General features: G+C 41.8%; 2 protein-coding genes and 1 long non-coding RNA gene across 5 annotated transcripts; 1 reads left to right on the forward strand and 2 right to left on the reverse strand.

Moving 5' to 3' along the window:
• Nucleotides 1–17552: 17552 nt before the first annotated feature.
• On the reverse strand, nucleotides 17553–69744 carry LOC134634914 (phospholipid phosphatase-related protein type 4-like). Its single transcript, XM_063484374.1, has 7 exons — nucleotides 69416–69744; nucleotides 47983–48168; nucleotides 32553–32682; nucleotides 31132–31327; nucleotides 23736–23793; nucleotides 22147–22320; nucleotides 17553–21571 (listed from the first exon to the last, which is right to left on the reverse strand). Exons 1-7 carry the CDS (start codon nucleotides 69485–69487, stop codon nucleotides 19874–19876), a joined length of 2514 nt encoding a protein of 837 aa, XP_063340444.1. The 5' UTR covers nucleotides 69488–69744; the 3' UTR covers nucleotides 17553–19873.
• Nucleotides 69745–89807: 20063 nt separating this feature from the next.
• On the forward strand, nucleotides 89808–213242 carry LOC134634915 (phospholipid phosphatase-related protein type 5-like). 2 transcript variants are annotated; one of them, XM_063484375.1, is made up of 6 exons: nucleotides 89808–90352; nucleotides 109708–109840; nucleotides 142871–143121; nucleotides 183465–183641; nucleotides 185831–185965; nucleotides 209880–213242. In XM_063484375.1, the coding sequence occupies exons 1-6, from the start codon at nucleotides 90149–90151 to the stop codon at nucleotides 209907–209909; spliced, it is 930 nt and encodes a 309-aa protein (XP_063340445.1). In that variant the 5' UTR covers nucleotides 89808–90148; the 3' UTR covers nucleotides 209910–213242. The 2 variants fall into 2 exon arrangements, with proteins under 2 accessions (XP_063340445.1, XP_063340446.1); XM_063484376.1 differs by lacking the exon at nucleotides 209880–213242 and adding an exon at nucleotides 203473–203643 and having other exon boundaries at nucleotides 90090–90352.
• Nucleotides 213243–278110: 64868 nt separating this feature from the next.
• LOC134635026 (uncharacterized) lies at nucleotides 278111–281092 on the reverse strand. 2 transcript variants are annotated; one of them, XR_010094929.2, is made up of 4 exons: nucleotides 281062–281092; nucleotides 280094–280244; nucleotides 279679–279755; nucleotides 278111–278402 (listed from the first exon to the last, which is right to left on the reverse strand). It is a non-coding gene; the product is annotated as an uncharacterized LOC134635026 (long non-coding RNA). The 2 variants fall into 2 exon arrangements; XR_010094928.2 differs by lacking the exon at nucleotides 281062–281092 and having other exon boundaries at nucleotides 280094–280412.
• Nucleotides 281093–288358: the final 7266 nt, after the last annotated feature.

Consider the following 288358-nt stretch of genomic DNA (forward strand, 5'->3'; position numbering starts at 1 on the left):
AAAATACAGTGAAACTGTATAAAATAAATATTAAAAAGTTGAATATTACGGTAAAATACTGGCAGCTGTGGTTGCCAGAATTTCACCGTGGAAAATATAGTGATAATGCAGAATACATAACGGTATACTTGTTGATAAATGTAAAATTCACAGTGAACTTTGGTTTTTGTACAATTATTACATCCAAATAAAAAACTAATATAAAGAAAATACATTTTAATAAGCTTGTTTACCGTCTCCTATTGACAAAGCACAGAAGAGCTGTATAATACAAAACATGCCTTTTTATTCAAAAGTTCATATTTACACGAAATTTTTGGCAGCTCTTGCAGCCAGAATGTCGTCTAAAAAAATTAAGGTCCAACAAATGAGGTAATAAACATAATAGGGCTAACTGGCATAAAACTTACAGTCATAATTTGCTAGAAACATTAATAAAAACCATTAGAGACAATGATTAAATTAAACAGTTAACATCCATCCATCCACTTCCACTTATCCTTTTTCAGGGTCGCGCCGCTGGAGCCTATCCCAGCTTTCATAGGGCGAGAGGCGGGGTACACCCTGGACAAGTCACCAGTCTGTCACAGGGCTAACACACATCGACAGACAACCACTCGCACTCACATTTACACCTATGGGCAATTTGGATTAATCAATTAACCTATCCCCACAAACTGCATGTCTTTGGACGGTGGGAGGGAACCCACGCAAACACAGGGAGAACATGCAAACTCCACACAGAAAGACCCCGGCCTGATGGTGGAATTGAACTCAGGACCTTCTTGCTGTGCAGCAACAGTGCTAACCACCGTGCTGCCCTAAACAGTTAATACTTAATAATCAAATTAATGACTAAAAAGGCACTGATCTAATTAATATCAAACTTAATACAACCAAAAACAAATAAGTACATAATAAACAGTCAAACAAAATTTAAGACACTTGATACTTGCAGTGGTTGGCAAAGTTTCTTTTTATCCAGACCTGATAGTAGAGGGCTTTCAAAACTGTCTCTGATGGTGTCTGAGGAACTGGAACAGGCTTTGGATTCAATGGATTCAAAGCACAATAAAGCAAACTGCCCATTTCAAAAGCAAATATACAATCTTACATCTAATAGAGCTGACACAATTAATCGTATAATGATTTACAATTGTGATGCATTGCAATGCAGAAAAAAAAGCATTCTTAATCCATTCAGAAAAAAATAATCGATTATTAAATACAGTCCCAATCAAAAGTTTAAGACCACTTGAAAAATGGCAAAAAATCATCTTTTGCATGGTTGGATCTTAACAAGGTTCCAACAACATGCAACAAGCAGAAATGGCAGTGAGACAAAACGTTTAACTTACATTTAACAAACTTAAACTGGGACAGGCTGTTTTACAGCTGATCAAATGTTTAGGACCACATGCCTTTAAAAGGCCAAATCTGTGCAAAACTGTGGATTCATTGTCATTTTCTGTCAGGTAGTCAGACTGTCAGGATGTTCTGATGGCAAAAGCAAAAAAACTTTCCTTTTTGAACATGGTCGGCTTGTTAAACTGCATAAGTAGGGTTGCTCACAGCGCGCCATCGCTGCTGAGGTGGGATGCAGTTAAGACAGTCATTTCTTAAATAATCCTGGGGGTTATGGAACAAAAACGTGAAGTGGAAGACCTAAAAAATCCTCAACCTGAATTAAGGCCATTAGTGGTGCCGATTTCACCCCCATAACCATCAAATGGCATCTGAGACTGAAGGGCTTCAAAAACCAATTCTCTGATGAGAAAAAAATATAACCTTTTTTTTCTCCTGTAAAAAATGCAACTTTGATGGTCCTGATGGTTTCCAACCTTACTGGCATGACAAGCAGATCCCACCTGAGATGTTTTCTTTGCCCTACAGACGAGGGGGTGCCATAGTGATTGGGGAGATGCTTTTTCCTTCAGTGGAACAATGAAGCTTCAGGAGGTGCAGGGGTGTCAAAAGGCTGCTGGCTATGTCCAGATGATGCAGAGAGCATCCCTGATGGCTGAGGGCCCTCATCTGTGTGGTAACGACTGGGTTTTTCAACAGGACAACGCTACAGTACACAATGCCCACAGGACAAAGAACTTGCATCACATGCCAGCAGTGGCTTCACACATGCGCGATTCATTTGCAGTCTGGATGCAGTGGGGTAAAAATCATCTGCTCCATCTTCCATTCCACCACGTCATCAATTATGAGAGGCAACAGTCATAAAAAGTTCCAGTTTTGTATTAACTGTGCTGAGAGTTTGTTTGAGGACTGATCTCACACAGCTTTGAAGAGGTATCAGAGTCAGAGTATTTAAACTGTTTAATACTCCGATTCAGAATGGAGTAGGTGAACCATTCTTTTTTTTCACAAAAAAAGTTAAGAAACAGCACAACATCATATGACAAAATGCCCTAAAAATCTTGTGTCCTAATCAAAATGGCAAACCTGGCTGACAGATGTGAAAATATTTTAAACAGTTGAAAACTGACTCAAACTTTACTCCTTCTATATCTGGTGTACCTTCAGTCTTGAGGTGTTGAACAGGAGAGTTGTACATCTCTATGGTGCATTCTGCTCCACAATGATTTGGCTCACCACCCTGAAAAACAGATTGCGTCATTAAACAGTATCTACAGAAATGTTGTGTACGACTAAAGCAGAAGCCACCAGTGCAATGTGAGCCCAAATTATCTACAGCATGCAAAACAAGGTTCCTTTAACTACAGTTTTATCTATTTATTTCCATAACCTAAAGTTTTAACAACTTCAAAGGCATCTTGGTATAGCAGTAGTTTGAATCAGTGCTTTAAGTGGGCCGGTACGCGCCGGTACTCAGTACCGCCACTTCTAAATATAGCTCTTGAGAGTACCGCCACCTCTCCATGCGCCCAGAACGTGCTTTTAGCGTACCGGTACTCTCATTTGCACATCTGTTATAATCGTTTGGCTGCGCTGCCGCTTTTCAGAGCGCCCTTCACAAGCACGCTTCCTAATTCGTCCCACCGAGAGCAGAGACTACATTACCCATACACCAATGTGTTTTACAAGCGAAAAGCGCATGCGTCGCTTTTGCCGTTGTCATGTCAACAACTCAACGTGGTCCGGAGAGGGTGTGTAAAACGCGCAAACAGCTGCTCGGTTAAAATACAAAAACAATGAACACTTAATATGCTCTCCTGGCTTCAGACTCTGAGTAGTAAAAGAACAAGGTCAGAATCAGAGGACTCGCTGGCTGACACCCCACCAAGCCAGAATGATATCGCTGCAGGTCAGACGCAAGCTAATGAAAGCTGCACTAGTGCCGCAGCCGCGGACGACGGCACTTTTGGCGACGACGAGGACGAGAATGACACCATTTCTACCGATGACAACAGCCGCGTTAGCAAGCATGAGTGGCCAGAATGTTGGTCCCAAGCACAAGTCCGGTATTTCTCCACAAATTACAAGTGGCTGATCAGCAGAAATCAAAAGTTGGGTTGTAGTGTGTGTAGTCAAGTTTGTGCTCGCGTGGACATGCAGCAAGGGCAGAGAGTGTCGCAGGAGTGGAGTGGGTGCTTAATCTCGTCTTTTGGAAGGGACAAGGCTGCACAACAAAACTCACTACGAAAGAAAATAAAAGAGCACAGAGACTCAATTTATCACAAGAAAGCAGTTGAAATTAAAGAGAAGGCAACACAAAATACAATGCAAAAACACATTGAAGATATGAGAAAGGCTGACTACGCTTCAACTTGCAATGTGTTTAGAACAGCTTATAAGATTGGCAAGCATGGGCGTCCCTTTACAGACATGCCAATAGATGTCCAGTTGCAAGTCTTAAACGGTGTCAAGATGGGCAGAGTTTTGCACTCTAATAACTCATGTGCAAATATACTGGATCACATTGCAGCTGAAATGAAAAAGAAGGTAGTCAATGACATAGTGATGAATGAAAGAAAATTGTGTGTGCTCATTGATGAATCCACTACAATAAGTGGAAAGTCTGTGCTTGTCGTGTGCCTGCGGTCAGCTATTTCCAGTGAAAATCCAGACACAATATTTTTTGAACTGATTGAGCTGCAGGGGACCACAGCAAAGGACATCACTGAAGCACTGTTAGGATGTCTTCATAATAATGGCTTTGACCCTCACTACCTACAGGAACATTTGTTGGCATTTGCTTGTGATGGAGCCTCAGTGATGCTTGGGAGGAAAGCAGGAGTTGCTGCGCAGCTTTGTTCCAAATTCCCTTACCTGTTTGTCTGGCATTGTTCCAATCACAGACTGGAACTGGCAGTTTGTGATGTTTTGAAGGAGGTAGGAGGAATCAACCACTTTAAAATATTCTTAGATCAGCTTTACTCCCTCTACCATGCATCACCAAAAAACCAAAGGGAGTTAACCGAGAGTGCTCACAATGTTGGACAACGTCTCCTTGTGATAGGCCGTGTTTTATCAGTGTGTTGGGTTGCTTCAAGTGAGAGAACAGTGAAAGCAGTATGGGAGAACTACCAAGCTCTGCAGGTACACTTTACAAGTGCTGCTGCTGATACCAGCAGGGACTCAAGAGACAGCAAAATACAAATTAGTTTATAATTTATTTTATGTACATTTTGTTAAAAAAAAATTTCAATACCTTTTTGCACATTTTATTTATGTTCAGTAGCTCTTTCTAAGGGTATTTTTTCAATAACCTTGTGCACATTTTATTTATGTTCAGTAGCTCTTTCTAGCTCAAGCAAATCCACAAACTAATAAAATGATTTATTATTTTGTATAAGGTTGTCTGTTGTATATAAAACCCATTCAATATAGTTGTTGTTACCTCAGGGGAGGCGGAAAAAAAATAGAGTACCGGCACCTCTTTTGGGCCACTTAAAGCACTGGTTTGAATCATAATGGATTCTGGTAAAAAAAAAAAGTACTACTTTTGAATATCTGACCATCACTAATGTCACACAGTACATCTGATGAAGACTCAGCTGATTGCTCACCTGTTACACATATCTGGATCCCTTGACCGCCTCACAAAGCTTGGAAATACCCTCATCAGATAATGTTGTTTTAGGCTACGTCCACATATACCCGGGTATTTTTGAAAACGCAGATTTTTCTATGCGTTTGCGCCTTTCGTCCACACGTAAATGGCGTTTTCGGTCACTGAAAACGGAGATTTCTAAAAACGCCTGCCAAGGTGGATATTTTCGAAAACTCCGTTTTTGTGTTTACGTGTGGACGAGAAAAACGGGGAAGACGCAGCGTCAAAGGTGTGCACCTTTTTTTGACGTCACACTGTGCGCCACGTTATTGTTTCGGTGAAATGAATTTCTACAATACTGTTACTGTTAATTGTACTCTCTGCAGTGTTTAAATGCTTACATATACACACACAGTTACTGTCCCTCCACACATACGACTCGGTTCTGCTTCTATGCCCCTGCTTTGTTTACTATTTCCCACCGAGGCTTCTAGACTTCTGATTGGCCAACATTTCCACAGGTTAGGAATATATCGCCACCTATTGCTTTGGCATGTTCCTAGCAGCGTTTTCCTTCATTTCTGCGTTTACTTGTGGACGGGATTATTTTTTTAAAACGAAAACTGAAAATCTCCGTTTTCAAAAATACCCGTGTATGTGTGGACGTAGCCTTAGTTTTAAGAAGTGTAGTGAGCTTATTCAGAGTATGTGACTGACCCAACTCATATATTTTTTTAAATTTCCTCTACAATGGTCAGGATGGCAGAAGCAGGTCGCAATGAAATACATAACCCCTCAGTGACTTCACTGACTTGGCACAGAAATCAAAAAGGAACATTGTCTTTAGCTGCTTTTGGTAAATTAAACTGCCGTTTGTTTCACAGTAAAGCTAGCTAAAATCTTCAACCTGCTGCATTAGCATGAACTTTCCAAAAAACTAAACAGGACTGAAGGCAAAGCCTGTAACAGAGGAACGCTTTCAATGCAACAAGAAAACTGACTAAGCGAACTATGGTTACAGCTGATATACGTTTCAAGTCTAATGATATACTTACATTGAAAGAGAAGGTTGTTGGTTCGGTGCAGGGTGCTGCTGGGCTCCCTTGCTGAGCAGGAGTCTGTCTGGACCGTTAGAAGTGGCGCTACCTTCTTCTTCGTTGGTTTGGCGGACTACACGCTTCCAAGGAGTATTGGTGCCCTCTGCTGTTGCAGTACCTCACAGTCAGACAGCTATTTCTGACAACATAGTACCCTCCTCGTCTAAGTTTTATATATATGTATATATATGTATATATATATATATGTGACGGTTTAGACACGTGATGCATTGTCTCCCAAACGTGCATGGACTTTAAGGAAACTGATTGTTACAGCTTTTATGATACATTCGTTGACTGCTCTTGACCTTGCAAAATACACCAATTTATTAACATTATTTCATTATTTTTTTGTATTTCATTTTGATCAATTAATTTTAATTTCAGCAGGTTGTATCACACTCAAACAGATTGAACACGGACTGAACAGTGGTAAATCCATGATTTAAAACTCGCTATACCACAAAATATTTTTTTTTCATTGTAAATAGCTGTGTTATACTTGGTGAGACTCTAGAACTTAAAGAAATATACATATTTTTTATTATTAGTAATTGTTTGTATGTACTGTTAACATATACTGTTTTATCAAACAGCCTGAGCTTGTTAATATTAAAAACATTTCACTGTAATTTTCACAATAATTCTAACAATGTTTTGACATTTTGTTAAAATTAAAAGTACGGTATGTTTTAGGTAATTAATATACAGTTGTAAATTGTAAATTCAAATAAAAAAGCAGGAAAGATTGTCATTCATACAGAGTTATTATGTAAATTGTAGGGTGATTAATTGTAAATAGTGTTACAGATTTTTCCTGTTGTTTTCAAAGACAATGTGCCATATTACAGTACATTAATATATTTTCAACATCTCAGCAGTGTAAAAATAAAAGCAAATCACCGTTTTTCAATTTACAGAAATGTAATGTCCATATTACAATCAATTACTCTTTTTGATTTAATGGTAATTTACCGTTGCCATTTTACAGTTATTAACTGTAATTTTTATGTACATTTCTTACAGTGCAGGAGCAGCTGGCCAGCTAACCTGAGAGGGTGTGTAGGGCTGAAGAAGCTCAGGAGGTAAGGCGGTGTGATGATTCGGCTGTGCAGCAGGCAGGAAAAGGAAAAGGGACTTAAAGATGCAGGAATATGAGTTTAATCAGAATCAGAATCAGAATACTTTATTGATCCCTGGGGGAAATTATTTCTTTGTTACAGTGCTCCATTATACACCAACATTAACAAAACAGACAACACGCTAACTAAGAATAGCACAATATATATATATCTATATATATATACATAAGTCACACAATAATAAATAGCAGGAAAGAAACATAAGTCACACAATAATAAATAGCTGGAAAAGAACCGTGTAGTTGTAGCAGTAACCAGTATGTTAAGCAGATGCATTATACAGGGAGATGGCCACAGGCAGGAATGATTTCCTGTGACGTTCAGTGGTGCTTTTCGGTACTCTCAGTCTCTCACTGAACGTGCTCCTGTGACTGACCAGCATGTCATGGAGTGGGTGGGAGGTGTTATCCAACATTGTCTTTATTTTGGACAGCATCCGCCTCTCCGACACCACCTTGAGGGAGTCCAGCTCCATCCCAACAACATTACTGGCCTTACGGATCAGTTTATCGAGTCTGTTGGCATCTGCGACCCTCAGCCTGCTCCCCCAGCATGCAACAGCATAGAGGATCGCACTGGCCACAACAGACTCGTAGAAAATCCTCAGCATTTTGTGGCAGATGTTGAAGGACCTCAGTCGCCTCAAAAAATAGAGACGACTCTGGCCCTTCCTGTAGAGTGCTTTAGTGTTTTTAGCCCAGTCCAGTTTATTGTCAATGTGTACTCCAAGGTATTTATAATCCTCCACAATGTCAACACTGACCCCCTGGATTGAAACAGGGGTCAAGTGTTTCCTTGTCTTCCTGAAGTCCACGATCAGTTCTTTGGTCTTTGCCACGTTGAGCTGCAGATGATTCTGCTCACACCACGTGACAAAGGAGTCGACCACAGCCCGGTACTCCGTCTCATCATCCCTGCTGATGCATCCAACCACTGCAGAGTCATCAGAAAACTTCTGAAGATGGCAGGTCTCTGTGCAGTGGCTGAAGTCTGTGGTGTAGAGGGTGAAGAGGAAGGGGGAGAGGACAGTCCCCTGTGGTGCCCCTGTGTTGCTGATTACCTTGTCAGACACACACTGTGGAAGACGTACATATTGTGGTCTTCCTGTCAGGTAATCAACAATCCAGGTCACCAGAGAAGCATCTACCTGCATCGCTGCTGACTTATTACCCAGCAGGGTCGGCCTGATGGTGTTGAAAGCACTGGAAAAGTCAAAAAACATGACCCTCACAGTGCTCGCCGGCTGGTCCAGATGGGCGTAGACACGATCAAGCAGGTAGATGATGGCGTCCTCTGTTCCGAGACGAGGCTGATAGGCAAATTGAAGGGGATCCAGATGTGGTTTGACAATGGGTCGCAGCTGGTCCAGGATGAGCCTTTCAAGAGTCTTCATGATGTGGGAGGTCAGTGCCACGGGCCTGTAATCCTGGGGGCCACTGGGACGTGGCGTCTTTGGAATAGGGACGAGGCATGATGTCTTCCACAGCACTGGGACCCTCTGCAGACTCAGACTCAGCATAAACAGTTTATGAAAGACTCCACTCAGCTGGGGGGCACAGGCCTTGAGGACGCGGGGACTCACTCCGTCTGGTCCAGCAGACTTGCCCGAGTGCAGTCTCCTCATTTGCATCTCCACCTGGTATTGAGTGAAGGTGATGGGTGGGGGAGGGGTCTCAGGAATCTCACAGGAGGCAACAGTGTTATGTGAAGAGAGAGGCAGGCACAGTGGTGTGGCTCTGGATTCCAGGCTGACTACAGGTGAGGTTGTGGGGGTGTGAGCAGACACTGTGGTGTCGAATCTATTGAAAAACAGATTTAACTCGTTAGCTCTATCCTCACCTCCCTCAGCTCCCCTGCTGTTGGTTGTCCTGAATCCAGTGATGGTCTTCATGCCCCTCCACACCTCTCTCATGCTGTTCTGCTGGAGTTTCCACTCCAGCTTCCTCCTATAATTGTCCTTAGCCTCTCTAATCTTGTCCTTTAGTAACACCTGGACCCTTCTCACCTCCTCTTTGTTGCCCTCTCTGAAAGCCCTCTTCTTGTTGTTGAGGAGAGCTTTGATGTCCTTAGTCACCCACGGCTTGTTATTTGGGTAACAATGAACAGTCTGAGTTGGAACAATGGAGTCGGAGTCAAATAAATAATAATTAAATATAAATAAATATATTCACTTAAATACGATCATAAAACTGTTGGTCCCTTTCATTTTACACTGTTAAGGTAGTGTCAGTGCTTCGTTATCCAATCCGTTCCAGTTGTTCACAGTGATAGCCCACATTACTGAAAATCCACGTTTTCACTGCTGCTTTACGCTCTACTGCATGTACACCTGCAGACACACTAGCATACATGCTGCACACAGAAAGACAAGAAAGTAAGCCTTCATCACTCCTGGTAGTAACAGTTAGTTAGCTCCAGCTAACAGCAGAGAGTCCCATGTAATTAATGAACCAGGTGCTTTATTTTTATAAATAAAAACCTGGCTAGGACACTAAGTTAAATTGTTAGCATAATGTTGATTTGTGTCACTTGTTTTAGCTCTGAAAAATCGAGCTGAGCTCATTCAGGTATGGTTGTCATCAGTGGACATTATAATAATACACTAATAATAATCACTCATCCATCCCTATGAACCTGTAGGAGTCAGGGCAGAGGAGCACTGAGAGTGAGAGGGGAGAGAATTAAGTAAGATAGTAATTTAGTCATTTTTTTCAGGGCTTTAAATTGCAACCATTTTAGTCACGTGTGCCCAAAATGTAATCTGTATAACTTCAAATTATTTGTGAGCAACAAATTACTGTGGTGTGTGAGCAAAAGTCATGACATTAGCCTCTATGTTGGATCAGTTATCAATTCAGTATGTTTTAATGTATCTTGAAGGGTGAGGCAGAAGGAGAGGCTGATGGAGAAAAAGCTCAACAGGCAAGTTCAAGTCAGAGAGAGCGAGGAGAGACAGAGGAGCTGCAGCAAATGGATGGAGAGGCAGAGGAAGATCAAGTTATTACAGAGAGAGGAGGGAGGGAGACGGGGACTCCCTCTTCGTGGCCATGATGAAGGTGAAGACAGCACCAACACAGGGAATTTTCTTGCAGGCATGGAGCTTTTGAAGGAGTTTGATCCTTTTCTTCAAAACATAATCCCCCATCAAATGCACAGTATATCATTTCACTGACATCCCAGAATCACATGATTGACTGTTGTACCCAGGAAGTTACCAGTGTCATTGTATCTGAAAAAGTCTAAAATCTGTGCCATCATGGCAGGTGAGGCAAGGGATGAAACGGCAGAGCAGTTAGCTGTTTGTGTCAGGTAGGAGGAGGAAGGAGCGTTTCTTAGCACTTGCAGAGATAAAATCATTTGATGCTCAAATGAGCTTCAGCAGCAGATCCAAAACAATCGCCTTGGAGAGCTTAAGTGTGTAGCACAAACCTATGATGGTGCAGCTGTTATGAGTGGCTCCACTGCAGGTCTACAAGCACATTTTAGAAGGCTCCATCCTGAGGCTATCTATGTGCGTGGTTATGCTCATCAACACAACCTGGTTTTGTGCAATACTTGCAAGGCTGCCCCTGAGGCTGTGGAGCTTTTCAGCTTGTTGGAGTGTGTATTCTTTCTTCAGCACCTCCCTAGGCAATCATCATACGTTTATGGAGGCTCAGTCAAAGCTTGAATTATCAAAAACTGACCTTGTGCAACTTTCAAACACTTGCTGGGCATGTCAGTTGTGATCAATCATTGCAGTTCTTGAGACATTGACTGCCATTTTGGAGTGCCTGCTACCTGCCATTGGATCCCCCATAGCTGTTGGTCTCAGAGCAAAGCTCTACAAGTTCTCAGCAGTATTTGCACTACTGATGTTTCAGTCCCTTTTGTCTGTAACCGAAGGACTCCACAAGTTCCTGCAGAAAGAGACTTTAGACCTGGCAGAAGCTTTTATCTGCAAACAAGCTGTGTGTGACAGACTTAAGGGCAAACACTCAGATGCATTTGCCACAGAGCTGTATGTGAAAACCAAGGCCCTGTGCAACACCCACAGTATCTCTGAACCAGGTGCCAAGATGAAAAAACAGATGAAACAGATGAAAAAGGGAGGATTTTGTGCTGGAGGCAACTGTGGGTTCATGCACTGAATGGACAACTCAGTCACATCGGAAAGAGAGTTACTTTTCCCTTGTGTGGATCGGATGGTTCGCAAGCTTCATCAAAGATTTTCCAGTGTAGATGCAGGGCTACTAAAAGGCAACTCTTCTGTTTTCTTTTCATTAAAATTTAAAACATTTAAGGCCAAACAAACTCTAATGTCATCTAACATGCCAAGAGAGGGCATCCTTCTGCCTCAGGGGCAAATAAATTTGGCAGTCATCAGCGTAACAATGACATGAGATCGATGCCTTCTAAGCCCTAAAATTAAGCCCTGTGGGCCTAAACCAATTAAGTGCAGTGCCACCAATGCCCACTAAATCACTTATCGAAATATTAAAATATTGTGGTCCAGTGTGTCAACAGCAGCAGTTAGGTCAAGCAACACCAGAACAACGTGGTTACCAGAATCACATGTTGTTATGGATCTTTAATAATGCAGATTCTGTGCTATGAAGGGTTTTAAAACCTGATTGAAAAACCTCCAGGATGCTGTTATCATCTAGAAAATATTTCAGTTAACAAAATACAATTTTCTCCAAAATGTTGGAAAGAAAAGCAGTTTGGAAAAAGCCCTATAATTAGCCAATAGAGTGTGATCAAGGTCAGGTTTCTTAAGCAATGGCTGCACTACTGCATGTTTGAAATTTGCAGGAACCACACCAGAGGACAGCTAATAATGGCAAGAACAGAGTGCTCTGTACTAGGACAGGATCACGGTGGGGGGAGCTGCGGGCTTGATTTGGTGAACCACATCCTCTAAAAGGGAGAAAGTCACAAACTCAAACTGAGTAAAAACAGCAGAGTCAGGAGCCATGGTGATGACAATCTTTTCAATAACAAAAATCACAGATATATATCAGTAGAAGCTTCCCAACAGATACTCTTTGGAGTATTAAGAAAAATTAAACAAGTCAGTAAATTGACACGTGTTTTATCGCTGTTGGAAGAAATATTTCCTTTTTGTCCTCTTTGACAGTGTTTTGATAGTGATACCTAGCGGTAGTCTTTTGTGTTTGAAATTTAAAATGACACCTTTTTCCATCCGCGTTCTGCTCAGTGAGGTTCCCTCTTGGTAGAGCATACTGAGTCTACCCTGTCTTTAATACTCGAATCAATGCTGATCTGAAATCACAACAGGAAATATACTGGTTGGTTTCATTAGCAAACATTTATTCAAATAGATGAGACAGTGCACAGTTTGTCTTCTACCCTGATCATTGTCCTCTGGACACACAGAATCCAGTGGTTGATTTTGTGTGCTAGATGCTAGATCCAATGATTTATGCAATCAAAACTTTGTAGTATTTGACAGCTGCACAATATCACAACAAGTGAACTATTATAACTCAGCTGACTGTAAATGCATTTTTTCTGTGTAGAATTCATACAGCTGATCACATCAGAAAACATTTATTCACCCAGGGACAACACAAGAGTCTACACATGGAGAGAGTATTCATTCACAGTTCTACCCACTGGATTTACATTTCTACCCGTGTGTTACATTTACTTTACTTTGGATTTGACCTTTGGGACAGCTAAATCAGGAAATAAAGTAACTAAATTTTGTGTAAATATTCATGTCATTTTTCTTTATGTCCAACTTTTATTTTAATTTATTTAAGAGAGTGAGGATAGGATTGCTTTGACCTAAGCTTTACTCTAAAGAATATAATGTGTAATTTTCACCATCACATCTTTTATATAAAATTTTGTAAACGTGGCAATGTTCAGGTGACATCACACAGGCTGGTTTAATAAATGTCATGGGGGGGGGGGGGGGGGGGGGGCAATTCTGATGTTTTCCTTTGAAGGTTTTAAGAGGCTAATATAAAATTCATTGGTGTAATGCATTGCACAGAAGGTGCCAGCTCTGAAAGTGAGAAATGAAATCATTGTGGGAGTGCCAAAAAATGTTCTTCTTCTTAAGGCTAATCCCGGCTGACTCAGAATTTAATTTAAAATCCCCACAGACTCCCACATTAAAATGACTAAGTGACCCACTCACTTCTTGTGCACTCCAAGGTTCAACACGTATATTATGAACAGAATGTGTATTCTCTTCTCTTGGTACCATTTTCCCTAAATGTAATCTTTACTTTCACTGTTTTCTCAATGACACCCACTTCTATGTCTCCTGCAGGCCTCATTCCTCCCTCCCACCTTCTCTAATTTTCTTAAGCTCAATGAGGATAAAACTGAAATCCTTCTCATCTGCACCAAATCCAACCCACTGAAGGCAAATCATTTCACTCTCACTACTGACAGCTCCACTGTTTCCCGTTCACCTCAGGTTAAGAGCCTTGGTGTCATCCTAGATAGCTCACTATCCTATAAATCTCACATCAATGATCTCACCCGTTCTGCCTACTTCCATCTACACCACATTAACCGATTACATTCTTCTCTTTCCACGCAGTCTACGTCCATTCTTGTCCAAAGTCTTGTTACCTCCCGCATTGACTATTGTAATTTTCTCTTACATGGTCTCCCCCATAAACCCCTCCATAAGCTGCAACTGGTTCAAAACTCCACTGCCTGCTTTATTACCAGAACCCCTCCTACCAGCACATCAACCCCTTCCTTCAGGAACTTCACAGTAGTATTTAAACTTCTGCTCACCTTCAAGGCCCATCATAACCTTGCTCCTCCTTACCTTTCTGACCTGTTAAGCACTACCTCTTCGCTCACTTCGATCTTCTTCTTTACAAATTGCTGTGCCTTCTTTCCACCTCAGCACGATGGGAAGCAGAGCGTTCAGCTGCTCTGCTCCCAGGCTGTGGAATTCTCTACCCCCTGATATAAGAAACATTGGTTCTCTCCCCCAGTTTCAACTCAAACCTACTGTCCAAGTCTGCATATTCACTGTGAACTTATTGTTTATTTTACCTTGTTTTTTATTGTTCTTCATTTTGTCATTGTTCTGCTATGTGTTTTACCTCTTTTTTAAGTGTCCTTGGGTGTCTTGAAAGGTGCTTTTAAATAAAATGTATTATTATTATTATTATGACAGTCCATTTTTCCAAACTGGCAAAATACTCCTTGAGCAGGAGGAAGTCACAGGTTTTTCAGACAGTGGTTCAATTTTGGGAACTTAATCTTTTCTGTTGGTAGGTTTGCAAAATGTACATAGTTGGGTTTAGGAAAGGTTTGTGGTCTTGTGTACTTTACCGTAAATATGGAAAAAGATTTAAATGTCATTTTTATGTGGTGCCAATGGGTTCTGAAGATGTGTTCATATGTTCGTATGGGGTGGCTGTAGCTCAGGTGGTAGAGCAGGTCACCGTTAGGAGGATTAGGTGGTTCGATCCTAGTCTGCTCCAGTCTGCATGCCAAATATCCTTGGGCAAGATACTAACCCCAGGTTGCTTTCCGATGCATCCATCAGAGTGTGAATGTTAGTTAGACAGCACTAAGAACGTAGAAAAGTGCTTGTATGAATGGGTGTGATTGGGTGAATGAACAAATTGTGTAAAGCACTTTGAGTGCTCAGATAGAGTAGAAAAGCGTTATATAAAACCAGCCCATTTACCATATGTGATGTGCCTGAATGGCAATGGCTGGTGAGAACCAGTGAGGTTGAGGGTTTTGTCTTTTTGCAGGATTTGGTGCTAAGAAACAATAGGAAAAATATTTGCAAAAAGTAGCACTGAAGTTCTGCTTTTCACTGAAACCTTTCAGCCTCATCACAGACTGGTAACCTGTCCAGAACGTACCATGGTTGTACAATGGTAACATACAAACAGTGATAGCAAAGATAGAAATGCCCCTCCATGAACAGCAACCTTACCATGGTATAGGGATTTATATGTCACAGTGATCCCAGTGTCGCTGGGATTTTGTTCCCTGTGGTAGGGGAACAAAATCCCGGGTCCTGGGTGAGGGGCCAGACTAAGAGCGATTCAGTTGACTGCTGTGACAGGAAAAGAAACAAGGTCAAGACCAACAAAGGCCCCAGTCCGGTAGATCTTCAACTCCCACAGAACAGAACAGTATTCCAAGGGAAGCTGGAACACCGAGATTATACAGACCATGTTCTGAATCTCATTTGCTGAGGCAGCTTTAAGGACCTGCGGCCTCAAGATAATTGGTGCCTGTCATGGTGGTAGTCCCTGAAGCAGATGGTGGAATGTCCACCACAGTGGAAACTTCTAAGCAGATCTCTGTTTGTTTTTAATCAACAGTCACAATAACCATGATAATGGGAGAGATTTCAGAATCACCATGAAATACAAATATTGAGAGAATGTGCATACACTGGCTTCTACACAGTATAGAGTATTAAAGAAAAGTACCTGGATTAGTTTTGATAGAAATAAATTACTCAATGGCACAAAATAAATTTGCAGCAAACACGATGCTGCTCCTGCATTTGTGGAAAGATTGGTCCACACATTTTACACGCTTAGTCATGTAAAATCACATAGGTTTTTATTTCATCGTGATAATTATACTGAGGTATTACAATTTTCTTTGAAATTTGTTACACATAGCACCTGTAAATGAGGGTTTATATATATATAAACAAAAGACGGTGATCTGAGGCTGTTGGGCAATGCTACAAGTGAATGCCATCCTGACATCCTGAATGACATCCTGTGGGGGCTCTATAAATTTGACGTTTTTATTCAATTTTCTTTGTAGTTTTGTTGTGTGTGTGTGTGTGTATGTGTATATACTGTTGTATATCTAATGTGACTAACTTGAAATGTTTCATGCTTTCATAGTAAATACTCCAGATGTTGGTCACCAATATTTACAAAAAAAAAAAAATCACTAGTCTGGTTCCAGGAAAAAAAAAACATCTTCAAAAGTGATTGTCATTTAGCAAAACACAGATTGTCACCCATTTTATTCATCTATATCTGCTCTTATGTGGATCGAGCATTCATAACATAAAGTACATACAACTTTTACTTTGTGTGTTTCTTTGTTTGTCCAATATAATCCGGTCTTTAAGTCTGACGTCATTAGTCGTGCCTGGGCCCAAACTCTGCTTCAGGTCCCAAAGTCAAACGAACACTGCAGCATCACTAAGAGGTAAAAACTGTCTAAATTCTTTCATCTGTAATAAAATGGTCAGCGTGGCTGCTCTACCAGGTGTAACAATTAAGTTTAACATCCAGGCATCCATGAAGACAGAATTTATTACATTTAACAGAGTTAGAAGTTAGCAGGAAGTTAGCTCGCTAGCTTCCACCTAAACATGATATAGCATGTTCTGACTGAGGGATTCCCAAAACAAATTAAGACGTACAGCTCTGCTATCACTTCCAGCATAAATGAAGACAGAAAACTAAACAGCAGTGACATTTGTAGGGTTACTGAACAATGTTCCCTCTAATTTTTTATGTGTCTGAGCGAACACACAAACTTCCTGAGCGGTCCCTTGAACCACTGTGAGCAACAGCAGACGTGTGCACTGTGGTCACGCCAGCATCGAATCCATCCAAGTTACATGGTTTATTAAAATAATCAAATTACAGCATTTATGTTAGACTACTTTTAATTAACTGCTTTAGCCCACTTACAATGAAAATGTAAAAAAAAAATCGTGTCCATGACCTGTGTAGTATGTTAACACTATTGGAAGTAAAAATAACTTTCTTTCTTTTTTTTCTTTTTTTTTTTTTATAAAGCTCTGACTTGTATTATGAGTATGAGTCTGTGGTCTGGGAGAGAGTCCTATAACTCTCTGTCTGCAAAATACAGTATATAAAGACCAATGTTGGGCAATTAATTATACAGTTACTTCTTCAAAAAAAGTAACTGAGTTATGCAAATAAAGTTTTTTGCAGCTGTTTACCTAAAAATGCAGCCAAGGCGTTTTTTAAATAAACATTTCAAACTATTTACAGAACAATCAGCTGTTCTGCATCAAATCTGATGCCACACAAATTATTTGTGTCCACTATGAGATAAAGGAGAACAACAGCCTGATACCTGCAGGCCTGACAACAGGAGATGTATCACTCCTGTAACACCTGTAACATTCAGCAGTCGCCTCATTGTTCTGACACACACAACAGAACTATTGACTACACTACACACTAACTACACAAGATTTGTGCTAAACGTCGCAAATCTCTCACATCTCAAAACACGCCGTCACTCCTAAAACTTCCTCCCGTTTCTTAACAACTAAATGCCATGTTTTGATTGGTAGACATGGTACATTTTTCGACCAATAGGAAAGGCTGGGGGGGGGGGGGGGGGGGGGGGTTTGGTTTTGTTTTTGCTCACAGGCGGAGAGTGCTTTCGAGCGTTTTCCTTATAAAACGCCGTTTTTACCGTTTCTTCCCGCAGTAAATATAAACAACGATAGTATTCAGGAAGAAAACCAAACATTGCAGATATTTTTATCATAACTCTGGTTTTACGTGGCCTATCAACACAATTTAAAAACTGGTATAAAGTCCACACTTTTTCCGTCAGTTGTTCCGTCTGTCCTGCTCACATCTCCAATGGTTGTACACGTTGTCATTAACGTGGCTTCACTCCACATCAGCCACGCCGCTTTGCTAGCTAAAACACCGGTGTCGGCACATAAGGACGCTGTCATAGCCTGTCAACGACGTTGATTAGCTGCGTATATACGAATGTGAATCGCATCATTGGCTAGACTATGGGATAAGGTGGCATCGTTCTAAGCAGCCAGTCACTCACTGACTAACACTGCAAAACAGAATTGTTAAAGTATTCATTTTAATTTCAATTCTGGTTAGATTTTTTTTTTGTGCGCACGTGCGCAGCTTAGAGGGAACATTGTTACTGAAGTTGGGCTAGCTGGTATATAATGATGTGCTACCTGATCGCTAGTGACACAGCTATGTTAGCATAGCATAAACACAGTGAAGCTGGAGGATGAACGCTAACTTTTTTCCACTCGAAAAAAGTTAGCGTGAGGGTTCCTGATGGTCAGGGACAAATGCAATCGCATGGCAGGATGCTGTAAACGGACCAAACTTCAGTCAGGAGATCAACTGAGATAATCCATCCACAATACGAGGTTAGTCATTAATATACTGCTGCATGGGCTGGGCTGTAGTTACATCGTAAGGTTTTAAAAACTGAGCTTTAAAAGGATTAGCGGTAATAAAAATTGAGAGAGGCTGACAGTGATCACTGACTGTTTTTAAGGGCTTGTTGAGATTAAATAGAACAAGATACAAAGCATTAAAACATGTTAAAAACACAACAGCCTTAATAAACTCAGAGTAGTTTGGGCCCGGAAGCAGGATTTATCACGTCATCACTTAAAGACCGGATTGTTAAGGTGTATCTGGTAACTAGACTGTAATTAAAATTACTTTTAGATGTGTTAAATGCAAAATAACCTCAGAAGTTATAATTCAAATTTTAACAAAGGGTACATGACATTAAAATTATGGTGCAACACATGCTTTTACACTGCTAAAGATCTGTGCCTGAAAATGCATAGGTTTTTTTCCCCTTGTTTTGCTGGGACATTATGGAGAAAGTGGACAGGAAAGCAGGTCGAGAGAAGGGACACGACATGCAGTAACCTGGAGCAGATTCAAACCCAGGCCTGTGCTGTAGCCTTTTAACATGTGGGCCACCTGCTTAAATGGGTGAGCAATTTAGGGACTGTAGACATGGTTTTTATATCCAAACTCTAGGCGCTGAATATTCTGTTTCTTTATTGTGAACAAAAAGTTAAAGTGTTCCACTAAAAGCTACAAAGACAATTTAAATCAACCTGCCATGTAGGGAAGGAGACTTGAGGTTAATTGCATTGCCTTTTTAAAAATTTACTAATTACCTCTCAGTATAAAGAAGAAGATTTCACCAGTTTGCTGCCTTTTTGTGCTTAGATCTGGGACCCACGTGGAGGCCCAAATATAGATAGAAGATATAAAGACAAAATTGGGGTTAACGATATACGTTGTACAGTAAACACTTATTTCAGTGCAAGTCACAGCATATTTGACGTCATAGCTACAGAAGGAATGCTAAGCACACTTATGGTTTAAACAGTGTTTCGTTGAATATGTGGAATTTGTACAGAAAAGAGACAGAATATAAAAGTTCTCTCTTTCACATGTCATTCTTTAACGCTTCATGAAATATTACATTTTGCATCTATTGGGATTTTACATTATGTCATGTAGTACGTGAACCGTTTTTGGGGGTGTAGCACCATACACAGTATTTACAGTTCAGAGAACGAAACATTGGTTTTACGGCTATGATACAAGTATTTTTAGTAGTCTGCTACACTTTCATTGTTTCTGTGCTACTTTTTTTGTGGATGTTTTTATCCAAAACACTATAAAAAAGGTTCCACTGGCAGAGCATCTACATTACAATAGGGAGTGACCACAAAAGTACACAGTGATTTCTACAACACTTAAAAGGTTGTGCTTTAGTGTAAACACTTACAAAAATCATGCTGACTAAAACCCTTTCTTTTATTTTATTTTCATATAGACATTGGTAGGTTGTAAATTTGAGGATTCCTTAAAAATATCGTTGCATCTCAGCAGTGCTCAGTTTTTATTATTTTAGTCCTTGTAAACAGGAGTAATGGATGTTCCCTTGTAGAAAATATTCCGAGCATTATCTGGGCTGTTGGCTCTCTCTGGAATCAGGATGATGTTATTGACTTTTCTTTGTAGTGTGGACTCTCGACTTGAGGTGACTGACGGGGTTTCTGAAGCACTCTCTCCACCTTCGCCACTGCCACCACCTCCTCCAGACCCAGAAGTGCTTCCATCACCTGGAGTTACCCTTATAGTAGAGAGGCCCTGTGGTTGAACCCTCTGCTCTGACTGCCCAGTTTTCTGCGTGTGAACTGTAATTATGGGTGGGGTGCTAATGGTGGCGGTGGTAGTAACAATGTGATTGGCACGCTTTCTGTCAATAGATCCTTCACGTATTGAGTCAGAACTTTCTGAGTCTCTGTTCAGATCATTGAGCTCAAAAGACTGCCTCAAACACCCACTTGATGCTCCCCCTACACCACTCATCTCTGTACCTCCACCGGCTCCAGTGCCGTGATCCAGGGATCGCCACCTCCATGTTCCACTTCCATCTGTAGATGGAGCTTGGATCACTGGTCTGCTGTTTTCGGGGTGGGCTTCTACTCTGACAATTGCACCAGTGCTCCCTGAAATACTGCCTGATGTGCTGCCCAATGAGCTGGGTCCTGTGGTGTTGGTGGGGTCTTGATCAGTAAGTGCCCTGTAGTGAGCAGTGCCTTGGAAACTCCCAGTGTTGTTGCACGCCATGCTGCTTTCATCTAAGCTTTTGGAATGGGTCTGTAGAAGTCCTTGCTGTTTAGACATAGCAATCACTTGCATGATTCGAGGTTGGAGATTCTGCCCATTTTCATTAGTCCTGCAGGTTGCAGTCTTCTCTGCAGCTCTTTGCCAGGTAGCCTGGATAGTGCTGTTTGTTGTTGACATCCCCTCATTTCCTCCTCCTCCTCCCACTGTCCTCTCAGAGATGGCATAACTTTCATGACCTTCCTCTGGTATGTGGACCAGTTGAGAAGACCCAGGTCGAGGCTGCATGTTTATCCTAGCTCCTCCAGTGATACCACTACAGTTAGTGGGTAAAGTGGTACTAGCACCTGTGGCCAGTTTGGACATGTATGCATGGGCATCAAAACCACCATTCAGACCCATAGCAGATGGCTCAGAGCTTGATCGGAGTTCCATGCTGCCATGATGGTGTGGGTGCTGGGAGGGCTGCCCTGATGACGAGTCTACAGACGAGGAGAATGAATCTGGGACCTGAAGAGAACACTTATGAGTGTTGTTCTTACTTTTCCATTGAGACAAAAGCTGCTTTGAGCGGCTAGAGTCCATGGAGGCATGGTGGAGGGTGGCAGCATGGCGCCTAGCTGCCTCTTCATATGCTGCCATAGCCTGTGGGGTGTGGACCCGAGGGAGAGTGTGACTGAAGGTCATCATGGCATCTTTGCTGTGGGGGCTGTGTGGGGATATCACTTCCACATCTGCACTAGAGCGCTTCAGGCTTCCATCGGGCCTCTGCTGCTGAAGACCTCGGTGAAGCAGACCCTCAGAATGGGAGATGGGGATGGTAGGCTCCCCAGATATGCTAGCTTTCATTTGCAGGTGGTTGAGGACAGCTTCCTGGCTAATATGTGGCAAGGAGCAAGGTGGGCAGTGCACAAGTGCAGGAGGACTGCTGCTGGTCTCCTCACTAGACTGAAAATTTCCAACTGCATACAATCCCTGGCAACAGAGAAACAGAGAAACACTTCTAGGTTCTTTTACTTACAACCTAATATAATATTAATATGATTTCATGCTTGATACCTGGATTCTGATTTTGGATAGGCTAGTGTGATTTGGGCATGGCCTTATAACTACAGTAATACTACCCTTTTTATTACAAGCAATTTCAAGTGTGTGTATAAATTAAGGAAACACAGAAAATACCTCCCATGGGCCTTCGGGATGGGTCTATTGTTGAATTGGATGGATCCAGGTCCCTTAATCCCACCCATAACACTGTGAACAATTTAGTCGGTTCAATGCTCTATACTACATTGAAAGCCCCAGTCTTTCATGAGACTATTTGATCGAGTGCTTTGATGTGAGAAAAAATCCCACTGACTTTGGTGATTGTCTAACTCAATTTGAATCCAACTAAATCTCATACATACCTGATAAAATATCTAACCTTGATTTAAATTAAGTTGGTTGAAAACTTAAAAGCAGCCAACACATGTGTCTCCAAACATAAACTTTTATTATGATGAGAACATCTGTACCCATAGTGGCAAAAACAACATCTAATTCCATACCAGATAGACAGCAACAGCACCTCCAAGTAGAAAGCCCAGGTAGACGTCCATTGCGTGGTTCTTGTATTGAATAATCCTGGTCAAGCCACAAATGATGGCACTCATAATAAAAGAAAAGACGAGCAGGGGCTTAAGTAGCTTGGATGAGTCCGTCAGAGTGCTGTTGAAATACATCTGCAACATACGGCAAATACAATACTGATTTTATTTATAGCCTTAAGCTTATTGGTTTTTGTAATATAAGCTTAAGGAGGTAGCATACTGTGGGTCTGTCTCAAAATACTACCATTTCCCCCCAAAAATAAAAACAAATTTATGGAGTGCACAGCTAAGGAATGAGCTGAAGCTACACTCAGCTGAAGCTGATACAATTGATTTTGCACAATTTCAGCACTTTGTACAATATGTCTCATTCACCAATATAAGTGTGTTTTTCCTATGTCTAAATACAACAATTTTCACTTTAGCTGCTCAAAGCATCTTCCATGAGGAGTCTAAGGAGCTGGGAAAGAAAAGCGTCTGGACTTCTTTAAGTTTCCTTGAAGACGTTTCATCCGAGAAGCTTCTTCAGTTCTAAGAGCAACTGGTGTGAAGAGTCCCAGATTTAAGCTCCATGGGAGTGTCCCCCCACGAGGGGCATGGACCCCCTAATGATCCTCTCCCTAATCACATAAGCCAAGGTGTGAAAACGGGTGTAGGCCACAATCAGCCACAGTTTTGGGTGAGCTCATTGTGAAACCTAGCCCCACCCTATCATGTGATTTACTGAGGTCAAATGCTCTAGGACAGGGGCCCCCAATCCCAGTCCGCGAGGGCCGGTGTCCCTGCAGGTTTTAGATCTCACCCTGGGTCAACACACCTGAATCACATGATTAGTTCATTACCAGGCCTCTGGAGAACTTCAAGACATGTTGAGAAGGTAATTTATTCATTTAAATCAGCTGTGATGGATCAAGGACACATCTAAAACCTGCAGGGACACCGGCCCTCGTGGACTGGGATTGGGGACCCCTGATCTAGGATGTGAGCAGAGGGAAGGATCTCAAAACTGGATTATAGATGGCAGACAGTTGGTGTCATAAACCAACGCCTCTGTTCAAAGATGGTCATTCACAGTGGACATAGATGGCTTCTTTCACCCTTCTTTCAAACCATCGGTCTTCTCTGTCCAAAATGTGAACATTGGCGTCCTCAAAAGAGTGACCTTTGTCCTTTAGATGGACAGCTGAGTCTTGTCCTGTCGAGATGGACTCGACTGTCCATCTGCATCTAAAGGACCAAGGTCACTCTTTGTCCAGATCCTTTTCTTTTCAAGCTCCTTAGACTATGATAACCTGGATGACTGAGAACCTTCACAGACATATTCCATGAGGAGAAAAACTCACTATACATTTTAACTGAAAAGAAAGCCTGTTTGGTTCACAGAAGGTTGAGTTGTTTGTTATGTAACTGATATAAAAATTAAGAAGATAAGTTGAATTGAAGTTTTTTTGTTAAGTCAAATAGACAACGGTATCCTAAGAAGTTGTGAGGCACTTCTGCTGTAACATTGGGGATTACCGTTTGCACGAGCTCAAAACATCACTCACCGAAACATAGACAGCAGCAAAGGATGCCAGAGTAGCATGCTGTGATGGGAAGGATTTCCTGCAAGAGACAAAAGAACAAAAACAAATTCATCCAAGATTCACCTCAGCAGGAGAGCAGGAGGTAAAAAGAAACACAACTGGCCTGAGATATCAAAAACAAAATCCTACACACTATCTTAGCGACTAAATGACTGAACCAAAACTGAACCTCATTTCATGTGCTCTGTAACATTGCAGTCATATGTTTACCAATGAAACACATACAAGCATAGAGACAAGGCTTGCCTAAGGCTACTATTGTTGTAAACTGGCCTATATAAACAAAGCAGAACCAAATTAAGCTAGCGTTATAAACTGCAGAGTGCTACAGAAGGAAAGTGAATCTGTAGCTTAGTTTCTCACTCTGCTCCATCCATGACCTACTCATGACAGCTCCTGATATTAAAGCCTCATGCTAACTCCTGACTCTGCATATGTGCTCATTGGTACGTGTTGGTGCATTCATGGAGCTGTATGATTTGTTTGTGTGTTCATCCTGAAAACATAGTTGCACAGTTGCAACATCTGTGGTGTCATACAAATTGCATTAAGGGTTTGAAAACGGATAGCACAGCTTATGTCAGCACTAGAAGTGGGTCAACTCTAGTGCTGACATAACCATTATAATTATATCTGCATTAATCTCATTGTAACACAAGTATTATGTATGTCAGTTTAAAACTGAGGTTCCAGTACAAAACGTAATAAATAATACAAAAGACATATGCATAATATTTAAAGCTGGAGCGCAATAATCATTTTAAACCTCCTTTGAACCAGTCGTAGTAGTAGTGTCCAAAAAGCACCTCTTTGGCTCTTTGTACACATGCAGGAAGGAACAGACCACTGTCTCTCTCAGAGGGGGAAGAAGTCCGGTTGTGAACTCAGAACAACACATACAGCAAATACACACAGTTGTGCTGCTTTAAAAAAAGTTTAAGTCAGATACAATATTAGAGAGATTAAATGTTTGTAATGTTCATTCTGTAAAATCTGTCTATTCACCATCTCTTCAGAGAGACTTGTCTCTTCTTCTTCAACTTTTGTATTTTTTTTCTAATTAATATTCAGAAAATCATACTTCAGCCTTAGGGGACATATACCTACTGGTATAGAAGAAAACCATGACATTTGAAAATAAAGTATCCCGTTAAAAACACATAACATCCAGGAACAATAGTCTTCATATGAGACTTCAAAAAAAGGGGGTACAACACAAAAATCTGACATCAGAGCAAAATATATAATGGCTTTCCTAGCTAAACCTGAGTACCTTCCATCTCTACTGCAAAGGATTCTGGGAAATGCAGTTTTCTAATGATAATATGCATAAAATGCTCTTTTTGGTAGAAATTGAAATCCATAATTAACATCTCTCAATAAATCGGTTGCTGGCAATAGATCACTTACAAAATACCCCCAAAAATGGTGTTATCAAATCAAATGAACTGCAATAAAGTTACAACACAGTCGTTAGCCACCTCCTCTGCTGACATCAAACTGTATGCCAGGAGTGAACAAGACATTAACTCACTGATCCATACCACTAGAATTTATAGCAATGACATCGGAAGTCAAAAATAGGGAAGGTAGTCAGAACTGAGAGGATTGCACTACCTGAAGGCAACATTGCAGATATTGAGGTCAGCTACAAGTACCTGCGAATCCTACAGGAAAATAGAAAACCACAAAGAGGCTGCTTGGAAAGCTGCAGTCACCAAATACCTGCAGAGAATAGGGCAAGTCCTGAGGAGTCAGCTGAATGGGAAGAATATGATCTGGGCAATCAACACTTACGCCCTGCCGACTGTCAGATACCCTGCTGGAATAATAGGCTGACCAAAGTAGGGGATAGACGCCACTGACATCAAGACAAGGAAGCTCATTACCATGCATGGAGGGTTACCCTTCAGATCCACCAGTACCCTTAGACTATACGCTAAGTGGAAGGAAGGTTGCCGAGGACTAGTGACTGTCTGAACTATCCAGCATGAAACAACAAAGATAAATCAATACATCCGGAAGATGTCCATAACTGATTACAGGATTAGTAAATACAGCAGAAACCCAAGAAAGAAGAGAAGCAAGAAGAGGACCCATCATGAGAGGACAGGGAGAAAGTGGCTGATACAGAGAAATCCTACAAGTGGCTTGACAAAGCAAGACTAAAACACAGCAAAGAGGCACTAATCATGGAAGCACAGGAACAAGCTCAAAGCACAAAATTGATAGAGGCTTGGTTCTGCCACACTGGGCAAGATCCCAGGTGCAGGATGTGCAACGATGCCCCTGAGACAATCCAGCACATAACAGCAAGGTGCAAGATGCTAGCAGGCAGGGCATGCATGGAACGCCATAAACAAGTCGCTGGCATCATCTGCGCCAAGAATGGGCTGGAAGTTCCAAGGTCAAACTGGGATGCAGCCCCTAGGGTGGTTGAGAATGACTGAGCTAAGATGCTTCGGAAGTTCCAGATACAGACAAACAAACTGGTGATGACTAACCAACAGGACATAGGAGTACTAGAGAAGCAAAGGAAGAAGGCAGTAGTGATAGCTGTAGCTACACCAAATGATAGCAACATCAGGAACAAAGTTACAAAGTTGCATTGGATTTTTAGATTTTATCAAATATTAGATGAATAGGTTAATGCTGATCATACTCATGTAGGTTCTACATGTAAAAGTGTGAAATTAAAACACTGACTGTAAACATTTGTAAATATAAATATTTACATTGTAGAAAGGATAGAAATGAAATATACATATTGTAGTTTAAAATGTCCTTTTACCTTTATCTTTATTATATATAACTGTATATATGTGACTGTTTTAGTAGAATAGACCTATTTTTTTATCTTGATGGATTTCTGAAGTACTTGATTATTAACACTTTTTAAGGCAACCAGTTTGAATCCCTTTACTTAGTAAGGTGAAATAATTTAAAAATTTACAAATGTACTGATCACTAAATCAGATGAAAAGTCTGATAAAGATAAAAGACTAAAAAAAATCTATTAAAGGTAAGGCAGACAATAGAATTTGGGCTTTAGTGAAAAAAATAGCATAGCCTCTGCTGTTAAAATAGGTTAATAATACCTTCATGCAGAACCACTGCAGCAATACATCTATTCATCCTGTTCTTGAAACAAGACCGAAGGAAAAGCTGTCAAAGAGACAGTAAAGACTGTGTTTATGCCAAGAGCAGAACGTTATTTTTAGAACTCTGTGTGCCCCAAATGCAAGGGTCTGTCATAGGTTCATAGCACTTTCCAACAGCCTTATGTTATCTAGTCACACTTAAAAACCCTGGGTCCTGGACCCTGGGATTTGAGTTTGGGCATGTTTTTGGATTCCCTGGTTTTGTATTTTTAATTATTCTTGGTGTCATGTTTGTGTATTCTGGGCTGTTGGCATTCTGGCAGAGGAAAATCCAAATAAAACCTGGTAGTCAGTAAGATGAATAGCTCTCCTAAGGGGACAGCTGCCAGTTGCTGGTGTTGATCTTATTTTTGGAAACAGTTTGGCTGGGAGAAAGGTGTTTCCTGCCACACCTGAGTCACTGAAAATTCTACTTCTGATATATGCGTTCATGCCCCCTCTGGGCTCAGTGAGTCCTCTGTTTTTCCATCATGTGCAGTTACCCATGCCCAGGCTCGGCAGCTTGATGATGTGGTGGATATTTCAGAGATGTTGATGAAGGAGCCTGAAACTCCTGTTAGCTGTTAAGAAACAAAATAATTGTTTCATTTTATCTGATAGCAGCTTAATAAATCTCAGCAATCTGATAATACTTTGTCTCCCTGCCTGTCTGCTCCCCAGAAGCAAACCTGTGTCTTACCTTTTTGACCCTTGTGTTTTGCTCTATAAGTGGTTTTCGGTGTCTGGAATGGAATATGATGTGGTCACTCAGGTTGTGATGCCAAAAGAGTACCGTCTACAAGTTTAAAGCCTTGCCTGTGATCACCATCTGTCTGGCCACTTAGGAATTAGGAAAACTTGTAACAGGGTGCTCTGCTATTCTTTTCTGGCCAGGGTTGAAAACTGATGTTGCTGTTGTCGGTCATCAGCACAAACTCACCATAATGTGTGCTGCTACATGTGGCCATCCCACTGCACTTGTTCAGGGCGAAAGCGGTGGTAAAAGTATTGTATTACGTGTTTTTCCACATTTGTCTTGTCAAACGCATTAAAACTGACCAGGGATCAAATTTCATGTCTAGGGTTTTTGCTCAAGTCATCCCAGAGGTGGCTATTAAGGATAAGGTGTCTAGTGCCTATCACCCATGAAGCCGGGGTACGCTGGAGAGATTCCAAAAGATTTTGAAATCCATGCTGCAGATATTTTCTAATTCAGTCTAATTCAGAGTGGGATGATAGTCTGCTGTTGTTGTCGTTTTGCCATTCATGGAACCACACAAGAGTCCCTGGGATTATGTAAATTCATTTAGGGAGAGGTTACATACCATTTGTGAGCTAGCACATAGTTCCCTCTCTAATGCCCAGTTTAGAATGAATGGAAAATATGACAAGAAAACTCTCAGTCACTATTTTTAGCCTGGAGAACATGTTCTAGTTCTCCTGCCTGTTGTCAGTTCAAGAAGGCATCAGCTCAAGGGTTGTCAGGTCCTGCACAGACCAACTGTGTGGGGTGATGGAGCACCTCTTCAACCTGAGCTTGAGGCTGGGGAGAGTCCCACAGCTCTGGAAAACCTCCTGTGTTGTACCAGTGCCAAAGACTCCACGTCCCAAGGACCTCAACAGCTACAGGCCAGTGGCTCTGACATCACAGCTGATGAACACCCTGGAGCGGCTGGTCCTGACTAAGTTTCGGCCCCTGATAAGCACTGAAGTGGATGATGCTGTCATTCACCTCGTGCATCGTTCCCTCTCTCACCTGGAGACCGCTGGGAGCACTGGTTCTTTGATTTCTCCAGTTCCTTCAACGCCATTCTTCCCACGGTCTTGAAGGACAAGCTGGAGAACACAGGAGTGGACCATCACCTCAGTACATGGATACTGGACTACCTCACCTACCGACCACAGTATGTGGGAACTCAGGGCTGTGTGTCGGACAGGGTCTTCTGCAGTACGGGGGCCCCACAGGGAACGCTTCCTCTTCACCATCTACACTGCAGACTTCTCCCACAACTCCACCCAGTGCTTCCTACAGAAGTTCTCTGATGACTCTGCAATAGTCGGCCTCATCACTGATGAAAACTGACCCATGACTTTGTGGACTGGTGCCAGCAGAACTACTTCCAGATCAACACTAGAAAAACTGAGAAACTGGTGGGAGACTTCCACAGGCACAAACATCCTCCACTGCAACCAATGAACATCCAAGGCATGGACACTGAGGCTGTGGACAGCTACAGGTACTCTGGTGTTGATCTCACCTAAACGTACAAATTATCATACCATTTTTAAACAAAACAAAGAGCCAATTATTATTTTATCATCACTCATTCTTACAGACAAATCTCGTCCAAAGCAACAATATTTTAAGATCCATATCAGGTTAAAACTTTAATATTTCAGCATTATGTTCAGCCATCTTGGATGGACTTCCTCTATTTTTCTTTTTCCAAAGCAATTAAAACAATATTACAAAGCAGCCACAAGAGGGAGCTCTAGTGCAGTTGCAAAACTGTATAACCCAGTATAACTTATAAAAGGCAGAACATGGTACATTGTTTAAAAAAAAGAATGCACCGGCCAGCTCAGCAACACCAAAAGACCAGGATGACCACACAACATGACCTACTCAGTCAAGAAAAATTCTTTGGGTAGGGGAAATCAAGATTAACTTGTACTAGATGGATGGTAAGAGAAAAGTATAGAGATGGAAAGGAACACTCATGATCTGAAGTATATCACAGCATTATGGCATGGGCATGTATGGTACCAGGTGGAACTGTTTCAGTAATGTTTCTTGATGATGTGACTGCTGATAGAAGCAGCAGAATGAGTTGTGAAGTGTACAGGCTGGTACTTTCTTCTCAGTTTCAGTCATATTCATATTGCAAAAACAGCCCGAGAGTTTCTTAAGGCAAAGAAAGTCATTCACCTGATCATAATTCAAACGAGCATGAAGATAAATCACAGGAAACACAGCGTCGTGTGATATTTGTAGGTTTTACATTTAAGGTGGTCATTGACTCTAAAGGCGTTTTATCCAGATCTAAAAAACAATCCTTATTTCAAAGCTTTACTTTGAACATTTGATTTTCAAATATGTGGCATGTATTGAAATGGCGATACATCTAAACAGTTTGTGCAAAACTTGTGTTAAATCCTTTGATTTACATCACAAATCCACATTGTTGATGTAAAAGAGCCAAATGATAAAAGTCTTTCAGAGTGGTGACTTTGCCTGTGTTGCTATTAGCACAGGAGAAATGAAATCCAAACTGAATTCCTCATTTGACTTATCTGTGTTTTCCCCTTCGTTCTTTTTTCCTGTTTTCATTAATGTAATGTGTATTGAATTCACTTGTTTCATACACTCTCTCCCTCCCTGGTGTGTAATTAGGCTGTTTTCCTTCCCTCATTCTCTTTAATTTTCTCATCTTGTCTCTTTCTGGCTCCCTGATCATCTTTGTCTCTCCAGTAGTTTGTTTCTTCTTCTAATGACCTACTTAGTTGCTTCGTGCTTTTCCTGGCATCATTGTCCAGTTTCTGAAGAAGCGTCATCATCCCTCCAGCATACTTCTGCAGAATTGATGATGCATGCCATTGAGTTATTCCCTATCATTTTCTTTATAAGGGTATTATTGTTGTCATTGTCATTATCTGTTTTGATGCACGCTCAGTCATCCAGGTAAGTAAGTCATTTTGGGATTTACATTGTCACTGTTATTATTGTCATTGTTGGTCGTAGTTATTGATTAGGATTATTGGTGGTGATGTTTGGTGTTGCTTTAACTATAATTATTATTAATGTCATAATTCTCTCCTAAATTGCATTAAACCTGGACTGAATAAAATTAACACCCTCACATTCACTGCACACACTCACAGTCCTGCTGGTATTATTTTTCTTACCAACTCTGTCTTGTCTGTAAGTTTTCTAATCTATCCCTGCTCTGTTCTTTATGTGATATACTTCATAATAATAATATTAAAAAGAAAAAGCCTTTTTTCTCTGCTTTGACAATTGTCTTATATTCCCCTCTAAGAGTGCTAATGTACTTTATAGCTAGTGATATAAAGCATCACAAAGAATCACGTTAAATGATTTTTCTTGACTACAAAACTGATCCACTTTTAATTTGTGTGTCTTTAGTGTGAAAGTGTTCAGAATCCAAGTCTCTCAGTGTAAAGTGGAGCATATCGAGTGTTTTTTCTTTCCTTACCTGCCCTGGTTGATTGCTGCAGGGTCACTCCCTGAGCAAATATCTTCCATTATGTATGGGTTCTGTTCACAGCTGACATTTAGGGTGGTGTAATTGGGTTTACACACAGTTAGGAAATATGGTGTTGGGTATCCAGTCATCAGTTGGAGGACGTCTGTGATGAGGGCCGTTGCACAAAGACCGAACGCATGAACTCCTGAGGATAGATGGTGAGATATGTGCTTACCAAGAGGAAAAAGAGTTAGAATATCAGATTTTACAATGTTTAGTTCAAATTGTAGGGTTGTATTATTTAGACAAAATAATGTATCACGGTATAGTCTGACGCTGCATCACTTCACAATCCAGTCCCCTGAGTCCATTAACTCAGTTCAGTTTTTCAATGGTTGCTCTCAACGCCACACGAATGGTCCAACAATTAATAATAGCAACAATGAAGGAGGGTAATATGAAGATGAATATTAAATGTTTTGATGGCTCAAATTAACTACAAAATTGAGGCAGCAGTCGACAAACAACTTTGCCATAAAATTACCGTGAAGTGTTGTATTATATTTTCTTTGTTTGTGTGAGAGAGTATTTATGTGGCCGGATTTATTAAGTGAAGCAAATAGTGTGACACTGCAATGTGGATGACGTGCTAATTTATAAAGTGGCCGCATTCGGATCATTTCCCATGTAGTAATGACCAGCTTTCCCAAAAATGGTTTAAAAACAAACAATCCTGGAGAGGCATTAATCAGTGTGTTTCTCAGAAACAGCAAGGCAGCTCACAGGAATGAGATGCAGTCAAAATAGAGTGAACATGGTGTTTAGAAATATTATATTTTATATGCTTGGAAAGTTATTGTAATTGAGATTTGTCAGAGTTGTGTTTGTTACCTTTGGGTATTGCTGGTATTGCTGGAATTATATGATTTTGGTGATGCATTCATCACCGTGGATGAATGCATCGTCTTTAGAGACTGAATCAGTTTTAATATCCAATGCTAATAAAGCAAAACCAAAATGAAAAGCATGAATCCATTCAGATAATAGTAATTTTACTGTTAGCAGATGAAACGCACACATAGAGGTGGCTGTGGCTCAGAGAGGGTAAAGCAGGTCTGCTAATCAGAGGTTTGATGGTTTGATTCCTTGCTGCTCCAGTCGGCATGCCCAAGTACCCTTGGGCAAGATACAGAACTCCAAATCGCTCCCAATGTATCGAGAGTGTGAGTAAAATAGTTAGAAAGCACTTGATGGCATAGAATAAAAAAACGGCATGTATATGAATAAATTGGGGAGTCTTGTAAAATTCCCATTTTGAGCTCTCATAAGGAGAAAAGTGTCACCACAAAGTTACTAGAATTCTTAACTGGCTACCATGGACTGCCTTTATGTGACATGAGTAAGTGTGCAGTTTAAAGAAATCAACCTACCAACAAATCGGACGGCTCTGCGTATGAAGGAATTGAAGTTGCAGCCAGCTGCGTTGATGTTAGCCTCACCGCCACCGCCGAGCTTTCTCCGAGACAGACAGCAAAACAGGATGGCCTCTCCAATCATTATCTGTCAACACAACAACTCGCCTGTTACGTCTGCTCACAGAGACATATGGAGGAGACACTCAGAAAATCCTGACTATAAATCTCTGCCAAAGTGGTTCTGACATCATCAGTCAGTTTGAAAACATGAACAGGAAGTGGCTGCTTTATGTGAGCAATGTGCCACAGCTTGTTCTTTGGATTCCACGCAAAGCTCTCGGATAAACCCAGCCACGTAGCTAACACACAAATGCACTCTGCTTGGGATTACACATCTCTGCAGAACCAGAAGGATGGAAAAAATAAATATTTAGAGATTATTTAGCACTGGACAGGTGCAAAAGGGAAGGCAGAGGGGGGCCTCCAGTGATGTGCATATTATCAAAACTGACTCTGGACACATGACCCACCCTAAACCAGAGAGAAATGTACACCACATTTTTCTCTTGCAAATTTTTCATACAGGAATTTATGTTTGCATATTTTTTGAATTACTATCCAAAGTGTTTTATGTTTTATGCTTTTTACAGTGATGATATCTAAAACTCTATAAAACCTACTGTGAAAGTAACCAACACGTCCAAAGACTCAGAGATGCATAGAAGTAAATTTATCCAAACCAGGTTTCTACATCAAATTTACACGACTGTGTCTAAATATTATGGCACTGATATTTATATACAGAACTTTTCTGCACTTACTGGCAATTCAGTCATTTTACACTATAAGCTGTACTCACCCATTCAAACACATTCATTCAATACTTTATATTACACACTTTACACCACTTATTGTGCCAATATTTATGTAAAAAAAAAAGCATGTTGTATTTTTTTCACTTGATATGACAGCAGTTATTATAGAGGTTTAAGAGCTCAGGAAAGTGATCTGTGTACCCGTGTCAGTTTGTTTGAAATGCCAGGCAAAGATGTGATAAAAACACAAACATTACCACACCATCTAATTGTAAATTTGCTAATCAATGCATTGTGCCAAGTGTAAAGTTTGGTGGAGGGGGATTATCAAGTGGGGTTGATGTTTAGTTAAAAGTTTCACTTAGTTCCAGTGAAAGGAACTCCTAATGTTTCAGCATACCAAGAACAATTTGGGGATGATCCCTTCCTTTTCCAACATGACTACAAACTGTTGCACAATTGCACATCATCCATAAAGACATGGATGATGAGTTTGGTGTGGAAGAACTTGAATCCTGACCTCAACCCAATAAAACATCATTCGACTGAATTAGAGCGGCGACTGTAAGCCTTCAACATCACTGTTTGAATTCACCGATCCAGTTCTAGATGATTAGTCAAATATTCCCATAAGCACACTCATGCTTGTGTGAAGTCTTCCCAGAAAAGTTGAGGCTGTTATAGCTGCAAAGGGGTGAACTGACATCAGATTAAACCCTGTGGATTAAGAATGGGATGTCACTTACGTTCATATGTGTGTGAAGGCAGACGAGCAAATACTTTTGACTAAATGGTGTAAGTAAATAAGTATTTTTGAGAGCTGAGTGGACAGGACAGACTGTGGTACACTATTAGCTTTCCCACATTTTCTTTTTTCACAAATCAGTTTGCAAACTCTAAAATTGTAAACTCTTTGCTGACACACACAGACACCTACATAGACCCCCAAACTTTGCTCAAATCTTTGACATCCCCCGTTATATGGAACTCGACCTGGAGATGGGACTAGGGCTCACTTCAAATAATGCTGCAACCTGGTTTTACAGAACACCAGCTGCTACTGACTCAAAACAAGAGTCAGTAGCAGTATAAGCTGTTTGTGGTTAGCAGAGGAGATTTGGCGTTTTTTTGATGGGTGCATGTCACATCATGAATTCTCCTGCTCAACCCTCAAATGCTTTTTCCTTACAAGTGTGGTAACATTTACATAAATGGATCAGGAAATATTTTTGTCACAGGAATCTCATACCAAATGATCTCTGTATGTCTGGAGTACTGAACCTGGACCTGGTGTAATTAGTAGAAGCAAGTCGGATAGCCAAAGACTGTGATTACTAAAAATTCCAAAATCTTAATATAACCATAATCTTCACTGCATGAAATTCTGTAGATATTAAAAGTTCTTTCTCCCCCTTTGAGCTGCAACATTATGATAAGATTTTCAAAAATGCAGAACTGCCCTTTGCACAAAGAGATGCTGCTTCTATAGGCATATGCAAAGTCATTTTTGGCAGAGAGAACAAAGAGATGAAAAGTGTTTTCCCTAAAGCATAGAATCAGAAACCGAGACAGAAGCATGCAATACAGGTGTCTCAGCAGCACTGGGACAAACTCAGCTCTCCGTGCACATCTCACATGGCTGTTGTCAGTTATGTCAGTCGGAGACAGACTTTCCTGTCTTACATCACTGTGCCTTTTGCAACTGCTGAGCATTCAAGTGCCTTGGATGTCCCTCCCTGTTAGTGCTGCTGCCGACCCCTTAAGCTTTATGGTAAAATGAGTTCAATTCTAGTTTTTTACTTTGATTTAATCCATGTTTCTCAATGTGTGACCAGAATCTCCAGAAGTCTGGGAAGAAGCAAAAACTGCAGCTGCTGCAGTGGGTTTTTTAAAAGCCATCTGCTGGGTCTGCATGCATTTCCATAACATTTAGTACAGTAATGACAGAATGTTAAGTTTGAGGCTCACTTTTTTTATTTGTAGAACATTAACAAAAGATAAAGATTATGGGGAAAATCTGATAAAACAAACTTGTTTCCAAAACGTCTCAAGTGTTTCTCGTTGACTAACAACTGCAGCTGATGTAAATTACTGAGGACAGAAACAACCTTCAATTGGAACACATCATTTCAGTTAAGAGAACTTTTGTAAAAAAAAATATGAGAACTGCAATACATGCGATAAAAATGCGAGAAATAAAATTCCAGTCAGGAAATAAAGCTTGCAGAAATTTTAAACTTCAAACTTTCATTCTCAGCAGTGTAAACTTGTGTAGAAACTGTTAGGAGAAGCAAGACCTGCAATCAAGCATTTGCCATAAGTGGCAAAGAGTCTTTCACATGACTGTGGAGGTATTTTGATCCAGTTTCTTTACAGAATTGTTGTAATTCAGCCAGATTGGAGGTTTTTCTACCATAAAAACTTTTTCTATCACAGAAACTTTGACACCTCTCCGTGAATCACTACCTTATTGTGGTGGAGGGGTTTGTGTGTCCCAGGAATCCCAGGGGCTATGTTGTCCAGGGGCTTTTGCCCCCTGGTAGGATCTCCCATGGCAAATTGTTCCTGGGTGAGGGACCAGACAAAGAACGATTCAGAAGACCCTTATGAGAAAAACATCGAGGGAACAGTTTACCCTGCCCGGGATAGGGTTACCGGGGCCCCGCCCTGGAGCCAGGCCCGGGGAGGGTGCCCGAGGGCGAGCATCTGTTGGGCACAGCCCGAAAAGGGGACATGGGCTATCCTCCCACAGGCCCACCACCTGCAGGAGGCACCGTAGGGGTCGGGTGCATTGTGTGCTGGGCGGCGGCCAGGAGCGGAGGCCCTGGCAGACTGAGATTCAGCTACCATGACTGGTAATTCGGACATGGAATGTCACCTCTCTGGTGGGGAAGGAGCCTGAGTTAGTGCGTGAGGTTGAGAGGTACCGGCTAGATATAGTCAGACTCACCTCTACGCATGGCTTGGGCTCTGGAACCAGTCTCCTGGAGAGGGGCTGGACTGTCAGGAGTTGCCCCTGGTGAGAGGCGGCAGGCTGGGGTGGGTATTCTAATATCCTCTCAGCTTGCTGCCTGTACTTTGGGGTTCTTCCCGGTGGATGAGAGGGTTTGCTCCCTGCGCCTTAGGGTCGGGGAACGGGTCCTGACTGTCATCTGCGCTTATGCGCCGAGTGGCTGTTCAGAGTACCCAGCCTTCTTAGAGTCCCTGGGTGGGGTGCTGGAAGGTGCTCCACCTGGAGACTCTGTTGTCCTACTGGGAGACTTCAATGCTCACGTGGGTAATGACAGTGAGACTTGGAGGGGCGTGATTGGGAGAAATGGCCTCCCTGATCTGAACCCGAGCGGTGTTTTGTTATTGGACTTCTGTGCAAATCACAGTTTGGCCATAACGAACACCTTGTTCGAACATAAGAGTGTCCATAAGTGCACGTGGCACCAGGATGCTCTAGGCCGCAGGTCGATGATCGATTTTGTAATCGTATTACCAGACCTGTGATCATATGTTCTGGACACTCGGGTAAAGAGAGGGGCTGAGCTCTCTCACCTGATCCTAAACGCATAGTGAGGGTGTGCTGGGAACGCCTAGCAGAGGCCCCAGTCCGTGAGATCTTCAACGTACAACTCCGGCAGAGCTTCAACAGCATTCTGAGGGAGACTGGGGACATTGAGTCCGAATGGACCATGTTCAGGACCTCCATTGCCGAAGCTGCTGCATTGAGCTGCGGCCGCAAGGTGGTTGGTGCCTGTCGTGGTGGTAACCCCCGAACCAAATGGTGGACACCAGAGGTGAAGGGAGCCACCAGGCCGAAGAAGGAGTCCTATTGGGCTTGGTTAGCCTGTGGGACTTCGGAGGCAGCTGACGGGTACCGACAGGCCAAGTGGAATGCAGCTTGGCCTGTGGCTGTGGCAGTGGCTGAAGCAAAAACTCGGGTTTGGGAGGAGTTCGGAGAAGCCATGGAAAAAGACTTTCGGACTGCCTCGAAGAGATTCTGGCAAACCGTCAGGGGACTCAGGAGGGGAAAGCGGTGCTCTACCTGCACTGTGTATAGTGCTGGTGGGGCGCGGCTGACTTCGACTGAGAAAATTGTCGGGAGGTGGAAGGAATACTTCGAGGACCTCCTTAATCCCCAGACTCTGCTTCCTCCTCGGAAGACGTGTCAGTGGGATTGAGGGGTATGACCTGCCAATTTCCGGGGGTGAGGTCACTGAGGCAGTTAAACAACTCCTTGGTGGCAGAGCCCCTGGTGTGGATGAGTTCCACCCCGAGTTCCTGAAGGCTCTGGACGTTGTAGGGCTGTCCTGGTTGACACGCCTCTACAATGTTGCGTGGAGATCAGGGGCAGTACCCCTGGACTGGCAGACCGGGGTGGTGGTCCCCATCTTTAAGAAGGAGGACCGGAGGGTGTGTTCCCACTACAGGCAGATCACACTCCTCAGCCACCCTGGGAAAGTCTATGCCAGGGTGCTGGAAAGGAGAGTTCATCCGCTAGTCGAACCTCAGATACAGGAGGAACAATGCGGTTTTCCTCCTGGTTGCGGAACACTGGACCAGCTCTTTATCCTCTCAAGGATACTTGAGGGTGCATGGGAGTTTGCCCAACCAGTCTACATGTGTTTTGTGGACTTGGAGAAGGCATTCGACCGTGTCCCTCGGGGTGTCCTGTGGGAGGTGCTGCGCGAGTATGGGGTGTCTGGCCCATTGCTACGGGCCATTCGATCCCTATACAACCATTGCAAGAGCTTGATTCGCATTGCCGGCAGTAAGTCGGACTCGTTTCCAGTGGGTGATGGGCTCCGCCAGGGCTGCCCTTTGTCACCGATTCTGTTCATAATTTTTATGGACAGGATTTCTAGGCGCAGCCAAGCGCTTACAGTTCGGTGGCCTCAGAATCTCATCTCTGCTTTTCGCGGATGATGTGGTTCTGTTGGCTTCATCGGGTGATGGCCTCCAGCTCACACTGGAACGGTTCGCAGCCGAGCGTGAAGCAGCGAGAATGAGGATCAGCACCTCCAAATCTGAGGTCATGGTTCTCAGCCGGAAAAAGGTGGAGTGCCCACTCCGGGTCGGGGATGAGTTCCCGCCCCAAGTGGAGGAGTTTAAGTATCTTGTTCGCAAGTGATGGGAGAAGGGAGCCAGAGATCGACAGACGGATTGGTGCTGCGGCCGCAGTGGTGTGGACGCTGCACTGGTCTGTCATGGTGAAGAAAGAGCTGAGTGTAAAAGTGAAGCTCTCAAACAAAAGGAACAGGTGAAAAGCCGCGGCAGGGAATTAAAAGGAACGGACTTCAGCGTGAACGACCAGTTCCCCAAAGAGATCCTGGAACGACGCAGGGTCCTCTTCCCAATCCGACGCAGCTTTATCCAGAAGGGCTCCCGCGCTGTCATCGCTGTGGACCGGCTGTACGTGGACGGACAGCTCCACCGCGACCCCGACATCACTCCGTGGCTGTATTAACTTCACACCAGATAAGAATCCGCTACACCCTTTCCCCACCCACTCACACTAACTTTCATTAACATCTGTTTAACTTACTAGTATCAAATCACATCTTAGGTGTGATTTCATAGCAGAATTAACACCGTCACTCTCCGTCAATGGTTTGATCGGAATGTTTCCGGATTTTTTTTTTTTTTTTTTTTCTTCTCGTTTTTTGTTCTCTTTTTTCCCCCTCTTGTTTTTATGCTGCTCACCCTTGTTCTTGGTTTCTTTCTTTCTTTTTTCTTTCTTTCACTGCTTCGATCACCTGCTTCCACACTCATCCACAAACAACATCCTTTATTTGGACACATACGCACAGCACGATCACGCACAGCCATGCGCTCAACGGCAGCACATTTACATCAGACAGCGCACACAGTCGTATAAGATACACACACTTAAACCAAGCGTACTCATATTAGTAAATATGCACACACATAGTCAGACTCAGGGAGCATCTCACCACACATTTTTTCTCTCTCCCCCTCTTTTTATTTACGAACAAGTGATGTATTCTCTCCACCTGTCTAAGCGACACACACAGCGCACACCCCTAGTTATACACAGACATCTATGGGTGCACTAAGATTCGTTACATGGAATGTAAATGGAGCTGGCTCCAGAGAAAAGAGGTTAAAAATATTTAACCAACTCAAAAAACTACAGGCAGATGTTGTCCTTTTACAAGAGACCCACAGACCTCTTAGAGGTTCGAATGAACTTAAAACACCTGAGTTTCCTAATGTGTTCTCAGCTTGTTATAATTCTAGACAAAGGGGAGTAGCAATTTTAATCCATAAAAAAATTAATTTCACAGTACTCGATACAGTTATAGATCCAGAGGGCAGATTCTTAATCATTAAACTATCTATACTTGATAAAAAGCTATGTATTGTAAGTGTATATGGTCCAAATGTTGATGATCCCTCATTCTTTCACGGTTTTTTCAGTGCACTCTCTGAACACTTAGATGGCACACTTGTTCTTGGAGGCGACCTCAACCTTGGACTAAATGAAGAAATGGATAGGCTCAATACAGCAGGAACTCAGCGTAATTGGCAGTCCATAAATATAATCAAACAGTATATGAGCGACTTTGGTCTTTGCGACGCATGGCGCTCCCTTCACCCCACCAGTAAGGAATATACTTTTTTCTCACATGTCCATCACTCCTACTCTCGTCTGGATTATTTTTTGGTCAGCAGCTCACTGCTGAGGGACATTTCAGACACTGAGATTCACCCTATAGCTGTCAGCGATCATGCTCCTGTATCTTTAACACTAATGCACAAGAATAATACTACGCCTAGTAAAAACTGGAGATTTAATACATCACTGCTTAAAGATGAAGACTTTATTAAATATTTTAAAAAAGAGTGGACTTCATATTTAGACTTTAATGACACTCCCGGAACATCAGCTTCTGTTCTATGGGAAGCAGGGAAAGCTGTGATGAGAGGTAAAATAATTTCTTTCTCATCACATAAAAAGAAAAAAGAAAACAAAAATATCCAGGAATTAGAAAAAACCATCAAATCACTAGAAGAAGCCTATGCGTCCGACCAAGATCAGGAAACATTGAACAAAATACGCAAAACAAAACTAGAATTAAATGAGATAATTGATAAAAAAACAAAAATTCTTAGTACAAAGACTACGCTTACAAAATTATGAACATGGTAATAAATCCGGTCAATTTCTAGCAAACCAGCTAAAAATAAATAAAGAAAAAACAACTCTATGTGCTGTTCAAGACTCATCTGGGAATACAGTATATGACCCGAAACAAATAAACAACATCTTCAGGGATTTCTATAAAACGTTGTATTCACCACAAATAAACCCATCTAAAAAGGAAATTGATCAGTTTTTAGACAACATAACTCTCCCAAAATTATTAGACTCTCAAGTAATGGCATTGGATTCGCCACTGACACCAGGTGAACTCCAGGAAGCCCTGATAAGTATGCCCAATAATAAGGCTCCAGGTCCAGACGGCTTTCCTGCAGAATTCTACAAAGAATTCTGGATGATTTTAGCCCCAATTTTTTACAGAACGCTGTTGGAAATCAAAGAAAATGGCAGACTCCCATCAAATATGAATTCTGCAAACATTAATCTCCTGCTAAAACCAGGCAAAGACCCTGTATATCCCTCAAGCTATCGTCCAATATCCCTTATAAATGTAGACCTTAAAATAATCTGCAAAGCTCTCTCGAAGAGACTAGAGAAAATAACCCCCCTCTTAATTCATCCTGACCAAACTGGTTTCATAAAAGGTAGGCACTCATCAACAAATACACGTAGATTACTTAATTTGATAGACTACTCATACAGTAAAAACCTTGAAACTACAATATTTTCTTTAGATGCAGAAAAAGCGTTTGACAGAGTTAACTGGAAATTTCTATTTGCAACTTTACACAAATTTGGTTTTGGATCTTCTTTCATCAGCTGGTTAAAAATATTATATAATTCCCCAACAGCTTGTGTCAGAACAAATGACCAGACATCCTCCAGCTTCTGTCTCCTGAGGGGCACCAGGCAGGGATGCCCACTCTCCCCTTCACTGTTTGCAATTTTTATTGAACCACTAGCAGCAGCAATTAGACAGAATTCAGTAATTAAGGGCATAAAATGCAAGAACGTGGAACATAAAATCAGCCTTTATGCGGATGATGTGCTACTCTTTCTCCAAAATTCACAAACCAATATCTCTGGGGTGATTGAATTGATAAACTCTTTTGCAAGAATATCAGATTACTCAATTAACTGGTCAAAATCTACAGTCCTTCCGATTAATTGCTCCTTCCATAATTCCTCTTCTACTCCACTGCAATCGGGAAATATAAAATATTTAGGTATTAATGTTTCTCCCAAGCTTGCAGATCTAACTAAATTAAACTATATCCCACTTTTAAAGAAAGTAGAAGGCGATCTGGCTAGGTGGAAATGTCTACCCATATCACTCATGGGAAGGGTTGCTGCTATAAAAATGATGGTCTTACCAAAAATAAATTATTTATTCTCAATGATCCCAACTAAACCGCCACAAGATTGGTTCAGATCTCTAGATTCATATATGTCCAAATTCCTTTGGAAAAATAAGCCCCCACGTATAAGCTTAAAAACACTACAAAAGACCAAGGATAAAGGAGGATTAGACCTACCTAACTTTCAGCACTACTTCTTAGCCAACAGGCTCCAATTTATCTCAGGATGGCTAAAACATACCCTCTTAGATGAACCTTGGCTAGATGTAGAACAAGCACTTTGCAATAATCTAGAGATTTCAGATCTACCATTTATCAGCTCAAACATTCAACGACATGAATGCTTCAAAAGCGTCAACATTAGCTCCTCTCTGACAGCATGGTGGGAGTTTCTAAAAATGACAGAGTCCTCATTAATCCCATGCAAACGTACACCTATCTGGAACAACCCTGACATATTACAAAACAATAATATGATAAACTTTTCAGATTGGAGTGGTAAAGGAATCAAATATTTAGAACATATACTAGAAGGAACAGAATTTATTTCATTTGACAGACTAGTTACACAATATGGGATCAACAAGAAAAGATTTTTAGAATATCAACAAATTAAATCCATAGTAAAAAAGAAATTTAAACCGGGTCAAGTTGAACTACAAACACCACCAAGTGTGGTTCAATTTCTTACTCTTAAAACCCCCAAATTACTATCCAAAATATACAGAATGCTTTCTAAAATAGATGAATCAATATCACTTCCTATTGCAAAATGGGAAGCGGATTTATCAGTTAACTTAGACCAAAACTTCTGGTCTCAGATTTGCTTAAAAACCTTTCATCTAATTAGAAATCCCAGTCTTCAATTAATTCAATACAAAATACTACATAGAGTGCACTATACAGGTCATCGGATGTTCAAGATGGGCTTTACGTCTACCAACAACTGCTCACACTGCCAAACCAATTCACTGGACAATTATATCCACGCTCTTTGGTTCTGTCCACCAGTTCAGAAGTTTTGGCGTGAGATATGTGAAGACTTATCGAAGTGTCTGAAATGTAACATTCCAACTTCTCCTTTAGTGTGTTTGTTGGGCAGCTTAGATAATGTCACTTCAGAAAAGAATATAGCCCACATGGTTTTCACTGCCCTATGCATAGCCAAGAAAACAGTCCTCATGAACTGGAAAAATAAAAATAATCTTAATTCTAACCAGTATAGAAATTATCTATTAGATTACATTAGTCTTGATACAGCCTCTGCCACCACATCAGATCAATTGCTCTGGGCTCCTTTGATCAGCTCCATCACCTAGTGGGGGTGGGGGGGTCATAGTTTGGTCCCGCCTTCACTGTTGTGATTGGTGTGGGGGTAGGGACAGGCTTAGGGCGTCGGGGGGTTCCCCAGGAGCATCTTCCTTGGGGGGCTCAACCCGGGGTAGCGGTCATGGCCAATTAAGGGCTCTGTTGGCTCTTAGGTGACGGTTTCCTCGTGGCTGCGTGCAGCGGGGCTAGGGGAGGGTCTGTGCTGACGGACGTGGGTTACTGACCTGGTAGCCTGGCTGCCCCTGGGTGGGTCCGGGACGGGCGTGAGGTTCTGGGGGCGCTCCGTCTCTGGGCTGGGGCCCTGGCCGGGCCTCGGGGGCTCGGGTCCTGGTTGGTGTGTTGCTGGGGTTGTGGGCGGGTGGGTATATGGGGGCCCAGTCCTGGCGCAGGGCGCCGCCGGTGCATCGAGCCACCTGGGGGACTCTTCAACTGGTGGGGGAGGTTGTCACATCTTGCAGGAGCTTTCCTCTCCTCAGGAATTCTCTCTGCAGGAGGGGGAGATATAGGAGAGGTGGAGGAAGATCTCAGCCTGGGCGTCTATTGTCTTGTGCAGTCTGGAAGATGAGTGGATGATGGGGTGGGTGCAGTTTTCTCTGTAGTGGGGTTGGGTGGGCTGTCCCGGGCTCTGTGGGGCCGGGCGGTGCTGCTGCACTGGGCCCTGGTCCGGATGGGCCTGGGCCCCCTTTCCCTGGCGGGTTGCAGAGCGTGGGGGTGCCTACTGGGGTCAGCGGGGGAGCTGGCCCCAGGGAGGGGTCACTTGCCCCTCCCTTTCTTCCCTCCCCATCTCCAGCTGCCTCCCTCTTCCCGCTCCACCACAATCACCCACACATGCAGGGCCTTGGGGTTGGGGTGTGTCACCAGGGTGCAGAGGAGGCATCCCCCCCCCTCTGTCCCCTTCTGGCTGCCTCTGCCTCAATTTTATCTCACAACTTAGACATTCACATTACTCACACTCTCATAACACATACATATAGGATCTTGGGGGTGGGCTCACAACACGGACTCCAAATTACCATCAGGGTGTACACCTCACCCCTGGCGTCGTTGCCCACCTCTCAATTTTAAATACACGTAGACATTGAGGGCTATCAGGAGGGGCTATGCGCTTACCTGCTGCTCTCTGGCAGGTAGCTCCATGCCCTCCTGGGTTTTAATTGCACCTTAGAACACATATACATCAACACTACATATGAGCGGGTAGAGGGAGGTTTGGAGTCTTCTCACACCCCCGGTCTCTGCGGCCTGCTGGAGCGGGGGGGCTAGGAGGAGGAGTTGGCCGTCCGACTGGGGTCTGGTGTGTGGGGCCTCCCTGCTGCTGCGGAGTCGGGGCAGTCTGCTTCTCCCCACTGCAGGGAAAAGGGTAACACCACCTGGGTCTGGGTGCAGTTTCCCCCTCCAGGGGCAAGACTAGACCTGGTTCTTAGAGTACGCTTGGGGAGTGTGATTGTGTGTACAGCGTCTCTTTATGTCTGTCTCCACGTTGGTTGAGTGTGGAGTAATTGCCTATGAGAGCATGAGGGTGGGAATGGATGTTTGTATTTGAGTGTGCCTGTATGTCTGTGTCTATATGTCAGGTTGGGTATCAGACGCCACCTCTCTGGGGACATCTCAGGCCCTCCAAGGTTTGGAGGCCTATCTCCCCCCACCACTTCCCCTGCCGGTGGCAGACGCCCTCAGACATCGATGCGTTGGTGGTTCTTTGTGTCCGGCGGTGGGCGTCCGGGTACACACCGGCTCACTCCTTGGTGGCTGCTTATCAGGGCCTGGAACCTGGGGCTCGCTCGGGCCACTTCGGGGGTGGGGTGCCCTCGGCCTCTCGGCCTGGGGCTCGGTCACTCAGGCACAGCTGGCTGCCGGCGGAGCTCACGGGCACGTCACTGCAACCCCCCCTGGCTTCTGCTCCGCGGCTGCTGAGTGATCCCTCATCTGGGACTCTCCTCAGCTCTTTCTGGGACAGTGGCGCGGCTGCCCCTCTGTTGGTCTTCCTTGGTCTCTTGTGTTCTGGGGGCCTCTGGATGTCTGGAGTTTTGATCTCCTCCATACCTGCTTCATGCCCTGGAGGATGGGACTGTGGCCCCCCACACCCTCTAGCAGATCATTACATTAAGGAACCTTTTAAATACAAGCGCGCTCATGCTCACAGGTGTACACACAGGTGATCACACACACAAACTACACCCTTTTTGGCTCCTACCTCAAAGCACACTGTGCGCTGTCGATCTTACGTGCTGCACAATAATGTTTAATATTAAGTATTTAGTGTTATATTCCCATATATCATTGTGATGTTGTTTATTCTATTACTCTCGTTTTCTTCTGCTTGTTTTCTTTTTTCTTTCTCAACAGGTGATCCAGGTGATCGATATATGTATTTTTTGTCTGCTTATTTTGTTGGTTTTTGTTTTTTGCCCTTTATCCCCGTCCCTCTTCTCCGCTGTTTTTTTTTTTTTGTTTTGTTTTGTTTTTTCCCCCCTCTTTCTTTCTCCCTTTTCTTTTCCCCTGTCCCGTATCTAGCAAGTAAAAAAAAAAAATAAATAAATAAAATAAAATAAACAATAAAAGGTAAATCAAATGGACCATTACGGCAAGGCTGGGATGGTCCATTTGGTAAAGTAAATCCGTTGGGCATCTTTCTTCGCCTTTAGACAATAATTCTGATGGCAAAAGAACCAAACGGGACAGGTTTAAAAAAAAAAAAAAAAAAAAAAAAGTGAAGCTCTCAGTTTACCGGTCGATCTACGTCCCTACCCTCACCTATGGCCACGAGCTGTGGGTAATGACCGAAAGAATGAGATCACGGAAACAAGCGGCGGAAATGAGCTTCCTCCGAAGGGTGGCTGGCCTCTCCCTTACAGATAGGGTGAGAAGTTCAGCCATCCGGGAGGGGCTCAGAGTAGAGCCACTGCTCCTCCACATCGAAAGGAGCCAGCTGAGGTGGTTCGGGCATCTGACAAGGATGCCTCCTGGGCGCCTCCTGGGTGAGGTGTTCCGGGCATGTCCCACCAGGAGGAGGCCCCGGGGCAGACCCAGGACACGCTGGAGAGATTATATCTCTCGGCTGGCCTGGGAACGCCTTGGTGTTCCCCCGGATAAGCTAGAGGAGGTGGCTGGGGAGAGGGAGGTCTGGGCTTCTCTGCTTAGGCTGCTGCCCCCACGACCCGGTCTCGGATAAAGCGGAAGAAGATGGATGGATGGAGAAACTTTGAAGCCACTCAGGATTTTCTGGTAGTGAACAGAATTCAGAACAATGGGGAACTCCAAGGAACTCATTGAAGATCTAAGAAGAAAACTTGGAGAATCAAAGTTGGAAAGGTTTCCTGGACCAATTCCAAATAATGTAATATCAGCTGTTCACAGGCACCCACTAGAGTACGCTGGGCCCTCACACTGTCCTGGGGATCATCTCATTGTTGCCACTCTAGCACACATGTGAATTCATACCTGTTAATTTCATCAACACTTCTGCTATTTAACGTAGGTTTGACTGACATGATCCTTCCTTAAATTTGTTTGAGCATTTTATTATTAACAGCTCTTACAGCTCTTTACTGATATATTATGTGTATGTGTGAGTTCTGTATTGGTTTGTTTTCTGTTAATAGTGTTATTCTGCATCTCCCTGAACTTCTTGTTGTCTTAAGATGATTTTTATTGTATTGTTATTTGTGACTTTAGTTCTTAGTTTTCTGTGACTTCAGCTTTGTTAGATGTCCTCACCCTGTTTTTGTCATGGTCCCTCATGACATTCTCTTCTTCCTTGTGTCCTTGTGCTTGTTTGTCTGTGTTTGTGGGCGGGACTCATCACAGGTTCCCGTCTGTGGCCAAACACACCTGCTCTAATCACCCACCTGATGATCTCATGAAGAAGCCACTACTTAAGGTAGCGGCTGAGACTTCGTCTTCACTGGATCATCGAGCTAATCGGTTAGTTAAAACCGTGCTCCTGCTACTCCAGAGCCTCCGGGCTAGAACCAGCAGACTGAGAGACAGCTGCGTCCATCAGGCTGTCAGGAAGCTGAAATCTCCCTGCTCAGTCCCTCTCGACTCTCACACACATGAACTCCAGACCTGCATCCAGCTCCTCCCTCTGAATCCAACACCGCCCTTTCACTGACTGCCCCACCCCCACTTGCACACGAACTCTGACAGTAGTTAGTGTTTTTATCAGGTAGTATTCATTGTATTTTCCAATCGCACCTGTATGCAATCTTAACTTATATTATTGTATTACTGGAATAATCTTCCAGTTGATATTCCCGTGTCTGAATTTATTCAATCTATCAATAACTTATTTATTTAACTTAGCATTGCCAATTAATTAGCGCTCTGTTTCATCTGGTAGTGTATTTTGCACTTCCTTAAGTGATTTTAATTTTATGTAATTTTAATTTAATTTCCTACTATTGTATTATTGAGAAGCACTTTGGTGTATCTCTGGTCTTTGTGCTAAATAAATAAAGTTGTATTGTATTGTAACTGTTGTACATATATCACTTCACTGTAAATAAATGCACTGAGCTGTAATCTCCCAAGTCCTGCACTTGAGTTGTCCAGGTCTGGAGTCCCCACTGCCTGTTAGCTTTGACAGTTTTCTCAAAGGTTTTCTGGTAATTTGATTCATGATAAAGATGATGGACACCCAGAGGAAGAAATGCAGATCTCTTTCCCTTATTTCTCATTTACATTTTACAATGGTTGTGTGTTTATACTATAAAATCTAAGACTAGAGCACCTCCATGATGACTGCTAAAGGCTATTTTGCACTGTTTCAAGACTTAAAATAAGGCTGTTGTCATAGCATTGTCTCACTGTGAAGTGTGAAGCCTTACTGTGATGGCAGGTCCAGCAAAGGCCAGGCTGAGCAACATCAGGAAGGGGATGACCTCGTGGTTAGGGTCAATGTAGGGCAGGCTTAGGCTGCGGTCATGACAGTTGAAGCCAGACTTCACTGGCTTGAACACATCCGTCCACTCCAGGAAGTACAGACTCACCACAGATGAGACCAGGATGGGCAGCTACACACAGACACATCATGAGCAGACAGAGAAAATGAGGCGTTAGTTCAAAGTCATAAACAGCAAGAGCTTCAGCAGATTGCCACTGAATAGCTAAACAGCCAGCCAAAGCTGCAAATGCCCATATGAACCCGTGGGTCAATGAGCACATTAACATTTCATTTCATAATAAGAACAACAACATAGAAAGGTCAGGATGGAATGGACGGTTATGCAAGATGGCACGTGGACTTAATTCCTCTTATTAATTACATCCCAACAAACACAATGACAACCAGGTCTTAAGACAACATCAATTATAACATGTTCAGTTCAATCCCAACTATAAAATAAGGTCAGAGTTATAAATGTGGTATTTACTTTTTCAATTCAGCAAATGGAAGTGCTCGCTGTACTGGTGTGTAAGCAAAGTACTCAGTTAGTTACATAAATAACTGCTTTATACAGTGAGCTAGGGACATTGTTTTTACCATTCACTCCACTCAAGAGCACTAAGGTAGCAGAACTGTGAAGCTGAGAGGAGGTTTATGTGTGCAAACGGGAGCATACTCGGTTTTCCTTTTGACATTCTTCACCAGAGTCAGACTGCCAGTGCCCAGTACCATAACATCTCCTAGGTGCCCAGCATTGCCCATCTAACCACACTCTGGTTGGCAGATGAGCAGTGGGTTTTACAAAGTAGAAAAACTATAATATGGGAAAAATATGAAGTACCATATTTGATATTGCTTTAGAGACTTCTGCATCATCTGTGTTTTTTGTTTTCTTTCAGGCGACTGTCCATCTGTTTTATGAAACGCCACCGAGTCAGTCTGACTGCATTTAGCTGGATTTGAGCACATAGTGTGAATCAATCCAGCTGCTTCTGTCCTGTATCATCAATGAACACTAGTATCCCAGTGCTACTGGCAGCACGGCACAAACAAGCCTCATACTACCTCCGCCAGGTTTTAAAGATGATGTGTATATATTCTTTTCTTTGTAGAAAGCAAAGCAGTTCTCCCTGTTTGCAGGGAGAACTGTCAAGAAATTCATTCTTGACAATTATTTCTCATGTACTTTAATAAAATAACAAGACTGTTACCATCATAAAAGAAGGTGCATTTTTTGTAATCAAGACATAATGAGAAAGAAATGAAAATTCCAACATTAAACACACAAACTCACAAACAACACTCTGCAGGTATGCTGTGTCAGCAAAACTGAACACACTAACACCAGAACAGGAAGTAAATACAACAGGAAACATGAGATAAACACAGAGACACAGAGCTGACGCTGGAACGAGGACGTAAGTCGATGAGACGTGACACATGAAACACAGAAGAAAGAAGAAATCACAAAATACAAAAGAACTGCAAGAGACTAAACCATGGAAAACATTCATCAAAGAATATTAATCATCAAAAACATAAACACTGGGTCGACAGAGCCAGGACCAGGACAACCCTTACATGCTCTTCATATTCCATGCCTTTCCAGCATTTTTGGTTCAATTTTGACCAAGTACACCCTCATAAGTGCCTACACACTTCTATTGAGAATGTATAAATGGATGATTAATCCTTAATTAATGTTTCAGAGACCTGGAAGAGTGTATTGTTTAGCTTTAACAACACTGATTTTTGGATACAAACATCTATTATCAGACAATATTATGTTCTCTTTTACTTAAGATATGAAAATAACAGCTATAAATATTTATATTGTTTTCAAAGTGTAAGTTGCATAAAAATTCTAGAACCATGTATAACAGTTACAATCATTAATCACTGTCCTCTCTTATGTCCAGAGGCTCAGGGACACGGTGACCAACCGGCTGCAGCCGGAGAGAGAAATGTGACTGTGAATGTGTGAGAGCAGTTTGTGGCCGGGCTGCCTGTGAAGAAGCTGGATTCTTTGCTTCTCCTGGACCATCATCATCATCATGGGTCACCACAACATAGCACATGTAGTAACACCATCGTGTCTGCTCTCCCTCCTCAGGTACCAGAGCAGCTATGGGCACTGGTTTCCACTCATAGGCAGGAGTGTTGGAAGTGCTGCAACCTCCTAAAATGGGAAGGACGAAGAATCCACAGTTTGGTGGACAGAAATGAGCTGGGGCCTGAGGCACCAAATTCATCATTCCTGCCTCACCGTGTTGTGAAAAACCTTCTCACACCAGCCTCGACAGTAGATTTTTCAACAGCATTTGCAGATGACCCCCTGCCCAGTCACACCACACTCACACTCACCCAGGTGTGACGGTGCATTCACAGCCCTACAGATTACCTGGACATGAAAGATAAATACTTCAGAAGGACCTAGCTGCCATGCTGGAGATGGGAATGATGGAAGAGTCACACAGTGCATAGTGAAGATGGGTCTATATGCTTCTGTGTGCACTACTGCAAGGTGAATGAGGTATCACACTCTCCCATGCCCCGGGTCTCCTGCATCTGTTGAGCCCTGCTCAGTTTTCACACCGGTCTGCACAGAGTGGATTCAAACAAGCTGTGATTAGTGTTTGCTGATTAAAAATAAAAAGACTAATCAGAGCTGTGAAAGCGTCCATCTTCCTTTGATGATGCCTATTAAATATAACATGCTGGGTGAATGAATTAAGGAAGCACAATGCATGCAGGAGTCATCCATGTTTGACAGTGAACCACCTCCACACACTGAGCTCATCCCTACGTTCCTCCCGACTCCCATTTTCTCGTCTATTTTCCCGGCTGCTTCCAGCTTCCCTCAGCTTGTGAATATGACAAATATAGGTCAGTGACTCACGTTGCTAACACTGCAGACGGAGCTGCTCCAGGAGAAATACTGTACCCTTCATTCTTCAAAGCCGATTTTAGCGGAATAATTTATGTCACATGGTCTCATTTTGAGAGTGCAGTATGATTTGCACAGGTCAATAGCAGCTAACTGCATTTGAAACATTTCATAGTGTCATGATTCCTTTCAGCTGTGCGGTAACACATCAATGCTTTTTTTTGGCTCACCTCCATTATTTAGAAGTCTCACAAAGGAGGAATGAATTGTACAGTTTATTGTAACCAACCCCTGAAATAAGTAAAGTTCACTGTCCTCTATGTAATTAACAAACATTTAATTGAATTTCTTTGTTAATTGCTTAACAAAGTAATTAAATGTTTTTCAGATGCTGTGAAACATCGTGATGCATGCCACAAAGGAGAATGCCCTGGTCAGAAGGGATGGTGCTGTTGTTCTGGGTTCTTGCTAAAGCCATGGTGAATTTATTTCATTGTACAGAAATGATTCTCAGTGAATATCAGTAAATGAAGCTGAAAAGTTAAACCAGTAGATTACTGAAGATATTTCCAAACTGAGATAAAAACACTTGGATTAACTGAAGGCTTTTCATGGAGTTTTTAGGACATCCTGATAATAAAGAATTACAGTAGTCCGGCCTGGAGGCAATGAGTGCATGTTTTTCCAACTTCACTCTGAGATAGGATGTTTCTTATTTTAGAAATATTCCACAAATGGAAGAAAGCAGTCCTATATAGTAAGTAAGTAAGTAAAGTTTATTTGTTAAGCGCTTTCCACAGACAGGCCGTCACAAAGCGCTGTACACAAAGATTAAAACAAACAGAAAGTTAAGTAACAAAATAGACAATATACACAATATAAAAGGTTAAATGCAAATAAAAAATGTAAATTTTAAAAAGCGTTGATCAACAAAAGGCTTATTTAAACAGAAAAGTTTTTAACTGCTTTTTAAAAGAATTCCACAGAGTCAACCAAACGTAGTTGTGGTGGTTGACTGTTCCATAGCCTTGGTGCCACAGACTGAAAGACTGAAGGCTATATGTGTTTAATATGTGCGTTGAAGGACATGTACTGGTCAAACATGACTCCAAGGTTCCTCACAGTGTTACTGGAGGCCAAGGTAATGCCATCCAGAGTAAGAATCTGGTTAGATACCATATTTCTAAGATTTTCAGGGCCGAGTACAATAACCTCAGTTTGATCTGAATTAAGAAGCAGAAAGTTAGCGGCCATCCAGGTCTTTATGTCTTTAAGACATTCCTGCAGTTTAACTAATTGTTATCTGGCTTCATGGACAGATAGAGTTGGGTGTCATCTGCATAGCAGTGTAAATGTATGCTATGTCTTCTGATGATACTGCATGAGACAGGGCTGTCAAACTCATTTTACACTGCGGGCCACATACAGTCCGCTTTGACCTTAAGTGGGCTGCACCAGTGACATTAGCAAAGAACTTACATATTGTTTTTCTACATGATTAAAAAAAAGATGCTGTGACAGAGAGAGAAATCTGTCAGTGCGACTCTTTGGAGTTAGACTCATTGCCCAGACTGTCCAGTTTTGTTTTGTTTTTTAACTGTAGCCATAAAGAAACTGAAATTTCTATAGTAGTGAACCTCTGGTACCGAGGGCATTGGGGTTAAACAGGTTAATTTGTAATTACTTAACTGCTTTGTGTAGTATGACTGGCTATAAGGGAGGTTTTTATCTGTAGGAAAAGCAGTAAAACTTAAGAAAATACAGTTAAAAGTCCAAAATTTCAGCTTCTGTTTGTGTTTGGTGAGCAGTTAATAATTAAAAATGGCTTCAAGCGCACATTCAGGCCTGTGAGACTCAATTAGATAGCTCGACACTGAGCCATGGCTCTGTGGTACATGCAGACATCTCTGCATCTCTGCTAATCAAAGACACCCTGTATCTACTTTATTTTATGTAACACTCAATACTGAACTGTAGATTTAAGTCTTTTTCAAGGTTTTCATAAAAACCTTGTTTCTATGCATTTACGAGGGTAAACAAACATGAAGTTTAAGGCCTGGAGAGGTTTGGAATTTTCTGTCTTCCACAATGGAAAATGGGTGAAAATAAAAACGAGTGTCACTTTAGTCAGCTCCTAATTTTATAGATTCTGCCCTCAGCTTTGCCGTCTCCAATATCATTGAAATGCAGCCAGATGCTGCTCACTTTATGCTTTCCCTTGTTTCTTCACTTTTCCCCCAGTTCGCTTGCACTTAAATCTGGCTCCTCCATCTCTCTGTGTACCTGGAATGTACCACTACACTTGCTGTCTTTGGGATGGGAATTGACAAGAATTTAGCTATTCCGATTCCATTATTGTTATTACTTATTGATTCTCATTGGGTTTGCACTAGCTCCACTTTAAGAATTAACACCATTAGTAAGCAGCATATCAAAGACATTACATTTGTGCAAATTAATTGCATGTTGTGTGGTCAAATGTTTGTCACTTGGGGTCCTTGGCTAGTTTAGCGTTAGCATGCTGTCTGTGCAGATGCTTGCAAAGAGCAAGAGTGTTAGAAGCATTATACAGCTGTTTCTGTCCTGTATGCAGTTGCACTTTACTTTTATTTTTATTGCACTAAAGGACAAATGCAAGAAACTATGAGCAGAATCGATAGGCAAGCAGACTAACGATTCCAAGGACTCTCCATGGATTTTCAGCAGGGATTCAGCTCCCACATATAAACATACCATATCCTGGATATAACTGTATCATGGGCCACATGTATGTTTGACACCCCTGGCCTAAGGGAAACCTATATAATGGAATGTAACCGTTTCTAAAGTTGTTTCTGTACTGTGACCTCATTGAAACTCTTCAAATAAACCATTCCTCAGATGATCAGTTAGCTGTTTGACAACTACTGTAGGAAGGTTGGAGATTGGCCTATAATTAGCTAAGACTGCTGGGTCTAGAGATGGCTTTTTAAGTAAAGGTTTAACTACAGCCAGCTTGAAGGCCTGTGGTACATAGCTGATTATTAGAGATAGGTTGATCATATTTAAGATTGAAGCATTAATTAATGGCAGGACTTCTTTGAGCAGTGTTGTAGGAATGGGGTCTAAAAGACACGTTGATGGTTTGGAGGAAGTAATTATTGAAGTTAACTCAGAAAGATCAATTGGAGAAAAAGAGTCTAAATGAATATCAATGGTACTGAAAGTAGCTGTAGATGATATTACATCTGTGAGATGATTATGAATAATTTTTTCTCCAATGGTTAAAGTTTTTCTTTAATGCCTCGGCACCCACATCAGTGAGAATCTCACCTGGACCCATAACACATGGCAGATCATCATGAAGGCTCAACAATAAAAATGTGGATTAACCTCCAAACTTCTCAGCAACTTCTACAGATGGACAGTGGAGCATATCCTGACAAACTCCATCACAGTGTGGTACGGGAACAGCACCACTCAGGACATTTACAGCGCTCGGGTCAGGAAAAGGGCACACAATATCATCAAGGACCGCACCCACCCACAGCACACACTGTTCACACTCCTGCCATCTGGCAGACTCTACAGGACTGTAAAAGCAGTAACAGTCACTGGCATGAACACACAGTACTTACAGAGTTTGAACAGTAATTTACTCACTTTTGAAAATAAATATTATAATCATTTAAGGTACAGGATTTCATGAGCTGTAACCCATAATGATCAGAATGAAAACAAAACTGAACTTTAATGAATATAGAATAGATTAAGATGCACGTAGAGGAATTAACTCATGATCTAATGTCCCGAAAACAGTAAAGATCATTCACATGTGTATGATGACCGTGTGACCTTTCCTCTACATATAGGACTTTTAGCTCTCTGACTCTCAGCAAAGCAACAGTTTTTGCTCACTACACATAATATTGTAACATGAGACTTTTGGCACAGTGCTGCTTCAGTTGGATTTGGTTTCCTGCTTTTATGCTTCTGTGAGTATTTAAATTTGGTTGATTGTTTGGACTTGAAGCATATAAAATTCCTCTTAAAGTTCTTCTGACACAATCCTTCTGCTGGCTCGTATATGTTCCTGGCAGCTCCTTAGTGATTACAGAGATGAGAGCACAGTGAAGAGACAGTGCATTTTGAATAATTGATATGTAAAAATGGAAAGCGGGCTCCAGTGGGCTTTTCCTGGCAGTTATTTTTGGTGGGTCCTGGGCCAATGGCACCAACAGTCATAGAGCTTTTTGAGTGACTCACTGGTAGCAATTCCAGTATATCAGCAGAAAGTTAAAAATGTCATAAAGTGAATTCTGTCACACAAAAGTAGAATGGACACAAAGCCTTCATTTCTCAGGACCTTTCCCTTTGGAACCAGCCTCCAGGTTAGAGGGTCAGTGCTGCAGCTGTGATTACATCCTGCTAGGGGCAGATACCCTCTGTAGCACCACCGTCCACATGTGTCAGTGTAGTTACATAAAGGAGGAGGCACTGATTTAGTCTGAAGCTGCTGAGTGATGCATTTACAGTTTGAAGGGATACCAAACTCGCCATAAGAGGATTCAACATCAAACGTATAACCAAGCTACAGCGCTATGACAAAATCTTTACCTCCTTCCTGATTTCTTAGCTTTTTGTCAAACTTAAATGTTTAAGAATGTTTAAAGAAAGGTTAAGCCCTTTCTTTCCAAGCGTGACTTGGAAAGTGTTATTCACGCCTTTATTACTTCACGGTTGGATTATTGCAATTCTCTTTTGATAGGGGTTGGGCAGCGCACTTTGTCACGCTTGCAACTAGTGCAAAATCCTGCGGCATGATCTTTAACTGTCAGAAGGAAATTCGACCACATCACTCCGGTTTTGGCCTCTCTACGTTGGCTTCCAATTGAATTTAGGGTCCGTTTTAAAGTCTTTTTATTGGTTTTTAAATCTCTAAATGGCCATCCCTGGCTTTTAACTCTGTGGGTAACTGACACTTTTATTAATTTTATTGCTATGTCTGCTTTTTGCTATTTTATTACTATATTTATATTTGTATTGTTCAGCACTTTGGTCTCTCAGCTGTGTTTTTAAAGTGCTATATAAATAATTCAATTCAATTCAATTCAATTTTATTTATATACAACAAAATTCGCCTCAAGGCGCTTCATAAACGCTGATGACGATGATGATGATGTTTCAGATCATCACACAAATTTTAATGTTAGGCAAAGATAATTCCATAATTGCTCCTGAATTCCTCCTACATGACCGGTTCAATCTAGATGAAACTTCCTAGAGAACCAAAATTCACAACATCTATAAGGTGACTGATTCAAAATTAAAATGTTTACTATAAAATGTTCTTTTTCCATGTATTTTTATATAAAAACTATACTCTCCCTTCTCATATCTGGTTCATCTGCTCTAATATAAAGGGACCAGTGGCTGCATCCAGTCGTACCAGTTCATCTGCCTCCTTCGTGTGGTAATTGGGCTTTATCTTGTCTTCCTGTGATTTCTGGTCAACACTCATATTCAACCTGGATCATCCGCCATCCACCACTTGTCTGCTTACCCTCCCACAGCTTCCATCTTACAGATTTAACCAGTGCCCAACCCCTCCCTCTCCCTCGCGCTCCCAGTTCATTTATTACTGGCAAAATTACACTCTGTGGAAACTGGAACTTAGACTCGCTCCTCTCAGTGGATACCAGGGATGAGAATCGGGTAGTGGAATTCCTGTGAATCGTTAGGCTGTGGCCCGTGATACAATTATATCCGGCCCGCAGGATAATTTCATATCTCAGTGATTAATGGCCTGCTGGCATGTGGGAGCTGAATCTTCAACCCTGCCATGGAGAATCTTTGGAATAGTAGGGCACTTACAGGGCGGATATGGACATTATTTGTATTTTTAAGGATGAGAGCGTAATGGTAAAGTGCAAACTGCATCCAGGACAGAAACAACTGTATTATGCTGCTAACACAACTTAGGCTCATTGCAAGCACCTGCACAGACAGCATGCTAACGCTAAGCTAGCCAAAAACCAAGAGTTACGCTATGAGCAGTATAATGAATTATTTTCTCCTTGGAGTGATTAAGTAACTTACTTTTAATAAAAGCATTTCTTTTTTGAGTAACAACCCAACACTGATCACAACAAAGAGGGGAAATACATCCAACACGCACAAACATTTGACAGCACAACATGCAGATATTTGCACAAATGTCTTTGAGAGTTACCACCATCACTAAGCAGCATATCAAAGCGGCGCTAGTGAGAACCCAGTAACAATCGATAAGTAATATCGATAATGAATCAGACTTGTGAAATTCTTATCAATTCCCATCCCAAGTCAATACATCCTTCAGACGAGGAAGAAACCTGTGTATTCCTTCCCCAGACTTGTATCTATCTTCATTCTCTGGTGTAAAAGTAAACTCTGTAAATCTTAGTCTTTGTCGCTCTGCTTTTGGGTGCACTTTTGCATAATGGCCTCACCACCCTGACAGAAACTATGTGATCAAGACTAGTACATGAGTACATACTGTTTTTATTCACATAAATTGAACATCACATTTTTATGTTGATATGCACGTTCCACATATATTTTAACCCATCATTACAGGGTCTAAGTTTTAAGAATTGGCAATGTTTAACTTCCTATAATTCTACACCATTGTAAGACGCCACAACAGATGGCAGAGACAGGGGAATAATCTTTCTGTAAATTTGCTTATTATATCCAACAAACCATGATCAACACAAAATTCAGTTGAATTTTATTTAATATAGCGCCAAATCACAACAACAGTTGCCTCAAGGTGCTTAATGTTGTAATAAAAAGATCCTACAATAATACAAAGAAAACAGAGAAAACCCCAACAATCACATGACCCCCTATGAGCAACTGCTTTGGCAACAGTGGGAAGCAAAAACTGCCTTTGAACAGGAAGATACCTCCGGCAGAACCAGGCTCAGGGGCGGCCATCTGCCGTAACTGGGTGGGGTGAGGGGAGGAAGACGAGACGAAGACACGCTGTGGAAGAGAGCCAGAGATTAATAATAACTAATGATCACATGCAGAGTTGTATATAAACACATAGTTACTAAAAAAGAAACACTTCAGGCAGACTTCCGGTGATGCCGGTGAAGCAGCAAAACAACAAAGCTCCGCCACACAACACACGAAATAAGGGACGACTGAAGTCAACAGGCTGTTAAACAGCCAGGTGAACAGAAAACCTATATGAAATGACTATGAACAAAAGACAAAGATATTTGGAAGGAAAAAGAAGATAAACAAAGGCCCAGCTAGCTTAAACACCGCTGACACTAGCCAAGATCATCCGGATCTAATGCTACTGGAAGAACTCCAAAAGCTACGTAAAGAGAACCATGATGGACACAACCACACAAAGATGTCACTCGAAAGACTGGAACAAGAGGTCACAGATATTAGAGACCAAATGGTTTAACAGGAAGAGCGAATTGGACAAATAGAGGAAAGAACTAGCAGAAGACACAGTTATGCGACACCAGATGTGATTCCTGCTACAAAACAGACTGAGATGCAACAACATAAGGATTTTTCAGATTCCAGAGGGAAGTGAAGGAAATGATATGATCGAAATTAACAGGAAGCTGGATCACTGAAACTCCCAACGGAGATGGGTATCATGATTGAGAGGGCGCATCGTTCACGTGGTCCTCTACCTACAGACCCCACGACGCCTCCTAGATCTATCATAGTGAGATGATAGATACAGGAGTAAAGGACAAGATCATACCGCCAGCATGGAGCCAGAGGCAAGTCTTTTTCCAAGATAAACAAATCTTTTTTGACCAAGACTACTCCTCCGACCTATAGAAGAAGAGAACCAGAATATATGAGGTTATCAAGCAACTTAAAAGAAAAAAAGGTGCAGGCGAAATGTCTATACCCAGCAAACCTGAGAATAAAACTGGATGCAGGAGAGAAGACCTTTGCAACACTAACAGAGGCTGCACTACTGCTGAAAGAGCTCAGAGTCAGAACATGGTGTGGAGAAAGAGAGCGCATCGAAGACGAGCTGAAGGAAGGCTGGGCATGGAACAGGAAGAGACAAAGAGAGACAGCGTTCTCAACATCAGACCCGAGGGCCCTCATGCAGGAAGAACTTTAAATGAGTTAAATGCTAGAGTGACTTGAAGGTATGCTGATTGACATGTAGAAAAGGAAAAAAGAACGAAGACAGAGGATATTTGGATATTTGTTTCTGCCAAAATATAGATGTAAACTGTCACATATTTACAAACATTATGCTTCATAAAGTCCAGGCGGAGGAAGTGTAGGATTAATATGAGTGGACCACACTCATTTTTACACAACAGTGGGATATTGGTTATTTGTGCATTAAGCATTTTTTCCCACAGAGAAGGAGGGTCACACTTCCCAGTATAAATGGGGGTTGTCCACAATGTGGACGACTGGAAGCGTGGAAGCCCTGTTCTTTTTCTTTCTCTCTGACATGTTACAGGCAGAGTTTACATTTTCGCTTACAGACTAGGCATGTATACATTATACACATGTTAGAACGCAAAGGGGAATATGCCATCATGTGGGAGAGACTGCGGTGCTCTGTAGCTCTCATTCAAGAAACTCACGCATCTGAGACAGAACATCAACCAAGAATATAATGCATCCTGCAGGAGCAGGACGAACAGAGGGGTTGCTGTCCTGTTTAACAAATGTGCTTATTACAGTAATGGAAAGGTTTTTCAGGATGACGAAGGCCATTATATGATGGTAACTGGAACAACTGGAGGCTTATAAGCTCCAAATGAAGATGAAAAAGATTGCATCCCTTGGCAAATGAAGGTGAAGGACTCTTACTTATGGCGGGGACTTCAACACTTTACCTTTAATTAATGCAAAATCTGTCAAAAACCTAAAAATAGAAAATGATTGGACAAAACATACTCTGGAGGTGTGGACAACAATAAGAAAAAAATGGGGGGCTCTTTATCTGTCTCAAGTGTCATGACAGTGAGAGGCAATGTAGAGTTCCTGTGTGGGACAGTGGATTTAGTAGGTGGCTAATGCAGGCCTTAATACAATAAATCAATTCATTAATGGAACAAGTCATGTAACCAGCTTCAGGAACAATTCCAATTCCAATTTTAAATAGCTATAAGAAACTACACAACAATTAGATGAGTCTCTAACATATAAGGCAGAAGGGGTCTCAGATATTTTAATAGAAAATATTATGAAAAGTGAAATAGAATGTAGAAAAATAAGAGCCCACTCACATATATCTTGGGACCGCCCACTAATGCAAACTGAAGGAAAATAGAACAACCATCTATAACTCTGTGGGTACAGAGACTGAAAAAGGTCTGAAAAAAGTCTGAAATTAAAAATGGACTTTTTCCAACAGAGGTGGAACTGTGCTACACTGTAGCTGGACTGATGGAGGGATATAGGTTATTGTAACAAAACTAAGTATTGTAACTGAATAGTAAGAAAGGGTTCCTTTCTAAACTTGATACAGTATCGTCACAAACTCCCCTTTTTGTATTTGGTTTTGAATTGAGTTGATTTTTTTTTCTTGTATCATTTTAATTTGAGAGGTCCTCTGTCAGTGAAATTCACTGTTTTGTGGGAAAAAAAACAAACAAACACAATAAGTGGCTTAAAAAAATACAGTTAGTGCATCACGGGTGTAAAGAGGCTGCAAATAGTTGCTTCAAACAGTGTATGTATCCATTCAGTTGTTTGAGGTAAAGTATTGCCAGTCATCTCCGTCAGGTTTCTGTATATACAATTAAAAACCCCTGTTATTCATTTTAATGTGGGGTTAAGTGTCTGACTTGTAGCAAAATGTTGAAAGTCATGGCTGTGACCTTCAGGATTTTCTAATAGACAGCAGAATTCATGGTTCCATCAGTAGAGGCGAAGCATTCAAGCGCTGAAGCAGCAAAGCAGCCCCAGACCATCATGCTACCCCGCCATGTTTGATGCTTTCAGGAAATGTGTTAGTTTTAAGACACATGTAATGGGATGTGAGTTCCAAAGTTGAACTTTTTGGAAGTTGTACATTCAAAAAGTTCCACTTTTGTCAGTCCACAGAAAATTGGCCCAAAAGTCTTAGAGATTATTTTTGGAAAATTTGAGATGAGTCGTTGTGTGGTCAGCACTGGTTTTCTCCTTTGAACACTCCCATCAATGCCACTTGTCCAGTCTCTTTCTTGTTGTTGAACAATGAACTTTGACCTTAACTGAGACAAATAAGGCCTGCAGGTTAATGATGTTTGGATTGTTTTCTTGTCTTCGGATTAGTTGCAGTCGTGCAGTAATTTTGGTAGGCTGGCCATATTTTCTCCTTTTATGGATTCTGACTGTCACTGTGGTTCACTGTTGTAACCCTTTCCAGACGGATAGATGTCAATGACCTATTTCAACAACACATTTGTACATGGATGGAGAGTTCTACCACTGGGCAAACTGGTACTATGGATATTTCTGTCATATTAATTCCCCATTTCTCAGAGAATAAATAGAAAAGAAAAACAACATTTTCTAAAGCATCTGAAGCACCCAACTTGACACATATTTCAAAAACAGGCTTTGCTGTCGTACAGCATCCAGAGGCAAAGGCTTTTCACACTCAGCTGGAAGACTGTAACTTGGTGCTGATGAAAGTGCACACAAACAGAATGAGTGTTATTGGACCATTTTAGTGATAGGCTAGTTTACCCAAGTAATGACTATTTGACTGAATACCTAATGAAAACAATTATTTTACAGACAGTGATTAGTGAATCAACTGAAGGCTCACAAAGCGACCAGTGCTGTCAGAATGGAGGATTACCAGAGTGATCGGAGCCAAGACTGTCTTGCATTGCTTATGCTGCCTTTCTCTGAAAAGCCTCGTGTCCTCTGGGATAGCTCAGCCCAGCAGAGATCCTCCATTGGCCTACATATGCAAATGCTCGCTGCCAGCCTACTTTGTGTCTCATTCCCCTTTTTTTGTCATATCGTAAGTTTTATTTCAAAACTGCAAATAAAACTGATTGTGCCTTGCATTTTTTTCTCAAAGTCTTATTTAGGAGCCCAGCTAACTCATGACTGAACTACTGCAGAACAACGGTTTCTGGCACAACTTCACCTACTTCCAAGATGCATTAAAAACAGCCTGTCACCATGACCCTGATGAAGGGCACAAGATGAAATGTGTCAGTCGAACAACAGAGTTGTTCTTTATCCTACAAGTGTTGCTGAAGCTTTTCTGTGGCTGTCAGCTGTGTTTGTACTGGCTTAGCTGCAGAAGGAAGAAGTGTGGCTGTGATTTAGCTGAGAATCTCCTCTCCTTAGATAATACATGTAGGCCCACGACATGCACATGGAGGCGGAGCAGTGCACACAGTTCAGTTCGATTCATTTTTAATTATACAGTGCCAAATCACAATGCTCTTTATATTGTAGGTTAAGACCCTACAATAATACAGAGAAAAGCCCAACAATCAAATGATCCCCTCTGAGAAAGCACTTAATGACAGTGAGAAGGAAAAACTGTCTTTAATAAGAAGAAACCTCTGACAGAGGCTCAGGGGCCAGTTTGGGGTAACAGGAGGAGGAAAACATGCTGTCGAAGAGAGCGATTAGCTCTGTAGCTAGAGATGAATAATAACTAATGAGTAGGTAGCTATGAGAATCTCTACAGAGAGACTGCTGTTAGAGTGGACAGCGACTGCTCCTTGACTGGGTCATAGTATGTACCCAGCAGTATTGGGTATGCATGCAAAAAGTAACTGAACTGTACAAAACAGCGAAGTGCTCTCACTCTTATTGAGGACAACCCACAGTAGCTGGATAGCTGCTACAGTATCCAATCACCAAACTATGCAGGCAGCATGATTACCTTAGTTGCAGCTTCCTTAAACTTTGAAAAGGGCTCAAGCTCAGACTAAAAATACCTAAATATATACTTACTTTTGATTTTTGTCTGTGTTCTCGTAAATATTGGTTGGCAATCACAGTATTACAGGCATCAAATGTAATCAACATTAATCTTTTAAAATCCATGAGGCTTAGTGAAACTTCCTGCTAATAATGACTCACATCTCCAGGAGAACAAATAAAACAGGTTGGATCTATTTAGGTTCACAACCCACTTTCAGTTTATTGTCAAATAACATTTGGAATAGAAGTCCAGCTGCTGTCAGCTGATGCAAAATAATATCTGAAACAAAACAGGAAAAGCAAATCAGATGTCACTGCTAACAACAGTAAACAAAGGAGGTGGAGCTGTTCTTATCGTGACAAGAAAAAGGATATTGCAGCAACTTCAGTCAACTAAGCTTTGTTCCTCCTCTCCAAGTTTTTTGTCTGTTTTTTGTCTTAACAATAATATTAAGTTCATATGTAGCTTGCACTGATGTCTGTGTCATCTTTGCTTGCACAAACGTCCAGGCCTGTGCTGTTCTCTAACTTTGTGGCTAACAAATGTTAGCTTGAAAAAGACGTGCTAATTAGATTAAAATACCCATAAAAGGGCAAAAGAGCTTATAAACTAAAGGCTTGGAAGCTTGAACTGTTCCACTACAGTGTAATATGTTGAGTTATGGACTGTGAATTCACACCAGTTAGCTGAACCAAACCTCAGCGATATTTACATCTACATAAACGTGTTAATATTCAGTAATCCTCACTGAAATTCTGTAGGAAATATTTAATAAGCACTGTGTCTGTTTGAGCTCAGTGACCTGCCCAGGCTGTACTCTGCGTCTAGCCCCCACACTGGCCCAAGCTGGATAAACAGTTAAGATGAATGGATGAAGGGCTAAATAGACTGTTTCCACCTCATTCTGTTCTGTATATTCCTATTATTAGACCAACAGATGAAGCAAGCTGTTTGAAAGCACGGGGGTGTCAGGTGTGACTGGGTGGCAATGCCAACTGTTTCCATGGCTCAGCACTCCAGTACAAGAGCCTCTTGGCAGAATTTGAGGCTGCAGTAAGTCAGGACTAGCTGTGTGAAATGCACACACTTTTAATGGTACATAAAATAAATGTTGGCAGCTTTCCTTCACACATACGCTCAGGACATCTGTCTAAAACAACAAGTTCTGTCTTTAGCCACTGAACCACAGAACCTTGAAAAACATTGTCAGTTTTTAGCATTCTGAAAAACCTTTGGGGCAAACGTAAAAGACCGTGTTAAGCACATGTTAGACTAAAGCCGTGATAAAGCTGACTATGTATTATTATTATCATATATCATTTTTATTGAATGAATATTGAGGGAAATACTTGATAGCATCAAAGCTTAATGAATCCAGATAGTTTGCTGTTTGACATGCAGCCACATAATAGCTTGCTTTGCTGTGTTTGCAGTAATAAACAGTCGAGTGGAAGGAAACAAACTAGGGCTGAGAAAACAGCATGCTCATAGAGGAGCACAGAGTCAGGCTCAGTTTGTCACACAGTGGAAGACAACAGATTCTGTGTTCATCACAGTAAACAAGGTGTAAGACGAATACATGTATGAACACCACACTGTTCCTCCAAAGCCGAGGTTTATCTAACGGGCAAACTCTCCTCTCAGGTATCCTGGCACACACATCAGGTTCCTGGGGAGCCTGACGAGTGTGATCCATCCTGTAGTTGGAAATAGAGCTGCAACGATTCATCAAGTATTTCGAATAATTTGATAATAAAAAATTCTCGACACAAATTCTTTTCTTCGATGCTTCACTGAAGGCACGGCTCTGTGATGCACCAGTTTTAAACAGAAACACTGATAACACAACAGCAGCAGACATGATGACACTTTCACAGTTTAACATGGAGTCGGCGTTTGTTTACACACCGTGAAGAACAAAGAGGCGGAGCCATTATTGAGACCGTGATCTCAAGCAGAGTGAAGAAAACATGTTTCTAGCCTCCAAACCAGGCACGCTGTTACTGTGCTCACCATTAAAACCTTGACTAGCAAAACGCTAACAGGACTCCTTCATCAGAGCACCTGATCCACCACCGTTTGTTTTACACAGAGAAAATCTGCAGCAAAGCCTCCAGAGCTGCATTAAAATATGCAGATGAACTGTGATTCTCTTATAATTGCACAAAACTGACTCACTTGATTAGCAGTAATGCCCTGCTTACTGTCTGCCCCTCAAATGTTTTTTCCTGGGGTAGAATGATTGTACAATATTCATGTTTAAAAAGAAAGTGGGTGAACAAGGTTCACTTTATTTTAGATTTATTCTAATTCAGCGGTCCCCAACCCCCGGGCCATGGACCGGTCCTGGTCCGTGAGCCATTTGGTACCGGGCCGCGAGAGCTGAGGCTTTGGTGTGAAATATGCTTTTCAGGGTTTTTATCATTAACTTGGTTTCCCTGGGTCTTTTCCCGTCTGTTATGAATAAATCTTCTTTTTTTTTTGGTACCAGTACTGGTTTTATTTTGTTGTACTTATCTGTGACACCTTAAAGGCCGGTGCGTGAAAATATTGTCAGACATAAACCGGTCTGTGGCGCGAAAAAGGTTGGTGACCACTGATCTAATCCACACAGGGTCAGAAGTATACATACAAATATATACATGCATTCAATCCTTTCAGTAAGTGGTGCTAAAGGATCTACGGTGTCTTCTAACTTGACCAAGGTCTAGTAACTGCTCATTATTTACCACAACTACTCGTTTCTCTTTGCAGCGTAGCAAGGATTTAACAACAGTCATTGGACTGACTGGTATTCACAACAAAAGTCAAGTCAAAGAAGTAGAATTACAAATTTACACTAGTTGGTAAGGTCTCTTGAAACTATTCCTAAACAACTGCAGATTCCAACATAATGAGTTCAGACAAATGTACATAAGCACACCTTTTTCAGGGTCAAACTGCAAACTGCTCCAAAATCCACTCCTCCAAGCTCAACTGAACATTTGCAGTTCTAACGATGAGACGAGAATTGAGCTACGTGGCCACAACGGCGAGAGGAGTAAAAGTGAGGCTTTGAAACCTAAGAAAACTGTTCCAGCTGCCGAGCACGGTGGATCATGCTCTGGCTGTCTCAGAAATTTGAGTGTTATATTTGACAGTTCAATGTCGCTTGACAAACACTCCAAACAACTGTTTTTTTCATCCAAGAAACATTTCTAAACTCAGACTACTGGTGTCAAAGGCAGAACCTGAGGTGATTATTCATGCTTTTATTTCTTCTCGTTTGGATTATTGTAATGGTCTTTTTACTTATTTCAGCAAATCAGCTTTGGATCGCCTTCAGACTGTACAGAACGCTCCGGAATCCAGTTTTGCCTTCTCTTCCTTGGTTGTCAGTAAATTTTAGGTTTCATTTTAAAATTTCAGTCGTAACTTTTAGAGCTCTACATGGTGAAGCTTCCGAGTTTATCTCTGACCTGCTGAAACTTCATCCTGAGCACTTAGGTCGTCAGGTCAGAGGTCACTGTTGGTCCCGGGCACCAAGGCTGTGGAGTCTGCTCTGTTGTCTTTAGGCTGTACAGACTCCATCGACTCTTTTAAAAGCAGCTGAAGACATTTCTATACAAACAAGCTTTTAATTAATGTTTTATATTATTATTTATATTTCTGGTTGTATTGTGAAGCACTTTGTGATTTGTACCTGTGAAAAGCACCAAATAAATACATTTAACTTACTTACTGTTTTGCTCCCAGTAGGATCATGCTCTGGGGCTGTTTTGCTCCCAGTGGTACTGGTACATTGCACAAAGTAAACAGGAGGAGGAGGACTGCCTTCTAGCTATCAAATCAATAGCTAGATGTTTTAAACTTTTGACCATATGTGAATTAGAGAAACTCCAACATAATTAAAACTTGTGCATTCAATTGTTGTTGTTTTAGGTATTAAAGGTGAATGCTGTACAATCATTCCACCCTGCAAAGACAAGACTTCAAAGAAATCATGTGAGGCTCACATTAGCATGACATGCATGCCCACGATCAGTGTACACATCATTCTCACCACAACAATAAGTACAAGGGACTTTGTTCTTTGGGCACAGTAAACTTTCAGCACTGACCTACTTTAAATGCCTCCTGCTGTTTGCAAAAATAGAAAAGCAAAAATCCTTCAGTGAGCTGCTTCAGTGATTCTAAAAAGCTCAAGGCTGACTTTCACTGTTCTACCACATTAACTGCAGTGAGGTCGCACTGCCGTGTGAATGAAAGATTCCCAAAACAAAATCCAGGGAATCCCCTGACAATGTCACTGCTGAGAGAGACGTTCATGGAAATGTTGCAGTCATTCCAGAAATATCTATCACACAGTATTAAATGGAGTCATATATTATACATAATGCTGTATAACTGTAGAGCCAAAGGCCAGCAGTGAATTAGGGCGTGCATAAAGATAGCAGTGGGGAATGAGCAATGGCCAACAGAAGCTGCATGTAGCGCTTCAATGTTTGAAATCATCAGTTAATTTTCATTATCTTGTAACCGACCTTTTAACCTGATTTTCCTGATAAAAATGTGTGTGAAAATAAAAATGCATCGCTATACTGTTGGCCTTCATCTGCTTCTGTCATGGCTGCACTAAATGCACTAATTTGTCACCTAAAAATGGTAAAAAAAAAATTTTAAAAAAAGTGCATCCCCTTCGAGTTCTAAGGTTTTACTATCAGGACATAACAAGAAATTACAAAATTTGATAGATTAGGCAAATACAACCTGAGAACAACAACACAAGTGAAATTACACTGTGTCATTTTAACAAAAACTAAGACACAATGCAGGGGGACTGTGTGAACAACTAAATGCACCATAATCCAGTAGCTTGCAGAACTCTACCTTTCAAGTAGTTGTTTTCTATTCAGTTCATTTTAATTTTATATACACAGTGCCAAATTATAACAACAGTCCCCTTATATTGTAAGGCAAAGACCCTCCAATAATACAAAGAGAACAGAGAAAAACCCAACAATCATATGACCCCCTATGAGCAAGCACTTTGGTGACAGTGGGAAGGAAAAACTCCCTTTTAACAGGAAGAAACCTCCGGCAGAACCAGGCTCAGGGAGGGGCGGGGCCAACTGCTGTGATTGGTTAGTGTTAGAGAAGGAAGACAGGATAAAGACATGCTGTGGAAGAGAGACAGAGGTTAACTAACTAATAATTACATAATAATAACAATTAAATAATAATAATAAATAATAATAATTAAATTAATTAAACTAATAATTAAATGCAGAGAGGTGTATAAACACATAGTGAGCAACACTCATTTTGATCCACTGTTCTTTAAAACATTGCTTCGGTTCATTGAGGTCTCTGGGTAGTTTATCCACAGCTTTCTTGACTCCTCACCACAGCGTTTGAGGCCTGAACTAACCTCATAATATCTTGACTCTTTCCATTATCTGATGCCAGTGTGCTTCAGATCGTGGTATTTTTCCTGAGAAGTAAAGCCTTAGAATTGGCAGGTGTACTTTCTTTTTACTGACTAAACTTTACAGCTTCCTAACATGCACTTATATACTTTTTCCAAAATATTCTGCTTAAAGCGTTTTTGTGTAGACCCTCTAACTTGAAATTTTGACTCTGATCTCATTTTGTTGCAGTAGGCAGGAGACTAATTCCAGGTCCATAGACAAAGGTCTTTTTGGTTTAGGGTATATTATATGTCTAACGATTTCCTTTAGAAGTATACTCACAGCCTAAAAACTATCCAGCAACTAAAATGTTTTAAACTGAGAAGGAGTTAAAACCAGCGTGTTTTCATTTTGTATTTTGGGGGCTGGCTGGAAAAACGATGGCAGATGAACGATTCTAAGTTGGGCTAAAAACAGCAGCTGAATGTGAGAATGTGCAATGATTTCTGCATAATCTGATGATTATGATATGTATCATTCAAAAACCAAAAATCACATATTTCAGAAATGTTGAGGTCTCATAATTGATGCTCATGAGAATGAACCCAAACACTTAAAATGTAATTTAAAAACATTTGTTTTAGTGGTTTGCATTCTGCTTTCGATTGGCAGAAAAAATTAAAAATAAATTAAAAAATGATGCTACGTTGTGATATTGTGTGTATTACCACGGTTGATTGTTGAGATGTCAGTGTTTTACTGTGAGCAGCTAATATCATACATATTAGAAATATAAAATCCAATAGTTGCAGCTGCATAGCTACTTAAAAAATAGAAAAAAGCAGCAGCCCATTGGTTTTTACTTGACCTATTTTGATAATGAGAACAGGTGGCTGTGCTGAGCACAAGCAGAGGGGGTAAAGAGGGGATGCTGTGCTTTATCACATACTTTAAGTGGATGAAATCTCGATGAAAACGTGCGCGCCATTTGCTCATCACAGGCTATTGTATTTTAATGCTGACCAATTAGAATAACCTATTTTTATATAGCTTCATATAACGCACCTACTAATAGAGGCTCGTGTATAATAATGCAGCTCTGATATAAATACGATCAAATCAAATGACATCCTCACTGTAGCAGGCGTTTGATGGAGGTAATAAGCAAAGCCTGACTCACCTCTACGAAATAGAAGCAGGGCAGCAGGCTAACACTGTCTTTAGTCTGGATCCTCTTCTCTCGTACAGACATGGTCGGCCTCTGAACGTCCAAACAGATCCGAGATGTAACGAGGAAAGAATGGCTGCGCTCCTCCAGGCGTCCTGCTGGAATCAGGAGCGCTCCATACCGCTGTGTATAGCAGTATGCAACAACCGCTCAGTGTTCAGCACGGGCACCCGATGCTCCCTCCAGCACGACCCTTTATACCTGCTGGTGAGCTGCTGGGAGCGCGGTTCTGTGTGCTTCTTTCCGCTTGCTGTCAGGTAGAGAACAGCGCCTGAGCAACAGAGCGAGAGGAGGAAAGAATGGGGGGAGAGAGCGCAGACGCACTGAGGAGGGCTGACGGTGGACCACCAAAGTGGATGTGCATGCAAAAACGTCTGTTTCACATATTCTTAAACATAATTTGAATCCTGTTTTGCCACACGCTGCTCACGCTAAGGTGTTATGGCATCATTTGTGGTGATTATGGCGCATAAGCAGCCCTTATCTGTGCGACTGTTCCTCTGCATTTAAAACACATCGTAAAGGTTTCCCTCTTTGCTTTCCTCATATTTAACGTCACATCAGCAGCGACATCAGAGGCAACTTTACGTATCTGAAAGCTGTTCCTAAATAATGCCAAAACTGGCATTTCCAACGTACGTCCCGAAAATCAAATTAAGCCCGATATCGGCTACGGATATCGGATAAATTCACGTTATATTTTTTGTACCATTAACGGATATTTTATATATATATTAACATTTAGAGGGACTTCTTTTTACTGTAACTGTACGTCTTTATATCCTTAAACGCATATTTCCACACAATTACAACCTAATGCACAATTTGCTCACAAATTCTTAAATGTAAACTTCTTAAATTAATCTGTGCTTTGTAAACAGCAACATTTGTACAATTAATGTTAAATATCCTTGTATAGTTCTTGAGTTGCAGATATCAGATTTCAGTGTTGGTTCAATAGAATTGCCTGATACTGATTTAACATTGTTTTAATGAGTATTGGATATCTGGGATACTAAACAATAACGACGCCATCCACTTCGTCATAAAACGAGTAAACAGCTAACACATGAACAAAATAACTCATCTTTAAAATTTGAGCATTTTTATGTTCCTTGAAATAAATGTTTCTTTATGTAAATATGTTCATATACATGCATTTAAGTGGCTCCAACATGTTTTCTTCAAACAGGATACCCGACAAACCTAAAATTTACCAATATAATAATAATAATAATATACTCTAGACATAATAACATCTAGAGTAGCTTTAAGGTAGGATCGCTGCCTTGTGGTTGTTGTGCTGATGATACAGTATACAAATGTAGTCAGTTATGGTCAAAGTTTTTGTTTTGTTTTTTCTAATAAAACCTCACCTTTTATTCCCAAATGATCAGAGTGAGCATTTGTGCTAGAGTAACACAGGGTCTTTACCTTACAATAGAAAGTGCCTTCAGAGGTGCTATATGAATAAAACTTAACAGCTCCAAAGGTGTTTCTGAAATTTGGGTTTATTAGAACAGAACAGATCTCAGCAGAAGGCTGACAGGACTTTTACCCATAAAATAAAAATAAAATACAGAGAAAAAATAAATAAAATAAAAAGAGATTAGGACAGATTACTACACCAAACGATAAATATACATTTACTGGATTTGTTGTGTCAGGGGGGAAGACTTCAAAGAGACCCTGAATCAGTGTCCCCCTAGATTCTCTTCCCTTATTTAAGTCACAGCTCAAAACATACTTGTATGGCTTACTCACTTGAATACAGATTTTGCTTGTTGTCAAATCTTGTTTATTGTTTTGCTATTTTAATTTATTTTAATCTATTTTGAATCTACTGTTTTATTGATACATTTCTCTCTTTGTAAGGTGACCTTGGGTTTCAGAAAGGCACCCTCAAATATAATGTATTATTATTATTATTATTATGCAGGCTGCCATGGACCAAGATGGCTTTGGGATACCTTGGCATCCATCAACATGCCTTACGGACCTCAGCTTTGCGGATGACATCGCTTTGTTGGCTGACATCTGGAAGAATATGAAGACTATGACATGAAAACTTGGAGCAAGAGCCAGATCGGTGATCTGCCGCCCAATGCGAACAGTGCAGGAGGACCTAGTCTAAGTCTCTGTTGTCAGACCAACAGAACACAAACCATTTGAAACTTCTGGGGACACTAAACAGTTGCAAATTTACTGGGTTTCTTTTTACAAGCAAACCTGCTGATATGGTACTATAAATGAGTTTGAGTAAATTAACATTTAGTATTGTCAGCCTCATCGGCGGAGCGGGCTTATTGGGCTTAAGCCTGGGTCATTTTTTCAGAAGCCCGGGGTCTTTTGGAGTGTAATTTTTTCATAGTTAGATGCCTGACTGACAACTGTATAAAACAAAAACTACACACAAATTTCGAAGCACATAGTGCACACTGTGGGAATTTACGACTGTGCATAAATCCCCCCTAATTTTGGCATGATCCGAGCTCAGACACTAAGCGACTGAGCGAGGGGGCGGGGAGAGCTGCTGCCTGCGAGTGCACTGTTGGAGAAACGCAGCCAGGCAGACAGAGGAGAACTGAAGTTCAACCAGGTACCAAAGCAAATCATTTGTACTGTACAAATAATGTAAATATGAGGGTGTATCACGAAAGATTGATATCAAATTGATCACTTGACCCATATTACGTTACTTGCTCTTCAAGTGAATCAACAAATGGCGAAATGAAAAGCCGAACAACAACAATGCTGTTTTTTTTTAGAGAGTCTTAGCTCACATGTGTGTTTATTTCATATTTTCAGTTGTTACCCTCCACGGCTAAATAAATCGGTTTCAGTAATGTACTGATATTCAACAATGGACATAAGGGGCTTCTTTCAAAGAAAAAACTCAGGTAGATGTTTTTTTATATATTATGCTTTGTATAACAAGAGGAATTTCAATACACAGCAGTATATTCACAGCTGAAACCAGATATTAACATACACTTTAGGGAAAAAACATGAAAACATTTTTTTACTGTTAAATATCAATTTAGAGTAAACTTGTTTTGTTTTGGATAAATAAATGTTGAAATATCTTTTAAATGTCAGAATAAAAAGAGGGAGCTGTCTATTTTAATCACTTTCATCAAATTTAGGAGTACATATACACTAAGTTTATTGTTAATTAATAAGAAAACTCCAGACGATTCCATTCTGAGCTGAAGAAGCTTCTGATTGGTTAGTAGAGTCCATGTGAGTAAATTGGTGGCACAGCTGTGGATGCATATAAGGCAAAACACAGAGCCTGTTTCTGTGACATGGGAAAATCAAGAGATGTCAACCAAAACACCAGGAAAAGAATTGTGGAGCTCCATAAGTGTGGCTCAAGTTTGAATACAATTTGGTGCCATTTACAATTAAGAAATACAGATAGTTTCTCTCTTTACTCTTAAAGTTAACAAATATGTTTTTATATTTATCAATCTAAAAAAATAAACATTTAGTCTGATTTGATGTTACAATTAAAAAGTGTTTGTGTTTTTATCTGAAGAGTTTGTAAATATCTGGTTTCAACTGTATATTTGATGATGTTGGTGTTTGGCTTGATTGTCAGCACAAAGAGGGAGAGAGAGGAACAGAGAGGGAGAGAGAGGAACAGAGAGGGAGAGAGAGGAACAGAGAGGGAGAGAGAGGAACAGAGAGGGAGAGAGAGGGAGAGAGAGAGAGGAACAGAGAGGGAGAGAGAGGGAGAGAGAGAGAGGAACAGAGAGGGAGAGAGAGGGAGAGAGAGAGAGGAACAGAGAGGGAGAGAGGAACAGAGAGGGAGAGAGAGGAGCAGAGAGGGAGAGAGAGGAACAGAGAGATAGAGAGGGAGAGAGAGAGAGGAACAGAGAGGGAGAGAGAGGAGCAGAGAGGGAGAGAGACGAACAGAGAGAGAGAGAGGGAGAGAGAGAGAGGAACAGAGAGATAGAGAGGGAGAGAGAGAGAGGAACAGAGAGGGAGAGAGGAACAGAGAGGGGGAGAGAGGGAGAGAGAGAGAGGAACAGAGAGGGAGAGAGGAACAGAGAGAGAGAGAGGGAGAGAGAGAGAGGAACAGAGAGGGAGAGCGGAACAGAGAGGGAGAGAGAGGGAGAGAGAGAGAGGAACAGAGAGGGAGAGAGGAACAGAGAGGGAGAGAGAGGAGCAGAGAGGGAGAGAGAGGAACAGAGAGGGAGAGAGAGGGAGAGAGAGGGAGAGAGAGAGAGGAACAGAGAGGGAGAGAGGAACAGAGAGTGAGAGAGGAGCAGAGAGGGAGAGAGAGGAGCAGAGAGAGAGAGAGGAGCAGAGAGAGAGAGAGGAACAGAGAGAGAGGAGCAGAGAGAGAGAGAGGAGCAGAGAGAGAGAGAGGAACAGAGAGAGAGAGAGAGAGAGGAACAGAGAGAGAGAGAGGAGCAGAGAGAGAGAGAGGAACAGAGGGAGAGAGAGAGAGAGAGAGAGGAACAGAGAGAGAGAGAGAGGAGCAGAGAGAGAGAGAGGAACAGAGAGAGAGAGAGAGGAGCAGAGAGAGAGAGAGGAACAGAGAGAGAGAGAGAGGAGCAGAGAGAGAGAGAGGAGCAGAGAGAGAGAGAGGAACAGAGGGAGAGAGAGAGAGAGAGGAACAGAGAGAGAGAGAGAGGAGCAGAGAGAGAGAGAGGAGCAGAGAGAGAGAGAGGAGCAGAGAGAGAGAGAGGAACAGAGGGAGAGAGAGGGGCAGAGAGAGAGAGAGGAGCAGAGAGAGAGAGAGGAGCAGAGAGAGAGAGAGGAACAGAGGGAGAGAGAGGAACAGAGAGAGAGAGAGGAACAGAGGGAGAGAGAGGAACAGAGAGAGAGAGAGAGGAACAGAGGGAGAGAGAGGAACAGAGAGAGAGAGAATGAGGACAGAACAGAGATGGAACAAGAGCAGGTGAGACACACATGTTAGTCACATGGTTGTTTGCCAAAACTCATCAGAACATGTATCTCGTACCTAGTGTATCTTTCTAGGTTTGTTATTTTTCAAATTCTATATTTATTAAGTTATGCAGGCTTGTTTGCACAACAAGGCTGAATAATTATATTAACTTTTCTGAATCTAAATAGTGGACTTTGGTAGAATTAAAAACTAATATGGTATAAACTAGTAACTCATCATATTATCTATTGAAAAGGAATACTTGAATAATATTGACCCTGAAAATGTCATTGATAGGTTCACAAACTCATACAGTCTCATGTTACCACAATAAAGAGGTGTTGTCAGTGTAGTGCAGGTCTATGATGATTTTTAGTGCTACTATCATTTAATTCTGATTCTGGTTCTGTCTTGGTTAAGTCCTAAAGTAGTCCTGATTTTGAACTGTTGTAGTCCTGTTTTAATTCCGGATCAGTTCTGGGTCTGGTTGAATTGGGGTTTAGTCCTCGTGTCTTGATGCAGCCCTGACTTCGTTCTGCTTTGCTGCTTAATTAAAAAACTAGTTTAAGGTGTCCTGCATATGTGATATATATATTTTTTCTTATACGAAGTGACAAAACTCAAAACACAGCCTAATAAATCTTCAACTTCACAGCATGTTTTTCAGTCATTCCCCCCCTCACAGAGTTACAGAATGAGACTCTCAGCTTTGATACTTCAGCTTCTTCTCAGCGTTACATGACTGCTGGCTTGGTAAGCTGACACCACATGCACACTGTGTGAGACTATGTCACCAGAACTCGTGTTACTGTTGTTGGAACAGATACAAGTTACAGCAAAGGTAATGCTGCCTTCATGTCCAAAGAAAACACCAAACTTTCGACTTTTTTAAGTGAAACCAAAACTGTTTGAGTTTGTAACAACATGTTTTGGAGAGGAAAATGAATTTAAAAAAAGGACAGAGTTTGGAAGCCAATAAACATAGATTGCATGTAAATATATAGGTTTTATGCAGAGTCTTTAAAAGCAATGATCACAATAAAACTTTACTTATCATCAAAGCTGTGAATGAGTATGTTTTCATGAAAAAATAAAAATAATTGACGTTATCAGTGCACCTTTTATGATTATGGCTCCTCAGCATTCACTCCGTTCAGCATTATTAATGTTTTATGACATTAGATGTGGAAAAAAAACTTCCATTGATTAAAAATGTACAATATAGTTAAGTGGTAACCACCAGAACCAAGGGATTTTTTTTCACGAACATACCACCTTCGTATTATTTTTTATTTAAATGGTAGAATTTTTGCATTAAAACAATATGTTTTTGTTTATTTACTTGTTTGTTTGTTTTTGCTATAATATAATGAGCTTATTTATTTTCTTTTCTAGGTATCTCTCTCTTTTAGCTTTTTCTGACACTACGTGAAGGCAACATTCTTCTCCCCGACGGGCGAAGTAAGCCGCGCATGCGTCTCAGCAACAGAATCTGCGATCGTGCAGCACTGTGGGTCCCGTTACTAAAACTAGGAAAATCCCAGGAAGTGTGACGGGATAAGGTGGCTGACGGAGCCGGTGGGCCTGGGCGTTGTGTCAGCTGCAGACACCGGACAGCGCTGCGCTCAGACGGTTAACCACAGAGGCTCCAGAGAGACTGCGCAAACTCCTGGAGCTGGCCAAGGTACGAGTCTCCGCGTCTGCTGCCGCTGGTCTCCTCCGAGGTGACAGAAAGCTTTAACAACGGTTCTGTCGGTATCTGCAACAGCCTCGATAACATCATACTTAACAGATCACACCTGTGTGTTCAAATCACTAATATTATGTCATCACCGAGACCTGTGGCAGGGATCGATGGGACCATTTTTATCCACTTTGGATGTCAGTGTCTTCCACTGATGTGTGAGGATGGTGGCTCAGCGTGAACAGCACTTTTACACAATGCTGAACAAAAAACAAAGTCTCAACGTGGCACATAAAACTTTAACAATGAACTTTACAAGAAAATCTTATTCAACGGCGTTTCACAAGTTTTTGATAATAGTTGTAAATACTTATGCATTTATTAGATTATTTATTTAGCTTGTAAAAACATGTTGAAACAATGGATATCATACTCAGATATAATCATGACTGGAAACTGTGGCTGACTCATCATTGTATATATTAATGATAGAGATGTGCAAAGCAGCCGGTATTTGTATCTGTATTTGTTGGGGGGAAAGTATTTGTATTTGTATTCGAATAAAATTCAAAATAGGCGTAAAAATCCAGTTTTTTGCGTTACACTTCTAATTAATGTTATAGTGTAAGTATTCTTTAATTATATCTATTATAATAATTATGGATATGCAATATTAGTTGATGTTTTGGCAGACAGTACCAGGAGAGGATGCTTTAAGTGCATGTGATTATGCATAACAGATGTTGACAGATGTTTGATATCTCTGCCTCTGCTGATCTGACTTTCGCACACATTACACATCACTTTGGTTTCATCTGCAGCACTGACTGTAAAATGCTTCCACACAGCAAAACTATTTTCTGTTTGGTTGACCAAATCCATGTGGGGAGTTTCAGCTAAGTTAATGAGTGACGGGTAGCTGTGCTAAACTTAACTGGCCTATAGTCTACATCTTGCTAACTGCAAAACTAACTTAATCGTACCATATAACTCCCACAAGTGCATACAATTCGACACAACTACACAAGCATTGTTTTAACCTTTTAAACCGAACGTTGACGTTACTCTGACAACAGCCTGTTGTCTAAATGACCGAGCTAACAGAGCTGCGTAAACAGAGCGAACATGACAGACCCGACTGCAGACGTCAATAATGCAGCGCAATGGAATAATCTTCGCTAAAGTTATAAACTGAGTCCGGAACCCAGTTATGGTACAAAAAAATCTATTCAACAGTAACAGTGATGCAGTTCAGTCTTTTTTCTCTCAGCCTCTCTGTTGCTGTGTGCAGCAGCCTGTCAGTCACCTCTGTCACTAACTCATCCGGTCATGCTCTGCGGTCTCATAAGGAAACTCAGCTTTTTGATATAAAGTTTTTCTTGTTCCCGAATACAAATATTTTTTTAAAGTATTTGTTCGAAATAAATATTCGTAAAAATCACGATATTCCCCGGGTCCTGTGGGGCTTGGCGGTGCTGCTGCCATAGGCCCCGGTCTGGATGGGCCTGGGCTCCCTTGCCTTGGTGGGTACCAGAGGACGGGGGTACCTACTGGGGTCAGCGGGGGAGCTGGCCCTTCTTTTCCTCCCCATCCCCGGCTGCCTCCCTCTTCCCGCTCCACCACACCCACCCACACAGGTAGGGCCTTGGGGTGCGGGTGTGTCACCAGGGTGCAGGGGAGGCATTCCCCCCCCCCCGCCGGTGCCCACCTCTCAATTTTAAATCCATGTAGACATTGAGGGTTCTCGGGAGGGGCCGTGCTAACACCTGCTGCTCTCTGGCAGCAGCACCATGCCCTCCCGTGTTTTAAATGCACTTTAGAACAACACGCAGCAACACTACACATGAGCGGGAGGAGGGAGGTATGGGGTCTTCACACACCCCCGTTCTCTACTAGCCATCGGGGCGGGGGGCTGGGAGGAGGTGTTGGCTGTCCGATTGGCCTCCCTGCTGCTGCGGAGCCTGGGGCGGTCTGCTTGCCTCCACCCCGGGGGAAAGGGTCACATCTCTTGGGTCTAGGTGCCGTTTCCCCCTCTGGGGGCGAGGGTACCTGGACCCGGGGTATAGAGTATGTTCGGGGAGTGTGATTGTGTGTACATGTGCATATATGTCTATCCCTACGTTGGGTGAGTGCTGAGTGTTTGTATATGTGTGCATGAGGGTGGGAATGCATGTTTGTGTCTGTGTGCGCCTGTTTGTCTGTGTCTATATGTCAGGTCAGGTCTTAGACTCCACCTCTCTGGGAACACCCAGGCCCTCCAAAGTGTGGAGGCCTATCTCCCCTCACCACACTCCCTGCCGGTAACTGATGCCCTCAGGGGTCGGTGCATTGGTGGTTCTTGGTGTCCGGGGCTGGGCGCTCAGGTATGCACCAGCTCACTCCCTGTGGCTACTTGGCGGGGCCTGCTGCCTGTCGCTCGGTCAGGCCTCTTCCGGGGCAAAGGGGGCCCCCGGGCCTCCGGCCTCGGGGTCTGCGGCTCGGTTCACTCTGGCACAGCTGGCTGCCGGCAGAGCCGGCGGGCACGCCAGTGCAGCCCCCTCTGGCTTCTGCTCCGTGGCTACTGGGTGACCCCTCGTCTGGGGATCTCCTCAGCCCTTCCCAGGAGGGTGGCACGGATGCCCCTCCGGTGGTACTCCTTGGGCTCTCGCACTCTGGGGCCTCTGGATGTCTGGAGCCTGGATCTCCTCCATGCCTGCTTCATGCCCTGGGGGACGGGACTGTGGCCCTCCACACCCTCTAGCAGACCGTTACATGGTGAAACCTTTTGAATACAAGCGCGCTGATCCACACGGGTGTGCACACGGGTGTTCACTGTTCATAGACATAAACTACACCTTTCTTAGCTGCTACTTCAAAGCACATTGTGCGCTGTCTGTGCTGCACAACAACATTCAATATTTAGTATTTATTGCTGTTTACACTTAGCTAGATTAACATGATGGTGTTGTGTTTAGTATGTTGCTTTGTTTTGTTTTTTTTGCTTGTTTTCTCTTCTTTTTCTCTCAACAGGTGATCCAGGAGATTTTTTTTTTCTTTGTCTTTGTAAGTGCCCTTTCTCACTGTCCCTCTTCCCTTCTGTTTTTCTTTTCCTTCCTCTCTTGCTTTCTCCCTTTCCTATCCCCCATTCATGTCTGTCTCATCTGTAACAACTGAAAATAAAATAAAATAAATAATAACAACAAAGGTCGATCAAATGGACCAATACGGCAATGCCATGATGATCCATTTGGCAAAATAAATCCATTTGGTATCCTTGTTGGTCTTCAGACAACAATTCTGACGGCTAAAGAACCAAATGGGACAGACAAAAAAATAAAAAATAAATCACGATATTCGTGCCTTTCCGAATACCATATTCGGGTTCGGCTCCACCCCTAATTAGTAAATATAAAAATGTAACTTTTGATAATTAAATTCTGTATGACTCATTTTGAAAATTGTTCACAGTACTGTACACTCACCTCTATAAAGTTTTGTACAGCTCTGCTCAGAGCTTTGACATCATTGCAGAGACTGCAACAAGAACCTCTGCTGTTTCTTTCTAAGCCATAAAGCTGTGAGCTTCCCAGACAGAACCAAGCATGCATTCTTTGTCTCCCTCTCACATGATACAAAAAATGGATTTTGAGAAATTAACCATTTAACATTTCTTTTTTTTCTGTTTCCTTTAAATATGGGTTTTTAAATATGTAATTTAGATATATTTCGTTTTTATGTGTGATTGAAATAGAAATACGGATTTCTGGTGCATTGGATTGTGTGATTTTTATTTAAATTCAGATGGGTTTGGGTATCGACCTAAAGGGATGGACATGATCAGCAACAACACTCAGGTTGGCTGTGATGTTTATGCTCAGTTGGTCAGTGTGCCAGTCTACTTCAACATTTGATAGGTTTTGCATTCACAGATCAGGTCTCTAGACTAACTTTTTGCCACGGTTGCGCTTAACTTTTTTTCTTAGGTGCACCCAAATTTTTCAACCGCATTACTTAGTCCCACTGTTTTACATGTTGACTTTTTAAAAAAAATTGCTGTCCATACAGACAATATTGATTTGTAAATGATTAACTAACAGTCTTGTCAACATAAACGTCTTTATTTGGAGCACAGTTCTACAAGAAAGATAAGTTACTGAAAAAGTGCTTGGTACTCTTTGGCAGTTTTGTAGACAATGTTAAACTTCATCATCATCTCGGCCTCCTCTGGCCGCTGAAAGGCAGTGGGATGAGGTGCATTTATCACAGCATATAATGTGATACGCTGTGCTTTTTCAGCGTTTCAGTTCGAGACGTATTAGCACCAGTCACAAATCGGGTACTGCCGGCCACAGTCTGTCCACACTGACAGCAGTAAATGCAGTGCATCATGTTGTCAGCTTTACTGTATCTTAGATAGGGAAACTGGTCAAGCCGCTCTCTTCCAAATGTATACACTTTCCCTCTTTTACTTTCAGTGGGCTCTGGCTCAGAGTCAATCGTGTGTGGATCATTAAGTGATGCTGTCTCCGAACCAGCGTTAGACATAACCTGAGAGGTTGATGGCTCTGTGTCAGAGCCATGAATTTCAGACGGATCAGTCAAAAAAGTTATCAATCGTTCTTTTCATCTTTTCTCATTACCCACAGCTACATCTTCTTCTGTCAGCCACTAGGGCTGGGTATCATCACTGATTTCTATAATCCATTCAATTCAATTCAATTTTGACTGAGACAGTCAGAAATATTATAATTCTGATCATTTATCAGTACTGATACTTGTGAGACTTCATCAGAGGCGTGAGCATCACAGCAGATGTCTTTGTGTCAAAGTAACTGAGGATAAAACAGAAAAACATGAAGCAGATTTTCCTGGCCTGGCTTTTTATAGCAGATAACCTTAAAAATATTCTGCAGTAGAAAAGAAACAAAGAAAACCATGAATCAACATCTGAACATGACCTGATGCTGCTGAAGTGAAGCAGAGCAAAGCTACAGAGGTTTGATTACAGACACAGCTAAGCATTTTGCATAATTTTAAAAAGTTTACATTTCTTCAGTATTGAACAGCAGAAATGACTCTTTCTTATCTGAGGACATTTTTGGGGGAAAAAAACCCAAAACAGCGGCTGCGCTTATGGCCGGCTGGTGCATAATAAGCAACCAAATAATGCAGGAAACAGAGATTTGAGATGGGAAACTGTTCTTGAAGTACATTTTGGTGTGAGCCGTAGACCTTCAGCCCCGACGGCGTGTCTGTGTACGTGCCGTTAGGTGAGAAGCCGACATCTCACTGACGCGTCAGGTCCGCGCTTTGCGTTCACGTCTTTGTCTGGAATCGGTGTACCTGCTCTCATTTACTGTTTTAGCTGTTTGGTGGCTGTTGAAATAGTTTTGTGAGCTCCTGGTGTTTCTGGCAAAATACATTTATATTTAAAAATCGATTCAGGATTTAATGAATCAATATCACATTATTCAAGCTAAAATCTATTTTAATCGGAAAATCGATTATTGAAACCCACCCCTGGTACTCACCTCTGTCTATCCGCCTGCACTTTCAAACATACATACATGTAGGCCGACAGGAATGTCTGGACCACGGCCAATCAGAGAGGTCCCACCCCTGACTGTCTCTGACTGGTTTAGACCACGATAGGGGCATAATGTGTGTCTGTTGTTGACCACATGGAGGCTTTCAGAGTTGTGGACACTTTTTGTTATCTTTACTCGAACGGCTGGTCGCACCAGTGCAACCTAGGATTTTTTTTAGTCGCACCACTGAGAAATTAGGTCGCATTTGCAACCAAATTGGTCGCACTCTAGAGCCCTGATAGATGCTCTTTTGTACACCTGGGTCGTGTGAAGTGGTTCTTTGACTTACTGGTCCTTCCTGTTAGCTTGAAGCAGTCTAGTCTTTCTGCTTTGACATTTTGAATTTTTGCCCAGAGAACTACCACTGTTGGGTTTTTTATAAGAGAGGACACATATGCTCAAGTTTATTATCAATTTATTCATTGGTTTATCATCAAACTGTCAGATTTTCAAATTAGTTTAACATGGCACCACGGACCTCCATGGCTCAGAGACAAAGACTGCTGCACCCGGCAACCGAACGTTAACATGATTGGTTGAAAGGGTGGCCTTAGGTCTGAGCTCACGTGTCTTCCTCTGCACCTCTGTTGACATCTCCTTATATAGAGATCAGCCTTTTGAAGGCAACACTCCCATTTCTCTTAAAGTTTTAAGTCAGCCTTAACGTTTTGTAACTTGGTCCCATCTCTAGAGCAGGCAGACCTCAGAGACTTCTCTCTGTTTGTGTCTGGAAGTATCTGTGTGTAGCAGTCTAAATCATGTTATCAATCTCTGGCTCTCTTCCAAAATTTGCCGCTCTGAAAAACTAGTTCCTGCATTTATTGCTTCCAGGCTGGACTACTGTAATTCATTATTATCAGGAAGTCCTAAAAACTCCCTGAAAAGCCTTCAGTTAATCCAAAATGCTGCAGCAAGAGTCCTGACAGGGACTAGAAAGAGAGAGCAGATTTCTCCTGTATTGGCTTCCCTTCATTGGCTTCCTGTTAAATCCAGAATTCAAAATCCTGCTCCTCACATACAAGGTCTTAAATAATCAGGCCCCATCTTATCTTAATGACCTTGTAGTACCATATCACCCTATTAGAGCACTTCGCTCTCACACTGCAGGCTTACTTGTTGTTCCTAGAGTATTTAAAAGTAGAATGGGAGGCAGAGCCTTCAGTTTTCAGGCCCCTCTTCTGTGGAACCAGCTTCCAGTTTGGATTCAGGAGACAGACACTATCTCTACTTTCAAGATTAGGCTCCAAACTTTCCTTTTTGCTAAAGCATATAGTTAGGGCTGGACCAGGTGACCCTGAATCTTCCCTTAGTTATGCTGCAATAGACGTAGGCTGCCGGGGATTCCCATGATGCATTGAGTTTTTCCTTTCCAGTCACCTTTCTCACTCAGTATGTGTTAATAGACCTCTCTGCATTGAATCATATCTGTTATTAACCTCTGTCTCTCTTCCACAGCATGTCTTTATCTTGTCTTCCTTCTCTCACCCCAACCAATCACAGCAGATGGCCCCGCCCCTCCCTGAGCCTGGTTCTGCCGGAGGTTTCTTCCTGTTAAAAGGGAGTTTTTCCTTCCCACTGTCGCCAAAGTGCTTGCTCATAGGGGGTCATATGATTGTTGGGTTTTGCTCTGTATGTATTATTGTAGGGTCTACTGTACAATATAAAGCACCTTGAGGTGACTGTTGTGGTGATTTGGCGCTGTAGAAATAACATTGAATTGAATTAAATCCAAAACTACACTACAGTGCACATCTGTGTACAACACAGGACAAAACACAGACATGTCACACAAATTATGAGGTATATAGCCTTTACAATAAAATAAATTCTAACATCACTCAGTTAATCTTCTCGCTGCCTAAATGGAAAAATACAAATAAGTAGCTGCCATGTGATTGGCTGATTAATTTGTGCTAATGAGATGTTTGCAGGTATACCTAATGAACTGGACAGTGAATGTGTTACATGAAATGTTTCATTTAGAGATGCTGAGCTCTGTCACTGAGGAAGTCCCTGCATGAGGGGTGCTGATACCCCGGGAGGTCAGTTTGCTCACCAGCTGCTGAGCTTGAGTGAACAAGCAGCATTTGGACGTAACTCTTCCAGATGTGCCAAGCTCAGGTGAAGAGCACAGGAAATGGTGTCTTCTGTGGAGAGGTTTGGCCAGTAAGCAAACCTGAATGCGACGAGTACGTGGTGCAGCAAAAGGGATGATGTGGTCCTTTGCCAGCCTCTCGAAGCACTTCTTCAGGGTGGTAGTCATTACCACATGTAATGGTGGATTTTGGGGGGAGCTTGAATCAGTGGCAGACTTGAAACACGATGAAACAACATCCTACTCCAGCATGGTGTCCAAAAGGACGTGTGCTGTTAGTGCCTGCTGCCTGTGGAACAGTCAGTCTCCTCTGGCTTTTACAGACATCAGCCCGGGTGAAGATCGCCTTTTATTGCAGGGGTGTTCTCATTTATTGCAAATCTGCTGAAGTCAAGTCTAATTATTTTAAAGTATATTTAAAAACAACAAGAGTTGACCAAAGTCCTGTGCAACTAAAAAGAATAACACATAGCAGGGAAACATCAAAAAAGAAGGCAAAGTCAGTAAATTTCAGAAAGGTAAGCGGGTGTTTAGTTTTAGTGACTCAAAAACAAACAATAAAATCTTGTTATCAATTCTGAAACTAACAGGTAGCCAGTTTAGAGAAGCTAGAACGGGGTATATATGGTCTTTTTTATGTGTGCCTGTCACATTTCAGACAGGTCAAGAATGCGGAGCCTGTCCAATTCCAAAATAAAGGCTATTGCAATAATCAAGCTTGGGTGAAATGAAGGCATGAATTACTTTCTGCTAAAGTTAGCACAGGTTTATCTCACTTTACTGCATTTAATGGAACTAAAACTAATTGCTGTAGTTTTGGAAACATTCTTGTTGTCTTGATGGCAAAATTTTGGGCTTTCACCAATCATATTGCAAATTTGACTCTGAAATGCTTTTATCTAGTTCCCAGATACTTTCTCACAGTGGTCAGGTTTCTCCATGGAGTACAGCTGCTCCAGGCTTTAGAGCTGTAAATGCAATATGTTGCAATGTTTCTGAAGTTTTGTAATGAAAGAAATTTGGATCATTTCTTCTCTGATTTCTCTTGTCTCTCTTTAGTTGCCCTGGTAAGAAGAGAAGTCGACATGCCTTCAAAACCACCAAGTAGAAAAGAGCGAAGGAAGTGGTTCACCTCTCTGACAGGGGAGGTAAGACGTGTTTCATGAAGGTATGAGTAGATGGGATTGATGGCTACTTTCAGTTGCATCAGCAAACTTTGTTTTAAGTTTTGTCCTATTAAAACAATGAGACTACTCTAACTAGTTTGAGCGCTTGTTGTTCACAATCTCACCAGTAGGAGTCTTTGTACATTTGACCTAAAAATGTCCCCACAAAACATTTGACTTGTTTTAAGTGACCTCGAATAAGAGAACAGTTGGAACCAACTCTGTTGCTGCTTCTTATGATGGTTTTTAAGAGTATATAGTCCCAGTGACTGGCTAAGACTGGGACTCTTCCACAGCCATTAAATAAATAAACGTATTGGGGTCAGTGACTGGTTAATGTGCACTTATTACTGAAATGTTGAAGGAAACAGTGCCTAAGAGTTTATTTTGGGTTGGATGAGTAATTCTGATTAGCTGATGGTATTTTCCAGGTTGCACTGCATTATATATATTACAACGGTACCTGAGTCAAATTACTGGAGAGTTGTGAATCAGTATGTCTGGCTTGGTTGACTGTTTTATTATGGTTATTCAGTACTGAGATTTTGTATCTTTCTAACACAATCCAGAAATGATCTTTGCCTTTTACTCAGATTGGAAGAAACAACTTTCATGATCTGCAGCTTTTGTTGATACTGTATAGCTACAGTGCTCCTTTTGTGCCAGGTGTGGGTCTTTGGTTTTACAGAATAGTGTTCTGTCACCATCTGGTGGCAACAGAATCAGATCACACGTCTCAGCAATTCAGCAACTGATGCATGACAGGTGAATTTATAGAGCACGCTCGTTTGCTTTTATCAATGTGTTGGAACTCCTTTCAGTTAAACAGAACCCTGTGATTAACTCTGAACAGATTTAGTAGCTTTGATCAAACATTTCTATTTGTTTTTATTTTATTTTATTTTTTTGCTGTGGAACAAGTAGTAGTGAGTTACTTGTACTTGTCATGGACCTATTTAATTATTATAATTATTATAATTGTAATTAATATAATTATAATTATATTAATTATAATTATAATAATTATAATTATTTTTAAATTCCTGCTTTAAGTTTCTGCTTTTGAAGGCAGATAGTAGTTAACACAGGCGCATAAGACGTGAAACATCTGCTGTCTCAACAGAGACAACTGTACAGAACAAATGTTAGAAAGTGAATACTGCTAACATTTATATATACAGCAGTCCCTCGCTATAACGCGGTTCACTTTTCGCAGCCTCACTGTTTCGCAGATTTCTTTTGTCTGCAATTTTGCATGATTTTTTTCTTACAGTGCATTGTGTTCTGCATCCTGATTGGCTGTAGACCATTGTCAGTTAATCTTGTGCCGTGTCTCCTGAAACAGTCAGATAAGTCAAACTTTACTCAACTCATTCTTCTTGCTTCCTCTACTTCTGTACCATTGATTCATTAATGTTGAATCCTCTGGCAGCTGCTCTATTCCCATGTTCTGGACCTGAAAACAGGGTTTGATCTTTGGTTTCTATAATACTGGACTTATTTTTCTACAAAGGTTTGAACTTTGAGAGTGTTTAAATAAGAGAGAAAAGTGTGAAAATGTTCATGCCTGTCTGAGAAAAGTGTATAAAGTGTGTAGTGAGGGGTTTCACAGCCTTAAAACAGTTCCCTTTTCATTAGTTCCCTTTAGTGTTGTAGTGTTCCTGTTCCCTTACTCTTGTCTCTGTGTTTTATCCTTTAACCCCTAAGACCTGAACTCTTTCATGGCATGCCTTTCTAATTTCTCTTCACTATTTGGGCTGATTGGGACCTGATGAACGTAAAAACAAAAAATTACCTGATTTTTGTTTCTGAGAATAATGAGATTCACATATGAGGACATTTGCTGTAAATTGCGATAGAGCAGTGGCAGTATAATGTCCTCGTAAGTGGATATCAGGCCCTTGTAGAGCAAAATTGAGTATTTTGGTCTAAATAACCCAAAGTATGATGTCCACATATGTGGACGCCAGGTCCTAGGAGGTTAATGTGTCTTGAGTGAAGTTTAAATGTTTGAGTCTGTGACTCAGTGTTAGTTCCTGTTTTATTTTGATAGTCTCTTGTCTTCTGTGTGATTTGTATCAAATTTAACTTCTCTTATTTCATTAAATCTCATACAAATCTCCCGATTTGTGCTTGCTGTGTTCCCACCGGTCTCTTCTCCCATCATTACTCAGTCTATATTGTTGATCTTCAGGGCCCACGACCCTTATACAGGAAATCTGTTTCAGCTCTCTGATTTAAATGACAAAAGTCCTGACCTCTAAGTCTATGATTATTACACAGCAGGCGAGTCAGAGTTGAGATGGAGCTTGTTTTGTTTTATGTTTGTTTTGTTTTTTTTCTTTGCTTCGAGCCCTGTGAACAGGAGCTGCATGCAAAAAGATCTTTTGTTAAAAGGGTTGGCGTAATAAGCATGCTTCAGCCAATACCTTTTGATTAGCCTTGTCTCGTGCTTTCTTGCTTTGTGGTAATCTTTATTCTGTATTCACTGAGATATTTGAATGCTAATCAATAAAATCAATAAAAGATAAAAGTAGATGGAGCTGATGTGGGACTCGCCCAGTACTATGTCTAAATTATCCAGCTGTCTTTCCTGATTACACTGATAAGATAAGCAAAAACCTGAGTAGGCTTGGACGGTAAGCCCCAAGAATCTGTTGTTTGTGAAGGGCTAGAGTAACCTGTAAGAGCTATCTGCACTATTAATGATTAATACTCTAATTTATTTTCCTTTACTGTCTCAAAAATGGTAAAAAGTGAATATCCACAATTTAGACTTTAATTGAAGGAACTTTTATTCAAGCAATTCGACAGGAGCAAAGCAAAATGAATTAATAATACAAACAAAATAATGATCAGATCACATCAATTATACTTCTCTGAGTAACCTGCCCTGATCTGATGCTGAGAGAGGTTGGAGAGAATAAGAGTTCAGAGTTGAATGTGGTGAAGATCCAAGTCCTTCTCAATGAATCATTCAACCCAGCAAAATGAGCAGGAAAAGCCAAGAAGTCCAAAACTTGGGCGGAGTTTGATCCTTCTTCACGTCTCTGCTGGAATTTCCAGTGGTGGACGTCGAGATCCAATCTTCTGAACTGCTCGTTCCCAGAAGACGAAGCGAATGGACACAGAACGTCTCCAGGTTCTCCAGTTTATGCTCTGATCTTACATAAAAGACATTGATATCTACCCACACCACATTATCCTCTCCATCACCGAACGTTCAACCACTTTCAGCTAACTAAAGTTATTTAAGTTCAGCTTTTAATTTTATGCTATTTTACTTCAATTGCATTTGTCTTTAGCAAATTCTCACAAGAGCACTCATTTTAGCACGATCCCTTTTAAAGCAGTTAAAGCAATACATTTACTTTAAAACTCTGTGTTAGTTAATCACAATTTACTCAATGCAGTCGTCTTTTTACTAAAGTCAGAGATCAGAGTGTCCTGTGCATCGCCTCGCATCATCATAACTTCAGTTAGGCCTGTCTTTAGAATCACTGTTACATTTTTACATTGCTCAACTTAAACACAATTATATCTACCTGAGTATATTCTGATAGACATTAAGCATAATTAACTATCAGCAAAATCACATGTGAATCATAATTGTGTTTAACTATTACAACATTTAAAACTACTGACAGGTTGGTTCCACAGTTCTGATCTTCTTACTCCCAGAAATGAATATGAAGGTCAGTGATCGATCATGTCCACACCTCAAAATCCAAACATTTTTACTACTCAAATTACATTTGATTATATCCTTGATTAACAATAAAGAATAAAGTTACTATTAGCAAAAGCACACACAGACAAGAGTGCTTTAACCCTTTATAAATCACATATAACACTCGATGGTGAGTCTTATATGATCCATGAGTATTTGTTGCCTCCATCATGGTAGTGTTTTTCTCCTGCTCTGCATCAGGATTTTAAAGATGACAGATATTTAGTTTGGCTTGTTCAAAGTGGAGATGAGCTCTTTTGTTCAGGAGCGTCTGAAAAAGATAACAATCTTGGCTGATTACAGTTATTTTTTAAAGCCACTACATAATCATAACAATTACACGACTCCCCCCTTACTGAACAGTGTTGCTCATTAGTCTCCGTTTTTCTCCAGGAAGACTTAGTGAAATGGTTGTTTTTACTTGATTTTTAAATTTCTCCTTTTGTTAACTGTTGAATTTTAAAGTTTAGCTTTTATTTTTCTGAACAGTTTTGTAAAAAAAATGCTTTCATGTGTTAAATGTCATTTTTTATTCATCATATTATTATAAACAGATAAAAACAGTGATACACCTGTGTTGTTACATGTTGCTACAGTAGACTCCTGTGACTCATAAAGCCAGTGATTTGCACTCGTTCACTAAAGTTCTGAATCTTTCTTTCATCAGCGCCGGCAGGAAGTGCCCTGCCATATGTGCCACAGAGAACATCTGCATCCCTCCAGATGGAGACTCTGCATCATGCACCTTCTTCTCATTCACTTCTATTCATCTCCTCATTTCCCTGAGCAGTCTCATATGACGTCCATAGCCCCTCCCTGCGCATCGTTCCGTCTCTCAGTTCTCTCCAGCTGATCCTTTCTCTGCTGCTAAACACACGTCCGGGCTTACGCACACACACATGTCTGGTTTGCTATCCTCGTGGGGACATCCCATTGACATAATGCTTTCCCTAGCCCCTTACCCTAACCCTAACCATTAAAAATGAATGCCTAACCCTAACCCTTACCCTAAACCTAACCATAACCTAATTGTAACCCTGACAGTAAAACCGCATTTTGAGTGTGAAAATTGCTTTCAACCCCGAGGGGACCTGGATTTTGGTCCCCACGGTGCAGAAAGTCCCCACCAGGATAGTAAAAGTCAGATTTTGGTCCCCACCAGGATAGTACGAACCCGTACATATGGTTCACACACACACACACACACACACACACACACACACACACACACACACACACACACACACACACGTGGATCACGTCAAGCTTTTAGCCAAGCCTTCTCAGCTCTTACGCGCAGACACACCCTCACACACGTCGCTCGCCCCCACACCTCCCCTCCTGTCTCGCAGTCAGTGTGCAGCGGCAGCAGCGGAGGGTGGAGGACGCGCCGAACGCTGTCACGGAGGCTTCTGGCGCACAGCCGAGCCGTCATGAGCCGCTCAGCGGAAGTGGACGCCGCTGCGGAGGAGGAGGAGGCTGAATAGAAGAGAGAGAGAGAGACTGTGTTCTAATTAAATGTCTCACGCTCTCCGTGTGCATCATGCTGTATTTCCAGCTGGTGATCATGGCCGGGACCGTCATGTTGGCCTACTACTTCGAATACACCGACACCTTCACCGTGCACGTGCAGGGCTTCTTCTGCTACGACACCACGTACACCAAACCGTACCTGGGGCCGGAGGACAGCAGCGCCGTCCCACCCGTGCTGCTGTACGCCGCGGTGGCCGGGCTGCCCACGCTGCTGGTGAGTGCACACCTGACCTGGCCGCAACAAGCCTCACTGACACTGATTGTGCTGTCACACTGTCGACGGCTGGCTGCTGCTGTAGCTGTACGCTGGAGTCATGCAGTGCAGGATGAAAGATGAACTGATGAAACGCATCAGTGCAGTTTGTTTCCCTGTGGCTGCGTCTTTGGGCTTGGAGCAGAATAAGAGCCGTTGGAAAGTCACTCTAGCTTATGGGACTTTCAAGATAATCAAGGATTATTAGAATATACGCTAATGAGATCTGCCCAGTAATGCACACTGATCAGTCTGATTCAGTATTCATAGTATTCACAGAACGAGATGTAACAAGCTTTTGGTGTTTTCAGCTTCCATGTAGGATGTGCCTTCTTCAGATTGATCTTTAGTGCAAATTATAATACAAAATCTGAAAGAAGCGGTTCCTCAAATCATAAAATGCAGCATTTGAGTCATTATTTTTCCATCACTCCAGACTGAAGATTCTTTCATGGTTATTACATCTCATCATAGATTGAATGACCATTGACTGACCACCTTTTCTCAGCGTGGATATTTTATTTATTTTCAAATTTAAATGGTTTTATTAATTAGAAGAAGGAAAGCAAACAAAACATTGAATATCATGAAGGTTAGAAATGTTATAACACTCACACCAAGGACAAACGGGCAGTGTTGTGTGTGGACCCGACTTTAATGTTTATGGTGCAGATTTTGTTATCTTATCGTTGCTACTTTTGACTGTTTCAGCCACGTTTGCTGGGATGTCTGAAATAAGCATGGCAAAGCTAAAACGTAATAAAGAAGCTGAACTGAGAAATCACTGTAACAGTTGCTGCAGTTCCTCTCTACCCGCATCACAACCATCAGTGTGATGAACTCTCATCAGCTTATATCGTTATGTTAGCGTACCTCTTTGGCTGCTGCGTGCTCTGCTAGATTGACACTGTACCTCTGTCTGTCTGTAGTGTACTGACCGCTGATGCTGGAAATGAGGTTGGTAAAAAAAAACAAGCTCACCCTGTGAATAACATAGTAAATATAAATAGTTATTTGTTATCTTATGTGCGGCACTTTGTGATTCTGTGTAGAAAGGTGCTATATAAATAACATTTTATTTATTATTATTTATTTATAGTTTACACAGTCATTTTATCTGTCTTTGAATTACAGACTGGTGTAGCTTTAAGACTAATCTGCTTGATGGATTACAGCTATGTTCACTGAGATACAGTATATAACAACATCATAGATGATTATCCCTGTCAGAACTCAGTCAGAAAGTTAAAAGGTGACAATTTTGAAAGGTTATTAAACCTGGGAATCATCTGGGAGAGAAGGAGATAATACATACTTCACTCCTTGATGCTCTCACGTCTCAGCTGCAGCTCCTGTAGCTTCCTGCTTGATCTTAACCTTTCCTTAGTATCTGACTCACAGTAGACTTTACCGTGCTTCCTGGCTAATGTCCAACGGCTCTTTCATCAGCTTTTCCAATTACAAGCCGACTGTGCACTGAAGTTATCAAATGCAAGCCCGAGCAGTGCAGTGCAGCTTGAATGTTAAGTGCAGTTATTACTGCTGCAGTCGCTGACAGTACAGGCTGAGCTTACATAGCTCTGGATACATGCAGGACTGTCTGCAAGCCCTGAACTCTGCTTCAGCTGCTAGCCTACAGACACACACAAATATATATATATATATACACATATATATATATTTGTGTGTGTATAGCTGGTGTTTTACTCCTCTGGTATTCCTACCAATCCCTTTCTGTGCCCCACTCATGTATTGACCCATGTGCCTGTTCATCTTAGCCGCTATGATGCCTGACAGGAGCTTCCACGTGGTGCTGAGGCAGGTTATTGGTCGGTAGTTGGAGGGAACCGGTCCCTTCTGGGGGTCCTTGAGGATCAGGACTGTCCGGCCTTCAGTTAGCCATTCTGGGTGTCTCTCGTCAACTAGCAGCTGGTTCATTTGTGCTGCCAGTCACTCGTGGAGGTGGCCAAAGCTGTGAGTTTTTGTTTGACAGTTTCCAAGTCCTCAGTTATGGATGGCTTCCTGTACTTCTTAGGCACCGTCTTTGTTGCACCTTTCTGCAGCTCCGATAGTTGGCTAGACTCCTTCTTGCTGCCTTGATCTTAGCCTCTAGTCTCCTTCTCCATGGAGGGTACTGCTCCTCGTGGCTGTTTGTTCATCTTGTAGTCAAGCATCTCACTGACCACTGCTGCCATAGTGTAGATCAGCTGATTAGTCTCAGTAATGGTTGCAGTAGGTATTGTCTGTAGGGCTTCATTCACATCCTGTAGTAGATCTTCAGAGGGTACTTCATGTAATCTTGGTAACCGGCTACGGAGGGTCCGGGTTTCAAGCTTCACCGTGATTCTGTTTTTCAGGTCAGTTTTTCTCATACTCAACGACCCTTCTTCCATCGCACTTGGGGCTTGGTACCCAATCTCAGGTGGGGTTGATGATATCTCCCCCTAAACTGTTGTTCTGGCTCCCCCTTGCTGTAGCATTTGTGTTGTAACTTTTCAGTCTCTAGCTGTGAGAGCAGTTCCTTCTTCTGAATGTTGGAAGACTGAGCTGAGTTGTTTCGCCGTCAGTCTGGTTGGAGGTACCGAAGACTCCATAGGTCCCACATCCTATTCATGTAACCCCTTCCCCTGGGGTTACTTGTGAGTAGCATTCCAACAACGCCCTGTTCTCATCTCTTGCCCACTTGTGCATCTCCATCTTGTTCCAGTAGCCCACTTCTCACCAATGTGTCCTAGTTCCTCAACACCTGACGCAGTCCTTGTTAATCCAGGCAAACTGCTGTAACCCTCCCCCACACAACGAGGTTGAAGGAACCTGTTGCTGACACTGCTCTTCAAATTGTCCCGTGTATTATGGAGGGGGTGGGAGTCATTGTCCATGGTTGCCGGCGTTCTGTAACCGATCACCTCGACAGCTTCAGCCTTCATGATGAGTTTGTTCAGTAGGGCTGTGCGATATGACCAAAATCTCATATCCCGATATTAAGACATCTATCGTCCGATAACGATATAAATCACAAAAATGCAACATTTTCTGTAAATTCTGTGAATCTCGGGCAGCTCGACTTGCGTGAAGTGTTTCCAGCTGGGCGTCATGGACCTAGAGTCGAGTGTTTTAACTGATGCATGAAACTATACATTTTTAGACATAAGTTGTAACGGCCGCCGTTTTCTTTGTGAGTATTTATTACACAGCGTGCTGCGGGGAAAAGTCTGTTCTAACGTTCGAGACTAAGGTTTATTTTTTTAGCACCTGATGCCTCTTTTTTGCTTCTCATCCGTAAATACTCTGCATCTTTCACGTGATTCAGTTTATTTTGAAAAGTCTCAACAGGATCCTGAGCTTTATTGTGAAAGGTTTATGTGGAAAATAAACAAGCGGACACGCCGTGGTTTTACCGTCATTGTTGCTAACGACAACGCATAAAAACAAGTGCTTGTCTGTCTGTAGTGTGGTTATATTAAATATAAGAGAAAGAGAGAACTTTAAGAAATTAATATAGCCACTACAGTGACCATCAAAATGATTTGATTTGATTTGATTTGATATACCTTTATTAATCCCACAAGGGGAAATTTCATGTTAAGGCTGCCGACCTATTGCACGCAATAGCGGCGCCATCTTACCCTCCGACCATACATACATTACACAAAAACATCACATGGGGAAGACAGGTCAGAGAGGTATAACAATGGAAAATGCACCACACGAGGAAAGATAAGGAGAAAAAATAACTCCCCCCAGACTGAGCTCCAACAGGGAGATCAGTTTGAGAACAGAAAAAAACACCTCAGCACATAGCACATGAAAAAACTCTTAATACACCAAAGAAACACATGACAAGCAACAGGGGTGGGTAAAGGGTGAGAGACAGCCAATGTAGACAGTACATCCGGGCCTGCAGCCTATGCGCTGGTCTCCTTGATCCACCGTCAGCATCGGAAGGGAATAAGCGTCGAAGGCGTTTGGAGGGGGGAGGGGGGATGAGTGTACATCTGCATGTGTATATATGTCTGTGTGTGTATGTGTCCAGAGTTCAGCTGAGACAGTGTCCTTCGCCCTGCCAGGCTAAGTAAACAGTCTTCCAGCCAACCCAGGTGGCCTTTCATAGAATGGGAAGAACAGTCTAAGCACAGTCGTTATCAGGGTGTTGTTGTTCAGCTCCAGCCTTGAGACCACAGCTGGCACCAAAGTGGTATCCGCGTGAAGTAATGATGGTTTTTACTTTAGTGCAAACAACTCATATGAATTTCAAAGCTGTTCTAACGACACTGGTTTCTCAATCTCCTGTTGGAGAGCCGTGAGCTTCTCCATGATGTTATCAAACTTACGCTCCGTGATGTTGTCATTCTTGTGCTCAAAGAGCAGGTTCTGAGAACTCACGACTGCAGTGCGCTTCCCAAGATGTAATCCAATTTGCGCTCAAAGGTGTTATTCCGAGCGAGCCCCTCCAGATGTAATCAGCTTCTCGTTGAGAAGGGGTGTCAATTGCATTCAGAGACCAGTTGATCAAATCCATAATTCCTCTTTTAGGTTTTAGAGAACAGACTGTGAGAGAGTGTTCCAGGGAAAAGTAATACAAAAAACACGAGACTAGACAAGGACACAAGAGGCTAAGCAGGGAAGCTAAGGGAGAGGAGAGGAGAGGAGAAAAGTGCGACCGCCTTCACCAAGAGCAACATCAGTCCCACCAATGCAGACAGGGGAGGGTTGGGATCTGTTTCTGCCAAAGTCCACCACCAGCTCCTTTGTTTTGGCCACATTCAGCTGCAGGTGGTTCACCTCACACCACCTCACGAAGTGATCAATCAGTCCTCTGTACTCCTCTTCCCATCCCATGTCCACACTTCCAAAAATGGCCGTGTACTAAGAGAATTTCTAGAGGAGACAAGTTTTTGTGATCGGCGGTCACAGATGGTGAAGAGGAAAGGGGACAGAACAGTTCCCTGGGGTGCTCCTGTGTCGCTGTTGAGACTCTCTGACACACAGCTCTGCAGTCTCACAAACTGTGGTCTGCCTTTCAGGAAGTCACTGATCCACTCGACCAGTGGAGCCTCAGCAGCCTGGACTGGATCATGTTAAAGGCGCTAGGGAAGTCGAAGAACATTATCCGAACTGTGGTGTTGGGTCTATCAAGAGAGGAATACGCTCTGTGCAGCAGATGTATCACTGCATCGTCCACCTCCAAGTGGAGCTGGTATGCAAACTGCAGGGTCTTGTGACTTACTCACCAAGGGTCTGAGGTGTTTCAAGACAAGTCCCTCCATAACCTTCATAATATGAGAGGTCAGTCCTCCAGGGCTGTAGTCAGTTTGGTGCCACTGGATGATTCTTCTTAGCACTGGGACCATGCATGTGTTCTATCTCTGGAGGTGCAGGCTCAGGTTGTATAGGCGTAGGAGTACTCCACACAGCTGGCTAGCACAGGCCACAGCACAAGATGAAAAAGAAAAGGAAAAAAAAGCAACAGAAACATTAAAGACACTAAAGAACGTTACAAAGACAGGGAGCTGCTACAGCAGGCTGCCACTAGAAGGCGCCATCTTTAAACCATCTTTACTTATGAATTTCATTCTGTTTGGTGTCTCTAGCAAGAAAAAATCTTTTCAGAAACGTATTGCATAAATGTAGTTTTCACTCAGAGGAAGGAAACCGGTAATGTTTTTCAGTTTAGGTTGTTTATTATGACATTTCATTTTGTGTTACTTCTCCACAAGAGAGTAACACAAAAAGACTTTCAGGCCAGGGGAACAGAAAGAAGACAAGGACAGCAGATGATGTTACAATAAATGTTACATTTTCCAAAGCTAACAGTTTGGAAATAACATGCTTATTTTCATAATTCTGGTTCAAATAGGATGAGATTTAGTGGTTTGCATCAGGTAGACTGGTGTGTATATACATGTTATGCTTTTCTGCTCTCCCTGATCTATCATGCACACACTTGGATATGCACCCCTCTTTAAAAACACAGCATAAAATAGATGGGCGTCACTACCATTACTTCATGAAGTGATTTCAGGATTTTGAAGCCTCTGCATCAGAGCTTCGGCTGGCACCATCCAGATTCCAGAAACATTATCCTTCCTGCAGCCACTAGATTGCAGCAATGCAAAGAATGGATGCAAACAGGCCAAACACTGGTTGAGATGCAAGGATCACCTTCAGGTTTGAACTTGAACCTGAAGGTCAAACCTGAATAAATGTTTTTTTTAAATATTTTCTGGTTTTAGATTTGACAGGAAAAGCTCTGCCTTGCTTGACCTGATGGAATGCCGCCAGTCTGTGCTTTTCAAATGCCATCAGTCATTGGTCAGATAAATTCAAATACAAAAGCTGTAAAGTTAGACAATTTAACATAGGAGTTCATGGGGACTGACTCACCTTTGGTAAAATAGTGGCACGGTTCACAGCATGGATGTGGACATTACTTTTATTTTTATTGCACAAAAGGATAAGAGCACGATGACAAAGTGGAGAGTGCTCCAGGACAGAAACAGCTGCATCGTGCTGTTAACACAACTTCGGCTCTTCACAAGCACCCGCACAGACAACATGCTAATGCTAAGCTAACCAAGAGCCGTCATTTGTGAGCTGTCGTTGAACTTTATTAGCTAACAAACTGATGAGCAGTTAGGCTGCAGCCTGCATTTCTACCTCGTGGTGTTCCTACTGTATCAACCACTGCGATCGCTTTGAAGCGTCTTTGTGCTGGTTTACATCTTTGCTTTGTTTTCATGCCTTAATACTAAGAGAAAGATTGTATGTGTGTCTTCATCAGGATCAGGACTTGTGTTGCTGTGTGGCATTGTAGCCTTAGGGTTATATAGTTAATGGTAATTATGAGACTGTGTGTTTCAGGTCATTTTACAGATTGAGATGAAAGTAATGTTATGAGCAGTGTCATGAATTATTTTCTCGTTGCAGTAATTAAGTAACGTACTGTATTACTTTTAATAAAAGTGTTCTGTGTAATATGTGTAATAGATTACTTTTTTTGAGTAATGACCCAACACTGATCACAATGAAGAGAGGAAATCTCTCCAACATGTATAAAAATGCAGTTAGTTTGCACAAATGTAATGTCTTTGATATGCTGCTTAGTGATGCTGGTAGCTCTCAGAGTGGAGCTAATTAGAGCACAATGAGAATCAATAAGAGAATTGATAAGGAATTGAAAAATGGAATCAGAATCACTAAATTCTCAGCTGCTATGTAAAGTGAAACGATAACCATAACCTGACAGCTGATCTATTGATCTGTCTTTGCTAAGAAGAGAAGGAAATAAGAAACAAAACTAAATGTTTGAGCTCGTCAAAAAGAGGAGAGACAGAGAAGCAAAAAACTTGAGAGATCAGAAATGACAGCATGAAAAGCACAGACAGTGGCTGCAGTCGTTGTTTTTAACACTTGGTTTCACTTCAGCTCTCTGTGTGTTAAAACTTTGCTTTTCTCCATCGCTGTGCGACTGACCCACAACAGGACAAGCAAGATGGCTGCACAGGTCACTTGTACTAAAGCAGAATGGCCATCCCTGGACTGGAGCACACAGTGGCGCACCAGCAGTGCTGGACCATACACCCCGCTTTACACGATATCCAGTGTTGTCTTTAATCTTTGTGATTCAAAAAAGATTGAAAGGGTGACTTTGACCCATCTAAGGCAGCAAGAGGTGGTGATCTCCTCCAGGTGGGGCAGGGGGCAGCTATTTTTTTTTTTTTGGCTAGCTGAACTTCCTGCAAGGCTATGATGCAGCATGTGAGTACACTCTCAATGGTTGTTCTGTAGAATGTCACCAGTAGCTTCTGCTTCAGGACCCTCAGAAAGTGGGAGGGTGGAGTGAGTTGGGGGGGGCGAGTTTTACACGCTGTGGTCTGTTTAAAAGAATTTCACTCGCTGGGCCCACGTCCTCATTTTAGGTTTGACAGCGTTTGAGTAGGTAAAGGTGAAAGCTTTGACATGAATTGAGCTGCGGCTTGGGGAAGGCCTCGAAGGGGACTGGCGACGGCTCCCGGGCCTGGCAGATCCCCGTGTACTAAACAGAAGTGAAGAAGTTAAAGAACTGAGAACAAGGAGGGAGGGTGGGGCACGTAAACGAGAATGAACAGTTTGCAGAACTGGGGGAACCTATGTAGATGACAACTGGAAGGAGCGTGTTTGGAGGCGTGGTCCTGCTCCTGAAATTCGGATACATAATCTCCAAGTCTTTAATCCAGGTACAGGCTGAATGTGGGAGCTTCAGGTCCAGCACTCTCTGCACTACGATGTCCGGCATACTGAATGCTTACCTGTAATCTATTTACCTTAGTGTTCCAGGAGGGTTGCTCCTGTAGGGGGTTGAATTGTGCTGGGAGGCAGGCCTCTGTGTGCTTCTTACACCTTTTAATCCAGAAACTTAATTGGACTATCCATTGAAGCAATGATATTTCCAATATCTGTGACATATCCAGTGTTCCCAGTGTTAAAGGCAGATCTGTAGAGACTGTGACTTGGAAACTAAAGTGATTTGTTAGCTGTTATTTTCAGTTGTCCCAGCACAGAGTGCTGGCATTCATCTCCGTGAAGCCATGCCAGTGAGTTTGCATAGAGGTGTAAGGAACAAACAAGATGTTTTTCCAACACTGATGCTTGTCACAGATCTGGTTAACACTGCTATGTTTGGTGTTGCACAGTCTGGCTTTTAGACAGATTTGCTCTGATGCTCACTGGGCTTAGCCAGAAAGCCCTGCTCTGCATATCAGCCCAGAGGTGGTGCAGCTGGTTTTGTGCTGCACACAGACCCTCAGCCTCCTGTTAATATTACATATTAGACAGGTTGGAATAGTTATTAATAGGTTTTTTGTTTCTGTTATTTTTTTTTCTGGTGGTGGTGGTGGTGGTGGTGGGGGGGGCCATGCCACACAACATGCAATTTACAGTCTACAGTAGTTTGCAACAGCCATTTCTTTTGCATCCATTCCCTTCTGCTTATCCCTGTCGGCGGTAGGGGGATGAGGCAGACCCCCTGGACAGGTCGCTAGTCTGTCGCAGGATTAACACATAGAGACAGACAACCGTTCGGACTCACATTCACACCTATGGGCACTGACACTTTGACTTTCTTTGCAGTCTCTCTGTAGCACAGACCTGCATTGATAAGTGTTATGATGGTCTGTCTCTCTTCCATTGTTAATTGGCTTTTTCTCACCACACTACTTTCTGCAGTACAACTGATGCTGACGAGGATATGGTGCCAGTGTGTGTCCAACACTGCTTTATGCAGACAGAGGAGGTTGGAAGTAATACAGAAAAGCTGGAACAGCTGTAGGAATTAGTAGCAGCAGCTTTCAAGGCCTGATCAGCCTCCATTGTTACAGAACAGCTTTAAATTGCTAACCCATGCTATGTTCTCTGAAAAAGACCTTTTGTATTATTCTGAAATGTACATTATTTTTCAGTTTTAGGTAACCTTACCCTTTTGTAACCTCTGACAGTTAAGTTAAGTCACCACCTACCTTTGTACCATCAAGCTATTCAATGGACTTGAACCACTTGAATAGCAAAAAAAACAGAAAAATGAGGGTGTTCTAAAACGTTTGACAGGTAGTGTACCTGTCGACTGAAAACACCTGAATTTTAAGATTTTGACATATCAAACACGGTTGTTTGATATGTTGCAGGCACTTCCAGTTTCATAATGCACTGCACTGGTCCCGTGTGCTGCTGTTTGGGTTGAAAATGCAAAGTCATCATAGTTTAAAGATTCAATATTCAAACTTAAAGGTTGCTTTTAATTTTAATTTCATTCATATAAGTTTTATGTTACTCTTCATGCTGTGCTCGTCCCCACAGAAATATAAATGACTGAATAAGTAAGTGTGTAACTATGCTGTGGTTGGGCTGTGTTTTAGTTTATTAAAAGGAAAAGGAAAGGAAAACACTGTTATGTTGGAGAGAAAACGAATGTGCTTAAAACTGAGAGAACAGATGTGTCATTGTTAGGAGACTTGGTTTGGTTGAAGCGACATCTGCTTTGGATAGATTTGGAACTTTTTTCTTCAATACATGAATCCGAGCACACAACTGAGTTTGATGCCAATATTTAGACCTCACTCACCTTTTTTCTTTTTTTTTTTCTTTTTTTTTTCCCCCTGTCCCGTTTGGATCTTTAGCCATCAGAATTGTTGTCTTAAGGCCAAGAGAGATGCCAAGCGGATTTACTTTACCAAGTGGATCATCATGGCCTTGCCATATTGGTCCATTTGACTCACCTTTTTTCACTCATTATGTATTTATACACCACTCTGCATTTAATAATTAGTTATTATTTATCTCAGCCATCTTACTCTGTGTGTTCTGTTTTCTGTTAAAAGGAAACTTTTTGAATGCATAACCTTACATATGAAAACACTCCCTGCCGCTGATCAGCACAGTCATCATCAGTCTGAACCACACAGGCATTTCTAAATTCCTGCATGCTTCTATGCTTAAAATATGTCTCTCTGAGTCTTAAGAGAGGGTTCTGCAACCTTTTCTAGCAAGATGAGCATCAACAGCTCGTCTTTGTTCATGCCATGAGTACTGCATCATGCACCGTGGTGGCCAGTCATTGATGGGGCTGCTTGTTTTGGGACACTGCTCATAGCCTCCTTTTAAATGGCTGCTGTGTACAAATGCATACCACACAGGCGAGAGGCTTCAGTGTCTAAAAATGTCCTGGGAATCTCTCAGTGTCAGCATGCTCAAATCTATTTACTAGCTAGGTCTCACTGTTCTGGTAAAATGGGTTGCCACTGCAAACCCAATTATTGGCTTGAGAATGGAGACGTATTGAGACGCTGGTTCAGTGTAAGTGGATTCTGTCTTACTGATGAACAGAGCTCAGTGCTTTGATATGGACTGGTGTGAAATTAGATAAGCAAAATTAAAAGAGAAGAGACTGAAAGAAGTGAGCAAGTTCATCCCTGACAGAGGAGCTGCTGAGGTCACCCTGGCCTTGTCAACATGACTTAACCAATGGCGTATAGCTCTACAGTGAGGAGGATAAGGACAGAGAGAGGGCAGAGAGGTGGTTAAGGGACTAAACAAGTAGCACATTGTCACTGTGGACCTGTCAGCTTGTGTTACAGCCAATGAGAAAGTGGGACAAAGTGCTGCTCAGGCTTTTTGGAAATCAGGCAGCCCCTTAGCCATTTCTTGCCATTCTCAATGATGATCACAGGCAATACACTGTGGTTGCTAAAGGGTCTGGCTAACCCTAGCATACAAGACTTTTAATAATAACCCCTGAAGTGGTAACTTATGGTAATAACATGTCCATGATCAACAATCTGAAGACCACGAGCCAAAATGTGTCTGTTAGGAAAAGATGTCCTCAGTGCCTCGAGTAGATAAGGAACGGAATATGGCACACTGAAATGGTTTTATTTCCCACAGTTCTCCTATCTCTTGTTTTGAACATCCAATATCATTAAAATTTGGTTTTGTTTATGAACCTTGGGGTAAAAATAAAAGCTGTGAAACAACGTAGAGCAGGATATTTCTGTCTCTCTGACAAACAGACCAGCTCCCAGTTTTACAAGCTCCTGAGCTATAGGCAAGGTAGAGAGTAAATAGACCTTTTTTCAGTTCTAACATTTAAAAAAATAAATCATCTGATCCTTACCAGGTAAATGTAGTCAAATAAAACCAGAAGAACACATGAAATAATACACTGTGCCATTATTTATTTAACTAAATGTAAGGAATTCTGGCCCACTGTTTTTCACAAATGCTTCAGTTTGGTGACGTTTGTGGTCATTCCTTTATGCACAGCTCTCTTGAGATCCTACCACAGCATTTCAAGGTCTGGACATTGACTGGGCCTCACCTCTGACACTAGAATAGTTTGGTATAGATAAGAGTTTGTGGTTGGCTCAGTGAATGTGGAGTACCCAGGTGACCAGCATCTCCACTCATGTCTCATCTGTTCAGAGATCTTTGTTCCAAAAGTCTTGTTTGTTCAGCTTCCCATGGGAACACTTCCAAACATATTTCTTCAGTGTCTTTCTAATTGTACTGTCATGAACTTTAATATTTAATGTGCTAATTACAGCCCGCAGGGTCTGAGATGGAGCTCTTGGGATTTCGCAGTTTCTCTTAGCATTGCACATATTCTAATGATGTTTGATTCCTTGGAAAGCGATTCTGTCACTACTTATAGTGTGCTTGTAGCCATAAAGCAAAGTGATCCACCCATGATACAGTAGTGTGGCCATGTATGCAGAATACATTTAACATTAAGCATGAAATCAGGAGATCGAAACTCTGAGGTCTGTCACAGTCATGTAAGAACCGTGTTGTTGTCCTGACAGCACATATGTGTGTGGGGGATGTAAGAACAGAGATGTGCTGAGCATGTGGAGCCTACTCCTCCATGTCTTTTGTTGTTCCTCATAATAAAATGAGTGAAACCATGGCAACAGCACAAGTTTCTCCCATAATAAAAACAGCAGAAGATTTATCTTTTGTCCCTTTTTTACTTGTCACACTGCTTTACTGTGACATTTGCAGCCTAACAATGGCACCTGATGATATCTGAGATGGCAGTAGTTATTATTACTTATTTTAATTCTAAAAATGCAAAAATAAATGGACGGATGGAACGTCACCATATTTCCATGGCTCAAAAGAAGAGGGTTACTTTTGCCAGCAGAGACCTCAGGATGTAAGGGTGTGTTAAGAAAAGTACAACACATGTAAACCTCAAGCCTTTATGTCACTTGTGTAGACAACACTTTGAAGTAGACTGAAAGTCATTGTCTATGTTCTCACCAAACACCTCCCACACCCGACTTTTTGCTTCAGCAACCACCTGAGCATCGTTCCTCTTGACCTGCGGATGCCCGTCAGCTGCCCACCTTGTCCCACAGGCTAACCAGCCTCCTTCTTCAACTTGATGGCTCTCTTCACCCCCAGTGTCCACTCTGGTTTGGGGATTACTGCCACCACAGGGACCAACCACCTTGTGGCCGCAGCTCCTTGTATCTGCCTCCCTCAAAATTCTGTAAGAAGTGGGAGCTGAAGATCTCCTGGGTCTATGCTAGGCATTCCCAGAACACCCTCACTATAAGTTTAGGTGTGCCAAGTCTGTCTCGCATCCTCCCCCCAACTAATCCAACTCAATGACCAGAATGGCTGCAGATGTGATAATACAGATGTGATGTGTCAGATGCACACACACACACACACACACACATACATACATATATATATATATATATGGGCAACACGGTCGCACGGTGGTTAGCACTGTTGCCGCACAGTCTTTCTGTGTGGACTTTGCATGTTCTCTCCGTGTTTGCGTGGGTTCTCCCCGGCTACTCCCGCTTCCTCCAACAGTCCAAAGACATGCAGTTTGTGGGGATAGGTTAACTGATCAATCTAAATTGCCCAATGGTTGTTTGTCTCTGTGTGTTAGCCCTGTGACAGACTGGCGACCTGTCCAGGTTGTACCCTGCCTCTCGCCCTATGACAGCTGGGATAGGCTCCAGCACCCTCCGCGACCCTGAAAAGGATAAGTGGAAGTGAATGGATGGATATATGTATATATATACAGGTCCTTCTCAAAAAATTAGCATATTGTGATAAAGTTCATTATTTCCTGTAATGTACTGATAAACATCAGACTTTCATATATTTTAGATTCATTACACACAACTGAAGTAGTTCAAGCCTTTCATTGTTTTAATATTGATGATTTTGGCATACAGCTCATGAAAACCCAAAATTCCTATCTCAAAAAATTAGCATATTTCATCCGACCAATAAAAGAAAAGTGTTTTAATACAAAAAAAGTCAACCTTCAAATAATTATGTTCAGAAATGCACTCAATACTTGGTCGGGAATCCTTTTGCAGAAATGACTGCTTCAATGCGGCGTGGCATGGAGGCAATCAGCCTGTGGCACTGCTGAGGTGTTACGGAGGCCCAGGATGCTTCGATAGCGACCTTAAGCTCATCCAGAGTGTTGGGTCTTGCGTCTCTCAACTTTCTCTTCACAATATCCCACAGATTCTCTATGGGGTTCAGGTCAGGAGAGTTGGCAGGCCAATTGAGCACAGTAATACCATGGTCAGTAAACCATTTACCAGTGGTTTTGGCACTGTGAGCAGGTGCCAGGTCGTGCTGAAAAATGAAATCTTCATCTCCATAAAGCTTTTCAGCAGATGGAAGCATGAAGTGCTCCAAAATCTCCTGATAGCTAGCTGCATTGACCCTGCCCTTGATAAAACACAGTGGACCAACACCGGCAGCTGACATGGCACCCCAGACCATCACTGACTGTGGGTACTTGACACTGGACTTCAGTCATTTTGGCATTTCCCTCTCCCCAGTCTTCCTCCAGACTCTGGCACCTTGATTTCCGAATGACATGCAAAAGTTGCTTTCATCCGAAAAAAGTACTTTGGACCACTGAGCAACAGTCCAGTGCTGCTTCTCTGTAGCCCAGGTCAGGCGCTTCTGCCGCTGTTTCTGGTTCAAAAGTGGCTTGACCTGGGGAATGCGGCACCTGTAGCCCATTTCCTGCACACGCCTGTACACGGTGGCTCTGGATGTTTCTACTCCAGACTCAGTCCACTTCTTCTGCAGGTCCCCCAAGGTCTGCAATCGGTTCTTCTCCACAATCTTCCTCAGGGTCCGGTCACCTCTTCTCGTTGTGCAGCGTTTTCTGCCACACTTTTTCCTTCCCACAGACGTCCCACTGAGGTGCCTTGATACAGCACTCTGGGAACAGCCTATTCGTTCAGAAATTTCTTTCTGTGTCTTACCCTCTTGCTTGAGGGTGTCAATGATGGCCTTCTGGACAGCAGTCAGGTCGGCAGTCTTACCCATGATTGCGGTTTTGAGTAATGAACCAGGCTGGGAGTTTTTAAAAGCCTCAGGAATCTTTTGCAGGTGTTTAGAGTTAATTCGTTGATTCAGATGGTTAGGTTAATAGCTCGTTTAGAGAACCTTTTCATGATATGCTAATTTTTTGAGATAGGAATTTTGGGTTTTCATGAGTTATGTATGCCAAAATCATCAATATTAAAACAATGAAAGGCTTGAACTACTTCAGTTGTGTGTAATGAATCTAAAATATATGAAATTCTAATGTTTATCAGTACATTACAGGAAATAATGTACTTTATCACAATATGCTAATTTTTTGAGAAGGACCTGTACATATTAGTGCTGTCAGCGTTAATCTCGTTAAAATAACGTTAATGCCATAACTGCATTAACGCGGCAAATCTCGGTTAGCGAGTTAGTGCAGATCGCCCCGTGCTGGGGCTACACACGTTAACGAGCTAACCGTGCTAATGAGTTTACACTGTGCAGCCCCATGCACGGGGCGACCCGGTAGAGCACCGCTTTCCCCTCCTGAGACGCCTGACGATTTGCCAGAATCTCTTCGAGGCAGTCCGAAAGTCTTTTTCCATGGCCTCTCCGAACTCTTCCCACACCCGAGGTTTTGCTTCAGCCACTGCCCGAGCTGCATTCTGCTTGGCCTGTCGGTACCTGTCAGCTGTCGCCGAAGTCCCACAGGCTAACCAAGCCCGATAGGACTCCTTCTTCACATATATATATATGTGTACATATATATTTGTTAGTTTTAGTTTGTCACAGTTTAGGTTTTAGTTTAGTTTTTCCCCAGCTTGCCTTGTTTCCCCACCATCTTTAATACAGTGGCTGAAATGAATATTGCTTTTCTTTCTATTCACTTTTTATGTATTTATGTATGCAAGAAACTGTATAAGTAACTTTTAATTTTAGGATCACAAATAGTTCTTTGAGACTATATTTGACTATTTAGCATTTGTACATGTATATTTCCATCATCTCTTTTCTTATTGAGTCTTTCTTCATGCCTTCTCCTCCACTGCTCTTTCTCCTCTCTTATTTCCACCTCATTGTCTTCCTCCTCACCTAAAGCTTCATCTTCTGAACCAAAGTCAGGAGATGAGGCTCTAAAAATAGTATCATTACTACAATGTACTGGCTTCTAGAAGACATCTTGAGGTTTTAATTACTAACTACACTGGTGTGGTTAAAGGTTTCCATACACTCACAATGGGCATGAATGTCATGGTAATTTGGGGCTTTTAATGATTTCTTTGAGCTCTTCTCTTTCCAGGTAAACACTTTTTATTGTAAGTTATAAAAACAGGATTGATTGGTCAAAAACTTGGGGGAGAACTTTCGGTCTAGCAGAGTCAACATCAAAGTTTTGTACCTTCTGGTGCCACCAACAGTCCAGGCAGATCATCCCCCTCAATTTCCTCAGAGAGGGGGAATTCTCCCTGCTGTTAGAGTCTGAGTGTAACGGTCTATTCTACAATACATATATGTGTGCAATAAAGGATAAAACAGTGACTTTTAGCCAGCATAGTCTGATCCTCATTATCGTCAGATAGGCTCATGTGGCTCTGTTTGAAAAACAGGCTTTAAAGTTGTCAGTGCAGCATATACGTGTTACTGAGCACAGCCTGCATTCTTTTACTGATGTTACGACTATCACGGTGTGCAGTATATTTCATGCCACACCCCTACCCCAGTACATCCCTACCAGTGTCACCATGGAAATACAGCTCCTCATATTAATGATGAGTAGCTGACAGGGTAGGGTCATCAGTTCCACTCCACCTGGTGCCAGTCGCATTGGTGTTGAGTTTTATTGGGTTATATTTTATCAGTTGTCTAATGTAAGAGATGTATTGTGTGGACTCTTTCAGTGGCTCCAGAGTGTGATGCTTTACATTCACCTAATAAGTAAAAGCAGCCTGGTTTGATCCCTGGAGGAGACAAATAGTCTTAGTCAACTGTCCCAACAGACTGGGAAATAAAGTATTTGCAGGGAAAAACTTGGACATATGAGAGAAAGTGAGTTATGGCTCTATGATTTATGACAGGGGAAGTAATAAAAAAAATCAATTATTATTTTTATTTCATGTTTTACATAAAAAATGACAACGTTATATATCTTTTAAATGAAAACACAGTGACATTGGAAGATATTTTTCCTTAAATTATTTTGCTGGAGCAATCTCAAATATTAATTATTCTGGAATTTTCCAAATGTGTGGAATGACATGGCCACATTTGCTGACCAAGAATCTTTCAGGATTACCAACACAAACTGTTTTGATATCAGAAACAGTCTGTTAGTTCTCATGTCTGTGTGCACGGTCTTTGTGGATAAAGAGATTTTCAGCAGTTCAAGCATTTTCTAGCTTTTCTTTGGTCTTAAGTATAAATGCAGGACTTTCTGGGCTCTATTAAAACTCTCACAGCTCAACACTCTGTGCCAAAAACAGGGTTGACCTATATTTAAATGAAGACTGCTTCATAGATCAGCAGCTCTGAAAATCCCCTTTTTCAAGTTTAAGTTAACTTTTTTTTTCTAATTTTGAAAATTCAGTTGTGGTGACATTTGGAGGCAGGTTTTAGATACTTTTGGAGATGATGGTATTTATAATTTCTGCTTGTTTGTTTAGTGATTTGTGGTGTTCTGAATTTTGTTTTTTAGCTGCTCTTTGGTTTATCCATGTTTAAGCTTTCAGGTTTTCTTCGATTCAGTTTCATCACCTTTTGCAGTCTAGTTTCTTTTTGTAATAATTCTTTGTAGTTTATTCCATGATTTCCAGGTTATCCTTTTTCCCTCGCGTTCCCTGTTCTTTAGTCTTCATCGCTTTTTCCTTCCGCGTCTTCCTTCTGTCAAGTTTCCTTTTGTGCTCTTGTTCCCTGTTTAGATGTTGTTACTTATTTTGTATTTTACTTACGTATTTTTTATCTGAATCTCTCTAAAAAAAAATTTCCAGTGTGGACTTGCACTGAAGGGAGAGGCCAGTTAAGGACCTGGAGAAGTGTTTAATTGAAGAAGGACAGGATTTTTCTCTTGTCACAGATTTTTCACTTCCAGAACTGAAAACAGAAACAAACTTGGCTGCGGTCTGTGTGCAGGGAGCCAGTGCTTCTTGGGCTGTGGGACAGAAATATTACATGTTCAGAGATAATGTGATGAAGTGAAGATGTGTGAAGCCCACAGTGGAATTGGCTAGGTTTGTCCCCAGTATACCTTTTTTGCTTTCTTCTGACCAGTGCTTGTGCTAGGTCCTCATCTGGGTCAGAGTTTCCTCCAGGACCAGGTCACACTGATTACTTTCTCCTTTCACATATGTATCTATTGCTATTACGCTGCATCGTCTCACTCACAGCATGACTGTTATATAATTTCTTCTTCATCTTCTTCTGTTTTACTGGCAGCTGGCAACCCATTTAATTAGAGCAGGTAGTTGTACTGCCCTCTAGTGGAAGAGAATGTAATTGTTCTGCCCAATACCCACACCGATCGCTTAGAGTACTAATCAGGTGGAACCAGATAATCTTCCACGGCACACCTGATCATTTCTCATGGCATGCCTATGTGCCGCGGTGCAGTGGTTGGTAAACACTGCCCTAACTGAAGAGGAGTGACTGCGTCAACCACCGTACCCTTTTTTATTGGTCACCTTGGGTTTCTACCACTTTTCACTGGCTCCCTAAGCCACAGTAGTTTTTGTGTCTAAAAGCTATTATGTTCTCTAGTGACGTGATCTTTCATATTTCTCTCCTCATGAACAGAAATCCCACATCCAGACCCAAACATGAGTGTGTCTGCTAACAGGAACTGTGTGTTTAATAAAGTGTGATATTCCTCAGTGCCACACACATGTCAGTGATTCAGAGTGTTACACTGTTACACTGTTCTTTCATTCCACAAACACACACTGGCTTCTTTTGCATCAGTTACACATTCACCATTCTGCTGCTCACTGGCATCAGTGTCTGAAAATAATAATAAATACAGCTTGTTTATAATTAGTTTTAACGTTGCATTGAAGCTGCCTGACGTAAACAGCTGTTTAGAAAAATTACTTGTTTTGAAAAGTTTCCATCCATCCCTGATTTAGACGTTTGCTCCAGCTTTTCAGAGCTCACCCTGGGGACTGGAAGACTTCTATAGTGTAAGGATCAGTGGCCTGTCATGTTTGTCTGTAGCAGCTTTCTTTGGCTCATAGTCAACTTTAGCAGAGCATAAGAGTTGTGTAGAAAGTGGGCTAGGTCCTGTTTTCAAAAGCATACATATTTGCACATAGACAGGCTTGAGTGCTTTTGTGTATTCAGCAGCTGTGTCACTAGTGATGGAACCCACTGGTGCGAATGACTGACAAAATGACACCACCCACCCTAGCAGCACCCACTCACAGGTAAAGTGCTGCTCCCTTCAGTAATCTGTTTTCTTTGTTTGTGTATGTGGCCCCTATTTCTCCTAGATCACAGTGACAGAGACTGTGCTGTTTCTGGTCCAGTACACGTCCAAAGAGTTTGACCGTTTAGAGAAGACGGTGGCCACCGGAGACTGCTGTTACCTCAACCCGCTGGTACGCAGGACATTCCGCTTCCTCGGTAAGTTTTAGGTGTGTGTATGCTTGTTTCTGTTACTTCACCTGTCAAAGCTGAATGTTTTTCTATAAGTCTGTGAGAAAACTGGCCACATGTGACATTCACATAATAAACTAGTTAGTTGAGTTTGTTGATCAGGTCCTTTGATCAACAAACTCACTTTTTCCCACTAAATTGAAAAACTAAGATCGACTACAGGAACAGCACTGATGTTTTGGATGCTAGGAACAACTTTTCTTTCACTCAACCTGAACTAATCGTCTCAGTAAAGCTCCACCTGTTTGCTCTGTGCATTGTGTAACTGTGCCAGCGTCATCATTGCTGCTGCTGTTGGGTTATCAGTGTTTCTGATTAAAACTGGGGGCTCCTGAATACGTTTGTGTTGCAGGTCTGTTTTTAGTCGCAAATGTGGGTGTGTTTGCATTTCCACAGTGACAGTGGTGCTCTACAGAGCCGTGCCTTAAACGAAGCATCGAAGCAAAGAATTTCTGTCCAGAATTCTTTGTAACTGAATTACTCAAAATACTTGATGCAGCCCTATAAAGAATTAAGCTTATTTTTATTTAATAAAAACACAATTATCAGAGGAACAACACAGGAAGTGGAATATTTTGATATGCAAGGAAGTCACCTTGTTTTGTTCCTACTTGTGATGAATATTAAAAATTTAGCATAATAGTGTGTGTGTGTTTTTTTGTTGTTTTTTTTGTGGTTATCTAGCTGTGGCACGGCGCGTTTCATCTGGTTTAAGTTTCTGGACCTTAAGGGAACAGAGAGGCAACACACATGTAAAGGAAGCTCTTAAAACATGTGGTTATCCCAACTGGGCTTTCATTAAGTCAGCAAAGATGCACAGAACAGAAGATCAGACACCAGCGAGGGAGGATCAGAAAGACAGACGCAACAACATTGTCATCCCCTATGTAGCCGGTGTATCAGAAAGACTCAGGAGAGTTTTCTTCAAGCACGATATCCCAGTGTACTTCAGACCCAGCAACACACTCACACACAAACTGGTTCATCCCAAAGACAAAACTTCAGGCGGCACTCCTATAGGGCTTAAAATCTGGGACTCTCCACCATTTGACCTTAGAACTGAAGAAGCTTTTCGGATGAAACTTCTTCAAGGAAATCCAGACGCTTTCTTTCCTTAGATTGTGATGTTCAGTTAAAGCATACTAACGCTAAATCGTTATGAAATAGTGTTTGGTATTGTAGCTCAACTGTTTTAATGCGTTCAGAAGCTCATTGGACTTGTGATTACTAACTGAACAAAAGTGCACGTGTTTATTCTGTTTATTGCTCAGTTTGAGTGAAGTGGCCATAAGTTTTAGGCCTCACAGCACCCGAACCTTGAAACAGGCCTGCAACGAATGCTATGATTCAGGTTTAATGTGTGTGGAGACACATTAAACATTGTGTGTGTGGGCCCAATGGTACAAATTTGGTTTAAGTTAATGATAACTGTTTTAGCTGTACCCGGAGGTATCTCAAAGGTGGAAACCATTCCATTTTAAAGGTATAAGATTTTATGACTGAAATAAAAGTTGGAATTTAGGAGACCTGGCATTTTATTTTGAAAATCGTTATTTATATACTATGTAGTAATTGTTACAGTGGTTTATTTTGTTTTTCAATTCATTTCATTTCATAAGAGCAACTGTTTCCAGTTTATTTTATTTCCTTCTTTTCCAAATAAATATCTGATGAGGAACACGTTTTGTGTAAGTTACAGTTGTGGTGGTCCTTAATAATCTAATTAGAGGGTATTAGTATACATATAGTAGTAGTAAAATGAACCCAGGCCTAGTATCATTGTACTATACACTCTAGCTTTTACCATAGCTACGTGGGACCTGGGTTACATGTGCATCAGTGAATCGATGTCTTGTTAGGGCCCGAGCACCGAGAGTGCGAAGGCCCTATTGTATCTGCTCCGTTTATTAGGGCCCGAGCACAAAAGTGCGAAGGCCCTATTGTATCTGCTCTGTTTATTATTATTATTAGGGCCCGAGCACAAAAGTGCGAAGGCCCTATTGTATCTGCTCTGTTTATTATTATTATTATTATTATTATTATTATTATTATTATTATTATTATTTTTCATTGAAATGAATTGCCTTTTTGAGGGCTTTAACATGCTCAAAAACTCATGAAATTTTGCACACATGTCAGGTCTGGTGAAAAATTTTGTATTTTAATGGTTACACATATGAGCAGTGGGAAATGGCTCTGTAGCGCCACCTATGCCTTGTTAAATGCAGCCCTACGAACACATCTTTTGAGCTACATGTATGAAATTTGGCACACATGTGTATCATGCCAAGACAAACAAAAAAGTTATTGGGACCATTGACGCAAACCCAACAGGAAGTCCGCCATTTTGGATTGAAGGTGACATTTTGGCTCTAATTTTGCCATTTCCATGCCTCGAACTTTTTCGAACTCCTCCTTGGGATTTGAATGTATAAGCTTCATATTTGGTCTGCGTCAACTACACACCTGGGCGATGTTAAATTGCGGAGCTTTTGACTTTTCACAATACCGTGAGGCCGTGGCGCCATGGCGAATTTCGATGACTTGCCATGAAAATCTTATTGTCACTCATTCTGTCATACATGGTCCGACGTGGACCAAAGAGCACACATATGATAAGGCTCCACCCCTGAACATATTTCAACTGCCATATTTGACACCAGGGACAGCGCCACCTAGTGGCAACAGGAAATGTCATGTTTTACACTTTGGGGTACAGTATTGTGATGGGTGACATTTGCACCCTCAAATTTCTCCAGGAAAGCCTTAAGGAGTTGGTCTTGGGTTACAGTGAAAACTGTGAGTTTTCGTCAGAGGGTGTGACCCCAGAAGCATGGCGAACATTGATGTCTCGCCATGAAGAAACAAATTAGTATAACTCAATCAAATCCAGTCTGATCAGAACCAGACTTTATAGGCATGATAACAGACCCGCCCTGAACAGATTGATGTGCCCATTGTCAAGAATACGAAGAGCGCCACCTAGTGGCAACAGGAAATGTCATGTCTTACATTTTGTTGTACTGATTGCCACAGGTTCATCGTGGCCACCTGAAAAGCGGTGAATATCGCCATCAGTCCCTCGTGATGCTTCAGTGAGAAAATTGTGACTTTAAACTGAACGGCGCACCCTGGTGGCAACGTAGTTCACCATCAAAGTTGAAGTGGATTTTGAGGGGCTTGGAAAGTTTAAAAAGTCTTGAAATTTGGCGCACACCTCCAATGTGATGAGGGCTATCTTGTTATGTGGTCATTTTCACTGAATACCGCAAAATGGCTCCACAGCGCCCCCTACAACATTTCAAAACATCAGCCCCTGCTCTGTGTTTTATCTATAAGACTGAAACCTGGTGTGCTTATAGGAGATATCAAGATGTACAAAAAAGTCTCTTGGAGCAATATCCCAAATCCAACAGGAAGTCAGCCATTTTGAAATTAATCTGTAATTTTGGCGACATTTTCCCTTCTTTTCAGGCCCCGTTCTTTGACGAACTCCTCCAAGGGATTTCATCATATTGACCCAATCTCCAGTGTGTGGAATCCAAAGATCTTTGTGATGCTAAATTGCGAAGCTTTTTACGTTCAGGGAAGCGGGGTTGTCATGGCGGCACGTGGAGTTTCAATCACTCGCCAGAAAGCAGAAATCTGCTGTCACTCAAAAACACAATGTCCAATCTCTCCCAAAGCTCGCAGGCATGATGAGACTCGAGCTCGGAAATGTTTGTTATGCCATTTGTCAGTAATGGTTAGAGCGCCACCTAGTGGGACGAGTATAATCATGATGGAATGAGATGAAATTTTAGAAGGTGGTTAAATGCATGAATTCCATCAATGTGACATCAGATCGGACGTGCTGGTTGTAGGTGTTTGGCGTGGCTCGACGCGCTGGGGTGCGAGGGCCCTCATATCGCTGCTTGCAGCTTTAATTATTATTATTATTATTATTATTATTATTTTTCATTGAAATGAATTGCCTTTTTGAGGGCTTTAACATGCTCAAAAACTCATGAAATTTTGCACACATGTCAGGTCTGGTGAAAAATTTTGTATTTTAATGGTTACACATATGAGCAGTGGGAAATGGCTCTGTAGCGCCACCTATGCGTTGTTAAATGCAGCCCTACGAACACATCTTTTGAGCTACATGTATGAAATTTGGCACACATGTGTATCATGCCAAGACGAACAAAAAAGTTATTGGGACCATTGACGCAAATCCAACAGGAAGTCCGCCATTTTGGATTGAAGGTGACATTTTGGCTCTAATTTTGCCATTTCCATGCCTCGAACTTTTTCGAACTCCTCCTTGGGATTTGAATGTATAAGCTTCATATTTGGTCTGTGTCAACTACACACCTGGGCCATGTTAAATTGCGGAGCTTTTGAATTTTCACAATACCGTGAGGCCGTGGCGCCATGGCGAATTTCGATGACTTGCCATGAAAATCTTATTGTCACTCATTCTGTCATACATGGTCCGACATGGACCAAAGAGCAGACATATGATAAGGCTCCACCCCTGAACATATTTCAACTGCCATATTTGACACCAGGGACAGCGCCACCTAGTGGCAACAGGAAATGTCATGTTTTACACTTTGGGGTACAGTATTGTGATGGGTGACATTTGCACCCTCAAATTTCTCCAGGAAAGCCTTAAGGAGTTGGTCTTGGGTTACAGTGAAAACTGTGACTTTTCGTCAGAGGGTGTGACCCCAGCAGCATGGCGAACATTGATGTCTCGCCATGAAGAAACAAATTAGTATAACTCAATCAAATCCAGTCTGATCAGAACCAGACTTTACAGGGATGATGTCAGACCCGCCCTGAACAGATTGATGTGCCCATTGTCAAGAATACGAAGAGCGCCACCTAGTGGCAACAGGAAATGTCATGTCTTTCATTTTGTTGTACTGACTTTTACAGGTTCATCGTGGCCACTTCAAAAGCGGTGAATATCACCATCAGTCCCTCATGATGCTTCAGTGAGAAAATTGTGACTTTAAACTGAACGGCGCACCCTGGTGGCAACGCAGTTCACCATGAACAATGAAGTGCCTTTTGAGGGGCTTGGAAAGTTTAAAATGTCTTGAAATTTGGCGCACACCTCCAATGTGATGAGCGCTTTCTTGTTATTTTACCATTTTCATTGAATAGCCCAAAATGGCTCCACAGCGCCCCCTACAAAATTTCAAAACAACAGCCCCTGCTCTGTGTTTTATCTATGAGTCTGAAAACTGGTAGGCTGATGGAAGATATCAAGATGTACAAAAAAGTCTCTTGGAGCAATATCCCAAATCCAACAGGAAGTCAGCCATTTTGAAATTAATGTGTAATTTTGGCGACAATTTCGCTACTTTTCAGGCACCGTTCTTTGACGAACTCCTCCAAGGGATTTCATCATATTGACCCAATCTCCAGTGTGTTGAATCTAAAGACCTTTGTGATGTTAAATTGCGAAGCTTTTTACGTTCAGGGAAACGGGGTGGTCATGGCGGCACGTGGAGTTTCAATCCCTCGCCAAAAAGCAGTAATCTGCTGTCACTCCAAAACAAAATGTCCAATCTCTCCCAAAGATGGCAGGTGTGATGAGACTCGAGCTCGGAAATGTTTATTATGCCATTTGTCAGTAATGGTTAGAGCGCCACCTAGTGGGATGACAATAATAATAGTTGAATGACATAAAATTTAAACTGGTGGATAAATGCATGAATTCCATCAATGTGACATCAGATCTGAAGCGCTGGTTTTTAGATGTTGGGCTTGGCTCGACATGCTGGGGTGCGAGGGCCCTCATATCACTGCTTGCAGCTTTAATTATTATTATTATTATTAGGGCCCGAGCACCGAGAGCGCGAAGGCCCTATTGTATCTGCTCCGTTTATTATTATTATTATTATTATTAGGGCCCGAGCACTGAGAGTGCGAAGGCCCTATTGTATCTGCTCCGTTTCTTCTTCTTCTTCTTCTTCTTCTTCTTATTATTATTATTATTCAGGCAAAACAAGGGCCTTTTTGAGGGCCTAAACATGCTCAAAAACTCATGAAATTTTGCACACATGCCAGGTCTGGTGGAAAATTTTGTATTTTAATGGTTTTACACATGAGCACTTGGAAATGGCTCTGTAGCGCCACCTATGCGTTGTTAAATGCAGCCCTATGAACACATCATTTGAGCTACATGTATGAAATCTGGCACACATGTGTATCATGCCAAGACGAACAAAAAAGTCTGTGGGAGCATTGTCGCAAACCCAACAGGAAGTCCGCCATTTTGGATTGAAAGTCACATTTTGGCTCTAATTTTGCCATTTCCATGCCTTGAACTTTTTCGAACTCCTCCTTGGGATTTGGTCGTATAAGCTTCATATTTGGTCAGTGTCAACTACACACCTGGGCCATGTTAAATTGCGGAGCTTTTGAGTTTTCGCGATACGGTGAAGCGGTGGCGCCACGGCGAATTTCGATGACTCGCCATGAAAATCTTATTGCCTCTCATTCTGTCATACATGGTCTGACCTGGACCAAAGAGCACACATATGATAAGGCTCCACGCCTGAACATATTTCAACTGCCATATTTGACACCAGGGACAGCGCCACCTAGTGGGAACAGGAAATGTCATGTTTTACACTTTAGGGTACAGTATTGTGATCGGTGACATCTGCAGCCTCAAATTTCTCCAGGAAAGCCTTAAGGAGTTGGTCTTGGGTTACAGTGAAAACTGTGAGTTTTCGCGGAAGGGTGTGATCCCTTCAGCATGGCGAACATTGATGTCTCGCCATGAAGAAACAAATGAGTATAACTCAATGAAATCCAGTCTGATCAGTACCAGACTTTACAGGCATGATGTCAGACCCGCCCTGAACAGATTGATGCGCCCATTGTCAGGAATACGTAGAGCGCCACCTAGTGGCAACAGGAAATGTCATGTCTTATATTTTGTTGTACTGATTTTCACAGGTACTTCGTGGCCACCTCAAAAGCGGTGAATATCACCATCAGTCCCTCGTGATGCTTCAGTGAGAAATTTGTGACTTTAAACTGAACGGCGCACCCTGGTGGCAACGCAGTTCACCATGAAAGATGAAGCAGATTTTGAGGGGCTTGGGCAGTTTAAAATGTCTTGAAATTTGGCGCACACCTCCAATGTGATGAGGGCTTTCTTGTTATTTTACCATTTTCATTGAATAGCGCAAAGTGGCTCCACAGCGCCTCCTACAAAATTTCAAAACAACAGCCCCTGCTCTGTGTTTTATGTATGAGTCTGAAACCTGGTAAGCTTATGGAAGATATCAAGATGTACAAAAAAGTCTCTTGGAGCAATATCCCAAATCCAACAGGAAGTCAGCCATTTTGAAATTAATGTGTAGTTTTGGCGACAATTTTCCTTCTTTTCAGGCCTCATACTTTGACGAACTCCTCCAAGGGATTTCATCATATTGACCCAATCTCCAGTGTGTTGAATCCAAAGACCTTTGTGATGTTAAATTGTGAAGCTTTTTACGTTCAGGGAAACGGGGTGGTCATGGCGGCACGTGGAGTTTCAATCACTCGCCAAAAACCTGTAATCTGCTGTCACTCAAAAACACAATGTCCAATCACTCCCAAAGGTTGCAGGCGTGATGAGACTTGACCTCGGAAATGTTTGTTATGCCATTTGTCAGTAATGGTTAGAGCGCCACCTAGTGGGACGAGTATAATCATGGTTGAATGAGATGAAATGTAAGCTGGTGGTTAAATGCATGAATTTCACCAATGTGACATCAGATCGGACGCGCTGGTTTTAGGTGTTGGGCTTGGCTCGACGTGCTGGGGTGCGAGGGCCCTCATATCGCTGCTTGCAGCTTTAATTATTATTATTATTATTTTTTACCAAAATGAATTGCCTTTTTGAGGGCTTTAACATGCTCAAAAACTCTTGAAATTTTGCACACATGCCAGGTCTGGTGAAAAATTTCGTATTTTAATGGTTTTACATATGAGCACTGGGAAATGGCTCTGTAGCGCCACCTATGCCTTGTTAAATGCAGCCCTACGAACACATCGTTTGAGCTACATGTATGAAAACTGGCACACATGTGTATCATGCCAAGACGAACAAAAAAGTCTGTGGGACCATTGACACAAACCCAACAGGAAGTCCGCCATTTTGCATTGAAGTTGACATTTTGGCTCTAATTTTGCCATTTCCATGCCTTGAACTTTTTCGAACTCCTCCTTGGCATTTGGTCGTATAAGCTTCATCTTTGGTCAGTGTCAACTACACAGCTGGGCCATGTTAAATTGCGGAGCTTTTGAGTTTTCGCGATACTGTGAGGCCGTGGCGCCACGGCGAATTTCGATGACTTGCCATGAAAATCTTATTGCCTCTCATTCTGTCATACATGGTCCGACCTGGAACAAAGAGCACACATATGATAAGGCTCCACCCCTGAACATATTTCAACTGCCATATTTGACACCAGGGACAGCGCCACCTAGTGGGAATAGGAAATGTCATGTTTTACACTTTGGGGTACAGTATTGTGATGGGTGACATCTGCAGTCTCAAATTTCTCCAGGAAAGCCTTAAGGATTTGGTCTTGGGTTATAGTGAAAACTGTGACTGTTCACGAAAGGGTTTGACCCCAGCAGCATGGCGAACTTTGATGTCTCGCCATGAAGAAACAAATGAGTATAACTCGATGAAATCCTTTCTGATCAGAACCAGACTTTACAGGCATGATGTCAGACCCGCCCTGAACAGATTGATGTGCCCATTGTCAGGAATACTCAGAGCACCACCTAGTGGGAACAGGAAATGTCATTGCTTACACTTTGTTGTACTGATTTTCACAGGTTCATCGTGGTCACCTCAAAAGCGGTGAATATTAACATCAGTCCCTCTTGATGCTTCAGTGAGAAAATTGTGACTTTAAACTGAACGGCGCACCCTGGTGGCAACGCAGTTCACCATGAGAGATGAAGTGGATTTTGAAGGGCGTGGAAAGTTTAAGAAGTCTTGAAATTTGGCGTACACCTCCAATGTGATGAGGGCTTTCTTGTTATGTGATCATTTTCCTTGAATAGCGCAAAATGACTCCACAGCGCCCCCTACAAATTTTCAAATCAACAGCCCCTGCTCTGTGTTTTATCTATAAGACTGAAACCTGGTGAGCTTATAGGAGATACCAAGATGTACAAAAAAGTCTCTTGGAGCAATATCCCAAATCCAACAGGAAGTCAGCCATTTTAAAATTAATGTGTAGTTTTGGCGCCGTTTTCCCCTTTTTTCAGCCACCGTTCTTTGACGAACTCCTCCAAGGGATTTCATCAGATTGACCCAATCTCCAGTGTGTCGTATCTAAAGACCTTTGTGATGTTAAATTGCGAAGCTTTTTACGTTCAGGGAAACGGGGTGGTCATGGCGGCACGTGGAGTTTCAATCACTCGCCAAAAAGCAGTAATCTGTTGTCACTCAAAAACACAATGTCCAATCTTTCCAAGAAGTTGCAGTTATGATGAGAATCAAGCTCGGAAATGTTTGTTATGCCATTTGTCAGTAATGATTAGAGCGCAACCTAGTGGGACGACTATAATCATGACTGAATGAGATGAAATTTTAACTGGTGCTTCTACGTATGAATTCCATCAATGTGACATCGGATCTGACGTGCTTTTTGTAGGTGTTGGGCGTGACTCGACGTGCTGGGGTGCGAGGGCCCTCGTATCGCTGCTTGCAGCTTTAATTAGGGCCCGAGCACCGAGAGTGCGAAGGCCCTATTGTATCTGCTCTGTTTATTATTATTATTATTATTTTTTTTTTTTTTCATTGAAATGAATTGCCTTTTTGAGGGCTTTAACATGCTCAAAAACTCATGAAATTTTGCACACGCATCAGGTCTGGGGAAAATTTCGTATTTTAATGGTTTTACATATGAGCATTGGAAAATTGCTCTAGAGCGCCACCTATGCCTTATAAAATGCAGCCCTACGACCACATGGTTTGAGCTACATGTATGAAATCTGGGACACGTATGTATCATGCCAAGACGAACAAAAAAGTCAATGGGCCCATTAACGCAAACCCAACAGGAAGTCCGCCATTTTGGATTGAAGATCACATTGTGGCTCTGATTTTACCATTTACATGCCTTGTACTTTCGCGAACTCCTCCTTGGGATTTGGTCATACAAATTTCATATTTGGATAGTGCCAACTACACACCTGGGCCATGTTAAATTGCGGAGCTTTTGAGTTTTCGTGATACTGTGAGGACGTGGCGCCATGGCGAATTTCGATGACTCGCCATGAAAATCTTATTCCCTCTCATTCCCTCATACATTGTCCGCCGTGCACCAAAGAGCACACATATGATAAGGCTCCACCCCTGAACATATTTCAACTGCCATATTTGCCACCAAGGAGAGCGCCACCTAGTGGGAACAGGAAATGTCATGTTTTACACTTTGGGGTACAGTATTGTGATGGGTGAGATTTGCAGCCTCAAATTTCTCCTAGAAAGCCTTAAGGAGTTGGTCTTGGGTTATGGTGAAAACTGTGACTTTTCGCGAAAGGGTGTGACCCCAGCAGCATGGCGAACATTGATGTCTCGCCATGAAGAAACAAATTAGTATAACTCAATGAAATCCAGTCTGATCAGAACCAGACTTTACAAGGATGATGTCAGACCCACCCTGAACAGATTGATGTGCCCATTGTCAGGACTACGTAGAGCGCCACCTAGTGGCAACAGGAAATGTCATGTCTTTCACTTTTTTGTACTGATTTTCACAGGCTCATCGTGGCCACTTCAAAAGCGGTGAATATCACCATCAGCCCCTCGTGATGCTTCAGCGAGAAAATTGTGACTTTAAACTGAACGGCGCACCCTGGTGGCAAAGCGGTTCACCATGAAAAATGAAGTGGCTTTTGAGGGGCTTGGAAAGTTTAAGAAGTCTTGAAATTTGGCACACTCCTCCAATGTGATAAGCGCTTTCTTGTTATTTTACCATTTTCATTGAATAGCGCAAAATGGCTCCACAGCGCCCCCTACAAAATTTCAAAACAACAGCCCCTGATCTGTGTTTTATGTATGAGTCTGAAACCTGGTGAGCTTATAGGAGATGTCAAGATGTACAAAAAAGTCTCTTGGAGCAATATCCCAAATCCAACAGGAAGTCAGCCATTTTAAAATTAATGTGTAATTTTGGCAACATTTTCCCCTCTTTTCAGGCCTCATACTTTGACGAACTCCTCTAAGGAATTTCATCAGATTGACCCGATCTCAAGCACGTGTTATCTAAAGACCTTTGTGATGTTAAATTGCGAAGCTTTTTACGTTCAGGGAAACGGGGTGGTCATGGCGGCAGGTGGAGTTTCAATCACTCACCAAAAAGCAGTAATCTGCTGTCACTCAAAAACACAATGTTCAATCTCTCCCAAAGGTCACAGGCGTGATGAGACTCGACCTCGGAAATGTTTGTTATGCCATTTGTCAGTAATAGTTAGAGCGACACCTAGTGGGACGACTACAATAATGGTTGAATGAGATGAAATGTAAGCTGGTGGTTAAATGCATGAATTCCATCAATGTGACATCAGATCGGACGCACTGGTTTTAGGTGTTGGGCGTGGCTCGACACGATGGGGTGCGAGGGCCCTCGTATCGCTGCTTGCAGCTTTAATTATTATTATTATTATTATTATTATTTTTCACTGAAATGAATTGCCTTTTTGAGGGCTTTAACATGCTCAAAAACTCATGAAATTTTGCACACATGTCAGGTCTGGTGAAAAATTTTGTATTTTAATGGTTTCACATATGAGCACTGGGAAATGGCTCTAGAGCGCCACCTGTGCCTTGTTAAATGCAGCCCTACGAACACATCGTTTGAGCTACATGTATGAAATCTGGCACACATGTGTACCATGCCAAGACGAACAAAAAAGTCTGTGGGACCATTGACACAAACCCAACAGGAAGTCCGCCATTTGCAAGTGAAGGTGACATTTTGGCTCTAACTTTGCCATTTCCATGCCTCGAACTTTTTCGAACTCCTCCTTGGCATTTGGTCGTATAAGATTCATATTTGGTCAGTGTCAACTACACACCTGGGCGAAGTTAAATTGCAGAGCTCTTGAGTTTTCGCGGTACGGTGAGGCCGTGGCGCCACGGCGAATTTCGATGACTCGCCATGAAAATCTTATTGCCTCTCATTCTGTCATACATGGTCCGATCTGGACCAAAGAGCACACATATGATAAGGCTCTACCCCTGAACATATTTGAACTGCCATATTTGACACCAGGGACAGCGCCACCTAGTGGGAACAGGAAATGTCATGTTTTACACTTTGGGGTACAGTATTGTGATGGGGGACATCTGCGGCCTCAAATTTCTCCAGGAAAGCCTTAAGGAGTTGGTCTTGGGTTACAGTGAAAACTGTGACTTTTCGCGAAAGGGTGTGACCCCAGCAGCATGGCGAACATTGATGTCTCGCCATGAAGAAACAAATGAGTATAACTCAATGAAATCCAGTCTGATCAGAACCAGACTTTACAGGCATGATGTCATACCCGCCCTGAACAGATTGATGTGCCCATTGTCAGGAATACGCAGAGCACCACCTAGTGGGAAGAGGAAATGTCATGTCTTATATTTTGTTGCACTGATTTTCACAGGTTCATCGTGGCGATTTCAAAAGCGGTGAATATCACCATCAGTCCCTCATGATGCTTCAGTGAGATAATTGCGACTTTAAACTGAACAGCGCACCCTGGTGGCAACGCGGTTCACCATGAACAATGAAGTTGCTTTTGAGGGGCTTGGGAAGTTTAAAATGTCTTGAAATTTGGCGCACACCTCCAATGTGATGAGGGCTTTCTTGTTATTTTACCATTTTCATTGAATAGTGCAAAATGGCTCCACAGCGCCTCCTACAAAATTTCAAAACAACAGCCCCTGCTCTGTGTTTTATGTATGAGTCTGAAACCTGGTAAGCTTATGGAAGATATCAAGATGTACAAAAAAGTCTGTTGGAGCAATATCCCAAATCCAACAGGAAGTCAGCCATTTTAAAATTAATGTGTAATTTTTGCGACATTTTCCCCTCTTTTCAGGCAACGTACTTTGACGAACTCCTCCAAGGGATTTCATCAGATTCACGCGATCTCCAGGGTGGGGAATCTAAAGACCTTTGTGACGTTAAATTGCGAAGCTTTTTACGTTCAGGGAAACAGGGTGGTCATGGCGGCACGTGGAGTTTCAATCACTCGCCAAAAAGCAGTAATCTGCTGTCACTCAAAAACACAATGTCCAATCTCTCCCAAATGTCGCAGGCGTGATGAGACTCGACCTCGGAAATGTTTGTTATGCCATTTGTCAGTAATGATTAGAGCGCCACCTAGTGGGACGACTATAATCATGATTGAATGAGATGAAATTTTAGCCGGTGGTTAAATGCATGAATTCCATCAATGTGACATCAGATCTGACGCACTGGTTTTCGGTGATGGGCGTGCCTCGACGTGCCGGGGTGCGAGGGCCCTCATAAAGCTGCTTGCAGCTTTAATTCAGTCTTGTTCTTGTTGCATAAAGCTTGATGTCATCTATGTAGAGAAGGTGGCTGACAATTCCTCCCTTCTGTAGTCGATATCTGTAGCCAGTCATATCGTGGAGAAAAATGGAGAACAGCAGTGGGGACAGAGCATCTCCTTGGTAGGTCCTGCACTGTTATAAGCTTAAAATTGGCCTCCAGTGTTGTTAGCCACATCCCCATTGAGTTCCTGATGATCTTTAGTAGTTCTAGGCATTCCAGGATCCAGGGGTGGGGCATAGAGTCATAGGCTTTCTTGTCCGGGTAGTGCACAAGTTGGTAAGTCTGGTCTGTCTACCAGTAGCTGGTGTTTCACTCCTTTGGTATTCTTGCCAATTCAAAGTCAAAGTCAGCTTTATTTTCAAAAACCATATGTGAAGATCACACACAGGAATTTGACATTGCAGTACTCCCATGGCCTTCAGTGTTACACTAAAACAACATAAAAAATAAAAAGATAAAAATCTTTCATACACAAGAGTCCAACACAATCCGAGTTTTTTGGGCAAGAGTTCGTGTGGAAGTGGGGTGGGGGAATCAGTGAAAAGCGATGGTGGGGTTCAGAGTTTTGTATGTCTCGGGGGGAGGAGCTTCAGAGGGAAAAGGTCTGGAGTTCGTGTGTGTGAGAGTCGAGAGGGACCGAGCAGGAAGAACAATTCAGCATCCTGACAGCCTGATGGACGAAGCTGTCTCTCATTCTGCTGGTTCTAGCCCTCCAGTCTCCTTCCTGATGGCAGCAACCTGAAAAAGCTTTTGGATGAGTGGAGTCACCTGTAATGCTTTTCCAGTGAGGCTTGTGCAGTAGCTGTTGTGGAGGGAGAGAAAACAAACACCCACAATCCTCTCCACTGCTCTCACTAGTCGTTGTAGCTTTTTCCGGCAGGGCCCACTGCAAGAGCCATACCACACAGTGATGCAGCCAGTGAGGATACTCTCAACGGTGCCTCTGTAGAAAGTGTTCATAATCGATCAATATCAATCAATATTTTATTTATATAGCACATTTAAAAAGGACAGTGTCCATCAAAGTGCTTCACACAAGGTAGCAAAGCAGATTACAACAAAGGCAACAAAAACAGTTAAAAACAATTAAAACCAGTTACAGTTACAGTTACAGTGACAGCACAAATGCAGACCAGGTGGAAGTCCGAACTAATTTGCTTCAAAAGCTAGATGGAACAGGTGAGTTTTTATGGTGGATTTAAACAATTGAATGGATTCTGACGTGCACACATCGATTGTAAGATTATTCCAGAGTGTAGGTGCAGCAATTGCAAAAGCTCGGTCCCTCCAGTCTTTCGTCGCGGCCTTGGTTGCAGTAAGATCAGCTGGTTAGAGGATCTGAGCGCTCTCTTGGGGCTCTACACGTCGAGAAGGTCTGTTAGGTAACTGGGTGCCAAGTTATTTAAAGTTTTAAAAGTATACAGAAGGATTTTAAAAACGATATGGTATTTAACAGGGAGCCAGTGTAGATTGGCTAGAACTGGGGTGATGTGCTCATGCCTTCTGGTGCCAGTTAAGAGGCGTGCTGCGGCATTTTGAACTAACTGAAAAACGCTGGAGGAGAGAGAATTGGAGGCCCATGTACAGAGAATTGCAATAGTCTAGTCTCGAAGTAATGAAGGCATGGATAAGCTTTTCAAGGTCTTTATGTGGAATATAGGGCTTTGCCTTGGAGATTTGACGTAGCTGGTAAAAACTCGTTTTCACAATTGAGGCAACTTGTTTGTCTAACTTGAGTGAGCTGTCCAGGACCACTCCAAGATTTCTAACGGTAAAAGAGAGATGGCTGACATAGGACCCCAGTGTATTAGTTAGCTGGTCCAGGGGAGTGGGACTGTCAAAAACAATAACACAGTGCGCTGCGGGGAAAAGCCTGTTCTACGTTTGAGTCTAAGGTTTAGTTTTTAGCACCCGACAGCTCTTTTTTGCTTCTCATCCATAAATAGTCTGCATACTCTTTCATGGGATTTAGTTTATTTTGAAAAGTCTCAACGGGATCTTGAGCTTTATTGTGAAAGGTTAATATGCAAAATAAACAAGCAGACGGCGGAGCCACGCCATTGTTTTACCGTCGTGGTTGCTAACGACAACGCGTAAAAACAGTCGCTTGTCCGTCCGTAGTGTGGTTATATTAAATATAAGAGAAAGAGAGAACTTTAACAAATTAATATAGCCACTATAATGACCATCAAAACGATGAAAAAATATTGTCATAAACAGTTTAAGTTTATTTTGCGACACCACGAAACAAACGATAGCGTAAAATGAAACGATAGACGTTTTCATATCGTCAGCCGATATATATTGTTATATCGAACAGCCCTAATCAGCCGTATCGAAAGCCAACTTGAGGGCTGAGTGAAGGCAGTTGAAATGACATCATTGATTGAGCAGTTTGACCTGTATGGACCGGCAGGAATGATTTCCTGTGCCGTTCAGTTGTGCATTTGGGTAAGTTAAGTCTCTCACTGAACACCCTCTTGTGACAGGCCAGGATGTCATAGTGTGGGCGGGAGGTATTGTCCACCATTGTGCTTGCCTTGGACATCATAAGGTAGTCCAGCTCCATCCCCACAACATTGCTGGCTTTCCAGATCAGTTTATTGCGTTTGTTGTGACCACTGGCACCCTCGTCTCCTGGACTGGGGCAGGATGTCTCAGGACGGGCGACGTGGAACACCCGCTTCACCTCCAATAACGGGCAGTCCTGGCGGATGTGCAATAGTCGCCCACATCTCCAGCACTCTTACTCTGATGCTTGTGCTGCTCCGATGAGCTGAGCACAACTTCCATAGCCCTCATGACCTGCAGAGAAACAACAGAGGAGAAGGGGTTAGAGAAGGGGTTAGAGAAGGGGTTAGTAGCCATTTCTAGTGGGAGGAAATGGCTAGAGCTCCGTAACCACCGGCCGGGCTGGTGACGCCACCGGGCGCCTACTCCTTTGGGCCAGGTCTGGTCAGTTGGGCCCTGCTTGCCCCAGCTGCTCCCATGGTGGTTCCACTCAAGCTGCTCGAGGCTCGCCAGCCAGTGACAGTGGGACAAACTGCTCCGGGATGACAGTGTTGAGCAGCTGAGCCTTACTTAGGGCTGCAGCTTCCTGGCTGTGGCTTAATGCAGTTGCCTCACTTAAGCGAAGGGCTGTCAGCGACCCCATCAAACTGTTCCGGAACCAGCACCAATGGTCTATCCAGTCTAGGATGGTCCACCTAACGTCCGTGAAGGAAGCCCTTGCTGTTGCGTGGAGGCTCATAACTGCCACCTGGGCCTCCTCCGGTCGGCAAGGAGCCAGAACAAGTGATCAGGTTTTCCAATACTTCTGTCTGCTGCTTGGTCCAGGCATGCACCTCCTCCAACTGCTTCAGATGCACAGCTGCCAGCTCAGACACCATCTGGGCCAGTGCCTCCATCAGCTACACAGGTTGGGGCTCTGTCATGCCAGCCTGGGTTTCAGCACCACTGTAAAAAGAACCCGGCACGACCCATACATGGCTTCTTCCAAAACTTTTTTGCAATTTTCAGTGTCTCTCTGGCAGCTCGATTCCCATTGCACTCCTGTTAGCTGCTTCAATCAGCTGCTTTCTTAGACAGACACCAAGATCCCAACATGAGCTGAAGATGTTCATTTGGACTGAGCAGCATGGGCAGGATGAGCAAAGAGGACATCAGGGGGACAGCTCAAAGTTAAAGAGGTTGAGACGGTTTGGACATGTTCACAGGAAGGATACTGAATGGTTGACAAAGGATGATGAAGATGGACCTGCAAGGCAGGAGGGGAAGACCTCAGGGGAGGTTCATGGATATAGTAAAGGAGGACATACAGAGGGATGGCCACTAAAAGATGCAGCCAAATAGAAGAAGAAGAGCCCATGTGATAATATCCAACTTCAATGCAATATTTTTCTCACACGCCACACAAAGGGGCTAAGCAGAAGATCAGTGTAAAAAGTAACAGAGTCAGTCTGTAAGAATCATTCACCGCAGGTTGGCCTCTTCTCTCTGATGGTTAATTGAGAGATGGAGATAAGACTGAGGATTATTACATAGTTCCTTAGGGATGAATCCACTTGGGGGCCTGGCTTTATCCTTGCATTTACACATTCAGCACACTATTCATGCTGCTCCTTAACATTAACAGTCCTCTCATTGCAGACTAAAGCTCCTTTTATCCCTTCATCTTATATTGGAATTGGTTGTCTTGCGTTAAACAGTGCCAGAGTGTATCAGAATAAGGCTCATGTCTTAGTGTTAATTGATGTCAGTTATAAAAGTGCTCCACAGTGACTTTATGCTAAAGTTGTCTTTTCCCAGCAACATGGAGAAGAAGGATGAAGAGCTTTAGCTGCAGAAGGGTTTTGTAAAGTAATGAAAGTGTGCCACATTAAGAATCAACACCATCCCCACTAGAAGAATGACTTCAATGCAGATTCAGAATTGCTTTACCCTAAAACCGAGGCTCTGGCTCGAAGAGGAGAACTAACTGCCACAAAAACAATATTTTATCCAACAAAGGAAAAGCTATTCTAAAAGCAAGAAGAAAGAACTTCATCATTATGAAGCATATGTCATTAGCACAATGTAGAGGCTATAGAACGGAGATAGATAGCTTAACTAAAAGCCTCACTTTAACTCTGTAATTCTCTCTGCTACAAGGTACAAAATTGTCTTAAGCAAATGGCAGCTCAATTATACAAATAAAACAAGACGAGGATAGTCCTTTGCCTTCTGCAAAACTACTAATCACTGCGCCTGGCAAAAGAAAAAGACAGGCTTGTCAGAGGAAGCAGCAAGGAACTCAACCAAAAGTAAAATAAGATCAAAAAAAATATAAATCCATGGAGGGCTGAGAGGGTGAAAATATGACATGCTGTTATTTTGAATTAAGCCTATTTGGTTCCTTTCTCAGCTCAATCTCATAGTAAAATTTAGAACAGCTACACTTGTGAACAGTGAAAATTATAGCACAATCCTATTTCCAAAACAGTTGGAAAATGTAAATAAAAGATTTTCCAATCTCATAAACCCACATCTTAATCAGAGGGCTTGATAGAACTGGAATCCCTAGAATAATTAGCACAATTCTTGAGTGGGTTGGAGGTGGGAGAATATGTCTGTGAAGGTTCTCAGTCAGGTGGGGGAAGCACTCAAACTAATTTGGTGTTTCAGCCCTTATGTGACAATATGATTCTTCATTTAGACTGACATGAACTACCACTTGCCACCAATACGAGACATCATCAGTTGTGTAACCCCGATTCATTGGGTGTTTTGTCTGTTTTTCGGCCGCCACCAACCATCTGCTATCTATGAAGGGAAAATGTACCATAGCAACATCCCAAAAAAGAAAAACAGGAACGAGGAAATGACAACAGGCAGTATGGTGGTCCATGCAGTGAGGACACCCCCACTCTCGTCACAGGCACCTGACTCACCACAGCCCAAACACCAATACCTATGGTGGTGAGAGAATGCCCCATGAACTCAGAGACCCCAAGCAGCCGCAACAATGAAGATCAAGATCAAGCCACAGTGCACCAGCATGTAGAATCACAAAATGTACAGGAAGGTCTCTACCAGAGCCCACAGCTCATCGACTAAGGTCTAACAGAGAATAGATGGCTCATCCCAGATCCACCATAGCAACATAAAGACTGGAAGGAGCCGATGTACTGCAAACAGACCCACAGAGGACACCTGCCAGCACAACCAGGGCGCTGAAGCACAACCCCAGTGGCATGGGCCCACCCAGCCACCCACCCCCACCACTTCTGCCATCCCCCGATGGCGCAGAAGGTGACCACCCCAGACAGCATGCAGGGACCAGGCATTGGACCTGCCAGGAGGACCCCAGCACAAGGCAGAGATAAAGGGAAGAGGAAGGATGAGGGGGGGGGAGTAGGCGGGATCCACCAACCCCCATCCATCTCCTGCCTCATCACCTCCAAACGCCAGATTGAATTGAAATTAAAACATCTTTTACATGTGTTAGTGGTTGTAAAGGGCTGTGGAGTAGGACATTTTTGTCTTAACTGTGTTCTTTAGTTGTTGTTGTTAAACAGATTACTGGCTGATAGAACCTTACAGAGGTTTTATTTTGGGTTTGTGATTTCAAGGGTTTTCACCAGGCCGTTATGGTGCAGAAGATCAAAGGGTTTTTGAGGCAGTTATGGTGTTTAACTGAAGCGGTAATAAAGGGGAAGTCTGAAAGTTTCATTCCATCGATTGTGTGCTTCATTCTGGTGAATCCCTCTGATATATTTTATTCTGTTAGCTAAATAGTAACACAGTCTAAGGACTGAAAACATTTTGATGGAATCATTAAGGAAAAATTATTAATTTGGGGTAAGTGAGTGATAATTTGGGGGAGGTAATTATACCTAGCTATTTGATATTGCCTATGGTGAAGGAAAAGTTCAAATCTTGATCTGCAGGAATCACTGAGTTCTTCATTATTGGAAGTATTATTAATAATTCATTCTGACCAATCTGATGTTTGTGAAAAATTTGTAATGAGATGAAATATCTCCTTTACTGAATTTGTTGGTTCTTGTAGATACAGTAATATATCATCAGCATATAAATTAATTTTGTGTTCTTATATAGAAGTTTGACTACCTTTGATATTTCAGACGTATTGTGGAATGGCGAGTGGTTCTAAGAAAACTGCGAATTATTAGAGTGAGAGTGGAGATCCTTGTCTTGTCCCTCTCTCCACGCTTAAACATTGAGATATGATCCCATTAGTGGTGACCTTGGCCTGTGATGGGGAATAGAGAGTGGTTATCTAATAATTAAAAATGCTGGGTTCCCTTTAATATAGGTGACAGAGATCCTCTGGATTGTTCTGGGAAGATGATTCACTTGGGTATGAAACTTGTGGACTGTTGTTTTAGTTGAAGGAATTAGGTTTATTATAGGTCGTGTTCAAATTTACCTGCTCTGCCTCGGGCTGTCTAGAGGCAAGAATCAAGCGCACCATGTGCTCAGCATGCAGAGTGGATATGCCTAAAGGAGCTGCTGCAGTTGTAACTGAGTTTTGTGTGATTGAGTTGTGCCTTAATGAATCAGTAAGTGTTATTCCTTTGGCAAGTTAATTGGCATGATGCTGGTTGTAACTGTTCGTGCATGTTAAAATTATGTGTCTCAGTACATTGATACTATGTTGGTAAGATTATTTAGCACTAAGATAACCGCAGTGGCCATAATCTCTTCAACAATTACATCCAGTTGTATCAGGAATTAAGTTAAAGGGCTTTTTTGCTGTTTAGTTTAACTGTTGCTAGCTTTGCCATATTCGTGCCTGTTACGACAGCACGACGGCTCAGAATGACCGTAACAAGAGCGGGGTGTCCCGCGACTTCCCATGCCCAAACAGACACAGCCACAGCATCGGACTTTTAAGAATAATTTATTCACAGCAATGGCGCTCAATACAACGGTAGTGGGAGTGTATGATTCCAGGGTGAGCTAAGGCCAACACAACAAACAAAACCCAACCTAGGCTTCGGTTCCCCTTTTACCTCTTCCAGAAAATAAACAAAGAAATGACACAGTCTGACCTCCCTGGTCTAACAACACAGGAGAAAACGAGGCTTCCCAAAATAAACGGCAGCTCACCCTTACTTGCTCCGCACTTCACACACATGGCCGAATTTAACTAGGTAGCTATAACTGTGGCCGCTCCATCTGGACCTGCGGCAAGTGCACGGGAAGTTTTCACACACACACCCCTTTTGCGACTCTTCAATCGTCCTTTATGGATTACATCCACAGCCGGAGCCAGTTACATCAGGCTGTGCCTTCCGTCCACCAATCACAGCCGAGCCCCTGCACAGGGGAATTAGCATACACACATTAAGAAACAAACAAACCAACAACACACGCACGTAACAGTGCCTTACTATTAGCAACTTGTATGACATGTGCTATGAAGCAAATTTATGGTCTACAGTGACCCCTTATGGACACTGGGAGATATTGCTCGTGTCAGATAGATGACGTTATTGTGATTGTGATTACACTTTGATGTAAACAATTCTTCCGTGGGACTTTATTAAAGACAATCAACCCAACGTCTGGACTGCTGCAGTGTTTCTGACTTGTATACTCAGTGTTCCAATATGTCCTCTGCAGGTCGTTTGGTTATCATCTGTCCTTAACTGACTTGAGCTGGTAGTGCTTTCTGCAATCTAGGTTGTGGATTGACCCAGGAGCTACATTTCCTCCTTTGCCAGAAAAATCCTCTGACTGGCACCCTAAAAATCAAATTTTTTTTTTAAAGGGTAGAAATAAGGTTTTTGCTACTATCATCTAATGGGTCTTAGGGCTGTCAGTTTCTCTTTACAGTAACATTAGTAGCAGCTGTTATTCCAAATTACAAAGTACTCTTTAAAATACACAATCTGGAAATCCCATTTTATGCAGCATGCCTGCCTATGTCGATTAAGGTGCATTTTATGCATGACTATGGATAAGTACTTTGGGCAGGCTTGTTGGCACAGTGAGCGAGCACAGATGAATGAATCCCAGATAGACTCTGCTGTGCTGTGTGGAGTAATGAAGGCTCCACATCGTCTGTTTGCTTGGACCTGCCTGCATCTCTGAGCCTCAACGCCAAAAGATTCCTGAGTTGATTTGACTCTTAAGCTGAGGAGTTGCTTTGGGGTATTAAAAGGTATCAGCACAAAGTGTTAAAAAGTGAAGGAAGATAGAGACCTGTTAGCTCTGCTGTTGTGGTTTTCCACTTTTTTATTTTGGTTATGATACATAAATAATGTCAAGATATATGACATGTGTTTTCACATTACTGAAAGCCAAATTTCTGATTAGTCAGTGTCAGCATGAAAAGCTTCCATCTGGGACTGCAGCGAATGCTGAAGCATCTTTCAGCTTGAATTATTCTATAACAACCAACACTTGTTTCCAAAACAAGACGATGCATAATATAGCAAGTTTGGTGATAAAATTCTGAGTGAACCTCACATTCACACAGATGGGACGGCAGATGGGCAAATGAACAGCTGTGTGTTGTACGGGACATCACCTCCCATCTCTAGCTGTTTGCCTCCTTGAAACATTCATTCACTTTACTCACCGAACCTGCTGTAAAACTGATCTAGGCACATGTTACTGACTATAAATCACTGGATCTCTAACTTTACTTTAAACTTTCCTACCACACGTGTATCTTCCTAAGCTGTAAAATGTCCGTATTTGCACCGTTTTTTTGAGATTTTAAAGTGTGATATCAGGGACGAGTCAAATAAAGAAAGAAATTAGGTAAATATGAATCTTAAATACATAAGGAAACAGTAACACTATATTATCTAAGTTGAATGAAGAATAATAAGTACACTCTGACTGGTTGTCCTATGCTTACTACACCTTACACCTACAAAAGGACTGTTGGACTATGGAGACCCATTTGGTCTCAATGGTTTTTGGTCTTTGAGGCTTTGGTGACTTTTTGGCATTTTCCACCTCAGCAATTGGCGAAACCACTCGGTAATTTTCCATGGTCTCCATGCTGTGGTTCCTAAATGCTTCCACTTACAGCTGATCGTGGAATACGAGGGAAGAAATTTCACAAACTGGCTTCTTGCAATGGTGGCATCCTTTTACAGCAGCGGTCCCCAACCTGCGTTGCACCATGTCAGACAATATTTTCACAGACCGGCCTTTAAGGTGTCGCGGATAAATACAACAAAATAAAATGATACGACCAAGACAAAAAAGGGTGGTATTTTGTAAATATAATAATAAATGTGAATTCACTGTGTAACTGTGTAACTTTTTAGCAGCGTCCTCCTGAAATATACCCTCAACATTGAGAGTAACATCCTCCTCTCCGCCCCTTAATGCTCTCTGGTCTCTATGGTAACACGTATATATTTCAACATGGGAAAAGACCCAGGGAAAGCGAGTTAACAATAAAAACCCTGAAAACCACAAATTTCATACCTGAGCTTCAACTCTTGCGGCTTGCTACCGAACGACTCGCGGCCTGGTACTGGTCCGTGGGCCGGGGGTTGGGGACCGCTGCTTTACAGTACACACTTGAATTCGGTGACCTGTTTAGAAGGACTCATTATTTACATGCTTGGCTGGATGCTTGACTTTATGCAGTGGGACTCAAAACACCTGAATTTAAAGTTTAAGAGATCTATTCCAATATAGCATAGCACAACTAATCACCTGCGACAATCTCTGTATAAATTTTACATGATTTAAGGAAAGCCTCATATCATGATGATATTTCTGTAGCAACACCATGTGTTAATGTGAACACACGAGACAAACCCAGAGATGTCTGACACTGACAACTGTGTGTCCACCTCTGATAAAGGTTCAGTAAAAAGGGAGCTACTTCAACAAAGCAGTGATCTGTACAATATGTGAGAAAAGTCTTTCTGGTAAATCTGGAAACAGCAAACTTTCATTAATGGAGTGCAGGGAGAGAGAGGACCCAAAAGTAGACACCCTTAGCAGACTGGGGTGGACTCTGAGTGAGCCTTTTACTGGCTGATGAATGCCTTAAAAGGAAACTGAAAGCGACTGGAATAACAGCCAGAAAGCATAGGAACTTGGAAAAATGAAGGGAGGATAACCTGAAGTTTGAGCAAGAGACAAAAAGAGTCTGGGACAATATATATGACTGAAGTGGAACGATAACACACACAAGATTAGACTAAATACAGCGATGGAAGAAAAAACTGGGACAGGAGCTAAACTAAGAAGGGACAAAACTAACACACATTTTTCAGTTTTATTGTGCAGCTCCTGATGAGTTGCAAGGTTACTTTAGAAATTGTTAAACTGAAGTGTTACATAGTTACGTTCCATCCATTTTCTTCCGCTTAACCCCCGGATAAGCTAAAGAAAATGGATGGAAAGATTCCCAGGCCAACCGAGACATACAACCTCTCCAGTGTTTCCTTGGTCTGCCCCGGGGCCTCCTTCCAAACAGTGTCCAGGGAAATCATTACTTTTCTGCTCACATTTGGCTTGTGCTGTGGCACTATATTGCTGCAAATTAGGCAGAGTGCCATCAGTGACAGTAGCTTATTTGAAAAGGACACAATAACATTTTCCCTGAAATATTGGGATATTATTTTGAGGCTCTGTCCTCTTGTCAAAGGGGACCATGATGGTACCTTTATTGTGCACCACTGACAGGCAAGATTAGGACCCATAATGCAGAATTCAGCAAGCCAGACACAAGTTTAAAACTTAGCTCTTACTGATGGTGATTCACAGGTAAACAATCCAATCACGGATCAGGGCAGGAACAAACAAACTGAAAACACAGACTCAAGGAGAGCTTGTGGATGAGAGAGCACACACACAACACTAAGACAAATCCATTTTGGTTGTAACAAGACAAAATGTGGAACAAGTGAAGCGCTTTGATGCACTGTACAGCTGCGTTTGTAGTGTGATGAAGAAAAACTATGAAGTAGCATCAGCTTCCTCTCAGAGTGTTTGTCACGGACCAGCTCACTTTGGTCACCACAGTGGCTCCTGCGTGTTTTCTTTTGTATTCTTGCGTCTTTACAAATATTAGCGCGTGCTAGTATTCACACGTGACACATTCCATGTGTTTGCATTTCTGCATGTGTGCCTGAGTGTATCATGTGCATAAGTATGCATGCTCGCACATGTTTGTTGCCAACATTTGCATGATGTGAACCAAGCCGTCTTGCAGCTCCATAGCCTTCCCTTAACACTCAGGCCAGGCGTAGCTTTGCATAATGACTCACAGGCTGTGCTGTTCGGGGAAGATTATATTTAGAACACAGCCGAGGGTCGTGGTGCACTTGTGCACTCATCTTCAGGAGTCTGTTTTACCTCTGTGTATGTTTGCTTTGCTTGTTGAACTTTACATTTATAAAGTTCATGCTCAGCCTACTCTGTAAGTGACATTATGTAAAACAGTCCAGATAACATCAATATTTAAAAGTTGTGAGCCCATTGGGAACACACTGCACTGCAGCTTTAAACTGTTTTAAAGTGCACCACTGCTGCTTACAAAGGTATTTTCTTTTCAGCTAAAGTCTCTTGAAGTCTTCTCTAAACTTCTGGAATTTGAAGGAGCAATGTGGAACCTGAAAAAAGCACTGATGTCAGCATCATCTGTAGCTGTTGGGCGGACTGCAGTATTGCTCATGTTTGTGTGCTTCTCACGCTCACACGATGAATTAGTATCGGCTAAAACATTGCTCAAACATGGTACTGTTGATTCTGTTCATCTAGACGTTTTCAGTGGCTCATCCGAGTGTGACACCATCATACTCTAAAGTAACTAATTTTCCTAATAGAGCAGTTTGCTCTCAGGCTTACTCATGGTTCCTAGATGGTAAGTGGTTAATGGACTGTTTCCTATATAATGTTTTTCTACTTTACTTGAGCACTTCAGCACTTTGAGTGCTCATTGAGGTAATTAAAAGTAGAATGGTTGATTGTCTTAATGATGCCTGCTGGTGAAGCTTATCAGCAGTTTGAATTGTAAGGGGCTGTTCTCAAAAGCAGCTATAGAAACACAAATAGGAGAGTAAAAGAGCCCTCAGAGAGATTTGTGATATTGTTGCTGCTGTGAAAAACTCATTTTCAAAGATTAAACGCTGTTTAGAATGTCATATCACCTGCAGCGGGTCGGAAACAGAATAAGAAAAACATTCTTATGCTATTTATTAGAACTTTATTCAAATTAGAGGACTGTCTCCTCACTGTGCGTTGTAAAGAGTAATTGTGTAGTGAGCAGCCCCTAGTTTGATTTGTGTTTAATTTAGTGTAGGAAATGAAAGTAGATGTTGGTCTGACTGGACCAGACCTGTCAGATACTGTTTACTTTGCCCTTACTCCTGTATTCTTAGATTCTTTGATAGACGCAGTCCATCCCTGCTAACTCTAACCCTTTGTTTAGCTTGAACAATGTTTTCTACAAGCCCTCTAACTCAGCTAAAGTCACTGCCTTGAAGGTGTCGTATCTGCTGGTTAGTTGAATTGCCGAGACAAAAAAAAGCTGTTCAACATCGGGGAGAAAAACAGGATATATAAGTAGAAATGGCAGTTGCTAACGTAAATGTTAACGAGCTTCCGTGCTTATGTGTTCTTCACTACATACTGACGAATTCTTCACAATTACTCAGCGAGCTCCACGGGGAAAAATGAAACTGAAATTCAGTCTCTGTCCAATAAATACATTTCACAGTTAAATCGATACTTTCACACTGTGTCACACTGTGTATTGCTATTGCTGTTGCATCTTTGTATTTAACACTGTGTCCAGTATTAGGACTTCTACCAGCTTACTACAGCTGAGCACTCCAAAGTGTTGCTTGTGAACTTGGGGGGATCTGGGAAACTGTGATAACAGTGACAGTGACTCTGCTGCACATCACACTGCAGCACTTTGGAGATCAAATAAGAGGTGCACTGCCTCAACCGTCCTCACCCTCCGACACACAGATATGCACCAAGAGAGGAGAGACTACACAGAACAAACAAACTATACAGCGGCTCTGCGGCAGATCATGGCATTGTTTGAAGCAGGCATTAGATTTATGCCCTAATAAGCAATTTTGATCATCTCTCTCTGTGTTCCCTACAACAAAGAGGAAGAAGGGGGGATGGGTTCGCTGTAAGTCATCTGTAGCACAAAGCGCATCCACATTTTCCACACTCGCTTCAGAAAGTGGGACAGAGTCAAAACGATGTGTTGTGCAGTGAGCACTTGGTGACTGAGTCACATGATGCTTGACAAAACCTATTTGATGCTTATTAAGAAAATGACCCGTCGGCAGTAAGCCTCAGTGGCTCATGGGGGATGACAAAGGAACGGCAATGAGTCACGCAGTGACATTTAAAACAAGAATCCGTGAAAGAAGAAGAAAGATATGCCACACTAAACTGTTGCAGTGCCGACTGTCTGTTAACGTCTCTCAGCACACTTCATAGCCTTGGCTGAATTAGTTTTGCAGCAGCACAGGCACTTGACAATGATTGGAAAAGCTTCTGTGGTTGACCCAGCAACACATCATGGAACCCCGTATACATATGTGTGTTTTTGTGTGGTAAACACCTCTTTCAGTGTGTGTGTAAGAAGCGGTTGTCCGACTCGGTGTCAGTAGGTAATTTCCTTGTCGGAGGGCTGGGCTCCTGTACGAGGGAAGCTGTTATTTCCGTTAAAGCCCTCCAGCTTGGTTGGTTTGGTTAGGAGCAGCGTGAATGGACAGTGGCACCTGGATGATGGTCACAGTGGGTGTGTGATGGTGAGCAGCAGGGGATTTTGTGCAGACTCACATAGGAGCGAGGAACAGAGGAGATGAACAGGCTGCTTACAGAGGGAATTATTCACACTGAAAGTACAAGTAAGCTGAATGATTTATGTCCTGTCCTTGTTATTTTATGGAGCACTTTGCCAGTGCCGCAACACCATCATTCTGTTGGAAGATAAAGCACAGACAGAAGAGGCAGCACAACGAGGTTACTTGTGCGAATCACACATTTTTCTTATTTTCAAATCAGATCATTGCAAATGCCATTTATTATGTTTTGCTATATAAAAATAGTTTGTATCTCTCATTGTGTAGTGCTGAGAAAGAAAACCATTGTCATTGGGAGCTATAGCATTAGCCAGGATAAATGCCTATCCCACAGAGGCATGTTACATCCTCAATAGGGGTAGAAAAGAGAGAGGGTAGTATGGGTAGGGTAAATTGGGTGCATACACATAGGTATCAAACTTCTGCCTAATACATTTAATACCTGCCTAATCACAGGCTGCAGGAAGAAACGGTGCACACTTGATCTGGCGATAAGGTCAAGAAACCTCTCATTTTTAGGTTAGTTGTTGTGGTGTAAATATTTCACCCTTCTGTGGAGGACCTCTTTGGTGCAAACACATCCAGTTTTGCGGACAGATTACTTTTCTCAAAATCCTCTACCATACCGTCCCAACACCTCATCACCTTTTTGTTTTCACCTGCGTGTCGTCTAAATCCATTCCAGTCACCAATCGCCCCAAGCACACTCTCTGCCAAATAATCCTCATATTGAAAATTATGCTAGTTATGGTAGATAACATAAGACTAAATAATTTGTTGTCATATACAAGAATGTACAACAAAATTACGGTGCACTGCCAGGATAGGACACATGCCTAATAATGCCTAATAATAGTATAAATACAACATAGGAATAAAAATGTATGCAGAGGTAAAAAGTAGAATTGATAAATATTGCACATAATAACAAAATAAATAAGTAAATAAATAAGAAGATAATATATATGTATATATATATATATATATGTGTGTGTGTGTGTGTGTGTGTGTGTGTGTGTGTGTGTGTGTGTGTGTGTGTAAAATTAACTACCATAATTTTAAATGTATGGATTTTTTGGCGGCCAGTGGTGACTGGAATGGATTTAGATGGACCTGTGGGAGAAGTTCTGAGTTTTGACAGCCCACAGGTAGAAGCTGTTCTTTAGTCTGTTGGTTTTGCATCTGATGGATCTGAACCTTTTTCCAGAGGGCAGGATGTTGAATAGATGGTGGTCAGGATGGAGGTGGTCTTTTATAATAGATTAAATGATTGGTCAGTAAGAAAGTTTTTGATCCATGCACATGTAGTGGGGGGAAGTCCAAGTTTACCAGCTTGGCTATAAGTCTGTCTGGCATGATGTCATTGAAAGTCGAGCTGAAATCAATGAAGAGCATCGTTACTGAAGTCCCAGGATTCTCCAGGTGATGCAGAGCAGAGTGGAGGGCAGTGGAAATTGCATCCTCGGTGGACCTGTTTGCCTTATAAGCAAACTGGTGGGGGTCGAAGCTGGGTGGGAGGCAGTCCTTTATGTGCTTCATTTTGCAACCACTGGTGTCAGTGCAATGGGTCTGTAGTCATTGAGGCCACTGATGGTGGTGGACTTGGGAACCGGGACTATTGTTGCTGATTTCAGGCAGTGAGGGACAGTGGCATGTGACAGGGAGGGGTTGAATAGTCTGGTGAACACAGGAGCCAGCTGGTCAGCGCAGACTTTGAGCACACTCCCAGGTATTCTGTCAGGGCCAGCAGCTTTCCTTTGATGTAGTGCTCTGAACACACTGTGAACCTGGTGTTCTTGGAGGGTAAACATGGGCTGAGCTCAGAAGAGGCCATGGGCAGGGCGGTGTGCATGGTAGGGGTGTCTGCAGTTATCTCAAAGTGGGCAAAGAAGTGGTACTGATTAGGATCCAGAGTGGATGGGAGGCCAGCCTGTGGTTAAGCACCAGTCTCTCAAGACACTTCATGGTTACTGATGCCACTGGCCTGTAATCATTTAGAGAACTGGCACTATGGTGGATGTCTTCAGGCATGTGAGGACAGAGGAGAGATGGGTTGAAGATATTTGTAAATACCTCAGCTAACTTTGCAGCAACATACTGGTTCCAGTGCAGCCATCAGAGTATGAATGTATGTAAATGTTAGATAAAAAGCACCTGCATAGAAAGTGCATGGAAAAAAGTGCTTGTGCGAATGAGGCAAGTTTTGTCAAGCTCTTTGAGTGCTCAGAGTAGAAAAGCACTGTGAAAGAACCAGTCCATCCACGTTTTTATGATTAGGCTAAAGCCACCCAGCCTACAGACTGTGCAATTTTAGCAGTTTTATAAATTCTTTACAACCCACACTGTCTACTGAGGACATCAGGTTTGATGCATTTAGACTATATGATGTAATTTGAAGTGAGTCGGGGCCAAGACATCAAGCTGTTATTCCTCTGCTGTTTGTCTCCAGGCTGTATCCTCATTGGTGCAGTCACAGTAGCAACTGGAGGAGACAGATTGAGATATCCAGAAGCTGATGGATATCTCAATCTCAATCACACACACACACACACACACACACACACACACACACACACACACACACACACACACACACACACACACACACACACACACACACACACACACACAATAGTACTGCATGGGTTGATACTAGGCCACAAACTGGTTTTTGATAATCATGGCTTCAAAGGGCACATTATAAAGGAACTGGTAGGAGCGTCAACATTAAAGCTATAACAATAAAATTCTGTCAGTGTTACAATTTTGTATTAATGCAAAAATAATAAATTGTCAACTGATTAAATTCTAAAATGTAATATTATCCCGACTTAAACACCAAAACACAATTTTGCATTTTGCCTTTATTTAATTTTATTTATCTAATTTATTTAAGTGTAATGTGACATTGTGAAGGCAACATTGCAGACACTGGGGACAGCTAGAAATACCTGCTGCAATCATAAGCTGGCAAATAAATCCAGCACCTTGAGACTGTACACTAAGCGAAAGAAAGGAGGCTGACGACTAGTGAGTGTCCAAGCAACTATCCAGGATGAGACGATGAACATCCATGAGTCCATCAGGAAGATGGCCACATCTTAGTGAATACCTCAGGCAGAAGAAACCCAAGAAGGAAGAAGAGCAAGGAGAAAAAGAACTATCATGGAAGGAGAGGCCCATACATGGTATACACCACCGGCAGATAGAGGAAGTGGTGACATCCAGCTCCTACCAGTGGTTGGACAAAGCTGGACTGAAGGAACACACAGAGGCACTAATCACGGCAGCACAGGAATAAGCTCTGAGTACAAGATCCATAGAGATCTCCAACCTTCCTTTCATATCAAACATCCTTGAAAGAGTAGTTGTCAAACAGCTAACAGATCATCTGCAGAGGAATGGCTTATTTGAAGAGTTTCAGTCAGGTTTCAGAGCTCATCACAGCACAGAAACAGCTTTAGTGAAGGTTACAAATGATCTTCTTATGGCCTCTGACAGTGGACTCATCTCTGTGCTTGTCCTGCTAGACCTCAGTGCAGCGTTCGATACTATTGACCATAATATCCTATTAGAGCGATTAGAGCACGCTGTAGGTATTACAGGTACTGCACTGCAGTGGTTTGTATCATATCTATCTAATAGACTCCAATTTCTGCATGTAAATGAAGAGTCCTCTTCACACACTGAGGTCAATTATGGAGTTCCACAGGGTTCAGTGCTAGGACCAATTCTGTTTACATTAAACATACTTCCCCTAGGCAGCATCATTAGAAGACATAGCATACATTTTCACTGCTATGCTGATGACATGCAGCTCTATCTGTCCATGAAGCCAGATAACACACACCAATTAGTTAAACTGTAGGTCTATGTTTACATGTTTTATGTCTTAAAGCCAAAAAGCTCTGATTGACCTCTAATGTCCAGTTTTAAATTCTGATAAAACTAAGATTATTGTACTCAGCCTCAAATCTTTAAATATGGTATCTAACCAGATGCTTAGTCTGGATGGAATTACTTTGGCCTCCAGTAACACTGTGAGAAATTTGTTTTTGACCAGGACATGTCCTTCAATGCACATAATAAACAAACATGTAGGACTGCTTTCTTCCATTTGGGCAACATCTCTAAAATTAGGGAAATGAAGTGAATGATGCTGAAAAGGTAGTTCATGCATTTATTACATCTGAACTACTGGATGGACTACTGTAATTCATTATTATTGGGATGTCCTAAAAACCAACCTTTAGTTAATCCAAAATGCTGCAGCAAGAGTCCTGACAGGGACTAGAAAGAGAGAGCAGATTTCTCCTGTATTGGCTTCCCTTCATTGGCTCCCTGTTAAATCCAGAATTGAATTTAAAATTCTTCTCATCATATATAAGGTCTTTAATAATCAGGTCCCAACATATCTTCATGACCTTCAGTTTTCAGGCCCCTCTTCTGTGGAACCAGCTTCCAGTTTGGATTCAGGAGACAGACACTGTCTCTACTTTTAAGATTAGGCTTAAAACTTTCCTTTTTGCTAAAGCATATAGTTAGGGCTGGACCAGGTGATGTTGTAATAGACGTAGGCTGCTGGGGGACTCCCATGATGCACTGAGTGTTTCATTCACTATGTGTTTATACACCTCTTTGCATTTAATTATTAGTTATTATTAATCTCTGGCTCTCTTCCACAGCATGTCTTTGTCCTGTCTTCCTCCCTGAACCCCAACCGGTCGCGGCAAATGGCCGTCCCTCCCTCAACCTGGTTCTGCTGAAGGTGTCTTTCTGTGAAAAGGGAGTTTTCTCATTCCCATTTGCTCAAAGGGTTCATTTGATTGTTGGGGTTTTCTCTTTTTTCTTTGTAATATTGTAGGGTCACCTTACAATATAAAGCGCCTTAAAAAACTCTTGTTGTGATTTGATGCTATATAAATAAAATTATATTGAGTTGTGTTGAACTGAGGAATATCAAGTTTCACAAAATCTGACTGTATCTCATTAATATTAATTAGCACCTCACTTTTCAGTCTCAGTACTATCTATGTTGCTGCTAACAGCAGTATTTCTCTCGTCAGTCTTAACATTTTTTTGTTTGTTTCCAGGAGTCTACACCTTTGGCCTCTTCACTGTTGACATCTTTGTCAACGCAGGGCAGGTAGTGACAGGAAACCTGGCACCGTACTTCCTGACTGTCTGTAAGCCAAACTACACAGCACTGGGTTGCCAGCAGGCCCTGCGCTACATCAGCCACCAGGAGGCCTGCACAGGAAACCAGGACGACATCCTACGTGCCCGCAAGACTTTCCCGTCCAAAGAGGCTGCGCTTAGCGTCTATGCTGCACTCTACCTAGCTGTGAGTTTTTCTTACATCCAGCCATATGTGTTTAGTATAATCCTTTTGTTGTTTCTGATTGTATCACCTCCGTTTTGTTTGCGAGGGATCTGGCGTTGGTGAGAAAGATGGATGGAAACGGGGTTTGTTTTGTTGTTTTCGCTGCTGGACGTGATAGCCCCGCTCTGCATCCCTGCTTTTGTTTCCTTGTTACCTATCCCTGCACAGTCTGTGTCGCTTGCTGTTCCCAACAGTAACCCACAGAGCGCCTGGTGGTCTCACAATCTCAGGTGGGTTACTGGTATGCAGCAGAATTCATGGTTCCATTTACCACAGCAAGTCTTCTAGGTCCTGAGCCAGCAAAACAGCTCCAGATCATCACAATACCACCACCATATGTTACTGTTGGTATGATGGTCCTTTTGTGAAATACTTTTTGGAAGAGGTGACTTCCGAAAAGTTCAGCTTTGTCTCGTCAGTCCACAGAATATTTTCCCCAAAAGTCTTGGAGATAATCAAGATGTTCCCTTTCAGTCGATTCACTCGGTACAACACATAAGTATGGGATATCACGCCCTCGCGTGTCCTGGCTGAAGAAACCTTTATTCACGCCTTTAAGGCAGATGACGTGTGATGACACGCGCACGGCCCCGCCTGCACATATAGCCGCTGTCATCACAGTCATCCCTCAGTTCTTACGCTCTTCACCTCGCTGAGAACACCTCTGCTGAGTTGGGCTAGCTAGCTGCTGCTAGTTAGCTCCGTTGTCTGCCGACTTGAACTTAGCTTAACTGCCCCTGTTGGTGTTAGCCTCCACCGCGCTGTTGGTGCGTAGGCTGCCCGCGGAGCGCTAATTTCAAGTTTTCCTGTGCAGCATTTCGCTTTGCGTTTTGGAATGGACTCCAAACCGAAGCGAGCAAAGCAGAAATCTTCTGTTCGCCCCTGTCCTCAGGGATGCGGTTTCTCTTTGCACGACAGCGACCAGCACGATGCCTGCCCTGTCTGCCTGGGGATCGTCCACGCTAGGAGAGCGTTGACGGAGCCCGAAGCCTGTGCGTTTTGCCGCCAGCTCCGGCGCTCGACCCTGGAAAGACGGATGACGTTTGTGGAAAAAGTGCTGGGACGCTCAGCTGTCGCACGGCATGACCCTCTCCTTTCCGAGTCTGGAGCCCCGGCTTCGTCCGAGTCCGAAGACGAGGATTTTCCGGTCGATGTCCCCGCAATTAGCTGGGCTGACCACATGGAATATGTTGACGGGTTAGCCGATGACGAGCCGGAACCATGCAGGAGCGCTGGCGGGCTTCAGCCTGGGTTGAAGCCCGCCAGCGCTCCCCAGGAAGATGATGACGTGCTGGACATCGGCCTGGACATCCATGGTTTGTTGGAGGATGAGCAGGAGAGCTCATTGTCGGCCCAATGTGCCGCCACTGCTGCGCCGGTCGGCCACGATGACACCTCTCTTTTCTCCCTGTTTCGCCGTGCTGCTGAGAAGCTGCAGGTGGACTGGCCCTCTCCTCCGCCAGCTCAGAAGCCGTCGCGGTTCGCGGGTTTTTTCCTCCCACCGGAGCCCGCAACGGCCAAAAACTGCCTTCCCATGTTCCCAGACTTTGTCTGCGAGCTAACAGCATCATGGGACAAACCTCTGTCTACCCGCGTCACTGTGCCCGGCTATGGACAGTACATGGAGTTGGACGGCGCCGAGGGGGCTGGCTTAGCTAACCCACCCCCTATGGAGCCGTCTCTGGCTGCTTATCTGGCCCCGTCCCATAACCATGGTGTCGGCGGCCCCGCAACTCTGCCGTCCAAGCACTGCAGATTCTCTGCTTCGCAGCTGGAGAAGATTTATCGGGCTCAGGCCGGCACTGCTCGCGCCATGAGCTCCGTCACCATGCTCCAGACGTACCAGGCAATGTGCCTGGTGGAGCTCGGATCGCTGGTTCCTGATGACAGCTCGCTGGCACCTCTTCTTAACGAGGTCAGAGTCGCCACAGATCACATCCTCCGTGCGTCTGGCTGTGCAGCGCTCTCCCTGGGCAGAGGGATGGCTTCGACAGTAGTGGCGCAGAGGCACCTGTGGCTGACCCTCTCCGACGTCCCGGATAGGGACAGAGCTGTGTATCTGGACGCACCAGTGTCTGCGGCTGGGTTATTCGGACATTCACTTGAAGCCATTCAGGCTAGATTCGATCTGAGGAAGAAGCAGACAGAAGCTCTGCGCGACATCATCCCCAGACGTCAGCCGAAACCCAAGCCCGCAGCTAGCTCTCACAGGCACGCCGCTCCTCTGCCGACTGGCAAGAGATCGGCGCCCACTGCTGAAGTGGGTGTGCCGCCAGCGAGAGCACATCCTCCGGCCCGAGCTCCACGCCAGTCGGCCTGGAGCAAAGGCCCACCCTCGGGCCCCCAGCGGGACCCGACGCCCAGGAGGAAGAAGCCTCAGCCCTCCTAGCTGTGGTTTCGAGTGGAGAAGGGGTCCAGCAGCAGGGAGATGCTGCTTTTACCCCTCTGTTGCCGCACAAGAGGTGCCGCTTAAGTTCTGTTCAGGTTGTCAGCCCCAGAAGGCGCTGCACTTTCCTAACACTGTCTCCCAAGCACAAAACCCCTGCACACAAAATGCCTCAGGTAACTCCCTGTTCAGGTGTGTTAAATGTTCAGGTGACCACATCGAGTGTTCCCGCTGTTTTTCATTGTTGTGCCCCAGAAAAGGTGCCTTCAACAAATTGTGTGAATGTACATGTTCCCATGTTACAATCAATAAAGAGTGTTGTTTATTCTCAAACAATCACAAATGCTCAGCCTGCGGGCAGAATGAGGCAGGTCAGGCAGGTGATGCAGTTCCCTGCAGACACACTGGGGGGCGACAACGCCCTGCCGACGGTGCTGCAGGTCAGCCGGCTGGCTGCTCACTTCCCTCAGTGGCGCGCTTGCGCCCCCTCTCCGTGGGTGCTGCGAACTGTTGCCATAGGTTACCGGTTGCAGTTCCGGGTCAAGCCGCCTCGTTTCCAAGGAGTCGTAAACACGACTGTCAACACCGAGGCGGCCATGATACTCAGAGAGGAAATAAAGGCGCTATTGCAGAAAAGAGCAATACGAGTGGTCCCCGCTTCGGAGACAAACAAAGGTTGGTACAGCCGCTATTTTGTTGTTCCGAAAAGAGGGGGAGGGCTTCGTCCCATCCTCGACCTGCGAGTCTTGAACACGTATCTACGTACGTACAGGTTAAAGATGCTAACACTCAGACAGCTCTTGAATGCAGTCGGTCCGGGAGATTGGTTTGCGACAATCGATCTAACAGATGCTTATTTTCATGTGGCTATACACCCGAAACACAGGCAGTTTCTGAGGTTTGCATTCGAGGGCGTAGCCTACGAATACCTAGTGCTGCCGTTCGGGCTGTCGCTCGCTCCTCGCACCTTTACGAAATGTGCCGAGGCAGCGCTAGCGCCCCTCAGAGAGAGAGGCATTCGCATCTTAGCCTACCTGGACGACTGGGCTCTCGCAGCTTGTTCCAGAGAGCAGGCGGAGACACAGCTGTCACTGGTTCTGTCACACTTTCAAAAGAGCTCGCTAATCCCGAGTCAGCAGATTTCTTTCCTCGGTTTGGAAATATGCTCGCTTTCCAGCCGCGCACGTTAGTCGGAGCACAGAGTGGCCGCGTTTCATCGCTGCCTCGCTCAGTTTCAGCTGGGACGCAGACTGCGTTTCCAGACGATATTACGCTTGTTGGGCATGATGGCATCTATGATCGCCGTAGTGCCACTTGGACTGTTAAAAATGAGAGCGTTTCAACGCTGGACTCTCTCTCACCGCCTGTGTGCATCGCGTCATCCCCGGAGGAGGCTGCCGCTAACCGCGTCTTGCATGCTAGCTCTCCGTCCTTGGAGGGAGCCCAGGCTGCTGCATCAGGGCTCTCGGATTGGGAGGGTGTTGTTTCGCAAGGTGGTGTCCACAGATGCTTCCCTAAAAGGGTGGGGAGCGCTGTGCAAGGGTGCATCAGTGAGAGGGATCTGGTCCGCAGCTCAGCGCCAGCTGCACATCAACCACTTAGAGCTGTTAGCAGTGTTCTTAGCTCTAAAGCATTTCCGTCCAGTCCTGGAGGGCCAGCATGTCTTAGTCAGGACGGACAATTCAACAGTGGTGTCTTACATAAACAGGCAGGGAGGAACACGCTCTCTTCCCCTGTTGAGGCTGTCTCGCTCTCTGCTGTTATGGTGCAGTGTTCATTTTCTGTCTCTGAGAGCCACCCATGTCCCGGGCCACCTGAACCTGGGGCCGGACCTTCTCTCCAGGGGGGGTCCTCTGGTGAGAGAATGGAGGTTACACCCTTTAATAATCAGCCTGCTAGCAGCGAGTTCTTGGCAGCTTCCTCTCCGCAGGGATCTCCTCTCTCAGGCGGGAGGAGAAGTGTTTCATCCGCGCCCAGATCTGTGGCGCCTTCATGCTTACCTGCTGAGAGGTTAAACTTGGTTGCTAAGGGTTTGCCACCTAGTGTGATAGCGACAATTCAGAGCGCTAGGGCCTCATCTACTAGAGGCTTGTACGCTTACAAATGGCGAGCCTTCGAGCAATGGTGCCAGGACCGCCACACTCTCCCATTTCAGTGCTCTATTGTGGATGTTTTGTCATTCCTGCAGGAGCTGCTGGATAAGGGCCTTTCATTTTCGACAATTAAGGTTTATTTAGCAGCTATATCTGCTTGTCATATTGGCTTTGACGGGGTGACACCAGGTGCACATCCCCTCGCCATACGTTTTCTGAAAGGAGTTCGCCGGCTGAGACCCGTGCTTAAGTCCAGTGTCCCTGCTTGGGACTTGTCTTTGGTGCTGGAGGCCCTTTGTAGCCCCCCGTTTGAACCTATTGAGTCTGTGGATATGAAATTTCTTTCATATAAGACTGCATTACTTCTCGCTTTGGCTTCGGCAAAGCGAGTGGGTGACCTTCATGCGCTGTCTGTGCATCCCGCCTGCACACAGTTTTCTCCTGATGGCCACAAGGTCGTATTGCGTCCAAATGCTGCCTATTTTCCCAAGATCATGCCTGCATCTTATAGCTCAATGGAGTTTGAGTTGCTGAGCTTTTGCTCCCCTCCTTTTGCATCTGAGGAGCAGAGGAGGATGCATTCTCTTTGTCCAGTGCGTGTGCTACGCACCTACATTGAGCGCACTCAGAACGTGCGTTTATGTGACCAGCTGTTTGTCTGCTTCGCCAATCCAAATAGAGGTAGATCTCTGTCCAAACAGAGGCTGTCCCACTGGATTATAGAAGCTATCTCACTGGCATACAGCACCAGAGGTCTTGCTTTGCCCCACGGGGTGAGGGCTCATTCCACCAGGGGGATGGCAACCTCATGGGCTCTTTTTAAAGGGGTGCCTGTAGCTGATATTTGTGCGGCAGCTAGTTGGGCATCACCGCACAGTTTTGTGCAGTTTTATCGGTTGGACGTTACAGCCCCTTCGGTGGCTCATACTGTCCTTTCTGCTGGGTCTACCACTCACTAAGGAAGTAGTGGCCCAATTCCGGTTCGGTGGCTGCTCTGCGGGGCGTGTATATATGTCCCATACTTATGTGTTGTACCGAGTGAATCGACTGAAAGGGAACGAATAGTTATGTCTATAACTTCTGTTCCCTGAAGGAGAGGAACGAGGTACAACACAAGGTGGCCCCACTGAGCAGTTTGGCTCGGTGAAGAGCGGCTATCGAACTGAGGGATGACTGTGATGACAGCGGCTATATGTGCAGGCGGGGCCGTGCGCGTGTCATCACACGTCATCTGCCTTAAAGGCGTGAATAAAGGTTTCTTCAGCCAGGACACGCGAGGGCGTGATATCCCATACTTATGTGTTGTACCTCGTTCCTCTCCTTCAGGGAACAGAAGTTATAGACATAACTATTCGTTTTTTGGCACATGTAACACTGTTGTGTTCTTTTTTGGTTAGCAGTGGTTTTCTCCTTGAGCTCTCCCATGGAAGCCATTTTGCCCAGTCTCTTTCTTATTGTTGAATTATGACCTCTGACCTTAACTTAGACATGTGAAGCCTGTGGTTCCTTAATTATGTTCTGGGTTCTTTTGTGACCTCCTGGATGATTGGTTGACGTGCTCTTGGAGTAATTTTGGTAGACCAGTCACATTTTATTTATATAGCGCAAAATCACAACAACGGTTGCCTCAAGGTGCTTGTACAGTGAGATAGCCACAGGCAGGAATGATTTCCTGTGTTGTTGAGTGGTGCATTTGGGCAATCTTAGTCTCTAACTGAACATGCCCCTGTGACTGACTAGCACCTCATGGAGTGGGTGGGAGGCATTTTGCAGCATTGTCCTTATCTGCAGGCCATTTAAATGCAGGCCATTTATCTTGGAAACCATGAAACAGCATAGAGGATGGCATTGGTCACACAGACTCAAAGAATATCCTGAGCATTGTCCGATGTTAAAAGACCTCAGCTACCTTGGCTCTGGCCCGTCCTGCACTGTGCAGTGATGCTTTTTTACCAGTCCAGTTTATTGTTTATCAAACTTACCTCATACAAACACTTTTTTCCATGCTTTTTTGCTCAAGTGCTTTCAGTCTAACATTCACACACATTCATACACTGGTAGATGCATCGGAGAGCAACTTAGGGTTAGTATGTTACCCAAGAATATTTGGTCCTGGAGACTGAAGCAGCAACAACAACCTTCCAATTACTAGATGACCTCCTACAGCCATCCTGTGTGACTGTTAATTTATCCTTTAAGCAAAGCATAAAAATGAAACCTTTCAAAAAAGCTTCCAATGCTTTCTGATGATCTGATTTGTTTAATTTTCTGTGTCAGAGCCAATGTCTACCCAAATGCCCATAAGTGATCGATGCATGGCTTTGGACGATCACTGCCTGCCTGCATGGTGAGGAAAACAGATTGTCTCTGTTATATAGGTCATTCAGCACAGGCCAATGTGTGTATCCAGGACATACAGGCAGTTTGCACACACTGACACACAAAAGTCCTCACACACACAATACTGCAACTCCAAGAAGATGATGAAAATTATTCCTCTTGTTGTCTTAGTCATTACAGCAATACCAGGGTCAAACACAGCAATCCAGAGTCTGTTGAATCAGCTGTAATTGCTCCATTTTCTCAGATACAGATAAACAATCAGAACTAAATATTTTGGCCTGAATTGGTTTGTGTCACAGACTGGCGGGGCAGACTGTGTGGAGTGCGTTGAGGACCCAAGAGCAGAGAGAGGCCAGGAGACAAAACTGGACTTAATGAAAGGCGAGCCTTTATTTAGGGCTCAAAACACGGAAAAAAACAACAAAGTAACTGAGGGAAAACCTGAACATAGACAGGGAAACTATGACTCTTACTGTGATTTTATACTATGACTAGACAACATACAAACTATGACTTACTAGGACTTGACTGGGAAACCGTGACAAGGGGTAGGGGAGATAACACAGATGACGCGACACTGAACACAGCAAGACTGAGGACTAGATACACACATGAGGTGATCAGGGGAAGTGGAGACACATGAGGACACAGCTGACTAGAATGAAACATAGGCCGTTTCTCAATTCTCAAGTACGCGAGTACGTGCTCGCGTTCTCGGCGAGTACGTGCTCGCGTTCTCGGCGAGTACGTACTGGCCGAGAACGCACGGGAGTACGGACTCGCCGAGAACGCGAGCACGGGAGTCCGCTGTTGAGTTTTGGACGAAATGCATTCTGGGATATTTAGCTGTACCAAGTCCACACAAGTCACCACCGATGCATGCTCGATAAAACGGGCGGAGCGAGATTTGTACAATTGGAAGACCAGCGTAGGTGATGATGTCACAGGTCCGGAGTTTCTACTGCCGTCCCCTCTTCATTTAACTGTGAATAATATGTTATGAAGCTTAACTTTAATCACAGCCAAAACGGTTTACTCAGGGACAAATAAAACACTGAAATAAACCAAACATTAACATTTAGAAGTGATCTAAGTGACTTACAGTCAGGTCCATAAATATTGGGACATCGACACAATTCTAACATTTTTGGCTCTATACACCACCACAATGGATTCCAAATGAAACGAACAAGACATGCTTTAACTGCAGAGTGTCAGCTTTTATTTGAGGGTATTTACATCCAAATCAGGTGAACGGTGTAGGAATTACAACAGTTTGCAAATGTGCCTCCCACTTCTTGAGGGACCAAAAGTAATGGGACAGAATAAGAACCATAAATCAAACATTCATTTTTTAATACTTGGTTGCAAATCCTTTACAGTCAATCACAGCCTGAAGTCTGGAACACATAGACATCACCAGACGCCGGGTTTCATCCCTGGTGATGCTCTGCCAGGCCTCTACTGCAACAGTCTTCAGTTCCTGCTTGTTCTTGGGGCATTTTCCCTTCAGTTTTGTCTTCAGCAAGTGAAATACATGCTCAATCGGATTCAGGTCAGGTGATTGACTTGGCCATTGCAAAACAGTCCACTTCTTTCCCTTCAAAAACTCTTTGGTTGCTTTTGCAGTATGCTTTGGGTTGTTGTCCACCTGCACTGTGAAGCGCCGTCCAATGAGTTTTGAAGCATTTGAGCAGATAATATTGCACGAAACACTTCAGAATTCATTGTGCTGCTTTTGTCAGCAGTCACATCATCAATAAATACAAGAGAACAAGTTCCACTGGCAGCCATACATGCCCACGCCATGACACTTCCACCCCAATGCTTCACTAATGAGGTGGTATGCTTAGGATCATGAGCAGTTCCTTTCCTTCTCCATACTCTTCTCTTCCCATCACTCTGGTACAAGTTGATGTTGGTCTCATCTGTCCATAGGATGTTGTTCCAGAACTGCGACGGCTTTTTCAGATGTCGTTTGGCAAACTCTAATCTGGCCTGCCTGTTTTTGGGGCTCACCAAAGGTTTACATCTTGTGGTGAACCCTCTGTATTCACACTGGTGGAGTCTTCTCTTGATTGTTGACTCTGACGCACATACACCTGCCTCCTAGAGAGTGTTCTTGATCTGGCCAACTGTTGTGAAGGGTGTTTTCTTCACCAGGGAAAGGATTCTTTGGTCATCCACCACAGTTGTGTTCCGTGGTCTTCCTAGTTTTTTGGTGTTGCTGAGCTCACCAGTGCGTTCCTTCTTTTTGGGAATGTTCTAAACAGTTGTTTTGGCCACGCCTGATGTTTTTGCAATCTCTCTGATGGGTTTGTTTTGTTTTTTCAGCCTAATGATGGCTTGCTTCACTGGTAGTGACAGCTCTTTGGATCTCATCCTGGCAGTTGACAGCAACAGGTTCAAAAAGCAAACAGCACACTTGAAATGAACTCTGGACCTTTTATTTGTTCATTGTAATTGGGGTAATGAGGGAATAACACACACCTGGCCATGGAACAGCTGAGAAGCCAATTGTCCCATTACTTTTGGTCCCTTAAGAAGTGGGAGGCACATATACAAACTGTCATAATTCCTATACTGTTCACCTGATTTGGATGTAAATACCCTCAAATAAAAGCTGACAGTCTGCAGTTAAAGCATGTCTTGTTCGTTTCATTTGGAATCCATTGTGGTTGTGTATAGAGCCAAAAATGTTAGAATTGTGTCGATGTCCCAATATTTATGGACCTGACTGTATATATCATTGTTAACCTCAGTAGTGAAACCTCTATTAATAAAAATAGTGTACATGTACATACGTGTACATACCTTAATAAAAACAAGCAGGTGAGATGTTAGAACGCTTCTATTTTTATTTTAGTGGACACTCAATACTATAGACAGCTGCTGGGGTTTGTTTAACCTGAGTAGTGAGAAACGTTGAAAGAAGCGTTGAAAACAATGTGCCGGGAGTCCGCTGTTGAGTTTTGGACGAAATGCATTCTGGGATATTTAGCTGTACCAAGTCCACACAAGTCACCACCGATGCATGCTCGATAAAACGGGCGGATCGAGAACACATCCGGGACTTTTTCGCGTTCTCGGCTTGATGCGTACTTCGAATTGGAACAGTACTTGGTCTCCGACTGATGACGTATCACGAGTACACGAGAACGCAAGTACGCACAAGTACGCATATTGAGAAACGGGGATAATGACAACACAGGGGAGAGTAAAACTAAATGCAGTGAACAAAGAACACCAGACTCTTTCAAAATAAAACAGGAAACACGGAGACATAGACATAAAACGAACTTGATAACAAGAGCCACACAGACATGACACGTGACAGGTAGGCGCATGAACCAGGGAGACTGAGTACAGGGGGAGGTGACAAAAGGAATTTAAGAAACAAAGGACTAAACAGCGACCTGGAAATAAACTAGATGAGCCAAACTGAAATTAGAACACCAATGAATACAAAATGATACATTAAAAACCCACATACTGGGTCACATGACCCAGTACCATGACAGTTTGTAAGGTTATGTCAATGTACTTTATACCAAAAATGTCCTTACATGGCTGTATTGTCATGTGGCACTATAGAAGTGAAAAATCATGCGTCTCTTGCAGGTTTTAGGCAGGTCCAGTTTAACCATATTTTCTAAACCAGTGACTTGGAAATAAAGCAACACTATTAAACACAGATCTGGTATCAAGCCGGCACTGCTGGCTGAATTCTGGCATGATAAGACAGATTTCATCCAGATATGGGCCAGGTCTGGCAATGATGGCACTGTTTATGATCCTATTTTCCTCTTTTAGTTAGAAGACCCAAATGCCATGTTGCAATACTATACTGCTATGGTGGCCAACGTTTCAAATGCAGGTTTGACAGGTTTGTGAGTGTACACTTTATCCAAAACCTAGTAACGGTTTACTCATGTTTACCAGTGGGTGGCTGTAGCTCAGGTGGTAGAGCAGGTCACCTACTGATCAGAAGGTTAGTGGTTTGATCCCTGGCTCCTCCAGTCTGCATGTCAAGAGTATGAATGTAGTTACGAAACACTCAGTTTAGAGAAAGCGTGTGACTGGGTGAATGTGACATGCTATATAGAGCACTTTGTGTAATCTGGCAGAGTAGAACAGCGCTATATAAGACTCAGACCATTCACTGTCTGCACAGAGTTTCTTAATGTTACTTTTGCACTGTTATGTTCCGGCACATGTTGTTATTACATGGTTTGATTAAGGTACACATTAGACTGACATCTGGGGCCAGCGCTGAAGCACAGGACCTCCAGTGTGTCTGCAGCTGGCCTTGTGCTGGCCCATGTGTGGCCCACATCTGGCAAACCAGATCTGGGCCACCAAAGGGCCGTCATTCTTTGCAGTATGTGGGCCATGTGTAAGTCCTATGTGGGAAGGGCCATTTACATCTGCCAAAAATATCTTGATGATAAAAATATTCTCTAGACTGACAAGACAAAAGTTGAACTTTTTGGGAGGTTTGTTCCTGTTACATTCAGCATAACACTAACACAACATTTTATAAAAACGATCATCATACTAACAGTCAAACATGGTGGTGGTAGTATAATGGTCTGGGGCTGTTTTCCTGCTCCAGAACCTGAGTCACTTGTTGTAATTAATGGAAACATGAATTCTGCTCTCTAACAGAAAATCCTGAAGGAAAATGTCGAACCACCGGTTCGTGCCCTGGTTAAAGGAATTCAGTGGCCCAAATTCCTTTCACAGTGATATAAAAGACACATTTCCTGTTATTGCAACTGCTTGATAACTGGTTGCACTGCCACACAACCAGTTATAAGGTGTAGTGGGCAATTACATTTTCCTGGTGACAGTTTTAGTTCCAGGTGTTTTTTATTTGACTTTGTTATCTTTGCCTAATGTTAAAATTTGTTGATCTGAAAAATGTAAGCGCGACACATATGCAAAAAAGAAGACATCAGGAAGGGGCAAATTTATTTTTCCATGAAATTCTCATTACTTGCTTACATTCATAGTAACCAGTTTCAGGCTGTGCTGTTTCAGATAAACAGCGGGTAGTCGTCAAGTTGTGCAAGTGCCAAAATTTGGATTGGGGCATTTGTTCTTAATTATTGTTCTAGCAAAAAATGTTATTTTGCTTGAACTTGGCAAACCTCTAACCACAAATAACACTAAAATCTTCTGTATTTGAAACAGGTTCCTGCCACTGTAAGATAGCTAGCATTAGCATTGGCACTGATGAGAATTAATTGGTGTCTCTTTTGATTATCATGTATAGTAATATAGTGCAGCAAGGTCAAGGTCAGAATAAAGTTACGTTGAAACCAAGCACACCATTGTTTTTCTTGTGACATTACCATAAGTTTGATGTGTCACATGACCCTCTTCCTATTGAAAAAACAAAAGTTGTATCCAAGATGGCCGACTTCTAAATGGCCACCATGGTCACCACCCATCTTGAGGAGTTTGCCCCCTCACATATACTAATGTGCCACAAACAGGACTTTAATATCACCTACCATTCCAATGTTATTACGGTGTATCCATATAAATGGCCCACCCTGTACAGTACAATCTGTATATTGTGTGGTCTGCAGTGCCACTGCAGGGGAGGCAGATGCACCTGAGCGGCATCTGCAATCACACCTCGCCAGCATAAAGAGTCTGTACTAGGTCCTGTCAGCTGTTGTTGTTGATGATGTGTTCGGCTGGCGGCTGGAAAGCTGCAGCCGTGTGTGTCACAGTAACCGGAACAATAAAGATCCTGAAAAGCATGTACACGTCGTTGGGTCTGCCGTGGTTTTGTTAACAGTGGTGCCGAAACCCAGGAAGGGGGCACGGCAGACCCAGGACTGGGCCAGCAAGGGAAGGAGCTGGCCCAAATGGTGGCTGAGCTGACGGCCACACAGCGGGAGCAGGCAGCAGTGTCACGCTGCCAGCAGGAAGAATTCCAGGACCGGATCGAGCGCGGGATGCAGGTGATTTAGATTCCGGCAGCTTGGATGCGGTCCTGGCAAACACCGCCGACACCCCCACTGGTCTTCCCCAACGGCGTTGGAGTGGAGGACGTCCGGACTGTTCCGGCACCCAGGGTGAGGCCAGCCAGGACACAGCCTGCCTGAGGTGGAGGTGGAGGCGTCTGGGGGACCGGCTTGACCTGAGGTGGAGGCGTCCGGGGGACCGGCTTGGCCTGAGCTGGAGGTTGAAGCAACAGAGGGATGTGATCAGGCTGACCCGGTGGAGGTCGAAGCACGCCAGGAACCTACTTGGCTGGAGCTGGCGGTCAGAGCAAGGGAGAGCCCTCCGCAGATAAAGCCTGAGGTCACCGTGCCAGAGTCCAGCATGCTTTCGGGACCTGCCCCTTCTCTGGAGACTATCCCAGCTGTCACAGGGCGAGAGGCGGGGCACACCCTGGACAGGTCGCCAGTCTGTCGCAGGCTGTTTAACCCACAGATGAATTATCTTTACAAATGCAGCACTATTTAAGGGGAAAGAAACAGGCTTTCCAATGGTATAAGATTTGTTGCCAAGAAGAATTGTTACAACAAATAAATAACTGACTGAACACAAATTTTCTTACTTTTGGTGGTAAGTTTATATATGTCTGTCCTTCCGTATTGGACAGTTTCTAATATTGTACTATTGTAATTGTAATATTGTCCTGGGCATGCAGACTGGAGCAGCCAGGTATCAAAACACTAACCTTCTGATTAGTAGGTGGGGTGCTCTGCCTACTGAGCTGCAGTCACCCCTGTACTGTTAACATGATAACATCCCAACCATGGAAGCTACTGAAGCCATACTGGTGTGTAGCTGACACCAGAATGGAAGCAGAGTCAGATTTAAGTGGTGTCACCCCATTGCAGTGTTGTGTCTAATTTTTCATGCACAAAAAAAAAAGTCTATTTTTAATAGAGTTTAAAGTTAATACTCTCACTCAGATTTCTGGCAGTCTGTTTGATAAATGCTTCAGTAATAGCATTACATATGTAATGCCAAACACAAATGAACAGATCCCCCTAAGTAATAACACAGGAAACCATTTAAACTTGGCAAGGCAGAGAGATTGATGTCTGAAACAATCTCTCTGCCTCTCTGTACTCTACATGTCACACTCTCCATTTTGCTGACAGGCCTCTATAGACAGCTGCCAATGTCTGTGATTAAAAAGGAAATATAGGGCTTGACAATGAAACACTCACCAAGACACTTCAGAGTAATCAAATAAAGAAGGAAATCTGCACCCAGACACCTAAGTTATATTATACAGGGTGTATGTATTTTACAGTAGAGATAGCAGGTTGTTCTGTTGATCTAATTATAAAGTTGATTTTGTGTGATGGAAAATCACCCTAACTCAGTGAAGGACAGGCATACACATTCAGCAGGTAAAATAAGTATTGAAAAAGCTGAAATTTGTTTAATACTGCGTACAAAAACAGCTTCAAGACCCCTCCTGTATGAAGAAACTAGTCGCATGCATTGCTCAGGTGTGAATTCGGCCCATTCTTCCACGCAAACAGTCAGTAGGCCTCTTCTATGAGATCTGACTGTTAGTTCTTTCCATAGATTTTCAGTTGGATTCAGGTCAGGTGATTTGGTATTCTAATAGCTTTATTTTCTTTCTTGGAAACCAATTCAGAGTTTTCTTGCCCGTGTGTTTGGGATTGTCTTGCCGAACCATCCCGATTTCAACTTCATAATCCTGGAAGATGGCATCAGATTTGATCAAGACCGTCTCTGTACATGTCAGTGCCGTTTCTTAAAAAAACAGCCCCTTACCATGTTGTTCCCACCTCCAGACTTCACTGTTCATATGATGCTTTTGGAGTGATATGCAGCACCTTTTGTCCTCCAAACATGGTGTGTATTTTGCCATCCAAAGAGTTCAAGTTTGGCCCGACCAGACTATGTTAAACAGGCCATTGTGGTTGAGTCCATTACTATTGTTCTCTTTGAAACAATGGTACCTGCTGATTTCAGGTGAACTGTGAAGAGCTATCTTTCTGTAGCTTCCTACAAGTGGTCCTTGGCTCTCACACAACTCTTCTGATAATTCTTGTTACTCCTCTGTCTGAAATCTCCTGGGGAGCACCTGGTTGTGGCCAGGTTATGGTGACATTTATTTAATTTGAAATAATCCAAATTCAATTTATCATTCTGCAGTGGATGAGTTAGAAATAAAATTTGTTGTTAATATCCCAAAACGTTGATTCTGTTCATCTGGAAGTAGGGTTTTCAGTCGAGAAACGTTTCAAGAAAGCTCCAGCCGATCCAGGAGAGAAGAACAACTGCTGACTAAGCAAAAACCCACAGTGATCCCTTATGTGTCAGGAATATTGGAATAGTTAAGACACGATTTCTCTAAAAAACCCAAAACACGCTGCACCAAAAATTGGTCCACCCCAAGGATCGGGTCCCCCGACACAAACAGAGTAACATAGTGTACGCTGTTAAGTGCCAGGAGGATTGCCAGGATTTATACATCGGGGAAACCAAACAACCTCTGGCTAAGAGGATGGCACAACACAGAAGAGCTACCTCGTCAGGCCAGGACTCTGCAGTCTATTTACACCTACAGGCCAGTGGACACTCTTTCAATGATGAGGATGTACACATCCTGGACAGGGAGGAATGCTGGTTTGAGCGCGGAGTCAAGGAGGCCAATTACGTGAAAGGGAAAGACCATCTCTGAATCGAGGAGGGGGCCTAAGGGTCCATCTTTCACCATCTTACAATGCTGTGATTGCAGCCATTCCCCAACTCTCTGTGACTGGTACTCATGACCATTGATCAATGGTTGTTGATCAATGGTCATGAGAATTTGCATATTAAAGATCAAAGAACTGACCTCCCAGCCCATTGTTCCTTCAGTGGTGCTAATTTCAGTCATTATGCAAATGTACTGCTTATAAGGTTGGGGAAACCTGCAGTCAGCTGACCTTTCTGCTTACCAAGAAGCTGTAAAAACTGCAAAGACAAAGTTTGTCTCAAACTTAGTGTCAGTAAACAGTCACAGGCCTCAGGTACTTTTTAATGTCCTTAATTGTTTTCTTAGTCCACGTGATAATGCCAGAGTCATTTCTTCACCAAGTATTTGTGATGATTTTTTAGCATTTTTTAACAACAAGGTTCTATCCACTAGGGCCCTTGTCTCGTCGACTGCTGCCTCAGATCCGAGTCTTTCTCCTATGTGCTCAGCTGTCTTAGAGCAGTTTGATCCTGTCTCCTTTAGTGACTTGACTGCAGTAGTTCATCACCAAAGATCATCACACTGCCCCTCTGATTGTCTCCCCCAGAGATAATCAGAGGGGCAATCAATCTCCCCCTGAGATTAATTAGTACATCCCTTGCTACAGGCTGCGTCCCATCATGCTTTAAACAAGCTATGGTTCAGCCTCTTCTTTAAAAACACAACCTGGACCCAACTGTTCTGTCCAATTACAGGCCCATCTCAAAGCTTCCTTTTCTGTCTAAAGTTCTGGAGAAAGTGGTCTACTTACAGTTGCAGGCCCACCTTGATTTTAACAAGATCTCTTAAAAATTTCAATCTGGTTTTAAATCACTACATAGCACTGAGACGACACTTTTAAGGGTTTTTAACGATATTCTTTTAACTCTGGACTCTGGCAGCCCTGCTGCCCTTTTATTGTTGGACCTGTCAGCAGCTTTTGACACGGTTGACCATGACATCCTGTTATCACGGCTAGAATTTCATGCTGGCCTAAAAGGATCTGCCCTCCAGTGGTTTCGGTCCTACTTGTCAGGAAGTTCTCTTTTTGTTAATATGGTCCCCCATAGCTCCAAAATAGCCTCTCTTAAATACGGTGTACCTCAAGGCTCTATTTTGGGCCGTGCCCTGTTCGCACTCTATTTGTTGCCACTGGGTTCCATCCTCTTGCAGTACAACATTTCATTCCACTGCTTTGCTGATGATCTGCAGATTTATCTGCCTTTAAAAGCAGGGTCAGACCGTCCCCAGCTCTTATTACCTTGCCTTGACGACATCAAACAGTGGATGTCGTTAAATTTTCTAAAGCTAAACGAAAATAAAACTGAAGTTGTCATTTTCGGCAACTTTGTCATTAATCACGTCACCAGCACTCTGGGCCCCCTTTTCCTCCTACTGTAAAACACATGTAAACAACCTCGGTGTCTACATTGATGGTTCTTTTAAGTTGAATAAGCAGGTGAGTGCAGTAGTCCAGTCCTGCTTCTTTCAGTTAAGACAGCTAGCCAAGGTAAAGCCATACCTCCCGGCTAACATCTTTGAACGTGTCATTCACCTTTTCCTTACTTGCAGATTGGACTACTGCAATTCATTGTATTTTGGTCTCGACCAGGCCTCCATTCATTGTCTTCAGATGGTCAAAAATGCAGCTGCTTGCCTGCTAACTGGTACCAAACGGAGAGAGCATATAACCCCAGTTTTAGCTTCTCTACACTGGCTTCCTGTCTGCTACAAGATCCAATTTAAACTTTTACTTTTTGTTTTTAAGTCACTTAACAGCCGAGCCCCTCCTTACCTGTCTGAGCTCCTCTCTGTTTATGCTCAAAGGAAAAACCCTGAGGTCTAGCTCTAAATTAATGCTGTCCATCCCACGGACAAAACTCAAATCTCGTGGCGGTAGAGCCTTCTCTGTGGCAGGTCCCAGACTTTGGAATAGTCTTCCCCTAAATATTAGATCTGCACAAACACTTGATCAATTGAAATCACCACTAAAGACATATTTTTATGCCCTGGCTTTTAACAAACTATGACCCAAGCATTTTGCTTTTATTTAATAGTCTTAGTTATTGTTTTAATTCTTTTATTATCTATCATTGTTTTATAATGTTATTATTGTTTTACATTGTTTCTTTTTAATGGCATTTTTATATTGTTAAGCACTTTGTGCAGCATCGTCTGTCTGGAAATGTGCTATATAAATAAATTTGACCTTGACCTTGATAGAGGGTCTCGGGTGCTCAGCAGTCCTGGCTCTGCTTTGTCCAATATTTGTATATAACATAAATGGAAACAAGAGCTGAAAACGTTTGTGCTGGAATAGAAATGATTAAATTTCATATTATGAGTACTTCACAAAGACTGAGTGTGAGGGAGCCACAAGATTTCCATACATTTGTGCACTAATAATCCACAGGTTTGTTGATGGAAACATGAAATGACTTCTGAAGAATAGTGTGTACCTATCTCCACCATGTAATCAGGCCAACAACAACTTGACCAAAGTACTGCCTGGAGCTCTAATTGTGTTTCAGACAGGTGTGTGTGGCTGCAGTGATATTATTTAAAAGGTTAGTGATTCAAACTTTGGCAGAGACTAACTGAAAGTGAGTCTACAAATGAAGAAACGTATATTCAATAAATATCCTGTAGACTGCATTTTACTGAAGGAGATATGTTCAGTGTCTAAACGCAACAATTGTCACTTCAGCATCATGAAAACACAAAGAAAATGTCTTCATTTAACCAGTCATAGAAAAGAACTGCACAACATAGCCTAGCAAAACACCACTCTACTATGCAAATATTTTACACTCAAAGTTGGAAAGCATGAGATTTTTAAAGTCCTGATTAACAAAAAAAAGATAAAGAATAATGAAAGAGAGGGAAATAGAACTGTTTGGTCCATAGTGTGTGCGTGGTGCGTGTTAATAGAAAGTACAGTTAGACCCTTGGAGGCTAACAGATGCGAGAGTGGAGCTAAACACAGACATGCCTCCTCTCGTCTATACGAGTCTGTTTCTCTCTTTCTCTCTACCCATCATTTTCCTGTCTGATCCAAGGGTGATGGTGGCACCAAAACAAGGCCATAATTAGATATTAACATACATATGTTACACGGTTGTTGTCCAGGAAACAGCTCCAGTGTGTATGGGTGCTCAAATATCTTTATGCCTTCCTCATTTAAGTAACTGCATTAGAAAAAACAGACTTCTACATTTATTAAAACAAAATACACTTTAACAGTTTAAAAGAAGAATGAAGTCTGTGTGAGGACAGGGTTGGCAACATTTCTGGCTGAAGCCATTCAGATTTGGATCTGTAAGACATGCTACCCAGTCTATCCCTGCTTAGTATATAGGAAGTCATCCCAGTCAGGAGTACAGCTATTTGACAAAATACATTTTGCAAATGATAAAGTGACTAAACAGTAAAGTAATGTGTGTCCGTTTTCTGTGGTGGAGTTGCTCCACCTACAGAGCTGCAGGCTGTTGGCGGCATTTCTGCAGACAGATAGAGCATCAGCTCTGGCTAACGGTGCCAGAGGCTCCTCACCTTTGTCCTCCTAAAATGTCAAGTGATTTCTCACACACTTCAAGAGACTGCACATTTCAAATCAGTTCCCTATAGCATGGTGGTGCCCTGCTTAGTACTGTGTGTTGGGGCGTGGTCAGCGGCGCAGCTGCGGTGGAGGTGGACGCACTTGAGCGCCATCCGCTCGCCAGCTTAAAAGTCTGTACTGGGTCCTGAGCTTTGTTGTTGTTGGTGTGTGCTCGGCTTGAGTTCAGGTCTCGCTATTCCCCTCTGACTTCTGGGATCAGTCAGGCATCTTTGCACACAGAACTGCTGCTCGCTGGATCTTTTCTCTTTTTCAGACCGTTCTTTGTAAACTTTGAAGTTGGTATGTAGGAAAATCTGAGTAGCTAAGCCGTTTCTGGAATACTCAGACCAGCATGTTGAACAGCAAAAACTATGTTTGATTATTTAAATCACATTTATTTAAATAACCTTTTCTCAGTTTTGAACTTCAGGAGACATTTTGACCAGGTCAGCCATTCCTAAATACATTGGATTAAAGGAATGTTCTGACCTACCTCTGGTTCTCACCCCTAGTATGATGAAGCATTTTAAGAGTCTGGTGATGGACCACATTGTTTTCACACCCTTCTGCAATTAACCCGTTCCAGTTTGCATACCAGTCAAATTGACTGGAAATATGGTGTCTTAGAAAGATGATGTCTAACCAAATACTTACTTTAGACTGCATACTTTGTCCTCCAGTAACACTATAAAGAATCTTGGAATATGTTTGAACCAGGCTGCTTCCTACAGTGTGCAACTATATAGTACTGCCTTTATTCATTTGAGCAGCTCCCAGTTTGGATTTGGGAGGCAGGCTTAATGTTTTCTTCTTCACGCAACTTATTACACGGTCTGTGTGTTTTATACACCACTACTGTGTTTAATTATTAGTCATAATTTAACTCTTATCCTGTCTTCCACCCCTCACCCACAACCCTCCTTAAGCCTGGTTCTGGAGGTGTCACCATCGGGGGTCATGTGATTGTTAGGTTTAAAATCTAAGTCTCCAGGCTCTTTACCTTACAGTAGAAAGTCCCTTTAGATAATTGCTGTTGTGAACTGGTGCTGTATGAACCACAGATTGTAAAGGTTTCTGAATATTTGTAACAGAAATACAGTGAATTCCTCTGATGGTTTCAGATGAGTCAGTATCGTCAGCTGTGTTAAATGTTCAGATTGCTGACCTAGCACTGGTGTAATGATTAAAAATAATGTGGTTTTACAGTCTGTTGTAACTCAGTCAGCAGGCCATATGATATATTATTTACAGCAATTCCTCTGAAGCCCAGATGGTTAGGAGGAAGGGAAGGACAGAAGCTCCAGGCTGTGTCACTCCGCTTGATTCTTTCTCTTCAGTTGTGATTAGAGACCGTAAAGCTCGATGTTCACTTCTTTTGTCTGGTTTATGGTTAAATAAGAACAATTGTTGGCCCACCAGAGCAATGTTTCTGAGCTTGTTTCTCTTTGCCCTGCACATTAGTAACTGCAGTGGGCTTCACAGGTTCAGATAAGAACCCTGTGCTCAACACTTCATTTTTGAAATATTACATTATTGACGAGTTTGATCTGTTTTAACCATTGTAACCAGGTCCACTGTCTTACATGAAAAGTACTGGCTAGGTAGAAGCTGATGACACTGAAATGTATTGAATCTGTTATGTAGGAAGAAATGAAAGAGAATTTAAAAGAAAAACAAAATTTTCTGTTCCCTACATTGTAGAGGGCGACTTTGCATCCACTAAGCAGTGAAATGAGAGCAGTAAGGGGTTAAACTGAGATTCAGCGGTTGGGGGAACCCTGAGATCAGTTGCAGTGACTAAACATGGAGAGAAGAACCACAACTCACAATCACTCTAATGTGAGCTCCACGTTAGAGCTGACCTGCTGCTCTCTGTGGATTTACAACACTGAATACAACACGATGTAACGAGATGTTTTTACAAGGCAATTATTATATGTCTTTATACTTAACCATACAGAGAACAGAATAGAATAGAATAACCCGTACATGTACAACAAAATTGTGGGTGCTCCACACCAACTGTGCTGGAATAAAACATAAATAGTAGACAGCAGGAATAAACAGCAAACAGGAGAAATACATACAAAATGAACAGAAGGCACACATTAAAGTTGCAAAGTGCTTGAAAGTAGTGCAAAGAAAAGACTTGTTGGTTTGAATAGAGTCCATGTGTGAGTGACCTCAGTGATGGCATTTACTCAGACCATGGCTCAGATTAGTGAGGCTCAGATTAGTGAGGTTAGTGGGCAGGGTGGGGTGTGGGGGGATAGTGTTTTTTGACAGTCTGAATGACCCGGGGGAAGAAGCTGTTAGTGAGTCTGGAGGTGTGGGGCCTGATTGACCTGAGGCGCCGACGGAGGGGAGCGGGTCAAACAGGTGTTGAGTGGGATGCGAGGGGTCATCACCTGTGGTGGCTTTGCTTTTCCTGAGACAGGAGGATCTGGCGTTGGCCTCCAGGGGTGGCAGAGGGCAGTCAATGATTTTTTGGGCATTTTAATGACCCTCTGCACAGCCTCCCTGTTCTCAGTCGTGGCCCCTGCGTACCAAACACACAGACAGGAGGAGAGCACGCTCCCCACTGAGGAGCGGTAGAAGGCCAGCAGGTCCGGGTTATTCTTCTTCAGCACACAGAGGACCTGCAGCTGCTGCTGGGCCTTCTGGGGTTGTGGGTCCAGGTGAGATAGGTGGAGAAAACCTGAAGGTGCAGACAGATTCCACCTGTTCTCCATTTACAATGTGAGGGGAGTGGACCTAATAATGACGGTGGTTTGGTGGGTTGGTGTGCAGTCATATGTTTCGGGGTTGAGAATCAACGCTGAGCTGTAGTCCACGAAGAACATCCTCATATATCTCTTCCTGTTCTCCAGATGGCTCAGCGCTCTGTGAAGGGTGATGGTGATGGCATCCACTGTGGACCGATTTGCTCTGTAAGCAAACTGGTGGGGTCGAGGGTGAGGTGGCAGACACTGTCTGATGTGCTGACACACTATCTGCTACATGACTACAGATCAGTGAGGTTGGCTGTACCAGTCTTTTGGGGGATGGGAATGATAGCGGAGGCCTTCAGAGGGGGGGGAAACATGACATGACTCAGGGAGAGGTTGAACTGCCAGCTGGTCGTCAAATAATGACGTCCATAGGACCTCTGTGTAAGGGCTATTTATAGTCCAAAATGTTGTCTTTTCAATGTCAAACTCATTTTAGACATCGTTTTTATGTATAGGCTCTGTAGTCTCTTGTTTCCAGAGGGTAGAGGCCATGTTTTCTGCAGATGATTAGCGAACATCTCCATGATGGCGGTTGCAGCTGCAGGGTGGATTTGGAGCAGAAATGTCCCCAGCTTCTCACCGACAGTTTGTAAAATGCGTGCATTGACAAAGCGTGTCGAGCACATAGTCCAGGTCATACGCACACACTTGCACAAACTTCTCATACTTTCTGTTCCAACATCTTTCATAGCAGGCTAGCAGTGACAACATTTCCTTTCTCTTACAAAGCTTTTCACAATAAAACAGGATGCCAGCCTCACTAAAACAAGTGCAAATGCGCTTTTAAACGTAACACATTGTAACCCAAAATGTTATATTTTATATTTTAACATGGATTTACATGTTTTTAATATTTCAACACAGTTTTAACCTGGTTACAAACAAATACGTTGATTAATTAAAATAAATAAACCAATTAAAGAAAAACAGGAAAATGTAAAATAACAAAACACATTTTTATCTCTCCTCATTCTTCTCTGTTTTCTTCTTCTGTCTTCAGCTCTCCTCTCACTCGTTTCCCGACACTCTTTGCTTGTTACCTCACCTATTTGTTTTATTTGGCCATTACTGTCTGTCTCTACTTCCTCTCCTGTATGTCTGTTGTGTTTGGCTGTTTCCTCTTTTGATAAATTTTCTTTTTTTCAGTAGTACTGCTGTTCCAGTGGCAGATCTGCCAGCACATATCTAAATACAGGGAAACAAATAGAAAGACAGATTTAACATATCAGCTCATATTTACATGCAGTCATAGCTGTCTGCTCGGGTTTCACCACACAGGTTAATAAAATGTTGGCAGCATAGGAAGAAAGCCTCTGAACACTAATAGAAAATCCAAAATAAAGACATCAAGAAGTAGGAAAGCAGACATCTGCACAGTATGACACAACAAAGCACACCACCAACCTGAGGATTCATTCAGTGCATTCTGATTTGAAGGGTTCCTAACTGAGAGACGTGACGCAGAAGTATCTGCGTGGCGGCCATGATAAGATCTGTTCGAATTCTCTAAATTCTAAAGAAAGTTTCAAAGTTTCCTGTATTTCTTCCTATAGAGGATACTCTGGACCATCCTGAAAGGAGAGGAGAAAACGCCATCCCATAATTCATTGCAACGGACAAATAGACATAATAAGCAAAGTGGTGCAGAACGTGTAAATGTTCATTGTAACTGCATTTTCTGTTCATGACATAACCTGCTGATATATTTAGAGTTTTTAACAGCAGCCTGTTAAACTCACAGCTGAACATCACACTGCTGGAATCAAAACTACTTCCTGTTGAGTTGTTACTGCACGAAGAACACAGAACGCTTTCTCAGCCTAAGATTATGATGTATATTAACTGATAAAAGTATGCTTAAGGTTCTGTCTAATCAGTGTTCATTTGTAATGTCCTTAGGATTAGTTTTTACTTCAGTGCAGCTCAACTCGGATAAATGATGAATGGAGGGAATTTTGCTGCAGTCACAGAGATCCTAAATAGCAAGGAAGAAAGGAGTCATACAGCAGCTAAATTTAAGAAAATAAGGTTAATTTTATATTCTATGGGAAAGATTTAATATGGTAGGCAAATTACTGTGATGTCACAACTGCAGGATGTGATTTATGTGGCTCAAAATCCTGAGCATGATGGAGAACACTGCAGGCCTGCTAACCAAAGCAATCCAGAGTGAGCTCAGGTTACACATGTCTTTCTCTCTGCAAACAGCGAGGCAACTCAGATAAATGAGATGAGGCTGAAGGAAAATCAATATGCTTTTAATATAAGTAACAACTTCTGATAGAAACAACTGAGCAAAGGATTATTAGGACATCGGGCACAGAGCAAGATTTATCAGGTAGAGTTTCTTTACAAAGTCTTGCACCCTGTAAACATGAAATGTGTGTGGAACAGCTGAATAATGGTTTTACATTATTGTCAGATTACGAGCCATCTCAGTTACTATGTTACTGTGCTGTGCGCAACATTCAGGCTTGGACCTGACACTGTAACAGTTTAATTTGTTGCACATGCAGCAGAGGGAATACACGCTGTGTGCTGAGAAAATGACCTTTCTGCTTTGTTTCATGAAAACAGCATTACTGAGGAACAGTAAGTGGACTCACCTCGAAACACTCAGAGTGAGGACAGAGCCAAAGTTTTGGTTTTTGAGCCTTCCACGCGAAGTGTGATTACGCACTCGTTCCAATAACATCTTCCCTTCTTGCTAATAGGACAGTTTATTTTCAACTATCAAAAACACAAGAGACATAAAACTTGGATTTCATGCGATTTGCAGTAAATTGTGTCTTACAGACTTTGTCATTTACATTTGTGTGACTCATTTAAATATTCCCCTGATAGTGAAACTTACAAATACATATGTTCACAATTGTCAGTCGCCAAACTAATACTGTGCCTCTTTAGTAAATCCAGCATTTTTTTTTACATCTAAAGCAGGTTTTGTGCTGCTGTAGACTTAAGCAAATAAGGCCCTAAGTGTTCAATCTTCTTTCAAATTCCAGCTTTTGTAATAAAGGATATTTTTCACAGACAATGGGGACACAACATGTGGTGAAGTAAGAAGTGGATTTTGTAGTCCAACTACAGCTTCAGTCATGATCATGACTGAAGCATTAATTAATGGCAGGACTTCTTTGAGCAGTGTTGTAGGAATGGGGTCTAAAAGACACGTTGATGGTTTGGAGGAAGTAATTATTGAAGTTAACTCAGAAAGATCAATTGGAGAAAAAGAGTCTAAATGAACATCAATGGTACTGAAAGTAGCTGTAGATAATATTACATCTGTGAGATGATTATTGGTAATTTTTTCTCTAATGATTAAAATTTTATTTGTGAAGAAGTTCATGAAGTCATTACTAGTTAGCGTTAAAGGGATGTTTGGCTCAGTAGAGCTCTGACTGTTTGTCAGCCTGGCTACAGTGCTGAAGAGAAACCTGGGGTTGTTCTTATTTTCTTCAATCAGTGATGAATAGTAAGATGTTCTGGCTTTGCGGAGGGCTTTCTTATAAAGCAACAAACTATTTCTCCAGGCTAAATGATGATCCTCTAAATTTGTGACACGCCATTTCCTCTCGAGCCGATGAGTTATCTCAGTGGGCATTTTGACAGTTATACCAGGGAGTCAAGTCCTTCTGATTTGAGGCCTTAATTTTCACAGGAACTAAAGTATCCAGAGTCGTACATAGTGAGGAGGTAAAATTATTAACAAGATGACTGACTTCTGTGGGAGTAGGCTGTGATGCTTCAGTGAATGACATTTCACCACTTGTAATTTTTTATGAAATATATTTCATATATTATCTTCAGTGTTGGCCTTGCCATCATGTTTATATTCTTAATGTGAAATAAGCATGAACCACACTGGCTAACTGTTCTGTTCTTGCAGTGAGTTTCCATCTTCAAAGCCAGACACTTTACACTTCTCCAATAAAAACAAGGCGTAACTTTTCTTGACTTTCTTGACGCTTCTCATAACTAATTGTTGCAAACATCCGTATTAACATTAACAGTCTCCAACTGATCTAAAACCAAAATACTTTGACTTGAATGACAAAAAAAATACAGTCACTGTACCCTCAAATATCAGTTATTTAGGCTTCAATTAAATTTTAACAAACTAAAAATGTTAGTTTAATAACATTTAAAATACGAAGTATACCAAAGAATACTCTCAGACAGATTGTTACCAAGGCAACAATGTAAAAGAATAATTCACAGAGGAACAAGCTAGTCACACCATGTTGTCTTCCATACCACTGACTACAACTGATTGCACTTTCTTAACACCAGAAGGTGGCACTGTGGTTCACAACACCTCTCAAACATTTTCATCCTCTCACGCTGAGAGCGGAACACAAACTGTCTTTCAGCTAAAAGTACACAGCCTAACAATCTTGTTTTTATAGGGTCATGGTCTCGTAGCAGTAGATGCATCACATACCCGTGAAACATAACAGTTTACTCCAGTAAAAGTAAAACGAATTAGAAGATAGAAGATTTTTCACCTCATCTCTGTAAAATGATGCTGTAAAAATGTCTCTAGCTGATAGTTTAGCAGTTGCTAGGCAACTGGAGCATTGAATTGAAGGCTGGACAATCCCATTTAACAGCCCCTTAGTTTGGGCCTTTGCAGTCTTCACATCCTTTGAAGGATGCAGCCCAGGAATTGGGAAGCCACTACAGTAACTTAGTAACACAGAGACAAGACCTCAATACCCTCAAACTGGATTAAAAACAACTAACTACCTAAAAAAAACACCACAACCACACACAAACTGTGTTAAGGTTGAAAAGCTGAACTAGCTCAACAGCATTATGAGAGAAAGCAAAACTCAGTGTCACCCACAATCTCTACCATGTCAATCATAGCCACAAGCTTCAGCCTCATTCCCAGCAACCCTCTGTCCAGCCTTGCCCTCAGTTATCTCCATGATAACACCACTACACAAGCAAAATAAATATAGAAATACATGTGAAAATAACCCCTAACCAGAAAATTAATTTAAAATAAACAGGGATTGAAACTAAACACTAAAACTCTGTATGCATTTCAACATTGTGAAGGTTATAATTTGTCACTTTCAGGCTCAGGTTGTTTAGGTAACGGTCTATGTATTTATCACCAGGTCATATGTAAATCACCTGTATTCCTCACTCTCATTGACAGTACCCCACCCACTTCCCGTCACCCACAGTTTTTTCGCACAGTCTTCGGAAGTCGTAGAATATCATTCTCTTTCTATGGTCTTTCATCACTACATCACTGTCTATCACTTCCAGTACGTATGTAGATTAAGACTCAAAATTACCAATGGGAATTAATTCAATTTATTTAAACAGCACCGAATCACAAAAACAGTCACCTAAAGGCGCATTATATTGTAAGGTAGACCCTACAATAATACATACAGAGAAAAACCCAACAATCATATGACCCCCTATGAGCAAGCACTTTGGCGACAGTGGGAAGGAAAAACTCCCTTTTAACAGGAAGAAACCTCCGACAGAACCAGGCTCAGGGAGGGGCGGGGCCATCTGCTGTGATTGGTTGGGGTGAGAGAAGGAAGACAGGATAGAGACATGCTGTGGAAGAGAGACAGAGATTAATAACAGATATGATTCAATGCAGAGAGGTCTATTAACACATAGTGAGTGAAGAAGCTGACTAAAGAAAAAATACTCAGTGCATCATGGGAATCCCCCAGCAGCCTACAACTATTGGAGCATAACTAAGGGTCACCTGGTCCAGCCCTAACTATATGCTTCAGCAAAAAGGAAAGTTTTAAGCCTAATCTTAAAAGTAGAGATAGTGTCTGTCTCCTGAATCCAAACTGGAAGCTGGTTCCACAGACGAGGGGCCTGAAAACTGAAGGCTCTGCCTCCCATTCTACTTTTAAATACTCTAGGAACAACAAGTAAGCCTGCAGTGTGAGAGCGAAGTGCTCTAATAGGGTGATATGGTACTACAAGGTCATTAAGATAAGATGGGGCCTGATTATTTAAGACCTTGTATGTGAGGAGCAGGATTTTGAATTCTGGATTTAACAGGAAGCCAATGAAGGGAAGCCAATACAGGAGAAATCTGCTCTCTCTTTCTAGTCCCTGTCAGGACTCTTGCTGCAGCATTTTGGATTAATTGAAGGCTTTTCAGGGAGTTTTTAGGACTTCCTGATAATAATGAATTACAGAAGTCCAGCCTGAAAGTAATGAATGCATGAACTAGTTTTTCAGCGTCACTCTGAGACAGGATATTTCTAACTTTAGAGATGTTGCAGAAGTGGAAGAAAGCAGTCTTACATATTTGTTTAATATGTGCGTTGAAGGACATGTCCTGGTCAAAAATGACTCCAAGGTTCCTCACAGTGTTACTGGAGGCCAAGGTAATGCCATGGCAAAGCTTGCCATCACCAGTGTGTGAATGTGTGTGTGAATGGGTGGATGACTAGATGTGTAAAGCGCTTTGGGGTCCTTAGGGACTAGTAAAGCGCTATACAAATACAGGCCATTTATCCAGAGTAAGAATCTGGTTAGATACCATATTCCTAAGATTTTCAGGGCCGAATAAAATAACCTCAGTTTGATTTGAATTAAGAAGCAGAACGTTAGTGGCCATCCAGGTCTTTATGTCTTTAAGACATTTCTGCAGTTTAACTAATTGGTGTGTGTTATCTGGCTTCATGGACAGATAGAGCTGCGTATCATCTGCATAGCAGTGAAAATGTATGCTATGTCTTCTAATGATACTGCCTAAGGGAAGCATGTATAATGTAAACAGAATTGGTCCTAGCACTGAACCCTGTGGAACATCATAATTGACCTTAGTGGGTGAAGAAGAAGACAATCGACTTCTGTTGGAGTAGCGTTCAGGTAGCTGCTCTGCTCTGTGTTGGTCGAAGATGATAACAGTGGGTGGATTATATTCTTAAACTTAGTTACAGCACTTTCAGAAAGACATCTACTGTGATAAAGTCTACTCTCCACTGCTGTGTAATCAATTATTGTAAATGTAAATGTTATCAGGAAATGATCAGACAGCAGAGGGTTTTCAGGAAACACTGTTAAATGTTCAGTTTCTATGCCATATGTTAAAACAAGATCTAGAGTGTGATTAAAGTGGTGGGTGGGTTCTTTTACATTTTGAGAGGAGTGGGCAAGGCTGAGCATCAGGCTTTCAAATGAATTAGAAGTCTGTCTGGGTCTTTGGTTGATTAATAGGCTGGTGTGAAAAATTGCTGCCACACCGCCCCCTCGGCCTGTGCTTCGAGGTTTCTGGTAGTTAGAATGACTCGAGGGTGTTGATTCATTTAAACTAACATAATCATCCTGCTGCAACCAGGTTTCTGTAAGGCAGAGTAAATCGATTTGTTGATCAATTATTAAGTCATGTACTAACAGAGACTTGGAGGAGAGAGACCTAATATTTAATAATCCACATTTCACTGTTTTACTCTTTGGTTCAGATGTGGATACTGTATTGTTCTTTCTTTGTGATTTTTTATGTTTAAGTTGTTTGTTGCTGGTTTTTAGTTTGTTTTTTGTCTGTTTGGGAGCTGACACAGTCTCTATGGAGATGGGTTTTTGGGGGGGTAGCAGGAGGAGAGAAGCTGCAGAGAGGCGTGTAAGACTGCAACTCTGCTTCCTGGTCCCAACTCTGGATAGTCATATTTTGGGGGGTTTAATAAATTGGTCCATATGACATTTCTGCACTGCTTGGGCGAAGGCAAACTCAGAAACAGCGTTTACCCCCACCCGCTGAGTCAGGCCATCTAGGACACAAACAAACAAAAAGAAGAAAAAAAGGCCAAATTACAGCTTAAATATGAATAACATCTTGTCTATTGTCTTCAGCAGGGAGAAAGCATCTAAACTACTAGGCTGATTAAAATGAAAGTCACAAGGCAGAAATCAGCAAACTGCTGCCTCACTTTGATTCTCAAAGAGCCATTAGCTAAAAAGCTCAAAGCCTATAAAGATAAAATGAATAAACTAAACTATTTCCAGTGAAATGCATTTCTGTTCCTATGTGTTGGATCTGCCAACGATAGCCTGCTGTTGTATATTCAAGCAGAACATACAGGAGAAGGCCATTTTTAAGCAGTTTAACCGAATTTGATAATCTCTAAAGTTCTGGGTTACAAAAGTCCCACAACCTTTAAGAACTTACCATTGCTTTATTTGCCTCCGGTCATTGCAGTTCATCTCATCTATGTTGTTAAATGGCAAATCCAGAGGCAATACCCCAGCATCAACAGGTTCAGTGCTGCAGGATTAACGGAAGGCTCTGTTACCGTAATTATAAGTTTTTGGATGGCTGCATCTATTGAAAAGAACAATAACACAAAGAATACTGGCTTGTGATAAACTGGATAAGCATTGTGATGAGAAAATCAACTATATCCATAAGTGATGGCTTCACATTTTGCATTCAGGTTTAAGTAGTTCAATCTGTTAAAACTGTTTACAATTTAGCCTTTTACATATAAATGAAAACCTATGTAAAATGTCAAAGTACAACATTTTAGAATTTGCCTCAGACTCTCTGGAATATAAAAAAGCAAAATATGATGATATTCAGTAGCATAAATTAGTGTTTTGAAGTTAAGATTACAATGAAATTGTGATGCAGCTCATTGTTTCAAAGCATACCGTTGTTAGAGAAGGCACTGAACGCAGACTATGTGCTGGGGAGGTCGCATAGCTGTGTAGGTTGGCGAAAGGAGCCGGCAGCTGGCCGGGGCATCATGATGGTTGCTAGTAGTGGGTTGGGGGGCAGACTGCAGAGTGGTGGAGGCTGTTTAGAAAAAAAAAATTAAAATTAAAGATTACATACACGTCGTCTACAAAGGTTCCTGTTCTCACACACACATATATACACACACACTAAACATTACATTAGTACCTGGTACTTTCACACGTGGTGCCTGGGGAAACCTTTTATTTTGGAGGTTGCTCATCATCAGAGTCTGTAACTGTATAAGGGATTTGGTCTAAAAGAAAACAAAACATTAGTATTGAACTGCATTGTGTTTTTTGCTTATTTTGCCTTAAGTTACAGTAAAATTTACAACATCACACAAAAATGGTAAACTAACAATAATTTGAAGACATGAGTATCTTACTTGTTTATGGTTGGATTGTACTTTACTGATCTGAATTGAGAAAATGAAAAAAAAAAGCACAATGTCAATAAAAAGAGGAAAAACATGATACTCTAGATAAGTTCCAGGTAGGGTATGACATGAAAATGTTTTCTTTGTTCAGTGTTGGTATTGTCTGTGAAATTTATACTTTTCTCCTTCTGTTTAAGTTAGCTTTAGTAATATCATACATACGTCGACCTTCAAATAACGAATAACTAAAAATCAACATCAGTTCAATGTCTCCTTGCTATTTGGGTAACTTTATGAATAAAATAAAGTTCACTATCAGTAACATCATAGCACCCACCCAGCTGTATAGAAACTCCATCATGCTAGCTAGTACGCAGTACGAGTTATTGTAACTGACTGTAAAAAGTCAGCACAATGAAAATAAACTCCACCTAAACTTGGTTTATACACTGTAAAATCTAATTAGTTCCCAGAACTCAAAAAAATTATGGAAACTCGTTGCCTCAAAAAAATTGAGTAAAGCTTAGCTAAAAATGACTAAGTTAGGACAACGTATTTATTTTGAGTATTCTGTACAAGCTCATTTGTTCCCAGAACTCAAAAAAATTGGATCAAGTTTAAGTAAGATGACCAAGTTAGGGCAACTTACTCATTTTGAGTACACCCTACTCAAAATGTACACAGCCGTGTTAGTTCCCAGAACTCAAAAAAATTATGGAAACTCGTTGCCTCAAAAAAACTAAGTAAAGCTTACTTAGGATGACTGTTAGGACAACTTATACATTGCAAGTCTGCAGTATTAAGAATAACTTGATATTTCTGACTTTCTGACAATACTAATTTTTTACCTACTGACAAACATTTCAAGTTCAACTAAATGAAAAAACAATTTGTGGTACCATGAATATCATTAAAAATAATTAACAACACTTTTGTAATGATGTTAAAATGAGCACAACTTTTATTTTCAAACACAACAAAGTACAACAGCCAACATACTGGACACTGTTCTGCTGAATAAAAATGATATTGCCATCACTGTTATAATCTTACAACGAAACAAAGTCTTAGATGTAATTATTCTGAAAATAAGTTTAGGCCTACCACAAGTTTGTTTTGTACTTACATTATTTATATAATCAACATAAAATATTTATTGTTCTGTCACAAGTGCAGTCTCTAATTTAAACAACACATTTGTTTTTCATTCCAACACAGGAGCTGGAATGTTGTAATATTTTAAGGATGGCTTGTTTCCAGTCCAGGCATTACTGCCTGAATGACTGTCATGGATCGAGGTGATCCAAATGTAGGTGCAGAAGAAAGTCTTTAACTTCCCTTAAGCACAGTGGCAGTGGATGTGGGTTGGAGATGCAATGAGCTTGAACCTGCAGGCGACCATCTTCACTGACCACACCATCTGTGATGGAGGACTCATCTCTCCTGGTGTCCTGCAAGCAAACAATCATATTTTTTGGAACATGAACTTAATTGCTTTCTTAAAACATTTTTTCTGCATTTGGTATAGAACAGACTCCAATTTAGACAATCTCAGGCTCCCTCCCCGCCGGAGAGGTGACATTCAATGTCCCAAATTGTCAGTCTGGATAGCCGTGACCACCACGCAACACACAATAATGTCATGAAAGCATCATTTTAAAAAGGGCTATGCAAACATGGCCAATAACTTTCATTCTAATGATGTGCAAAATGATTTTGGGCACAAAACAAATTTTGCTGTTAGAAAACTTGCAGACTTCACTATATACAGTGTAGACTCTCTAAACTAAGTTTGGGGGATGTGATCTTTCAAGAAATGCAGACCAAACTGTTGTTGTTTGTTTACTTACACAGCATGTCTTGTAGAATTAACTGGAGTCACAGCAACAGCACAGTGCAGTCATATCTCAAGTCTAATAACAGAAGACAGGAAAAGATCAGTAAAGAAACAACTTCCCCAAACCAAAGCACAAATAAAACAATAAGTAAGACAGGCTGATCTAAAGTATGATTAAAGTTCAGCCTGATTAATATAAATGTCACTGACAGTTGCTAATATATTGGAAAACCAAAAATACTTACCACTGAGTTGATGTCTTCCTGTCCAACAGCAGGAGTGCTGGTCCCGAGCCTCAAAGACAGTAAGAAGCAAGCAGAGGGAGAAAAAACAGAACATATTTCAGAAACTGATTTGATCCTTAATGGCTGTGCAATCATTGTAACATAGAGTTCGCTTATGTTGTTAAATAAAGGCTAGATTTGACATTAATAGATGCCACAGATGTTCTAAAGCTGCCACAAAGCATGAAAAAATAGACGTCTCCGAAAACGTCGGAGCATTTTTGCAAATATGTGATGTCTTGATAAATCGAGCAGATATTTGAAATTCACACAGCTACATTCTTGCCTGAAAATATCTTAAAAGTTTATTTTGTGACCCAGAAAAAGTAATACGTTTTTCAGCAGTGCTCCTCCGCCATTGCCGCGCTTACAAGTGCGCACAGGCTCCGACAACCGTGGCCGACAAATGCGATCCTCTTTTTCACCAGACCCTTTCTGGGTCAGAAAATAACATTTTAAGATATTTTCAGGCGAGAATGTAGCTGTATAATGCTCAAATATCTACTTAATTTATCAAAATATCACATATTTGCAAAAGTGCTTCCACGTTTTCGGAGAGCTCCGTTATCCACCCCCCACACCCACACCCACCCCACCCCTAACGGCTGCACCTCCCAAAGAATTTTGTCTGGGCTCTTATCTCACTTATTTATTTCAAACAATCAACAAAAAAATTCACCGACGTAGTTTTATGTAAGGTTTTTAAGGCTGTGGTGTTAATTTTTAAGTAACATGAGCCCAGCGGCAGCAGCAACGCTAGGCTAACACTAACTAGCTAGCAAGATTATAAACCTGGTGCTAAACTAAGAGAAGCCACAAAATCAGTTTGAATAAGAGTAAACATTTACTCACCAAGTCAGTAAAGATCCACAGCAATGACAACAATAATATCTCCAGGTTTGCTCAATATATTCCATAACAAATGCTGGCGCCATGAACATGCGGACTGATCCGGGAGGGAGGAGAACGGCAGTCACGTGGCATTTTCAAAACACATCTTTCATCCTTCCGCCCTGAGAAGCAAAACTTCCAGCTTACTTAGTTTTTCTAAGTTAGGACAGCTCAAATAAATCGAGTTTATCAGCATTTTTGCATAAAAAGTACTGGTAACTTATTTAAATTGAGTTCTAATAACAAATTGATAAAAATTGAGTTCAGCCTATTTAATATTTTTAATTAAACACAATATTACATTTTACAGTGTATCTGACCCAGATAGACTGCAGGTCATAACTTCTTACCTGAAGATCAGTTCACCTGACACTCGGACCGGCGGCCGCCTCGGGTCTCTCCTCCTCCTGCCTCCCCTTTCCCTCATCCACCTGCTGGCCTCTGTGGAAGCTCCACCACAGCCACCACCAAACAACTGAGTTATTTTTACACATCTGCCAGCATCTGGCCAATCCACCACCTTTCATTGTTTATACCGTTACTAAAAAAAAAAAAAAAATCATCGGCCCATAAAAACGAAAAATCACCATCGGCCCACCAGGCAAATGCCCAGCTATGGTTGTGCCATCACTGCCATCAGTTAACCCTTCGTGTGCCAGCTGTGGCACGCGTGCTCAGGGTTGCCGACCCCTGAGTTACACTATGAAGCAAGGCAAGGCAAGGCAAGGCAAGGCAAGTTTATTTATATAGCACAATTCAACAACAAGGTGATTCAAAGTGCTTTACAGAGACATTAAAAACAAAAACAAATAAAAAGCATGATTTAAAATTGATTAAGACAAGCAAACAAACAAACAAACAAACAAACAAAACAGTATTTAAAATCAAAAATCAAAACAGTAGATAAAATCAGAACAGTAGATAAAATCAGAACAGTAGATAAAGTCAGTAGTTAAAATGTAAGTTTTGAAATTTAAGCTTAAAAGTGTGGATTTGGTGCTTTATTCAAAAGCAGCTGAGAATAGGTGAGTCTTCAACCTGGATTTAAATAAACTGAGTGTTTCAGCTGATCTGAGGCTTTCTGGGAGTTTGTTCCAGATATATGGAGCATAAAAGCTGAATGCAGCTTCTCCGTGTTTGGTTCTGACTCTGGGAACTGATAAAAAACCGGATCCAGATGACCTGAGGGATCTGGAAGGTTCATACTGGGTCAGGAGGTCACTGATGTATTTTGGTCCTAAACCATTCAGAGCTTTATAAACCAGCATCAGAACTTTAAAGTCTATCCTCTGACGGACAGGCAGCCAGTGTAAAGACCTCAGAGCTGGACTGATGTGGTCCACTTTTTTGGTCTTAGTGAGGACTCTAGCAGCAGAGTTCTGAATGAGCTGTAGTTGTCTGACTGATTTTTTAGGTAGACCTGTAAAGATGCTGTTACAGTAATCAAGCCTGCTAAAGATGAATGCATGGACTAGTTTTTCCAGGTCCTGTTGAGACATCAGATCTTTTATCCTTGAAATATTCTTGAGGTGATAGTAAGCCGATTTTGTTATTGTCCTAATGTGTTTTTCTAAGTTTAGGTCTGCATCCATCACTACACCCAAATTTCTCGCCTGGTTGGTGGTTTGTAGGTGTATAGATTGAAGTTCTCTGGTGACCTGTAATCGTTTTTCTTTGGCACCAAAGACTATTACTTCAGTTTTGTTTTTGTTTAGCTGGAGAAAATTGTGGCACAACAGTCATTAGTTTCCTCAATGCATTTACCAAGAGCCTGTACAGGGCCTCGGTCTCCTGGTGACATTGTGATATATATTTGTGTGTCATCTGCATAGCTATGATAGTTTATTTTGTTGTTCTTTATAATCTGTGCCAGTGGGAGCATGTAGATGTTAAACAGAAGGGGTCCCAAGATGGAACCTTGGGGAACTCCACATGTGATACTTGTCTGCTCAGATGTGAAGTTACCTATTGATACAAAGTATTTCCTGTTTTCTAAGTATGTTTTGAACCAGTTTAGTACAGTTCCTGAAAGACTTGCCCAGTTCTCCAGTCGTTTGAGTAATATGTTGTGGTCAACTGTATCAAATGCTGCACTGAGATCCAGTAAAACTAAGACTGACATTTTTCCACTGTCTGTATTCAGACATATGTCATTAAACACTTTGGTCAGAGCGGTTTCAGTGCTGTGGTTCTGTCTAAAACCTGACTGGAAGGCATCATAGCAGTTATTCTGTGTTAAGAAGTAATTGAGCTGTTGAGAAACTGCTTTTTCAATGATCTTACTTAAAAATGGGAGGTTTGAGATCGGCCTGTAGTTATTCATTTGTGTCTTGTCAAGATTGTCCTTTTTCAGTATAGGTTTAATTACAGCAGTTTTTAGTGATTCTGGAAACACACCTGACGTTAAAGAAAAGTTTATGATCTGTAACAGGTCTGACTCCAAAGTCTTTGAGACCTTTTTGAAAAAACTTGTTGGCAGGACATCTAAACAGCAAGAGGAGGAGTTCAGTTGACCTAAGATGTCCTCCAGGTCTTTGTTGTTAATAGGGTGAAACTGTTTGATGGTGTTTAAACAGTTTTTTGGTGGACACAGTACATGTCCTGGATCTGCTGTTGATGTACCAATTGCTTGTCTAATCTTTTGGATTTTTTCTGTGAAGAATTTGGCAAAGTCATTGCAGGCCATGGTCGAATGAAGTTCAGCTGCCACTGACACAGGAGGGTTTGTTAGTCTGTCAACTGTAGAAAATAAGACCCGAGCATTATGACTGTTTTTGGTGATGATGTCAGAGAAGTAGGACCTCCTTGCACTCCTCAGTTGTAAATTATAATTGTGAAGTTTCTCTTTATAGATGTCATAATGAACCTGGAGGTTTGTTTTTCTCCATCTGCGCTCAGCTTTCCTACACTCTCTTTTTTCATTTTTCACCAGTGTGGAGTTTCTCCATGGAGACTTCTTCCTTCCAGAGATAACCTTCACCTTAATGGGAGCAATAGTGTCCATTACATTTAACATTTTAGCATTGAAGCTAGTGACGAGCTCATTGACTGAACCTCTGGACAGGTCAGGTGTTAATGGGAAGACCTGGTTAAAGATCTCACTACTGTGTTCAGTTATACACCGTTTTGTGATCACTGCTGTTGATATATTTGTGTGGGCTGAAATTTTACTTTCAAAGAAAACACAGTAATGATCAGACAGGCCCACATCAGACACAGTAACCTTTGAAATGCTCAGGCCCTTGGAGATCAGTAGGTCAAGAGTGTGTCCTCTATTATGTGTGGCCTCTGTTACATGCTGAGTCAGCCCAAAGTTGCCCAGAGTGTTACTCAGGTCTTTAGTCCCTTTGTCCTGAGGGTTGTCCACATGGATGTTAAAATCCCCAACAATAATTACACAGTCGAAATCAACACAGATCACAGACAGCAGTTCACTGAGGTCATTAAAAAAGTCTGTGCAGTATTTGGGAGGCCTGTAAACATTAAGAAACACAACTTTGGATGGGGCCTTCAGCTGTAACGCCACATATTCAAAAGACTGAAAACTTCCAGGAGATAGCTGCTTACATTGAAATGATTCATTAAATAAGACGGCAACCCCTCCTGCTCACCCTGGCCTCACTGATAAAACTGTAGTTAGGAGGGGTCGTCTCGATGAGAACAGCTCCACTGTTACTTTGGTCCAACCAAGTTTCAGTTAAAAACATAAAATCAAGGCTGTGCTCAGTGATTAAATCATTAATTAAAAATGTTTTCCCAGCTAAAGATCTAACGTTTAATAAAGCCAACTTAAGTGTTTTAGAGGTATTATTTGCCCCCTCGTGTTTGGGAGCAGTCTGTGGCACACAAGGTATGTTTACTACATTTAAAGATCTTTTAGAGTGCAGCTCTTTGTGTTTTGACCAGGCCACATGTCTCCTTCTGTCACCTAAAAGTACAGAAATTTTGAAACCTTCTAATAAACAGGGTCCCAGCTTCTCCTGGGAAAAGTCACCACTGTCATAATCCTCGCAGCCCGGACCCTCCACACATCACACATCAGACTGCGGAGACAGAGCATGAAGGTGGTAAGGAGGAACTAAGGGCGGCGAGGCTGCGCAGTGTAACTTTGGTTGCTCTGTTGAGGGCGGGGCTCGATGGCGAACCTTTGGCTGCTCTGGTGGGGGGTTAATGGGGGACAAAAAGGGATTGGGCCGGGGGGTAGATCTGAGCCCAGCATTGACCCGCTCCATCATCTCCTCAGTGAATTTCAGGTGTGGGGAGGAGGGAGAAAGGGAGGGGGAGGAGGGTGATGGCCTGTCAGGGGTTTGGGGGACTGGGGAAGGTCGTGGTCCCTGGTCCTGGTCGTTGGTGTTGTTGAGAGAGGTGGAGGCAAATAGGGACCCCTCTTCTTGCCTCAGATGTCTCTCCTTTCTGAGGCTCTTCCCAGGTGGGGGCAGATGGAGCTCCTCCTCAAGGTTTCTGCTGGGCTTTGTTTGTTCTTGGAGTACTGTTTGTTCCTCTTTATTAGATAACTCCTCGTTTATCTCAGCCTTGGCACCAAGCACAGATGGATGACGTATGGAATAAAACAAGTTGGAGGTGAACAGTTTCACCCCTGACTTGTTAAAATTAAATCCATTTGCTTTAAACAGATGCCTGCGTTCCCAAAAAATATTAAAGTTGTTGATAAAATGCACTGAGTGGTCAGTACATGCTGATATAAGCCATTTATTCAGTGCAAACAATCTGCTGAATCTCTCGTCTCCTCCTCTGACGGGCGGTACAGGCCCACTGATGAATACAGCTGCATTCAGAGAGTTTACAGTATTTAGTAATCCAGTAAAGTCCCGTTTCAGAACCTCCGACTGTTGTTTGGACACATCGTTTGACCCTGTATGCAGAACAATATTTGTCACAGTTGGATATTCATCTGCAATCTGAAGAATTCTCTCCTTCAGGTTGTTGACCATATCCTTAGGAAAGCATAGGACTTTAGTGTTCTTACCGCACATCCTTTGTACATCCTTTACGGCAGAGTCACCCACAATCAGGGTTTCAGGCCTGGTTTCAGGCCTGACTTGCAAGGCAAGTCTGAGGGGGTCCAACCCTGTACTAATGAAGTGGTAGAGAGTACATATCTGTACATAGCATTTTATGTTTGGGGGGCTATGTGGGGCTGCACGGCATCAACGCATTAGCTTGGTTAGCTCGTTAACGCGTTAGCGCCATGCAGCCCCTCACACAGGGTGATCCGCGGTAATTGGCTAACGGAGATTTGCCACGTTAATGCGATTGTGGCGTGAACCTCATTTTAACGAGATTAATGCTGACAGCACTAACATAAACATAAAAGTATACTGAACAATCACACAAAAGCTGCCTTGGCTGGTTGTCGACCTAGCTTTCAAAGAAGATCCAGGATGGCAGTAAATAACAGGATGGATGCAAACAGCTCACTCGTGATTCACTTTCAACTTCCATCCATCCATTCTTCATTTTGAGCAAAGATTTACCTACAGACAACTTTAAAAGTAAAGAATCTGATTTAATATGCTTTTTATTAAGTTTGTTTTCAAATACTGACAGAAATATAAACTTTTTTGTTCTGTAGTTTCTTTGTTGTAAATAAATCTCATGGAAAGCCTGTTTATTTCCCCTTAATGGTGCTACATCTGTAAGAAAAAATGCATTTGTAGGTTTTAATTAAATTATGTTGTTTGTGCCCATGAAAAACTTGCCAAATCTTCTGTGGCAATGCCAAACACCTTGTACTGCTATTGACTCGTTTTGAGTTTCTCCTAGCCAACTTGCCATAAATCCTGATTGAAGAATAGGATGCCACGTGTCTGTTTCTTCCACATACTACTCAGGCTCTTGTTTGTTAAATGGATAGATTGTTAAATTGCCAGTATGTCTTGTTTCTTCAAACTTCAATCAGCTAATCCAATAAACAACATCAAACAAGAGTCAGTAACAGAATAAGCTGTTTGGCATTGGCAGATTTGGCAAGTTTTTCATGGGTGCAGCACACATACTCAACCACCCACTAAGAGGAAATATACAGGCTTTCCCACAAGTATAAGCTTTACTGTGAAAAAAAAAAAGTTCTTACAAGAAAGAAATGATCACCCAAATACAAACTTCCGTACTTTTTGTTCCATGTTTAGCTGCATTTTGGGATAATGTGGAATGGAGTGAAGCCAGTGATGTTACAAGACATTTCTGATGATTTAATGCTTGCTTCTCTCTGTCCTTGTATGTCTCTTTCCCTGCAGATGTATGTGACGTGTACCGTGCAGGCAAAAGGCACTCGTCTGGCTAAGCCAGTGTTGTCTCTCGGGCTAATGTGTCTGGCCTTCCTCACTGGTTTGAACCGTGTGGCTGAATACCGCAACCACTGGTCAGATGTCATCGCTGGCTTTATCATTGGCACTGCCATTGCCACTTTCCTGGTGAGACTCGTACCCAAAGCTCATGTGTACTGTAAACTAATTGAAATAACTGATTTAAGAAAGTTTTTTGTTACTCCTCAGCCATAAAAGGCTGATTGGAGTTTGTGAATGCAATAAAAATAAATAACTAGTCTGTCAAATGGAATAAAGTCTGTTCCTTCAAATATATTTAATTCCTTTACAACTCCAATCTGGAAAGTTAAACATATTAGTGTTCTGTAGTATATCAGGGTTGTTTCAAATGGGTGTACATTTGTGTGGGATTAATGGAGACTCCGTCATTTCTAGAAACTCCCACCATGCTGTCAGAAAGGAGCCGATATATAACAAATTTCCCACGTGTGGGACTAATAAAGGTTTATCTTACCTTAGGTTTATCTTACATTGATGCTTTTAAAGCATACATGTTGTTTGATGCTTGAGCTAATGAATGGTAGGTCAGAAATCTCTATATTAGTGCGTAGTGCCTGTTCTATGGCCATACCTGGAGGGTATGTTTTAACCATCCTGAGATGTATTGTAGCCTGTTGGCTAAGATGTAGTGGTGAAAGTTAGGCATATCTAGTTCTCCTTTATCTTTAGTCCTTTGTAGTGTTTTTATGCTAATCCTGGGTGGGTTTATCTTTCCACGGGAATTTAAAAATAGATGAATCCAGAGATCTAAACCACTCTGGTTTGCATAATTTGCACACTGTTAGAGCTCTGATCTACTTAAAAACAACGACGGTTTTTACAGACAGAAACATGGCTGTGCCATCGCCTCCCCGGTGTCACCTATTGTAGCCAACCTTTACATGGAGGAAATGAAAAGAAAGGCTCTTGGCTCTTTTAACCCTTTATTGACCATGGGCCCGCCGGCAGGCCCATTTTACAGGTAAATTTGAAGGGCCGGTCAATAAAGGGTTAAAGGGAGAGTGCCCAGCCACTGGTACAGATATGTAGACGACACCTGGGTCAAAATCAAAACCAAAGATGTAGAATCCTTCACTGCTCACATCAATGCTATGGAGAAAAACATCAAGTTCACCAGGCAAGACAAAAAAAGATAACTGTTTGATATTCCTGGACTGTGCCGTGCGCATTGAAGAGAATAGAAACCTCAACAATGAAGTGCTGGAAGCCCACACACATGGGCCAGCACCTCCTCTTTGACTCCCACCACCCTCTGGAACACTAACTTTGATTAATCAGGACCCTACACCACCAGGCAGAACATGTTCCCTCTAAGCCTGAAGGGAAGAAGAAGAAGGAATGTAAAGGAAGCTCTTAAAACATGCAGTTATCCTAACTGGGCTTTCTTCAAGTCAGCAAAGAAGCACAGAAAAGAAGATCAGACACCAACTAGGGAGGATAAGAAAGACAAACGCAACAACATTGTCGCCGGTGTATCTGGAAAAAAAAAAAAAAACTCAGGAGGGTCTTCTCCAAGCACGAGGTACTCCGAGGTACATCAGACCCAGCAACACACCCAGACACAAACTGGTTCATCCCAAAGACAAAACTCCTAAACACAAACTTAACAACATAGTATATGCTGTGCAGTGCACTGAGGAGTACTCAGACCTCTACACTGGAGAGACCAAACAGCCACTTCACAAACGCATGGCACAACACAGAAGAGCCACCTCCACGGGACAAGACTCTGCAGTCCATCTGCATCTAAAGGACAAAGGTCACTCTTTCGAGGATGCCAATGTTCACATTTTGGACAGAGACGACAGATGGTTTGAAAGAGGAGTGAAAGAAGCCATTTATGTCCACTGTGAGCGACCATCTTTGAACAGAGGCGGTGGTTTATGACACCAACTGTTTGCCATCATTGGGGAATAAGTGCGGAGAACAGCCGAACACAAGATCACCCTGGAGGAAAACTCCCCTGCAGCGACCCTGCTCCCTGGAAAATGTTTCAGGTTCTGGGGACACACCGCCGCAGAACAGGGGTAATACCTGAGGTTCAGTGGAGACAGCAACCTGGGATGCAGGACTCTCGGAAGCAGGGGATGGAGCTGGCATAGGCATGGTGGATCATTACTTTTCTTAAAAATGCACAGAAAAGAAGACCAGACACCAACTAGGGAGGATCAGAAAGATGAATGCAACAACTATATATTTTGTTGGTACTGTGTGTATGTGCCACATTGGCCATAGAACCATACTAATTTAAAGATGTGTTATATTTGCGCTTGTAGGTGGTGTGTGTGGTCCATAACTTCAAAGGGAAGTTACTACTGAGCGAGGAGTCACTAGTGGAGCAGCGGCCCAATATAGCCATGTTAAACATAGGCCAAGGGGAGAGTCCGCTGGAGAAGTACATCACCTCACAGGTTGGTACTGCCCAACAGAGCACACTGCTAATTGGAATACGCTTTTTAAAAAAATACTTCATCACAATTTCACACTTTAAGAAACTGAAGCTAGTTGTTTAAAAAAGGAAATAAGTTTATAAATCAATGGACAGGAATAAATGTTGGTGTCTTAGTTAAAGACTTATGTGATCAAGAAATATTACCTCCGAAGTCAAACATCAGCCTCAAATGGGGAAAGGAGAAGTTTAATATGCTAAGGTAACCTTAAGAGTTGTAAAAACTGTCAAGACACAATGTTGGATTATACAATCGCTATAAAAATCTAAAGAGTTAGGCTGTGTGACTTTTAAAGATACCACTTCGATAAAGTCAGGAACTCAAATACAATCATATACGACACCCTGGGTAAATGCAGAACATCAAATCAAGCATGTGTGTTAGATTTTAAATACAGTGATAATGGGACTAGTGTCTTCAACCATCATTGGTAGAACGTTGGAATGTGTGCAAAAGCTGATGCATTTAAATCCACTGTATCTGATGTATGTATTAGTGTAGAAAACATATTTGACTCAGTCTGCATACCAAGCAAACATACAAGTCATGTGTAGCATGATTCCAATGTTAGGACACTTTGATCTAACTTCTACTACAGTGTTCTGGATCGTACAGTGCCGTGAAAAGTCCCATAGCTGATCACACATGTTTCAGATCATCAAAGAAATGTATAATATTATACAAAGATAACACAAGTAAATACAAAATGCAGTTTGTATAACAGGCCTATATGAAAAAGCAGCGCCCCCCCTAAAATTAATAACTGGTTGTGTCACTGATGCATATCAAGCAATTTTCACTTTTTCACGTAGAGCCTCGTAGGCTTGCATACCTGAGCTTCTTTCTATGAATAAATCAATCATCATTTAAAAACATTTTGTATTTACAAAATGTATTTGCATTAAAATAACGCAAACAACATTCTGGCAGCAATGTTTCATCCTATATTGATCTGCCATTTCCATGAGAAATAAATTAATGAAGGAGACAGAATCTAAAAATCTCCACTGAAACCCAGACTGTTGATTTGGTACATCTGGTCTGCTTAATAAGAGTTAAATGTGACATGAGAGGAGTCATCTACAATCACTCTGCAGAGTAAATGCATCAAAGTATCAAATGAAAAACATGTTATGCTGCTAACAGTCAGTACAGCACACTGTAGTGCAACAGGAAGTCACCGATTGAGTGAATTCTGTGTGGGTTCGTGGTGCATCAGGCTGCACCAGCTGACAGTAAATTTTAATGAGGATGAGACAGCTCAAGTGGAAACTATTCCATGAAGTGTGTTACAGGAGCCATCAGAGGCTCTACAGGTTCCTCTTCCCTCTCCACAGTATGGACAACCTTGTGTCACCCCGCATGCAGCACATATACCATATTTCCCTGTCTGTCGTCAACACACCTCCATACATTGTCCCATCAACTTATTAAACCCTGGCCAATCTATTCCCAGAAACAGGGCAAGCGTTTGGGAGCTGGCAGCAGCCTCAATTCTGTGCTTTCTGCCCTTGTACTTCATTTCCACTGGTACTACAGGATATCAGTGAACATCCCCAATGTACACACTTAATATCCACCTACAAATGCCCCTACCAAAGACCCTCTGGGAACCAGGTACTGTTGACTCAGGGATTGCCTTTACCCCCTTGTATTCTTTCTTGAACACTGGATGTCTCTCCTGGATCAGGGGAAGATGTCTGAGGCCTGGAGACCTGCACCACCTGGCCATCCTGCATGAGCGGCCACTTATTTCCCTTCTACAGCCACGCCACAAATCATACCTCACTGCCATGATGCCCATGTTGAAAATCCTGATTAACCATACATAAATGAGCAGTGTTGGGACTAACGCGTTATTAAGTAACGCGTTACAGTAACTACGTTATTATTGTGGTAACGAGCACAGTAACTAGTTATTATGCCAAAACCAGGAACGCGTTACTCGTTACTGGGATTTAGATAGGCTCGTTATTCGTTACTTCGTGTGGTGGATATCGCGGAGCTTCCACAGATTCAGTAACATTAGCAAGTGGTGGAGACCAGCAGGTGGATGAAGGAAAAGGGAGGCAAGAGGAGAGACCCGAGGCGGCCGCCGGTCCACATGTCAGGTGAACTGAACTTCAGGTAAGAAGTTATGACCTGCAGTCTATCGGAGTCAGATATAAACCAAGTTTAGGTGGAGTTTATTTTCGGTATGCTGACATTTTCGTACTGCGTGCTAGCTAGCATGACGGAGTTTCTATACAGCTGGGTGGGTGCTATGTTACTGATGTTGAACTTTATTTTGTTCATACGGTTAATTATTAGAGTTGCCAACCGTCCCCTAAAAAACAGAATCGTCTGGTATTCAGAGAAAATATTACGCGTTTCGTATTGAGGTGAAAAGGAACACAGCTTGTCCCGGACTTCAGCTACAATGAAAAAGACACAAAGCTGGAGCTGCACAGCTGCCTCTTCCTCTCTCATTCTCTCCCGTTTCTTTTTTTTTTTTTCTTTTTTTTTAACCTGTCCCATTTGGTTCTTTTGCCATCAGAATTATTGTCTAAAGGCGAAGAAAGATGCCCAACGAATTTACTTTACCAAATTGACCATCCCAGCCTTGCCGTAATGGTCCATTTGATTCACCTTTTATTGTTTATTTTATTTTCACTTGCTGAATACGGGACAGACTTGACTGGTGGAAAGAAAGGGGAGAAAGAAAGAGGGAAAGAAAAAAAACTGAGAAGAGGGACGGGGATAAAGGGCAAAAAACAAAAACCAACAGAATAAGCAGACAAAAAATACATATATCGATCACCTGGATCACCTGTTGAGAAAGAAAAAAGAAAGCAAGCAGAAGAAAACGAGAGTAATAAACAACATCACAATGATATATGGGAATATGACAGTAAATACTAAATATTAAACATTATTGTGCAGCACGTAAGATCGACAGCGCACAGTGTGCTTTGAGGTAGGAGCCAAAAAGGGTGTAGTTTGTGTGTGTGAGCACCTGTGTGTACACCTGTGAGCATGGACGCGCTTGTTTTTTTAAAAAGGTTCCTTCATGTAATGATCTGCTAGAGGGTGTGGGGGGCCACTGCCCCGTCCTCCAGGGCATGAAGCAGGTATGGAGGAGATCGAAACTCCAGACATCCAGAGGCCCCCAGAACACAAGAGCCCAAGGAAGACCAACAGAGGGGCAGCCGCGCCACTATCCCAGAAAGAGCTGAGGAGAGTCCCAGATGAGGGGGTCACTCAGCAGCCGCGGAGCAGAAGCCAGGGGGGGTTGCAGTGACGTGCCCGTGAGCTCCGCCGGCAGCCAGCTGCGCCTGAGTGACCGAGCCCTGGGCCGAGAGGCCGAGGGCACCCCATCCCCGAAGTGGCCCGAGCGAGCCCCAGGCTCCAGGCCCCGATAAGCAGCCGCCAAGGAGTGAGCCGGTGTGTACCTGGGCACCCATCCCCGGACACAAAGAACCACCAACGCACCGATGTCTGAGGGCGTCCGCCACCGGCAGGGGAAGTGGTGGGGGGAGATAGGCCTCCAAACCTTGGAGGGCCTGAGATGTCCCCAGAGAGGTGGCGTCTGATACCCAACCTGACATATAGACACAGACATACAGGCACACACAAATACAAACATCCATTCCCACCCTCATGCTCTCATAAGCAATTACTCCACACTCAACCAACGTGGAGACAGACATAAAGAGACGCTGTACACACAATCACACTCCCCAAGCGTACTCTAAGAACCGGGTCTAGGTACCCTTGCCCCTGGAGGGGGAAACTGCACCCAGACCCAGGTGGTGTTACCCTTTTCCCTGCAGTGGGGAGAAGCAGACTGCCCCGACTCCGCAGCAGCAGGGAGGCCCCACATTCCAGACCCCAGTCGGACGGCCAACTCCTCCTCCTAGCCCCCCCGCTCCAGCAGGCCGCAGAGAACGGGGGTGTAGGAAGACTCCAAACCTCCCTCCACCCGCTCATATGTAGTGTTGATGTATGTGTGTTCTAAGGTGCATTTAAAACCCAGGAGGGCATGGAGCTACCTGCCAGAGCAGCAGGTAAGCGTATAGCTCCTCCTGCTAGCCCTCAATGTCTACGTGTATTTAAAATTGAGAGGTGGGCAACGACGCCAGGGGTGAGGTGTACACCCTGATGGTAATTTGGAATCCGTGTAGCGTGCCCACCCCCAAGATCCTATATGTATGTGTAATGAGAGTGTGAGTAATGTGAATGTCTAAGTTGTGGGATAAAATTGAGGCAGAGGCAGCCAGAAGGGGACAGAGGGGGGGGATGCCTCCTCTGCACCCTGGTGACACACCCCTACCCCAAGGCCCTGCATGTGTGGGTGATTGTGGTGGAGCGGGAAGAGGGAGGCAGCTGGAGATGGGGAGGGAAGGAAGGGAGGGGCAAGTGACCCCTCCCTGGGGCCAGCTCCCCCGCTGACCCCAGTAGGCACCCCCATACTCTGCAACCCACCAGGGAAAGGGGGCCCAGGCCCATCCGGACTGGGGCCCAGTGCAGCAGAGCCGCCCGGCCTCACAGAGCCCAGGACAGTCCACCTGACCCCACCACAGAGAAAACTGCACCCACCCCATCATCCACTCATCTTCCAGACTACACAAGACAATAGACACCCAGGCTGAGATCTTCCTCCACCTCTCCTGTATCTCCCCCTCCTGCAGAGAGAGTTCCTGAAGAGAGGAAAGCTCCTGCAAGATGTGACAACCTCCCCCACCAGTTGAAGAGCCCCCCAGGTGTCTCGATGCACCGGCGGCACCCTGCGCCAGGGCCGGGCCCCCATACACCCACCCGCCCACAACCTCGGCAACACACCAACCAGGACCCAAGCCCCTGAGGCCCGGCCAGGGCCCCAGCCCAGAGACGGAGCGCCCCCAGAACCTCACGCCCGTCCCGGACCCACCCAGGGGCAGCCAGGCTACCAGGTCAGTAACCCACGTCCGTCAGCACAGACCCTCCCCTAGCCCCGCTGCACGCAGCCACGAGGAAACCGTCACCTAAGAGCCGACAGAGCCCCTAATTGGCCATGACCGCTACCCCGGGTTGAGCCCCCCAAGGAAGATGCTCCTGGGGAACCCCCCGACGCCCTAAGCCTGTCCCTACCCCCACACCAATCACAACAGTGAAGGTGGGACCAAACTATGACCCCCCACCCCCACTAGGTGATGGAGCTGATCAAAGGAGCCCAGAGCAATTAATCTGATGTGGTGGCAGAGGCTGTATCAAGACTAATGTAATCTAATAGATAATTTCTATATTGGTTAGAATTAAGATTATTTTTATTTTTCCAGTTCATGAGGACTGTTTTCTTGGCTATGCATAGGGCAGTGAAAACCATATGGGCTATATTCTTTTCCGTAGTGACATTATCTAAGCTGCCCAACAAACATACTAAAGGAGAAGTTGGAATGTTACATTTCAGACACTTTGATAAGTCTTCACATATCTCACGCCAAAACTTCTGAACTGGTGGACAGAACCAAAGAGCGTGGATATAATTGTCCGGTGAATTGGTTTGGCAGTGTGAGCAGTTGTTGGTAGACGTAAAGCCCATCTTGAACATCCGATGACCTGTATAGTGCACTCTATGTAGTATTTTGTATTGAATTAATTGAAGACTGGGATTTCTAATTAGATGAAAGGTTTTTAAGCAAATCTGAGACCAGAAGTTTTGGTCTAAGTTAACTGATAAATCCGCTTCCCATTTTGCAATAGGAAGTGATATTGATTCATCTGTTTTAGAAAGCATTCTGTATATTTTGGATAGTAATTTGGGGGTTTTAAGAGTAAGAAATTGAACCACACTTGGTGGTGTTTGTAGTTCAACTTGACCTGGTTTAAATCTCTTTTTTACTATGGATTTAATTTGTTGATATTCTAAAAATCTTTTCTTGTTGATCCCATATTGTGTAACTAGTCTGTCAAATGAAATAAATTCTGTTCCTTCTAGTATATGTTCTAAATATTTGATTCCTTTACCACTCCAATCTGAAAAGTTTATCATATTATTGTTCTGTAAAATGTCAGGGTTGTTCCAGATAGGTGTACGTTTGCATGGGATTAATGAGGACTCTGTCAACTTCAGAAACTCCCACCATGCTGTCAGAGAGGAGCTGATGTTGATGCTTTTGAAGCATTCATGTCGTTGGATGTTTGAGCTGATAAATGGTAGATCTGAAATCTCTAGATTATTGCAAAGTGCTTGTTCTACATCTAGCCAAGGTTCATCTAAGAGGGTATGTTTTACCTATAAGCCTATAAGCCTGTTGGGTAAGAAGTAGTGCTGAAAGTTAGGTAGTTCTAATCCTCCTTTATCCTTGGTCTTTTGTAGTGTTTTTAAGCTTATACGTGGGGGCTTATTTTTCCAAAGGAATTTGGACATATATGAATCTAGAGATCTGAACCAATGAACCAATCGGTTTAGTTGGGATCATTGAGAATAAATAATTTATTTTTGGTAATACCATCATTTTTATAGCGGCAACCCTTCCCATGAGTGATATGGGTAGACATTTCCACCTAGCCAGATCACCTTCTACTTTCTTTAACAGTGGGATATGGTTTAATTTAGTTAGATCTGCAAGCTTGGGAGAAACATTAATACCTAAATATTTTATATTTCCCGATTGCAGTGGAGTAGAAGAGGAATTATGGAAGGAGCAATTAATCGGAAGGACTGTAGATTTTGACCAGTTAATTGAGTAATCTGATATTCTTGCAAAAGAGTTTATCAATTCAATCACCCCAGAGATATTGGTTTGTGAATTTTGGAGAAAGAGTAACACATCATCCGCATAAAGGCTGATTTTATGTTCCACGTTCTTGCATTTTATGCCCTTAATTACTGAATTCTGTCTAATTGCTGCTGCTAGTGGTTCAATAAAAATTGCAAACAGTGAAGGGGAGAGTGGGCATCCCTGCCTGGTGCCCCTCAGGAGACAGAAGCTGGAGGATGTTTGGTCATTTGTTTTGACACAAGCTGTTGGGGAATTATATAATATTTTTAACCAGTTGATGAAAGAAGATCCAAAACTAAATTTGTGTAAAGTTGCAAATAGAAATTTCCAGTTAACTCTGTCAAACGCTTTTTCTGCATCTAAAGAAAATATTGTAGTTTCAAGGTTTTTACTGTATGAGTAGTCTATCAAATTAAGTAATCTACGTGTATTTGTTGATGAGTGCCTACCTTTTATGAAACCAGTTTGGTCAGGATGAATTAAGAGGGGGGTTATTTTCTCTAGTCTCTTCGAGAGAGCTTTGCAGATTATTTTGAGGTCTACATTTATAAGGGATATTGGACGATAGCTTGAGGGATATACAGGGTCTTTGCCTGGTTTTAGCAGGAGATTAATGTTTGCAGAATTCATATTTGATGGAAGTCTGCCATTTTCTTTGATTTCCAACAACGTTCTGTAAAAAACTGGTGCTAGAATCGTCCAGAATTCTTTGTAGAATTCTGCAGGAAAGCCGTCTGGACCTGGAGCCTTATTATTGGGCATACTTATCAGGGCTTCCTGGAGTTCACCTGATGTCAGTGGCGAATCCAGTGCCATTGCTTGAGTGTCTAATAATTTTGGGAGAGTTATGTTGTCTAAAAACTTATCAATTTCCTTTTTAGATGGGTTTATTTGTGGTGAATACAACGTTTTATAGAAATCCCTGAAGATGTTGTTTATTTGTTTCGGGTCATATACTGTGTTCCCAGATGAATCTTGAACAGCACATATAGTTGTTTTTTCTTTATTTATTTTTAGCTGGTTTGCTAGAAATTGACCGGATTTATTACTATGTTCATAATTTTGTAAGCGTAGTCTTTGTACTAAGAATTTTGTTTTTTTCTATCAATTATCTCATTTAATTCTAGTTTTGTTTTGCGTATTTTGTTCAGTGTTTCCTGATCTTGGTGGGACGCGTAGGCTTCTTCTAGTGATTTGATGGTTTTTTCTAATTCCTGAATATTTTTGTTTTCTTTTTTCTTTTTATGTGATGAGAAAGAAATTATTTTACCTCTCATCACAGCTTTCCCTGCTTCCCATAGAACAGAAGCTGATGTTCCGGGAGTGTCATTAAAGTCTAAATATGAAGTCCACTCTTTTTTAAAATATTTAATAAAGTCTTCATCTTTAAGCAGTGATGTATTAAATCTCCAGTTTTTACTTGGCGTAGTATTATTCTTGTGCATTAGTGTTAAAGATACAGGAGCATGATCGCTGACAGCTATAGGGTGAATCTCAGTGTCTGAAATGTCCCTCAGCAGTGAGCTGCTGACCAAAAAATAATCCAGACGAGAGTAGGAGTGATGAACATGTGAGAAAAAAGTATATTCCTTACTGGTGGGGTGAAGGGAGCGCCATGCATCGCAAAGACCAAAGTCGCTCATATACTGTTTGATTATATTTGTGGACTGCAAATTACGCTGAGTTCCTGCTGTATTGAGCCTATCCATTTCTTCATTTAGTCCAAGGTTGAGGTCGCCTCCAAGAACAAGTGTGCCATCTAAGTGTTCAGAGAGTGCACTGAAAAAAACGTGAAAGAATGAGGGATCATCAACATTTGGACCATATACACTTACAATACATAGCTTTTTATCAAGTATATATAGTTTAATGATTAAGAATCTGCCCTCTGGATCTATAACTGTATCGAGTACTGTGAAATTAATATTTTTATGTATTAAAATTGCTACTCCCCTTTGTCTAGAATTATAACAAGCTGAGAACACATTAGGAAACTCAGGTGTTTTAAGTTCATTCGAACCTCTAAGAGGTCTGTGGGTCTCTTGTAAAAGGACAACATCTGCCTGTAGTTTTTTGAGTTGGTTAAATATTTTTAACCTCTTTTCTCTGGAGCCAGCTCCATTTACATTCCATGTAACGAATCTTAGTGCACCCATAGATGTCTGTGTATAACTAGGGGTGTGCGCTGTGTGTGTCGCTTAGACAGGTGGAGAGAATACATCACTTGTTCATAAATAAAGAGAGGGAGAGAGAGAAAAAATGTGTGGCGAGATGCTCCCTGAGTCTGACTATGTGTGTGCATATTTACTAATATGAGTACGCTTGGCTTAAGTGTGTGTATCCTATATGACTGTGTGCGCTGTCTGACTGACGTAAATGTGCTGCCGTTGAGCGCATGACTGTGCGTGATCGTGCTGTGCGTATGTGTCGAAATAAAGGATGTTGTTTGTGGATGAGTGTGGAAGCAGGTGATCGAAGCAGTGAAAGAAAGAAAGAAAGAAAGAGACCAAGGACAAGGGTGAGCAGCATAAAAACAAGAGGGAAAAGGAGAGAAGAAAAAACGAGAAGAAAAAAAAAACAAAAAACCGGAAACATTCTGATCAAACCATTGACGGAGAGTGACGGTGTTAATTCTGCTATGATATCACACTTAAGATGTGATTTGATACTAGTAAGTTAAACAGATGTTAATGCAAGTTAGTGTGAGTGGGTGGGGAAAGGGTGTAGCGGATTCTTATCTGGTGTGAAGTTAATACAGCCACGGAGTGATGTCGGGGTCGCGGTGGAGCTGTCCGTCCACGTACAGCCGGTCCACAGCGATGACAGCGCGGGAGCCCTTCTGGATGAAGCCGCGTCGGATTGGGAAGAGGACCCTGCGTCGTTCCAGGATCTCTTTGGGGAACTGGTCGTTCACGCTGAAGTCCGTTCCTTTTAATTCCCTGCCGCGGCTTTTCACCTGTTCCTTTTGTTTGTAGTGGCCGAATTTGGCCACGATAGGACGTGGTCTCCCGGCCGCAGCCCGAATGGGGCCAAGGCGATGCACCCTATCAAAGACGATGTTCTTCACCGTGTCCTCCGGCAGCTTCAGGTGGGTTTTGATGAAGCTTTTTACCGTGGTTTCCGTGTCCTCTCCAGCGGCTTCTGGAATACCAGAAAATACCAGATTATCACGCATGCTACGAGCTTGTAGATCAATGACTGTTTCTTTTATTTTTTTATTTTCTCTATTGAGCTGGGTAACATTTTCTGTGAGACATTTCACCGACTCCCTTAGCGTGGCATTTTCAGCAGCGAGCGTTTCCACCTGCTGCTGGCTGAACTCCAGGGATTCTCGCAAGCATTTAAATTCCCGGTGAAGAATCTCCACCAAGGACAGCCTTGCGTCGAAACTGGACAATCGCTTGTCGATTGACTCCAGTATGTCGGCAATATCTTTTTTTTTTTTTTTTTTTTTTTATCTTTGCCGGCTGGCGATGTTGTGCCGGGGGAATCTGCCAGGCGAAGTCTTTTCGACGATGGCGTCTCAGATTTGGCCGGGGAAGCTGCACACTGGGCCTTCTTCATCACGAGATCCTGGAAGCACTGATCAATGTAATCTTGGAGAGCCTCTAAACTCTCCCCGTTGTTCTCCAGGGTGTTGGAGATTATTTAGACAAATATTGTTAGTTATAAGACAATTGATAAGTGTATTTGGTAATACTGAAGCTTAAAGGAATTTGTTCAAATCTAAACTACCACTTGCTTTAATTTTCCGCCAAAATCTCCGATGTCTGACGTCAGTTACAACATGAGTCGCTTACCTTGTCCGTCACTTCCGTCACTTACCTCCCTTTCTCTCCCGTTTCTACTTCAATCACGAAACTGATCAATGATCAGCTGATCGGCTTTTCTCTGTTGTTTATTTATCGCCCACTTTGCGCCAGAAAGAGGAAACCAGCGGATGTTGTGCTAAACAACAGCAGCACGTTTAAGCTTGATCAGCTGTTGTTAGAATTTATTTAATATTAATTTCTAGTATCAGCTGATGTTTGCTGGAGCCACAGCTGTAAAGCTGCTGGTCATGATATCAGTTTGGTTATCTGGTGAGAGGGAAACATGAAGATGAAACCAGGAGATGTCCTTACTGAATCATCAGAGCTGAACAGGTGATGTAGAAACAGGTTTACCTTTTAGGTGACATGAATGAGTTGAAGGGAAGTTATGAGCTGTTTCTGAGAGACAAATAACACCAGGATCCTTTTCTACGTAGCTGACAGCTGGTAACTGTGCAGGGGCGGGTCTAGCAAAGTTTTGCCAGGGGGCCAGGTAGGGCATTAACAGGGAAAGGGGGGGACAAGGAAATACTTTTCTTTATTATTCTCATTTAAAATGTCTCGCTTTTAAAAAAATAATTATCTGAGTCTTACAACAAACAATTGATAGATTGATACATATATACCATCAGAACAGTGTACATCACTGTCACAACAGTGTTTGTTTTCATTCAAAGGCTTTATGATTTTTCCTATAATGGCGGGCCGGTCTCTAGTCAAAATGCCCGGGACGATTTTTTTGTCCCAGTCCAGCTCTGTATGCAGCTCATCTGCAGTCTGGTGTTACCTACATCTTCCTATTCAGAAGGCAGAATTTCCGAGTTCTGAGTACAATCAAAAGCACCACGACTGCAGTTTTTGTGTTGGATGTAAAAAGCAGGCTAGAATCATGGCGGCGGTCAACGACGGTCCAGGCGTGGGATTTCTCTCGTGGAAATGTGCACATTATTTTTTCCTTTCTATTGGTAGGTGGCACAGTGCACTTGTGGCAAGTAAGCAAGCTAGAAGACTGGCAATCTTGCTGGGTATCCAGTTACGGAAGCAACACATTAACAAGAGAATTCTGAGTAAAACCAAAGTTACTTTCCCTAGTAACTAGTTACTTTGAAAGTAACGAGTAACTTGAAGTAACTGAGTTAGTTACATTACTAGTTACTTCTCTAAAAAAGTAACTAGTAATGTAACTAAATTACTAATTTAAAGTAACTTACCCAACACTGTAAATGAGTAGAGTTGCGACATTACATAATACAAAGTTATTTCATGTAATGATATAAATATATCATTACATGATATATATATGTAATGATATATATATATATATGTATGTATATGTATATATATATGTATATGTATATATATATATGTATATGTATATATATGTATATGTATATGTATATGTATATATATATATAGGTCTGTTGGAAACATCACATAAAACAGATACAAAGTAAACTGTTACAAAGCATCTCTGTACTGAATAAAGCAAAACATTTTTCAGTTCAGTTTAGTTTTCTTTATTTAGCACTCGGGCCTAGTGGTTATGCTTAGGTTGAATCTACTGGCAAAAGAGAGCCAGCTGAGGTGTTTGGCAGAGTGGAGTTAGGCAAGGTTCATTTATTCAGTCACAGCAATCAGTGAATGTTCTGCTCCCTCTGTTCCCTAAAAGTTTGCAAACCCCAGGAATCGCTGAAGCTGTATCCTGTTTTGGGGGTACTTCTGAAATTCTGACTCCATGTTCAGACCATGGAAATCAAGAAAATCAGATTTATCCTTTTTTTTTTTCTACAAAGAAGAAATCCAGCGGGCGGAGAATAGGGACGGATTATATGAGCAGCTAGTGAGTCTGTGGTACTTTCTCCAAAGCCTCTCGTTCATGTTTTATGAGACTGTACACACATCTTGAAAACAACAAAGCATCAGGAAGCAAATCAATAGAGCAGTCATATGGCCGGTATGGAGGGAGAGAGAGAAAGAGCTGTGTTTACTGAAAATGTCAGCTAGCCCATGATATACACCAGGGACAAAAGACAGATCAGGCAGTTAGACAGGCTAGGAACACAAGACTAACTTTAAACAGTTTTGGTGACTACTGAGACTCCAGGCAGAGATACAGTTATTGTTCCAATCTATATTTGAGCTATGAGTGCTAAGCCAAGAGTGTTCAAGAACCAGGGGAGTGTTAGGATCATTGAAAAGGAAAAGACTAATTTGGTAGAATGCTCTAGCTCTAATTTGGCACTTTTTTACTCTACCTGAGCACTCGAAGCAACTTGCCCCATTCACTCATGCACTTCTTCATATGCTTTTTTTGTTGTTGTTATAAATATGTGCTTTCTATCTAATATTTACGCTCCAATGGATGCAGCCAGGAAATGAACTACCAACCTTGTGATTACTAGATAACCTCTACTTTCTGAGCTACAGCCACTCCTGTTTTGAACATGATTGCCAGACAAAGCGAGACAGAGACTGATCAATAAAATTCTGTTCGGCGTCTCAGTCACCAAATTATTGGACTAAATGAGTGCGATTGTTGACAACTAGTTTAGCAGGCAGCAAAAGTCTTGGTAGGGAAGTGTCACTGTTTATTTTGCCCACCAGTATCCCAGCAGTTACTGACAGACAGCACACTGGACATCAAACAGGGCTATAGGGTTAAACCACTACCACACCTGGGGAAGTCTAACCACACATCACTGTTTTTGATCCTGGCATGTATCCCACTCAGCAAAACTGCTACAAAAATAGCACAGACAGTCAAAGACAGTCAAAGCTTGGCCAGACGGAGCCTCTTAGCAGTTGTAGTAATGTTTCAGCAAGACATACTGGGATATTTTAGAACACCCGGACCTGGAAGTGTTTTGTGACAGTGTACTATGCTACATCAGGAACTGCATAGACATTGTCACAGAGGATAAACACATTTGAATCCATCCCAACCAGAAGCCCTGGATGACCTGGGAGGGCCAGAGACTGCTGAAGGAGAGGAACACCGCCTTCAAGTCTGGTGACGTGGCTCTATACATCAAACCCTGTGCCAACCGGAAGAGAAGCATCCATGAGGCAAAGTCAGACTACAAGAGAAAGATTGAAGAACACATGGACAGAAATTAAAGCAAGCAGGTCTGGCAGAGGAACTGACCCGCTACTTTGCCCGGTTTGAGGTGGGATCACAAGAGGCAGCTGCATCCTATCCTGATACCATCAAAAGTCCCATCCTCACAGTGGAGGAGCACAATGTGAGGTGCATGCTGCATGCCGTCAAACCTCGGAAGGCAGCTGGACCTGATGGTATCTCAGGACACATACTGAAGGACTGTGCAGACAAACTGGCTGGGGTCTTCACGAGGATATTCAACCAGTCCCTGTTTTAGTCGGTTGTCCAACCCTGCTTGACGTTGTCTGTCACATTCAATCCATACCAGTTTGCCTACAGAGATAATAGGTCTACTGATGTTACTGTGGCCACAGCTCTCCATGCTGTTCTGTCCCACTGGCCACATTCCACTTGCCTTTGGGCGATGAGTCCACCTACAGGGATGAGGTGGAGCATCTGACAGTGTGGTGTAGAAAAAACAACTTGTTTCTGAACACTGCAAAAACCAAGGGGCCTATTGTGGACTTAAGGAAGAAGTCACTCACCATCAGCGGGGTCTGTGTGGAGAAGGGACTCAGACTTCCGCTTCTTGGGAGTCAACATCAGCGAGGATCTGATCTGGGAAACGCACACTGCTGAGGTAATGAAGAAGGAAAGAGACTGCTTTCTGAGCATTCTCACAAAGAAAAAACATCCCTGAAAAACTGTTGGTGTCCTTCTATTGCTGCACAGTAGAAACAGTCCTGGCCTTTTTTCCAGCTGCACAGTAGCACAGCAGAAAGAGCTCCACAGGGTTATCCAGATACAGTCAGCCATCCTCTGCTCTCACTTGAAGAACTGCACAGCTCCTGGTATCTCAAGAACATTAATAAAATCCTTTATTAAAGAGACCCAACTCACCCTGGTCGTGTACTGTTTGAGCATCTACCTTTAGGAGGATACCTAGGTATTTAAAGAAAAATGCACCCTTAGAGAGCAAACGTTTCTTAGGAGGAAAGATGGCCAGTGGTTCTTGTAATCTTCAGGCAGCATTGCATTAAAAACAGGCATGATTCTGTTGTGGATATCACTGCGTAGACTCACAAGCATTTCCAGAAATCATTGTCTATGGACAGAGTTCGCTGTGCCATTTAAAGGTTAAAGCTCTGTCACACAAAAAGAAGCCATGGTCAAAAATGATGCTAATCTTTTTTTATGGTAAATGTTCTATGTTTAATTGTGAAAAGAACATAGGTTTATGTGATTTTAAAATTATTCTATTATTTGTATTTATATTTTGCACTTAAAAAAAAGAGTTATGTATTTGCACATTGATCCCCCTATAGTTGGCGCAAACCCTGCAGTCCCCCATTTTAAAGATAGGAACCACAATCCCAGTGTGTCAATCCAGAGATACTGCCCCAGATCTCCACGCAACATTGTCGAGGTGTGTCAACCAGAACAGCCCTACAACATCCACAGCCTTTAGGAACTCATGGCAAACTTCATCCACCCCAGGGGCTCTGCCAGCAATCAGCAATTTAACTGCCTCAGTGACCTCACCCCCAGTGATGGATGAGTCGTCCCCCTCGTCCCCTGACTCTGCTTCTTCTCTGGAAGATGCGTCAGTGGATTAAGGAGGTCCTCAAAGTATTAGTTCCACTGCCTGACAATATCCTCAATTGAAGTCAGAAGCGCTCCATCCTCAATATGCACAGTATACATACAGAACCGCTTTACTCTCTGGAGTCACTTGACTGTTTTCCTGAATCACTTTGAGTCACTCCAAAAGTCTTTCCTGTGGCCTCACTAAACTTCTCTCCACCCCGAGTTTTTGCTTTAAGTCCTGCCCGAGCAAGGTGCGCTTGGCCTGCTGGTACACATCGGCTGCCCCTGAAGTCCCACAGATTAGCCTTTCTCCACCTGATGCTGCCCTTAATCTGGTTCAGGGGTTACCACCTCAACAGGCACCACCCACCTTGCGGTCGCAGCTCAGTGCAGCAGTACCTCAGCAAGGTGCTAAACATGGTCCATGGTCCATTCAGACTCAGTTCAGTCTACATCACAATACTGTTGAAGCTCTGCTGGAGGTGGGAGTTAAAGATGTATCGGACCAGGGGCTCTGCTAGGCATTCCCAGTGCACCCTCACTGTATGTTTAGATGTGCCAGGTCTGTCCAGCATCCTGCTCTGCCACCTGATCCAACTCACCACCATGTGGTGATCAGCTGACAGTTCAGTCCCTCTCTTCATTAAAGTATCCAGAACATTCGGCCACAGACCTGATAATAAGAATACAAAATCAATCATCGACTTGCGGCATGGAGTATCCTAGTGCTATGTACACTTGTGAGAAAACTCTGATTTGCACAGAAGTCTAATAACAGAACACCGCTTGGGTTCTCACCAAGGGCATCTTCAGACTAGGACAGAGTCGAGCCCCAGACTCACCTTTCCCCAACAGAAAGGTGACGTTCCATATCCCAATCGCAAACCCTCATGCACCCCAGGGGCTCGACCACCACAGGGGTTTTGCCAGCAAGGATTTGTGACGTGTAGTTGGGATTGGTCCACCAGGGGCTCCGCCCTTTGCTGCCTGGCACACGCTGCACCTGATCCCTTCAGCGCCTTCTGCAGGCGGTGGGCCTACAGGAGGGTGGGCCTATGCCCCTTCTGCCCCTGACCGGGCCCCATGGGATGAGGCCCAGCCAACAGGCGCTCACCTCCCCAGGCCCGTCTCCAAGGCCTGGCACTGGTAACACTATCCCAGGCAGGGCCAACTGTTGTCTTGATGTGACAAATATAAGGGCCTTCTGAATCACTGTTTGTCTGGCCCCTCACCCTGGACCCTACCAGGGGGCAAAAGCCCCCCAACCTGGGATCCCTGGGAAACATAAACCCCCTGCACCACAATAAGTTAGTGATTAATTTCAAATAATATAAGTTAATTCATTTAGCCCCACCGATGTAAGATTTTTACAGGTCTTTTAATAGTAACTGATCTTTAATGTCCTCAAATCAAATGAAAGTAGTATATTTTTTTTTCTTAAAGACACTTAATGAATAATTAAAGCAAAAGCTACTACTTCCAGCACCACTGTCACCAAAACCTGTTACAGTAGTTAACTACTAACTAATTAATTTTTAAACTAATGTTGGAAATTGAAAGCAAAGCACAGATTTGCAGACAGGTGTGAACAAAAATGCAAAGCTTTAGGTAGGCTATTTTCCAGAATTACAGAATCCATTGTAAGGAAACCAAAATACACAGCACTTCCTTAACAGGCAGGGACATGCGGGTTTGATAACAGAAACTGAGACAAAGACTGAGTTGAAGACAACGTCATTCATACACAAAAGGATAATCGGGGAATTGGACAAGGGAGGGTAACAAGGTGCAGCTGAAGATTATCAAATACATTGAGATTTGGGGTGGGGGAGTGGGCAAACCTGACTCATTAGGATAAGACAGAAAACACTGAGGGAACAATATAAACTGTAGTGTAAACTGGAACTAATAAACTAATAAGGCTCAGCATATATGAAAATCTAAGAATTAACAAGAACCAAACTACGAACCAAACAGAGAACATATTAAATAAGGAATTCAAAATCTAGAAATCATAAAATAATCAGCAGCATTGACAGAATTAGTAGATTCTCTGTTTACATTGTGACCCATTAGTTGTACATTTTGATACACAAACTAGTATCAAAATCTCAATGTTGGATGTTGCCATTTGTTTTGTTTTTTTGTTTGTTTGTTTTTTTTGCCATTTGTTGCCACTTGTTGCCACACAGACACACACTCATGAACACATTGCTGCTGCTGCAGGAGACGGATGATGAAGATGAAGGCTCTTGCAACATTAAGGAGTGCCTCGAGGCCTTCCTGCGCTGGCTGCGAGGTCTCAGCTGGTTCAAGTGGCTCAGGAACAAAAGGCAAATAAATTACTCTGTGAAGTGATGTGAGCTCTGCCAGATTCAATGTCACACTTCCTTCTGTTCTTTCTTTTAAATATGTCATACAACTGGCTGATATTTTGCTGTAGCTATCGTTCAATCTGAGTGCTTTCTGTTTTACACCTACAATAAAAGAACCTACTTTTGGCTGCCCCCTGTCACAAGGGGTCACTCTGCATGTTTGATGTGTCTGACTGTATGTTTGGGCTTTTCCTTATGCTACTGTTTGAACTTGGATCTGTTTAGATGCTTCTCCAAATGTGGCCCATACCTACATCTTTCTATGGGCCACACTTAGCCTTCACTGGTGGCTCACTCATATGAAAAGTGTCTGGTGTTTTTTTCTGTCTTAAATTTTACAAAGTTCTCTGGTATTTATATTTGGAAAAGTTGCATATTGAATCATGTAACACACAATGTTCAGCATTATTATTGCTGAACTCCATAACCCTAATAAATCCCTCTAAATGCTGTTATTGGATTTATTTATAACATAGTGGTTCTTGTGAATAATGTGGTCACAAATATGCAGGATTAAGTACCATAGTAGATATTATACACAAGTGGCTATCCCAAGTACACTGAAAATCATCGTATTACAAAAATTACTGGTGTCCCAACAGAAGTTTTCCAGGATTTACAAAGCTGAACCATTTTCAGCCCGCAGAAGCTGTTTAAAACTGAAGTGTGACAGCAGTCGGAATAATTTACTGAGGAAGAAATTTAGGAGTAGCTACAACCCCAGTTCCAGAAACTTAAAATTAAAAGAAAATAAAAATAGTAGAGTGCAGTGATTTTTTTATACCATAAAATACCTCTGTGCAACAGGGCCAAAAACCAAAAACATTTGGAGCCCCCATGATCTTCAGGGCTCCCTCAGGCAGCAATTCATTTAAAAGGCACGATTCTGCTATGATGCTGCACAGTGGGAAACATAATCCTAATTCAACTTTTAGAGACATGTTACTGCCTCAAATTGACGGAATGAGTAAGGACAAGAGAAGCGTGCATGTCGGTGGGAGAAGGTAATGTCGAGCAGGGGATATGCATCCATCAAGATAGAAATATGCAATATGGTAGAAAATGCAGAAACCAGATAGACGAGAAGCAGGTCAGACGAGGGGGTCCAAAAGCTGGGAGAGCAACCACAGTGCTGCAGGACCGGGCTGAGTCATCTGAAACAGGTGAGGAAAACCCTGGGATGGAGAAGGTACCCTAACAGATGACCAAGGCAAAAGGCAAACCCTTAATGCCGATTTGCGGCAACTGTTGGAGGTGATATTTAAGGGAACTGCCAAGAGCAAGCTCAACAGCCTTTGGAAGTTCATCTACGAGGTCTGCAAAGAGATGTTTGGTGAGCTTAGGAGGAGTGAGCCCACAGCCCCAAGGAAAGGCAGAAGAGAGAGAGATGGAACAACTGACCAAAGACTGACACCAACTCCGTCGGAACTGTAGGAAAGCGGCACCCCATGACAAAGCCAGCTTGAAGGAGCTGTGGGAGATCTCTGTCCAGAAGAGCGCAGTCCTGGGAACAGCTAAGATACTGCGCAGGACCCTCAAGCTCCCAGGTAGAGGACCCGAGATTGAAGGATAAACCGCCCGCACGGGCGAGCTGGGTGGTTTTTTTTTATATGTATATATGTATCTGTGTGTGTGTGTGTGTGTGTGTGTATATATATATATATATACATATATACATATACACAGTGGTCCCTCGTTTATGGCTTTAGTTACGTTCTAAAAATAACCCTCGATGGGTCGAATCCACGAAGTCCACTGTTATAGAATGAAACCAGAAAGGCACCCACGGCTGCCTTTGACGGTGCAAACGTTTCATCGACACTGTTGTGTTTGTTGGGGAGGAAACTTACAAACATACAGTACAGCACTTCAGAGTCACACTGCTAGCGATCGAAGATTCATGTAAATTTGACAAGCTGAACACATTCTGTACTGTACAGGAGACACGGTGCAAGATTGATTGACAATGGTCTACAGCCAAACAGGACGCAGAACACAATAAGCTGTAAAAAAAAACCATGCAAAATTGCACAAAAATAAATCTGCGAAACATTATGCAAATTATGCACAGAATTCGATTTGATTCTTCAGTTTTGATGCGTGTGAGTCTTTTGGTCCATAAAAGAGAGGGTGATTTACTGTCCACTGAATTGGGCACGTGTTAAAGTGCACTCACTGAGCTTGCTGTGTCTTTTCATTTCCTCTAAGACACTCATTTAAGAGTGAAATATAGAATATACACCACCCCTATCTGATGATTCAGTTCACAATTTCCAGCTTGTACTTGGCTGCCTGAGAAAGAGCACCAAATCTCACTCTCTCACCTCAGCTACGACAGCCTCTGCGGAAAATTGCCTGCTCTAAAAATAGCACAGTCTAAAGATGCCTGGAAGCTAAACGAGCCACAATAAACAAAATGCCACTGCAGGAAGCAACCTTTGAGTCGCAAAAATGAAGCCCACGCTTCTCTTTTCTCTTTTGCTTGAATCTTTAAAGCAGTGACATCACTTTAAGTCTCCAACACAGAGAATAATTTACCTCAAAGATAAATGAGTGGAACAGGCTAACATTTTGTCCTGACCTCTAAATCTATGAAAGCAGATTACCTTTAGTACATTATACAAGTGGAATCCTAATTTTATTAGAAACCTGACCGGAGAAAACTACCAGATATCTCCTCCAATATAAATGCTCATAGGTCTCTGTAGTCAAGGAGGATAAAAGAGAACAATATTAGCTGTACAGCAGAAATGCATCTGTAGGAATGACTGACTTAGGCTCTATGTCATAGTCTACTTTCTTAAAGCTCTCCTGGACAGTAACAAGAAGTCTCAGCAGTAATGTTCCAAGCATATGGAACACTTTTGTTTTCACACTTTATAACAACCAGTCCTCTGGTATCAGACTGACTTTTGATATAATATTAGTCCAATCCAACTTTATTTATATAGCACTTTAAAAAAAGTTGACCAAAGTGCTTTCCAATAATAAAACAGAGATAGCAGTTAAAAACCATACACCAAGCAGACAAAGAAGTAAATATAAATAACAACAAAATAAATACATAAATGAAAAAGAAGATAAAAATAAATCAGTATATATATATTAAATAATAAAACATGAGTAAAATAGACAATGAGATATACAATGAATATGATTAACAAAATAAAAGGATTAAGAGTGACCAACAGCTGACTAAAACTGACTACAGGTTGACTCTGGTACTACTCCTAAAAAGCCTTTGAAAAAAAGTGTGTTTTTAAAGTGATTTAAACATTTCAAGTGTTGGTGCATTTAGGTGCAATTTAACCCCCACTTTATCTTTAGGTGAAGTCTTTTTTTTCCCCAAGCACACCAAACGAGTTTACAAGATAATAGGTCAAAGGTTACCATAGTTGTCATAAGTTTCTTATCCCGACACACTGGGTATCATAATATGCATCCGCATCTTCAAAGGGAAGAAGAAAAGACACATTAGTCTCTTTACGTTTAGGCTTTATTTTTCCTGCTTTTAGCATAAAGTAATCCATTCGCTGCGATAATGTCAAGGTGTCTAGGTAGTTTATCAAAACACCTGTTGTCCTAATCTGCCTTTTTTCTTTTCTTTTTTTCTTCTCAATAATAAGCTAGCCAATAATGCTGTTTTCCTGGGACCACTATCCCCCAACCAACCTACTGGCGTATTCAGTTACACAATGAGAGTTTTTTTAAATTTGATTCGATTCAATTCTGTTTTATTTATATAACACCAAATAACAACAGTTATATTAATGTTGTAAGGTAAACACTCTACAATAATACACAGAAAACAGAGAAACCTATAACAATCAGATGACCCTCTATAAGCGAGCACTATGGCGTCTTTTTGGATAGATATGTTTCAAACCACTGCAGCGTAGTACCTTTAATATCTAAAGCATATGCTAATCACCGTATTAAAACATTATGGGCAACAGTATTAGGATAAGCACAGAGATGAGTCTCTGTTAGAGGCCATAAAAAGATCATTTGTAACCTTCACTAAAGCTGTTTCTGTGCTGTGATGGGCTCTGAAACTTTAGCAAAGCAAAAGACCCAAAGTCCAAAGGAAGGAAGGAAGCTGTGGTCTACCATCCTTAAAAAAAAAACAATTACATCACTGCACAAATCAAAATATTATTACACTGGCGTGATCCTACCTCTAAAACACAGTGGAATGAGATTGATTATGGAGTGATACCAGATGTTCATATACAGGCTATATTACGAACATATGGAAATGGTAATTAAAGAACAAGGAGGATAATATTAAAACTCTGAGCTGGCATGCGTAAGATTCAGATTTTATACCAAACAGACATGATGACAAGTTTGAACTCTAAGGAAGAGTTCTGGGCTAGAAAAGCAGGATTCTGTAGATGTCTCCAACTAACAACTTACTATGATCAAAAAATCTGAGAATTATTATAGATTCAGCAAACCTTTTATTCAGTTGTTCATAAATTCTTATGGAGCAAATTGTAAAAGGGGAATAATTTCCCAAATTAACAAGTCTCCAGAATATGAAAACACTCAAAACAAAGAAAGGGAGAAAGAGAAAGATGGGATAGGAAAATTGGGAGAGGTAGGGAGGCCTCACAAAAGCAGACGATGAACAATGGAAGGGCATCTGAGTAGTTCAGTGGGAAAGCACAAAAACATATACAGAACAATGTAGCAAAATTATTTTATTACTCCCCAGATGAAGGTGCACAATAAAAAAGGTGCAAACTGCAAACCATTATCATGTCTTCTGGGAATGTCGACAAATACAAAACTATTGGATTGAAATACACCAGCAACTAGAAAAGCTATAAATACTTAGCAGACTTTAAGACCGACATTATTCTTTAATAGAAAGAAAAGATATCAGTAAATATATGCTGTTTATTCTAATAGCAGCAGCAGCAGCTTTTTTTAAATTGGTTGGTTTTGGTTTTGGTTTTTGGATTTTTGCATTCACTTGTTGGGGTGACACATGTTTGAAGTCAGGAAAAGTCAGGAAAGGATAAAATCCCGACTGCTACTGCTGAAAATTAGGAGTTTGGAATTACAGCCCTGTTGCACTAATCTCGTGTCACATCATGCAAATATACCATGTAAAAAGTATCTGTTCTACCAGATCTGCAAGACTGATGGAGAATCATTTATAGAGCAGCATCTCTTTTTGTTTAGATGAGAAACATGTAATTCTGTATATCTACTGTGTTTGGTGAGTCTTTAATGCAAAAGAAATTTGCTCTGCGGGACAAACTCAGCCTTAAACACAGAAGAGAAAATCATTTAGTCAGAACCACTATAGACAAAAGAAAATTGTTTTTTCCCCAACTGTAGAAATGTGTCTTTAGGGATGTAGCTCTGTTCTGGAGAGAGCAGTAGTAAAAGCCTAGCACAGTACACACCAGGCAACGAATGCGGGGGGTGGGTGGGTTGCAAAGCAGTTTGCAGATGTTAGCTTGCACAACATAGCTGTGCAAGCTAACACAGCTAACACAGGTTTAGTTTAACATCTGGATTAATAGTTAGTGAAATCATTTTCCTGACTATGAAAGTCTGAGTTGTGCATCCTTTCCCCTGATTAGCTGTGTGGAAAAAAATCATTATGTAGCCGTCCACTTTTTCCGGTGCTCCATAACTAAACATTAGAAAATCCACTTTGCTTGTGGAGAAACTAATTATCTAAATCTAATCTCAGCCATCCACTACTTAATCGTTTTAATGCTGCAGTGGTTCCTAAACAGTGCAGGATTCTATGATATACATTTAGAACCTAATGAGAAGTATTGGAGTGCTGCTTTCATTGGAGTTAATGAGGTCATTTTAAGAGAACAACCTAAACATCCTACACAAGGAAAAGCTTTGCAGGCTCATGAATCAGTCATTTGCTAATCATGGTAAATTAATTGCTACTGAAATAACTCTTTTACTCAATTGGAGCTCTCCAATTGCTTCGACACATGGACACGGTGAGCCAGGGATCAAGCCTTCTGACTGGTAGACGTCCCACAATGTCAACCACCTAATGAATATGACCCAAAATAAACATGCTTAAATGATCACATGTAATGGCTAACTTCACAGGCATTTTCTTACAGTCAGGTCAAATGCCATTTGTGATGTCTTCTCAGATTTCTACATGTGTATTTAGGAATGCCAAACCAGGTTTATTTTTGAGGCATTCGCCAAATTTTATGTCTTTTGTCCTGATTTTGTTTGTTTGCTCTTCCTGCCCCTTTATAGAATCACATCGCCTTCGCTGAGGTCACATGATGTGGAATCGGCTGTGTGGCAGACCCACTGGACGTCCACACTCTTCACCGTCCAATCCAATTATTAAGAGTGCAGCGCTAAACCCATTCTTAGTGTGTGTCTGGTCTGTGGTATGTTGTTCTTTGTTGTCTTTATCAGGCCCCTGTTTTCACTCGCAATTTCTTGTACTCAAAGAAAAAAGGTTTCTTCTGCTTCCATCTATGCACTTATTCTGAATCGTTGTTGGACTCCCAAATGAAGCCAAGCAGACTGGGAGACTAGATGATCATGTGAAGGACTGGACTGGATACAACATCAGTGCTGCTCAAGTCAAATACATTATTATTTTATATGTGAAAAAGTATTTTTCCAATAAGATGGTTATAAGGAAAAACAGTAAGTTGACTGACTGTCAAAACTCTCTCTTTCTATATTTTATTACTTCCTTGTGTTGCATCACATTTCTAAAGCAATGCTGTGAGTATCAGAATGTAACTACTGAGCCTGTATTTATCAAATTAATCACAGTGAAATTTTCAACTTAAATCAGTGATAGAAAATAAACAGACTAAAGAGGAAAGGTATACTGTACCAATTCTGATTGCATAAACAGAGTTTCTGAGTATTTGTCGCTGTAAGACAGAAAGCAGCAGTGGTAGACTAGAATGATTGACAGATGCAGCATAAAACTGCTAACGTAGCCCCCACAATGTCTAAAAAGCAGGGTAATGGTGTTTGGGGGATGTTCTCTCATGCTCGTTTCCAACATTTGGGAAGTCCAGTGCTTTGCTGGACCACACATGAAAATTCTCAGAACGTTGATAAATACAGGCTGAAGTTAAAGGAGCAAATAAGGAAAACTGAAGTGTTTTTCATCATGTCTGACTTCTCCAGCCATCTCACTAAGGGTTTAGGGTACAACAGTCTATGTGTTTATACAGTATACAGTCAGCTGCAACCAATGACAACAATATACACTCTGACTATACTTTGACAAAAGTATTTAGGCTTTCTTAGCTGCACCAGACAATCACCCCTCCCTCTGTTTTTGTTCTGTGTCTCTTTGCCTTCGACTTCTAGACTGCTGCTTTGACTTTCTCCTATAAAAGTTTGTGATATAGTTTTCAAACCTGCCCTCAACACTTGAAAAGTGCCCAGGAGCTGATATACAAAGCAGAAGAGTTCCAAAAAGACTTAGTCCATAACTGACTAAGATGATGAGCAAACTAAATTTTAAGTTATTATTGTTGAAATGCCCATACTTTGAAAGTTCATAAGTTTTTCTTTGTTTCTTGTAATTGTAACCAAATTTAGTATGGTGACTCCATTTATTTCATAGCAAAGTCAGCCACCAAAGCAAAAGCAACATGTAATTACAAGATTGGATAAGTAGGAGAAAATGGATGGTAATGATTGATGATTAAGTAGTAAATATCTGGCATTTAGGTTTAATGAATGGCGCACATCTGCATTAACTGCTGACATCAGAAAAAGACTGTCACATGAAATTTTTGATAAAGACATACTTGAAATGATAAAATATCTAAAGATATCTGTTTTCCTTAACACTACTTAAAATAAATCAGAAATCACCATAAATCTTGTCCCACTTCTGTAGTATTGTAGGTTAGCGTTGTATCCAAGTCCCATTTTTCATCTGTGTTGTCATTGCGGTGTCATTTGTATTGGGACTCCTTCTTTGTACCAAAACCATTTTGGGCTTTCTTTGGCATTAAAACACACAGAAAATCTATTGGCCCTTCAAATCTCTATTTTTGTAGTGACAACTAAAGCACTTATTGATGAAGACTGCGAATAAGAACATTCACAAAACAGCACTTTAAATCAAGCTATGACTTCCCTCATTGCTAATGAAATGGCCACAAATTTCATAACTGCTTGAAAACAAATCACACAGAATATTTGAGATTTTAAGGAACAAAACCTGCTTAAATGTGTATCAGAAGAGCTGCAACACTGTCCCAGTATGCCAAAAGGTTGATTTTGTTCATCTGGACGTTTTCAGTGGGAGAAACGTTTCATCACTCATCCAAGTGACTTCTTCAGTCTCAGCTGACTGCAGGTTTCCCAACCTTATAAACAGTACATTTGCATAATAACTAAAACTAGCACCACTGATGAACAATGGGCTGGGAGGTCAGTTCCTTCATCATTAATATGCAAATTGTCATGACCATTGATCAACAAATACTGATCAATAACCATGAGTACCATTCACAGAGAGTTGGGGAATGGCTGCAATCACAGCATTGTAAGATGGTGACAGATGTACCCTTAGGCCCCCTCCTCGATTCAGTAAAGTCTTATCTTATCTTATCTCTTATCTTCTCTACTGGATTGGCTGGAGCTTTCTTTAGGTGCCTTTCCAGCTTTGACAAAAGTCCATCTGGGATAACCACATTTACTCAGGACCTTCTTGATGTGCTGTTCTTCTGCCTCCCTGGCCGCTGTGTCAGTGGGGATGGTGTTCGCTCTGTGTTGTAGTGTCCTGATGACACCCAGTTTATGCTCCAGTGGATGATGAGAGTCAAACTTTAAATACTGATCCTTATGCGTAGGTTTACGGTACACTTCAGCTTTTAGATGTTCCCCATTACTGATATTCCCCAACTCTCTGTGAATGGTACTCATGGCTATTAGTCAGTGGTCTCTGATCAGTGGTTGTTAATCAATGCTCATGACAATTTGCATATTAATGATCAAGGTACTGACCTCCCAGCCTATTGTTCATCAGTGGGCTGGTTTCAGTCATTGTGCAAATGTACTGTTTATAAGATTTGGGGAAACTTGCAGTCAGCTGAGACTGAAGAAGTCACTTGGATGATGACGAAACGTTTCTCCCACTGAAAACGTCCAGATGAACAAAATCAACCTTTTGGGATTTACTTACCTGGATGATTGAGCATGCATCAAGACTATCCCAGCATATTCAAAACAAAAGAGAACTGTAAAAACGTATATGTTAAAACTACAAAAAATGCTTATATGTATATCCTTTCAGTCATATTGTACATTACTGCTTATCTATTTTCTTATGACTGTGCATTGTGTGTGGGTGCGTTCACAATAGATGTTTCTTTTATCTCTCAGATAACTGTTATTGCTTCTTTATCTTATTTAAGTAAAACAAAGTATGTTTCATGTTAATGTTCACAATTACACTTACATTTTTATACTCTCTGTTCTATTTATATTTCAGTTCTGCTGTGTATCCCATTCCTTAAATGACCTTGTTCTGACAAGGGTTACAACCTTTTCTAAACTTGTGATTTTTACCTTTTTCCTCCATGCTGTAGTGATTCTTTACTTCTGGTGGACTACTTTGTATGGATGTCATTGCACCTCTTCTGACCAAGTTATTTTTATATTATTCATGTTCTTCTTTTCAAAATTCTATCCAGTTCTTTTCAAATTTTAAGTTAAAACTGTGACCTTTTACACTATAGAAGAAGTTGTTTACAGCCTTTGAATAAAAAACACTAAAAGGACTCAAATCCCCATCTCTTTTTTCTGTTAGGTCTTAATCGTTCTTAATTAAGTATTAATAATCATACTTGATTAATCATACTTGATTAAGACTTTCCTTCAAAGCTTTAATTTTTAAAGACACTTAACTGATAATTATTTTTTCTTCCAGTCCTTGAATCTGCAAGAAAAAGTGTTTTCAAGCGAATATTAATTATATTCAGAGTTTAACCTCTAGGAAGGCAGGGGGGTGCAGGAAATATGGATGTTCTCTGTCCACTTTTCTTTATCCTCTTCATTTGTCCTTCCTGTATACATTTTGACTATGTGCGTGCATCAAGGACTTGCTAATGACTAAAGGCATAGGCTACAGCCTAGCTTCAGCCTGGGAGGAGTGAGGCAGACTGGGACCTGGCATCACGGCATCCAAGCTGAAGGTGCGACCTCTGTCATGCTGGGCAGCTGGATTTCTGTTGCAAAAGGTACCAGCAATGAGACTGGAATGCCGAGTGTTTGTGCCAGAAGACTCTGAGTCTGGTTATGGAGGTCATGGCCTGGTGATTCAGTTTTCACTATTGGGGCCCCATTTCTTGCTTGCTGAGTGATTGATGGGCAGCCGGGACTGAGACAGGAGACTGCTGTTGCAGTATGAAACTGGACAGTGAGATCATGCTGTCATAGCAGTCATGCTGGGAATCCTGGTAGTTGAAATCCTTGGAATCGATAGTCTGCTTCGATCCCACTTACCGGTTCTTGTGCTTGCGCTACAATTAACTGATTTCTGTTATCAGAGGACGAACATAGTAGGGCAGAGTGGATATTACCTTTATTTCTATTGCACAAAAGCATAATGGTAAAGTGCAAACTGCATCCAGGACAGAAACAACTGTATTATGCTGCTAAAACAACTTCAGCTCTGTGAAAGTACAGACAGCATGCTAACGCTAAGCTAGCCAAAACCCAGAGTGACGCTAAAGCTGAGTGAATGTTGATCCCAGCCTAGGAGTAGGAGTATCATATGTGTGTCCTCATCATATGTATGGGCTCAAATTGTGGTCATAAATATTTTGTACTTGTAAACCAGGATTTGTATGTGTAAAAAGAATTTGTGTGTGCGTAAAAAAGATTTGTGTGTGGAAACGTGTGAAAACTCTGCACTCAAGTTTCAAGTTACAAGTACGAATTTTAACCCTATTTTTCTTCCTTTCATCTGATGTTGTGGAAATGACACAGTCTTCACTAGTGGGGATAGTTACAAAGCTTTCTTCGTTATGAATTAGTGATTCATGTTTTTATTGAACACTTGAAGATAAAAAACAGAAACTCTCGTAGAGGACATAAAGTCAGAGATAGAAACGACAAGGAGCAGGTGCATCTAGTACAGGTAGAGCTGCCGCAAAAACCCACAGAGCTCAGCAGCCAGCGCAACAAATTCTGGATCCTTTGCTTTTAGTAGCATTAGCATTAGCAGCACATGCTGCATCCGATGTCAAAGGACCTTTATGCTGCGCACTGTTACTCTCAGCAATGGTCCCGGGTCAGCCCTGACTTTGTGTTAAATAAATCCTAAAGTAATAATATTATTTCTAACCACTGATATACAACTTTATCCTTTCAACAGCTACTGAAAGTTAGGGGAGCTAGCTTCTATCGGATATTTATATAGAGATCCTCCAGCTTCAAACTGTATTACCCTTCAAGGACCTGCAATTCAAAAAAGTGCCCCTCTGACAGCCAAACCCATCTGTTCTCTGATTGGATTGTTAAATTTGTGATTGACATGACATTGACCAATCAGATGAAAGGAAGAAAAATAGGGTCAAAATTCGTACGTGTAACTTGAAACTTGAGTGCAGAGTTTCACACGTATTTTTTGGCTAAGTCCACACACAAATCTTTTTTACACACACACAAATTCTTTTTACACATACAAAACTGATTTACAAGTACAAAATATTTATGACCACAATTTGAGCCCATACATATGGATAGGGATTTGTGATGGCGTGTGGGACTCTAGCATCAGGTTTATATATATACATATAAAAAGTTCAAGAAAGAAACAATTCAGTTTTAAGAATATTTGTCCTATAGAAAGTTTTTTTGTTATGTGGGAAATCTAAATTAAGGTGTAGAATCTTAAAGTAAACAAATAATTCTTGAAAACAGCTTGTTCAAGAAAGCATAATACTCATTTTAGGTACAAATTTTCTAAATATCAAAGTGTCTTTTCTTATAATAAGTCACATTTTCTTCAATTAAGCATAAATTTTTGACAGTTTTGTCTAGTTAAAAGGCATACAGCAGTTAGATTAATTTACTAGTTTTAAGAATTCTAGTCGAGCAACTTTTGCTTACCCCATTGGCAGACTTTTTCCCTCAAAACAAGAAAATTTTGTCACATTTATGAATATTTGGCTTGTTTCAAGTATAGCTGTTTTGCAGTGTAGTTAAATGGTAATGATGAGACACTTTGTATCAGGTCATTTTACAGAGTAAGATGAAAGTAATGTTATGAGGAGTACAATGAATTATTTTCTCCTTGGAGTAATTAAGTAATGTACTGCATTACTTTTAATAAAAGTGTTCTGTGTAATATGTGTAATACATTACTTTTTTGAGGAATGATCCACAACGAAGAGAGGAAATACATCCAACATGCACAAACATTTGACCACAAAACATGCATCAATTTGTACAAATGTAATGTCTTTGATATGCTGCTTACTGATGGTGGTAACTCTCAAAGTGAAGCTAGTGAGAACACAATGAGAATCAATAAGAGAACTGATTAGGTATTGAATCAATAAGTAATATCAATAATGGAATCGGAATCACTAAATTCTTACCCTGCTGGGCAGAAAACACTCCCTCTAAGCCATAAGGATGTAATGATGCATTAAATCTCGAGTTCCTAATTGGTGTTGGGACTCTTTTGTGTTTCATAGAGATAGACACTGGTGCATGATGTCTGATAGTAATAGAATGAATTTCTCTGTCAATTTCTGGATTAAATACCAGGTGGAAGTCTCCTCCTATTATTATGGTGTCAGAGTGATCTGAAACTGAAGTGCTCGTAGGTTTGAGTCTATCACCCCTATTCTCACTGGCCTCCACTGGCTTCCAATTAAATACCACATTGATTTCAAAATCCTACTGCTTACCTATAAAATCATAAATAATATCGCACCTAGTTACCTTATTGATCTCCTTAGCATGTATACTCCCAGTAGAACACTGAGATCGTCTGACCAATTGCTTTTGGTGCAACCTGGGTCACGGCTGAAAACCAGAGGTGACTGTGCCTTCAGTCGCACCTAACCTCTGGAATAAACTTCCTCATACTATTCGCGCGTCTGACTCGATCCAGACCTTCAAGTCTCGATTGAAAACCCAACTTTTTAGCTTAGCCTTCCAGGCCTCCTAGAGCAGGCCTTTTAAGTGTACTTTCTTGCCCTCCCCTTTCCTCTCTTTTGCTTATATTGTTTTATCAATTTTATCGTTAAGTCTTACTTGCTTATCTGCGTACTTGTATATTTGTATGCCTCCCACCTGCTAGCTTATCTGCTTTTGTATTTTACTACTGTTTTATTGGATTATGTGGAGCACTTCGGCTACCTCTGGTTTTAAATGTGCTATACAAATAAAGTTGTATTGTATTGTAAGTGAAGAATGTATGAAAAAAGAAGAGGTCATCAACATTTGGGCCATATATACTAACGATACACAGATCTATATTTTAAACACATATATTCCAGACTAACCTAAAAATAACAAGAAAAGCAAAGAGACAGGCTATGCCTCCTTGGATAAACTTTTTTCGCATCAGGAACAGGAACTTGCGTCGCTCTAGGATCTCCTTGGGAAACTGGTCATTGACCCTGAAGTCCGTTCCTCTCAGTTGACGACTGCGGCTCTTCACCAGCTCTTTCTGTTTAAAATGTGTGAATTTGGCCATGATCGGTCTGGGTCTGCATCCATCTGGTCATTTGCCTCCCAAATGGCAAAGACATTTGAGAAAAGCCAATGTCTGGGATTTTTCGGTGGGTTTGGGTTAAATGTCTCGCCGTTATTTCCAGATCCTCTTCTGGCTTGTCTGGTATTCCTGAAAACATCTAGTTGTACCTCTTGCTGCTTTTAGCTCAACAGTTTCTTTGATTTTTTTGTTTTGTTTTCTTCTGAGAGGTGGGTCATTCTCTCATTGACGGATTTCACCGACTCTCTGAGGGCGGCGTTTTCAGCAGCACGTGTTGGAATAAACTGGCAGAGAAAATTAGTGGCTGAAAGGTTTTCAATCAGTTTCGTGCCATGTTCAGTGCTGCCAAGATTCTCCCTGCATCTCATGTTACTACAGCATCGCTCTTCTCACTTACCTGTCTCAGAGAGAACGAGAGGTACAGAACTCCTTCCACACTTGTTATATAAAGTGAGGTTCACAGTCTGAAATGATGTCCATGGAAATTCTGTGAAGGTGGAACACATGGTTCATAATAAGCTCGACAGTCTCCAGTAGTTTCAGCAGTTTCAGTTGGGTGACAAAATGAGCAGCTTCGGAGAAAAAATCCACAATAATTAATGTAACTGTGATAAAATCCAGGACAATATAAGACCAGGGACATTCAAGTGCAGGTTGAGGTCAGTGGAGTCCTGAGGGAGGAGAACAAACTGCCTTGTTTTGGGCACATATTTGACAGGCAGAACATCTTTCCATGTCCATTACCTGGCTTGGGTTCATCCTGCCGAGCGTTCCAGAGTAACGACTCAATTTCCTGTCACAGTGAACCGCTAATACAAGACCGGTGGGGGCAAGATTGTTGCTTCTTCAACAGTGGCATCAGACATGGAGAACTGACCGGATGAAGTGTCTGGGTTCACATTCAGGGAACCAGGTCTTTAAGTGATCATAAAAATTAAAGCAAGTGAAGAAGAGACCCCACCTGGTTTGTCTGGAGTTCAGTCGTTTAGTGGCTTTGAGGTAAGCAAGGTTTTTATGGTCTCTCCACACAAAGAACTGATGTTCAGCTTCCTCTAACTAGTGCCTTCACTCCTCAAAGGACATCTTTTCTGCCTGCAGCTGTTGGTCCCCAACATCATAAATGCCTTCATCTGGAGAGAGACAGTGAGGGAAAAAGGCACAGGGTTGTATTTCACCTTCTTTGGATTAGGATAGGACGGCTTTGACCCTATAGTCAGAGGTGTCCACCTCCACGATGAACCGGTGTGATGTGTCTGGCTGGGTGAGGATGGAAGCTGAGGTCTTTGAGTGTGGAAAAAACATTTCCTCCTGCGTCCTCCCACTGGAAAGCAACTTTAGGAGAGGTGAGGTTGGTGAGCGGGAGAGTAATTTTGCTAAAGTTGCAAATGAACTGGCAATAAAAGTTTGCAAACCCAAGGAAGTGTTGAAGGTGCTCCCAGGTAGTTAGTGTTGCCCAATCTAGTACCACCTGGATCTTTTCCAGGTCTGCCCTAACCTGTCCTCACTCTACAATGTATCCAAATAAGGAAATGGAGTCAGTGTGATACTCACAATTCTCACCTTTGATAAACAGTTCATTTTCCATCAGACACTGCAACACCAGACAGATCTGAGACTCGTGTTCATAAAGTGATTTTGAAAAGATTAGGATGTTGTCAAGACAGTAAAGGACGAAGACAAACCTGCTTCCACAGCATGTCTTTATACTGTTTTCCTTCTCTCACCCCAGCCGGTCGCAGCAGATGGCCCCGCCCCTCCCTGAGCCTGGTTCTGCCAGCGGTTTCTTCCTGTTAAAAGGGAGTTTTTCCTTCCCACTGTCGCCAAAGTGCTTGCTCATAGGGGGTCATATGATTGTTGGGTTTTTCTCTGTATGTATTATTGTGCGATCTACTGTACAATATAAAGCGCCTTGAGGCGACTTCTGTTGTGATTTGGCGCTATATAAATAAAATTGAATTGAATTGAATTGAGACAATCTCGAAGGACGTCATTCACCATGGCCTGAAAAAACAGAGGGTGTATGACCAGATACTCAAAATGACCAAGGTGAGTATTGAATGCAGTTTTCCATTCATCCAATAATTTGATTTCAACCAGGTGGTAAGCAAAGCAAAGGTCCAATTTAATGAAGAATGTTTCAACAGAGGAGAGAAGAGGTAAAGGGTACTTATTCTTAACAGACATTCAAACCACAAAGGTTGATATATAGTCATAAGGTTTTGTCCTTCTTCTCCACAAAGAAAAAAACGGCTCTTAGAGGGGAGGGAGATGGGCCAGAGAGTCCTTTGTGTACTTTTCCATAGCTCTGTATTCTAGTTTAGTTAGGCTATACAACCTGCTAGTGGGAAGAAGAGCCCCAGGGAGGACGTCCATCATGCAGTCGTATGGCCAGTGTGGAGGAATTGAAGGGGCCACGTCCCTATGAAAAACTTCACCTATCCACCTATGGCCTCCTCTCCCAATGAATTTGGGTGTTGTTTTTGCTTAACCAGGGGTGCCCCAGAACCAGAGGAGTGTTGGGAGCTTCGAGAAAATTCAAATGAAAGTGTTCATTGTGATTACTGGAAAGTAAGAAGGTCATGGGCAGGGTTCAGTGAGTTATGCCAGGAAGACGGGAACAATCTAATGCCGACAAGGAGCTCAGGTAACTGCTTCATATGTATACTTCAGAGGTGAGAGTTTTATCCAAAAAACTTTGTTCAATGTCCGAATCAACAAAAGCTTGCAGGGATTGTGAGAGAGTCTGGGAACAGAAACTATCGCCTGCCCTTTCTTATAACAATAGAGCTACTCACCTGCCTGAATTCTTCTCAGGTGCTCTGTGGGAGAAAGTTAAGTGCGGCCGAGTTGCATCCGAGGAAACCTACCCTCAAACTCACACTCTTTTTTTGGTCTGGAAATGGTTTGGCATAAAGATCCCTGGGATATGTAGTTATTTTTTGTTTCAGTACTCACATATGGATCATCCATTTTTATGCAAATAGAAATACTAGAGTCGAAAGAGACAGGCAATTCCTTGGCAGCTAATTCTCTTCTCATCATCTGATAATCCATGGAAAAACTGCTCCCTGTAAGGGTCATTCTTCCCGCCATACTTCCTCGGCCAATATCCAACATTGTGCACAGCAGTCTGCCACACTCCTCTTACTTTGACGCAGGGAAAGCTATCTTTGAGCTCCACCATCCAGGTTGGAACGTTATCAAACGTACTCTTGAACTTGGAGATGAAATCTGCGAATAAAAGGTTAGGATGCAAGTTTAACACTTCAGCCCACCTCAGTGCACGTCCACGCAGCAGCTCCACCAGGAAGTTGATCGTTGCACCATCAGAGGAATATGTGCAGCTCAGTTGTTTGAAGACTAAAAAACATTGAGTCAGAAACCCTCCACATACAGTGGCTTGCAAAAATATTCGGCCCCCTTGAACTTTCCCACATTTTGTCACATTACAGCCACAAACATGAATCAATTTTATTGGAATTCCACATGAAAGACCAATACAAAGTGGTGTACACGTGAGAAGTGGAACGAAAATCATACATGATTCCAAACATTTTTTACAAATAAATAACTGCAACTCCAGCTCAGTCAGATTAGATGGACAGCGTTTGTGAACAGCAGTTTTCAGATCTTGCCACACCCCACCCACAAGTGGGGTGTGCGTAATTATTCAGCCCCCTTTGGTCTGAGTGCAGTCAGTTGCCCATAGACATTGCCTGATGATTGCTAATGACTAAATAGAGTGCACCTGTGTGTAATCTAATGTCAGTACAAATACAGCTGCTCTGTGACGGCCTCAGAGGTTGTCTAAGAGAATATTGGGAGCAACAACACCATGAAGTCCAAAGAACACACCAGACAGGTCAGGGATCAACTTATTGAGAAATTTAAAGCAGGCTTAGGCATACATAAGATTTCCCAAGCCTTGAACATCCCACGGAGCACTGTTCAAGCCATCATTCAGAAATGGAAGGAGTATGGCACAACTGTAAACCTACCAAGACAAGGCCGTCCACCTAAACTCACAGGCCGAACAAGGAGAGCGCTGATCAGAAATGCAGCCAAGAGGCCCATGGTGACTCTGGACGAGCTGCAGAGATCTACAGCTCAGGTGGGGGAATCTGTCCATAGGACAACTATTAGTCCTTTGAACTACAGCTGGTTAGAATTGGAAATAAAGATCCGTTTTACTGTGCTGTAGTGTATCGTCCACCTGGCCTAAACAGCATGTTTTTAAAGGAGTTCAGTGACTTTTTATCCTCGACTTTGAAGCTGTCCAGACTGGTTATAGTTGGGGATTTTAATATACACGTTGATGATGACTCTGACCTCTTTGCCAGAGGTTTCCTTAGCGTCATGGATTTTTTTCATTTTACTCAGCATGTGTCTGGTCCCACACACACCAAAGGACACACACTGGACCTTGTTTTTACTTTAGGTTTAAACATTGATTTTATTTGTACTGAGGACATTTTTATTTTGGACCATCGTTGTATTCTTTTTAACCTGTCTTTTCACCTGTCCCTCTCTCCTATTCGACATGTGGTTAGCTCTCGCATCTTAAATTCCTCTACTGCTGTTAAATTTTCCGATTCCTTTAATTTAGTTTTATCTACTTATAACGATGTTCATTTTTTAACAAATCCTTTTAATAATCATTGTCTTTCTATTTTAGACAATGTTTGTCCTGTCAAAACTAGACTAGCTCCGGTTTCAAAGTCATCTCCCTGGATAAATGACAGCATTCGCTTCTTAAAGCGTTGCTGTCGTAAGGTTGAGCGTTTATGGAGGAAAACGCGTTTGCATGTCCATCTCCTTCATTTAAAGGAACTTTTAGTCTCTTTTAACACTTCAGTTCGAGATGCGAGGGCTGCCTATTTCTCAGACTTAGTGTCTAAGAGCAGAGGTAACCCCAAGGTACTATTCAACACCATTAGTGATATTGTTGCTCCTGCTCCACCTGCTGTCCCAATTTCATCAAATGAAGATTGTGAAAAATTTCTTTCTTTCTTCGTTGAAAAAGTCAGTAACGTGAGGAACAATATCTCTCCTTCTGTGTCTCTCTTGTGTGCTCCAACTCAAGCTAGGCCTGTAATTTTAGAAAGATTTTTACCTGTGTCCTTACCTGAGCTGGTCAAGTTAGTTAATTCAATCAAAGCATCCTCCTGCTCTCTTGATATTTTACCTGGATCTTTGTTTAAAAATGTCTTTCAGTCTATTGGTCCCTGTGTGCTCACAATTATCAATACCTCACTGCTTTCTGGTCAGGTCCCTGTTTATTGTAAGAATGCTGTTATTTACCCACTGTTAAAAAAAACCTAAGCTTGATGCTTCTCTTCTCAGTAGCTACAGACCGATTTCAAAATTACCATTCATTGCTAAGATTTTAGAAAAGGTTGTGGCTAAGCAGCTTATAGCTGTTCTAGATGAATACAGCATTCTGGATAAATTCCAATCTGGCTTTCGTAGAGCTCACTCTACTGAAACTACACTTCTTAGAGTCTCCAACGACATTTTGATGAGATGTGATGCAGGAGAATACTCCGTTCTGTTGATGTTGGACCTGACCTCCGCCTTTGATACTGTGGACCATTATATTCTGCTAGATAGGCTAAGACACTGGGTGGGTATATCAGGGGCTGCTTTGGACTGGTTTGAATCCTATTTGCATGAACGATCCTTTTCTGTGGCTACCTCTAAGTACAGTTCCTCTTCTACTTTTCTTGCCTATGGTGTGCCACAAGGTTCAGTTTTGGGGCCTTTATTGTTCTTACTGTATTTACTTCCTCTTCAACAGTTATTGAGCACTTTTAAGGACATTTCGTATCACTGCTATGCAGATGATATTCAGTTATATATCTCCTTTAAGCCCCATGATGTTTCCAAGCTACAGATTTTGCATAAGTGCATAGACTCCATTAGAGGTTGGATGGCTGGAAACTTTCTTCAACTAAATGAGGAGAAGACTGAAGTCCTTGTTTGTGCTCCTAAAAATTTTGTATCTAGTGTTATGGAAAACTTGGGTCCACTTGCTACATTTGCCAAACCGTCTATCAGGAGCCTTGGTGTTAGTATTGACTCAGCTCTGACTTTGGATGCCCATGTTAAATCTCTGGTTCGCTCCTGTTTTTATCACTTGAGAAACATTGCTAAGCTGAGTCCCATTGTATCGCGCTCCGAATTAGAAATTGTCATTCATGCATTTGTTTCATCGCGTCTGGATTATTGTAATTCTTTGTTTACTTGTTTATGTTAAGTAAGTAAGTAAGTAAAATTTTATTTATATAGCACATTTCTAGATAGAAATCACAAAGTGCTTTACAAGATATAACAGATTAAAAAGACAAAATACAAACAAAGTTAGCAAAAAGCAATTTTAAAAAGATGTGTTTTCAGCTGTTTTTTAAAAGTAATCAATGAATCAGCGGATCGTAAGTCCTGAGGAAGGGAATTCCAGAGTCTGGCGGCCACAGTAGCAAAAGCTCTATCACCCCTAGTTTTCAGTCTCGTATACGGAGTGACAAGTAGGCCCTGACTACTCGACCTCAGACCTACTAGGGGCATAGGGCTGTAAAAGCTCAATAATATATGGTGGTGCTTGTTGTTGAAGAGCCTTAAAAGTTAAAACCAAAATCTTAAAATGGACTCTAAATTCGACGGGAAGCCAATGTAACTGCATAAGCAACGGTGTTATATGTGAATATTTTGAAGCTTTCGTCAACAGTCTTGCTGCAGCATTCTGAACGATCTGCAGGCGCTCCAAAGAACCTTTGTTTAGACAAGTAAACAGGGAATTGCAGTAGTCCAGTCGTGAAGAGATAAAAGCATGAATAACAATCTCCAGTTCGGTATAGGATATTATAGAGCTCAATTTAGAAATATTTCTTAAATGATAAAAGCAAGACCGAACAAGAGATTTAACATGACTATCTAACGTAAAAGCAGGATCAAGGATAATCCCTAAGTTCCTGACAGATGGTTTTACAAACGTTGAAAGAGGACCAAGAGCATTCATTATACTGGGTATATGTCTATCTGGGGCACATAAGAGGACTTCGGTTTTATTTTCATTTAGTTGGAGGAAGTTTTCAGCCATCCAGCCTTTAATTGTTTCCAAGCACACATTTAAAAGCTGCAGCTTAGAAGCCTCTTCCGGTTTAAAAGATATATAGAGTTGGATATCGTCAGCATAACAATGGTAACAGATATCCTCAAAAGGGCTCAAAATGTGCTGGAGAGGAAGTAAATAAACTAGAAACAGTAATGGCCCTAGCACAGAGCCTTGTGGCACACCAAAAGACAGGGACGCAGAAGATGATCTATACTTAGAAACTGCCACAGTAGAATATCGTTCAGAGAGATACGAGGAGAACCATTTTAATGCAGTCCCAGAGACACCGACCCAGTATTTCAGCCTGTTAAGCAAAATATAGTGGTCAACAGTATCAAAGGCTGACGTAAGATCCAACATTAAGAGAACAGAACATTTACCTGCATCGCTTTGTAACAAAATGTCATTAGAAACTCTAAGAAGGGCTGTTTCAGTGGAATGAACTTTACGAAAGCCAGATTGAAATTTGTCAAAAATACTATATTTATCTAAAACTGCTGTAAGCTGCTTAGCCACAATCTTCTCTAGAATCTTAGCAATTAACGGAATTTTTGAGATCGGTCTATAATTGCTAGTGAGAGATGGGTCCAGCATAGGCTTTTTTAACAAGGGATGTATAACAGCAGTTTTAAAATAGGCAGGGACTATGCCCGAGGCCAAGGAGGTATTAATTATAGTAAGAATACAGGGACCAGTAGAGTAAAAGACATTTTTGAATAATGATGCGGGTAAAAAATCAAGAGAGCAAGAGGATAATTTTGTTGCACTAACTATTTTTCCCAGCTCTGGTAGTGAGACAGGTGAAAAACCTTCTAAAACAACCGGCCGAGCTGGCGTGGGAACTGACAGCGCAGACGCTGAAAAAGACAGGTTTTTCCTTATGTTGCTAATTTTTTCTAAAAAGAAAGCAAGAAAAGTTTCACAATCTTCGACGGAAGAAATAGTAGCAGCAGGTGGAGCAGGAGTAATAATATTAGTAATAGTATCAAATAAAACTTTAGAATTACCTCTGCTCTTTACAACCAACTGAGAAAAGTAAGCAGCCCTCACAACTCTAATAGCATTGTTAAAAGAGGCTAAAAGATCCTTTAAATAAAGGAGATGAACATTTAAGTGGGTTTTCCTCCATAACCGCTCAGCTTTACGACAATTACGTTTTATAAGACGAATGTTGTCATTTAACCAGGGTACAGACTTAGAAGCAGGCACAGGTCTCATTTTAATCGGACAGATTTCATCTAAGATCGAAAGACAATGATAATTGAATAGATCTATAGAAAAATCAACATCGTTTTGTGGGGATAATGTTAAATTAAAAGCATCAGAGAACTTCTGTGCTGTGGAGGAATTTAAAGTGCGGGAAATAACTGTCCGATGAACAGGAGACATAGGCTCATAAAAAGACATATTAAAAAAGACACAATAATGGTCAGAAATAAAAATGTCCTTAGAACAAATATAATCAATATTCAGACCCAAAGAAAAAACAAGGTCCAGTGTATGGCCTTTATTATGTGTGGGGCCCGATACATGTTGGATAAAATGAAAAGAGTCCATGATGCTGGTAAAACCCCTAGCAAAGAGGTCGGACTCATCATCAACATGTATATTAAAATCTCCCACAAGAAGCAATTTAGACAACCTCATAGTAGAGGACAGAAAATCACTAAACTCGGCTAAAAATGAGCTGTTTGGGCCAGGAGGGCGATAAACCAACGCACAGTAAAAAGGATCCTTCTTTCCAATTTTGATGAGCTGCAGTTCAAAAGACAGAAAGTGTCCAACTTTCACTGAACGGCAGTTAAAACGGCTCCGAAATGCCACCGCGAGGCCTCCTCCACGACCAGATCCTCGAGGCTGGCTAATGACAGAGAAGCCATTTGGGCACATTTCAATAGTAGACGAATAATCCGACCCCCGTTGCCAGGTCTCAGTCAAGAACAGGAAGTCCAGATTTTTAGAAACAATAAAATCGTTAAGCACAAACGATTTATTCGTCAAAGATCGGGCATTAAAAAGCGCCATGGACAGCGGGGTGAAGACATTGTTGTTGGAAAAAGCTCGAGTTTCTTGAATTAAAGGGCGTAAATTCTCGGGATCAGAGCCTTCACGTTCATATATTCCACTCACCGAGGGGATGAAAAGCCAGTCGGCAGGAGAGACTGGATGAACCCTTCTGAGATAACACGGCCTCGGAGAGCCGGGCCCCTTATATCCAAGTAGGGCCTTGGGAGACAGATTCCCCCCCATATAGCTGTCATGTGTGTAGGCAACAGGAAAAGCTCGACATCGCTTTCCAATCAGCCCCCGCTGCCAGAGGAGCCTAAACTTCACCTGGATGCCCGATCTCTTTCCTCTTCTTCTCCGTGGTCTACGGGGAAAGCTGAAAGCGCTGGCCGAAGATCCAGTCACAGGCAGAGGGTGGAAGGTACCAGAGGAGTGCGGAGGAAAATGTGGAGAATGGAAAGTCCCACAAAAGGAAGAAGAAAAAACATCATTGGGCGTCATTGACGACTGGATGGATAATAGCGTCAGACGATCGTAGACTAAGGCAGCCAGTACATCATTAAAACAGTTAAAAAACAGCAGAGTAGAAAGAAAAAACATGTCAATAGAGCGAGACCAGCTACACCCGGCATCTTTGGAGCATCTGCAAGTTGTTCAGAACGCTGCTGCAAAGCTTCTGACCAAGTCCTCCAAGTATTCCCATGTCACACCACTGCTGATTCAGCTGCACTGGCTCCCCGTTAAATTCAGAATGCACTTTAAGGTTTTAAACTTGACTTTCAGGGCTCTGCATAGACAAGCACCAACATATATAAGTGAACTTTTACATCCATACATTCCCAGCAGGTCCCTGAGGTCAGTATGGAGGACCACAAGAGCCACGGCCATCGAAAAAAAAATTCTGTGCTTAATTTTAATAAACTGATTTTTAAAATGCTTTTCAAGTCTTCATTAAAAAACCTTTTTTGAATTGCACTTCTTTTTTTTTTTTTTTAAACAGTATGTTTATTGAGTTTTATATTACAGAACAAGCAAAGAATAGTACAGTTAACATGAGATTTATATTAAAGAACATAGTCCCCAAAATAAACAAATATAAATTAAAAGAAACAATAATAAAAAAATAATAATAATAAAATAAAACAAAACCCATGCACAGCATGGGTAAAACAAACAAAGCAAGACGCGAACGAAAAATAAAAACAACAAAAACAAAGAAACAGACAAAAAGAAAAGAAAACAAAAAAAACAACAAAACAACCCCCCCCCCCCACACACACACACACACAAAAAACAAAAAAACCCCAAACAAGCAAAAAAAAAAAACCCTCAGCACAAAGTATCATTTTCGAAATTAATTCCCTTCATAATGTCTCAGAAACTCAGTTAAAGGTAACCATATTTCTTCAAAATCTACTCCCTTTCCTCTGACAATATAAGTAAGTCATTCCAATACAAGACATGATGCCATCTCCTTCACCCACATATGACTTGAGGGTACATCCATTTTCTTCCAATACAAAAATATTAATCGCCTAGCTTGCAGGAGTCCAAAGTCAATTAATTTTAGCTGTCTGGTGCTAAAGTCACAGTTCTTAGGATATATACCCAACACACACATTTTTGCTTCAACAGGTATATTTACTCCAACAATCTTAGATAAAGTTTGCGTGATTGATTTCCAGTACTGTTGTAATTTTGGACAGCTCCATACACAGTGAAACAGAGTGCCCTTCTCGTCTAAACATTTACTGCAGCTATCTGGGATGACAGGCGACCAGCGATTCAGTTTGACTGGGGTTATGTAAGTTCTCATCAACCACTTATATTGGAGGAGTTTCATCCTTGTATTAATTGATTGTCTTTGGGCTTTTAAACATGCAGTTTCCCAGTCCACCTCCTGTATCTCCTCTTGGATGTCAGCCCTCCATGCGTCCAACTTGTCAGTGGCAGATTCCCTATCATGTGTTAATAGAGCTGTATAAACTAAAGAGATATGACCTCTACCCACTGGCCTTTGAAGTATGACATTCTCCAAGTGTGATAATGGTGGCTCAGATACAATCATTTTATATTTTGACATAATGAAATGTTTAACTTGTAGATATTTAAAAAAATGTTTTTTGGGGATGCTGTATATTTGGCATAGCTGATCAAATGTAAGACGGTTGCCATCCCAAGATCTGCCACCTTCTGTACACCTTTATCTGCCCAAATTTTGAAACCCCCATCAGCTCTTCCTGCTTTAAAACATGTGTTGCCCCAAATAAGTCTTCTCTCGTTTTTCACCTATCTCCCATATACTGATGAGCCCTATACCAAATATCTATTGTGTTTGTTAAAAAAGGGTTATTTGTCATTTTTTTTTTTAAATTGTTCAGGCTTGCAGAATATAAATACAGATTTAACTGAAGATTTGTTACTGATGTTTGTTCAATTTGCATCCAGGCTGGGGGTGTCTCAGTGGAAAAGTAGAACATGGCTGAGCGCAGTTGTGCAGACCAGTAATACAGTCTAAGATTAGGGAGTTGTAACCCCCCCCTCTTTCATATGGCAGGTACAACAAGCGAAGTCTTAGTCTAGGTTTTTTGTTATTCCAAATAAATCTATTAAAGATACCGTTTAGCTTAACAAAGAATTCTTTTGAAAGAAGCAGAGGAAGTGACTGGAAGAGATATAAAAACCTGGGCAATATATTCATTTTAATCATGTTTATACGGCCAATCACTGATATGGGCATTGTCATCCATTTATTTAGAGATTCCTCCACTTCACTAATCAGAGGATCATAGTTTGTTGCTACAATGGTATCAATGTCTGGGGTGATTTTAACTCCAAGATACACAAATCCTTCTTTTGCATTAATAAACGGGGTTTGTATAATAGGATTTAGCCTTTCATCCTTGTTCAGAAATAGGATTGAGGACTTTGAATCATTTATATTATAGCCAGAGAATTGTCCGAATAACTCCATTTGTTGCATTAATTTTGGTATACTAATGGACAGCATAGTCAGAAACACTATCAGGTCATCAGCATACAGAGCCAATCTATGCTCCTGATCATAGATCAGGAGCATAGATTGGCTCGTGGGGCCTGAGCACTAAAAGCGCGAAGGCCCTATTGTATCTGCTCCGTTTATTAGGGCCCGAGCACCGAGAGTGCGAAGGCCCTATTGTATCTGCTCCGTTTATTAGGGCCCGAGCACCGAGAGTGCGAAGGCCCTATTGTATCTGCTCTGTTTATTATTATTATTATTATTATTATTATTATTATTATTATTATTATTATTATTATTATTATTATTATTCATTGAAATGAATTGCCTTTTTGAGGGCTTTAACATGCTCGAAAACTCATGAAATTGTGCACACATGCCGGGCCTGGTGAAAAATTTTGTATTTTAATGGTTTCACATATGAGCACTGGGAAACGGCTCTGTAGCGCCACCTATGCCTTGTTAAATGCAGCCCTACGAACACATCGTTTGAGCTACATGTATGAAATTTGGCACACATGTGTATCATGCCAAGACGAACAAAAAAGTCAGTGGGACCATTGATGCAAACCCAACAGGAAGTCCGCCATTTTGGCTCTAATTTTGCCATTTCCATGCCTCGAACTTTTTCGAACTCCTCCTTGGGATTTGGTCGTATAAGCTTCATATTTGGTCAGTGTCAACTACACACCTGGGCCATGTTAAATTGCGGAGCTTTTGAGTTTTCGCGATACTGTGAGGCCGTGGCGCCATGGCGAATTTCGATGACTCGCCATGAAAATGTTATTGTCTCTCATTCTGTCATACATGGTCCGACCTGGACCAAAGAGCACACATATGATAAGGCTCCACCCCTGAACATATATAAAGTGCCATATTTGACACCAGGGACAGCGCCACCTAGTGGCAACAGGAAATGTCATGTTTTACACTTTGGTGTACAGTATAGTGATGGGTGACATCTGCAGCCTCAAATTTTTCCAGGAAAGCCGTAAGGAGTTGGTCTTGGGTTACAGTGAAAACTGTGAGTTTTCGCGAAAGGGGGTGACCCCAGCAGCATGGCGAACATTGATGTCTCGCCATGAAGAAACAAATTAGTGTAACTCAATGAAATCCAGTCTGATCAGTACCAGACTTTAAAGGCATGATGTCAGACCCGCCCTGAACAGATTGATATGCCCATTGTCAGGAATACGAGGAGCGCCACCTAGTGGCAGCAGGAAATGTCATGTCTTACATTTTGTTGTACTGATTTTCACAGGTTCGTCGTGGACACCTCAAAAGCGGTGAATATCACCATCAGTCCCTCATGATGCTTCAGTGAGAAATTTGTGACTTTAAACTGAACGGCGCACCCTGGTGGTAACGCTGTTCACCATGACCATTGAAGTGGCTTTTGAGGGGGCTTGGAAAGTTTAAAATGTCTTGAAATTTGGCGCATACCTCCAATGTGATGAGCGCTTTCTTGTTATTTTACCATTTTCATTGAATAGCCCAAAATGGCTCCACAGCGCCCCCTACAAAATTTCAAATCAACAGCCCCTGCTCTGTGTTTTATGTATGAGTCTGAAACCTGGTAAGCTTATGGAAGATATCAAGATGTACAAAAAAGTCTCTTGGAGCAATATCCCAAATCCAACAGGAAGTCAGACATTTTGAAATTAATGTGTAATTTTGGCGACAATTTCCCTTCTTTTCAGGCCTCATACTTTGACGAACTCCTCCAAGGGATTTCATCATATTGAGGCGATCTCCAGTGTGTGGAATCTAAAGACGTTTGTGATGTTAAATTGCGAAGCTTTTTACGTCCAGGGAAAAAGGATGGTCATGGCAGCACGTGGAGTTTCAATCACTCGCCAAAAAGCAGTAATCTGCTGTCACTCAAAAACACAATGTCCAATCTCTCCCAAAGGTCGCAAGCGTGATGAGACTCGAGCTCGGAAATGTTTGTTATGCCATTTGTCAGTAATGGTTAGAGTGCCACCTAGTGGGATGACTATAATATCGGTTGAATGAGATTAAATTTTAGCTGGTGGTTAAATGCATGAATTCCATCAATGTGACATCAGATCGGAAGCGCTGGTTTTAGGTGTTGGGCTTGGCTCGACGTGCTGGGGTGCGAGGGCCCTCATATCGCTGCTTGCAGCTTTAATTATTATTATTATTATTATTATTATTATTATTATTATTATTATTATTATTAGGGCCCGAGCACCGAGAGTGCGAAGGCCCTATTGTATCTGCTCCGTTTCTGCTTCTTCTTCTGCTTCTTCTTCTTCTGCTTCTTCTTCTGCTTCTTCTTCTTCTGCTTCTTCTTCTGCTTCTTCTTCTTCTTATTATTATTATTATTATTATTATTATTATTATTATTATTAGGGCCCGAGCACCGAGAGTGCGAAGGCCCTATTGTATCTGCTCTGTTTATTAGGGCCCGAGCACAAAAGTGCGAAGGCCCTATTGTATCTGCTCCGTTTCTTCTTCTTCTTCTTCTTATTATTATTATTATTACGGCAAATGAATCGGCCTTTTGAGGGCCTAAACATGCTCAAAAACTCATGAAATTTTGCACACGCGTCAGGCCTGGTGAAAATTTACGTATTTTAATGTCTGTACACATGTCCAGGGAAAATTGGCTCAGTAGCGCCACCTAGAAAAATGAAAAACGCGAGCCCCCGAGATGGGTATGACTTGCATGTATGAAAGTTGGCACACCTATCTAACGTTAGGAGACGCACAAAAAAGTCTATTATGGCCATGTCCTAAACCCAACAGGAAGTCCGCCATTTGGAAGTGAACGTGACATTTTGGCTCTAATTTTGCCATTTCCATGCCTCGAACTTTTGCGAACTCCTCCTTGGGATTTGGATGTATAAGCTTCATATTTGGTCAGTGTCAACTACACACCTGGGCCATGTTAAATTGCGGAGCTTTTGAGTTTTCGCGATACTGTGAGGCCGTGACGCCACGGCGAATTCCGATGACTCGCCATGAAAATCTTATTGTCTCTCATTCCCTCATACATTTTCCGACATGGACCAAAGAGCACACATATGATAAGGCTCCACCCCTGAACATATTCCAACTGCCATATTTGACACCAGGGACAGCGCCACCTAGTGGGAACAGGAAATGTCATGTTTTACACTTTGGTGTACAGTATTGTGATGGGTGACATCTGCAGCCTCAAATTTCTCCAGGAAAGCCTTAAGCAGTTGGTCTTGGGTTACAGTGAAAACTGTGACTTTTCGCAAAAGGGCGTGACCCCAGCAGCATGGCGAACATTGATGTCTCGCCATAAAGAAACAAATGAATATAACTCAATGAAATCCAGTCTGATCAGAACCAGACTTTACAGGGATGATGTCAGACCCGCCCTGAACAGATTGATGTGCCCAATGTCAGGAATACGTAGAGCGCCACCTAGTGGGAACAGGAAATGTCATGTCTTTCATTTTGTTGCACTGATTTTCACTGGTTCATCGTGGCCATTTCAAAAGCGGTGAATATCACCATCAGTCCCTCATGATGCTTCAGTGAGAAAATTGTGACTTTAAACTGAACGGCGCACCCTGGTGGCAACGCGGTTCACCATGAAAAATGAAGTTGCTTTTGAGGGGCTTGGAAAGTTTAAAATGTCGTGAAATTTGGCACACACCTCCAATGTGATGAGCGCTTTCTTGTTATTTTACCATTTTCATTGAATAGCGCAAAATGGCTCCACAGCGCCCCCTACAAAATTTCAAATCATCAGCCCCTGCTCTGTGTTTAATCTATGAGTCTGAAACCAGGTAAGCTTATAGGAGCTACCAAGATGTACAAAAAAGTCTCTTGGAGCAATATCCCAAATCCAACAGGAAGTCAGCCATTTTAAAATTAATATGTCATTTTGGCGAGATTTTCCCCTCTTTTCAGGCACCGTTCTTTGACGAACTCCTCCAAGGGATTTCATCATATTGCCGCAATCTCAAGTGCGTGTAATCTAAAAACCTTTGTGATGTTAAATTGCGAAGCTTTTTACGTTCAGGGAAACGGGGTGGTCATGGCGGCACGTGGAGTTTCAATCACTCGCCAAAAAGCAGTAATCTGCTGTCACTCAAAAACACAATGTCCAATCTCTCCCAAAGGTCGCAGGCGTGATGAGACTCGACCTCGGTAATGTTTGTTATGCCATTTTTCAATAAAGGTTAGAGCGCCACCTAGTGGGACGACTATAATCATGATTGAATAAGACGAAATGTTACCTGGTGGTTAAATGCATGAATTCCATCAATGTGACATCAGATCGGACGTGCTGGTTGTAGGAGTTGGGCGTGTCTCGATGCGCTAGGGGTGCAAGGGCCCTCATAACGCTGCTTGCAGCTTTAATTATTATTATTATTATTATTATTCAGGCAAAACAAGGGCCTTTTTGAGGGCCTAAACATGCTCAAAAACTCATGAAATTTTGCACACGTGCCAGGTCTGTTGAAAAATTTTGTATTTTAATGGTTTTATGTATGAACACTAGAAAATGGCTCTGTAGCGCCACCTATGTGTTGTTAAATGCAGCCCTACGAACACATCGTTTGAGCTACATGTATGAAATTTGGCACACATGTGTACCATGCCAAGACGAACAAAAAAGTCTGTGGGACCATTGACACAAACCCAACAGGAAGTCCGCAATTTAGAGGTGAAGGTGACATTTTGGCTCTAACTTTGCCATTTCCATGCCTCGAACTTTTTCGAACTCCTCCTTGGGATTTGGTCGTATAAGCTTCATATTTGGTCAGTGTCAACTACACACCTGGGCCATGTTAAATTGCGGAGCTTTTGAGTTTTCGCGATACGGTGAGGCCGTGGTGCCACGGCGAATTTCGATGACTCGCCATCAAAATCTTATTGCCTCTCATTCTGTCATACATTGTCTGATCTGGACCAAAGAGCACACATATGATAAGGCTCCACCCCTGAACATATTCCAACTACCATATTTGACACCAGGGACAGCGCCACCTAGTGGGAACAGGAAATGTCATGTTTTACACTTTGGTGTACAGTATAGTGATGGTTGACATCTGAAGCCTCAAATTTCTCCAGGAAAGCCTTAAGCAGTTGGTCTTGGGTTCCAGTGAAAACTGTGAGTTTTCACAAAAGGGTGTGACCCCTGCAGCATGGCGAACTTTGATGTCTCGCCATGAAGAAACAAATTAGTATAACTCAATAAAATCCAGACTGATCAGTACGAGACTTTACAGGGATGATGTCAGACCCGCGCTGAACAGATTGTTGTGCCCATTGTCAGGAATATGCAGAGCGCCACCTAGTGGCAACAGGAAATGTCATGTCTTATATTGTGTTGCACTGATTTTCACAGCTTCATCGTGGCCACTTCTAAAGCGGTGAATATCACCATCAGTCCCTCATGATGCTTCAGTAAGAAAATTGTGACTTTAAACTGAACGGCGCACCCTGGTGGTAACCCAGTTCACCATGACCATTGAAGTGGCTTTTGAGGGGCTTGGAAAGTGTGAAAAGTCTTAAAATTTGGCGCACACCTCCAATGTGATGAGGGCTTTGTTGTTTTGTGATCACTTTCCTTGAATAGTGCAAAATGGCTCCAGAGCGCCCCCTACAAAATTTCAAAACAACAGCCCCTGCTCTGTGTTTTATCTATGAGACTGAAACCTGGTGAGCTTATGGTAGATGTCAAGATGTACAAAAAAGTCTCTTGGAGCAATATCCCAAATCCAACAGGAAGTCAGCCATTTTTAAATGAATGTGTAATTTTGGGGACATTTTCACCTCTTTTCAGGCACCGTTCTTTGACGAACTCCTCCAAGGGATTTCATCACATTGGCGCGATCTCCTGTCTGTGGAATCTAAAGACCTTTGTGATGTTAAATTGCGAAGCTTTTTACGTTCAGGGAAACGGGGTGGTCATGGCGGTACATGGAGTTTCAATCACTCGCCAAAAAGCAGTAATCTGCTGTCACTCAAAAACACAATGTCCAATCTCTCCCAAAGGTCGCAAGTGTGATGAGACTCGAGCTCGGAAATGTTTGTTATGCCATTTGTCCGTAATGGTTAGAGTGCCACCTAGTGGGACGACTAAAATAATGGTTGAATGAGATTAAATTTTAGCTGGTGGTTAAATGCATGAATTCGATCAATGTGACATCAGATCGGACGTGCTTGGTTTTAGGTGTTGGGCTTGGCTCGACGTGCTGGGGTGCGAGGGCCCTCATAACGCTGCTTGCAGCTTTAATTAGGGCCCGAGCACCGAGAGTGCGAAGGCCCTATTGTATCTGCTCCGTTTCTTCTTCTTCTTATTATTATTATTATTATTATTATTATTATTATTATTATTGTTATTATTATTATTATTATTATTCAGGCAAAACAAGGGCCTTTTTGAGGGCCTAAACATGCTCAAAAACTCATGAAATTTTGCACACATGCCAGGTCTGGTGAAAAATTTTGTATTTTAATGGTTTCACGTATGAGCACTAGGAAATGGCTCTGTAGCGCCACCTATGCCTTGTTAAATGCAGCCCTACGAACACATCGTTTGAGCTACATGTATGAAATTTGGCACACATGTGTATCATGCCAAGACGAACAAAAAAGTCAGTGGGCCCATTGACACAAACCCAACAGGAAGTCCGCCATTTGGACGTGAATGTGACATTTTGGCTCTAATTTTGCCATTTCCATGCCTCGAACTTTTTCGAACTCCTCCTTGGGATTTGGTCGTATAAGCTTCATCTTTGGTCACTTTTAACTACACACCTGGGCCATGTTAAATTGCGGAGCTTTTGAGTTTTCACGATACGGTGAGGCCGTGGCGCCACGGCGAATTTTGATGACTCGCCATGAAAATCTTATTGTCTCTCATTCCCTCATACATGGTCCGACGTGGACCAAAGAGCACACATATGATAAGGCTCCAGCCCTGAACATATTTCAACTGCCATATTTGACACCAGGGACAGCGCCACCTAGTGGGAACAGGAAATGTCATGTTTTACACTTTGGTGTACAGTATTGTGATGGGTGACATTTGCAGCCTCAAATTTCTCCAGGAAAGCCTTAAGGAGTTGGTCTTGGGTTATAGTGAAAACTGTGAGTTTTCGCGAAAGGGTGTGACCCCAGCAGCATGGCGAACATTGATGTCTCGCCATGAAGAAACAAATTAGTGTAACTCAATGAAATCCAATCTGATCAGTACCAGACTTTAAAGGCATGATGTCAGACCCGCCCTGAACAGATTGATGTGCCCATTGTCAGGAATACCTAGAGCGCCACCTAGTGGGAACAGGAAATGTCATGTCTTATATTTTGTTGCACTGATTTTCACAGGTTCATCGTGGTGAATATCACCATCAGTCCCTCTTGATGCTTCAGTGAGAAAATTGTGACTTTAAACTGAACGGCGCACCCTGGTGGCAACGCGGTTCACCATGAACAATGAAGTGGCTTTTGAGGGGCTTGGAAAGTTTAAAATGTTGTGAAATTTGGCACACCCCTCCAATGTGATGAGCGCGTTCTTGTTATTTTACCATTTTCATTGAATAGCGCAAAATGGCTCCACAGCGCCCCCTACAAAATTTCAAAACAACAGCCCCTGCTCTGTGTTTTATGTATGAGTCTGAAACCTGGTAAGCTTATGGGAGATATCAAGATGTACAAAAAAGTCTCTTGGAGCAATATCCCAAATCCAACAGGAAGTCAGCCATTTTGAAATTAATGTCTAATTTTGGCGACATTTTCCCCTCTTTTCAGGCCTCATACTTTGACGAACTCCTCCAAGGGGTTTCATTAGATTTACGCGATCTCCAGTGCGTGGAATCCAAAGACCTTTGTGATGTTAAATTGCGAAGCTTTTTACATTCAGGGAAACGGGATGGTCATGGCGGCACGTGGAGTTTCAATCGCTCGCCAAAAAGCAGTAATCTGCTGTCACTCAAAAATACAATGTCCAATCTCTCCCAAAGGTCGCAGGCGTGATGAGACTCGAGCTCGGAAATGTTTGTTATGCCATTTGTCATTAATGGTTAGAGCGCCACCTAGTGGGACGACTATAATAATGGTTGAATTAGATGAAATGTTAGCTGGTGGTTAAATGCATGAATTCCATCAATGTGACATCAGATCGGACGCACTGGTTTTAGGTGTTGGGCTTGGCTCGACGTGCTGGGGTGCGAGGGCCCTCATATCGCTGCTTGCAGCTTTAATTAGGGCCCGAGCACCGAGAGTGCGAAGGCCCTATTGTATCTGCTCCGTTTCTTCTTCTTCTTATTATTATTATTATTATTAGGGCCCGAGCACCGAGAGTGCGAAGGCCCTATTGTATCTGCTCTGTTTCTTATTATTATTATTATTATTATTATTATTATTATTATTATTATTATTATTATTCAGGCAAAACAAGGGCCTTTTTGAGGGCCTAAACATGCTCAAAAACTCATGAAATTTTGCACACATGCCAGGTCTGGTGAAAAATTTTGTATTTTAATGGTTTTACATATGAGCACTGAGAAATGGCTCTAGAGCGCCACCTATGCCTTGTTAAATGCAGCCCTAAGAACACATCGTAGGAGCTACATGTATGAAATTTGGCACACATGTGTATCATGCCAAGACGAACAAAAAAGTCAGTGGGACCATTGACGCAAACCCAACAGGAAGTCCGCCATTTGCAAGTGAAGGTGACATTTTGGCTCTAATTTTGCAATTTCCATGCCTCGAACTTTTTCGAACTCCTCCTTGGGATTTGGTCGTATAAGCTTCATATTTGGTCAGTGTCAACTACACACCTGGGCCATGTTAAATTGCGGAGCTTTTGAGTTTTCGCGATACTGTGAGGCCGTGGCGCCACGGCGAATTTCGATGACTCGCCATGAAAATCTTATTGTCTCTCATTCTGTCATACATGGTCCGACGTGGACCAAAGAGCACACATATGATAAGGCTCCACCCCTGAACATATTTCAACTGCCATATTTGACACCAGGGACAGCGCCACCTAGTGGGAACAGGAAATGTCATGTTTTACACTTTGGTGTACAGTATTGTGATGAGTGACATTTGCAGCCTCAAATTTCTCCAGGAAAGCCTTAAGGAGTTGGTCTTGGCTTACAGTGAAAACTGTGAGTTTTCGCGAAAGGGTGTGACCCCAGCAGCATGGCGAACATTGATGCCTCGCCATAAAGAAACAAATTAGTATAACTCAATGAAAACCAATCTGATCCGTACCAGACTTTACAGGCATGATGTCAGACCCCCCCTGAACAGATTGATGTGCCCATTGTCAGGAATACGAGGAGCGCCACCTAGTGGGAACAGAAAATGTCATGGCTTTCATTTTGTTGCACTGATTTTCACAGGTTCATCGTGGCCACCTGAAAAGCGGTGAATATCACCATCAGTCCCTCGTGATGCTTCAGTGAGAAAATTGTGACTTTAAACTGAACGGCGCACCCTGGTGGTAACCCAGTTCACCATGACCATTGAAGTGGCTTTTGAGGGGCTTGGAAAGTGTGAAAAGTCTTAAAATTTGGCGCACGCCTCCAATGTGATGAGGGCTTTGTTGTTTTGTGATCACTTTCCTTGAATAGCGCAAAATGGCTCCACAGCGCCCCCTAACAGCCCCTGCTCTGTGTTTTATGTATGAGTCTGAAACCTGGTACACTTATGGGAGATATCAAGATGTACAAAAAAGTCTCTTGGAGAAATATCCCAAATCCAACAGGAAGTCAGCCATTTTGAAATGAATGTAATTTTGGCGACAATTTTCCTTCTTTTCAGGCCTCATACTTTGACGAACTCCTCGAAGGGATTTCATCATATTGACCCAATCTCCAGCGTGTGGAATCTAAAGACCTTTGTGATGTTAAATTGCGAAGCTTTTTACGTTCAGGGAAACGGGGTGGTCATGGCGGTACATGGAGTTTCAATCACTCGCCAAAAAGCAGTAATCTGCTGTCAGTCAAAAACACAATGTCCAATCTCTCCCAAAGGTCGCAAGTGTGATGAGACTCGAGCTCGGAAATGTTTGTTATACCATTTGTCCGTAATGGTTAGAGTGCCACCTAGTGGGACGACTATAATAATGGTTGAATGAGATGAAATTTTAGCTGGTGGTTAAATGCATGAATTCCATCAATGTGACATCAGATCGGACGTGCTTGGTTTTAGGTGTTGGGCTTGGCTCGACGTGCTGGGGTGCGAGGGCCCTCATATCGCTGCTTGCAGCTTTAATTATTATTATTATTATTATTATTATTATTATTATTCAGGCAAAACAAGGGCCTTTTTGAGGGCCTAAACATGCTCAAAAACTCATGAAATTTTGCAGACATGCCAGGTCTGGTGAAAAATTTTGTATTTTAATGGTTTTACACATGAGCACTGGGAAATGGCTCTGTAGCACCACCTATGTGTTGTTAAATGCAGCCCTACGAACACATTGTTTGAGCTACATGTATGAAATTTGGCACACATGTGTATCATGCCAAGACGAACAAAAAAGTCATGGGCCCATTGACGCAAACCCAACAGGAAGTCCGCCATTTTGGATTGAAGGTGACATTTTGGCTCTAATTTTGCCATTTCCATGCCTCGAACTTTTTCGAACTCCTCCTTGGGATTTGGTCGTATAAGCTTCATATTTGGACAGTGTCAACTACACACCTGGGCCATGTTAAATTGCGGAGCTTTTGAGTTTTCGCAATACGGTGAGGCCGTGGCGCCACGGCGAATTTCGATGACTCGCCATGAAAATCTTAATGCCTCTCATTCTGTCATACATGGTCCGACGTGGACCAAAGAGCACACATATGATAAGACTCCACCCCTGAACATATTTCAACTGCCACATTTGACCTCAGGGACAGCGCCACCTAGTGGGAACAGGAAATGTCATGTTTTACACTTTGGGGTACAGTATTGTGATCGGTGACATCTGCAGCCTCAAATTTCTCCAGGAAAGCCTTAAGGAGTTGGTCTTGGGTTACAGTGAAAAGTGTGAGTTTTCGCGAAAGGGGGTAACCCCAGCAGCATGGCGAACATTGATGTCTCGCCATGAAGAAACAAATTAGTATAACTCAATGAAATCCAATCTGATCAGAACCAGACTTTACAGGCATGATGTCAGACCCGCCCTGAACAGATTGATGTGCCCATTGTCAGGAATACGTAGAGCGCCACCTAGTGGGAACAGGAAATGTCATGTCTTTCATTTTGTTGTACTGATTTTCACAGGTTCATCGTGGCTACCTCAAAAGCGGTGAATATCACCAGCAGCCCCTCTTGATGCTTCAGTGAGAAAATTGTGACTTTAAACTGAACGGCGCACCCTGGTGGCAACGCAGTTCACCATGAACAATGAAGTGGCTTTTGAGGGGCTTGGAAAGTTTAAAAAGTCCTGAAATTTGGCGTACACCTCCAATGTGATGAGGGCTTTCAGGTTCTCTCATCACGTTCATTGAATAGCGCAAAATGGCTCCACAGCGCCCCCTACAATATTTCAAAACATCAGCCCTCGCTCTGTGTTTCATCTATGAGTCTGAAACCTGGTAAGCTTATGGAAGATATCAAGATGTACAAAAAAGTCTCTTGGAGCAATATCCCAAATCCAACAGGAAGTCAGCCATTTTAAAATGAATGTGTAATTTTGGCGACATTTTCACCTCTTGTAAGGCACCGTTCTTTGACGAACTCCTCCAAGGGATTTCATCATATTGCCGCAATCTCAAGTTCGTGTAATCTAAAGACCTTTGTGATGTTAAATTGCGAAGCTTTTTACGTTCAGGGAAACGGTGTGGTCATGGCGGCACGTGGAGTTTCAATCACTTGCCAAAAAGCAGTAATCTGCTGTCACTCAAAAATACAATGTCCAATCTCTCCCATAGGTCGCAGGCATGATGAGACTCGAGCTCGGAAATGTTTGTTATACCATTTGTCATTAATGACTACCGCGCCACCTAGTGGGACGACTATAATCATGATTGAATGAGATGAAATGTTAGCTTGTGGTTAAATGCATGAATTCCATCAATGTGACATCAGATCGGACGTGCTAGTTTTAGCTGTTGGCCGTGGCTCGACGCGCCGGGGTGCGAGGGCCCTCATAACGCTGCTTGCAGCTTTAATTAGGGCCCGAGCACTGAGAGTGCGAAGGCCCTATTGTATCTGCTCCGTTTCTTATTATTATTATTATTATTATTATTATTATTATTATTATTATTATTATTATTATTATTATTATTATTATTATTCAGGCAAAACAAGGGCCTTTTTGAGGGCCTAAACATGCTCAAAAACTCAATGTCCAATCTCTCCCAAAGGTCGCAGGCGTGATGAGACTCGAGCTCGGAAATGTTAGTTATGCCATTTGTCAGTAATGGTCAGAGCGCCACCTACTGGGACGGCTATAATAATGGTTGAATTAGATGAAATGTTAGCTGGTGGTTAAATGCATGAATTTCACCAATGTGACATCAGATTGGACGCGCTGGTTTTAGGTGTTGGGCTTGGCTCGACGTGCTGGGGTGCGAGGGCCCTCATATCGCTGCTTGCAGCTTTAATTAGGGCCCGAGCACCGAGAGTGCGAAGGCCCTATTGTATCTGCTCCGTTTCTTATTATTATTATTATTATTATTATTATTATTATTATTATTATTATTATTCAGGCAAAACAAGGGCCTTTTTGAGGGCCTAAACATGCTCAAAAACTCATGAAATTTTGCACACATGCCAGGTCTGGTGAAAAATTTTGTATTTTAATGGTTTTACACATGAGCACTGGGAAATGGCTCTGTAGCGCCACCTATGCCTTGTTAAATGCAGCCCTACGAACACATCGTTTGAGCTACATGTATGAAATTTGGCACACATGTGTATCATGCCAAGACGAGCAAAAAAGTCAGTGGGCCCATTGACGCAAACCCAACAGGAAGTCCGCAATTTAGAGGTGAAGGTGACATTTTGACTCTAATTTTGCCATTTCCATGCCTCGAACTTTTTCGAACTCCTCCTTGGGATTTGGATGTATAAGCTTCATATTTGGTCAGTGTCAACTACACACCTGGGCCATGTTAAATTGCGGAGCTTTTGAGTTTTCGTGATACGGTGAGCCCGTGGCGCCATGGCGAATTTCGATGACTTGCCATGAAAATCTTATTGCCTCTCAAACTGTCATACATGGTCCGACCTGGACCAAAGAGCAGATATATGATAAGGCTCCACCCCTGAACATATTTTAACTGCCATATTTGACACCAGGGACAGCGCCACCTAGTGGCAACAGGAAATGTCATGTTTTACACTTTGGTGTACAGTATTGTTATGGGTGACATCTGAAGCCTGAAATTTCTCCAGGAAAGCCTTAAGGAGTTGGTCTTGGGTTACAGTGAAAACTGTGAGTTTTCGCTAAAGGGTATGACCCCAGCAGCATGGCGAACATTGATGTCTCGCCATGAAGAAACAAATTAGTGTAACTCAATGAAATCCAATCTGATCCGTACTAGACTTTACAGGCATGATGTCAGACCCGCCCTGAACAGATTGATGTGCGCATTGTCAGGAATACGTAGAGCGCCACCTAGTGGCAACAGGAAATGTCATGTCTTACATTTTGTTGTACTGATTGTCACAGGTTCATCGTGGCCACCTCAAAAGCGGTGAATATCACCATCAGTCCCTCATGATGCTTCAGTGTGAAAATTGTGACTTTAAACTGAACGGCGCACCCTGGTGGCAACGCAGTTCACCATCAAAGTTGAAGTGGATTTTGAGGGGCTTGGAAAGTTTAAAAAGTCTTGAAATTTGGCGCACACCTCCAATGTGATGAGGGCTATCTTGTTATGTGATCATTTTCACTGAATACCGCAAAATGGCTCCACAGCGCCCCCTACAAAATTTCAAAACAACAGCCCCTGCTCTGTGTTTTATGTATGAGTCTGAAACCTGGTAAGCTTATAGGAGATATCAAGATGTACAAAAAAGTCTCTTGGAGCAATATCCCAAATCCAACAGGAAGTCAGTGATTTTAAAATTTATGTGTAATTTTGGCGACATTTTCCCTTCTTTTCAGGCCCCGTTCTTTGACGAACTCCTCCAAGGGATTTCATCATATTGAACCAATCTCCAGTGTGTGGAATCCAAAGACCTTTGTGATGTTAAATTGCGAAGCTTTTTACGTTCAGGGAAACGGGGTGGTCATGGCGGCACGTGGAGTTTTAATCACTCGCCAAAAAGCAGTAATCTGCTGTCACTCAAAAACACAATGTCCAATCTCTCCCAAACGTTGCAGGCATGATGAGACTCAAGCTCGGAAATGTTTGATATGCCATTTGTCATTAATGGTTAGAGCGCCACCTAGTGGGACGACTATGATCACGATTGAATAAGATGAAATGTTAGCTGGTGGTTAAATTGTAGGAATTCCTTCAATGTGACATCAGATCGGACGTGCTGGTTTTAGGTGTTGGGCGTCGCTCGACCCGACGGGGGTGCGAGGGCCCTCATAACGCTGCTTGCAGCTTTAATTATTATTATTATTATTATTATTATTCAGGCAAAACAAAGGCCTTTTTGAGGGCCTAAACATGCTCAAAAACTCATGAAATTTTGCACACATGCCAGGTCTGGTGAAAAATTTTGTATTTTAATGGTTTTACACATGAGCACTAGGAAATGGCTCTGTAGCGCCACCTATGCCTTGTTAAATGCAGCCCTACGAACCCATCGTTTGAGCTACATGTATGAAATTTGGCACACATGTGTATCATGCCAAGACGAACAAAAAAGTCAGTGGGACCATTGACGCAAACCCAACAGGAAGTCCGCAATTTAGAGGTGAAGGTGACATTTTGACTCTAATTTTGCCATTTCCATGCCTCGAACTTTTTCGAACTCCTCCTTGGGATTTGGATGTATAAGCTTCATATTTGGTCAGTGTCAACTACACACCTGGGCGATGTTAGATTGCGGAGCTTTTGAGTTTTCGTGATACGGTGAGCCCGTGGCGCCATGGCGAATTTCGATGACTCGCCATGAAAATCTTATTGCCTCTCAAACTGTCATACATGGTCCGACGTGGACCAAAGAGCAGATATATGATAAGGCTCCACCCCTGAACATATTTCAACTGCCATATTTGACACCAGGGACAGCGCCACCTAGTGGCAACAGGAAATGTCATGTTTTACACTTTGGTGTACAGTATTGTTATGGGTGACATCTGCAGCCTCAAATTTCTCCAGGAAAGCCTTAAGGAGTTGGTCTTGGGTTACAGTGAAAACTGTGAGTTTTCGCGAAAGGGTGTGACCCCAGCAGCATGGCGAACATTGATGTCTCGCCATGAAGAAACAAATTAGTGTAACTCAATGAAATCCAATCTGATCAGAACCAGACTTTACAGGCATGATGTCAGACCCGCCCTGAACAGATTGATGTGCCCATTGTCAGGAATACGTAGAGCGCCACCTAGTGGGAACAGGAAATGTCATGTCTTTCATTTTGTTGTACTGATTTTCACAGGTTCATTGTGGCCACCTGAAAAGTGGTGAATATCACCATCAGCCCCTCTTAATGCTTCAGTGAGAAAATTGTGACTTTAAACTGAACGGCGCACCCTGGTGGCAACGCTGTTCACCATGACCATTGAAGTGGCTTTTGAGAGGCTTGGAAAGTTTGAAAAGTCTTCAAATTTGGCGCACACCTCCAATGTGATGAGCGCTTTCTTGTTATTTTACCATTTTCATTGAATAGCCCAAAATGGCTCCACAGCGCCCCCTACAAAATTTCAAAACAACAGCCCCTGCTCTGTGTTTTATGTATGAGTCTGAAACCTGGTAAGCTTATGGAAGATATCAAGATGTACAAAAAAGTCTCTTGGAGCAATATCCCAAATCCAACAGGAAGTCAGCCATTTTGAAATTAATGTGTAATTTTGGCGACAATTTCCCTTCATTTCATTGACCGTTCTTTGACGAACTCCTCCAAGGGATTTCATCATATTGACCCAATCTCCAGTGTGTGGAATCTAAAGACCTTTGTGATGTTAAATTGCGAAGCTTTTTACGTTCAGGGAAACGGGGTGGTCATGGCGGCACGTGGAGTTTCAATCACTCGCCAAAAAGCAGTAATCTGCTGTCACTCAAAAATACAATGTCCAATCTCTCCCAAAGGTCACAGGCATGATGAGACTCGAGCTTGGAAATGTTTGTTATGCCATTTGTCAGTAATGGTTAGAGCGCCACCTAGTGGGATGACTATAATCATGACTGAATGAGATGAAATGTTAGCTGGTGGTTAAATGCATGAATTCCATGTGACATGAGATCGGACGTGCTGGCTGTAGGTGTTGGGCGTGGCTCGACATGCCGGGGTGCGAGGGCCCTCATAACGCTGCTTGCAGCTTTAATTAGGGCCCGAGCACAAAAGTGCGAAGGCCCTATTGTATCTGCTCTGTTTCTTATTATTATTATTATTATTATTATTATTATTATTATTATTATTATTACGGCAAATGAATCGGCCTTTTGAGGGCCTAAACATGCTCAAAAACTCATGAAATTTTGCACACGCGTCAGGCCTGGTGAAAATTTACGTATTTTAATGTCCGTAGACATGTCCAGGGAAAATTGGCTCAGTAGCGCCACCTAGAAAAATGAAGAACGCGAGCCCCCGAGATGGGTATGACTTGCATGTATGAAAGTTGGCATACATATCTAACGTTAGGAGACGCACAAAAAAGTCTATTATGGCCATGTCCTAAACCCAACAGGAAGTCCGCCATTTGGAAGTGAAGGTGACATTTTGGCTCTAATTTTGCCATTTCCATGCCTCGAACTTTTTCGAACTCCTCCTTGGGATTTTGTCATAGAAACTTCATATTTGGACAGTGCCAACTACACACCTGGGCCATGTTAAATTGCGGAGCTTTTGAGTTTTCGCGATACGGTGAGGCCGTGGCGCCACGGCGAATTTCGATGACTCGCCATGAAAATCTTAATGCCTCTCATTCTGTCATACATGGTCCGATGTGGACCAAAGAGCACACATATGATAAGGCTCCACCCCGAACATATTTCAACTGCCACATTTGACCTCAGGGACAGCGCCACCTAGTGGGAAGAGGAAATGTCATGTTTTACACTTTGGGGTACAGTATTGTGATCGGTGACATCTGCAGCCTCAAATTTCTCCAGGAAAGCCTTAAGAAGTTGGTCTTGGGTTACAGTGAAAACTGTGAGTTTTCGCGAAAGGGGGTAACCCCAGCAGCATGGCGAACATTGATGTCTCGCCATGAAGAAACAAATTAGTGTAACTCAATGAAATCCAATCTGATCAGAACCAGACTTTACAGGCATGATGTCAGACCCTCCCTGAACAGATTGATGTGCCCATTGTCAGGAATATTCAGAGCGCCACCTAGTGGCACCAGGAAATGTCATGTCTTTCATTTTGTTGTACTGATTTTCACAGGTTCATCGTGGCTACCTGAAAAGCGGTGAATATCACCATCAGCCCCTCTTGATGCTTCAGTGAGAAAATTGTGACTTTAAACTGAACGGCGCACCCTGGTGGCAACGCAGTTCACCATGACCATTGAAGTGGCTTTTGAGGGGCTTGGAAAGTTTAAAAAGTCCTGAAATTTGGCGTACACCTTCAATGTGATGAGGGCTTTCAGGTTCTCTCATCACGTTCATTGAATAGCGCAAAATGGCTCCACAGCGCCCCCTACAATATTTCAAAACATCAGCCCTCGCTCTGTGTTTCGTCTATGAGTCTGAAACCTGGTAAGCTTATGGAAGATATCAAGATGTACAAAAAAGTCTCTTGGAGCAATATCCCAAATCCAACAGGAAGTCAGCCATTTTAAAATGAATGTGTAATTTTGGCGACATTTTCACCTCTTTTAAGGCACCGTTCTTTGACGAACTCCTCCAAGGGATTTCATCATATTGCCGCAATCTCAAGTGCGTGGAATCTAAAGACCTTTGTGATGTTAAATTGCGAAGCTTTTTACGTTCAGGGAAACGGTGTGGTCATGGCGGCACGTGGAGTTTCAATCACTTGCCAAAAAGCAGTAATCTGCTGTCACTCAAAAATACAATGTCCAATCTCTCCCATAGGTCGCAGGCATGATGAGACTCGAGCTCGGAAATGTTTGTTATACCATTTGTCATTAATGACTACCGCGCCACCTAGTGGGACAACTATAATCATGATTGAATGAGATGAAATGTTAGCTGGTGGTTAAATGCATGAATTCCATCAATCAGATTGGACGTGCTGGTTTTAGGTGTTGGGCATGGCTCGACGCGCCGGGGTGCGAGGGCCCTCATAACGCTGCTTGCAGCTTTAATTAGGGCCCGAGCACCGAGAGTGCGAATGCCCTATTGTATCTGCTCCGTTTCTTATTATTTTTATTATTATTATTATTATTCAGGCAAAACAAGGGCCTTTTTGAGGGCCTAAACATGCTCAAAAACTCATGAAATTTTGCACACATGCCAGGTCTGGTGAAAAATTTTGTATTTTAATGGTTTTACACATGAGCACTAGGAAATGGCTCTGTAGCGCCACCTATGCCTTGTTAAATGCAGCCCTACGAACACATCGTTTGAGCTACATGTATGAAATTTGGCACACATGTGTATCATGCCAAGACGAACAAAAAAGTCAGTGGGCCCATTGACGCAAACCCAACAGGAAGTTCGCAATTTAGAAGTGAAGGTGACATTTTGGCTCTAATTTTGCCATTTCCATGCCTCGAAGTTTTTCGAACTCCTCCTTGGGATTTGGTTGTACAAGCTTCATCTTTGGTCAGTGTCAACTACACACCTGGGCCATGTTAAATTGCGGAGCTTTTGAGTTTTCGCAATACGGTGAAGCGGTGGCGCCACGGCGAATTTCGATGACTCGCCATGAAAATCTTATTGCCTGTCATTCTGTCATACATGGTCTGACCTGGACCAAAGAGCACACATATGATAAGGCTCCACCCCTGAACATATTTAAAGTGCCATATTTGACACCAGGGACAGCGCCACCTAGTGGCAACAGGAAATGTCATGTTTTACACTTTGGTGTACAGTATTGTGATGGGTGAGATCTGCAGCCTCAAATTTTTCCAGGAAAGCCTTAAGGAGTTGCTCTTGGCTTACAGAGAAAACTGAGTTTTCGCGAAAGGGTGTGACCCCAGCAGCATGGCGAACATTGATGTCTCGCCATGAAGAAACAAATTAGTGTAACTCAATGAAATCCAATCTGATCAGAACCAGACTTTACAGGCATGATGTCAGACCCGCCCTGAACAGATTTATGTGCCCATTGTCAGGAATATTCAGAGCGCCACCTAGTGGCACCAGGAAATGTCATGTCTTTCATTTTGTTGTACTGATTTTCACAGGTTCATCGTGGCCACCTGAAAAGCGATGAATGTCACCACCAGTCCCTCTTGATGCTTCAGTGAGAAAATTGTGACTTTAAACTGAACGGCGCACTCTGGTGGTAACGCTGTTCACCATGACCATTGAAGTGGCTTTGAGGGGCTTGGAAAGTTTAAAATGTCTTGAAATTTGGCGTACACCTCCAATGTGATGAGGGCTTTCTTGTTATTTTACCATTTTCATTGAATAGCGCAAAATGGCTCCACAGCGCCCCCTACAAAATTTCAAATCAACAGCCCCTGCTCTGTGTTTTATGTATGAGTCTGAAACCTGGTAAGCTTATGGAAGATATCAAGATGTACAAAAAAGTCTCTTGGAGCAATATCCCAAATCCAACAGGAAGTCAGCCATTTTGAAATTAATGTGTAATTTTGGCGACATTTTCCCCTCTTTTCAGGCCTCGTTCTTTGACGAACTCCTCCAAGGGATTTCATCAGATTGCCGCAATCTCCAGTGTGTGGAATCTAAAGACGTTTGTGATGTTAAATTGCGAAGCTTTTTACATTCAGGGAAACAGGATGGTCATGGCAGCACGTGGAGTTTCAATCACTCGCCAAAAAGCAGTAATCTACTGTCACTCAAAAACACAATGACCAGCCTCTCCCAAAGGTCGCAGGCGTGATGAGACTCGAGCTTGGAAATGTTTGTTATGCCATTTGTCAGTAATGGTTAGAGCGCCACCTAGTGCGACAAGTATAATCATAATTGAATGAGATGAAATTTTAGCTGGTGGTTAAATGCATTAATTACATCGATGTGACATCACCTCGGACATGCTGGTTTTAGGTGTTGGGCATGGCTCGACGCGCCGGGGTGCGAGGGCCCTCGTAACGCTTGCAGCTTTAATTCTAATTGTCATCGCCAGGGGTTCTATAGCTAAGATAAATAGCATTGGAGATAATGGGCACCCCTGGCGAGTGGAACGCTCCAATGTGATAGGGTTAGAAACTATGTTATTTGTTAACACACTAGCTTTGGGATTTGTATACAGAAGTTTAACCCATTTGAGAAAATTGTTTCCAAATCCATATCTTGGGAGAACAGTAAATAAATATGACCACTCTATTCTGTCAAAAGCTTGACGAGCGTCAAGTGATAATAAAGCTGTATCTTTAGCATCGAATTTCTCGTGAATTATATTTAGAACCCTTCTTATATTGTGAAACCCTTGACGTTTTGGCACAAAGCCATTTTGATCATTATGAACTAAATGTGATATATAGGGGTCTAATCTTCTTGCTAAAACTTTACAGAGTATTTTAGTGTCAACACCCATCAGACTTATTGGTCTAAATAATAGACCAAGTAATCATTGCCTGTCTCAGAGTGGGTGGGAGAGCTTCATTTTGATACGCTTCTTCATACATGTTAAAAAGTGGAATTAATCATTTGTCTTGGAAAGTTTTATAAAATTCAATCGGAAAGCCATCTGGCCCAGGTGCTTTACCACTGTTAATGCTTTTGATAGCCTGTGATATCTCTTCAATAGTTAGACGTCTAATTCCTGCTTTGTGTTTTCTGTTAGCGTCTGAAACTGAAGTTGATCTAAGAATATGTCCTGTTCTTCTGAGGCTTGAGCACATTCTGATTTATACAGTTTTTCATAAAATTCTCTAAAGCTGTCATTAATTTCCAATGGATCTACTGTTACATTCCCTGAAGAGGTCTTTATACTATTAATTGCTCTTTCACTCTGCATATTCTTAATTCTCCATGCCAAAAGTCTTCCTGCTTTCTCTCCTTGGTCGTAATAAGATTGCTTTAGCCACATTAGACTTTTTGCTGCTGCATCAGATGACAATTTATTATATTCAGTTCTCAGACGTAGCAACTCACTTTGTTTTGTTGAGTCGTCACTAAGGCTTAAGTCTAACTCCAAAGATTTAATCTGTTTATCCAGGGTTTCCATTCGCTTTCTTTGCTGTTTATTCTTTGTACTCGTAAAGCTAAGAATTTCACCTCTAATATATGCTTTGAATCCTTCCCATCTCACTGAGGCACAAGTTTGATCTGTATTTAACTCAAAGTATTTTTCTATTTTCTCCTCTATAAATTTAACCAATTCTGGATTCTGCAGCCATTTTGTTTGAAGCCGCCAGTTCGGTGGGTTATGGATAAACTGTCCTAGATGGATACTTAGTGAGATAGCTGCATGATCACTGATCACTATGCTATCATACTGACACTGTTTGATCCTTGATAAAAGTTCTCTTGAGACAAGAAAATAATCAATACGTGAGCAGGATTTATGTATACTTGAATGACAGGAGAATTCTATTTTATTAGGATTTTGTTCTCTCCACACTTCTACCAAATTGATATCTAATATAAATTGATTTATTAGTCGTCTAGTTTGTGCTTTATATGTATCTGAGCCTGTTGAGCGATCTATACTCGGATTGAGAGTACAGTTAAAGTCTCCTCCAATTATATACAGTCCTTGCAAAGCAGATACAGTAAAAAACAGATCTTCAAAAAATTTGGGCTTATTTTCATTTGGGCCATAGAGACTCACCAAGTTTAAAGTAATAGAAAGGATGGTACCCTGAGTGATTACGTACCTACCAGCAGGGTCTTTTATTATTTTCGTCATTTGGAATGGTATGAATCAAAATAATTACACCTCTCGCATAGTTATTGTATGATGCGTGGATCACCTGGCCAGGCCATCTGTTCCTCACAGACTTTAGTTCAGTCTGTCAGATGTGTTTCTTGAAGAAAAACTATTTTTGATTTCAATTGCTTGATCCTGCTTATAACCTGTTTCAGTTTGATTAGTTTCCTGAGACCCCAGACATTCCAACTAGTGACTTTTATGTCAGAGATATTGCGGGTGTTTAGTTGGTCCATACTTGGAGTTTTTATTCTGTAACATTAAGGTAACAACACGTGATGCTGATGCTGAGTAAACAAAAGTAACAAGTAAACTTTGAATAAAGTAAAATAGAGAAATAAATAGAGAAAAAAAACCCTGGCATTGACCCATAACACTCAAAGTCCCCCCCCTTCCCTTACTCAGAGTAGTAAACTAGGGGCTGTGCTATTCCACTATAAAGGGGAATAGCGGAACTATAAGAACCCAACCCAACAAAAGCAACAGTGGTGTCCGTCAACCATGCATACACCATATTCAAGAACATAAACAAAACAAACCCATACGTGCTAACATATCAGACTAGCCACTAAATTAGAATATTTTTGTGACTTACAGAATCCCTCTTGAAAGGATAAAAGTTCAACCAAAGTAGGTAACATTGTTGTGTTCAAGAGGGAGAAAGAGAGAAAAAGGAAAAACAACAAAGTAGCATTATTAAAACGTAATGGAAAAATTTCAAGCTCTAGAAGAGAAAAAAAAAACTTCCTGTGTCCAATAACATGGCAAGTCAATGAGTAGCAAATATTATAACTGAGCGAAAATACAGATTTTACAGCTCGTCTATTAGTTATGAGCAGCTGATTCTGCAGTTCAGGGAGTGAAACGCTCACCGCTACAGTTAGTCCTGTCCAATGTGTCTACGGTGGAAATCCTTGGCCTCCTTTGGAGATGAAAACAGGCGTATCTTCCCATCGTGGAGGATCCTCATCTTGCATGGATTATATTGAAAACCGCGGAACATTCCTTTGTCGGCGAACACTTTCCTGATCACGTTGAACTCAGTTCGCTGCCGGATGGTCTCAGCTGAGAAATCCTGGGCAAAAAAAGAGTTTGTTTCCGTTGTGCTCGATGTTACTGTGTTTTGTGGAGCGGAAAACAAACTCCCGATCTTGGAAGTTCAGGAATCGGATAAGGACAGCTCTGTGTTGGTTTCCCAGATAGCAAGGAGACATTGAACAGATGTTGATTTTCTATCTGAACCATCAGAATCGTCAGGATTGAAATGTCAACGCAAAACCAATGTTGAAACAACATTGAACACTGATGAAACCTGACACTGACATTGAAATAACATTGATTCACTGTTGTTCTGTCATCGCTGATTGTTGATCTATTTATAGTTGACAAGGTGACAACAATCACGTTGAAAAGCCATCGATTTATGGTTGAGCGGGAAATTAAAGCTGCTACCACTTGGACTATTCCATAGCACCCCTATCACAGTGGTACATCCCATCAGGCAGCGGGAAATTCCATTTAAGGCAAGGCAAGGCAAGTTTATTTATATAGCACAATTCAACAACAAGGTGATTCAAAGTGCTTTACAGAGACATTAAAAACAAAAACAAATAAAAAGCATGATTTAAAATTGATTAAGACAAGCAAACAAACAAACAAACAAAACAGTATATAAAATCAAAAATCAAAACAGTAGATAAAATCAGAACAGTAGATAAAATCAGTAGTTAAAATGTAAGTTTTGAAATTTAAGCTTAAACGTGTGGATTTGGTGCTTTATTCAAAAGCAGCTGAGAACAGGTGAGTCTTCAACCTGGATTTAAATAAACTGAGTGTTTCAGCTGATCTGAGGCTTTCTGGGAGTTTGTTCCAGATATATGGAGCATAAAAGCTGAATGCAGCTTCTCCGTGTCTGGTTCTGACTCTGGGAACTGATAAAAAACCGGATCCAGATGACCTGAGGGATCTGGAAGGTTCATACTGGGTCAGGAGGTCACTGATGTATTTTGGTCCTAAACCATTCAGAGCTTTATAGACCAGCATCAGAACTTTAAAGTCTATCCTCTGACGGACAGGCAGCCAGTGTAAAGACCTCAGAGCTGGACTGATGTGGTCCACTTTTTTGGTCTTAGTGAGGACTCGAGCAGCAGAGTTCTGAATGAGCTGTAGTTGTCTGACTGATTTTTTAGGTAGACCTGTAAAGATGCTGTTACAGTAATCAAGCCTACTAAAGATGAATGCATGGACTAGTTTTTCCAGGTCCTGTTGAGACATCAGATCTTTTATCCTTGATATATTCTTGAGGTGATAGAAAGCTGATTTTGTTATTGTCTTAATGTGTTTTTCTAAGTTTAGGTCTGCATCCATCACTACACCCAAATTTCTCGCCTGGTTGGTGGTTTGTAGGTGTATAGATTGAAGTTCTCTGGTGACCTGTAATCGTTTTTCTTTGGCACCAAAGACTATTACTTCAGTTTTGTTTTTGTTTAGCTGGAGAAAATTGTGGCACAACCAGTCATTAATTTCCTCAATGCATTTACCAAGAGCCTGTACAGGGCCTCGGTCTCCTGGTGACATTGTGATATATATTTGTGTGTCATCTGCATAGCTGTGATAGTTTATTTTGTTGTTCTTTATAATCTGTGCCAGTGGGAGCATGTAGATGTTAAACAGAAGGGGTCCCAAGATGGAACCTTGGGGAACTCCACATGTGATACTTGTCTGCTCCGATGTGAAGTTACCTATTGATACAAAGTATTTCCTGTTTTCTAAGTATGTTTTGAACCAGTTTAGTACAGTTCCTGAGAGACCTGCCCAGTTCTCCAGTCGTTTGAGTAATATGTTGTGGTCAACAGTATCAAATGCTGCACTGAGATCCAGTAAAACTAAGACTGACATTTTTCCACTGTCTGTATTCAGACATATGTCATTAAACACTTTGGTCAGAGCGGTTTCAGTGCTGTGGTTCTGTCTAAAACCTGACTGGAAGGCATCATAGCAGTTATTCTGTGTTAAGAAGTAATTGAGCTGTTGAGAAACTGCTTTTTCAATGATCTTACTTAAAAATGGGAGATTTGAGATCGGCCTGTAGTTATTCATTTGTGTCTTGTCAAGATTGTCCTTTTTCAGTATAGGTTTTATTACAGCAGTTTTTAGTGATTCTGGAAACACACCTGATATTAAAGAAAAGTTTACGATCTGTAACAGGTCTGACTCCAAAGTCTTTGAGACCTTTTTGAAAAAACTTGTTGGCAGGACATCTAAACAGCAAGAGGAGGAGTTCAGTTGGCCTAAGATGTCCTCCAGGTCTTTGTTGTTAATAGGGTGAAACTGTTTGATGGTGTTTAAACAGTTTTTTGGTGGACACAGTACATGTCCTGGATCTGCTGTTGATGTACCAATTGCTTGTCTAATCTTTTGGATTTTTTCTGTGAAGAATTTGGCAAAGTCATTGCAGGCCATGGTCGAATGAAGTTCAGCTGCCACTGACACAGGAGGGTTTGTTAGCCTGTCAACTGTAGAAAATAGGACCCGAGCGTTATGACTGTTTTTGGTGATGATGTCAGAGAAGTAGGACCTCCTTGCACTCCTCAGTTGTAAATTATAATTGTGAAGTTTCTCTTTATAGATGTCATAATGAACCTGGAGGTTTGTTTTTCTCCATCTGCGCTCAGCTTTCCTACACTCTCTTTTTTCATTTTTCACCAGTGTGGAGTTTCTCCATGGAGACTTTTTCCTTCCAGAGATAACCTTCACCTTAATGGGAGCAATAGTGTCCATTACATTTAACATTTTAGCATTGAAGCTAGTGACGAGCTCATTGACTGAACCTCTGGACAGGTCAGGCGTTAATGGGAAGACCTGGTTAAAGATCTCACTACTGTGTTCAGTTATACACCGTTTTGTGATCACTGCTGTTGATATATTTGTGTGGGCTGAGATTTTACTTTCAAAGAAAACACAGTAATGATCAGACAGGCCCACATCAGACACAGTAACCTTTGAAATGCTCAGGCCCTTGGAGATCAGTAGGTCAAGAGTGTGTCCTCTATTATGTGTGGCCTCTGTTACATGCTGAGTCAGCCCAAAGTTGCCCAGAGTGTTACTCAGGTCTTTAGTCCCTTTGTCCTGAGGGTTGTCCACATGGATGTTAAAATCCCCAACAATAATTACACAGTCGAAATCAACACAGATCACAGACAGCAGTTCACTGAGGTCATTAAAAAAGTCTGTGCAGTATTTGGGAGGCCTGTAAACATTAAGAAACACAACTTTGGATGGGGCCTTCAGCTGTAAAGCCACATATTCAAAAGACTGAAAACTTCCAGGAGATAGCTGCTTACATTGAAATGATTCATTAAATAAGACGGCAACCCCTCGTCCTCTCCTGCTCACCCTGGCCTCACTGATAAAACTGTAGTTAGGAGGGGTCGTCTGATGAGAACAGCTCCACTGTTACTTTGGTCCAACCAAGTTTCAGTTAAAAACATAAAATCAAGGCTGTGCTCAGTGATTAAATCATTAATTAAAAATGTTTTCCCAGCTAAAGATCTAACGTTTAATAAAGCCAACTTAAGTGTTTTAGAGGTATTATTTGCCCCCTCGTGTTTGGGAGCAGTCTGTGGCACACAAGCTATGTTTACTATATTTAAAGATCTTTATAATGCAGCTCTCTGTGTTTTGACCAGGCCACACGTCTCCTTCTGTCACCTGAAAGTACAGAAATTTTAAAACCTTCTAGTAAACAGGGTCCCAGCTTCTATTCAATTCAATTCAATTCAATTTTATTTATATAGCGCCAAATCACAACAAAAGTCGCCTCAAGGCGCTTTATATTGTACAGTAGATAGCACAATATTAAATACAGAGAAAAACCCAACAATCATATCATATGACCCCCTATGAGCAAGCACTTTGGCGACAGTGGGAAGGAAAAACTCCCTTTTAACAGGAAGAAACCTCCGGCAGAACCAGGCTCAGGGAGGGGCGGGGCCACCTGCTGCGACCGGTTAGGGTGAAAGAAGGAAAACAGGATAAAGACATGCTGTGGAAGAGAGACAGAGATTAACTAGAAAGTGCATTTTCTGAAGAAACTGCAGTGTGAATGCTTGAATCTGAATGTATGCACTGAAATGAATTAATTGCTGATTATTAACCTAAAAATGTTGAATTAGCTGGAAAATACAGAATTTTTAACCTGAAAACAAAAGTGCATAACTTATGAAAGCTGATGTTCACACAGAAGAAGTTGGAAAATAGCTGAACATGTTTAAAATGTAAATTAGAAAAAGATGAGTAATGACAAAAGAAAATTTAGAGTCAGAAAACCTTAAAAAGTTAATATTCTTCTAATCACTTAAAGAGTGGAATTATGTATTATAAATCTCTAATTTATATAAAAAAAACAACAACAACTTAATAAAAATAAATGTAAAAAGAAATTTACTGAAATGAACTTAAGAGACGAGCAAACATTCTGGAGAAAATACAAACTTTAATATACAGCATAATGTTTTTTCACACATATTGTATATATTATGTTTAATAGTATTACATACATCAATTTGTTTTGTATGTCATAGAAAATAACATAAAAATCTTAAGTCATATTTTACAGCTTCTTTCTGAAAAGGACTAGTAAAATAAATAAAAATAACTAAATTAAATAAATAAATAAAAATAATAAGTAACGTATGAAATACATGAAAATTCAAATTTTAAAGCCACAATCCTGAACCTTTAAATTGTGTTGGTTTCGTAGAACATGATTGAACAGCTGTTTCTATCGGTCTACTAAATCTACTGATCTGTCTATACATCTTTTTTTATTACTCATTCTTTTTTATGTTTTAATGTAAACAGTGTCCACACAGTGGTAAAAGAGAACTGTATAGAGATTTTTGAATAAGTTCAAATGAAAGCCTAAGGTGGAGACACAGTTTAATACATGTAAATAATCAAATAAACACATTAGTCCTTTTGGTGAACATGGATGAATAAGTATCATTAATTTACAGCATTGTTCAGCCATGCCACTAAATGCTTTTTTACACAGTGTTTTAACCTGGGCTCAGACACAAAGTCCCAAATTTAGTTAGTCCCTGACTTTGAGTTGTGTTTATGACTAATTATTATACACAAGGCTTCATCTATCTGAACTCTAAGGACACAAATATGAAAAAACCTATACTTACCAGCTGATACCCCACACTACACACTAGGTGTGCCATGTGACCTGAAACTTTGGCACAAACTCATCATAATTATTCTGTTAACACTGTTTTTTAACAATGTTTGTGTTGCTGTTCAGCAGTTTAAAATGTTTTAGATTGGATTACATGGAATGAATTTGAGTTCTCTTGGGGTTTTTTGGGTGTGTTTTGTTCTTAGCAGATTTTTTTTTACATACTGTTGAATTCCAGTTACCACATTTCTGGTCATATGACATTCCGAGTGCCCACTTAAAACAATCCTCACAGTTAATTCAACATTAAAACAAATTTAAAATGTCTTAAATAAATAAATAAATAAAAGGTTTGCTCTGTGATGAAATATTAAATAAGCATACATTGTACAGAGCTCTAACAATGAAAACAATCCTTTAGCCTGTTGATCAGAGAGAGGCAGTCATTATGTCCATTTAAAACCTGTAATCAAAAAATAAAGTCCCAGATGATCCTCATCATGTCCAGTGACTTTAGAGTGGATCCTCCCTGTCATCCGGCCAGTGTTTGATGTGTGGCAAGCAGCACAGAAGCAGGATAGCAGAGGACTTTAAACGAAGAGCAGAAAACAGGAACATATGTAGTTGTAAATGTAAATACCGGTGATACTTGTCAAAGGGAATAAAATAATGAAAATGTTAACTTACACACTCATTTAAGGAGGATCTTGACACTGCACAGAGGAGGCACAGTCAGTCTGACAATGATAGTGATCTGCAGGGATGTTTTCCTGCAGCAACATTCCTGCAAACTGGCCATATGATCCAGAGTAGTTGGTTTGTAATCAACAGAAAGGTGTATATGTTAGGTAGTGTGCACTTAGAGCTGGTCCTAAGAAACAAACACATCCTGTAATAAACTGAATACCTGTAGTAGTGCTGCTGCAAATATAAATCCCTTCTATCATGTGAGGTTTCAAAGAAGGTGTTTTGGAGGCTCAGTCACAGAAACTGTGCAGTCTGTTCAGTCCTGAGTGTCTCAGCTCTGAAGGGGATGGATCACAGAGGGAAACACCTGAGTACAGACATTAAAATACACTCAAAATAACACTCCTAAGGTCAGGTGAAAACACAATTTAAACACTTTACAAAGAATTAATACATGTTTTCATGAAAATAATGTCATTAACCCTTTTTGTTGTGAGTAAATCTCACCGACTGCTAGTGGGACAAGCTAGAAGGAGGACCTATCACAGAATCTCTCCTGTGCTCCAGATGTGAAGTCTCACGCTCTGATCGTACGGCGATAAAGATGGTGATGATGAAGCCTCTCTGATCTGTGGCATTACAGTTTCTGGCTACTATGTGCTTCACACTGTTGGATTTTACATGTGAAGCTTGGAGAAGACACAGGAGGACTGTGTCTCTCTTAACAAAAAAAAAAAAGAAAAAAAAAAAAAGAAACCTAACAACCCCCCCCCCCCCCCCCCCACACACACACACACACACACACACACACACACACACATTCAAATCCCACCTACTCACTCCACTCAACTCCCCAGCCTCACACCATCCAATGTCTATACAAATGTAGGGTATCAGCTGGTAACAAAAAGCAAGTGTAACATATGTAGTGCATATGTAACACTGCTGAAACATTTCTGGCCAGAAATGTGCAGTTATCAGCCAGTGCATTTATCATCCCAGACCCAGACCCACCCAGATAAATGCACTGGCTGAAACATGATTAAAGCTCATAAAAATGTATGTTTCAACTAAAGATTTTTCCAAAAATATAATATATAATCATATACTTTTGAAAAAGTTTAAAGATTAAAACAAACCAAAATCAATTACATTTTTGTAAATATTATTTCAAAATAGAGGCACAAATAAACTGGCTTAACTGTCATTATTGCTGTAATTAGATTTTTATTTTTATTTTATTTCTTAAAAGCAACCTTTAGTCTGTGTTGTTCTCTCAGAAACAATGAAGAATCTGTTGAACATTTATGTGTTGTGTGGGCAATCCTCTGGTCCACCCTCCCTCCCTCCCAGCCACAGTGAGACTGGGTCAGCCTGGCAGGATTTTGAAGCCTGGCTGCAGAGAGGATATGCCTACACTGTTTGTTTTAAACTGCTATATTTGATTTTTCTGACATTCATAGAGTTCTGATTTTTAGATTTTCTGCAATACATAAAATTGTCATCTTTTACTGATATCATTACTTAATTCATTTAATTGTATTTTATGTAAACAATTCAAACATTATATTGCAATGCAGGGCATTTTTTCTTAAGTCAACTTTTAAATATCGCTCTACTTTCTTAAGTCATTCAAAAATATAGAAATTACTTACTGTAGTCAAAGATCTAGATCATGAATCATCACAGGACAATACACAGTATACAGGGTCATGGTAACTATGGTAGGTCTTCATGACTCCAGAATGGAGACATCGCTCTGGCTGAGAAATGAAAATTAGGTCAAGCAGTGTGTTCTTCTCTGTGGTAGGGGCAGTGATGACCTGTGCGTATCCCCTAGACTCAAACAGCTCCAGGATTGGTTTGTTTGCACTGGATAAAACATTCTCATTAAAATCACCACACACTATGATGGGATGACAGTCCATGATCTCTAATGAGTCTAATAGGCTTACCAGATTTTTCAGGAATGGCCTCAAAGTGTAGTCGGGAGGTCTGTACACAACTGCAATCAGAGCACTGACTGGTGCTTCAACCTTTAAAGCCAGAAATTCAAGGTCAGTTACATTATGGATGTACTGTTTTTCATGCACTTGAATGTCACTCTTCACATAAACAGCAACTCCACCACCACTTCTGTTTGCCATCTGGGGAAAGTTTGTGTAGGACAAGTGTCTGTTGCGTTTGAACAAATTGTAATTTTCCAAGTGGAGACTCTCTGCGACAAAAGAGCCCCGCAGGTGTGTTTCTGTTAGGCACAAAACATCTGCTAGACACAATTCATGGTGACTCTTGATGTCATTAATGTGAGCTGGCAGTCCCTCTGTATTATGATGAACAATGGTGAAAACATCTGACCTGCTCAGTGTTTGTCTCACGTGTAGAAGAGGCATCATGTCATCAAGGTTGGCTTGTCTCATGTTCTCAAGCGCTGCAGTGATTTCTGGGTTGGTGAATATTTTTTTCTCCTCCATATCAAGAAGATACAGTCCACTGAGAGACGTCACTCTACTGACAGCTACGTAGGCCATGCCGGGCTCAAAAATGCTCTTAAGAGATACAACAGCTGATGTGGTTGTCATACCCTGTACCTTATGTATTGTACATGCAAAGGCCAGCTTCACTGGGAACTGTCTTCGTACCACTCCTTTCTGCTTCAGATTCTCCTCTGCTCTCTCAGTGTACAACATGTCGTCTGCTGGTGTGCGGTTATTCTTTCCAGATGTCTCATTATCCATTTTAAGTCCAAGCTTGATGATGTGTTGGTCATTTTCAGAGTAAACTACTCTAAGTAGTATTCCAAAAGCTCCATTAACCAAACCATTTTGTATGTCAATGTTTCTGGTGAGCATAACACGAGCTCCTTCTGCAACTTTCAGTGTGTCTGGTAACTCGTTTTTACCTCCTTTGAATGGTCTGTCTTGTAGTGCCATTCTGCCAGTTCTAGGATCCTTTCTATAATCATCTGCATGGATGTCAATGACATGAGTATGGAGCAGAGCCAGTGTTGCAGAGTTGTGTGCATCCACTTCTTTATTAGTTGCAAAAATGTGCAACGCATCAGTCGGACAATGGGCTGGTTCAGTTATGGCCTGTGACAACAAATTTCTATCTGCTTCGCAAAGCATATCCAACTTTCCTTTCACACGGATTCTGTTCAGCATCTCAGCAAAGACAACATCATCTTTCTGACGCATAATCTCAGTCAGAGTGATCATCTGAAAATGCTCCCGCCACAGGTCGATCTCGGACGGGTCGTGCACACAGAGAGGTTTAGACTGTCGCACTGGGGGTAGCTGATAGAAGTCTCCGACAGCAATGACTGACATGCCTCCAAAGGGTCTCCGAGTCCCTTTGATCTGTTTGAGTCTTGCATCTACATATGCAAAGAGATGTCTTGACACCATAGACACTTCGTCAATGATGATTATTTCAGCATTCAAAAGTTCTGATCTGACTTCATCCAGCTGATTGCCAAGTCCCTGAATGGGAGGTTTTAAGCTTCTAGGGAGCTTGAGTAGAGAATGCAGTGTTGTTCCAGAAATGTTAAAAGCTGCAGTCCCAGTGAAAGCAGTTAACAGGACAGTGGGTTTTGATATGTCAACGTCGTCTGCATATCTGGGCACTTTGCTCAGTATCTTAGATGCTTCTGAGTAGATGCATTTGATAAGATGTGATTTTCCTGTTCCAGCACCACCATTAATATAAAAGAAAAACTGCTCTGGATTTAGAGCACAGACTCTTTTAATGCACCAGTCTCTAACTGCATAAAATATGCAGGCTTGCTTCTTATTTAGATTCTGAAACATGTGACGTAACAATGTGGGATCAATAGCAGGGGGTTCCCTGATGGCTCTGACTTCTGTTGAAGCATCAGCCTGACGGCTGTAGTCGGGCACATCTTCCTGTTCATTTTCATTGTCTCGCTCTCTTTCTTGTTCAACAAGTGGCAACCTTACGAGATCTGATTCAGGTGCCAGATTACACCATTCGTCAGTCACACCTCTGTTCTGCTCATATTCCTCAACAGCGCTCTCGATCTCCTCACTGTTTTTCTCATATTTTTCTCTGTTTCTTTTGACAATGTGTTGCACGTACTCAAGACGGTCAGTACCTGGTAGCTGTACACAGCCAGCACCATAGAAAGCCTGATAGGTTGGCAAAGATGGTGTTTTCAGTTCGTGGTCTGATCGATGAGGAAGGTACAGTTTAAGCAGTCTTCCGTAATATTGCTCTGGATGTTTTTCTTGTGAGCAGCGGTGAAATCTGATGATAGCAGGCTTATCATTTTTGCGCCTTTGCACAAATCCCATCTCATTGAGAAGGGGCAAAACATCTTTACCTTTTGTCTGTTGGCCATACACAATCCTGCAAGTAGCAGCAAAGTCTGCCATGCACATCTCCTCATACTCTGGTGTTTCAGGTCTGGCTTTGTATTTGTCATTCAAAGATGTCATCCAAACATTGGAAGACTCAGGTGTTGTGTTGTCCAGAACTGACAGGGGACGACTCATTTTCACAGGATTATCATCAGTTGGTATGAATATTACAGCACGTGAACATTGCTTCATGTGAAGACCACATGCACGAGCAACACACTCCTGCGCACTGATCTCTCGCTTCTTTGAATATGCCTGCATGACGGCTCTCATTTCATCGCACTCATTTACACTGTCCTTATGGGAGTTCTCAATGACAGTTTTCAGGTACTCAGATAGCCCGCCCTCTTTCTTTGATATATATTTCATTAAATAATTTGCAGCGCCAAAAGCATCTAAAACAAAGCTTATGTCGATATTACTGTTCCAGGCTTCAAGCAGATGTGGATTATAGCCATTTATCCAAGAGTCTTTTGGATCACGCTTTAGTATGATCGTACTCCTTGTGTTCATTTTATTCAGGTATCTCTCATATTCTGCATGTGTCAACTTGCATCTTGCCAAGAGCTGCTCTAAACTCATGGAAGCAGTTTCGGGCTCATTCAGCAGCTGGTTCAGTGGTCTGAGTTTGTTTTTTGCTGTTTCTACTTCCAGTTCATCATCCTCACTGGGTCTTGTGATCATTGTCTCATTGCAGGGTGGTTTGGGAAAACCAAAACGGCACCCGGAGCTTACACTCCTAAAGCACGTCTTTGTGTGGTTCTTACTATGTTTTTGCACTTCTGTAACTTTCTTGTACAGTTCAGGTTGTTTATGTGGATCAGGCAGCTGAGCTGTGATGTATTTGTTTATAAAATCCACAACAGTTTGCTCATCATCCTCCTCAAACACAGGAGCACCTTCTACCCACAGGAGACAGTGTATGTGTGGGCTTCCTCTGTGCTGAAACTCCACTCTGTAAAAGTAGTCAATAACTTTGCCAAGTGGCTCTGCAGGAGATAAGAGTAAATCTCTGAATAATGCTTCAACCCTCTTGTCAAACATGCGCATTGTTGTGACAGGATTGCTTCTCAGGATGTTACACTTTTCTGACCAGTCGAGTCCTTCAAAATTGACTTGTTCACCTTGCTGCCTTGTTATTGCCTCAATCACTTCGGGCCAGCGCATTTCAGCAGCTGAAAATGTGCAAAAGAACGTGGGAGTTCCCAACTGTCTGATCATGGCAAAAAGGTCTCTTGTGGTTTTCTCCCAATAGGCTGGGGTTCCTCTCAAAGGCTGCATGAATCTCACTGCATCTTTATTTCTCACCAGTTTCTCCACCTCATGTTTATCTTGTAACATGCCTGAGGTTATTTTTCGTCCATCTCTGGTCAGAGGCTTTGCCTTCCTTAACTGGATTGTCATGCTGGAAGTAGCCAAATGTATTTCAGTCACAAACTGTGCAAAGAACAAATAGTTTGTGTCTTTGGCAAAACGATCATCAATGCAGAAAAGTCTTGATTTGAAATACCCACTGGGGGATACTTTGATTAGCCTTCTTTCATCAAGTGTGTTTTGACCTGTAGGAAACTGCACAGGGAAGGCCATGGCCTCCAGTTTAGGTGTTTTGAAAAAACTTATTGGATTGTTTCTCTCTGCAGGAGCAACAGAGTAGATTCCTTCACTGAAACATAATATCTCCTCAGCTACATCAGCGGGCTGCAAACAGGACTCGAGTGCAAAACCACCATTAGTCAGTCCATCTTCTTGCTCTGAATCATCTCTCATCTGCTCATGTGGTTGTTCACCATCACAGTGTAACATGTCAATATCCTGTTCATTTTTATTTTGTGCTTCACTCAGTGCATTTTTCTCACAGATGTCAATTTCCATTAAATCAGCCTCATCATAATCTTCCTCATTCATATTTTCATCATCCTCCTCGTCTTCATCAGGAAGTGTTGGATCACACAGCTCAGCATCATCTCTGATGCTCACATCCTTATACTGTGGATGAATCTGCTTGAGTTTATGCAGTGCTTGCACAAGTTTAGACCAGCTTACAGTCTGAAACAGCTGATGACCTTTGTAAGACAAGCGTCTCTTCAGTTTTATTCTCATGACCTGAGAATCATTTCTCAATCGAGGCAATGCTTCAACAGTTTCCTGTACCTCTGATGGGACACAGACCACATTTCCTCTAATTGCTCTCTGTCTGCCTTTGGGAAGAGGAATAATCTTGGCAAATGGTATGCACTTGGCTATGAGATGTCTCTCCAGTATGTTGAGATCAAACAGTTCAGGTGGAATATCAGCAAGATCCAGTTTATTGGCAGCAGCAAGTGCTGGCATGGATCCATTTTTAAGATGATTGTGGCAGGTGTGACAAATCCACTCTCTCTTTCTCTCATCAGGCACATTGCACTGCTCATTTCTGCAGTTTTCATCACAAACATGAACATACTTTCCTGTCAAACATGTTGCAACCACATGTGGGTTTTTGACATAATTTGACCTTGTGCAGGGTCGCACTTGGTTTGGAAATGAAGCTTTGAAACATACAGTACATGGGTATGATGGTCCAGCTTTGATTTGTGTTTTAAACACAGATATGGCCTCTTTGATCAAACTGTTGTCACACTCTTGGGTTTGTCTGTTCGCCCATCTGTATTTCCTTTTTATTTTCATTGCACATCTCATGTTGTGCATAATCCTGAATGCAAGATTATTCTGATACCTGTCTCGCATTAGTTGTTTCATCAGTTGTCTGTGTCTTACTCTGAAGGTGTTGTCATTTGCATACCGCTGAGTAACTCGAGATCTCTGTCTCTCTCTGAATTCTGGGTTTTCTCGATACCTTTTAGTGGTGTAGTTTTTCTTCTCCTCTCTGAAATCAGTATTCTCATAGTAACGTCTTTTAATATATTGTTTTTGTTTTTGTCTAACTTTAGCATTCTCACAGTAACGTCTTTTAACATACTGTTGTTGTTTCTGTCTGAATTCTGCATTCTCACAGTAACGTCTTTTAACATACTGTTGTTGTTTCTTTCTGAATTCTGCATTCTCACAGTAACGTCTTTTAACATACTGTTGTTGTTTCTGTCTGAATTCTGCATTCTCACAGTAACGTCTTTTAACATACTGTTGTCGTTTCTGTCTAAATTCTGCATTTTCACAGTAACGTCTTTTAACATACTGTTGTTGTTTCTGTCTGAATTCAGCATTCTCGTGGTAACATCTTTTGATATACTGTTGATGTTTCTGTCTAACTTCAGGATTGTTTTTATATGCCTCGCTTGTGCAAGATTTTTTCTTTTCTTTGTAATCTTTATTTGAAGCATACTTCTGTCGTTCTTTATTTTTTTGGTTTTCTTTTCTCTGATTTCTGGGTTTCTCTGATGCCATTAATCTTCTTTTCATTTTGTGCCTTTGTTGTTTATTAACTTTTTTCAGTTTTTGTAAAACTATATCAGAAAGTTCACAGGCAGCAACATTTTTTATTGCAGCATTTGATTGACATAAAAAAGCATCATTTGATGGAAGGAAACTTAATTCACTGCATAGTTCTTCAGTGGGTATATTAGGAGGTTCATTGTGATCTTCATATGATGTGAACTGAGTCATGTGGACTTCTTTTTGTTTCACCAGTGGTGCACAAATGGACATTTGACAAAAGATGTTCTCAGTCAGATCAGTGGTTGTGTTTCTCCTTGGAGTAGAGGGGTTTGCTTCATCAACAGTTGTATCAGAGTGAGTAGGTGCCACAGGAGTGGAAGCTGTTGGTCTGCAGACTGTGTCTGTGATGGTATCACTGAGGTTGACTGTGCTCATACTGTAGAACTGCACAGGCTTCAGCTCATAGTTACAAGAAGGTGATATCTCCATCATTTCATAAGAATCTTGGATCCTCTTAATCATGTCACTGAGGAGTGTGAATTTCAGCATCACAGCTGTACCACGATTACGTGACCATAGTGGTAGAGGAAGACCACTGGGTGTTCTGGAGTGTGGGTCAAAGAACCCATATTTGCCTGATGTGGATCTGAACACTGCGATACACAATCCACTCATAATCAGTAAGGCATACTGCACATCTGACAACAGGCAGCTCAATCCTGCTTCTAAGCTGAGAAAGGTATCTACTGTTTCTTCTGAAGGTTCTTCAAATGTCCCATACCGGGACGGCTGTGTCATGTCGACATGATACATAGACCTGCGAGCATCAACTTTGTCTGGCAGCTCATCAGTTGCCAAATGAATACTCTTGGGGAATCTTTTCTTGGTCTCTTTGTACATCACATCACCTTTATCCAAGACCAGATTAAGGTCAGCTGTAGTAATGTTTTCATTCTCATGAAGGAAAGCAAGTAATGTGAGTGAGTTACATGTGCACTGCTTGTTTCTGGAGTCTCCATATTTGGGATGAGCCTGGCTGTGAGATGCACAGACATGTGTTACAGAGGGCTGGTTTTCAAGGTTCACTCTCTCTGCATGAGATCGTCCTGCCACATCACTGTGATGGCCTCTTTTCACAATATCAGCATAACCCACCTGTGGGGCACTTGACACCTCAGGTTGGTCTCTATGGTTTACCTGATGTTCATTAAATTCATGCTGCAATCCAGTCTTTACAGCATCAGCATAGGATACCTGTTTTACATGTGCAGGAACATGTCGACCTTCCTGTTTGACACCATCAGCATTGGTCTTTCCAGACACACGGTCTTCTGCAGAGCTCTGAGGAAAATCACACTCAGTTTGTTCACATGTTGGTACTTTGTGAAACTCATGGAACTTCTTCCAGCGTTGTTTTGCAGCTTGTGACTTTTTCTGCTTTTTTGGCATTTTTACACACCTTTAAGTGTTTCTGTTAGTCTTTAGAAAATGTATTCAAAAAACAAGAGTGGCACACAGCAGGAGATGTTTTCTTTGTCTTTATATTTCAGCTTTTATTTCTCAGAAACAATGTCTTTGTTTGTTTGACAGTTTGTCAGTCGAGAGAATATTATGTACTCTCTTTATTGGCTTGGCACAACTTAGCAGCAAGCCCAGAATGAAAAACAGGTAGAGAGAAAATTTAGAAGAGAGAATAGACAGAGCAGGAGAGACACGGCTGGGAAATGACAATCAAACCGTGAATTAGAGTTTTCTTTATTTGTTCAGTTTGTTCTCAGGTAGAGGCAATATGCACTCTTTATTGCTTTAATGGCTTGGCATTTTTCAGCAGCAAGCCAAGAGTGAAAAACAGGTAGAGAGAAAATTTAGCAGAGAGAACAGGCAGAGCAGGAGAGACACGGCTTGGAAATCAAACCGCAGAGTTTTCTTTGTTCAGTTTGTTCAAAGGTTGAGGCAAAATATGCACTCTTTATTGCTTTATTGGCTTGTGCATTTCTCAGCAGCAAGCCAAAGAGTGAAAAACAGGTAGAGAGAAAATTTAGCAGAGAGAACAGAGAGAGCAGGAAAGACACGGTTTTGAAATCAAACCGTAGAGTTTTCTTTGTTTGTTCAGTTTGTTCAAAGGTTGAGGCAAAATATGCACTCTTTATTGCTTTATTGGCTTGTGCATTTCTCAGCAGCAAGCCAAAGAGTGAAAAACAGGTAGAGAGAAAATTTAGCAGAGAGAACAGACAGAGCAGGAGAGACACGGCTTTGAAATCAAACCGCAATAAGATTCTTGGTTTGGCAAAATTTCTCACAAACCACAGGGTGAAATACAGATGGAAAGAAGGCAGAGACAACAGGTGGAGCAGGACAGAGGATAGAGGGGATGGGGGGTTGGGATGTGACAGAGAAGACTGGAGATCTGGTCCTTGTTCTTCTGCACACTGTGAACAAAAAAGAAGAAAAAAACAATAATTTTATTAAAATTATATCACATGGTAATTGTATGAACTAATTGTGACTACTGAAAAAGGACAAAACAAATATTGAAGCTAAACTGTTGTTGGCTGCCATGTGCAAAAAGTTGCATAATTGGGCACTTTTTAAAATAATAAATATTTATTTAAATTCAGCAATAATATTTTTAATACAAATATGATTGAGTGAATCATTAACTAATCACATGTAGTGTGACTACAAAAATGTACGAAAAAAATATTTTAGCCCAATTGTTAAGCTGCACTTATGTGTATTTATTATAAAATTGTGTTTAAAAGGTCTAGTTTGAATGAAAGATTGAACCCATCACTTTACAGCTTATATAAGTCAGATTATTTTTTTATTTTGGTATACTTCTCTTACAGTATGTGCACACCTACCAGGCAAAGCACAGATGTCAGTCAAGTTCCTAAAAGTGTAAGACAAGAAATAATATGTTAGTTGTCTGTACAGTGTTATCAGACTAACAGAAATACAAAGCCCACACGACATGATATACTGAACTTATAGTCAGCAGGGTAATTATAGAGTAATATAGCACACCAGCTGACACAGCAACCATTTTGTAATTCAAACTAATTAACTGAAGTATTTCCACTTATGTAAGGCTACTGTTAGACTGTTACTAGCATTAGCATTGCTGCTAGCGCTAGCATTCCTGCTAGCATAAGCACTTCAGTTAGTGTTAGCACTGCAGCTAGCGTTAGCATTGCAGCTAGCGTTAGCATTGCAGCTAGCGTCAGCATTGCAGCTAGTGTTAGAACTGCTGGTAGTGCTAGTACTCTTACTGTTAAAACTGAGCCACAATGGTAATAATAAAGCTCATTCGTTACTTTTGTCTCACTGATCACCAATAAATATCACAGGAATATTCTTTTTGTCAGTTAACAACTGCTAAGGCTAGTGTTAGCACTATAGCTAGCGTTAGCATTGTTGCTAGCATTAGCATTGAAGCTAGCGTTAGCACTGCTGCTAACAGCAAAACGTCATAAACCGATATAAATGATAGCGAAGGTTATTCTTTTTTTGCTTTCTTTATTCTTTGAACTCTATTGAACTTTAAAAAGACTTGATATGTGAGTTTAAATGTCAAACATGTATTTTTACCATCATAAAAATAAAACAGTGCAGTACTGTATTGTACTTACCACAGCAGAGAGCAAAGCGGAATGACGACAGTTGGTGCAGTGATTCGTTAAAGACCGATGAGGCGTTCAGGTAGTGCTTGGAAATTTGAGCATCAGTTTGAACAGCAATATTGAGCATATACATTTCTCTGTCATAGAGAGACAGAGGGAAAAAAATACACAAGACTCATCAGCATACAAATTGGTACTTTTTGCCTGAGTATTAGCGAATGAGTGACATACAGAGAAAGAGGGCAACTGGCATTAAATGAGAAAATAAAAAGTATTTCATCTTAAATTGTTTTGTGGGTTTTATTTTAAGACTACTTTGAGTGTATTCGTAGGGAGAAAAACTATACAGACTAAAAACAGAGACATTAAATGAGATTACATCATTTAAAATGTGGGAAAATCCACTACAGACAGGTAGATGCTGTGAGCTTTAATTATCCAGTCAGAAAGGATTATTTAAAAGTCATCAACTGACTCCAACTGCCCAGATCTGAAAAACCTGTGTGCAGAAGACAAGTCCACCAATACACAATAAGCTTGAATTTAAAAGGCCAAGGAGAATGCTCTATTCAGTCGGCTTATACTAACTGCTGACATACTTTTAATCTGTGGCAAAACCCTGTCAAATCTGACTTGTTGTACCTGTTGACTTAATCTAACTCCAACCGCTTAGTTGTAACAGAAATTTTTAAGATGAATCAACAGACATTTTTACATTTAACCTTGGCAGAGTGAGACAGAGCTCATTAAGCAGGCAGGTGTGAGCCTGGTTGCTATAGTGACTGCAGCCAATGGCTCCATACACAGGCACACAGACATGCACCTCACTTTTGCTGCTTAAAATGAACAGAAAAGTCAGGCCGAAACAAATCGTTCCCAAATGAAAAGTACAAGTCGTATTGACGAAATTCTTTCACCGTGAGCGACAGCAATGTCTAGTCTACTGAATTCTCAGTTTTCATGCCTGTGGAGTTTATTATATGGACGTGGTGACAGTGTAAAAACACCATGCTCTTCTGATTTTCAAACGAACCTTCTGATCCTTTTTAACATTAGAGTCTATGGAGGAGTTGGAGGGAGGAGGCTGTGCTTTGGTGACATTTATGAAAGAACCATAACACCTATTACAATAGTAAACACATTGGATGAAAGAGGACAGCGATGGCTACGTTTTGAGGGTAAAATCATACCTGTAGACCAAACGCTGCGGACACAGCAGCAGTTTTAAAAAAGATTTTAAGATTAATTTTTTTGCTCCTTTCACTCTAGCAGTTGAGCTGTCTCACTCTAGCAGCAACATTCCGTCCCATACACACCCATTATGAACTCTGAAATGGCTAAAAAAACATCATGAAACTTAAACTGGAACTGAAGAAAAAGTATAATAGATATTGAAAAGATGAATAGAAGTTGCATAGTTGAATGTCTTGTCTTCGTTTTAAAGTTTGAATGGTGGCTCTATGTCAATGTATGTGGAAGTAGATACAGTTTAAAAATGAGTAAGTTGAATGAGGATTTGAAGGGTATCCCCATTGAAATACATGGGAAATTTTTGTTGAAAAAAGTTAAATAAAATTAAAAATATAAATGTTAAAAATGAGAAAAATAGAAGCAGTCATGTCCAAAAGAAGAGGAAACTAACGGTGTTTGAATGTTTTTTCTAAGTTGAACGGTTTTGAAGGAGATAGAGTACAAAAAACGTACGGAATATATAAAAATAATAATAAAATAGAAGAATAAAGATTAGAAGAACAATACTGTGAATGCTTTTACAAGCATTCACACTAATAACAGATATGATTCGATGCAGAGAGGTCAATTAACACATAGTGAGTGAGAAGGTGACTGGAAAGGAAAAACTCGATGCATCATGGGAATCCCCGGCAGCCTACGTCTATTGCAGCATAACTAAGGGAGGATTCAGGGTCACCTGGTCCAGCCCTAACTATATGCTTTAGCAAAAAGGAAAGTTTGAAGCCTAATCTTAAAAGTAGAGATAGTGTCTGTCTCCCGAATCCAAACTGGAAGCTGGTTCCACAGAAGAGGGGCATGAAAACTGAAGGCTCTCCCTCCCATTCTACTTTTAAATACCCTAGGGACAACAAGTAGGCCTGCAGAGCGAGAGCGAAGTGCTCTAATAGGGTGATATTGTACTACAAGGTCATTAAGATAAGATGGGGCCTGATTATTTAAAACCTTGTAAGTGAGGAGCAGGATTTTGAATTCAATTCTGGATTTAACAGGAAGCCAATGAAGGGAAGCCAAAACAGGAGAAATATGCTCTCTCTTCCTAGTCCCTGTCAGGACTCTTGCTGCAGCATTTTGGATTAGCTGAAGACTTTTCAGCGAGTTTTTAGGACTTCCTGATAATAAAGAATTACAGTAGTCCAGCCTGGAAGTAATGAAGGCATGAACTAGTTTTTCAGCATCACTCTGAGACAGGATATTTCTAATTTTAGAGATGTTGCGCAAATGGAAGAAAGCAGTCTTACATATTTGTTTAATATGTGCCTTGAAGGACATGTCCTGGTCAAAAATGACTCCAAGGTTCCTCACAGTGTTACTGGAGGCCAAGGTAATGCCATCCAGAGTAAGAATCTGGTTAGATACCATATTTCTAAGATTTTCAGGGCCGAGTACAATAACCTCAGTTTTATCTGAATTAAGAAGCAGAAAGTTAGCGGCCATCCAGGTCTTTATGTCTTTAAGACATTCCTGCAGTTTAACTAATTGGTGTGTGTTACCTGGCTTCATGGATAGATAGAGCTGCGTATCATCTGCATAGCAGTGAAAATTTATGCTATGTCTTCTAATGATGCTGCCTAGGGGAAGCATGTATAATGTAAATAGAATTGGTCCTAGCACTGAACCCTGAGGAACACCATAATAGACCTTAGTGTGTGAAGAGGACTCTTCATTTACTTGAACAAATTGGAGTCTATTAGATAGATATGATACAAACCACTGCAGTGCAGTACCTGTAATACCTACAGCATGTTCCAATCGCTCTAACAGGATATTATGATCAACAGTATCGAACGCTGCACTAAGGTCTAGCAGGACAAGCACAGAGATGAGTCCACTGTCAGAGGCCATAAGAAGATCATTTGTAACCTTCACTAAAGCTGTTTCTGTGCTGTGATGAGCTCTGAAACCTGACTGAAACTCTTCAAATAAGCCATTCCTCTGCAGATGATCTGTTAGCTGTTTGACAACTACTCTTTCAAGGATTTTTGATATGAAAGGAAGGTTGGAGATTGGCCTATAATTAGCTAAGACAGCTGGGTCTAGAGATGCTTTTTAAGTAAAGGTTTAACTACAGCCACCTTGAAGGCCTGTGGTACATAGCTGATTATTAGAGATAGGTTGATTATATTTAAGATTGAAGAATTAATTAATGGCAGGACTTCTTTAAGCAGTTTTGTAGGAATGGGGTCTAAAAGACACGTTGATGGTTTGGAGGAATTAATTATTGAAGTTAACTCAGAAAGATCGATTGGAGAAAAAGAGTCTAACTTAACATCAATGGTACTAAAAGTAGCTGTAGATAATATTACATCTGTGGGATGATTATTGGTAATTTTTTCTCTAATGATAAAAATTTTATTTCTGAAGAAGTTCATGAAGTCATTACTAGTTAACGTTAAAGGGATTGTTGGCTCAGTAGAGCTCTGACTGTTTGTCAGCCTGGCTACAGTGCTGAAGAGAAACCTGGGGTTGTTCTTATTTTCTTCAATCAGTGACGAATAGTAAGATGTTCTGGCTTTGCGGAGGGCTTTCTTATAAAGCAGCAAACTATTTCTCCAGGCTAAATGATGATCCTCTAAATTTGTGACACGCCATTTCCTCTCCAGCTCACGAGTTATCTGCTTTAGGCTACGTGTTTGAGAATTATACCACGGAGTCAGGTACTTCGGATTTGAGACCTTAGTTTTCACTGGAGCTACAGTATCCAGAGTCGTACGTAGTGAGGAGGTAAAATTATTAACAAGATAATCGACCTCTGTTGGAGTAGCGTTCAGATAGCTGCCCTGCTCTATGTTGGTACAGGGCATTGAAGATGATAACAGTGGGTGGATTATATTCTTAAACTTAGTTACAGCACTTTCAGAAAGACTACTGTGATAAAGTCTACTCTCCACTGCTGTGTAATCAATCATTGTAAATGTAAATGTTATCAGGAAATGATCAGACAGCAGAGGGTTTTCAGGAAACACTGTTAAATATTCAGTTTCTATGCCATATGTTAAAACAAGATCTAGAGTGTGATTAAAGTGGTGGGTGGGTTCTTTTACATTTTGAGAGAAGCCAATTGAGTCTAATAACAGATTAAATGCAATGTTGAGGCTGTCATTTTTAGCATCTACATGGATGTTAAAATCACCCACAATAATTATTTTATCAGAGCTGAGCACTAAATCAGATAAAAAGTCTGAGAAATCAGAGAGAAACTCTGTGTAAGGCCCAGGTGGACGATAGATGATAACAAGTAAGACTGGTTTCTGAGTTTTACAGCTGGGCTGGACGAGGCTAAGCATCAGGCTTTCAAATGAATTAAAAGTCTGTCTTGGTCTTTCGTTAATTAATAGACTGGTGTGAAAAGTCACCACTGCCATAATCCTCACAGCCTGGACCCTCCACACATCACACATCAGACTGCGGAGACAGAGCATGAAGGTGGTAAGGAGGGACTAAGGGGGGCGAGGCTGGGCAATGTGACTTCGATTGGTCTGTTGAGGGCGGGGCTCGATGGCGAACCTTTGGCTGCTCTGGTGGGGGGTTTATGGGGGACAAAAAGGGATTGGGCCGGGGGGTAGATCTGAGCCCAGCATTGACCCGCTCCATCATCTCCTCAGTGAATTTCAGGTGTGGGGAGGAGGGAGAAAGGGAGGGGGAGGAGGGTGATGGCCTGTCAGGGGTTTGGGGGACTGGGGAAGGTCGTGGTCCCTGGTCCTGGTCGTTGGTGTTGTTGAGAGAGTTGGAGGCAAATTTAAGCTCAGCAGAGTTGACCGGACATTTTGTCAGAAAACCGGAGATGACAGTTTCTGCACGGCACTCTCGGCTGTATCAGGTAAGAATGTAAGAATTTAGTTATTCGTTATTTGAAGGTCGACGTATGTATGATATCAATAAAGCTAACTTAAACAGAAGGAGAAAAGTATAAATTTCACAAACAATACCAACTCTGAACAAAGAAAACATTTTCATGACATACATTCATGTCTTTCCGTTATAAAGCTACAAGGGTGCTTTTGTTAGCCCTGCGGTCGGCTTGCCCACCGTGTACCCCGACTCTCGGTCTATGGCTGCTGTATGCAGAGTTAAATCCCTCAAACGATTTACAAATGTATGCAATATGATCCAGAAGCGTAAAGTTGCCTCTACGGATGTGTACAATGCTTGTGTTAAATTTGAAGATTTGACCGCACCCGCTCCCGTTTATATACACGTGAAAGAGTCACCTGAGACCAAATGATCACGTGACATGCCCACGTGATTTTCCGTGACTTTAATAATGAATGTTCCCTACCTGGAACTTATCTTGAATATCATGTTTTTCCTCTTTTTATTGACATTGTGTTTTGTGTGTTTTTTTTTGTTTTGTTTTTTCATTTTCTCATTTCAGATCAGTAAAGTACCTTCCACCCATAAACAAGTAAGATACTCATGTCTTCAAATTATTGTTAGTTTTTAACCATTTTTTAACCTGTTACAGACTCTGATGATGAGCAACCTCCAAAATAAAAGGTTTCCCCAGGACCCATGTGTGAAAGTACCAGGTAATAATGTAATGTTTAGTGTGTGAGTGTGTGTGTGAGTGAGAGAGAGAGAGAACAGGAACCTTTGTAGATGAGTTGATTAATCTTTAATTTTTTAAACATTTTTCTAAACAGCTTCCACCACTCTGCAGTCTGCCCCCCAACCCACTACTAGCAACCATCATGATGCCCCGGCCAGCTGCCGGCTCCTTTCGCCAACCTACACAGCTATGCAACCTCCCCAGCACATAGTCTGCGTTCAGTGCCTTCTCTAACAACGGTATGCTTTGAAACAATGAGCTGCATCATAATTTCATTGTAATCTTAACTTCAAAACACTAATTTATGCTACTGAATATCATCATATTTTGCTTTTTTATATTCCAGAGAGTCTGAGGCAAATTCTAAAATGTTGTACTTTGACATTTTACATAGGATTTCATTTATATGTAAAAGGCTAAATTGTAAACAGTTTTAACAGATTGAGCTACTTAAACCTGAATGCAAAATGTGAAGCCATCACTTATGGATATAGTTTTTCTCATCACAATGCTTATCCAGTTTATCACAAGCCAGTATTCTTTGTGTTATTGTTCTTTTCAATAGATGCAGCCTTCCAAAAACTTATAATCATGACAACAGAGCTGATCAGAGAAGTCAGGGCCCTCCGTGAGAAGTTCAGAGCCTTCCGTTAATCCTGCAGCACTGACCCTGTTGATGCTGGGGTATTGCCTCTGGATTTGCCATTTAACAACATAGATGAGATGAACTGCAATGACCGGAGGCAAATAAAGCAATGGTAAGTTCTTAAAGGTTGTGGGACTTTAGTAGCCCTGAACTTTAGAAATTGTCAAATTTGGTTAAACTGCTTAAAAATGGCCTTCTCCTGTATGTTCTGCTTGAATAGACAACAGCAGGCTATCGTTGGCAGATCCAACACATAGGAATAGAAATGCATTTCACTGCAAATAGTTTAGTTTATTCATTTTATCTTTATAGGCTTTGAGCTTTTTAGCTAATGGCTCTTTGAGAATCAAAGTGAGGCAGCAGTTTGCTGATTTCTGCCTTGTGACTTTCATTTTAATCAGCCTACACTGTAAAATATAACTTGTTGTTTCAACTTAAAAATATGAGGTAAAGGGCTGCCTTAAAATTTTAAGTTAAGTCAAGAAATAGAGTTTGTTCTTATAACACAACCAATTGTTATCTTAATGAAAAATCACATGTTGTCTAAACTTTCATCTTAGTTTAGTTGACTGAGATTTGTTAGTCAGTTCAACTCCTTTAATTGTCATCTTTACTTGGGAAAACCCTTTCAGCTAAATTAAAATAATCTATTGTTTAAACTCTTGTCCTAGTTCAGCTGACTTGGGTTTTTTAGTTAATTCAAATACTTTAGTAGTTCTTTTAACTTAGGAATCTATTTTAGCTTAACTAACATAATCTGTTAGCTAAGTTGATTTAAGTTTAATTAACTGAGCTCCTTAAGGTAGCTGAGTGAACTTGTAAATCAGTTTCATTTTAATTATCAGAGTTGATTGACTGGATGTAAAGAAAAATGTGTATTAAACATCTTAAGTTTTGTTTTGTTTTTTTTTTTGGCTTTCTAACATCCATTTCAGCAAAACTACCTGTCAGGTTTATCTTAGATCTCAGGTTTAAATATCTACATTCCTTTAAATTAATTTTCTGTTGTTTACAGAAAAAAAATAAAACCCCACAGATTCCATTAAAGTCTATCTGATCATTTCATACAGAAAGTTTGTTTTAAGAACATGACAAGACAATTACTCATGAGCACCCAACATTCACCATTTATTGTGCCATCTTAGTCATCTGAGAAACAGAAAAATCAGTGACGTAGCTCATCAGGCTCACAATCCATCAAAACTCAAAGGCTGCTCCCTGTGAAACAATAAATTTGAACTTGGTCTTGAGCCCAGTTTGGGTGAAGATGAAATTCTGACCAATACTCTAGGAGCAGTAGTGATTCTTGTGAAGTAACAACATAAAGTCTGCATTAATGTAATGTAACAACGGGACACTTGCTATTTTAGAAAAGTTATTCTTTACATTTACAAAATTTTTAAACTTCATTGTGCTCAGTCACACCTGTTAGCATAAAACTTGAAATATTAAAATAGTACAAAACCTTTGATAAGTGACAGTAAAGATCAGTTTATAACAACTAAGACATCAAACTCTTGTATTTGTCTTCGTTTACAATTGCAACAAATTCCACAGAACCAATATCTCTGAAAATGACTGCATGCTTCTGAAACATTTGATAATATGGATATTTCAGAAACATTAGTTTGAGTCTGCTCAATTGCAAAACAAAGGAAAAACTACTGACTTGCATGAGATAAGCATGTGCAGAGTCCACCATTATATTGTTGTTCACATAAGTTTCTTAAACCATGAACAAATGAGTAATTGTCTAATCTGGAATGTAAAGTGTAGTCATTTAGTGACATACAAAAGTGAGAATGAGAACTTGCAAGAATAAAAAAACAAACAGTAAAATAAAAACTGTCCTTAACACTAAGGATCATACAATTACAGTTCTGCATGGCTTTCTGCAAGAGTCTGTTTCTTAGACCATGCACTAGTGAGATGCACTGCCTTCCACCAATGTTCATTAGGATGTTCTGAATGACTTCAAAGATGTCCTTAAGTTCCTTTGGATAGTCTATGTTGAGGGCAAAAAGAAGACCCATCAGCATGGAAATGGCACTTGAGACATCCCTCAGATTAGACAGGATTACTGCTGCCTCAAGGACAACCAACACATCGATGATGTCTTCTTCTTTCACCATCGCAATGCCAACTTTCATCCTCTTAGAAAACGTGTCTTCAATACCTGTCGGCTATAAAAGGGTTCAAAGACAAAAAAAAAAAAAAATTACACAATTACAATTACACAATATCCCGTGTGCTTAACAATTCATGTCTTTCCAAAGAAGAGCCATACTGATGCTTTGGATGATGGTGATTGGCTTTGGGTAACACTTATTAGTTGTTAAAGTTTTTTCAGAATGAGATATGCACCCCCATGTTACAAATCCATTTCTTGCTTTAAACAAAGACCATGTTCATAAATAACTGAGCATGTCTTCAATTGCAGAATTCAAACAAAATTTTCAATTTAAATGGTAAATGGCCTGTATTTGTATAGTGCTTTACTAGTCCCCTAAGGACTCCAAAGTGCTTTACACATTCAGTCATTCACACACATGGGTGGATGACTGAATCGTGACTCAAGAGTTGACAGTTCGTCTTATAATTGGAAGGTTGCCGGTTCGAGCCCCGGCTCCGACAGTTTCAGTCGTTGTGTCCTTGGGCAAGACACTTCACCTGTTGCCTACTGGTGGTGGTCAGAGGGCCCGGTGGTGCCAGTGTCCGGCAGCCTCGCCTCTGTCAGTGCGCCCCAGGGTGGCTGTGGCTACAATGTAGCTTGCCATCACCAGTGTGTGAATTTAAATCTACTTATGCTAAATATTGGCTGTGCTCTAAACCAAATCTGGCTGAGAATACATGAAATGTGCAAACTGCAGCTACACTACAGGATCAGATTATGGCTCCATAGACAATGCTTCTTTAATCAGTTTATTGATTAAAGTTTATTTTTTCCCCCTATATTAACAGCATGAAAAAAGAGCATATAGACATGGCTGAACAGGTTGCATAATTGGCACTGAATATCAACATCCACCTTTACCCAGCTGCCCAATGACTCTCGGCCAGTAACCTTTAATTGCTTACCCAGTCTACACAGTCTCTTTTCCAGGGTCCAGGACATTTCACCAAAGTATTGCCCCCCACAGCTGTAGCAGCCACTGCAGCCCCTTAAATATCCTAATATCTCTGCCATTACAATATACAATGTGAGAAATCAAACGTAAAGCTGAAGTGAACAGTACAGCAGCGAAATGTCAAAGACCCTGGTGAAGACATGAATAAACACAAGACACTAATAATATCAATGCTAGCTTGCCAGTTAGTTTCTCTGAAACCCAGACCAAATCCAGTGTCAAAGATCTTGTAATAATACATTTGGTGAGGAAAAAGTACACATGTACTTTTTAATTTAAAATCCACTGTGGTGCTGTCATTATTAAATTTACTAAAAGAAACAATGCTAACCTTCACAGTCTTGAAAGTGTGTGAGGGATCTTCCTTTAGAAAATGAGGTCCTCTGTCCTCTTCCTTTGTGTAGGGCTCTGGTCAAAGAAGTCAAAAAGAAAACAAAAACACTTTTTAAACAGTGTTTATGAAGCATGTAGACAGCTCCAAATTCACAGCTTTTTGATGCATAATTCCATCAATATATGATTATCATTGGAGATTTTGAATCAGGCTTATCAGGACATTCAAGTAGAATATGATATCCAACCTACCACCAATATACACAGATTCTGTAAAAGTTACCACACTAAATGTCCAGTTGTGAAATATGATGACAGACTTTACTTATCAGCTTTCTTTCAATGAGTTCATCAGTTGAACTGGATAACCTAAAACTTAAACAAAGGATTAGATTTCGCAGTTGAACACTTACATCATCTCCGAAGCATCTTATGAGCCTAGTTAGCCTTTCTATGCCGCTCTTGATTTTGTACAGCTCCACGAAACTCTCCATAATGGTCAAGCACAGCAAAAAGGAACCCTTTCAGGTCAACAGATGTAAGACGGGCAAATTCTGCTTCAACCTGAGCAATAGAAGAAGAGGGGTGGAGAGTACAGGCAGAATTAAAAAAAGATTCTTTGAGACCCAAATTTAAGCAAACGGTCATCTGAGGCCCATTAGAGAAAACACAAACACACAAAAGCAAACAAACAAAAAGATGCACTTTACCTGCCGTTCAGCAAACAAGGAAGTTCAGAGAACAATAAGCTCTGTCTTGAAATCTTTTAAAGTAGAATGATTGTGAAAATGACTTATTTGATGTAAAACTTTAGTAAACGTGCGATTAAAAGAACACTGAGTAAAAGGACAAGTAACAGTTTCCTTATTCCTCAGATGTTTACCTTGATGAGCAATACTGTTTTAGTCCAACTGCCTCATTAAAGTTACACAACAGGCTTTTTACATTAAAGCCAGCAAGTCCATTACATACTCCCTTTTTAGATCTGAAATACTGTGCAGATTCTGTGTATATGTAGTGGACAGCAATTTACCCCAAAGAGCGCAAAGTTTGCAAGTCCACCTCATTTAAATGACAAAGTCAAATGTGATCATCTAGACCTGTGAAAATAAATTAATGACAAACTTGCAGTTATGGATGTTATTACAACCACAAGAACCTAAACAGTCTGCTCCATTGCTTTTGTTAATGAATCATTTGTTGGTAACACGTCTGAATATTTAGTTTATGCCACCTGCATGTGATCATCAATAGTGCCATATTACTTCTTAAGAAGCACCCTGACACTACAATCTTTATATCATTTGTTCTACAGAGCTATTAAATTACAATATAATCTGAGGTGTTTCCAGTATGACAAAATGCACAAATTGTAACTTACCATTTGACTCCACTGACAAAAATAAATCCCCAGCATCAAGTTTGGCTTCACAGACCTAAAATAAGTAAAATAAAAATATATGTTATAATTATATTGTTTTCGCCATTTATTCATGTTTGCTAATTTTCTGACATATAAACAATGTTAGTTTTGTTACAATACAGAGAATGCAGTTTAATTAAAAGGTAAATTATGCAAAAAAAAAAAAAACTTCTGCAGTATACCATGCCAAAAATCAGTGTCTCTGATGCCAATTATTTTATCACTACAGCTGGTTTAGTATGGAAACTCACACAATCTAGTCATACTGATCACAAGAGTTCAAAAATAAGTTAAAATAGTGAGCTGTTGTTGAGCATAAAGCATTTCAGGGTAACAAATAACTGCACAATATAATTAAAGCAAAAAATAAGCACACTGGAGGACTATCTGATAAAAACTAATATAATGCTGGTTTGTAGACCATATTTTGTCTCTGTCCTCAGTGCACTCTTGCAGCTTAGCATGCAGCAGTTAATAACACCTTAAGTGATTACATAGGGATAAACAGATGACAACAAGCATCCGAGTCCTGCCAAAAAGGTCTTTTTGAACCCAGCCAGTTATTGGAAATATTGCCAAAATGAACTTCCACCAAAATACAACAGCCTGTGAACTTGAAAGGAATTTACAAGTACAGAGACAATATGAAATAAGCTTTACTAATTAGCTGAGTTAGCTTGCTAATATCGCAACAGTGGTTGAGTGCACAACCTTAAAGCTAGCGGCACAATACTTGTGATTTGCTCAGCGCCACATTAAACCCATAAAAAAGGCCATATGTCAGTTTATTAGGTCAAGTTTGGTCATGACACACAAGCTGGACCTTGTCGGCTAAAGTTACATTAGCTAAAGCAAACATTTCGGTAAAAGAGAAAAACACACATCATGCCATAAATTCAAAACATGTTCCAACTTTTGTAGCTCTCTTTCCTTATAGTTATAACCAATGTTACTCACCTTGAAAGCATATTCCAAAGAAGACGATTAGAAAACATCCAAGTAAAGTGAGCATGTCGTTAACCGCCAATTCCCCATGATGCACCTCGGTAGCAGTCACGTGAGGCAGTTTTGAATCCTGCTGTGCTCAACTTACCCGCATTGTCAAGTTCACATAAGTTTCTGATTTAGCTGGACATGAGTTTTCAAGTTAGCTTTTTTTGGTGTAATTGGGACGTTTTTAACTTGTAATTCTATGTTATAACAACAACTTCAGTCATCTATCGTCAAACTGATATAGAATAATATGTTGAAATAACAAACAGCTAGAATTACATTTTACAGTGTAGTAGTTTAGATGCTTTCTCCCTGCTGAAGACAATTGACAAGATGTTATTCATATTTAAGCTGTAATTTGGCATTTTTTTTCCTTCTTTTTGTTTGTTTGTGTCCTAGATGGCCTGACTCAGCAGGTGGGGGTAAACGCTGTTTCTGAGTTTGCCTTCGCCCAAGCAGTGCAGAAATGTCTCCGCTACCCTTCAGAAAACATGGGTGGTGCAGGATGCCCGATATCCAGCTTGATCCCCGAGTAAACTAAAGAAAATAAGTGACCTGTAACCAATACATGTAACAAAGAAACTTTTTTAAAATATAATAAATTACTTTGTAATTGATACAGAGATGTCTGTCATTTTTATTACATAATGCCAGATGCTTCATTTTATAGGGATATTATTATGGACATGACAAATTGTAAGACAATGTCCAGCATATTATGGGTTTCCTATTTGTGGATCATACACAATTGTCTTTTTTTCAGGTTTAAGTATTGCTGGTAATTTGCAGCGGTTTTTTATTAATACAAATACCTGTTAAGTACTGATTTTTAATCATGACTTTATTGTTTCAATAGTAACAAAGGGTGCAAAAGTGATGGAAAATCAACATCAGAGTTCAACAGTGATTCAATATCAGAATCTGACATTGTTTCAATATTAAAAAAGGGTGCAAAAGTGACGTTGGGTCAACATCAGATTTCAATGTTGATTCAATAGAAGCACCTGATATTGAAACAATGTTTAGTCAATGTCTCCTTGCTATCTGGGTTGGCTTTGGAGGTGCTAGGGTGCGGTGAGCCCTCTCAATAATGAACGATCTGTCGGTCTCAAGCCAGCGCGGTAACATCTCCCTTATAAACTCCAGCAGTGGCCGCTGACCCTCGGCGCCCTTCCAGAGGCCAAACAGCCGCAGGTTCTTCCTTCGGCCCCGGTTCTCCAGGTCGTCGGTTTTTGCCTCCAGGTAGGATATACGCTTCATGGCATTGGTGAGATCGGCCACGCTCTTTTCCAGGAGCTCCTCTGCCGACATTATTCTGTTTTCAGCTTCCTCATGTAGCATTTGCAGCAACACTTTGCTTTACCGATCCGTCATGTTTGTTTCCAAAGCAGCAACTGACTTCGTCATTTCGCCCATACGGTTATCTATGCTGTCCAGTTTAGTTCCGAATCCACTAAACTCGGAGCGCAATGACCGAAGTTCAGCTAACACCATGCTAAGGTCACCCATGCTACTAGCGCTAGCAGCTCCCTCGCTGTTTTCAGGCGTTACCAGAATATCGGTTTTAACTACTTTTTGGGAACCGCGTTTTCGGGTGAAAATATCACAGTCCTTGAGATTAGTCGTTTTTGACATTTTCCAATAGCAATTAAGTTTCTAGTTTTAGGTTGTTCTGGATTTTTAATGCAGGTTACACGGAGCAACCACTTTAAGCTGCCATCTTGGTCCGCGGCTCCATAGCGCCCCTTCGAATTGCACTTTAATAAACTGCATTTCAAAATCCATTTCCCTTTCCTGTTCGCTCAGGGATTAACATGTGGATTAGCAGTTGGATTAACAACTTCATTTTAAAAATCCTGCTGCTATTCAAATTAGCCACACCGTGGGATGTAAGGAGCTCTCTGATTGGTTGGTCAGACACAGGCTGTCTGCCAGCCTGGATTTTTCTAGCTCATAGCTTCGCCCTGCTAAGAAGCGTGTGTGCTTGTACAAAGGCCGTTCAGCCTCGGGATTTACACTCGGCTCGACACGGATATGTGAAGAATGAAGGGACCCTGCAGCGAAACGGAGAGCCAACCTCTGACTGAGTGCCTGTTTACGCAGTCTGACCACCTGTTGAAGGTAACGTGCTAACATGGCTAACGCTAGCATCACCGCACGTAGCCCCGTTATTTTAAGGTCATCTTAGTTTATGAAAGTTTACGTCGCAGCTGTACGAGCTCGCTACGTGTTTTGTAAGCTGCTGTGCTCTTCACAAATAAAGCTGGAAGCAGCTCAGACTGTTAGAACCAGCACTGAGCCCTGTTACATTTATACAGTGTTAGAGCAATGGCTGCAACCTACAGCCTTTAAACTAGCGATTAAAATGCTGACAGTAAACTCGTCAGTCCAAATGTTACCACATTACTCTATGGTACTTAGAGTTAAAACAACTGAGACAGGCTGATTAAAATAACAGCTGTCAGTTCTCTCATTCCTTATATCAAGACTGGAGATCACACTACTGATTTCAGTTCATTTAATATGTGAGAGCACAGATTCATTCTCAACTGGACATAAATGATGATCAAAGGTTGTATATATGATGAAGTCATCAAATCCCAGCCTCTAACACAGTGCGCTGAATCTTAGCTTTGAATGTCCAGTATATTCTAATCAGTGCAATTTAAGCATTCACTGAACCGACAGTATCTACACCTGTGTGGTAAAGATACAGATAATTAAATGTAATTATTAATACAATGTACATCATGAGAAACTAAAGCTGAAATTGATTCAGTTTAGTACTTTTCTCTGTATGCTCTGTGATTATAAAGGCCTTAAATTCTGTGATATATACTGTAAATGATTTTCACAGAGATCTTAAAGTAGTTAAATCACTGCTGATAGTCTGGTTGTTTATATTTTCACGTTTTTGTGTCTGTAGGGCTGTTTGATGACGATTTGGACTCCTCTGGGAGATGAGGACACACCCACATCTGTTCCATACTGCAGCCATGGATGGTGTTACAGCTCTGAGTCAGCTTTAGGCCATCAGACGCACACACTGGAAAACCAGCACCTGGACTTCATGCAGGAGAGACGGCCTCAGTGATTTAGGTTCATAAGCGAGTTCAAACATTTCTGGCATCTTATCACTTAGATTCCTTAATCTTAAAAGTGAATGCATTTAAAGCAGGAACTGCACACCTAGCTGTCAAAAGTTTGGCAGCATGAGTACTGTAAAGTTTTGTAGGGCCCTTGTTAAAAATTTCACAAGCACCACATTTGTCATATACAGTTCATTTTGTACAGTACATTGTTGAAATTATAAACTATATATTCTAGTTGTCCACTTGTCAGTAATTTTTGAGTAAATGGATGTCACTGATAAATCAGTGGTGATTCACCTGCAAATGTTTTTAACAAACTTTGTTTTTTGTAGAATTCATCAGCAGCTGTGAAGAGATGCATTTGAATATCTTCTGGTTCCACTTTTCCTAACCTGGAAGCTGAGGATGGCTGATTTCTGACAAGGACACACACCTCAGCGCTTATCATGGGTGTTACATCCTCCGTGCAGCAATTCCAGAGAAAACCAGAGAGCAACGACCACTCATCAAGACCAGACAGAAATCTGTCCCTTTCTGGCAGCTGTGGAAACTTCCAATAAGAAAGTTTGCATTCTTAGAACAATGCTGGGTCATGTGTGATGTGTCATCATATGAGGATATTACATTTTGATTTAATTCTGCTCAATTAGTGTTTTGATCGTTGATCCAGTATAGCAGCTTTGTATTGTGCTGCAAGTTAAAACCTATTGTCCTCATGAGCACAGCATCTAACAACTCTCCTTAAAAAAAAAGAATGACTTTAACTGGACACAATGGTTTCCAGTGGGAGATACATTCATCACTCATCCGTGACACTGGAGAAGTCACCTGAGTGAGTGATAAAACAATTTTCCATGGAAAATCCAGAGGAACTAAACTTTGTTGTTGTTTCTCTGGGCTCAATTTCAGCCTCAGGAGCATCTCTCAGAAGAAAACATTTTGCCAATAATCAGATGAAAAGATTGTTGAACCAGGTGGTATTCTCTGGAGTTTAGGACCAAAACTGAACTCAGTGAATTGACATTAGACTGGAATTCATAAGATGAATCGAAATACTGCTGAAGCTGATATATATATGTGTGTGTGTGTGATTTTTTTTTCTCCAATTCACCAGGTCTGTAAAGTTCAGTATGACTGTGGTACATGATACAAAAGAATAAATACAGAAGAATAAAAACTTTATGTGAATAACTTTACTCTTCTTAAAAATAACTCATAAAACAAGTAAAAGTACAAATGTGTACAAGTTAGAGACTTCCTCAGTAAGTTTACACTCTTTTGGAGTGATTTTAATTGTGTGTTAAAGGAGAAAGAGATTAGGAGGTAAAGTAGAGGATCCAGAGTCCATCATCACTGAGGCCGTCTCTCCTGCATGAAGTCCAGGTGCTGGTTTTCCAGTGTGTGCATCTGATGGCCCAAAGCTGACTCAGAGCCGTAACACCATCAATGGCTGCAGTATGGAACAGATGTGGGTGTGTCCTCATCTCCCAGAGGAGTCCAAATCGTCATCAAACAGCCCTACAGACACAAAAACGTGAAAATATAAACAACCAGTCTATCAGCAGTGATTTAACTACTTTAAGACCTCTGTGAAAATCATTTACAGTATATATCACAGAATTTAAGGCCTCTATAATCACAGAGAAATGTACTAAACTGAATCAATTTCAGCTTTTGTTTTTCATGATGTGTATTATATTAATAATTAAACTTCATTATCTGTGTCTTTACCACACATTTGCCACACAGGTGTAGATACTGTAGGTTCAGTGAATGCTTACATTGCACTGATTAGAATATACTGGACATTCAAAGCTAAGATTCAGCGCACTGTGTTAGAGGCTGGGATTTGATGAATTCATCATATATACAACCTTTGATCATCATTTATGTCCAGTTGAGAATGAATCTGTGCACTCACATATTAAATGAACTGAAATCAGTAGTGTGATCTCCAGTCTTGATATAAGGAATGAGAGAACTGACAGCTGTTATTTTAATCAGCCTGTCTCAGTTGTTTTAACTCTAAGTACCATAGAGTAATGTGGTAACATCTGGACTGACGAGTTTACTGTCAGCATTTTAATCGCTAGTTTAAAGGCTGTAGGTTGCAGCCATTGCTCTAACACTGTATAAATGTAACAGGGCTCAGTGCTGGTTCTAACAGTCTGAGCTGCTTCCAGCTTTATTTGTGAAGAGCACAGCAGCTTACAAAACACGTAGCTAGCTCGTACAGCTGCGACGTAAAACTTTCATTAGCTAAGATGTCCTTAAAATAACGGGGCTACGTGCGGTGATGCTAGCGTTAGCCATGTTAGCACGTTACCTTCAACAGGTGGTCAGACTGAGTAAACAGGCACTCAGTCAGAGGTTGGCTCTCCGTTTCGCTGCAGGGTCCCTTCATTCTTCACATATCCGTGTCGAGCCGAGTGTAAATCCCGAGGCTGAACGGCCTTTGTACAAGCACACACGCTTCTTAGCAGGGCGAAGCTATGAGCTAGAAAAATCCAGGCTGGCAGACAGCCTGTGTCTGACCAACCAATCAGAGAGCTCCTTACATCCCACGGTGTGGCTAATTTGAATAGCAGCAGGATTTTTAAAATGAAGTTGTTAATCCAACTGCTAATCCACATGTTAATCCCTGAGCGAACAGGAAAGGGAAATGGATTTTGAAATGCAGTTTATTAAAGTGGAATTCGAAAATTTTTTTTGAAATGAAGACTTGAAAAGCATTTTTAAAATCAGTTTATTAAAATTAAGCACAGAATTTTTTATTTCGATGCGCGTGGCTCTTATGGTCCTCCATAGACCAGGGCTTGCTGGTTGTCCAACACACGAGGCTGAAAACAAAAGGCGACAAAGCTTTTGTAACTGTGGCCCCCAGATTGTGGAATTCTCTCCCTTTGAGCCTGAGATCTGTGGACTCTGTGGTCGCTTTTAAAAAAACAGCTAAAAACTCATCTTTTTAAACTTGCTTTTGGTTGATTTTTATTTTTAGGTTTTAGCTTCTGTGAAGCACTTTGTGATTTTTATCTTGAAAGGTGCTTATATAAATAAAATTTTACTTACTGGTGGTGGTCAGAGGGCCCGGTGGCGCCAGTGTCCGGCAGCCTCGCCTCTGTCAGTGCGCCCCAGGGCAGCTGTGGCTACAATGTAGCTTGCCATCACCA

The sequence above is a fragment of the Pelmatolapia mariae genome, linkage group LG9 (genome assembly GCF_036321145.2).
Source record: "Pelmatolapia mariae isolate MD_Pm_ZW linkage group LG9, Pm_UMD_F_2, whole genome shotgun sequence".
In the NCBI taxonomy this organism is placed as follows: domain Eukaryota; kingdom Metazoa; phylum Chordata; class Actinopteri; order Cichliformes; family Cichlidae; genus Pelmatolapia; species Pelmatolapia mariae.

What these genes read in the sequence shown, in the direction of transcription:
- LOC134634915 (XM_063484376.1), top strand. Translation starts at nt 90,149, where the DNA reads ATGCTGTATTTCCAGCTGGTGATCATGGCCGGGACCGTCATGTTGGCC. An exon ending in CCGGGCTGCCCACGCTGCTG is followed by an intron (nt 90,353 to 109,707) that starts GTGAGTGCACAC and finishes TATTTCTCCTAG; the next exon opens with ATCACAGTGACAGAGACTGT. An exon ending in ATGCTGCACTCTACCTAGCT is followed by an intron (nt 143,122 to 183,464) that starts GTGAGTTTTTCT and finishes CTTTCCCTGCAG; the next exon opens with ATGTATGTGACGTGTACCGT.
- LOC134634914 (XM_063484374.1), bottom strand. Translation starts at nt 69,487, where the DNA reads ATGTCTGTACGAGAGAAGAGGATCCAGACTAAAGACAGTGTTAGCCTG. An exon ending in CAGAGCCGTCCGATTTGTTG is followed by an intron (nt 31,328 to 32,552) that starts GTAGGTTGATTT and finishes ATCTATCCTCAG; the next exon opens with GAGTTCATGCGTTCGGTCTT. An exon ending in TTGCTGCTGTCTATGTTTCG is followed by an intron (nt 22,321 to 23,735) that starts GTGAGTGATGTT and finishes CGTATGTTGCAG; the next exon opens with ATGTATTTCAACAGCACTCT.